At 48.4% G+C, this 288,358-nt stretch overlaps 1 protein-coding gene across 2 annotated transcripts; it reads left to right on the forward strand.

Moving 5' to 3' along the window:
* Positions 1–22,118: 22,118 nt before the first annotated feature.
* LOC119177206 (uncharacterized) lies at positions 22,119–228,300 on the forward strand. Of its 2 annotated transcripts, none has more exons than XR_012895009.1 (5): positions 22,119–22,245; positions 124,655–124,702; positions 146,663–146,767; positions 220,886–220,951; positions 227,864–227,878. XR_012895009.1 is itself a non-coding variant. In XM_075893761.1 (5 exons), exons 1-5 carry the CDS (start codon positions 38,463–38,465, stop codon positions 228,168–228,170), a joined length of 513 nt encoding a protein of 170 aa, XP_075749876.1. In that variant the 5' UTR covers positions 38,448–38,462; the 3' UTR covers positions 228,171–228,300. The 2 variants fall into 2 exon arrangements, 1 of the variants encoding a protein (XP_075749876.1); XM_075893761.1 differs by lacking the exon at positions 22,119–22,245 and adding an exon at positions 38,448–38,486 and having other exon boundaries at positions 146,663–146,730; positions 227,864–228,300.
* Positions 228,301–288,358: the final 60,058 nt, after the last annotated feature.

A 288,358-nucleotide genomic window follows, 5' to 3' on the forward strand; every position in this document is an offset into this window, starting at 1 on the left:
GTATCTTGGTTTTGAAAAGCAAAAACCTCAAATATTATTTTTTACAGCGTCTGAGATCACAACTCGAGTGACGCGCGGTAGTCCGCCGCCGCCACCGGTGTCTGTATAACCACGTCGCGCGAAATTAGAAAAGAAACCTATCACCAAAGACACAGTGGGGCTCGAAACCTGGGTCTGCAAGATGCGAGCCTAGTATTCTACCACTGAGCTACAGTGGTGCTTAAGACTTGTTGGCAAACTGGCCTTAGGCAAGCTTGATGTCGCGAAAGCAATCGCGTTAATACGACTTATAAAGCGTCTTAAAACACCGAAAGAACAACCACTCGTCGCACAATGCGAAACGAGTAAGGAATGGGTCCTCCAATGCTCCAACCCATTACAAAAGCTTGTTCTTGTTTCCCTATTAACTGTGGCACATACCCACTTCAGCCATAATTCCTAATCGTCGTCAGCCACTGCATCAACAATTGGCACCAAATACCTCACAATAGTTTAGCGGATACCATGCTTCTCAGAAGAATGACGAAAAATAGCATAACGAATGCCGGCCTACTAGTCTAAAATTTTTATTATTAATGCTGTAATGGGCACTAAGCAAGTGTGCTTGCAGCAGTTAACCAATGAGTTTTTGGAGAGGGCTATGAAAGGCCGCTCTTTCGCTGTGACTGCAGCGCCTTTCGCGCAGGCCTGTATACTTTTTCTATTAAAAAGAAACAATGAAGAAAGCGGATGGCTGGCTTAACACAATGTATTATGCCTATTCTGTTCGGTTATTTATTGGTTGCTGTGAATAAATGCATGTAACAATTAAGCAGTCTAAGAGTTTGTGCGAGTTGGTATAGCTACCAACCGAAGATGAAGCTGAAGAGGTAGAACACTCTACTGCATTTATTTATGCTGTCCAGAAAACAGCAAACAGCAATATAGTACAGTTCTAAGAATAACGGTGCTGAGATGAATAGAATAACTGTTAAGAAAAGAACAAATACAGGGAAACACTGAGGAAATTCAGAATGGGTGATAAGCTGGGCTGTTTGGTATATGAAGGCATCGTAATAGTTAACAGCGTGAAAACAATGAGATTCAAAAAGAGAACCACACAAGACAGACGCAGTGCTATGTATAGTTCTCTTCTTTTTTAGTGTTTTTATATATCAAGCTGGTAATTATTGTTCCAGAGGAGAGAGTCTTGTTCAGTATAAATTTCACTGACGCATCTGTACCCGTGCAAGTCACAACTCGTTACTCTATTACATAATTTGACGTGGTCGCTAATTGCGAACACTTTAACCCTGTACACAAAAGGTCTTTTTGGGAGACTTTTGCATTTTGTTGGGGATGCCTTGCTCCCGACTGACCAAGCAATTTTTGTATTTCGAAAAACACATTTGCCCCCCCCCCACCCCCATAAAAAAAGCAAACCAACAAACAAGGTTGATCCCTCCGACATGGAAATCAGTAAACACGAAAGTAAAACGTTTCCTTACAGAAGCAGGTAAACTACTTTTAGTACGTTGATATAAGAGAACTTGATATAAGAAATTCTGTTGGCATTTGACACGTGAAGCCCCGTTTTACGTAAATGCATCCATGATGACGCTTAGTGGCACACTGACACATCTACATGCCGACGGCTAACGTCTATGAATAATGATTGATTAATAATTAAGCACGCTTCTGTGGTCAAGGATGCCCGTGGTATGTTAGTGGTGAGAGCGGAACGAAAGAAAGTTGTGTGAAAGCCAGAAAACAGAGTGAGTGACTGTACACCAAGCCTGAGCTATGGTCGCCTACTCACGGCATGTTATTGAACGCCACTGGCCAATAAGAGGAAAACGAAACATGCGTTGTGTCTTCCCTCTTGGCCGACTACGATTTCTTGCAAGGCGAGCGTGAGCGGGGAACGCGGTGTTACATCCAGACGAACGGGTGCGTTGCTCCTTGGAGTTCGTCGCTGAACTCGTTGCAGAACTATTTTTGGCATGGATGTATACTATGAGCCACGCTGCGCTTTGTGTTATAGGTCGCCACCTGGCAGTGTGTTGAAGTGTTGATAAAATTGCATACCTCCTATTTGAAACTCACTGAATAGGAGGAACGCGTAGAAAGAACACGTTGAAGGAACCAATGGTGGATTCCACGGTCAAGGTGTATTATATTACACCTTCCCAAGAGTACTGTGAGAGGGCAGTGGTGGATATAAAAGGTGTTCGTGTGTATGTGTTTTAACTTGCAGTGTAAGTAGCAGTTGCACAGTGGAAAGCCTGCGCAGCAGCTGTTGTCGCCGACCGAGAGGTCGTGGGTTCGACTTTTGTAGACGAAACGTTTGTTTTCTGAAAGTGTTATTTTTAGGCGTCACTTATGTGAAAGAAGTACGTCGATCGAATCTTGGTGGACACCGCACAAAACACATTCGTGTTCAAAGACTTTCGCTAACGCTTTATCGTATTTTCTTTGAAGAGCTTCTAAACGAACCAACACACACACCCACACACAAAACAAGCACGTTGTTCTCTCCCGACGTTTCTGGTCTTTTCAGGGCACTTCGTGACACCATAAAGGCAATTAACGTGACGTCGTTAGGCTACATACCCTCGATTGATCCATATACGCAGAATACCAGTTGTGAATCGTCTCCTATACCATGCTTTGCCATGCAGTCGCCCACGTGTTCTTTCTTGCGCCGCGTTGGTATCGAGCACGTCTAACGGATTTCACTTCATCTTGCTCGTTTCCGACTGTGCAAGCGGAGATAAGAGTGGCTAGCCGACAAGCGCGAAATCCTGATAAGCTCAAAGCCTAGTTCGGCCATTGTGCACGCACTTTACAAAAAACAAATGGTGAAGAGGTGACATCGCCGCTGATAATAATATCTCGGGTGTAACGTCCCAAAAAAACCACAATATGATTATTAAAAACACCGTACTAGAGGGCTCTGAAAATTTCGACAATCGTGTGTTCTTATTTATACACTGGCACATGCAACACACTTGCCTTTAGCAGTTCGCTTCTACTGAAATGCGACCGCCGGGATCGGGCCCGCGGCCTTCGGGTCGGCAGCCGAGTACCGTAAGAGCAATTAGTACCGTTCTAATTTTTCTCCTAAGTACTCGACCAAATGTTTAATGTAACACCCAGGTGACAACGGTGACGCCAAGAACGACGTTCTCTAGTGAGCTGTAGAACGCAAGGCATTCGTTAAAACAACAGGACACATTTATTTCAAAGTAGCCAACGAAACTCAATCTCAACGAGGCTTGCAGGAACGCTCGTATGGGAGCGAGGCATACGTCGACAAAGCAAGCACCGTCTAGACTTGTTTCTCAAGTTTCCTGTACAATTTTAGCTCCCATGCCCCGTAATATGCACAGGCGACAACAGGCGAGGGAGGTGATCATAAACAACGGCATTGCGACAGCCGCCAAGTTGGCCAGTCCGCGTGAAAGGAGCACGAAACAAAACAAAGCCGGAGCGCCTATCCAGTGCCTTCCATTTTATTTTAGTTCAAGCGGTGCGCCTACTTTAAACGCGCAGTCATTTGTTAGAGAGACCCGGGGCATAAGTGCTGTTGGTATATTTCCGCGAAACAATACGCATGCCCCTTGTGATTTTGCGGGGAGAAGCAGCATTCTTCTAGGCAGAACAAAGTAACCGATGTATAAACTCATTTTTGGCAGGAATATGTCTTTGGCTTCTGCGCAGTGTATGCAATTGTGCGATGGTTTTCTGTCGTGGAAAACACTATCGGCTTCACACAACGATCTTCCTGTACGTGGTATTTATTGCTCTGCGCTTCACGGAACAAGAAAATATACGCACAATGCATGTGTTTCCTGAACATTGTTTACTGCAGCTTCGGCATAACCAGCAAGAAAGGTGATCTCAATTTTTGTCTCGTAACTTCGTTGCTACACGATTTCCACCCACTACTGGAAAGGTGTAAGCGATGTCAGAAAAAAGCTCTGTCACTGGCTCTGCAAAATGCTTGACAGGGTTACTGACTTGCTTTGGCCGCAAAATAACACACACACAAAGTAAAAAAACACTCAACGACAAGCACAAGCGGCATGGTGTCGCGAGATTCAGAATACTCCGCACTTACTATATATATATATATATGTTAACAACAAAAAACATCTGTTCATTCATTTATTTTAAAGCATGGCTGCTGTGATCGAGCTCTGTCGCGTGTGGTAGATGTAAAATTATAATTTATCATCAACTAGCATGCTCTCAGTCATCTGCCAAGCACCCGGGACAAACGGGTAACGAGAGGAGCTGAAGCGTATGGCGCCTGGTTGGGGTATCTCGCTTGCATGCTCCCTCAATATTCAGTGGACCAATGTGGACAGTAGTAGGATTTGCCCGATTCGTGCTGTCACATACGTGCTATAGGAGTTCTTAAAGCGGAGCTGTTGTGGTGAAGGTTTATCGCATGTCGCATGCAGATAGAAAATTATCATCGTCACTGACCGGCACGCTCTCAGTTACCATCCAAGTACTCGGTACAGATGGTTAGTAAGAGACGCAGAAACAAGCGGCCCATGCACCTATAGTATAGTATAGTATAGTATAGTATAGTATAGTATAGTATAGTATAGTATAGTATAGTATAGTATAGTATAGTATAGTATAGTATAGTATAGTAAGATGTGGGAAAAAGAGATATGAAAGCTTAAAAACGTGTACCCATGCCAAGCGCTCCAGCTCTGCTGCTAGCGAGGCGCGACTTCGTGAGAGATACGCTATTTTCACTCTTTTTTTCTATTTGGTGCGTGGTCATTGTGGCTGGGTTGTGCGGATGGCCAAATCTCTGAAATATTATTCCAGATTTCATTCTGTAATAATAATATTATTAGCACTCGTAGTAATACTCCGGATGGTCTATAGTGAAGCTGGTTCACTGTTTTACGCCGCTTTTGTAACGTTGCACCAGCGTACCGACGTGGCCAATAGATGAGAGCAGGTGCTCGCGAAATGTCAGTCACACGACAGCTGCGTCGTCAACTGCTGCCCTAAACGAGGCACTCGATCAAAGGTGGAAGCTGCATCGCTGTCCGAGGATAGCACGAAAGGCGATTTCTATTTTGCTCGTTTAGCAGCAGAGTCGAGCCTAGTAGCGTCTGAAATTGAAGAATGCATAATTTAGAAAAGTGGTTGGTCGGCTTTATTTTCCCTTTACCTGTTTTCTGGTTATTTTTATCTTCGGCATACTGGTCCTGAAGCGTAAGAATCTTATTTGCCGCTTTTTATTTTTTTCATATAAAAAGCATTACAGCTATAAAAGTGGAGCAGATCCCATGCCTTGCGGGAATGGGCTTCGTGCGAAGCAGTCGCCGAGTAAGTGTCTATGCTGCACTTTCTGGCTTTGATCTAAGTTTTAATCATAATTTTGCCACATTAAATCCCACATAAAATTATTACTATGCGTGATGCTTCACGATGTACATCGACGTGTTTGACTAAGTGCAGCAGCGTGCACACCGACAGCATACCAGTGACGTCGACAGGGTAGCCAGCCGGTCTGAGAACTGGCTAACCTCCCTATCCTTCCTCTTTCAATCCTCCTCCTCTGACATTTAACGGGCAACGCATGGTCTGACGTGACGGCAGTACTCATGCTAGACCACAGAGGTCAGCATTTTCGAAAGATGCCCTCTTCACGGCGCTACGATGTGAATATGATATGTAACTGTCACTAGCGTATTCTTGTGAGGGCAATCAATCCTTGAATACTACTTGCTGAATCACAGGAATACAAATGTAATGTTTGTTATATAGACTGTCATAAAAAGGGAGAACACACTGGAACCACAATAGACGTTAAGCCGAAATGTCACTACTATCGTAGAAGTAAATATGTCAGGTTTATTGCATTGTCATGAAATAGGTAACCAGCACAGCAACCACAATGAAAATTGCACCGAAAGTACGCCCAAACAGTGTCTTCTTCTGAAGCAGTTTCTAGACATGGTGCGACTCTGTGGTAGAATACGTAACAGCCACGCAGAATGCTTAGGTTCAATTTCTGCTGGGAACCTCATATTTATTATTTGCATCCGTCTGGTCCAGGCTGGCGTTGTCAGGCCTTCTTAGCGCTCTCCCATATAAATGGCCTATGTCTGCTGTCATCGCTCTTGGGTAGATATAGACTGTCAATCGCCTGTGGATCATATCGGCTTACCGCGGCTCTTGTTACGCGGGTACGTGACACACGTGTCTGCAAAAAGGGTTTGATGATGCACGTGACAGGATCTTTACCTTATTCGTGTCATCACTAGGCAGTCCTATTCATCGATCCCTCGTATACTTTCATACCGATTTTAATGATAGTATGTGGGCTTTTACGTCCCAAAACCAGAAAATGATTACGAGGGAAGCTGCAGTACAGTGATCCGGAAATTTAGACCATCTAGCATTTTTTTAAATGCGCTGGTATTCCACATTTTACTATTGATTCTCCAACATTTCTCCTCCATCGAGATGCGACCGCCACCGCCGGCATCAAACCCCCGACATTCGGGTCAGCAGTGGAGCACCCTTACCCCTCGCTGTTAGGCGCACCTATACAAATGTTGATCAACACCAACAGACAGACAGACAGACAGACAGACAGACAGACAGACAGACAGACAGACAGACAGACAGACAGACAGACAGACAGACAGACAGACAGACAGACAGACAGACAGACGGACGGACGGACGGACGGACAGACGGACGGACAGATAGATAGATAGATAGATAGATAGATAGATAGATAGATAGATAGATAGATAGATAGATAGATAGATAGATAGATAGATAGATAGATAGATAGATAGACAGATAGATAGATAGATAGATAGATGATAGATAGATAGATAGATAGATAGATAGATAGATAGATAGATAGATAGATAGATAGATAGATAGATAGATAGATAGATAGATAGATAGATAGATAGATAGATAGATAGATAGATAGATATGGTCTAAGTGCCTATTGTTTACAAAGAAATGTGTTGTACTTATTAAAAAAGTCTTATCACGCACGTCGGGCAGGACATTAAAAAATATTTTGCAGGCAGGAAAGGAGCCAGAGACAAACGAGATACGTGGTTTTCCTGTGTAACTGTAACGGCGAAGCCTTAGCGTCGCTATCACTCTGCAGCTGCACACTCGTTAGCATTAATTTCGAACTAGAATCAATCAGACTATAATACCATGGCATATTTACCACAACACTATTACACATGGTCCACTCAGACGTTAAAGTGGACTGCCTCCAAGATCGGCCCACGTTAGAACTACGGTCACAATATACCGCACACGTTGCTGGGCTGCACAAATTATCTGCAAATTACCTGCTTCAATATATGAAGTAAAATGAAATGTGAAACTACTGGGCGATTTAATCAGGGTTCACTTTCAAGGGCAGAGACAGTACAGAACACTGCAACGCAAGACAAAGAAGGCTGCAAGACAAAGCACACAACTAAGAGCTGAAAAGTTTATTGTAAAGCGGAACAAGCCACACAGTACCCCATACATTCACCTGACCCGGCCCGAAGCATGTCGCCCAAAGCCACGGAGTAAGATAGGCGGTTTCTGCGCTTGCCTTTGCTGCCCTCGTTCTTTTTTCTTCCTGTTTTATTTTTGTGCAGTTTCTGTCGTAACTCACTGCCAATTTGCCTTACGCTCAGTCCTTCTCAGCAACCACATGCGGGGATGGCAAAGAATGTCCAATGATGTGATTGCTTTCGTTTTGGACCTATTTGTTACGGTCGGCCCCAAACGTCTCACTCGCTAATTTAGCGACTTCACCCGTCGTCTTCTTTGCCTTGCGTTGCAGTCTTCGTCACTGATACAGAAATGCATTGCAATAGGATGGAAAGGTGGGCTAGTTGGTAATTCATGATGGTTCAGCGAACTGGGAACGCGGGGGTGAAACTTTCTCGTGAAGTGAGTGCCTGGCATCCGGGTGGTGCAGTGTGTCGTTTTGTAGTATATATTTTGTATTACACTACAGCCAGCAGTGTAATACAGCCAGTCTTTATGTGTAATGCAGCCAGTCTGTATGTAGAACACAAAAGCGAACTCCCAGTAGCACATTCTGCGAGCAGACTAGGGATGAGCGTGCTCAGCTTTTCCGATGCGTCGTGCACATCAAGACCACCATCTCCGACTATAAGTGAAGTAGTAGCCAGCAGTGAGAAAGTTTTGGGGCCAAAGCACGACCCCACCAAATGGTCGGCGTCCCTAGTCCGGGACAACGCATGATGAGGGCCCAACTTGCTCGCGCCCGTCTCACCAGAATCCATTGAGACTCTGGCGTGGAGCACTTGAGGAGAGCAGTATCCCATGCCTCTCGGGATGGAGTAGAAGAAGGGAGTAGTTGGGGATTTTCTGCACATGCCAGACCATGCGGACGATGTCACACGTCTCCACACAGTGTGGGCAGCGCCCATCTGTGTTCGGATCAATGTGATTTATGATCGCAGGACAGAGTCGAGATCCTGTCTGTATATAGGCATCAGAGCTTCTAGCTTGGCTTATAATAAGTGGATTTTGGCTTCTTTTTTTCCACAAGTCACTTGTACAACTTTCCGGTCGCGTTTTTGGGGGCTTATTTGCATTGTTCCAGCGATTACAGTTATTTCAGAGATTCTCACGTCGAACAATTCACGTTTGTTCTTCACAAACGGAGTGTTTGTGGATAACCTAGTAGTTGAATGCGTGCTCACCATTTCCCGTGAAGGGAGACGAACGTTCATCGCAGCAAGGCTCTGGAACCTTCCGACACACCATTACGCTTTCCTCTTCCCTGTCGACCCACGCCTATGAACAAGGTTTGCATACAGAAATCCTCCACATTTGAAACTCTGTTCCGAATGCTCTGTCTTCGACTGAACAGTTCGGAAACAACTTATGTATACCGTTTCGGTCGAGCAGAAAGTCTATGCTGAAATAACTGGGTCTACTGTGGAACATATATTGTTTGAGCGCCGAGTGTATGCCAATTAGCGTTTGCTCTATGAACATTGCATGCATTTGCTAACCCGAAGAACTTCATCAATTGATTGTAGGCCCTTTAATTTGCCTCACACAACAGTGGCATGCGATGAAACAACTGTTCAGGTATTTGGATAGTGGTGGTGGTGGTAGTGGTTAGAAGATGAGGAAAGGCACCTAATTTCTGCAACCCGGTCGGGAGCACGGCACAGTGCCTATTTGGATAGTATCGGTCAGCTTGACACGTTCCAGCGGCATGTTGAAAGCACGTAAAAAGTTGGTCTGTCAGCGCGCGTATCCCCCCCGCAAGAGACGGTCAACTCAGTCTGCATTTTTATTCATTTTTAATCACATTTTATTCATCAAAATATTTATTTCTCTCTTTTTCTCTTTTTCAGTCCCCAATCCCCTTCCCCACGCAGAGTCGCAAGCCAGTCATTTACGAATGCCGGCTAAATTCCCTGCTTTTCAATAAAGAGTTCTCTCCCCCCTCCATCCTAATAAGCCAATGTATGGGGCAAGTATTCCGCCTTCTCTCCTTAGATGAATAGGTGGGCAGCCACCGCCTCCCCCTCTCCCCTTCACCCCTGCCTTCCGGCTCCATGCGCGCGTTCAGGGTTGAGTGCTCAAACAACGTTGGAGAAAATTCAAGTACACGTTCAGCGAAGCGAAAGCTGAGGCGAATTACAAGTAACGTTAATAATGCTCTGGCAAACGTGCCTTCAGCCGAACGGAGAAACTACCCGGTGATAATATGAACTATGTGTTCTCCTTCATAGTTGCGCAAATTTTGCTCTACAATACGATTGGGTGATCTTCTAAACTCTTTTTCATGTTTGAGCAGAAGTGCCAACATAGGACCGTGTTTTATCCTGTAGTGACCGTCAAAAATCTCGTAGATTTCAGAACAAATCCACATTTTGTCTTTTTATTGTCATTATTCAAGCTAATTTCCTTTTAACATTGTTTAAGCATTGGGAGCTCTGTGGCGCAATTCTTCTGGATCAGGTTAACAGTAAGCATCCTCATGTTAACAACTATTTGACTTCTTCTCCCCTACGTGTTCCGTGCAGCCACATATTTATTTATTTAGAATACCCTCAGAGCCAATGGCATTACAGAGGGGGTGGGGCAAAAATACAGAAAATTGGAGGTGAAGTTCAAAAAAAAAAAAGGTCACAAGACAAAGGAACAAAAAATGCAGAAAAGAACTCACAACAATTCCCAAATACATTTCTAAAGGATTACAAGTAGTTACACAAATTATAGTGGCACAAAAAAACAAAACAAAATACAATATACGTTAACTATAAACAAGATTCAAAATATTCAAAATTTGGTGTATCAATGAAGATAGACGCTTAATATAACTATAAATGGCGGTGCCTAGTTTAAAAGAAAAAGAAAAATTGGAGAAATATATCACGTACAGCTACTTTAAATAGGTTAGTATCCTTGATGGTGACAACATCTGGAGGAAGGTGATTCCACTCATCACTTGTGTGTGGCACAAATGAGAGAAGGAAAGAGGAAGACCTACAAGATGGAATGCCTACTTTGTGTTGGTGATCAATGCGCGATGATATGTAATACGGTGCTGAAAGAACTTGGCGTCGTAAAAAAAAAGGTGGTGATATATCCCATGAAAGAGAGAGAGGCATGTGATTTTACGTCGTAAAGCTAGGGGTGTTAATTCTAGATTATCTTTCATTAAACTGATGCTAGAGGTCCTGTTATAGTTAGATTAAATGAATCGTGTGGAATTGTTCTGAACTTTTTCTACTAAATGAATTAATTTATGCGGACTGGGGTTCCATACAGAGGCTGCATATTCTAGTTTAGGCCAGATAAGTGTTTTGTAGAGAATTACTTTGAGGGTTTGTGGAGCACGTGAAAAATTTCGTTGGAGATAGCCGAGTGATTTGTTAGGTTTGCTTGTTAAGTGTGCAATGTGCGTGTTCCACGTAAGGTCAGATGAAATGTGGACACCAAGATATTTGTAGGATTAAACACTATCTAGAGGGGTGTTAGCAATATAACAGGCTGTTGAAGGGTTAGTACGCCTGGTAACATGCATTGCCTTGCATTTGGTTATGTTTAGTTTCATCTGCCAAGTGTTACGCCATGCACTGATAGCGTTAAGGTCAGATTTAAGAACGGTGGCATCATTGTTAAAAGTCATTTTTCTAAACATTACGCAGTCATCAGCGAAAAGATGAATTTTAGATGAAACACAGGAAGGTAAGTCATTAATTTAAATTATTCATAACAGCGGCCCCAGAACAGAATAAATGGGCTTCAAAATGGTGCCGTTTACTACAGAGACAAATTGGTCTGTCTAGTTTACTTTGTACACTCGCTGAAGGCGAAGATGTGATTGGGTTAACTGCAAGTCTGTATACTATATTTCTTGCAACTTCAATGGTGGTGGCCAATCTCCAATTTTACACCTTTGTAATCAGTGTTCCGTGATTTACAGTATAGATATACGTGGGCCCATATTCAGTGGTTGGTACGCCTTCCCTAAGTACTTCGACCAGCTTCCCGCTTGGCGAAATTTTTTCATCAATTTTCTCGCTCTTATGAAAATGGTACGACGCAAACACTGAAGACTTCAATCACTCTTCGATCAGTCTCTTTTCATACCGCAGTATTTATAATGATCAATCCGTATGAATCCGCTCACCCAATCCTCAGTCCCCTATCTGTTTCCAAGTCCCCCAGTTAAGTAGGGCTCGCTGGATTCTGTGCCGACTGGTTGTGCGCTCGCGATCTCCGACGTCAGCGTAGCTCTGGCCGACTGGGCTCGCCCTACGTCACCTCCTGACGCCGACGACCTTCGACGTCAGTGTAGCTCTGACCGACTGGACTTGCTCTACGCCATCTACTGACGCCGACAAGAGCTCTCGCAAGTGTGCCCCGTCCTCGTACTCCTGTGACTGTGTTTTTATCTTTCCTAGTTCTCCTATCCCCTCGATTTATCGTTGCTCTCTCTGGCTTACCACCTCACGCTTCTTTCGCTTTTCTACACCTTTATTCCTACCCTTTTAGTCCCTCCTCACCCCCATCCCTTGTGAGCTACTGTTGAGGTGTCCCTCCCTGAAGCAGACAGTTACGGGGCTCACTTTTCTCTGACTTTCTCTCTTAAGAACCACTTAGTAGTAGTCAAGTAGTGGTTTACCATCGAGACTTTGAACAGCGAAAGCACACAGTGAGCACAAACTAGACAGATGTGTAGTTTAACTACATGAAAATATATATTTGTTTCCCAGAGCAGCCATCACTCACGACATTCATGATGATATCCGCGTGCATGTTAAACACTTACTGTTCAGTATACAATAATCTCGCGTTACAGAACAGCATGCTATCGCCTTCACTCAGCTTACCAAAACACCGAGTCTGCTAAATTAAAACAGTAAATAGCCAATATTATCGTTTCTGTGTGTCAGAGAAATTTATTCTCACGAGCAATGAACATTATTTACAATCCAAAAGAACATAGCGACGGAACACAATATGCACAGACACACCGAAAATTGTTACAAAAATATGTTTACATATGTACATTACATGGTAAAAAAGGAGCACACAACTACAACGTAAAACGTAAAAGCCGTTGTAGATGAAAATGCATGATTACTCAGTAGTGCCTGTAATAAAGCCGTGTAATGTAACAATTCCAGGACCTCACAATAATTCCTAGATTAAACAAAATCACGTCAGATTCCTGTCAGAGATCTATTTCAAAGTCCAAAATGCGAAACTATGTCCTTCACAGTTCTATTATTCCGCTCATGTTTCTGTACACAATTAAAAGCTTGCCTGGAATTCACTAACTCTTATAAATACCCCGGTGTTCCTCTCTGTGGCTCCGCCGTGGTGGTGTAGTCAATAAATATAAAAAAGCCGTGGTGGTGTAGTGGCTAAGTACTGTGCTGATGACGCGCAGGTCGCATGATCGAATCCCACCTGCGGCGGCTGCATTTTTGATGAAGACGAAAATACTGTAAATCGTTTGGGTGCACGTTAAAGAACTCCAGGTGGTCGAAATTTCCGGAGCCCTGCACTACGGCATCTCTCATAATCTCATGGTGGTTTCGGGACGTTGACCCCACATCACTAATAAATGTGTCTCCCAGCCAACAAAGCCGGCGGCGGCTGCATTTTTGAGAAGACGAAAATACTGTAGGCTCGTGTGCTCAGATTTGGGTGCTCGTTAAAGAACCCCAGGTGGTCGAAGTTTCCGGAGCCCTCCACTACGGCGTCTCTCATAATTATACGGTGGTTTCGTGACGTTGAACCCCACATATTAATAATAAAATTTCAATGGTCACTACCCGAACACCATGTTCGGCTTTCGCCAAATGCTCGGCACACAAGACGTCCTTTTGCAGATAAAGATATTTTTCTGCACTTCACTCTTAAAAAAAAGTTAGTAAAAAGGTAGCAACTGCAAGCAAATAGGTAGTAACTGCAATGGTTACTACCTTTCTTAGACCGTTACTACCCGTTTGCTACCTGTTTACTACCTACGTTAGTAAACAGTTACTAGCTACAACCGTTACTAACTTTTTGCGACCTGTTTACTACCTACGTTAGTAAACATTTAGTAGCTGAAATGAAAGAGGTAGTAACTGCAGCCGTTACTAACTTTCTTGACCCATTACTACTTTTTTGCAACCAGGCTGTTGATAGTCCAAAATAGTGTGTGATTCCGATTCTGATAATTTATGAGAGGAATTGTCTCGACGGATCATCATTAAACCGTAAAATGACACAGAAGATATCCATAGACGAAGAAAATAAATTTTGTTTGACATTACGCAACCGAGATATGTAAGCGTCATTCCGGTATTGTCGAAACAGAGAAGTACAAGTTAACAAACCATAAGCAAGTGCTACACGTGTTGTAATAGATAATTACAACTAACTTAGTAGGTTACAGCAAAATAACAAGACCGGCGGATCAAAATAACCAAACGGTCACAATTAGCACGGTCACAATTAATTCACTGCGGCGTGTCTGCAAATGTTATCACTGCTTTGGCGCGTCAAACTCCAAAAACGATTATTATTTTTTAACCACTTTTATATTAGCCGTGTGAAACATTCAAATGCGCTGAGAATTAGTTTGTTACATTGTTTTGGCCACCGTACGTAATGCCTTTTTGTAACACTTTTATAATAAATAAATATGACATAATTTTTGTAAGTAAGGCTGATTAAAAGAGTTGTGCTACGTCCCCAAATACTCGTAACTAGGTAGTATAATGTAGTGCTATAGGTTTAAATTTGTTATAATTTATCATGAAACATATGTGCTCCCTTGTGCCAGACATGCACCTGCAAAGTAGAGGCTATATATGTATCCCACGCTTACTTCATGCAGTATGCGTAAAAATAGTAAACGTCAATAAAGAAAAAAAGTAAAAATAGTAAACGTATTAGGTCTCTGTATTCTTCGCTTTCATGGCACACTACGCTTCATTACCCGCAGTTGTGTTGTAATGAGACATTATTTGATTAACATTAGCAGTGAAAAATAATATGTCAAATTGAATAAACATGGTAGTATGGGTTACTGCTATTTTTCTTGAAAACTTTAAAAGTTACTATCCATGTGTGGTAACAGCTAGGGTAGTAACGGTTACTAAATGCTGGTAGTAACAGCAACGGTATTAACTGCTACCACCCTTACCGTTACCAACTGTGCTTACTACCAGGGTTGTAACATATGTGACAAACCGTTACTACCCCAAAGTTAGCAAGTACTACCACCTTTTTTCTAAGAGTGTTGAGCAAGCACAGTATGTCACCTGTTCTAGCTCTAGACATAAAAGGCGCATTCGACAATGTGAGCCATGAACCCATTCCACGTAGCCTTGAAGATGTCGGCTGTGGTGCCAAAACGTACGCCTGCATGCTGGCTTTTGTCACCAACCGCACTGCCACTGTAGGGATTGCCAATATCCGGAGCGAGCTTTTTCAGCTCCCTAACAAACGTACGCCACAAGGCTCAGTGATATCCCCACTACTTTTCAACTTGACCCTCTTTAAGCTCCCCCGTATCTTGGACGCTGTCCCTGGGATACATCACGCGTTATACGCCAATGATATCACTTTGAGGACAAGAGGTGCAATCCCGGGTGAACAGAAGGAGCGACTTCAAGAGGCGGTTAACAACACTTAACAATATCTCAAGACCTGCGGCCTCCAATGTGCTCCGAAAAAATCGGAACTGTTAGTACTTGCGGCATGCACCCGTGGTAGACCACCAAGCTACGACGCACCTGACCCACAAGTATTTCTACAAGGAGTCCAACTACCACAAGTTGACACACTTCGAGTCCTTGGACTACATATACATAAACATGGGTCTGGCTCCGCTGCCCTACCCCGGCTGCAGAACACTGTGACGCAGCTCACTCACCTAATCCGAAGGGTGGCTAACCACCACAGTGGCTTCAAAGAGCACAAAACCCTAAAATGGTACAAGTTGTCCTATACAGCCGCATAACGTACGGAACTTCCTACCTCAACCTGAAGGCAGCGGAGAAACAAAAACTTAGTCTGCTGATACGAAAGGCTACAAAGCTTGCCCTAGGACTGCCGCCAGCCGCCTCCACTGAATGATTGCTTCACACGGGAGTTCACAATACGTGGGAAGAATTCAGCGAAGCACACCTCATCAACCAGGTTGAGAGACTCAAGCTGTCATTCACAGGGCAAGCCGTCCTTCGACGCACAGGATACGAGACCACCCTAGAACCCAACGAAGAACGCAAAGGCAAACTACCGTCACAGCTCCGACAATGCCATGAAATTCAGCAGATCTCTCGAAACATGCATCCTCAACATCACCAAGCAAGGTGGCTCGCCAGGGTTAACATGATCCGGAAAAACCATGGCAATGACCCGCAGGCGCGATACGTGGACGCAACCAAATATCCGGGACGTAACGCCTTTGCGATTACCGTCAGAGATTACAGGGACTCGGTACTGGCATCGGCGACTATCCTCGCCAAACCTGCGGAAACCGCTGAAGAGGTGGCTATAACATTCGCCACCCAGACGAGTGAGGATCCCATCGCGGTCTTTACCGGCTCGCAAACAGCGGCATGGAACTACCTGAAAGGCAGGGTCTCCACGGTGGCGATTAGGCTACTCAAATACGAACAAAGGACTAACTACTCTATGGCAGGCTTTAATTCGCGAATATAAGGCCAATAGACGTCGGACTCCGGAGTTTTTCGGACATGCAGCGCCACCCGTCGACGCAGTTTTGAGTAGTACAAAGCCCGACTACCGTGCCCAGTATGCTGCGCAACCACGTGCAACTACAGCGTACGAAACAAAGATTCAGCTAAATATTAGGTGTGTCTGCGCATTGAACACTTGGAAAAAGAGCTACGAATTCCACTCCGCTAGTCGGACGCGACACTGAACCACCATAAAGGGCTTGTGGATTCACTTGCCAGAACGAAGGCGAGAACAAGAGCAGGCGTAACAGCTCCGCGCTCTACAACACCTACCCCATTCGACGCTACTGTTGCGCTGCGAATTGCCACGGACGTAAAAGACTTCAGTTCTGCTGATTTCTGCAGGTTTAACGAAGCAGAACGGCAAGAACGCTGGATACGGACCGTCGCAAACGTGTTGGGTAAGCGAATTTCTCGCGTTCTCCACAGCCGTGTGAGAAAGTGTGATAGTGAAAGTGATATGATAACCGTGGTAACTTTGATTATGAAGTTTAACAGAGTCTCTGACCGCGGTGCGCGCTGTGCAATAGTAAGCAGGTGACGCGCGCAATGAACATCGCACACGCCGCCACCACCGATAGTGGTCGCCACTACGCGGCATTACGCATGTATGGCTTAGAAGGCTCCTGCTTCAGTCAGGAAATGGGACCACGTACGTCACACAGATAAGCCACAAAGTTTGTCTTCGCGATTGTCGGAGCTATCTTGGAGGCCTCGGTTTTGCCTTTCGTTGTTCACTAAGAAAGTGGACTCGCACGTATCCCTATTAACAGGGTATGGAAACGGAAGACAACCGTCAACTTGACACTCTAGCAATAGTTGAGCGCACAGGAAGCAAGATATCGATAGTGAATGGAGCTGCAAAGACGAAAATTGTCACGACCATTCGTACTGGATAAAGTGACCTTCGTACCACTGATCGTGGATATATTTCCGGTGTCTGTACATGGTCACTTTAACATCATGTGCATGCCCAAGTTTAACGCATATAGGCGCTGAAGAACCCGTGTCGGAGTGCTTGCCTCGAACTCGATGTCATGCGATGCTCTCTTGCACTTGAATTGCAGCACACCAAAATAACTGAAACATCTATTGCATTGTAACCACAGTTCGCTTTGATACTTTTCTAAAGCGAGGTTGGATTGACGGAAGATGCTTGCCAGATCCTTGATTTTCAAGAAACCGCACCTCAAGACCGACGGAACAGGAGTGCCTATGCACGTTCGCTTGCGGACGGCTCTTTTTACACTACCCATTTATGGCCGTCACGGCGATGGGGGTGCTGGTGGCAGTGTTTTTCGCAGCGCCGCCTGGGCAGAGTCTAACATCCATGGGCGCAGCAACATTTTTGAAGGATCGCCAATGAACTATCTCATGTACGCTATTCCTGTACCAATCGAGACCGAAATTTTAGGGCGCTGAAGTTAAGACTGATTCTACAACCTCATAATGTATACGCCACTAACTACTCACGTTAGCATTATTTGCATCGTTACCTTATAGCCAACAGCAACTTCCTTTGGTTACCACTCCTATTTTCTTGTTGTTTAACCATTTTATTGCTTATGTACTATCGTGAGCAATGTGAGTTCGGACGCGTGGCTAATATCCTCAAACCCCACATCGCCTTGATCTCAGCGGCCGCTCTCGGAAACAAACTGGGAAGGGCGGTGCGCTTCCGTTAGCTGTTCACAATCCCGCCTTCATGTAATTGCTTCAAAACGCAGCTTCTAACCAGACAATTGCTGCTATACCGGCGATATGAGTTCACATCAACGCGGACAGCCATAACCAATCACTCAGCAGGCTACGCATTCATATGATACCGGCTTTTATGTAGACTGCCATGACACACAGATGCAGGTGGTGATCGCTGAGCATTTCGGTACGCATCCTTCACCTAATTTGTCCTTGGTGCATTTCCTTTTCATGTTACGATTGCTAGCGGCCGATGACACGCGATCAGGTGCCGTTTCACAGCAACGATCCTGCGGGAGTGCCAACAATCAGCGGAAGAGCGCCCTCCTTTCCAGTTCGGTTTCGGCAGCGCCATCCTCGTATCACGTTATCTCGGTTTTCGGGCTATTCGCCACGCGCCCGCATGTTCTAGCTCGTATCGATCTACGCGTGCAGTATGCGTTGAACTGCAAAACTAGAATGCAACCAGAATCCCGCTGCTGCCAACACATCAGTGTGAAGCAATGTTCTCCCCCCTACTTTAACCTCACTACTTCTGACAGCCCAACCCCCATATTCTAGAACGTTCCTTCACTCAACGCTTCACCTTCACGTGAGAAAGCCGATGGAAGCGCCATCTCTAAGAACGGCAAGTCACTGCATATCCGAGAAAACCTGCTGCAATGTTTGAGTAGCGCAGCGTAGTTTTCAGCCGAACAGTGGCGCACTGCTCAACTCCGTCAAGTGAAGGGTGAAAGTCGAGTCGAGGAGCGTTCGTGAACACGGGGGTAAATGTAAGTGCCACAAATGACAGTTACGCGCAGTATCAATCACCGTGAGCGATTAGAACAAACCGGAAAGAAAGCAGCTTGAGCGCATGTCTCTTCGAGGAGCGCAGCTCCGCCCGTGACAGTTTTCCGTCGTACGGGTCCGCGAACTGCATGAATAATGCCTTCGCAGCGGGCTTGTTTACAAAGCTGGTCGGATCCACTCGGGCCGCCTGAATGTTTGATCCACAGCGTCTAATGGAAAGCTAATGCAAAATCGAAGATAAGCAAACGAGAATTGATTTCTGCCCGTTGGGAGCTTTTCCGGCGCGAGCTGGGCACATGGCTAGTTAAAGGCCACTCGCAATGTAATCGTCAGCCAAATAGCACCGCGATATGTCAAGCTCACGTACAGTGCGTGATGTCACGTGGTGTCGCGAGTTGGCACCGAGTCGGGCGATTGGCCACTGAGATCGATTAGCGCAGAGGGACACGTGCGGACGCGATCGCGTTAAACAGCTCGTTTCGCAGATATTATATGATGCCGGCGTCGTTAGCTGCGAGCGAAAAAATCAGCGCTGTCCGGGAGCGTTTGTTCGATATGAATGCAAATAAATAGGGATTCGAACCCAGTCCTATTTCGTGGCAAGCAGGTATTCCACCACAGAGCTATGCTATGCTTAGAATTGATTTCGCAAAAGAAAAAAAAAAACCCTCTACGAAGGTCACGTAACGCGAGCAGGTTCACGTAGTAAGTGTGGCCAGATGCAAAAATAGCACCAGGAATCAAGACAACAAGTGAAAGTTTTGAATGCCCACCGAAACGCTCCTGTACTTCCAAAGCACATATACTAAAATTGGAACGAAATGCTCCGATATGAAGTAATAACATACTCACGACGGTCAGCGCAAGTAGAACACAAGATACATTGATTGATTTGCGGGTTTAACACGCCAAAACCACGATATGATTATGAGAGACGCCGTAGTGGAGGGCTCCGGAAATTTCGACCACCTGGGGTTCTTTAACGTGCACCCAAATCTGAGCACACAGACCTACAACATTTCCGCGTCCATCGAAAATGCAGCCACCGCAGCTGGGATTCGATCCCGCGACCTGCGGGCTAGCGGCCGAGTACCTTAGCCACTATATAGACCATCGCGGTGGGGCTGAGAACACAAGATACCAGAACGTAATAATAATATATGCGGTTTCGCATCCCGGCACCACGATATGATTATGAGCGACACCGCAGTGGAGTGCTCCGGGAATTTCGATTATCGAGTATAGTGTTCTTTAACGTGCACTGACATCGCATAAGTACACGGGCCTTTTCGCCTCCCTGGTTGTGCGACCGCCGACGCCGAGAACGAACCAGCAACCTGGGGGTGAGCAGGCGAGCACCGCAACTTCTACATCACCGAAAACAAGAAAGTACAAGACAGCGCTCGCGTCGTGTACTTTCTTGTCTTTTGCGCCCTATTTGCGCTGACCGTCGTGAGCATGCTAAACGAACAGAAGTGTTCACCCACATTCTTTGTTACGGATGGGCCGAGCTGCCTGTGTAACGTTCCGCTGCGTACACAATCGTGACATGACTGGATAACATTTCTTTCACTCGTGAACGCAAGAATTGCACGTGTTTCGGCTTGTTTAATTTGCTTGTGTGTTCAGGTCAGATGTACGATTGTCGGTCTAATCGCACTATACGAGGTAGTTTGATGCGGTGAAATGAAGTTCGAGATGAAAATACACGAAGTAAACTCCTTTACGGCACAAGAATAGCGTATTTTCTCGCACATAATGCGTCGTACTATATAAACCGTGCTTTAACTATGTAAAAATAATATAAAAATTAATATACCCTCCTCATATGTTCCACACCCGTTTTTCTTAAGCGCATCTTTCCGTTTTTGGGTAGGGGCTATGTGCAAAAAATACGGCATATGGCATGATTGTCTTCTATCAGCACGTGCGCTGCTCCCCTTTTACACAAAGAAGCGTTTTGTCTTGCCCGCGACCATATTTGCAGACATATTATTCAGCCATATAAGGTCTTCACGATTAATGCACTACACGCGTGAATAGAAGACTTTTAGATGCGGAAGCATCTTATACTCGCGCCTTGTAGTGCGCCGTCCGCACCGCTTCTCGAACACTCGACAGCTGACGCGCGCGCATGCGCCGTCGCCCACTCTTCCACCATCTGTGCATCCCTTCCTCCTCTACACACCGCGCGTGCTTCACTCCTCCACCATCTGTGCACCCTTCCTCCTCTACACACCGCGTTCGACATCTACAATTCTCCTGATTCTCCAGTGGACGCGCATGTGGCGTCGCGCTTCGAGAACATTCAACAGCTGACAGTGCATGCGCCGTCGAGCTGTATATATACTCAAGGTCGGCGCTCGCTCGCTCAGTTGCCGCTCGTCGGTTGGTTTGTACGGCGCGTCAACGTCCAAGGTCGCGGTGAAATGAATTCCAACGAATCCACAAACACAATGATCGACGTCCCTTCGACCAGCGCCGCCCTTTCGCATACGTGTGTACGTGTTCACTCATTTAACACCCCCTCCTACAACCACGTCAACCAATTTAGCCATCGACCCAAGTAAGTCGCAATTTAACACCCCATTTCACAACCACGTTAACCAATTTAGCCATCGACCCAAGTAAGTCGCACTTTAACACCCCGTTAACCAATTATATGCTCCGCACCCTCCTCAGTGTTCCCCCGAGGGAAGCTGCGGGCAATTTTTTTTTAACGACTGAAGTAAACAAAAAGTTGACGCAGTGAATCTTGCAAGCTTGAAAATCTCATTTCTCAGTTAGCAAAGAAAAAAAATGTTTGAGATCGAACTCAACATGACCACACGCTCGAACAAATATGCCTCTTTGTTGCCAGCTTTGTGGGAGCTCGTCGATTTCAAGTGCACGCTCTGCATTTTTTTTTTCGTCTTTTCAATACATACCAACCACCCGGATGTACAGCTGCGCGACATAACATTCGTAGCGGAGCGCGCGCGGCACCGCCGTCGCCCACGCGAACAAGCAAGCGGCGAAAAACAGCACGCATGGACGGCCTCCTTCCAAAAACGAAACAAGCTGCGCGTGCGCCCCGCAGCGTAATTTCTCGATAGAAAAGCTTCCAAAATCAGCCGCGAGGGCGCGACCTGTTCTTCCGCACGCTTCTGGACGCGGCGCAAGGATACGTATTTGTCTTGCGGCGTAGAGGTAAAAACTTTAGTTGAATCAACAATACTGTGTCTGCTTCGATCTCGGAAACAATTAACGGACCGTTTAGAGTGATTTTGTTTTGCTGTTACAGCTAATTAACGCCTTTAGCGGTGGCGCGCGGCTCGCACTATTTTCTCTCTCCAGTCCGGCGGTCGAGCGGCGGATGCCGACTGATGCACTCCGACGCTTAGCGTGCAGGTCGACGCTCACCATCACCTCCTGTCCTTTCTTGTTTGATACCCCTGCTCTCCCTGTTAGTTTCCCTGGTCCTGCCATTCCCACATAGCCCTTCTTGACCGTAACCAAGGTATGTCCCGAGTTTCCTTGACCACGTCTTGGTTCGTTGTTTCCCTTTCGGTTGACGCTTTCTTGATTTCTGTCTCACTCACGTATGCCGATCTCTCTTCTGTGCGCCGGCTACTTGGCTGCGTATTTTCCTTTCCGGTGACTGTTTCTCTGTGAAAAAAATACCCCTTCTTCTGCTTCGCCGATCGTGCCTGTGCGTGTGTACACACCCGCTGTCGTTTGGCCCGCTTCTTCTTCTCTGCGCATAATTGTGTTCGTCGCCTCACCTTGATTTTTCTCTGCGAGCACTATCACCTCCCGTGTCTCTCCTCCCCTCCCCACCCGTACCACCACCCTCCCCGAAAAGCCGACGAGCGAGCGGAAGCGCCGGTTCTCGTGTGGCTCCTTTTATACATTTTTTTTTTCGCTCCCATCTCTTGACCAATACCCCCTTCCCATCAGCGCTGCGCGCTAAGCAGTTTCGTATATCTGCCGAGCAATGTATTGTGCCCGAAAAGAGAGCCGCGGCCCAGCGTGACGTGGTGGATAAGCCTGGCCGCAACGTCGGATTAGGCCTCCCGCCGCCGACGACTTCCCTGAAGGCGCGCCGCCGACGAATCTGCCCCGCCGCCGCGCATGCGCGCTGTCGGCTCTCCGGGCGAGGGAGGATGAAGGGAGGAGGAGAGACTGTGGAGGAAGAGAAGGGCTGGCTGCACAAATGGCCGCTCCGGCCGGCGCGGCTTTTGTTTTGCGGGAGGTCCTTCTCTCACCTGGTCCCGTCTCCCGGGTGCACACACACAGAAACACCTAGAGACTGCATAGGGCACGACACCCGCCCTGGCTCGGCACCGAGCACTTGCACCGGCACGACGCGCCCTTAATTTTCAGTTTTTTCTTCTAACCCGTACTGGGCAGCCGCAATATGCGTGGCGTGTGTTGCACGCTAAGGGCGTTGTTTGTTGCCTGCGGTGCGAATGCTCCGTGTCCAAGCGAGCACGACATTCAGTCGCGTTATTGTTATATTACGTTGTTTCTGTTTCGGTTGTGTTTGATGCTGTGAACCTCGTTTTTTTTTTTATTCTCCCACAGTTTCGTTGTTAAACCGTAGAGCGCATGCGTTTTAATAGTGAGCTGCATGTGCATGAAGTGCATCTTTACATTGTGTTAAGTGTGATGCCCGTGATGCCTTTTTTGTTAACGTTGTGCTTTGAAAGAGAAGCGTAAGAGTTCGCTATCACTAATTGTTATAGAAAACACATGCGTAGCACGTGGACAGTACGCCATGTTCTGCTCGCGAGAATACAAAGTTTTACGAGAACCGTAATTGATTAACGAATTACGTAACGCCTAACGTACCTAACGGTTGATGCCACAGTGTTCTTGTTTGGATTGTTTCTCGCGGCTTGCAGTGTTTAAATTCTCAGTGTCGCGAATGCAGCATGGTAAAACATGTTTCGTGTAAGCTACGTAATGGTTTTCAATAAACTCTGGGTGTGCTTGTGTAACATTTTCTTCGGAGGTATGCGTTCCGTGTTGCACTGTCATTACTCGAACACAGCACGCACGGCAACACATGATGATGATAAGTCTTTTTTGAAGGCGCGGATAGCTTGTTCGTGACTGCGTTATCGTTCTAAGTAACTAAAACCCGTCTTACTTCTCTCCTGCTTCTGGCTGTAAGTTAAGATGACGTAACACGTTAACGACATTTCGTAGTAGTATTTGCGTTGTATTGTATTAGCGTGTCGTATTATCAAGCGCAAATATTCAGTGTCGTGGCCGTGAAGCCTGACCTTTCTAGTGTAAGCAATCATTATAGCTTTGTGAGTGTAATAGTTATTGTTAAATCAATAGTATAATGAACATCTACTTGCGTTACACTTCGTTTCACAAGTTTTGACAGGTCATTCTTGCCTGTATTCTTTTTGTTCAATGCGTGTCCTGTAATTTTCAGCTCAGGCGTGTCGTATATCTTAGGAAAGGATTAATGATCCCATATGGTAGCACTGCACTTACGCGGGTCAGCTCTTAACACTACGAGTGTTTCTGCGTAAGGCACCACTAGATGTGCAGTAAACGCATTGCGCAATACACAGCTTCCATGAATATGGAATTGGGCGTGCTGGCAAGGTTTGCTTTCCACCCCCGAAAGCTTTCGTTCAGAAACTGATGTTCTCGTTTCATTTGCGCTCCCCCATCGTTTTATAGTGAATAATACGGCAGGGCAGATAAACGGGGACACAATCAAAGCACTTAAAACAAATCTGGTACCGCTGCGCTGTTCGCGTGCCTTTGCCTATGTTTGCGTTTCTTTGAGCTACAGTGTTATTCGGAGATATCGTAGCAGCAAGGTCGCATTGCAGTGGTAGTTTACAGTGAATGGCCCTTTTTAACGGAGGGGACAGTCCCCTCCTTTCTGGGCTGCAACGGGCATACAAAAGCAGACTTCACCGCCTCGACAGCGCATTTTTCGGAAGTCACGCATGTTAACAACAGTTCAGAGAGGGCTATGGCAGCGCCCTGGTCAGGTTTTGCAGTTAATCCGCAATGAACGGGAGGGGAAGAGGTGAAGGGAAGTAAGCGCTGTAGCAAAGAGATAACTGAAAACGAAAGGTAGGGGCGAGTGTTGAATAGGAATGGTAGATTCCTTAGTAAATGTACAACCTTCAGCGCTGGTCTTGTGGTTTTGGTACTCGACTGCTAGCCGTATGGTCGGAGGATCGAATCCCGGCCGGGGCGACCGCAGTTTCATAAAGGTGTAAATATTCGAGGCCCGTGTATTGATTATGTGCATGCACGTTAAAGAAGCCCAAGCGGTCGACATTGTCGGAGGATTCGAGTACGGCGTCTCATATTCGTAGGGTAGGTTCGGGACGTGAAGCCTGAACTTATATCATTATTTTGGAAGATATATCTGTCTGCTTATGCAGCTTAGACTGTTTTGCAGGTAATTGGCGTGAAATTTGCACACGAACATTGGGAAAATCTCGGTGATGATCTGGCAGTTTCACTGATAATAGGGGGGACCGCTCTTGGAACGAGAAGGCCGTCACTATGTGAACGAGGATACTGTAAGTGAAAATAATCGTTGACGAAAGCCCTAGATTCATATTTTCTTGTAATCGGACAATGAGAAATGGACAATAAAAAATTTCCGTTGTGTTCGTCCAGGTTTAAGTTAGTAACGCGCCGAAGGCTTCCGATCAGGATGCCCGCTGCGTAGGTCCGATCGAGTGGATAGTGTCGTCTTGATTGCATAAGTACAGCTGGTAACGATTGAGTGATTACGTTGAAAACGTTTTATTAATAACAGGAATAAAGAATGGGGAAGGGGTATGCGTATCCTTGGTTTGAACCAACGAGAGATGTGCGAACACGCTAATGGTTAACTAATGGTGGATACGAGACGCTGCTCCGGATTTGTTGAACCAAACAGGCCCAGTTATCCAACCTGAGGTCTTATTCTGGGGATTCCGTCAGCTAAAGCCGCCGTCCTACTCCACGAGGGCTGAGCTGTCTCGAGGGCGATTTCTTCGACATTTCTTCATCTCGTAACGACGGAGCATTTCCTAAACTTTTGGTCGTTTTGCTTGCAGTCCACGCTGATTACTCATACACTGCCCTGCCATGGTGGTCTAGTGGCTAAGGTACTCTGCTGCTGACCCGTAGGTCGCGGGATCGAATCCCGGCTGCGGCGGCTGCATTTTCGATGTAGGCGAAAATCTTGTAGACCTTTGTGCTCAGATTTGTGTGCACGTTAAAGAACCCCAGGAGGTCGAAATTCCTGGAGGCCTCCACTACAACGTCTCTCGTAATATGGTGGTTTTGTGACGTTAAACCCTACATATCAATCAATCACTCATACACTGTCATATTTGCGATTAAACCTGACTTTAACGAAACTCTTTGTCCATATTCTTTGTGAAACCTAGCAAAACATGCATTTCACTCTCGATAGCTTGGTTTTCAAGAGGTAAACATCGGCCACTTCTTACTTTCTCTCTTTTGCTTGGACGGCTTACCGTATGTTTTCGCTAATGTTGTAAGAGATAGATGAAAGAACTGAACGTTGCACTTCCCAGCTGCTGACCTGGCGCCTCCCTGCTAGATAGGGCCAAATGCAGCCGGGAACGTCGCTGGGGACAGTTGATCATAAACGCGATAATCTTTGCTTCGGGGCCGTCATCTTGGGGCGGTGCTTACGACCGTCCCGCGGCCTGCCGAGGTGGGAAACGCTTCTGGGAAAACTGCTTTGGCTCTGCTGAGGTTCGCGACGCGCCGTTTCGAGATAACGGTGGCCACGGGTCACCGAGGTGAAAGTGCGGTAGTGATAAACGGCGGCCCAGAAAAAAGCTAAGGTGATGCGCCGTGCGTTGTGAAGTTCAAGCGCCTTACCCACTGATCTTGTTAAGGGCACAATAAACAGTCGTGCAATGTCACACCGTCCCTTGCGCTGTTTACCCAATACGACAGAAGCCCGAAAGTCGCCTTTTTTTGTGTACGTATATCATTCGATTGATTGACCCCGCTTGAGAACTCCACACGCCACGTGGCGTTGCGTCGCCTCCTCCGGGATCGGAGGCATATTGGAAACTTTCTGCACCCCTCGTGGTTTTGCAGTGCCTCACTTATCGGGCCGTCGTGAAGAAGAGGCGATGTCATGGGATGACGCTATTTTGTCTACGTGTGATGTAATGAGAGGAGGACGTCATGACATGGCTGGTGATTTACCTTTTCATACTAGTCGTGTCGATGTCGAAGGTCACTTCTCGTGTTTGGTCAAACAATTAACGCTTTCGCACGAACAGCTTGGCATTTTTACCACCCATCGGTGGTACCAGGAGCACAATTATTACTGCGAGACTACGCTTGGTTAGCTGGGAAAAGCTTTCGAAGCAGAGACTGGTGGCGACGTCGACTTGGAGTAACCACGCGAGTTCGCGTGACGTCATTCGCTTTGGCTGCGTTCGCTAGGCCCTGTGTAATTCTTTGTCGCTAAAAACTACATCGTGTCCCAAGGAAATCAATGACTTGAGAAGGGAAATTTTGGACAGCTTTATCGAAATAATGTGGCGTAGGTACGAGAATAAAAGGACAGGCGTTGGAATCATCGACGTCAGAGTCCAGATTTGCCAGATGCAGCCTATCTGATAATCAACCCTCAGAAAAAGCGGTGCTACGCAAACGAAGAAGGTTGCTAGAAACCGGAGTTTAATAAATTCCTTGTTCCTGAAAATTTATATATATTGCATTTTCAATAACAAGTCGCTCAAGTACGAAGAAAAGGTTAACGAAAAATGACTTCGAATACACACTGTGCAACTTACACAGCAGCAGTTCACGACGACTGGGGCTGGCAGACCTCGGAAACATATATAGGCGGTAGATAATAATTGTTGCGGTTTTAAGTGTCAAAGCCACAATATGTTCTAGCGCAGCTTTAGTGAAGGGTTCCAGAAATTTCAGACACCTGGGGTTCTTCAACGTGCACCTAAATATAAGCACATGGCCTCTAGTATCTCGCTTCTATCGAAATGCGGCCGGCATTCGATCCTGCGACCTCTGGGGCAGCAGGCGAGCAAAAGCATCGATGGATGAATGAAGACAATTTCGTACTTTTTGAAGACCAGCACCTTTCATAATTTGCTTATTTGATGACAATCAAGTTACGCACGTGACGAGCACTAAGATAACTACATTTGCAAGGCAAGTGCCAATAACGCTCATGTTCTGGTGTTGTGGTGGCGGCGTCAAATTAAAAAGAAAACAAATGAAATTAATTTTCTATTCCAAGAAACCCGGAACGATAGCGCAATTTACGACGATACAGATCTGGAATAACAGCTCGTCAGCCTAAACTGATTTCGCGCTTTGCTTTGGGAGGCCTTTAAGCGGTGCGAAATGACACAAAATACTGAGGAGGAAAGCGAATAAAGATGCTCTATTAATTTCATTTTAAATAAAACATGTATAGGTGAGATTGAGTCCGTGCGCCATTTCACAAATACATGCCTTCATTGAAGCGACACGTGGCGTATGCAAAGCAAAAACGCTGCTGTGCTGTTGGCGTATGATCATCAGCCTGACTACGCCCACTGCAAGGCAAAGGTTTCTGCCATGATCCGCCAATCAACCCGGTCTTGTGCTTTCCGTTGCCACGTTATATACGCGAACTTTTCAATCTCATAGACCCTCCGAACTTTCTGTCTCCCCTTCGTGCATTTGCCGTCTCTGGGAATCCAGTCAGTCATCCTTGATGACCAGCGGTTATCTTGCTTGCGTACTACGTGCCCGGCCAATGTTTATTTCAACTATGATATTCTTAACCCCGGTTTGTTCCCTGGCCCGCTCTGCTATCTTCTTGTCTCTTAAGGTTACACCTATTATTTTTCTTTCCATCGCTCGCTGCGTCGTCCTCAATTTAAGCTGAACCCTCTTTGTAAGCCTTCAGGTTTCTCCATCAACTCTTATCTCTAACTCTTCACACTCTGGGCTCCTGAATATCTCCTGTAAACACGCGGTGAATAGCATTGGAGAGATCGTGTCTCCCTGCCTTGCACCCTTCATTATTGGGATTCTTTCGCTTTCTTCATGGAGAACTATGGTGGCTGTGGATCCTCTGTAAAATTTTCGCAGTATGTTTATGTAGGGTTCTGCGATGCCCTGGTTCCGTAGTGCCTGCATGAGTACTGATGTCTCGACTGAGTCAAACGCCTTCTCGTAATCTATAAAAGCTATGTATAGGGGTTGGGTGTATTCAGCGCATTTCTCTATTACCTGATTGATAGTATAAAAATGGTCTATTGTAGAGTAGCCGGCACGAAATTCTGCTTGGTCCTTTGGCTGATTGAACTCTAACTTGGTCTTATGTATTAGCTATTACTTTTATAGATATTTTGTAGAGAACGGAGAGTAAGCTGATAAGCTTGTAATTTTTCAAGTCCTTGACGTCTCCTTTCTTATGGATTAAGATGATGTTGATGTTCTTCCAAAATTCTGCTACCCTTCCCGTCAAGAGACGCTTTGTATATGAGGTGGCTAATTTTTCTAACACAGTTTTTCCGCCATCTTTCGGGAGGTCCGTTGTTACTTTTTCCTCACCAGCGGCTTTGCCTCTTTGCAATATTTCTAGGGCTCGCCTTGCTTCCCCTGTCGTTACTAGTGTGATGTCGAATTCCTCTGGACTACTAATGTTTCTCACGGTATCATCCTGGTTGTTTTGGCTTCTGTACAGCTCTCTGTAGAATTCCTCCGCCACCTCGACTGTCCTATCCATATTGATTGATATTGCGTTCCTTGTTCCTTAATGCATACATCCTATTTTTGCCTATGTACAAGTTTCCTTTCGCTGCTTTGGGGCTTCTGCCGGTTTTTACAGTCTGTTCAATTCTCTCCATGCTGTACCTTCGGCTGTCAGCTATTTTACGCCTATTGATTAACTTCGAAAACTATAGCTCTACTTTGTCGGTTGCATTTGAGGCTTTTATCATAAGGTTGGTCGTCTTTTAGTGAGAGTTTTCGGCTCCTCATTTAGTTTGTGTCCTGTCTAGTGACTGTATCTTCGACTTCCATTGCACTTAGAAGTGTGGCAGCGTGGGCTAGTTGGTATGGCATGACGGTAGTTATTGCGCGAGAACAGAACGATGACAAAGAGACAAGAAGGACTTCGTGTCCTTGTATACCATGATGATACTACCACGACGATACTGTGGAAGGCTTAGAAACGTCTTTTATATTTTCGGATGCGGAGGGCTGTACAACCAACATGGTTAGTGTACTTTCGAGCTTCGGCGAAACACGAGGGCGGGAGGGGGGGGGGGGCAGAGGGCTTAAGAAAGGGTCGGGAGTATTGTACTACTGAACCTCCGAGTCAGTCCACAGAGAGTATGCGTCGCGATACGCAAGAGCTGATTCCTCAACTCCAAGCGCTTTCGAATGCGCTGCAGCAAACCCTGCGCACATATAACGCAGTGGCGCTTTCTGGGATTCTTTTTTTTTTTCGCACCGTACGTCTCTTCATCTTGATTATTCAAATACCCCCTGGCAACGCACACAAACATGTTGACTTTGTAGGCGCATCCCGCTGAACGCCATATCTAGCAAAGAGTTTCTGACGTGCCGTTTGTGTATACTTTCCCCAGCTGATCCGAAGCGACTGATCGAAAGCTAGAATCCAACGCTAAAGTTTGTGGGCTACCGGTTCCATGGCAGATGAAAATTTCCGTTCTATCATGGCGTCACGCATATAATTAAGGACTTTACCGTTCGCGCAAACTACTTCGAGTGCTTAGTTTTTTTATTATAGACGATAGTCACGGGATAAGCGAGCATTCACCGATTTCGCCGATTCGCCTGTTCCCGTCGAGTTGCACTTCGTTGACGACCGTGCCTCGTGTGTTCAGTACCAGGTCGCCTGTCCGTCCACGTGGGGAACTTCTCACTTCCGCTATTTTGGAACCGTGCGGCATATCTCGATCTTTTGACATTGCGACTGCGTTTCGGTATTTGTCGATGCGAGGAAAAAAGTGGAATGTGCGCGTCTGTATGCCTCCGTCGTGTACCGAGCCCCACCTGAGAAGGGCACTTAGGGAGGCGAGGCTGCGTGTACGTGTCTTGCCGAAGCGTCGTTGATGCACGCGGTAAGGCAGGACGCATCGGAGCGGGACCTTCATCTTTTTATCTCTATACGACATTTGCACGTCGCACCGTATAGGAGAACCGACGCCCCGAGAGCGGAAGTGTATATTCTCGTTATCCACGGGAAGGGGGGCAAGGCGTGTACACCTTTTCTCGGGTGACTTACGTAATGCCTTGCGACACGCTGCGTGCTTGCGTTACGTGGTCTGGAACCCATACAGCGCGTCGTTCTAGAGGTACTAGCCCACGCGGGGCATCGGCGAAGGAAATTGACTGTTTGCCAGAGCGTGGGTGGCTTTGACGCTGATTTGTGGCCCGGGCCGGCGAGGTTTGTTCAAGCGCGAGAAGTGGACAGGTGCCACGCGCCAAACAGTGATTTGTTCTCCTTTTGCAGTTGGAATTAAGGAATTTTTAGGCCATGAATTTGGGAACTCGTGGCGTACAGGAATGGTGATCAACTCGCTTTCTCGTTAATGGTCGAGATATAATATAGTCATACCTGGGCTATTACGTCCCGAAACCGTGATGTGAATAAGATAGTTCTGCAAGTTTGGACCATGGGGTGTTTTTTAACGGGCCCTGACATGGGGCACAGTGCACGGGCCTCTAGCATTATGCTTCAATCAATATGCGACTGCCGTGACTTACGGGTCAGCACTTCAGCATCGTAACCAGTGTTCCACCGAGCCGAACTGATTGACGTACCGATTACATCGGTGGTTCAGTTGATATCTTCAATGCAAATCCTCTGAACTGTCCTTGTTATGATATTAAATGCAAGGTCTAGGATCCGACCGTGTTTCCTTAGCGTAATCTGGTGTACTTGGCGAGCTGTTATGCATTCAAGGCCATAAAGGCGCGTGGATTTATACTGGAGAAAAAAAAAAACAAGCTATTTTTTAGTTAACGTACTCATTAAAGAAACCCGGGGTGGTTGAAACTACAGGACGCAGTGTTCGAATCGCGGGGGGGGGGGGGGAAGGGGGGACGGTGGTTTCCACGTGGATTCGATTCGGAGTGCTCCGCTACGGCGGACTTTATAATCGTATGGTCGTTTTGGCACGTGAAGTTAGAGAAATTAATATTGTACTTAAATTATTGATGGGTATTCCATTACGGCGTCCGTCATTATAAGGTGTGATTTTGGGCACATACTTGGCGTGGTTCGTACTCGAGCTCCTGTCCTGCGTGCATTTTGTTCTCGATCCTGTTTCTTTAGCGCGCCTTTGTTCCGCGCCCCTCGTAACGAGAGATCGAAGTCATGCAGGGAGGTTTGCATGAACGAATGCCTCTGCAACCTTGCAGTGTAGAGTTAGTGGAGGGTCTAGAAAGGTAAGAACCAAAAAAAAATACAGATGACATGCTACTGCACAAAAATATTGATGTTCACGAAAGTGCACCGGATGACACTTATATCACGTCATGTTGATTGATTTGTTATCTACTGTTCGGTTATGAAAGATTATAACCCCACCGCATCATAATTCTAATCTAACCGTGATCTATATCTGACCATTTTATAGGCACATTAATTTCGATACGCGGTCTTCACTCTAAAAGCTTCGTTGTTTCAACTGTTGCGGGCTGCATTGGAAAGAGTATCATTTGTGTGTGTAGACAAGAGCACTGCCTGCAGCGTCCCGTGAGTGCGCCTTCTCGTCCGCCGCGCTGGATCAGCGGTCAGTGTGCTCGGCTGCTTACACCAAAGGTCGCGGGTTCGATGCCGGCCGGGGGCGGTCGCATTTCGTTGATGATGAAATGCTATGAATATTCTGTGCCATGTCAGGACACGTTAAAGACCGCCACACGGTCGAAACTTGCGGAGCCCTCTACTATAGTGCAGCCCTCACTATTGAAGAGCTTTCGAATGTTGTACGCTGAGTTAACGGTAGTTGCGGTCGCCCGCCATTTCCGTCAGCGTAGACGACGCAAGCGGTTAGCGTATACGACGCATGCGCAGTGGCGCGGAACGCTAACTTCAAACCTTGCGTACGCTACTCGAAAACTTCCTTCCTATATCGTAGTTCTGGCACGTAAAAACCCCAAGTATTCATTTCCTACTATTAAGTGGGCTTTCTCGTCCGTTCGACGCTGCTTTCCCGGCGTGGCTAGCGTGTAGCGTTTTTATTTCCGTTCGACGCGGCGGCATCAATTCGTGGCCTTCTGCACGCACACGTGTGGGCAGAAGGGCGGCGGCGCCTGTTTTCCACCTTGCGCTGGCTCGCGGTTGATCGGCCCCAGCTGCGGCGGCAGCTGCGCACGTTTTCAGCAGGCCGTGCGTCTGTCTCCATCGGGCGCTTCTGCTTGGCTCCATGCCTGCCCGGCTTTATATATTTTTCTATTATTATCTCCACCCGCGAGCGTCGGTGCGGCTGTGTTTGTCCGTTCGGGCAGCTGAACTGCAGCTTTGCAGCCGGGCACGGGAGCGAGCGATATGTCCATTCGTGACTGGCTGCGCCCGCCAGTTGTTGGGAGAGAACCACGTGCGTTGGCGGTTCGAAGAGAATTGAACCGACTGTCGAACGATGAAATGAAATGCGGTCTCGTTGTGGTGCTGTAAAGGAAAATGCGGGCTTTTTAAAAAAGTTACATACATGAAATAAAAAAGCACGACATAATTGTATAGAAATAGGATATTTTTGTGTTACAGGAACAGATTGCCAACAATATCCCAGCGCTGCCAACGACACCGGCATTATCCCTCATTTAGTGTATACATTAGCCGTAATTCGGCTACAGTCGGCTAACGTGAGCTTTAGCCGGATATAACTTAATACGGAGAGGCCCCGCCCAGATGGCTGAAGCGCCTATCTGCCTCCGTTAATGAAAAATAAGCAGTCCCGCTTTTGCACTCTACAGTGAAAATGCTATCGCAGGCCGTCCGGCTCATCACGTCAGCTTGGAGTGAGTGTGCGCCGATTAGTGCACGCCTCTGTTCATCTCCCCTTAAAAAAGTAGGGCTACGGGCTTCGCAAATTCTTTCAGACGGTAGTGCTGAAGAATTCTGGTATAATGTGAATAAATACGGTAGTTCTACGTAGGTGGCCTTCTGAGGTGCTGTGCAGTAGACTTTACTGCTTTCGGCATCGGTCCATATTATATTTAATGCGATAGCGTTAGAGGGCTCGTGGCGCAGAAACTCCGCCGTCGGCGTCGGCGTCGGCACCGTTGGCTGTGAGCGAAAAATCGCCCGTGAGGGAAAAATTGAGAAAGAAGCAAATGAAATAGAAAATGAAATTTTCGGTGCTATTGAGCATCGTACCAGGGGCGTTCGCGTGGCAAGCAGGTTTCCTGCCACAAAGCCACGGTGTTACTTGCAGTTGCACAGGGAAAAAACACTACATAAATGCCATGCAGTGAAAGGAGTCTCCTTAACGCATTTTGTTCGACTGGCGTCACGATGAAAACGAGCCCATTCGACGATTTGTAGGCGCATTCGGGAGGCCATCAAACTACGTCGAAAAAGGCCGATATTGTGCAGCCATCGCCGCTATTTAACACTCAGGAACATTCAAACATCTCTAAAAATGGACGGCTATCTCCATCTTGCGGAAAGCATATCATTCCTTTCCAGAGGCGTTAAAAAAGCAAACAGCAAACGCTAGATACTATGCTGCCATCTGTGAGGCATTGTGAGACTCTTTGTGGCCATCCGAGCTGGCGAGCGCGCGACATGCATCTTGGAGGCCATGCGACTCTTGCTTTAGATGAAAACTCTATATGTACCAACGTTACGTTGATATGTACCACTTGCGCGCGCGCGCGTGCGTGTGTGTGCCATCCGTGAGACGTATGAAAAACGTGTCTCAACTACAACAGAGCGCCGTTCTAGGAGAGGGAAGTGGCCACACTGCACAGTCACTGCAGTTCTAAAATACGTCGCGCTTGTGCGCGTGTGTGTGTGTGCGTGTGTGTGTGTGCGCGTGCACGTGTGTGTGTGTTGTGTTTGTGTGCGCGTGTGTAACAAAACATATTAATGAGTATGCACTTAGCGGCTGAAGCGCGCATTAGGGGCCGAATTTCGCTATCGCTTTCAGCTCCTAAAGGTAAAGGTTGAGGGTCCCCCAATGTTTTTCAACAGTATGGCCTTACACCGTTACGGGATGCGGGTCACAGAGGCTAATGAAGACTCCAATTTCTTCAATGCGTGAAATCTACGACTCGGACGCAGCGCTCACATCCAATGGTTATACAGCTGGGGCGGCGGTGTCCGTCGAGCAGAAAACCACGTGTCTCGGAGTTACGCCTTCGTGAACTGCGAGCGCCGCATTTCAGTTACCTTCAGCGAACAATGGGTTTCGCTTTCGTGTATTAGGTAGAAGCGTAAGAGAACGTATGAGTCGCCTCCCGCCCCTTGATTTGTTAATGAGGAATATATGGAGTGCAGCAGTCGCTATGGGGCCCGGCTGTATACCTGAAGGTCGCGTGTTCGATTCCGGCTGCGGCGGTCGCATTTAGGTGACGGTGAAATAGTATAGAGGCCCGTGCACAGTGCCATGTCAGTGCACGCGGAAGAACACCAGCTGGTTAAGATTTCCGCAGCCCACCACTACGGCGTCTCATAATCATATCTTGGTTTCGGGATGTGACAACCTAGATAATGTTATTGGTATAGCATTCGGGGTTTTGCGTGCCAAAGCCGCGGTATCAGTACGATGTACGCTGTAGTGTAACGATCCGGAAACCTGAACCGTCTGGTGTTTGTGATTGTAAATACTTTTCCCCGAATTCACACGGCAATGAACTCCGCTCATTTGTGGCGATTGTATGCGCTGAGGATGCCAGCTGCACAAGTCAGCAAACGTCTTTCACTTTGTGAATAATTGTTGTGCAAAGTCGGAGTAAACCTTCGACAACCGCAGTTTCATCCGCAGGCTTTGGGAACATCTTTTTTTTTTTTTTTTTGATGTGTGTTATATGCGAGGAAAGGCATTACATCCAGCCTGAACTAACGGTCACAAGAAGCGATGAAGAGGAACTCGAAAAGCTACTGGTACCTATCTTGACCGTTTCCTGTGGTTGTTTGCTTTGGCTGGATAGATAATAGATGACCAGCGGAAAGATCTGTACGGGTTATTGTTTGGCGAAAACCGTGCCTAATTTCTCTGAGGCTACTGGAATGTCATTGACGGCATACGTTAAAGGAACGCCAAGGAGAGAAACGATTTTGTCTCGTATTAGAAAATTAGTCGCCTACAATTCCAAAATCACGGAGCGTGCCGCGAAAAGCACGCTTGGTAAAGCGAGGAAACGTGCAAAAGGAAACGAAAATACTTGTGGTGACGCTACTTTTGAAATTGTTACGCCAAATATCATTGCGTCATAAATTTTGACGGCGTCTACCAAGTCCTACGTACTTATCGGTGAAAACAAAGTACGCTGACCTCCAACGGAACCACAGGCTCAACACATCAAGTTTCACGAGATTTCTTAGCGATTTACGCAATGTCTCCGAAATGATAAATTTACATTTGGAAATCTGTGATGCCACGCGCAGGGATTTAAGCGAGAAATTTGAAAAAAAAAATGTCGAGTTCGATTTTCTCTTGTTTTAGTTAACTAATGACGGTGGAAGTAACGACACTCGCGTCGCTGCACTACTATTTATCAATATAAACCAATTCATTGTTCCTCCTTTGTGTCCCTTCAAGGAGATAATAGTTGTGAACTCCATCGCTCTTTCCCAGCGGAGCCAAAGTCTTCATGCCACCGTTTTGTGTTTGTCATTATTTAAAGCGCGTGGTTGCAGGAGTGAAAAATTTTGGACACCGTTATAGATGGCTTGAAGTGATATCGTTAAAGAGCGCCTTATTTTAGTACAAGCATACAAGATGCGAAGTTTGTGATGTCACGCTGAAGCTGCCAGTGTACAGTGGCGCCCAAATACGAAGTGCAACATTGATTGATTTGTGGGGTTTAACGTCCCAAAACCACTTCATGATTATGAGAGACGCCGTCGTGGAGGGCTCCGCAAATTTCGACCATCTGGGGTTCTTTAACGTGCGCCCAAATCTGAGCACACGGGCCTACAACATTTCCGTCTCCGACGGAAATGCAGCCGCCGCAGCCGGGATTCGAGCCCGCGACCTGCGGGTCAGCAGCCGAGTACCTTAGCCACTATAGACCACCGCGCTGAGGCATGAAGTGCAACATGTTGTGCACGCTTAGAGCGGCACTGCAAAATGGCGCCGACGTAGCAAAAACGATTGAAGTAAACACTCTTTTTGAAACCTTTACTGTGTAAACCGATTTGACGTTTGCCCGTTTCACCGTTCAGGCTTAAAACCCGTTCATCCACGCCCACAGTGTTGCAACGCGTATCGAGCGCGACTCTACACCGCATACATGTTCCTTCATTATTGACGCATAGGTGCCGGTATTGTCCTGGCGGCGTAGGAATCAGGTCAATCATAACTAGATAAGGTGTATTGACGCAATTGAGCCGCCATGTTGGAGTTCTGGTGTGCTGAGAATCTGCGTCCTGACGTCGCGTGCAATTTATCGACGAGTACTTGCTGACAACAGGCGGCGTTTGGACACTTCGATGTGCTGTGCGTAACTCTCGCATGTATGATTTAACCTGCGAAGGTGGCGCCACCACCAGAACGTGACAGCGGTTACAACGCTGGTGGAGGCCGCTTCGCGTCTCCGAATTGGTGTTACACATAGTTTCCTGAAATTAAATAGAGGGGACCCTGGCGCTGCGCTCGTTCGGCGATCATGGGAATGATGGGTAGTACACACATTTGCCTAGTCTTTGTACTTGCGGGCGGCGAATCGTACTTGCGGCTTCGCTTATTGCAGTGTTTCAGTTTTGTTTTGAAAGAAAGATTCAACCCCTTTGAACTTTATGACCAGATTTGGAAAGGTAAGTCTAAACGAATGACATGATGCGAGAGCAACTGCTAAACATTTGCTAATATTTGTTTCGTAAGAAAACAGCTCCAAGCCACACGAACACCCACGGAGCCAAAATCAGGCCAGAAGTACGAAAATTAGACAAATGTGTGTACTACCCATCATTCCCATGCTCGCTGAAGCGCCGTGCGTTGCAGCTCCCATATACACTAGCGCCAGAGTTAGTGTATATTAGGAAACTCAATGACGTTACGTTACCTACGCTGACAATCCGTCCATTCTGTTGTTTGTCAAACTCTGTGGTCACGCCCGCGGCAGCTCCGTGCGAGCATGCGGCTTCCGTATGAGTAGTTTTCGTCCGTCTCGTCCTTCCACCCGCCAAACCGCGCGCTTTTGGAAAGTTGTTCACTGGTTGTTTTGAGAGCGACGCGTGCCGCGTCCTTGTTTCACCTCGCCAGCACCGGCAGGAGTCCCACAAATCCGGCGTGCATGAGGCGCGCTCGTTTCTCTCTACGGCGCGTCTCGCATTGCGTCTTGTCTGCATCCGGTGCGTGCGTCCGTTCTCTGGCTTGCGTCTCTCGGCAGGTTTGTCGCATCGGTTCTCACGTTGTGTTGTGGGACTTGTTCCGCGATCGGCCACGAGACCGTGTCGTCCTCCGGTATAGCGTGCGTACGGTTGTCCCAACGAATCGTCGCTCTCACGAGAGTCGGCCCTCGTCGTCTCTGTTTCAAACGCAGCGCTGGATGTCACGGCGCCCAACTCTGCAGGTACGTGTTGCACGTTTCCTTTGTAGCCGAAGGATATCGCTCGGCGTTTGAAGGTGTTCGTAGCTTGTCTACTTGTTTGTCGTCGCCCTGTATGCGACCTGCTTGATTGTGTCTGCGATGTTCCTCATCTTCGACGAAGGTTATACCTATTGCTTGGATCGACAGACAAGGGGAAAAGAGAATTGAAGAAAGGGAAGGGCGGTTAACCAGGGCTGAACCCCGTAGGCTACCCTTACTGGGTACGGGAGAGGGGAAAGGGAAGTTATGGAGGAGGAGAGAAAGTCACTGTTTCAGCCGACGTAAAGCTCCGCGTATGACATCACGAATCGTCAATAAGTCCGTTATCCGTGAGAAAACGCTTTCGTCGCCGATGAGTTGATAGGTGGGTCCAGTATCTACTCGACGGTGAAAGCGCTTGCATTCAGGTGGTTTATAGCAGTGTGGATGCGAAGCCTTTCGTTTGAGTAAGTGGACCCGTTCAGGCCGGCATATAGACGCTGCGCATTGTGTTGCCACACGGTCCAGGAGAACCGACTGAAGGGTTCGTCACAGCTTTAGAGCGTGATCTAGAGGGAATGATGGCGCTATACGCGGCCATGTTTAACCGGTGCCGGCAGTGGACATACAGTACGGATTATATATACTGTGTACTGGATAGCACTTTGGACCGAACCGCGCTATAGTACCCTGGACAGTGTCACAGCAAGAGTTTGTAGACGCGGCCTTCGCGATTTTCTCCTGCAGCCGGAGGTGATCGCGGAGGCCACATTACAGATCACGCCAATGCTGGCATTGGTGGTAGGTGGCAGGTACTAATGGCAATGTAGCGATTCTGAAATTGTTCTTGCTTGATCTGGCCACCTATTTCTCCTGGTTTTTTGCAGTAAATGAAAACTTTGAGTGAGGTAAGCAGTTGTGGAAAGAACGTTTGCAGAGACATCTTCAAGGTAGAGATGGTAGCGTGCATTGGCAAACAAAACAGAAGACTTCTTGGCTGACACGAGACGGGGAGCGAAATTGCGACGCTCAGGCTAGTGAGTAGCGTACACAAACAAAAAATAGCGTGGCAGGGCGCCAGGTGCTAAGGGTGGTACCAATTTAAAATCACAATACAGGCATTTTCATGGAAAAGAATACTACGGAAAGGGAACGGCATTTGGTCGTGGCAATCGGCTGATATTAGGATGTTCGCCGGTATACGCTGAGCTCCGGCCATAACGGGAGATATCTGGGAAAGGCCTGCAGCGGGTGTAACTAATATAGCGACGACTCGTGCAGCTTATATATGAAAAGACTGCCGAGGACCATTGTGGTGAACTTCGAAGGAGCTGATGAATAGGTATTTTTGCCCACCGTGTGTTTCTGGTAGAACTTGTTTGGTTTCTCCGTGTTATGGTAGCTGTGGTCGATTTTACCGTCGTCGCCAGGTGCTCAAGACTGTGCCTGTTGGCTGATCGGGTGCAGTGCGAGCGTAAAGGAATAGCGCACTGCTGGCGTTCTATAGTAAGAAAAACGGAACTGTCCTATTACTACGGAATGACTTGTTATTGAGAACACGAGAACGGACCGAATAATTTGGCGTATCCCAGGGTCGATCAGGTAGTTTACCTTGTTTAATATTGAAAGGGTTACTGACCCTTCCATGGTTACTGACCCTTCCCTACGTCACGTAGGTCAAGTGAGCCTTCAAAGTGTTCACGTCGCGCACTTGTGCAGTGGTTCTGAAAACTCTTTCGCCGGTGGTGTCTTTACACGTTGCGCTATCTTGCAGGTTAAGAAGGGCGGCTTCGCGTGGGTGAACGTGGATATAGCGCAGAGAAATGCTACATTCGTGAGTTTTATTATTGCAATGGATTATACCTTTTAATCATTCCGCCATCAGCTGCAATTCATGAATCCGTACCTTGCGAGCCAGGTACGCCTTTGCCACTTCTACGCCTCATTTCAGCCTCTTAAATTTGGCATCTGCTGAAACATGTCTGGGTGTCTACGTGCCAAAACCATGATATGATTGATACATGCCGTAGTGGCGTTCTGGGGATATTTTGACCACTTGTTGTTTTTTAACGTGCCTGACATCGTAAACTTCGCGGGCCTCTGCCATTTTGCATCCATCGAAACGGCCGCCGCGGCTGGTATCGATCCCGCGACCTCCGGGTCAGCAGCCGAACTGCGTGACTGCGCTAGGCTAGACCACCGCGACGAAATCTCCGCAGGAAGAGCAAAAAAAAAAAGAAAAAAAAACTGGCAGATCCCGCGTGCAGTGAAAATTTATGATATGCGAAGCACGAATGAGGAAGGTTAATATGTCACTTTGAAATCACCACACCGTTACGAGGTGGAGGTAAATTATGCGGTACATGACTTCCGGATCATGATTGTCATTTTTGGATTTGTTGTTTGCCTTCGTCATCTGTTCACGTCACGTTATGCCATGTTTAGTATATGTGGGTCTAGCGAAACGGCCGCGAATGTGCTATGAGCGTGGAATGTTGCCATGTTCATACGTGACACGCGCCTCATGATTACAATGTTTGCCCCAGTCACATACATACGTCATCCTTTGACGTCTCTAATACCAAATGTGGCATATGTGAAGCTAGCGAAACGGCTTTGAGTGCATTATGAGCATGGCATGTTGTCATGTTACATGACACGCATCTCATGATTTTCATCTTAGGGTCTGTCGCTTGTGTTCGCCATGCAATCATGTCATACCATACCAGTTTTGCAACATGTCATGTGGACGAAATCACCGCAAGAGCATCAAGACCATGAAATGTAAATCATGACATGTCATCATTTTCATGTTATTACCAGTCAAATATGCTCGCAATACAGTTATGTTATGCCATACCAAGTTTTTTCGCGATACCATCATCCGAACGGCCAGGAGAGCTAAAAATCGTAGGTGGATAGATAGATAGATAGATAGATAGATAGATAGATAGATAGATAGATAGATAGATACGCTCAAAGTCGCCGAAGTTCGTTAAGAAATGCTTCGCGTTAAAAAAACAATCACTTATAAGTTAATCGGGCAAATCGAACGCGACTTGAAGGAACCGAATGAAAGGCGTAACGCCTTAGCTGTCCGACGGGTATCACGGCGTGGGACTGGCCCCTTTTGTGTGTTCTTTTTGTCTGAGGAAAGTCTACGCGCTAAGCTAACCATCGCCTCTCCGAGCTGCTCCCGAGTTACCCCAGCAATTTGCCGCGGTAGACTGCGCTGTGCCGGCGTCGAGGAAGGAAGAAAAGCGGCAGCCGACGCAAAGGGCCGGTTGCGGGAGGTTTTGCGGTCACAGTGGAAGGAAAACATTGGCGCGCCGACCTTGGCTTCTCTTTCTGCCGCTGGAGAGACGCCCGCGGCGGGAGGAGAGCGCGCCACTCATGTGAGGCGCTTCCAGGACGCTGCTGGATAACCTCTGCGCCGGTGAAGTGTTTTCAGCGAGACTTTCTAGAGGAAATTCTGGCGTCGTGACCGTGCTATGCCGATACGTCGGGAATGAGTATATGGTGCATGCGAATTCAATATAAACTGCGTAGCTGCAGGTATACGCAACTGCCATAGAGATGACTGCCTCGTGTCCTGCGTAGCGCTGGTGTAGCAGTTGTGGTTCTCGGCTGCTGGCCCGAAAATCGCGAGTTCGATCTCGGCAGCGGCGGTCGCATATCGTTGGAAGCGTAATTCTAGAGGCCCATGTTGTGTGCCTTGTCAGTGTGTGTTAACGAACGCTAGACAGCCGAATTTCCCAAGCCCTCAACTACGGGGCGACGTCTTATCAAATTGTGTTTTTTCGTCGTAATACTTTAGGTATTATTTAACGGTCACATGTCGCTGCCAATATGGCCGATGGTGGTAACGTCAGCTCCGACGTGAGTGTTTGAGTTGTAATTGCGCCGACATGACACGAACTGAAGACTGGTAGCGAGAGTACATGCACTATTTAGGCACAAGTTGACGCGTTTCAATCATTGAGAACTGTCCCTGCAATTGTCTACATAGCCCTCGAGTTCATGCTATTTTAACATCCTCGAGTTGGTCTAGCTAATACGGCATTCACAGTTTGCCAAATTGAAGTCACTGCTCGGTATGTGAATTCATTCCTGGAATCTCAATACGGAACATTTAGTGAAATATAAACCGGAATCACAGTAGCAGATTTTGGGATTGCTTTATTACCACAATTTCTGGGTCAAGATTAAAAAAAAAAAAGGAAGTTCCATATAAACTGTACTCGGGGACGAAAAAAGATCCAGAAAAAAAAATAATTTTGTAACGAAAAATGCGCTTAAAAGGCCATTACGGACGTTCAAAGAAAGTTTGAAAAGGAATTTTAAGGTATCATTTTTTGTTTGTTAAAGGGCAATATGAACCAAAACTATTACAACAGACAGTAATGACCAGGAAGGTACAGGGGATGTTATTTGTATGGTTCCTGCCAGCGGCAAGTCATGTTCTCACGTTTCTTTCTGCAGTTATGTGACTACCAATAACATCCTCTATGTTTCCCTCGGTATTATTGTCTCTTAGTTCTCAATAATATTGTGCACACTTGGAGGCATGAGTGAAGGAACCTGTGTCGATCGCTGTTTGATATACTGTCACCGGTACGTTGAGTGAGCAGCCAGCAAGCATTACGGCTGTTTGTGAGAAAATTCGACGCAGCTCTTGTAATCGCTGTGCGCTCTTGTTTTTTTGGAGCTTGCTCGGCAAGCTTCTTATGCCCGCGCCTTGTCCGACGGTGGTGTGTACACCTGTGTAGCCAGTGTACACAAGTGTAGCCGGTGTACACTTATCCGGTCGCCGCTCACGGTGTTCTCTCTGGTGAATCCAACAGTGCTCACTAGATGGCGCGCCGCCACCCAGGACGTCACCCAGGAAAAAAATGAGCATGGAATCAAAGTCTGGCAGCTCGTATTTAAATGACAAACAAATAATAAATATAGCCGCAAGGGTCGAGGAAGAAGTAGGCGAAATACCAGGCAAGGACTGGGAGTATAGGGAGCTGTTACATCTAATGACGAAGGAGATAGGGAAAGAGAAGAAAACCGTTTGCTGGAAAGGAAAAAGGAAGCCAAAAAGTTGGTGGAACAAGGAAATCCGGGAGGCGATCGAGAAGCGACGCGAAGCATCACGGGAGCATAGAAAGGCAAAAAAGGAGAAGCGGCCGCAGGACGAAGTCAAAAAAATATGGGAAATATATTTGGAGAAAAAATTCCTTGTACAGAAATTGGTAGAGGCAAAAATTAAAGGTGAAAGTGAACGCTGGATGACAGAGATACACGAAAAAAAGGAGGCCGCGCCTAGGATTTTTTGGAGCCACATAAAGGCGCTAGGTAGGAAGTCTGTCACAACGCAACAGCATATTCTAGATGAAGGAGGAAATCAATTGGAAGGGTACGAAGCGCTAGGTTACATCCAAAAGGTAACAGCCGATTCGTTTCAAAAGAGCGTCCAGGGGATCTCCCCGGTGAGTAAAAGTGTGGCGGAGAAAGCAACAGAGGAAGAGCTAGTACTAGATAATTTCAACTGGAAAAGGCCGAAGGAAAAATTCCCAAAGCGCACTGCCGCGGGTTTAGATGGGATTCCCGTTAGCCTCATTAACGAACTAGGACATAACACTAAAGAAGCATTGTTAGCAGTAGAAAAAAGCTTAAAGGACGGACAAATACCGGACAGTTGGCGACAAAGTAGAATGAACTTAATCTATAAAGGCAAGGGAGAAAAGGACAAGATTCGCTCGTATAGACCACTAACCATTACATCGGTACTATACAGGTTGGCGATGCAAGCAGTAAAAATGAAAATAGAAACATGGGCCGAACATAACGATATTTTGGGAGAACTTCAGAACGGATTTCGAGTCGACAGGCGGTTAGACGATAACCTGTTTGTTCTCACTCAGTGTATAGAAATATCTAAAATAGAGAATAGGCCCTTGTACGTGGCTTTTCTAGACATCACTGGGGCATACGACAACGTTAATCAGGAAATTTTGTGGGATATATTGAAAGGAATGGGCATGGGCGACGACTGTATACAGCTTTTGAGGGAGATATACCGAGAAAATACAGTTTGCATAGAGTGGGAAGGAATGCGTAGCAAAGAGAACGTTGAGGTTAGCAGGGGTCTGAGACAGGGATGTCCTTTGTCCCCACTGTTATTCATGCTGTACATGGTGAGTATGGAAAAAGCGCTAGAAGGTAGCAACATTGCTTTTAATCTGTCACACAAACAGGGCGGCATGATGATTGAGCAGAAGCTTCCAGGTTTATTTTATGCGGACGATATCGTCTTATTTGCGGACAGTCGAGATGATATACAGCAGCTGGCGAATATATGCGGAAGGGAAGGTGAAGCTCTTGGACTAGGATTCAGTGTAACGAAGTGTGGTTTGATGGTATTCAATGATCCCTGTGATCAGACCGTGTCCATACAAGGCCAAGAAATACCGAGGGTAAGTGAATACAAGTACCTTGGAGTATGGGTAAATGAGAGTGATAGATACATGGAGGTACAGGAAAAAGCCTCGGCAGCAAAAGGAAAGAGGAATGCGGCAATAATGAAGCACAGAGCGTTGTGGGGATACAATAGGTATGAGGTGCTTCGAGGTCTGTGGAAGGGTGTAATGGTTCCAGGGCTTACTTTTGGGAACTCAGTGGTGTGCATGAGGGCAGAGGTGCAATCGGGAATGGATGGAAATCAAAGGACTGTGGGACGCCTCGCGTTGGGTGCTCACGGGAAGACGACAAACGAGGCTGTAAAGGGCGATATGGGGTGGGCAGGTTTTGAGGCGAGGGAAGCGCAGAGCAAAATAAGGTTCGAAGAAAGGCTAAGAAATATGAAGGAGAGTAGATGGGCAGAGAAGGTGTTCCGTTATTTGTATAGGAAGAGCGTGGACACACAGTGGAGAAAAAGAACTAGAAGACTCACTAGTAAATATACGGCTGGTATTGTGAGCCATTTGTCAACAAAGAGCGTTAAGGGAAAAGTCAGGGAGGCGGAGAGGATTTACTGGATGGTAGCTATGGAGAAAAAAACGGCTTTGAGTAACTACCGAAAGGGCAAAAATGAAATAAGGAGGGAGGCATTTTACGATAATTCAAGGGGAAGCGCTTTACTGTTTGAAGCGAGATCGGGTTGCCTTAGAACGCGTAGTTTTAAAGCAAGATTCAGTAAAGAAGAAGAACAATGCACATGCTGCGGGAAAGATAAGGAAACGGCGGAGCATGTTCTGATTGAATGTGGAGATATCCACCCAGGTGTACGTTTGGGCACGAGCCTACAGGAAGCCTTGGGTTTTAGGGACAACAATGGAAAGCTGAACACACCCGCGATTGAAATAAGAGACGGTTAGAGTATTGGTGGCAGAAAACTAGAGAGAAAGGACCAAAATAAATATTGGAAAAATAAAATATGGACAGTGTGCCATAAATGGCAGAGAACATAAGCTGAAAATTTACCTTTTTTCCATTAAGATAGAATTTATCGAAGTAGAGGCATTAGGCCAACATAAAAAAAAGGGAAAAAAGGTTTTTTTTTTTTGTCGAGCCTGGTGGCATACTTGTCACCACCCCGTTATAAAGGGGACGCTCGTAGCATCCATCCTTCCATCCATCCGTCATTTAGTACTTCTGCCAGTGGCTGGCAGAAGTACATAAAAAAGATGGAAAGGCCGCTGCGAAACTTTGGAACCATCTAAACTCCCTAAGAAATGAGACGAGCCTAGAGCAGAGGTTTATAACTACAGCTCAAGGTGCTAGGCTTGAAGGGGACGAAGCTATTCAACATATAAAAACAAGGGTGACAGAAAATTTTCAACAAAGCTGTGCTTTGTGCACCACAATAGACAATGATGCATCAAGTGGCGCAATGGCTCCATTTTCACAACGAGAGTGGGAAAGGGTTGAGAAGAGGGTTCCTAGTAGTACATCAAGAGGTGCAGATGGCATTCCAATTATGTTGATAAAGACATTCGCTCCGAAGTCTAAGCAGGCTTTGAGAAAGGCAGTGAGTAAAATAATAATCGATGTTGAAGTCCCGGATGGATGGAAACTTAGCAGGATGAGCATGATCTATAAAGGAAAGGGGGACAAAGCTGACATATCTACCGTCCTATAACAGTGACATCGGTGTTCTACAGGCTGGCGATGCAGATTATAAAGGAAAGACTGCAGGCATGGATAGAAGATGAGGGGGTGCTGAGGGAACTGCAGAATGTGTTTCGGAAACACAGGAGGTTGGAAGACAATCTGTTCTCAATGACGCAGTACATCGAAATAGCAGAAAAAAAAACACAGGCCCCTGTGGCTAGCATTCTTGGATATCAAGGGAGCGTACGATAGCGTGGTTCAAGAGGAATTGTGGGGAATACTGGACACACTAGGCGTGGAACATGTAGTCACTAATCTTTTAAAGGGTATCTATAAAGGTAACAAGGTGGTTATAAAGTGGGAAAAACACGTATCCAAGGCTGCAGAGGTAAAGCGGGGGTTTAGGCAGGGGTGCCCCCTGTCACCCTTATTATTCATGATGTACCTACAAGGATTAGAGGCAAAATTAGAAGGAAGTGGGCTGGGCTTCAACCTCTCTTTAGTCAAACAAGGAAAACTTATTGATCAGGCACTACCAGCATTGATGTACGCAGATGATATAGTACTTATGGCCGACAACAAGGAAGATTTGCAGAGATTGATAGACATCTGCGGTAATGAGGGAGATAGGTTAGATTTTAGATTCAGTAAGAAAAACTCAGCAGTTATGATTTGTAATGATAATGAAGGTAGTGAGCTTATAATACAGAAAATCACGCTAGAGATAACAGATAAATACAAATATCTGGGCCTATGGATAAGCAATGGGACCGAGTACCTGAGGGAACACGAAATATACGTGACGACTAAAGGTAAAAGGAGTGCAACAGTGATGAAAAACAGGGCACTGTGGAATTACAATAGGTATGATGTTGTGAGAGGAATATGGAAAGGGGTCATGGTTCCTGGGCTGACGTTTGACAAAGCGGTCTTGTGCATGAGGTCAGAAGTTCAAGCAAGATTAGAAATTAAGCAACGTGGAATAGGTAGGCTTGCCTTAGGAGCTCACGGGAATACGCCAAATCAGGGAGTACAAGGTGATATGGGATGAATATCATTTGAGGGCACGGAAGCTAGCAGCAAGTTAAAATTTTAGAAGCGATTGAGAGAAACGGGGGAGGAGTGTTGGGAAAGGAAGGTATTGAGATACTTGTACATGAAGAATGTCAATACAAAATGGAGGAAGCGAACCAGGAAATTGACTGGTAAATACTTAAAAAACAGCAGGGGCCAAACCAAAAATAATTATCGGTTAAGAAGAAAGTAAAGGAAGCTGAGACCGATATGTGGAGAATAGGCATGATTAGGAAGTCCGCACTAGAGATATATCGAACTTTTAAGCAGGAAATTGCCAAGGAAAGGATCTATGATAATACTCAGAGTAGTTCTCTACTGTTTGAGGCCAGGACGGGTGTATTGCGAACCAAGACATATATCGGGCCAAATACGAAGGGGTAGACACGGTATGCAGTGCGTGTGGAGAGGAAGAAAAAACGGCCGAACACTTGATAACGTTCTGTAAAGGGCTTCGCCCTATAGTTCAGGATGATGGCGCAGAGTTTTTCAAAGCACTGGTTTTTTGGGACAGGGAGGGCAATATAGACTGTAAGCGGGTAAAATCAACCAGAAGGGGGTTATCTAATTGGTGGCTAAAGTCAAGACACGAGTGAAAATTAAACCCTTCACTGCAAAGTACGAATCCTCAACCTCACTTTTTAAAGGGGGAAAAAATAAATCTAGTTTTTGGTTCATTAAGTATTACGGCTTGGTGGCGCTAGCCACCGCCCGATCTAAAGGGTACAGCCATATCCATCCATCCATCCATCCATAGTCGGTTTTTGATGTGGCTCTCCTCCTCGCGACCACGTACACTTCGTTCTCGTCACTTCGTAGGCACGGAAGCAGGTGATAGGTTCCTACGATGTGTGTTGCGCTCGGGTACCGATGTCCTCGAAGCCCCTTCACCTGCTTGCTTTCTACCCCGTTGAATAATGCCCGATAGCTCCACGTCTGTCATTTATGAGAGTTGAACATATGTTCAACTCTCTTATGAGAGTGGAACATTTATGAGAGTTGAACAACATTGAAGAAGCCCCTCGTTATCTGAAGACCTCTCAACGGTGCTTATCCAGATTCTTGTCTAGCATAGCTTTTGCCTTGTTTATTTAGTCGACGGCTTTTGGCAAATAGTCTTAAAATCTTGTTGGTTCTTGTTTATCGAAAAGTCGGAGACTTCGACGGCTACCCGTTTGTACGCACCGTGTGTACTGAACGACAGACATGGTCGTTTCTTGGCGAACTTCGAGTGGGTCCTTCTTTGAACAGATAAGATACCTGAAGGTGTAATTGACGACCACCCGCTTGTTGCCCCCGCTTTTGCAGGTGACATGCTTAAAGGGACACTAAAGAGGAAAACGGTTCTTCGTTATTAGTAAGTTGCTCTTCCGCGATTCCGAGATTACCACGCTCGCCGTGAGAAGACCCGCATCAAACGCCGCGACGTCGTAAATTATACGGTGTTGTGATGCTCACAGAGTTGGGGGCTGAAATTAAAAAAGCATATTTTGACCTTAATTTTCGTCTGTAATAACGAACTCATGACGGTAAGATTAGCTACATTTACAGTTCGTCGGGAACATTTTATAAATCTAAGCCAATTCGTTGTTTCACTTTAGTGTTACTTTGAAGCTAGTTCCCGCGTACAAGTACCACTTCAAAATACCGAAAACATCATGCTTACTGGTAAGCGATGCTTGGTAAATTAGAAGATGCGCGAAAAGAAGAATTCGTTGGAGACGTCGTCTTGAGATTTCCGCACCAAACACCGTGACTTCATAGATTTTGAAGGCATTACTGGGTCCTACGTCGAGTCTCATCGATAAAAAGGAAGTACATTGTCGTATTAGGGTGCCATAGACACAGCATACAAATCTTCACAAAACTTAATCGAGTCTATGTTGCAAAAATAAGAAGGAAAAAGTCTTTTGAGATTTTTGGCGTCATGAGCGAAGATTTCGGCGTGAAATTTAAAAATAAACTTCATCCTTGATTTTTCTCCTCGAATTATTAACTTATGTATACGTGAAACATGTGGCATTAGTTTTCCGAGTACAGTTTGTCAATCTAAACCGAGTCATTGTTTGTCTTTGGTGTCCCTTTAAGCGTGTCGCCGATCCACGTCTTGGCGTGTCACCGGCCAGAGTTAATCCCCTTCGCGGCAGACTTGGAAGGGGGGGGGGGGGGGCACAGTAAAGGTCCTGCGCGTCAACTTCTCCGCAGTGCACGGTTGTTAGCGGTGTTTGGAAAACAGACACGTAATTCTGCTACCGAACGGTATAGCATGTGCGGTAAACTCCAGTGTTTTCATAACCATTTCGCTACCTTTGCTGGATTCCACTGAGCTCATTTGCATATAAAATGTATATACATCACATTGCCGGCGTTATTTTTCCTTTAGATCTATGGAGATCTTGCGCTTTCAGCGCAGCCACCGTCGGTACATTAGTCTCTCCCCTCTCCTACTGTACGCTGTGAATGATAGAGAGGTGGCGTTGCTTCAACCCGGTGTGCTGTGCAATGAATGAATATAAATTACACATGTTTGCTCTACAGGTGTATTTTAATAATGCGGGTATTCGGAATCGTACTTACGGACATGTAGTGTTTTCGGCCAACACGTCGCTTTCAATGTTTAACAGTGATTTTCACCAGTGCTTCTCGTTTCTAACATTAAGAAATAGACTGTTCTGCATTGTTCTGTCCGAATGGGAATCGTCCTTGTTAGCAAATAACTTGTTCTTTCTCTTAAATAAGCCGCTCACTTTAGTACACCAATGCGGCAGATACGCAGCCATATGTTCCAAGCGAACGGTGCGTGCTATGGCGAGTGACGAACGGAGTTCTGTCGTCGCTTCCTTCGCGCGCCCGTGCATTGGTAAATCTGCAAACGCTAGCAGAGCTCGAACCGTAAGCGCCATTCCTCGGCGTATAACAGCACGCCCACGTATTCACGTGGCTGGCAGCATTATGCGTGCGAGGAGCATCGGCGGCTCTGCCACAGTTCCGCTGACGTCCGTGCATTTTTTTCTTGCGAGAGTGCAACAGGCAACAAGCGGGCTGTTTCTGCTTTCTTTTAATATATGACAGGCGGCGTCCGTACTGCGCTCTTCGGTTTCGCTCGGCGCTGTTTCGGAGCAGCCTGCTTGGTTTGCATTTTTTTAAAATTTATTGTACACCTCCCGCGACGCACCTGTGCATCTTGCGGTTCTGTGCACAGGCGTGCCTCCGCAGCGCTATGCGAACACAGCTTGGATGCTCTGGCGCGTCTGGGATTCCGTGAATGTGCACGATGGCTGTCGTGGGGCTCGGATTTCCGGCCATGTGTTGTGTGTTCCCAGACCGAACCAACTAAATGTGAAAGTTATTTCTGCGCCGTTCTTAGCAGGCTTGCATCCTCCAAAGTTCGAGTCACTCTGACACCAGTGAGGCGATAGCCATAGATGCCTCATTGAAGGCGAAAGGGGACCGACGGCATCGACCAGAGGGACGCGAAAAATCTTCGCTGTCGCCATTACAATGTCACAGATCACCAGAGTTGGTGACTTCACCGTGACTTCATAGTGACGTCATCACAGGACGTTGTTGCTTGGTCCTGGGCGGGGGTACCCCGCCGCTTGGTCATCCCGGTAGCACTGCAAAACAACGCTAGGTGCAATAAATAAATAAATAAATAAATAAATAAATGAATCAAACAATTGGGAATCCTGAAACAACTTTTATCGCCCAAACACTCAGTAGTACTGAATGGTGGGCGTGTTCGAAATGCACGCACAATGAAAAGGTGTGCGAAACAAGGGACTGGAAAGAGTGAACGATGCAGGCGTGAGATAGGCATTCGTGCTACTTTATTTTGAACTTCGGAAATTGGTCAGTATGTCAGCCTAATTAATGGACACCTGGAAGTTGCTTGATAACTTTTTGAATCATATTATTATTATTTTGCTCCAAAGGAAGGAACATTGCATGAAAGCTCCTAAACTAGGCAGTTTCGCGGCCTAGTTTTCGTGGGTGGCTGCCCCAAGAAATGGCATTCTTTGACAGCCGTTGCATGAAGTGTGTACAATATGCTAAAGAGCGCAATATGCCACAAGAACTGTTTCTCAGAATCAGTAATGCAATTTATTGCATTTGTACGACGCACGTGCACGCGCACAGGTACACACGGAATGTCTGTTGTGGAGAAAATTAGTCTACGTTGTGATCGCACAAAAGTTGATTTAATAATTAAGATTAAAAATGTAAGATCAATATTTTTCTTTTTTTTTTACTGTCGGTGCACCTCAGCAATCGGTCAGCTGACGTTCCGATTGACGACTACTTGTTCATCTTTAGCGTTTAGGAGCAAAAATGAAGCCAGAATTGGTGGCTGCATCCCGCGGTGTAATTCAGTGGCTCTCCCTGCGCGCTGACGTGTTCAAGAGGTCATCAAAATCGGGAAGTGATCAAGCTTGCGTGCAAAAAAAAAAAGGGTAAAAAAATAGAACGACAAAAAAAAAATAAACGATGTCCATGATTTCTTGTTCTTAATGAGTTGTGCAAAAAAAAAAAAGGCATTTTTCTTTACTTCTTGCTCACTGCTGAAACATGGACGAGCTCTCCTTTTCTGCTGGTTGTCCCTCCAGGCGCCTTCAGCATTAACAACACTGCGTCGGAGAGAGCGCCACGTTATTGTGCGGTATCAGTGTTTGCGTAGACAGTTGACTTTCTCTCTCTCTCTCTCTCTTTTACCCCCTTTTTTGTCACTCTCTTTCTCTCTCACGTTTTGTACGTTATCGTTCTGCTTCCTTTTGCTGTCCGTGATTCTTTTTTCGATAACGCGCCCGAAACGCCGCGAACCGTTTCGTTTTTCTCGCGCGCCCTCTTCTTTCGTCGCCGCCCTGATTTGGCCTTATAGGCACGTTTCGGGCGCCGATGCATTATTCATTTTCGGCGATGCCCTGCCGTTCGTCGGAGGTGCGATGCGCGGGGTGCTGCGCGCCTTACTGGAGGGGCGACGACAACGTCGAGCGCACGTGGAATTGCCCCGGCGTTTTTTATTATTTTTTTTTCCTCAGCAACTCGGTGCACCGTGCCCGGCGGCGACCTTGTACTCGTGGATACGTGCGCGCCTGCAGGGCTGAGAGTGGGCTCTTCGTCGAGGCGCGAATTTGTCGCAGCGTTATAAAGATATATTAAGTATAGAAAGAGTTGTAAGTATAAAAGTGTTATATAAAATATACAAAGAGTACACTTCATACAGACGAGGCTGTCAGTGTGTGTGGAGATGAGGCACAGGGAACATTGCGTTGCAGTTCCGCAAGTCAAGTTTCTTTTATTTTTTTTGTCTGGAGAATGTTTTGCGAAGGATAAAAAAATCTTGTAAAAATGAGGAAAATATATGACAAAGCGAAGAGCAGGGACTAGTCAGGATGCCGAAGGCGCTTCTTACGCTCGACTTTGCGCAGTTTGTGTTGATTGGCAGATAAGGAACGGTAATCAGTTGATAAGGAAACAGGTGTCGACGAAGTCTTTCCCTCGGGTTTCTCTCACTGAGAACGCAGCCTGCAGTTAGGTGTTGTTGCACATTGCCGTTGCATCATTACTTTTTTCTGCCCCTGTCTATGTGAAACAAGACCAAGGACAAATAACACTTGTAGGTAAGGAAAGCGTAATTTATAGACAAGAAAACAGTTGTCCACAAGCTCCGTGCCGGGTACCGCAGTGTTGAATGAAGGAATTGGCTGCTTCGTGGGTTATTGGGAGACTCGCAGAGCACGTTTCGCGATGCGCCATTAAGTAACGTTCGGTGTCGATGGACTCCATACCGGCTGTCACGTCGAAAGCGAGGCGGGACCATTTTTTCAGTGCTCTTAAAATGTGATTGCAAGCGCTTCGTGTTGGGTCGAAACAGCGGGCTTACCACTTGATGCCTCGTTGACCCCGACAAGTGTATCATTAACATAAGTGTCCGTCTGTCTGTAGGTTAATCGTGCACTATGGGAATATTGATTTTCGTGATTTATACATTCGCCGTGTGAGCCAGTCTACCGTTTCTTCTTAATTTTTTTCCGTATATGGTCGACGATGTGTAAATGTTTTTTTTTTATTTTATTTACCACCCTGATGTCGAAATGTCGTTGATGCTCTTGCAGCGAGCTGCGGTACTTATATATATTACGCCAGCAGAGAACGATTAATTGTGTTGTCTCTCGCTAAACAAAAAAAGAATTGTGGTATAATCGTTCCCTTGCTGTCTGATAATATGATGTCGAGCCGCCTGAGGGGCACATTGCGCAGTGAACGAAACACGATATAGATTGTAATCTCCTTTCTGATTTCGCTGGTGCGGGAACATTCGGCGCAACTGAATCGTGGCGAATCCGTTCTATCGGCATTAATTGGCTCGCGCATCGAAGTCCGCTTTAGAGCCAAGCGGATTTCGATGTGTACATCCGGTCGCGGGTGGAAGGAGTGTAAATGTCCCACGCACTCCGGCGAAGCGTTCGTAGCAAAGGTTATCGGTTTCGCACCATGCCAAGTATGAGTACGTTTGCGGTCTGCCCTGACCGCGCTTTGTGTGTGCTTCCATGTGTGTGCGTGCGCGCGAGAGGAAGAGAGAGAGAGAGCTTTGCAAGTTGGCGTCGCTTACCTCTTGGCCTGCCATCGCGAATCAATCGCGACCCCGATATCGGAGCCAAGAGTTGCGGCGTTCTTTCGGGGGCAAAGTGATTCAGTGGAGCATAATGGTGTCGTAAACGGCCGTGCGCGTCTGTCTGTACAGTGGCGAGATTTCGATCTTTGGCACGAGTTCGATCTCAGCTGTGTGCGCGCGATGAGGAACGTTATACCTGGCTCCTGACTAGAATAGCGAGTATGTATGTATATGTGCGTATACGGGCGAATCGTTCGCAGTTCCTGGTGCCCAACTGTTCGCGATCCTCGGGAATGGCGCTGACGCACGTGTCGAGATAGCGTGGAAAGCGCGCGTACTTTCTCTTTTCGCGACGCATCGATAGCGGCGTTCTGCCCGAACATTTGCGAGTGATCAGTTTCGTACTCGTTAGTGCACCAGGAGGGAGCTTCATCAACATATGATCGTTTAGGAATGCGTTCATTATTAGTGGAAGTATTTCGATCAACAACGTGGTCGTCTGCAGGTCACTTTACTCTGGACGAAATGTATTAGGCCGGTCTTGCTTACGTGAACGTGAAACATTAAGAGGACCCTATATTCAGGGTCTTGGTTGATAAATGCCAAAGGTTTGAAGAGACCCCGGCGAACAGCGATTCTTCATAAGAACGGACCGCGTTTTGTTTGCTAGCAATTGAACATTTTCTCGCATTTGTTTGCGAGAAAATGTTCAATTCTTGCTGCTATCAGTGCTCAATTCACGCAGCTTGGAACGTGTGTGAGATCGAAAGTTTTGGAAATGCCTGAAAAAATCACAGCGTATCCACGAAGTGAATGATGATTGGTGGGATGAAGCGTTCGTCAGTCCGTCCGCGCTTTAGTCCGCCCATTCTTTCTTGCTTCCGTCCGTCCATGCGTCCGTCCGTGTGTCCGTCAATCCGTGTGACCATCGGTGCATCCGTCCTTCCGTGTGTCCGCACATGCGGCCGCCCGTACGTTCGTTCATCCGTCCGTCCGTGCGTCTGTTCGTGCGACCGTCCCTCTGTCTGTCCGTCCGTCCGTACGTCTGCCCTTCTGTCTATCTGTATGTCTGTCCGTCTATCTGTATGTCCGCCCGTCTATCTAGTACAGCCACCACACATCTTTTCGTAATGTATCCATCATATACAAGTGCCGCCATCCAGTGGACATTCTAAGGACCGCTCTTTCGGGTATGTGCCACCGTTGGCTACATACACCATCGGAGGAGGGACAGGCCCACACCCCAAAGAGCTTCGCCCCTAAATTATTCAATCTGTGGAAAAGAAGATGCACTTCCATCCAGCAGCATTGCCGAGCACTCGGCCCGCTCGTCTCGTGCTTCGCAGTTTCGGATCATTGTTGCCTCGCTGCCCCGCACTGCGTCTCCGCTGATAAGCGTATCGTCCTTGAACCGCTGATGAACCTCTTCGAAAATCAGTAATTCTTTTTTTTTTCTGGTGTCAATTCCTGCTAAATGGTCGTATAAGAAGAGAGTGTTCCACAAAAGAAATAATAATAGCAATAATAATAATTGATTATTATTTCTTTATTATGCCCAAGGAAACCGGGTACTGTTACAAGTTGCCTAATGATTTTTAAGCAAAATGAAGAAGCCTTGTTGTTGTGTCGCCTCAGTTCGCTCACTCTTCGCATGATCAAAACACGCGAGTTCGTTTTGTTTGGTCAGTGGTGTACAGTGAGTAATGTCTCCGCAAGCAGCGCTCTGTAACGGGTCCGTCGCGTTCGACGTGTCCGGTTAGTTGAACGGCTTCTTCGGTGCTGTGCCGCGTCGTGGTCGCACGAGACGCCCGGCGCAGATGACAGCGCGGTCGATGACGCTGTCGGCGTCGACATGCGGTGACTGCTCACCACTGCGGCAAATGCTCGCCCGTGACAAATGGCCGCTCGGAGGATGCCGGCCGCTTGCTGAGTGAGCGGCTAATTGGCTCGCCTCATTTTTCCTGCCTCGAAACAACCCCGCTGTAGTGAGCCGTGCTCTGGTCGCTGTGTATCAAGTTGTTAGTTGTACACGCGCACGTCTTCCTCTTCACTACGATGTGTCTCGTCGGCTTCCTACGCCGCTGCGTTCTTGCCTTCCGTCTGGCCGTTCGCTGTGACTGCGTGCACTAATCAGTGAGTGAGTAAGTGGTTTCAGTATATCTTAATAGGGCTGTGACTGCGTGCAGTGATCAGAGAATGAGTGAGTGAGTGAATGAGTGAGAGCGAGTGGTTTCAGTATATCTTAGGAGGCCTGCGAATTCGCTGTGCTATGGCGCTGCTTGGCTAGGCACTCACGATAACGACGTTAGAATTTTGATTAGGGTGAGAGTCAATTTTTGTAAGCGTATAAAAAAAATGAAGTTGTTCTGGTTAGGCCGCGGTCCTCCACTAAAACGTTCCTTGTAGTCATGCCGTGGTTTCTTTTCACTTAAAAACGCCGCATTAGTGTTGGAAGAGATAAAAAAGGTGTATCTTTGGAAAGTCACCTTCGTAATTAACATAAAGTTTATACAAAAAATAATTAAGTTCTCGCACGCAATCTAATTAAGTTCTCGCACGCTTTCAATAGCGCAGTGAAGTATACGGATCTCTTTCTTACTACTGTACTGTACGTGTGCTAGTAACTATAGCCTACGAGACTAGATCTCTTTGATCCTTGATCATTAGTAAAGTACAATTTCACTATCCCTAAAACACCACTGTTACCGCGACACGACACTTGGTAAGAAAGCGCGCGAAATTAAACTGCTGGTGGAGACACGCCACCTTGAGTTTCCGGCACCAAACACTTTGACATCATCAATTTTCTAAGGCGTCTACTGTGTGTAACGTAGCTTCCGATCGATAAAATTGAAGTACATTGTACTCTGTTGGTGTCATAAACTTTGCATACAAAGTCCCAGAAAATTTCATCGTGCCAATGTCGCGAAAGCACGAAAAATGCATTGTGAAATTTCTTACGTCATGGCGCGAAATTTAAAAATGAAACTTCAACCTTGATTTTCTCCGCTACTAATAAAATGATGACAGTAAAACTAGTGACGTAAGAGTTCTCAGAGTGCACTTTATCACTATAAAACAACTCGCTTTTTTTTCCCTCGTGTCCCTTTAACGATGAAAGGAAATGTTTTCGCATTTGTTGCTAGTTTACTTGGAACAGTTAGTTAGAAGAATTAGAAGACCTAATTAGTTTATATCTCTATCATTTCGTGTCGCTGCTTCGTTCGCCACCGTCACCGCAGCCAAATGCTCTAGGAAAGACGCGATGTCCTCGTGGCGAATCCAGCGTTTGGCGCCACGAAAAAGTTTTTTTTTTTTACGATACCCGATGCTCGTGTATGCCCAACCGCTGTCTGGCCCGTCCATCTTGATTTTTTTTTCTTCAGTATTAGCGGGCACGCCACAGCAGTTTCACTCGATCGTTTTTCGTTTGTCCCAATTCGTGTTTTGTTAGTTTTGTCCACCCTGTTTTTTTTTTTTAATTCCTGCCGAACTTGACTCTTGGTGTCGAAATGACCTGTTCGCCTTTTCTTGCTTTCTTTATCGTTCTTTTCTCCCCATTCGTTTTGTGGAAAAGATCAAGAACAGAGACCGAGAGATCTGGAGGAGAAAAAGCGAAATGCGTGGCAACGAGGTTTGACATTACGGCATAATTAGTGCGGTTAATTACCCGCCTACACGGGAGAAACATAAGTCCGGTGAAAGAGACCGAAAACAAAAAGGGAAGAAATGACGACAAAGAGAAAAGAGAAAGTGAAAGGTTTCCCTCTTGTTCTTCGTCTTTCTTTCGTTGGTCCGTAAATTAAGCGGTGCGGTACGCTGACCAAGTGTAAGGTTCATTAGGCGCGCACCGACAGCGCTGAAAAGGCAGAAGGAGAAGCGACCAGAGGTAAAAGTGAGAGGCAGGAGAACAACCAAAGGCGGGAAAAACACGCACGCACACAGGAACGACAGCAGTATAGAAACGAGACGCCCCTCCGCGCGCAGATATGTTTTATGTCGGGAAGCCGTGGTAGGCGCCGTCGACATAGTGAGGCGCTTGTAGCGACGTCGCAGCGCGTAGACTCCGCCCAGCTCAAAGCTCGCCGCAGCCCTCTATGACGTCGCTACGAGCGCTTCGGCATGTCGACGTGGCCTACCACTGTTTACAGACAAGAAAAAGGTTTATAGTGTCGCGGCTCGGGACCGGGGAGATGCACTGCGGTCGTTGTAGCGCGAGCGCGACTGCTGAATGTGCACTACGTGTGCGCTCTTGGCGGGGAGGCTAAAAGCGTCAACAGGGCATACGTGACCGGGGCTGATGCGGCGGCGGCGCGCATCGACGAGGGAAGATGTCAGCTAATGGGCCGAGCGGATGCAGCTCGCCAGATAAGGACTCACTCTTGTCCCGGGAGGCGATTCATGCTGGCTCGTTCGTATCGGGTGCACGTCTGTTCCTCGATTAAAGGGGAAAAAAATCATAAGTAAAGGTGGAACGGGTGGGTCCAGTAGCACGCGTGGCTGCTGATATTTGAGACGGGAAAAGAATACCGAGCAAGATTTGAAAGACGATAGTTATAGCGCGAGACGTTTTCGCGCTATTACTATCGTAATGTCATATCAACTAACCCGAACCCGCAACGCCTCTAAGATTAGAAAGGTTTCATTGTCTTGCGGCACACGCCAGACGCCACTATGGCGTGGATCGAATGGGGCTGCAAATAAAACGTCCATAGAATAAATACGCATCTCGTCGTGAAGGAAAACTCGGCAGCTAACCAAAGTGTACGAAAAGTGAACCTGCACAATACGCGTGATGTGTCAGTTTTCCATTTGATATTGAATGCGGCGTTGCTCACGCCGAACCTCTACTACCAACCTGCCCAGTTTCTGCCGTTGAAGATGCCTCGCAAAAACTCTGAAGTCTGCAAGAGTGAGTGTGCGAGCACGTCAGTCCTTGTGTTGTTCATAATCTCTACGAGTCCACATTACTCGAACTTTCTCTCTATAGTGTGACCGATGTAGGCGTTTGTGAAATACAATGGGACTGACTACACACGTTGCATATTGTTCGTATGCTTAAGACGTAATGTTGGCTTTATTGCTTTTCTGACGAAGTTTGCGGAGGATTACCTTCAGGACACGATATGACTGGGAGTTCGAGCTTAATCGCCCGTTTTCGTTCATTTGCATGTGTTTTACGAACGAAACGACGCTGCTTAAAGGCTAGCGAAGTCTAGCCCCGCCGCAGTGGTCTAGTGGCTAAGGTACTCGGCTGCTGACCCGCATGGCGCGGGTTCGAATCCCGGCTGCGGCGGCTGCATTTCCGATGGAGGCGGAAATGTTGTAGGCCCGTGTGCTCAGATTTGGGCGCACGTTAAAGAACCCCAGGTGGCCGAAATTTCCGGAGCCCTCCACTACGGCGTCTCTCATAATCATGAAGTGGTTTTGGGACGTTAAACCTCACATATCAATCAATCAAGGCTAGCGAAGTCTATTAGGGGTGAGCCTCAGCCAGGGAAACAGTTCCGAGCTCTCGGCTGGCTTCCTCGGCTGTCTACACGGCCCCGTAGCTGAGTTGAGCCGAGCAGAGCCGTCTTGCAGCTCGTGCTGCGATTGGACACGGTCTCGTATTCCGGAAGTTGTTTCATTAGTTATAGGAATTCAGTAAAAGATAATGGGAACGAGGATCGTTTCCAGGTGAGGGCGCGTCGTGCATCATGACCTGGCACGAACGTCGCAGCTCTCTCGATTGAGGCGGAGACGTTCAGATCGTGCACCCAAACGACGACAGGAGGCATTGTTCTCGGCTGGCTCTTTAATTGTGCAGCTTTTTTTGCTCGCGTAATCCCGCTCGAACACGCAGTTTTATCGTGCCACATCTCACCTCCACTGTGTATGACGATGGACGAAGTCCTGGGGTCGATGCGCTCACTCGACAGGGTTGCCAACGCTACCGCAGTGGACTGGGCGACCTCCGCTCACTTAGTGCCAGTATATATGATGCCACCCGCTTAGGTGGCGAAACGCCTATGCAACTCTGTTTTGTTTTTGTTGCGTTTAATCGGAGTAAATATTTTCGAATCACGAACTCACTTGGCTTTCAGAATATCTTCGCACTTGTGACTTCGCAATGTCGTTCTAGGTGCTGTGAAAGGTGTGCGTGTTCGCCAAAAAAGTGTTGAAAGCTGCGAGGAAGCGGTTTTTTTGCTCTCCTTCATAGGGCTAAGGCGGGGAGCAGAATGCCAAAAGCTTCAGCTAGTTCGGGTATCGTTTGGTAAAAAAAAAGTAATAATAATAAACGCGAGTCACTTCGTCACTTATTCTTGCGTAGAATGGCTGTTTACGTACGCCGACGAGGGTTGCGTATGGCGCCACGAGTGATTGTTGCTGACGTCATTCGTCTAACATCGGAAATGGCTTCCGGGACAGCTTCGCTGGTGCATGGCTTAACTCTTTCGCTCCGCCGGGGCCGCTACTTTGCGTGGCGCTTATTTTAGCGAGCGTTATTTGCGGTGCCGTAAAGTGCAGTTCCGAGACAGGGGCGTTCGTGGAGAAGAACCAGGCTTCCAAGACCTGAGCTGCAGTTTGCGCGAAGGATCGTGAACCGCTCCGGAGGGATGCGGCGTTGATTCTTCGTCCTCCGTCATTTGGTTGATGTTCTCTTTGTCTGTTCTAGAATGAAGAGCGGGATAAATTGTTGATAGATAACTGTACGCCGAGAAAAGAGTGACAAGAGACTTGCAGAAAAGAAGCGTTTTTCGTAACAGTACAGTCTTCCTTTCATCGGCGTAGTTATTCATCGATAACTTTTCCCGCCTCATACTATAAATCTCGCACCGACTACATCAATGGTTTTTTCTGCACTTTAAAAAAAAAAAGGAGTCCATTTTTTTTTAAGGTTCCGGCTTGCATTGTGTATGACTCTCTTTAAGGAGGCACGTTAACTCTCTCATGGGTCACGCGACTCTCCGAAGAGAGCGTAATGACCCCCCAAAGAGTGTTCTCGAGAGGGTTCGTGACGAATCGTAAATCGCAGCATCGCTGCGCCGGGAAGAGCAGGACTGGCGTTGCATTAGTCTTCGTAACTCTTCGATCACTCAAATCGCAAGTGGGTAGCTGGGTCAGGGAGAGGATAAGAGTAAATCAAGGGCTGGGAGGATGCCGGCGCAGGCTACGCTGCACTGGGGAATGGGGTGAGGAGGATAAAAGTTAGAGGGGAGAATGTGGGAGACGATGTTTTGCGCACGATTGAAGCGAACGTCATTGGTAGTTAATTAGCATAGAATAAAACGAGAGAACAAATATTTATCTGAGTGTGATGGCCGAATGCTGTGTGCTGACGCCTCAACTACGGTTGGCGGAAAGCGGAATTCGATGGAGTAGCGCGTGTTGCGTGCCCTTTGAAAGGGGCTTGCGACAGTTGGTCCTTGCGCGTGCCTGTCTGATGACTCAGCGATCGTCCTAACGAACCGCCGACTTCCCGCCAAACTTTTAGAGCCGAAGCCCTCACCTGCGGCAGGCGGCACTTGATGTAGTCTAAGGAGGTAAGGATGGAATTGCGAGATCAAGTTGAGACAGAAATTGAGAAAAAGAAAAGTTGATGACGGGGCAAGTCTAGGCTGTGCGTGCTGAGTGGTGCGTACTCAGCGGCGTGCACAGCCAACCTGTACAGCGTCGCCTGTGTTCAGATTTCGTTGAAGCGCGAAAACACCGTTGCGTCAGGAATGGGGTGAATATTCCTTTTTTCGTATTTTTCTCTCGCTTTTTTGCATCCGCCCTTTTTTTTTCATCCATTTCCTGTCTGCAGCGGCCCTGCTGACGCGTCACACTGCGGCGGGAAACTGTGCCGCGCGTGTCACGCATAGATTGACGCGTCCTTTCAGCGGCCGCGCCACGTTGGTTTCTTTGCGTTTCCCTCGCGCATTTCAAGTTGGACACGCGTGCTCCGTGATGGGCCTGACTAGTTTAATTGACCGTTTGTTTCGCTGTCGCTTGCGTTTTGAGGCCTCATTTTTTTTTCTTTCTGTTTTTTCAGACCTTGATCTGCAAGATTTGCGGCAGCACGATATATCCTTGAAGTGACTCGAGGAATGCATACGACAGCTTAGCGATGCTTAGCGTTGCCTGTCAGTCGGAAACTAGAATAGGCCAGAACCGGAGAGAGAGGCAGAAAGAACTTCATTTTATCTCAGGTTGAGAGTCCCTGCCCCGCCGCGGTGGTCTAGTGGCTAAGGTACTCGGCTGCTGACCCGCAGGTCGCGGGATCAAATTCCGGCTGTGGCGGCTGCATTTCCGATGGAGGCGGAAATGTTGTAGGCCCGTGTACTCAGATTTGGGTGCACGTTAAAAAACCCCAGGTGGCCGAAATTTTCGCAGGCCTCCCCTACGGCGTCTCTCATAATCATATGATGGCTCTGGGACGTTAAACCCCACAAATCAGTCAATGAATCATTCAGGTCGAGAGTCCGACGAAATCTCGTCTGGTCGGGACTAAAGATTGGTTAGGACACTGAAAAATATCGGGAACAGGGCTGCCGCCTGATCCCGGGGTGCCACCCCTTTGCTACTCCCCTGTCTTTTGCTATTGCATTGTATGTAATTTACTTTCGTCCGCGCGCTGCTGAAAACAGAGTAAACTGACGTTCGTGAAATTGCGACATGAGATTCGCGATCCCTATGTGTTGTATTTTGTGTATGTAGGGGTAAACTTAAATGCTTGCGGCGCCTGGTATCGTCACATATTGTGCACTCTTTACCACTTAGTTTTTACTACGTAATGGGTGAGGTTTTAAGGTGTAGTCTGATTTCTCCGCTCGGCAAACTGGAGGTTCACTTCATCCAAGTCTTTAATCAAGTTTATATCGTCCCTATAGAATTGAGTTGGAACGGCTCCGAGAGCGTTCTGCCCGAATTTTCCGCAAATGGGCACCATTTTCTAAAGCTCGCTGAAAGTCAATTCACTGACACATCTGCTCGCACTCTTCGTAGCTTTTGTTGTAAAATCTACGTCTCTCTCAAATGCCTTCGTAGTTTCCGCGACACCCGGGCTTAAAAGCGGGTTGCTCTGCTCGTTCTACTTTCGCAAATGCGAACTTCGACTGGAAGTGCCTGCATATGATATGTACGCTTTAACGAGTCTCTACACCATTGGTTCGGTATTCGCTACGGTGTCGCAGGCCGCGGCGACAGCAGGTTACGTAATGCCATAGTCTTCACTTCGAACGTGTGTTCCATGCTCGCTCGCGAGCCCCGGGTCTATACTGCGTGGCGCTCGTTAAATGGGGCGCCCGGGGTCGCGCAATATGGTGGCCAAGGGTTGCTTGTAAATTGCGCGCGGAATTCACGGTAGTGGGAGTGTGGGGAGGAGAAGACGTTGTTGTCCCCCTCCGCGCCACACTTACGTGTATAGGTGGCACGTCTACCGTGCTTACGCACTTTCGCTTTTCTACAGGCCGTGTGTGTCGCTCCAGTGGCTGTGCTCTCTCTCTATACGGTGGCGATATAAGCGACCCCCGTTCGTCGTTAAATGCATTACAACGTGGAGGCCGCCGTGTCCCCAATTAAATTAGGACCGCCGAGAGGCGGCGGCGAGCAGCAGGGCGGCAACAGAAGCAGCCGCTTGTGCCCCCTAGCGCCCTTCGTTGTCGTGTGCAGCGCTTCTCGCCGGTGCCGTCGCGCTTGTTTGTCGGCAGAACACGAGTCACTTAAGATGGTAAATAGGCCCCGGCTCGGGGGGGCCTCATCTCTCCCGTTGCAGCAGCAGCCTGCCTGCCCTGTTGTGCGGCAGCAGCGCGGAAGCAAAGTCGGAAGACAAAAGTCTAGCGGGGAAACTGGACGTTTGTGCCGCTCGTTCTGGTTATATATACGCACGAGGCTCCCAGTTGTTCTTGAACGAGGCTCTCTCTCTCTCTCTTTGTAATCTACGGTGTCTTACGTGCATACGCCCGCACATTTTGCGTTGGCCCCGGGGCCGTTTGGTTTTGTTTGCTCCTTGCTCCCTTCGGAGTGAGGCGCACGTGGACTCTCCCTTTCAAGGTTTGGAGATAATGAGAAAAGCGGCGGCGACTTGAGGATTGTTTATAAGGCGACAGCAGGCACCGCCTGCTTGCTTATCCTCTTGTCAGCTCATTTTTTTTTTTCATTTATATATTTGTCGTTTTTTTTCTAAGTGCTCGAGAAATCCACTTAGCGCTCGTGCGAAGGACCCTGTAGACCTAACTACAAGGAAGAGGATTCCTTATTTTAGCGTTTGTTTCCCTCGACCCTATAACCTTGTCTTTGACTCGGTTAAGACTGCGAGGGTGTGCAGCACTGCAGGCTCTAGTGCGGAAACGAGTTGACGTTGGGTGCTCTCCAGGGGCCGTTGTTCTTAAGTTACAGTTTATTTGTGTGCTTAGCTGCAATCGAACAATAGAAAGACTGGAATAGATGAGCTTGCAAAAAAAGTAGGAATGCTTAACACACGCATGCTTATTCATTCAATGCCTCAGGGACGAGGGCGTAGGGCTGTTGTGCGCAAGTTGACAAGCTAATTGAATGGTTTATCGCGGTCATACATTATTATGCGCATCCCGAAAGGGGACGTCAGTTAACGGAAGAGCGAATTTCGTCATAGCTGATTCTTTCCCCTTCCTTTTTTGTACGTCTCTGTTCAGTGCATGTTCTTTTACTTCTTTTTGCTTCAACCGTATTTGTGTTCTCTATCGATACAAACTTGCAAGCCCGCGGTGGTCTCCGTCTACACCTTCAAGCTTATATCTTATCTTCGTATTGTTGCGACGCTGAGTCCGAGGACGGCCGAGCTTCTTCTGCGATGCACTTTGGGCTGTTCTTGTGCTGAGACCACCGCCTGCTATACGAAACACGTCTCGAATCGCGGTAATATTGTCACAGGCAAATGTGGCAGAGGAGGAAGGCGAGAAAGTGCTCAGCGGAGCACGCTTGGACTGTGGTAGCATTGTACGTCTTCTTGTTAAACAGACGCTGCGTGCATAGTTTCGTCCTCGTAACAGCCTTGGTGGAAGTGCTGGGTACATCATGGAGCTGGGCCAAAATATCCGAGTGGAGATGCACAGGAACAATGAGCAAAAGCTCAGAACCGTCAGGGCGTGCGATGTAGCGGTGCAAGATGTTGTTAGGGGAATGACCAGGGTGTGGAGATTGGAGGACATCTATAATAGGCCGCAAAGATGAGTCACAGCGTTGTTCATCAGCTATGTTGGCGAAGTCTGTAATTGATAGAACAAGCGGTTTGTGTTCATCATTCGTCGTTTCATGGGGATCAACAGGGTGCCGAGACAAGCAGTCAGCATCCGTGTAAAATTGTTCAGATTTGTAGAATGTACTCTTGCAAGCCCAGCGACCAAGGCGTCTTGTGGGGTCTTTTAGCGATGAGAGCTAGCAAAGAGCCTGATGGTCTGTAATAACGGAGAGGTGTCTGCCATACAAGTACGGTCAGAATTCCGCGATAGCCCAGACGAGAGCTAAGCACTCGTGTTCTTTGAAGGAGTAATTTTGTTCCGAAGGCGTCGAAAGGCGGCTTGCGTTTGCGATGACTCGATGTTGTTGTGCAAACACTGCGCCTATGCCGCGGCCACTGCCATCGTTACGAACCTCCGTTTTAGCACAAGGGTCCGAAGTGGGCCACAACTGGTGTATCGGTGAGGGGTTCAGTAACGAGCTACGAGAAGGTAATCGCTTGCTGCTGGCCCCAGGCGAATGCGACATCTCTTTTGACCAGGCCGGTCTGAGGACAAGCTATTTCGGCGAAGCTCTGGACAAAACGACGGAAAAAGAAGCACAGTCCGAGAAAGCTGCGCACGTCCTTGGCCGAGCGGGGTGTGGAAAAATCTCGAACTGCTTGTACTTTTCCAGGGTCTGGTTGTACGCCAGCGGCGTTTAGAAGATGGCCCATTACGCAGATTTGACGTTGTCCGAAGTGACATTTCGGCGAGTTAAGTTGGAGGTTATGGCGTCGGAAAACATCGAGCATGGTGGCCAAGCGACCAAGACGGGCTTCAAGAGTAGCAGAAAAAACAATCGCATCGGCCAGGTATTCAAGACAGATGGGCCACTTTAGTCCTCGGAGAGAGTCCACCATGCGCTCGCGCTCGAAAGTTGCCGGGGCATCGCATAAGCCAAAAGGCATTACTTTAAACTAATAAAGGCCATCAGGAGTCACGAAAGCAGTTTTCTCTTTGTCTTGGTCATCTAAAGCGATCTCCCAGTATCCTGAGCGCCTGCAGGTCTATCGAAGACAAATATCTGGCGCCGTGCCAGCAATCGAGGGCGTCATCAATACGAGGGAAAGAGTACACATCCTTCTTCGAAATATGGCTGAGATGGCGGTAGGAAACGCAGAATATCTGGCTATTGTCTTTCTTTTTCTCAAGTACAACGGGAGAGGACCAGGGACTAGAAGAGGGTTCGATTATTCCATTACGAAGCATTTTATGCACCCCCTGAGCTATAGCAGCACACTCCGGAGCTGACACATGTAGGGCCGTCCATGAATGGGTCGGGCATCACCTGTATCGATGCGATGGCTTACCACGGATGTCTGGCCCGAATTACGGTCGTCAAAGTCGAAGATGTCGTGGTAGGCAACGAGGACGCGGCGTAGAGCTGATACTTGGTCTGAAGAGAGCTAGTCGGACATCATCGGCGTGAAGTGGTCGCCGCAGGAACGTGACGATGATGTTGCTGATGAAAAATCTGCTCACAAATCTGTGGTCAAAGCGGGGCCAGCCAGTCTTGTCAGATACGCAAGTGTGATCCCTCGAGGAAGAACTTGCACTGAGAAGCAGAAATTGAGAATTGAAAACGGGGAATGGTGTGCGATTGTCTGCTACCGTCACCACCGTGTTGAGGAGCAGGACGTTGCACGTCATGGCGACGTCAGCAATAGGCTCAACAACATAGGGTAGCAAACGCGACAAAAATTTTAAAATAATGAACATTCATTTTTATTTCACTCCTTAATATTAAACATGAATCCAGAAACTTTCCCTTAAGTAAAAGGTATATGCTACATGAATATTGCCATGTTTCAAAACATTTTTAATTAAATAAAAAATGCTCCAGATGTCTTAATTTTCCCTAATTTGCGGGCAAAACCAGGTGCTGCGTGGAATGAAATGAGGCAGTGAGAATAAAAAGCTTCATTCCTTCAGTATTTGCTGTAGCAAGACTTGAAATTAACTCTGTGGGTTTTTATGAACACTCTTAAGGAGCCCAATCCCTGGACTCCACGCACTGAATCCAGACAGAACGCGTTGTTGTGTTGCTCCGAAATTACGTGCAGATCAAGTACCTTTCTTTGTGCTAATCACGTTGTATTTTGTTGAACGCTTGCACCTCATTGGAATATTCAACAATTAGATGCTAGAGTTGTTTGGATGTATCTTCTTCACACCTCTTTTTGCCGTTTTGATGCACAACTGCTGAGGCGTTTCATGGCTTTCAACTTCCTTCGCCGGACTTTGTGAGGCAATGCATTTAAAACTGTGCGAGATTGGGATTTCTAGTGCTTGTTTTTTCGGTTAGGGTATTGGAGAAACGTCGTTAAAACTCAATCCCAAGACGTGTTTGGGAACGACTTGACGTGGACATTCCACCATTTCTTTAGCGTCGGTTGGGAGCATCCTTGGGAACACGGAAATACCTCGGTGCAGCGTGAATTGAGGGAGTCATGTACTGAACGACAGTCAGTGCTTTGTCACGCCGATTTCCTAACAGGAAGCTCTATATGATATTCTCTTGTATGTCCGAACTCTTCTAAACAAAAAAATACATAAAGAGTGTAAGTACATGGTTAAATTCATAAGAAACTCTAACGCAATTAGGTGCCTTTTTGTCGCGTTTTTGCCCCTTTTACATGCTAGAATTAAAAAAAAATCACTTTGTCTCCGCGCACCGAACGAACCAAACTTAATGTTATGTGGCTGTAGTATGAAGTGGCAAAATAAACGTATACGTGGATGTACTGTCGCAGCTTTATGCATGGATCCGAAAATTTGGCCGAGCAGAATCTCGCCTCTTTTTTGACGGGTCACGAACACACTGACACCAGCCACGTGATTTTTTTTTTCCGCTCGAATGCTGTGAACAATCATCAACCTTTGCACATGAAAAGGCAGACAAGGACTTACACTTATCGCTGAAAAAGAAAAAAAAAGAGAGAGAAAAGTACTTTTTTGTATTAGCTACAGAGGCTAGTTAAGTCGAAATGTATTTTGCCCCGTGTCTCACTTTACCTTTCTGTATTCCCTAATCGTCATCGGGTACCGGAGGGAACGGCGGGAGCTGAACTTGAACTGCTGTTTGCGGCGGAATTCGAAAAGACTCGAGGGAACGTAGGCAGAGTGTGTCGGCAGAGGTGGTATCCGAGAACGACGGGAGTTCCAGTTTTAAGAAGTCCCGAGTAGCGGTCGATAGGGGCAGCGTGCGTGGTCAGAAAGTCGATGCCAAGGGCGATTTTCGGGCAGAAAGTCGATCGCGCGGCGGGCAATTTTCGAGTACAGCAAGCAGCACTGAGGAGTGATGACCGGAAATGGTGATGCGCGCCGCACACATTCCGATCACAGCAGGAGTACTCCCGTCGGCGATACGGGCGGTAGTGGACAGTGTAATTGTTTGTGTTTAACGTTTCATAAGTACGAATTACAGTGCTGTTTCAGAGAGAATGGATCAAGAAAGGATCATTTTCATTGTTGTACGCCACGTTATGAAACCAACAGTCTGTGAAGCAGGGCACATTATACGTAGTGTTTTTCACCCTTTCAGACGCCACATATGAAGAACTGTATATATATATATATATATATATATATATATATATATATATATATATATATATATATATATATATATATATATATATATATATATATATATATATATAAATGTGTGAAATCGCTACTACGATACTTCAAGGCACTCAATTACTGAATGTTGTTGCAACTCGTCCTAATTAAATTGCAATTGAATATCTCTTTACCCTGAAGTCATAGATGCTTACTTTTGGCATAAACAGAATAAAATCTCAGGCTAGAAATATAGTGCGAATTCATTTTCAGTGATGTCCATGTTGAGCAAAGAAAAATTTGTTTCGCATTGTTCGCAGGAGGCGGCACGTCGCACCAGTTGTCGAACGTGGTAGTGCCTTCAGAAATTTGACCATATGTACCAGTAGATTGCAAAATGAGGTTAAATGAAGACAAATTTATTAGCAAGGAGTTTCGATCAATCAAAAGTACGAAATATTTTGCTCGTTCCTAGCGTCTACTCGATGCAAATAGCCAAAATGAGTGATGTACGCAATTGTGCACATAGCGCCTCAAAGGGTCAAGCTAAATGCAGTAATTTTGATAGAAACGGGGATAAGCTAAAGTAAGCGAAAACACAATCGGCCGCTGGTGCAGACTGAGCCTGCCACTTTTGGGTAATGCATTACTCGAAGGGGTAGGTCTGCACACTCACCCTTCAGTCGTTTCCCCTCAAACTCACTCAGACTTGCATGGAGCTCGGTGTTTTGAGTATGAGCGAGTCCGGGTCATTTGTAATATGGTCAGCTTAGTTACAAGCGAGTCTGGTTGAAAAAAAAAATGTAGTCACTCTGAGTACGAGTGAGTCTGGCTCAAGAAAATTTCGTATAGTCGGGAGTCGAGTGAGCCATTGGGGCAAAATGTATTTGAGTGAGTGTGAGTGAGCTCCGCATTATTTTCCGACCGATGGCCGAAGGACGTACGTTCGGTCTCTGCGGGCATCAAGACGTCATTACAATGCCGAAATGAGTTGTACATACAAAGTCAAAATAGAATCGCGTATTCTCGCATGAATATACATCTCACATTTCCTTTATGTTTAATCACGTGAATAGTTTGTAATTCGTTTCGTGCACCACACCGTTAGATTCGACGACCGCTTGCTGGAGTGGCGCTGTTGAGAAGCTGAGCTAAAAAAAAAGCACGTACTTATAAAGTCTACTTCGACTCTTCTCGTAGTACCGTGTGCTCAGATGTAGGTGCCCGTTAAAGAACCCCAAGGGGTCGAAATTTCCAGAGCCTTCCACTACAGCGTCTCTCATAATCATGTATCGTGGGTTTAGGACGTTAAACCCCACATACCAATCAATGACTGTTCTCGTATGACATTTCCGATGGAGGGGGAAATGTTGTACGCCCGTGTGCTCAGATTTGGGTGCACGTTAAAAGAACACCAGGTGGTCTAAATTTCCGGAGCCCTGCACTACGGCGTCTCTCATAATCATATGGTGGTTTTGGGACGTTAAACCGCACATATAAATCAATCAATCAGTCAATAAGTCAATCAATCAATCAATCAATCAATCAATCAATCAATCAATCAATCAATCAATGAATCTTCTCGTATGAGGAAGACGGCGCCGTAATGTGCTGCATTTCTGTCAATAATATATCTGCAGGATTTCAACGCTATGCAGTGGACAGACAGCGCGTGCGACGGCTGCACACTTCCCGCTTTGTTTCCTCTTTCCGATCTCTTTACCGTTATTTTTTTTTTCTCCTTTTAACTCTTCCTTATCGAACTGTTGTGAGCTGTTCTCTGTGGCTCAGTGGAGCGTGTGAACACACGCATACGCAAAGCGTCCGTGCCGCGCAACGGCCCTAATTTATGCGTTCGCCATTCGTGTGCGGCCAAATTACACGCAAAAGTGAATTCGGACGACACAGACGGTGACTGCGGGCGAGCGCGAAAAGAAGGGGGGACGAGGCTTAGCAGTCGTGCCCTGACAGTGCGCGCATGGCCATGTTGTGCGTGGCGCGCTTTGCGGTTAGTTAGGCCAACTTTGGCTCTAGCCACGGGCGGATTCGGCTAATTATACCGGGGCGCCCCCGTGTGTGGCGGCAGCAGCAGCTTGTCCATGCAAATGACGCGCGGCGTTGTCCCAAGTTTTTGACGGGCCAGCGGCGCGATGGTGGGCGTTCGTTTGTTTGCGAGTTGTGTACGGAAAACGAGAACCTGCCGCTGCTGCTCGTGACCTCCCCTGGTGCACGCATCGCGACATAAACCGAACGTAGTTCACGCCAGCGAGGCTTTGGGTGGGCGCGGGGATGAGGCTCCCGCGTTTTGCCGCATTTTTTTCCCCCTCGCAAAGCGTGTTATTAGTTCGTGACACTTTCTGTCGTCGTCGTTGTTATTGCGAAGCTCCTCTTTTTGGTACAGAAGTCGCTTTGCTGTCGAGCCGCGATGCGCGCTGAAAGCGTAAAGCTGGTTTGGAAGAAGGAGTGAATGTATGCGTTGTTTGTACTGCCTGCTAGGGCTACTCTAATTCGATGTTTATTTGTATTTCTTTTTGCGCCCCTCTTCCCTTTGCGTTAAAGAGAAGGGAGATGGGTGTGTTGGTGCAGGCATGACTTAGCATGCAGTGCCCGGCTGGGTCTTTTACGTAATTCTCTCGCATAACGAACAAAAAAAGAGAAAAATTGTTGCCTCGTTGATTTACGCCCCAGTAAGTTCTCATTAGCGTAGGGACGACGACCGTATAAGCGCTGCGGGCTACCTATTTAGGATGCACGGCTCTCTGCGGAGAAATTATTAGCGGGTGTACACACTTTATTGCGGCGCCTGAAAGAGACTCCGAATGCAAGAAGGGGATCGCGATCTCCGTAGTCGTCGCCTAAATGCAATAGGCGCGCCGCAATGCTAGATGCCTGACGCGTACAAGTCAAACAGAGAGAGGCCTCGACCTCGCTAGTTTGAAATGATAGCGCCGCGCGTGTGGGTGGATGGGTGCCTGCTTGTCCGCGCTTTCCATAGAGTTCTACGCTGGCGCTACGCTAACAGCTGCACGCTGCTTAGACTCGGCCCATACTTGCGGCGTGAGCGTGTAGCTTCTCTCTCTACCTTTACATTGGGGCAACCATATTTTCCGCGCAGATGTGCGGATTCGCTTCTTTTTTTCTATGCGTCGAAGCGGATGAGCGATGCGTCGACGTCGTCCTTTCTTCTTCTGTGAACGCCGTTCTTTCTTTTTACGTCCAGAGGCTGCTTATGTAATGTCGGTGCGTTTCCATCGCTTCGTTGCTCAGGTGACTCAAATTGGTTGCCGTCAGCCACTTGTTTTTTGTTCGAGTGTTGGTCAGGTGATATCCCGCACAGGCCAGGGGTGGCGGCGGTACGAGTGTCCGCTGATAGGTCTCGGAGCCGTCGTCGACATCGTCTCCTTGGTGGCCGTAAAAGCGGATCAGACAGTGCCGGCTGGGCAGCGTTTCGTCACCGCTCCACCGTCGCCTTTCGTGGCTCGTATATAGACGATGGACTTGGTCTCTGAGGATGGCCGGGGTGCAACGGACTCCCCGCCGCGCTGCCTCGGCCGTCGAGTGAAGCGTCTCGCGTCGGCAAGTGCGAGGCCATTATGGGGGCCCTCCCAGATCGGAGCGCGGGTCAGGCGAGGAGCCTCTTGCGTAACTCGAGCATCGAGGATTTTCGAGAACTTTTTTCGGGGCCGTCGTGAATTGAATAGCCTCCCCGCCGCGCGTCGTTTCTCGCTCGCTTTGCGTTCTTCCGTCGTTTTCCCGCCACAGGTTGCGCGCGTATACATCTCGCCGTGGTTGCTCCTTAGCATACGCGGGCGGCGGCGTCTTCTTCTCTTTCTTTTTTACTCGCCCAACTTCTCAGCTTTGGCGCGCGCGTGTGTATGCGTATGCGCGTTCTTGCGTCGAGGAGGGATTTCGCGTGAGCCGCCGCCTTGCGCGCCTCGTCCATCACCGCTCTCGGAAAAAAAGCCAGTTTGAGTCGTGGTTCGCGACGCCGTCGCTCCGGTGCGCGGCTGGGATTCTGGCCTTTCCCTTCTATACTTCTCTGTTTGTGTTTACCCGTGGCTGCCGCTCCTAGTGATATGTAGATCCTCCAGCTTTTTCAGACTGACGCGTTTGCATTACCATCTCCGCGTATATGCCAGCCCCGTTTCAGGCACCTCCCCCCCCCCCCCCCACACACACCTATCCTTTTCCCCGTCCATGCCATCTCTCGTGTCTCCCGCGGGGGTGGCGTAGGGGGTGGGCGAGGCGTAGTGTCCAACGGACCAGTAGACCGCGGCTTCTGGACGCATGGTCGCCCGTTGCGCACGCACTGCTTGCTCTCTGGATACGCGTTGTTCCGAAGTGCAAGGGGTCGTCTGCTGAATTTCTTAGAACACCACCGCTCCGTCTCTGTCCATACTTTACGCTCTGGCACTTCTCTGGTTTTCTTGGCCGTTTTTTTTTTTTGCGCGATGGTTGTGGTCTTCGCTTTTATTTCTTTTCTTCCTGTAAGGCAGTGCGGCGGTCGGTTCGCCTCTTCCGCTTCCTTCGTCTACGTGTTTCGGATTCGTCGGCGGTGCCTTGCACTTCGGCGCACGAGATGCGCACGTTGGTTGGTGCCCGGTCGTTTTAGCAGCTGAAAAACACTGCATGTTTCTCTCCCTACCGGTGTGGCATGGCACAGTTTTCGCCCGATCTCCTCTTGGGTCGCACTGGTTAATACACGAACATGTACCAATCGTCGAACCTGGTATACCATACACGTTCTGGGGCATGACAAGTGAGCGATCATAGGTGGTCGTTGAGCTGATAGAGTGACACATAGAGACGAGGGTTCACCCGAAATTGTCGTATTTAAAGCATTGTGTATTAGTTGCTATTATATTCACGTTCCAAGTAAAGGTGCGACGACTGTTAGCGACGCGTTTTTTTTTCCCTTTTATGTATTTGTCATATCTGCGTGAACGATGACGTGCATGTAATGTGCGCGTGCATCAGCTGGGGCAGAATGCGTAAAAAAGTTGCATCGAAAACCATCGATCGTCGTTGTCAGCGCGAACGAGTTGTCTAAACCGTTCGGAGTGCTAGAAATCTTAATGAAAGTGCTGTACCTAAATCATGTATTCATTACATCGGACAAATTTTGGCAGTGGTCCTTTTTTATTCACGCCGCGGTCCTTGGTTCATCGCGTGATACCGCGGACTGAAAAAAAAAGAAGTTTTTCATTCGTTGACTATGCATCGTGCCGTGCCTGCATCAGATGCGTGCGCTTTAGAGGCGGTAATTGGTCATTCATGAATTCACTTGTACTGTCGCATAGTCCATGTATGGCAACACTGAAGTTATACTAAGTGCAATACATCTCTTCAGAACAACGCATGCATCTAAAGGGGTTATGGCGTAGTGTCTACTCGCCAACGCTCGCTCCCCCTATCTCGTCTAGGCATTACTCGTCCACTGCGCGTGCGCACCCTCCTCTTGTTTTCCTACGCTTCTCCTTCTATCCCCTCGCAACGCCGACGCAGGCAGCGTCTGCTAGCGAGTTTCTTGATTGAAACAGTCATGCAGAAATTTCTGGTTTTCAGCGAAAATTAGAAGTAGAGGGTCTATTGTGTCTGCTCGAACATGAAAAGTGGGCCTTCAAAGTAGGTTTAAGCGTGAAACACGCCGTAGTAGTCACCGACTGCAAATCGCCCCTCCGTGGTGGTCTAGTAAGGTACTCAGCTGCTGACCCGCAGGTCGCGGGATCAAATCCCAGCTGCGGCGGCTGCATTTCCGATCAAGGTGAAAATGTTGTAGGCCCGTGTGCTCAGGTTTGGGTGCACGTTAAAGAACCCCAGGTGGTCCGAATTCCCGGAGCCCAGCGCTACGGCGTCTCTCATAATCATATGGTGGTTTTGGGACGTTAAACCCCACATATAGATCAATCAATCAATCAATCAATTAATCAATCAATCAACCGACTGCAAATCCCGCCCGCCGCCGGTGAGCACAATTTTTCCAGGGCGCCTGTGACGTCACGTGCAGCAAGCAGCTGTGCTATAGTGCTAAAGCTCTGCTGTTGTCTTCTACTACAGTTTCAGCCTCTATAAATATTTCAGTTTTAGGGCCAAGCAGAACAAAGTTAAAACACCTCGATTTTACGCGCAGCTGACGACGGTACAGTACTGCTCTCCGCAATGCAGACGCTCGCATAGCCTGCTGTGTGTTACGTCACGGCTCGTGAATCATTCCCGACGCTCTTGCCTCCTGCGTGTTTGTAAAAAAAAATCAATAATAAACTAACTGCTCGACCCAATGTGCCCAATCTTTGCCAGTTTATTTGCGAAAGTTCGAAGATTAACCCACACAACACATATTGTCCTCGAAAATTGGTTGTCATAGGGGCCCCTTTAAGGGGCCAAAAAGTTTCGGTGCGTTGGCGCCTTCGCCGTTCTTTTCAGTAGTGCGGTCATGGTTTATGTTTCAAAAAAGCCCGTTTATCACGCAACTACTGAAGCATAAGCGAAGTTTCCAGCGGTTAGCACACTCCACGTAGCAGAACCGTTATATACTTCCTGCAGGCCTTCACTTCTTAACATTGCGAAAAATATGGCCAGACCGTTAGCACCATTTTTTTCGTCGTCTTTTTTCGTTTGCCTCGACTTGGAACGTCAGTTTTCATTGAAGTTTTTGCGCTTCGATACCAGTCTTATCAAAATGTGCCGCCATTTATCTCCCCGTTAATTCGATAATCTGCTTCGACCTACCTTTCGTGTCTGCTTTTCTTCTAAGTGTTGATTTGTCAGAGTATTCTTAGCAGACTTTTTACCGCTTCGTCAAACGTTAGCTTTCTTGACGCCCTCCGTACAGTGTAGGTCTAAGGCGTGATAAGCCACGCCTAACGCGATATTCTGTACCTACCTACTGGGTCCGCCGTCTTTGTTAATACTGTTACGCGAAAAAAAATTGTTTTTTCAGAGTCACTTTGTTAACGTATAGAAGTCTTTTATAGCGTGGCCGTAGAGGGTGAAGTACAGATTTTTTCGCTGCGGAGGATTATAATGGTTTCGTGCGTTCGCCGAAGAAAAAAAAAAAAGAAAAGAAAATCATCATATGGTGGCTTCGAAAATGTACGACGCGAATGAATGGCCGACACAGCGAAGAAAGGGCCAAGTGGACAATAAAACCTATACACGGTCGGCGAGACAGCCCCGATAATGATTGGTGGACTCTCTCTCTCTCTCTCTCTCTCTCTCTCTCCCGCGCTGACGCGAACGCACATACACGGAAGCGCGCGGACATCACTTCGTGCCTATCGTTCGCTCGTGGTCACGTGCTCCTGGACCTTTATTGTAATTACATTTTATTGCGAGCCTATGTTCTGCTCGCCCTGTTTTTTATATCGGCTGTTTTTAAAAGCGCGCTCGTCCCGCCCGCTGTTCTCGCCCGGCTTGTTATAATGAAATAATGGGCCGCTTAAACAACTTCCGAGGTCGTTATCTCCTCTTCGAGTCGTGCACGAAGCGGTGCCCCCTCACTTTCCTCGTGTCTTCACCGAAAGTCTCTTCCCCCTCTCTCATTATCTGCCTTTCGCCCATACGAGGGTGGTTGAGTTTTTCCTTTAATCGTCCCATTATGCGCATCCAAAGCTCCCCCCTCTCTCTTCTTTTCTACTTCCTGGCTCCTTCGTGAATTACGTCGCCGCCGCGCTTGTGTCATCGAGTTTCGGTTAAGTTTCGTTGCCTTCGCTCGCCATCACTTTATTCCGCATTATCGTCCGTCCTCCTCGAGGCCTCCTTAACGGGTATGTGGGTGCATGGTCGGAGCTAGACGCGCGTTAGGCGCTGTACCGTGTCTTCAACCTCCCCCTCCTCGCCAGTCTTCGATAAATTGGCGCTTTCCATTGGAATGGCAGTCTTCGCTATAGTATACACCTGGCGATCGCTTGCATCCACCTAATGACTTATGTGAAGTGTACGTAACTTATTCTACCCTTCTTTGTTCTCAACGTTGTGGTTATTCTTATTGTTTGCCCATGTACCTTTTTGTCTTCGGTTGATGGAACTGCGGCGCCAGCCGCTTTGTGCTGACTGGCTGTCCCGGTGGCTCGTATAGCTGATTGCTATAATAGAACGACCATGATTAATGTGTCGGGCTGCTTGCGTAGTAGCGCAGTACCCGTCGCTGTTGCGCGGAGCGCGCACGTCGGAAGTGCTTTTCTTGGCGGGTATATATGTTAAAGTTTGGAGCAACTAATTCTGAAGCAGCGCAAAAGGCGAACGACAGAGAAGAATACTTGACAACAAGAGCGTTGACTGACACCTGAGTGCTTTGTTTGAAGGAAGCAGAACAAAAAAAAAAAACAACGAACAGAACACTGTGCGCGCAACCTAAGCACGCTTGCATCAATATTAAGTGTCATCCTAGTAAGTAAACTGCAATTCCTGCAGCACAATGTGAATAGACTTACTTGGATCAAACCTAATTATTCCGGATACCAAACGATGCCAACTTCCATTCTTTTTTTGGTGGGTACGGTTTTTCACAAGTGGGACTTGTGCGTGCAGCCTTGTAAAGCATAATTTAACCTTGAAACTTCATTCACGCGTTGTTTATTTCGAATCGTTACGGACAGGCGTGTTTGGTACTGAGAAAATAAAATTGTTTTCCTTGGAGCGGCCGATCCCTCTTGGAGCTCCTGCAGAACTTATCACTCTGCCTTAACTAACCAATGAGATATCAGAGTGTTTAGAAACGAGAATATATTGTAACACTCCTCTCTTCATTTGAAATTTTCTCACGTCTTCGTTAATCCCGTGCTTCTAGCTCAACTCAAATGTAATACTTAAGTTTCGAGCGGCGGGCACAGCGCACCAACTTCGAATGTATCGAAAGCGCCGAAACTGTTGCATACGCCCAGACATCCGCAGGGTAAACGGGACCCGTTTGATATATCTCCCCCATGCACACGATGGTGTGCATGGGGGAGATTCGTGTCAGCGAATCGTAGTGTACCGCGCCGTTGCTGCCGCCGCCGATACCTGCATCGCCGCAGTGACCCAGGGACGTAGAATGCGTGGGCAGCCGCCGGGCGATCCAATTAGGTATTCTTGTCCGGCTCCCTCGATCCACTCATATAACGATGCGCACACTCCCCATCGCGCACTTGTTTAGCCACGCCAGTGCTTCTTGTTCCTCGCCTTCTTCATAGCATGCTGGTTTCTTCCTTAGGGGGATTTACGCGACGACATGCGGCGCAGCTGCAATCGACAAGCCAAGCGTCTTTCGCGCGTTGTGTGTAGCTGCGCACGGCGAACAATCAGATTCCGCCGTCGCGCTGCGGTAGAGAAACCCTTCTCCGTCTCGTCGGGTTGGCCAAGAACGCCGGGTCTTTTGACGGCCCACTGCGCGGGTTTCTTGCGCGGGTCTGCATTACGGCTGCCGTTCACGCGAACCGAGCGGTTTTATTGTGCGCACGCACGAACGCGCGTGTCTGCGGCCGTGTTATTGTTGCTACGCCTCGTTATTGTTTTGTTTTTCTCTGGATGTTTCGTCCGACTCTAACAAAAGCGAGAGAGCAAGAACCAGAGACGGAGAAATCGCAAGTGAGAGTATATATAGAACATATAACTGGAAGCAAACTCAGTAAACACAGCAATAAGCTTCTTACTTGCTGCTTTTTTTTATTTTTTAAAGAAGCACTGTCAGCTTTGAAGGCTTCAGGTAGCGCTCGATGTTTTATTCGGTCAGCCGCGTTAACCCATATAAAAGTTAGCATGGTACGTACTACGTGACCTGTGGTCTACAGGATATATTTTACATCTACGAAAATGGCCGTGGGTGGTGGCATTGGCAAACACTCCCAGGCTTAGATTTACTACTCACGTGCACAAGTATACGAGAAATCGTATGGGGAAACAGCCATTACGGTAACTCAGCGTGGTAGCATGCACGCACGCTAAAAGAGAGAGAGAGAGAGAAAAAAAGAAAACTTTGCTACGGCTCCTACCTGCCTGCAGTTTTTTTTTATTACTCATTTCGTTCTATGTTTATGAGCTACCCACTCGAAATAACTGAAGTTAAGTATTTTCGTCGTTGCACTCAGTTGTTTTCTTTTCCGTTTACTTCGTGTGATTTTGACCAAGTGCACAAGTATTACATTACCCACATATAGTAATAATACTTTCTGGAGTATTGCGCTAAAGAAACCACGATATTTTTAGGGACGCGCTGTTGGTGGGCTCCCAAAATTTCGACCATCCCATGTTCCTTAACGTGTACTTTCATGGCACGGGGTCTCTATAGTATTTCGCCTCCGTCGAAATGCCACCGCTGCGGCAGGGATCGAATCCTCGACCTTCGGGATCAACAGCCGGGTAGCCACAGAGCTATAGCATGGCCGTCACCCACACATGACTCGTGTTGTTGCCCCTTCCGCCGATTGACTTCTTTGGTCACGATTTCGCGCAAGAGTGTTGCAGTGCTCACCGATCACTTTCACGAGCACGGCTTCGTGACGATGCCTCTCGCGTCGACGTGGCAGTCGCCTGGGCGCTTTCAAAACGCTCCTGCGCGGGATTGCTTCTTTCGTCTTAAATATGCAGCAATGCTAGTTCAATGTGTGCTTAGAGAGTCATTGCATAAACAGAATACTTGAAGTGCACAATCACGTTCCACGTTTCGCTCTGGGTGCGACGAATGTGGTTCAAAGGGCAGTTCGCGTGCCAGAGTTTTTGTTCATCGGCGATACTCGCTTAATAAGTTCGTCTGGTTTAAATTAGGCGCGGACCCTACGTCATCCGCAACTGAAGAGTTTGCGTGCGATGCCATATATCCTCGCGCCAAGGAAAAAACGACAAAAGAACAAAAGGATGCGGCAAAGCGCGTTTGCGGGGGCCATCGCATCGCGCGAGGAGTTTACAGCGGGGGAGGCAGCGTGTATCGCCCGCGTATGCGCAATCATGAGAAGAAAAGCAAAAAAAAAAACGCAACACAGTGGGCTCGAATGGCGTTGGTTGCGAGTGGTGGAAGGGAAGGGGGGTGGCGCGGAAATTAATTAACGGAAGCGTCATTAATCTGGCGGCCTAATGAGCCTGCGGACCTTCGCCTTCTTCTGGGGCGCTTATTCCATTTCTTTTCCTTTTCGTTCTTCTTCTTCGTCGCACGGCCATTTGCTCGCGTGCTTCTGTGCACGGGCTGCGCTTCCTCATCTTCGTATGTAGTGTGGAAGCAGAGCGATGAACATCTCGCGCTGCACTGTCTTCTTCTACTTCGGTAGAGCGACCGTTGCGGACTATACACCGAACAGTACAAAACGGGCGCTATAGATACGAAGACGTGCGCGAGCTCGTGCACTGTGCCGAGTTTACGCAGCCGCGAAGAGAACGCGTGGGATGTACGCGTGGCCGGTATAAAGCGAACCGTCGGCTTTGTTTCGTCGAGCTTCGCTAAATACCCCCCCCCCCCCTACTCATTCCCCCGGTTGGTTTACCTCTTTTTTTTTAGTTCTTCAGCTGCTTTACAACGCACCTGAAGTGGAACGCGCGGGAATGGATTTCGGGATACGGCGGCCCGTGTACTGTATACGAAAGCGGCAAGGCCGCAGAGACGAGGGTTTTAAGGAATTAACCCCGGACGCGCATCGAGAGCCGATTGGAGCGGCTGGATTAGCCGTATATAGGAGATCGGATGCGAAGACAAATGGCTTTCCAACGTTGTTGGCTGTCGGCCGAGATTAGCAAAACGTCCTGCGAGGTTGGCTCGCTTTTTCCCTTATTCTTCGTTATTCGTTGAGTATATATATCCCCAGAAGGGTTTGTTAGGCTCTGTACGCGTTGTATAGTGTTCAGCGTTTCTCTTCGTTTTTGGCACGACGCTGTGGGCGTGCTCTCAGTGTATGCGAGCGCTCGTTAAACTTCGGAAATATGGCCGCGGAAGTATATATGTGCGCGCGCGTGGTGATCTACGGAGCGGGCTTGCCCCCCCCCCCCCCCCTTTTTTTTTTTTCTTTTTCAGGAGTGTTTTAAGGAGCGTTAAAAGAGCCGTTCTCTGCGATGAAACCAATTCCCTACAGACGAGAAAGTTTGAATACGGGCTGAAGTTTGGGATCAGAGTTCACAGATAGTTCGGATCGGAACCGCATAGGCGCGGTTCGCGATTTGTTTCTTGATAAAGGATGGGTTTTGTTATGGGTTTCATCCAGCCTGGACGGCAAGGGCGGGGAAATCGGAGTCATTTGAGAAGTCGCGGAAAGGCGATGTGGCATTACACCGCAGCGCTTCTCATTTCTCGTGATAGTGCCCCCCCCCCCCCCTAACGGCAATTCGCAGCAGGACAGGCAAAAATGAGGCTTCTAAACCGCACACTGGTTTGGGAAAAAATGTTGTGTGGTGTCGATGTGCCTTCATTATATAGAAGGAGGAGTGGCAAATACGCAACGAGCTATAGACCGTAACCAGTGAGTGTGCCGAAAAACTGTTTCGTATTTTCGAATCGTAACGACGTAATCTGCTAAAATGCCTTATTGAAAGTGTCTACGCAACGCTTACGTACACACGCAGGCTCGAAACAATTCTTGTATGCTTAGAAGCGCATGTTATCACACTCATCAGTAACGGCATGCGCTTCTGAGCACGAAGTCGCACGTTCGACCACCGCATCGTAAGGGTGGCGGCTGAAGGCTACAACGCTTACGTATACGGTGCATTAGAGCGTACGATGCTTGAACAATGGCTGTCGTTTTTAAAATTAATAATTACTCATAACTACAAGTGTATTAGATGCCACAATCATGATATAGTTAGGGGGCACGCCGTAATGGGTTACACCGGTGTGATTTTGTGCAATTGGTGTTCTTCATAACGAAATGTAGCCGTGCGAATGTTCTTCGCACTTTGCCCCCCTCAAAAATGCAGCCGCCGTACCCGGACCCGGGACTCGAACCCGCAGCCCCGCCGTGGTGGTCTAGTGGCTAAGGTACTCGGCTGCTGACCCGAGCTCGCGGGTTCGATTCCCGGCTGCGGCGGCTGCATTTCCGATGGATGCGGAAATGTTGTAGGCCCGTGTGCTCAGATTTGGGTGCACGTTAAAGAACCCCAGGTGGTCGAAATTTCCGTAGCCCTCCACTACGGCGTCTCTCATAATCATATGGTAGATTTGGGACGTTAAACCCCACAAATCAATCAATCGGACTCGAGCCCGCACCCTCGAGGTTGGCAACTCGATGCGCTACACGTCAAGAAAGCTGTCACGGCGGATATATATATATATATATATATATATATATATATATATATATATATATATATACATGTGACGTATCAAGTCATGGTTAGTAGAAGCCGAGAAGGAAGAAGTGGAGAATAGAATAAACATGGCGTGTGAGCCAGGCCACGTCACCCATTCATCGTAGCGTCACACAAGTCGGCGGGATGAAGACCTGGCCACCACTCGTCAGCCACACATCATTCACGAAGCCACCGGCAGTACGCCTCAACTGAATATCGACCACAGAAGAGGTGATCTCAAGCGCAAGCAGCGACCAGCACCATGACAGAATCATCGACCGACCTTCCCATCCCCAAGTACACCGGAGCAGCGGACGATGGACCTGTACAGGACTGGTTCGACCTGTTTGAGTTCCACGCTACCGCTGCATCTTGGTCGGAACGGGAGATGGTTACGAACTTCAGCGATTACGTCACCGGTGAGGCATTTAAATTTTACCTCACGCACATATTCAACAACGACGAGTCTTGGCAAAAGATAAAAGAAGAAATGATCATCTGGTTTCAAGACTATAATGAAGATTCGATTAGCCCACGCACTCTCAGTGCATTCAAACTCAGTCATCGCAGTCATAAGCAGCCTTCACGCACTCGAGTACAGAGCATGAATTTAGAATTCCCGTCAGGTGAAGTTAGCCACATGCTCACGGAAAAACCACGTGGTCGTGTTCCCAACCTTCCACCTGATTCCTCATCCGCGGATATATCACCAATGCTCAACTCACCGCTGCATAAAAGAATTGAATCCGCTATCAATGACCGAGATGCATTTAATACTTCATGCCACATGCGTACTTTGCAAACTGACTTGGCATTCGGCTCAGCAGTACCACAAAGACAGAAGCATTCACAATCAGCATCTTGTGAAGGAAAGTCTTCTGCAGAAGCGTCTAGTGTTAATCAATTACAAAATCGAAGTGACGTGAATCCAGTATGCAACCTCACTGCCAACAATGAAAACAAAAGCACAGGTGCGACTTCTGATGACACAAGTAATCTTCAGGCAACCACCAACACTGAACGATTTATGAATACAGAAGATTCAAGTGCACGAAACCCCGCACATTGTTTTGTGCCGGAAACATCTGCATTGGTTCACGTCGTAGAAGCCTGCGAAGGACTTGCTAAGAATCCTGGTGCAACACGATCAATGTCACACCACAAGCAAGTTGACGAAACGAAGAAATTACAACGTCAACGCATACTTCAACATTGTCAACGGCGAAACAAAACTTCATCGAGTGCACTCTTAAGGCTTGAAGAACATTGCAAAAAGGCCCATCGTGGTGGATACATTCTCCATCAAAGATCAAGAATGTGCCTTCCATCAAACCATCTGCGACATCGCCACAGAAAAAATTCCAAAAGCCACAAAAGCACCCCTTGTACTCGGCAGAAACACAGGCAGCGCCCAATCAACCTCGATCAACGCGCACGCAAGCTGCCTGCACGACCTGTGCCACGATGAAGAATTCGATGCCTACGATATCTGAACTGTCCATTGTGCAAGGTGTTCGAACCTCGTTTGTTTTTCACAAGAATGTCGGCTGCGATTTCCGCTATCTCCACGTCCAAAGCATTCTTGTGTTATCCGGGACGCAACCATCAGCCTCGCCCACCAGAACTCCTGCGTTAGCCGGACTGCTGCACTCTTTCCTGAAGTTTTGCGAGTTTACGGAACACCACGGGTTCATGAAACCAATTGTGCTTTGACATTTGTGACTTCTCAACCTCTCCTTGTGTACTTTTCCTTGTTCCATGCCTTCTTTCGGGGGGAGGGGGAATCGTGTGACGTATCAAGTCATGGTTAGTAGAAGCCGAGAAGGAAGAAGTGGAGAATAGAATAAACATGGCGTATGAGCCAGGCCACGTCACCCATTCATCATAGCGTCACACACACATATATATATATATATATATATATATATATATATATATATATATATATATATATATATATATATATATATATATATATATATTAGAGAGAGAGAGAGAGCGATATAACAGACATTAATGCCAAGGAATGCATAGGGAAGTTATTCGACCCAATTGTAATGTAAAATGTGAAGAAGGTAAAGTGGGTGGAAAGATAGATTGCCGTGAGCAGGAGCCGAACTTGCGCATGTTCGGTTCCTATACATTCCTTGGCATTAATGTCTGTTATATCTCAATAATATTGTGTCAAAAACACGGAAAAACGAGCCCTTAGGTATACACTTCTTTCCCTTATTTCCATTTAACGAGGGTCTCGTACTGGCAGACTTGGTGCCGTTAGGTTGTATACGAGGGACTATTGGTCAGCTGCCAGCTCGTAATAAGTTGACGTTCTACGTGACGCCACACAGGCTCATAAAAGAGTGTTCTACACTCGCCGCCCTGGCTGCAGATGGCGCTGACTGACACTCCCTCGTTTAAATTCACAAATAAACCCAATAAAGTGGCTGGGGGGTTAGCCGCCGTGATAGCTCAGCGGTAGAGCATCGATCGCGTTATTTGAAGGTCGTAGGTTCGATTCCTGTTCACGGCAAGTTATTTTTTCAACCTCTTTTCTTTCTTCCTATTTACATTACGTCGGTTCTAATAACTTCCCCATACATTCCTTGGCATTATTGTCTGTTAGATCTCATATATATATATATAATGTATGTGTGTGTGTGTGTGTGTGTGTGAACCTTTTTAACGAGGCCTTTTTCTCTGTTTTTACGAATGAGAGTTCAGTTCCCGATTTTTCTTCACCTGCGCGCAGCACCGAGTCTATGCCCCCGATTGCATTTTCTACGGACGGCATCATTTCGATTATAGAAAAGATTAAGCTTTCTTCTTCTGCAGGTGTGGATGACATTAATTCAAAACTTCTCATAAATGTTAAACATGTGTGTGCCGCATACCTTACATTGTTATTTTCGCAGTCATTATCATCAAGCATTCTGCCAGCAGACTGGAAAGTAGGCAAGGTCGTTCCAGTCTACAAATCAGGTAACAGAGATTCTCCACTAAATTACCGTCCCATATCCTTAACAAGTATCCCCTGCAAAATCATGGAACATGTCATCTACTCCCATATCATCAACTTCTTGGACTCAATGCACTTTTTTCATCCTTCTCAACACGGGTTCCGAAGGGGTTATTCTTGTGAAACGCAGCTGGCCATTTTCATTCACGACTTACATTCTAACCTTGACTGCAACATTCAGACCGATGCTCTTTTCCTGGATTTCGCCAAAGCATTTGACACTGTCCCTCACAAACGCCTAATTCTTAAATTATCTCTGTTAAATCTAGATCCTAATGTACTTGCATGGATAACATCTTTCCTGACTAATCGTTCCCAATTTGTGTTTGTTAATAATCACTCATCTAACCGACTACCTGTAACCTCAGGTGTCCCGCAAGGGTCTGTCTTAGGGCCTCTACTCTTTTTAATTTACATTAACGACCTACCATTGCATGTATCATGTAACTTTCGTATGTTTGCCGATGACTGCGTAATCTACCGATCAGTAACCAACATTCATGACCAAACACTAATTCAGCATGATCTTAACAACATACAAACATGGTGTGATCGTTGGTTAATGAACTTAAATCCTAATAAATGTAAGCTCGTTTCTTTTTCTCGCCACCGTAACCCTTTTGAGTTTACCTATTCCATCACTAATGTTCCCATACAATCAGTTCAATCATTCAAATACCTCGGCATCACCTTGGCTCATGACCTGTCTTGGCGTCATCACACTACTAACATCATCTCGTCTGCTAATAAATCACTCGGGTTTCTCAGACGACACTTACGCCATACTCCGCCTCACGTCAAGACGCTTGCATACAAATCATTTATCAGGTCCAAACTCGAGTATGCATCTTCCATCTGGAGCCCTCATCAATCATACATCATAAGTGAACTCGAATCACTTCAAAATCGGGCTACCAGGTTCATTCATTCTGCATATTCATACGATATCAGCATCTCATCTCTAAAGGCGGAATCAGGTCTAGAAACCCTTGCTTCACGCCGACGGTGTGCCACCCTCTCTCTTTTTCATATGTTTTATTTCAGTTCACTGAATCATCCACCGTACATCACGCCCCCTCCGCACATATCCCATCGCACTGGTCATCCGTTACAAGTCGCATTACCACGTACCCGGACCACTGTATTCCAAGCCTCCTTTTTCGTAAGAGCAGCAAAAGACTGGAATGGCCTTCCTCACGCCACCTGTGCCATCACTAACCCATCTATGTTTGCAGAAGCCATTAAAAACACCGTTGTATAGTTCTCTTTTTTTTTTTTTTGTTATGCACCACCCCTTATGTAATACCCCTACAGGGGGTCTTTAAGGAAATAAAAGTGAAGTGAAGTGAAGTGAAGTGTGTGTGTGTGTGTGTGTGTGTGTAATTTTTATTATTATTACCGTTACGCTGTGTCCCTTCTTTCCGCGCGAGTGTGAGTTTCGTGTCACTCAAACGAAAATCGGTCTTTCGCGAACAGTTAGCGACCGAATCCCGTGATTCGATCCGCTGCCGCGCAAAAACGAAAGAGTTGCGGTGCGTTCCCCGTATTATATAGGTTGAGCAATGGGCCTGTCGGCTTCGCAGTCTGCACGCGAGGAAGTTGGCGTCCCAGACAACCTTGATCGTGGATCGACACGCGGGCTTTGCCGACAGCACGCGGGCTTTGCCGACAGCACGCGCTGTTGGTGCGCGCCGAGTTCCCCGACCGCCGGTGCTAAAAACAATCCGTCGCGCATGACTAGGCGGCGCCGCATTACACGTGCGTGCCGGATTTAGGCACGCAAAGTTTGTACCGGCTGTCTTTTCTCTCTCTCTCTCTCTCTGGGCTCGGGTCGTTCGGTGCCGTCGCCTACGAATGAAATTCGTTGGAATTTCAACGTGATCGCGTTGAAGAGCTCGTGTCGCAGAAAACCCTACGCTGGCGTCGTCCCCGTTGGTTGTGAGCGAAAAATCGTCTGTGTGTCTGTGACCGAAAAATCAAGTTACCGAGACAGCCGCGGGAGGCCGCTACTTGTCCACGCGCGCGCGCGCGATCACACTGAAGAAGCCGCGCATTCGAAAAAAAAAAGTGCTCAAGGTCACGAGGCGTGAGTAACATAGTTTTCGCTCCTGCCAACCCTCCCTGCTTAGCTTCCAGCGCTTTCGTCGGGACGAGAGAAGAGATAACGGAATTGCAGCATTCAACGAAGCTTTGTCACTTCACTCGCACTGGACGGATTCTTAAAATTTTCGCGGCGTCGAATTTGTTAGACAATAACCTATTCTAGTGAATTTATTCCATGGTTACTTGAAAAAGTGTTTTAGGCCCATTTAATGCATCTTGTGTTGCAGGTGTCACGACGAAAAAGAGCCTATTCGGCGATAATAGCGCGCGCTGGTCCAATCTACTGTGTGCTGTTTGTGCGCGTGCGTGTGTATGTAACAAAACATATGAATAAGTATGCACTTAGTGGTTGAAGGGTGTACTAGGGGCTGGATTTCGCTATCGCGTTCGAGTCTTAAAGGCGAAGCTTAAGGGTCTGCCTTTTTTTTTTCCCGGTGGTAGGGGGGGAAAAGTAGAGAAATGGCGTAGCATAACAAAGTTGATGCCTGTAAATAGTACCGTGCTTGCACGATTGTAAGTCGACTCGAACGAAGATAGAGAGAGCCCCCTAAAATTGCACGAAGAAAAAAAAATCTATGCATCATCACGAAGTGAACGATGACGAGCTTAGTCCTATGGTACAAAATATCTACGTTGAAGTCGCTGACTAGTATGAAGGGTTTGTGCTTGTAGGTATCTAATAGTGTTCCGTCACAACTACTATTGTTGTTTGTCTATAGTAAACCTTATTTTTACATGCATATGCACAAATGAGTCTCCTATAGCGTTGTTTATAGCAATGGTTTTCTAACCACTACGACAGCGGACAAAGAGCGTCGACGGCAAGGCGTAGTCTCCTAGTTCGTAATGTGCGCGTAGAATTCGCACATTATCTTGAATGGAATCCGAATGTGCTTCTAGGCGTTTTATATTGTCCCGTTCTGTTTGATCTTCTTTTAACCTTTAATTAACAGCGCAGGTGTGTTTTTCACAGCTGTGCAGCAGGTGTTGTGATACGGTGGGGACGTCGGGACAAGGGACGGCAACAAGGGACAGCAACAAGGATATGCCCTAAGGAGTTTCGCCGCCTTAAAATGGGCGTGACCGCGTTTCATAAAACAAAATTACTTACAATCATTAAACTCGAATCGGGTCAGGAAAGGTTACTTCACGGCAGTGATTAACAGCTACGAAAAAAAGCCAGCTCCACGGCAGCAGGTGGAAATCTTTATATATATATATATATATATATATATATATATATATTGTAGCATTGATATTTGGCACAGGCCGGAACGCCAGCTGAAGAAGAGAAGGAAGAGTGTTGTTGCTGCTCGCGCTCGCTCCGCTTGACAGCTGGTCGGTTCTACCGCTACGTTTTCCACAAAGTAAACGTCTCTTCTGCTCACCACTAAAGGTGTACTATCAAGTGGTGGAGAGTGCTGGGTACCTTTTTCCATCCTGGAACTCCGCAACCGAACTCTACCTTCGCCATCAACAATGTCCATCGACGCTGCACAGCAGACGGCTCCTACATCTCCACCTGTCCACTGTCCCGGCGTCCCGAGAGAGCGAGATCCAGACATCTTCAACGGCACCGATGAGCAGGACGTCGAGGACTGGCTCTCTTCGTTCGAACGAGTAAGCGTCAACAACAGGTGGGACGAAAACGACAAACTGGGCCGCGTCCACTTTTACCTCAGAGGAGTAGCAGAGCTCTGGCTCAACAACCACGAAGCCGAGCTTACCGACTGGGCCACTTTCAAGACCACCTTCGCGGACGTGTTTGGCCGACCGACAGTGCGCAAGCTCCGTGCAGAACAGCGCTTGCGGGATCGCGCCCAACTGTCGGGAGAGGGTTTCACGTCCTACATTGAGGACGTCGTAGGCCTCTGCCGTCGCTTTGATCCTGACATGTCGGAAACCGCCAAGGTAAAACACATTATGAAGGGCATCGAGGACGATGCCTTCCACATGCTGGTGGCTAAAGACCCGCAAACAGTTTCGGAAGTCATCCAACACTGCCAAAGTTTCGATGAGTTGCGAAAACAGCGCATTTCAACGCGACGGCCTACTTTCGACATGACCAGCACGCCAGCATTGACCGTTGGTGCAATATCTCCAGAACAGACTGTATTGACCCCGCAAATCCAGCAATTTATCCGAGAGGAAGTGGCACGCCAGTTGTCCCTTGCCCCCTTGCTTCCCAGCAATACGCATGGGCTGACCTCGTCACTGCGCCAAACCATCGAAGAGCAAGTCTGCGAGGCACTTCCCCCCACGTACCAGCCACCACCTGTGTCCGCTCCCCTGACTTACGCTGACGTCGCGCGAAGGCAGGTACATGCGCCGTCAAACGTCGTCGACCCTGCCCACCAAGCGAACGCCTTCTACGCAACACACGTACCGGCAGGCTCGCATGTTCCCATTTACCGCCGTCCTTCAACGCTTCCCAACAACCCTTGGCGTACATCGGATAACAGACCTATCTGTTATTACTGTCGTCAGCCTGGCCATGTTGAGCGGTTCTGTCGCCGGCGCGTCCCTCACTCAGGCATTATTGATGGCACCTACGGCTACGCCCCCACAGAACCACCACAGACGCTGCCGTTCCATGCAGCTTCGGACACTTCTCCGCCGAGCCGCCGCGCCTTCAACCCACGCCGATCGCCTTCCCCGCGCCGACGTTCGCCTTCACCAATGCTTCGGCGTGCACCACCTGCCCAAACGGAAAACTGACCATCGCAGTTCCGGAGGCAAGAACTGCGCCACCGTCGAACTCCACAAGGCCTCGTTCTCTACCGAATAATGAAATAACTGTCTTGATTGAAGGTATCCCCGTTCAAGCATTAATAGATACCGGAGCTGCCGTGTCTGTATTGAGTGAAGCATTGTGTCGCAAGTTAAGAAAAGTTACGATTCCGCTTTCTGGTCTCTCCCTTCGTACGGCAACAGCGCATCACGTGAACCCTTCTATGACGTGCACGGCTCGGTTAATCATCCAGGGCGTTCTGTACGTGGTTGAATTTATCGTGTTTCCGCACTGCTCACACGACGTCATATTAGGCTGGGACTTCCTTTCCACACATCATGCCGTTGTTGATTGTGCCCGGGCCGAACTAGAATTGTCATCGCTCTCCGACGACGATTATAATAAGCCTTCTATTTCTCGTGTTGTCGTCGCCGCGGAGACTGATATTCCACCTATGTCTTCTGTTATTGTGCCGATCTCGTGCGACCATGCCGCTTTTTCGGACGTCATGTTCACGCCGTCAGAAGACTTCACTTCTCGAAAAAACGTTCTTCTGCCTTTTGCTCTTCTGACGGTCGAAGCCACTTGCGCAAACATTTATGCCACGAATCTCCTTTCTGTACCAGTCACCCTATTCCGTGGCGAATGCATCGGCCGCCTTGAGGACATCGATTGTGTTTGCACCAGTCAACTGCCCTATCAAGCAAAAAGCCTTGAGATCGCCAGTGTTACTTCCGCTCTCACATCCGCCACCTCTTCCCTCGACGTCTTCCTTCCATCGATTGATCCTGACCTTCCTGTTGACCAACGAACTCAACTCTTGACACTTCTCGACCACTTCCGCTCATCGTTCGACTTCAAACAAACCAGTCTGGGCCGAACATCTGCAATTGTCCATCGTATTGACACTGGCACCCACGCACCATTGCGTCAGCGTCCATACCGGGTCTCCCACGCCGAACGCCAAGTTATAGACGATCAAGTGTCTGATATGCTCAATCGTGGCGTTATACAGCCGTCTAACAGTCCGTGGGCCTCCCCGGTGGTACTGGTCAAAAAGAAGGACGGGGGCATCCGATTCTGTGTGGATTACAGGCGCCTTAACAAGATCACGCGCAAAGATGTTTATCCGCTCCCCAGAATTGACGACGCTCTCGACTGTTTGCAAGGTGCAGAATTCTTTTCTTCGCTGGATCTTCGATCGGGATACTGGCAGGTACCCATGGATGAAGCTGACCGCGCCAAGACTGCGTTTGTAACTCCGGACGGCTTGTACGAGTTTAACGTGATGCCGTTCGGCCTTTGTAACGCCCCAGCCACCTTCGAGCGTCTGATGGACAACATACTTCGAGGCCTTAAATGGCAGACGTGTCTTTGCTATTTGGACGACGTCGTCGTTTTTTCAAAAGACTTCGATACCCATCTTCTGCGCCTCGCAAGTGTCCTGCATTGCCTTACACATGCTGGGCTCCAACTAAATTTGAAAAAGTGCCATTTTGCCGCCCGGAAGCTCACCATCTTAGGGCATGTTGTCAGCAAGGACGGCGTTCTACCTGATCCTGGAAAACTCCGTGCTGTCGCCCAGTTTCCGAAGCCATCGACACTTAAGGAACTCCGGAGCTTTATCGGCTTATGTTCATACTTTCGCCGATTTGTCCGTAATTTTGCATCTGTCATGGCCCCTTTAACACGGCTACTTTCTGACACCGAGGGCATTTCGGCGTGGTCTTCCAATTGCGATAAGGCATTCGCGAAACTACGTCAATTGCTGACATCTCCACCGATTCTCCGTCACTTTGATCCTGATGCCCCTACAGAAATACACACCGACGCAAGTGGAGTCGGACTTGGCGCTATTCTTGCTCAACGCAAGTCTGGATACGACGAGTACGTCGTTTCTTATGCCAGTCGCACTCTTACTAGGGCTGAACAGAATTATTCAGTCACAGAAAAAGAATGTCTAGCCATCGTCTGGGCAATCACAAAATTTCGACCCTACGTCTATGGCCGTCCATTTGACGTCGTGACTGATCACCACGCCCTCTGCTGGTTATCGTCACTAAAAGACCCATCTGGCCGTCTCGCTCGTTGGGCGTTACGCCTCCAAGACTATGATATCCGTGTCGTCTACAGGTCAGGCCGCAAACATTCAGATGCCGACGCTCTCTCCCGCTCTCCACTTCCCCATGAACACGGAAGTACTTCTGTATCCAGCCTCGATGCTGTGGCACTTTCGTACGCGGACATGCCCTATGAACAGCGCCAAGACGCTTGGATAGCCTCTATGATAGAGTTACTGTCTCAGCCGTCCCAAGTTACGCCCAATCGTTCACTGCAGCGCACAGCTCGACACTTTACCATCCGCGATGGACTCCTGTACCGTCGCAACTACCTTTCTGACGGCCGCAAGTGGTTGCTTGTGATTCCTCGCCACCTACGTGCCGACATTTGCGACTCTTTTCACGCGGATCCTCAATGCGGCCACGCCGGTGTGATAAAAACGTATGCACGTCTCCGGCTGCGGTACTATTGGCGCGGAATGTACCGCTTTGTCCGACAGTACGTGCGTTCGTGCTCCAAATGTCAACGCCGAAAAAGCCCACCACACATAGCCAATGGACAACTGCAGCCGTTGCCTTGCCCCTCCCGCCCTTTCGACCGCATCGGAATTGACTTGTACGGTCCCCTTCCCTATACGCCTAACGGGAACCGCTGGGTGATTGTCGCCATTGATCACTTGACACGCTATGCTGAAACTGCTGCGCTACCAGAGGCCACATCACGTGAAGTTGGCTTATTTATCCTTCACAATCTCATTCTACGCCATGGCGCGCCTCGTGAGCTACTCAGTGACCGCGGCCGTACGTTCCTCTCCGAAGCGGTACAAGCCCTTCTTCGCGAATGCAACGTTGTGCATCGGACAACCAGCGCATACCATCCGCAAACGAATGGAATGACCGAACGGTTTAACCGCTCACTGGGCGACATGCTATCCATGTACGTGTCCGCTGATCACACCAACTGGGACCGCATACTGCCCTTTGTAACTTACGCTTACAACAGCGCCACTCAGTCTACGACAGGATTCTCTCCGTTCTTCCTCCTTTACGGGCGCGAACCTTCCTCATTCATGGACACCATTCTCTTGTACCATCCAGACGCTTCGGAATCCACAACTCTATCTGAAGTCGCCACCTATGCAGAAGAATGCAGGCAACTCGCGCGTTCCTTAACCGCCCAAGATCAAGCGTACCAGAAGAACCGTCACGACGAAAACCTGTCTTCGCAGTCATACTCGCCTGGCGCCTTGGTATGGCTTCGGGTTCCCTCATCTGTTCCTGGTCTTTCCACCAAGCTACTGCCGAAGTACGAAGGCCCCTACCGAGTCCTACGTCAGGCCTCACCGGTTAACTATATTGTTGAGCCGGTTCAACCATCAACAGACCGACGGCATCGAGGCCGCGAGACTGTTCACGTAGATCGATTGAAGCCGCACTACGACCCACCCGTCGTACCCGTTCCATAGGTCGCCAGGATGGCTCCTTTTCTGAGGGGGGAGTGATTTGTAGCATTGATATTTGGCACAGGCCGGAACGCCAGCTGAAGAAGAGAAGGAAGAGTGTTGTTGCTGCTCGCGCTCGCTCCGCTTGACAGCTGGTCGGTTCTACCGCTACGTTTTCCACAAAGTAAACGTCTCTTCTGCTCACCACTAAAGGTGTACTATCAATATATATATATATATATATATATATATAGTGGGAGTAATAATTCAATGGGCCAGTTAGTCTTCGTGAAGGTATGGGATATGGCACAACGGGACCGTAGGTGGATGTAGACGGACAGTTGGCTTCGTTCCCAGTGTTGACAGTGGTTCTTCCTGTTTTTTTACTTTCTTTCTTTTCTTTCTTTTTTCGTCTTTTTTCTCTCTTTTTTTTTCTCCCCTTCTTCCAGTTCCCTCTCACTCTCGCAAACGTCTTTCAAGGCGAGAGGGACGCGGCAGCAAGGAAGTTCATGTCAGTATAACTCATCCCCTGATGAAGGGAGGTCCCCTCCCGAAACTGTTGGGAAATAAATATATTTATCCTTGTTGACAACGCTCCCGTTGTGCCATATCCCATATATATATATATATATATATATATATATATATATATATATATATATATATATATATATATATATATATATATATATATATATATATAAGGGAAAGAAGTGTATACCTAAGGGCTCGTTTTTCCGTGTTTTTAACACAATAATAATGAGATATAACAGACAGTAATGCCAAGGAATGTACAGGGGAAGTTATTAACATTAATGGAATGTAAATACGAAGAAAGAAAAGTGGATGAAAAAATTACCAACTGTATATATATAGCACACCGTGAAGCTTTGATAATGGTGCGGATTTTACGCGAGGAAATATCGTATATGTCATGGGCACAGACGGAACGTAATGTTGTTTCGGTTTCAGTTGTAAATCGACTGCCCGATTTCGCATTTCAAACTTGGATGGAATGGTTTGGCCTACAAACGTCCGGGCAAATATTAGCGCAATCCTGCCGAAGGAACATGACCTGTTCAACTTGTCCGATAGACAACTGCGTGGGATGCAGAACCTACTACAGACCGACACATCTAATTAGCGAGACATGTTCGTGGGCCGTGCGAGTATTTAGGGTACTTCGGGAACCACGTGTCTCTGGCACCATTCTTTTTCTATAATACGTTGGTGTTTTTCAAGATAGGGGAGGGGTATGTACTGCGCATGTGTCGGCCAAACCCGATTCCCTCCCCATCTTGTGTATGATGAAGTGGTTCTGATTGAGGCAATCAGTAGTATTTCTAGTTGCGGGGCTCAGTGCCATGGAATGTACTTCTGATCACGAATTGTAGTGTTGCCCCCCCCCTCCCCCCTAACCCGAACCTCCTTTTCCCTTTCTAACTTTAACAGCTGTTCTCAGGATGTGTGGAGGGCCGATACTGCGGGGCAAGATCTCGAAGGAAAGGAAGTAGCTTCGCGGAGGGTTCGCTTGCCGAGGTTCTCTGGGCTTGTGACGTGATGCTCTGATTTCTACTTTTATTTCTTCCTCCGTGCATCCTCAGCTTCCTTTTAGGGCCTCGTCAGAGAGGGCACGAGGCTCGATTTCCAGCCGCCGCCACCAGGCGACGCCGTCGCTCGCTGTATACGCCACCCTTTTCTTATTTCTTCTTCTCGCGGTTGGCGTAATCGGATTACGAGAGGAGGTTGCGTGACCTTGGGCCAGCTGCCGTGACGTGGTTCGGCGTGACCTCGCAGCAGCCGGCAGCCAGTTTCCTTGGCCGTCGTCGTGCGTGCCTCTTCCCTCACGTCTTCATTCTCGAAGCGAGGACCCCCCCTTACCTTCTTTCATGTTTTCCTCATTCTCTTGTTCTGTTGCATCCACGGTCACTTGGAATTGCCGTCCTCCGGCCCGTTTCCCGCTTGTTTGTGTCTCTTCGTTCTCGCCCATGAGGAGGGAAGGGCAACGCTTCTATCTGTTTTATTGCCTCCCTCCGTGGAGGGCTCCGTCGTGGTAGAAAGCGAGAGTGAACGACTGGCTGGCGCGCACGCGCGGCGAAAGTATAAACGCAACGGACACGGGGCAGAGGGAGGCACATAACACGCGGATATCCGCATCTGATATGCGGCGTGGTTCGGCGCCGAGCCCCCCTGCTCTCGTGTGTACACGGCTTCCTGCGGTGGTGCGGAGGACGCGTCCTTTTCCTTTACGTCTACTTTTACGCTTATTACTTCTTTTTCTGTTTTATTTCTTTTTGGAGGGGGGGGGGGGTGTTTGAGTGGACGAACCCCGTTCTTTTGCGACGCCGTGAGAGTGACTCGCTGGTCAGCTGCGTGCGCCGCGTTTTTTGGCGGTGATCGAGAGTGCCACCATGCACGCTGGTTGATGGAGCCAGTGGAAGAAGGAAGCCGCACGCGCGAACAAGGCGATCCCCGATCGATTCTCCGTCTCTTCTTCTCTCTCTTTTTTTTCTTCTTTACTTTCGGTGGTGCCGTCCACCACTGTCCATTAACCGAGCTGCTCGAAGGCGCGCTCGATTTTATTTTATTCGTCTTTTATATCTCTCGCCCTCGGTGTGTCTCTTCGCGTGGTGTCATTTTGTGCCGCGGTATCCTTTGTCGGTCGTTCCTTGAGCGTTGGAGAATGGGACGTAAGTTGGACGTACAGTTGAATACAGACGTTATTGGTCGCTTACAGAGCCACTTGTCCGGAAGGCGTTGCACCAAGCCTTGTTGGCTTGAAAGTGTAAGCGTGGTCCGGATTCGCCTCCCACACATTTTCCTTTCTTTCTTTCTTTCTTTCTTTCTTTCTTTCTTTCTTTCTTTCTTTTTCTTTCTTTCTTTTTCTTTCTTTCTTTCTTTCTTTCTTTTTTCTTTCTTTCTTTCTTTCTTTGATTCGTCACACATTCTCGACGCATTGATTCAACTGTCAACTTTTCGGCGAGCGCATGGCTGTCCTTAGCGTTGGTAAAGGAGCCTATTCGCGCACTCTTGAAGCTCTACTTTAATCGGCGCAAGCGTCTTCTTCTTTGTCCCTCATTTTGTCCGCACGTCCCTTTTTTCTTCTATAGTTCTCAGCCTATAGTTTCCCAACTTCAAAACGAAGTGTTTTCCGTCTCGTAGGAAAGCCGCGTTGCGCGGCACGGCTTAGCGCACTTTGCGCATGCGCGCTTGCGCGGTCGTGTTAACACGTATTGCGTCGAGGCCCTAGGGCGAGCCTCGCGACGGCGATGTCGCTAGGGAACGTGACACAACGACTCGTGTGCGCCTGCTTAACGGTGTGCTCGTCGTCGTTCAAACAAAGCGATGTGTTTGTGTGTACGGCTGCGCTTTCTACCCGCCTGTTTCTTTTCTTTTCTCGTTATTCTTTTAATTGTTGTCCTTAAGTTATTTGGGAAATCTGCTTTAGATAGGCTTAGATAGAGGGAGAGAAGAAAACATATCAGAAAGTTACGGAGGTTAACTAGACCTAGTCCAGTTGGCTACCCTACGCGGGGACAGGGGAATAAGGGAGAAAGAGACAGAGAGGAATGAGGGAGATACACATTGCGCATAACACGCACACCGCACACACAGTTCAGGTTTCACATGCGGTCGCACAGTGACGTTGCCCTCAAGAATTGTAGGAGGGCTCGCGTGGCTTTCTGGGCTGAAATACGTGAAGGCCGCGCTCCCAAGATCTTCTCCAGAGTAAACGCTGGAAGGGCCAATGCGGCTGTGTATCTACGACGCGGGGTTGTTCCTGGTCGGTGAAAAGTACAACGCGTACATGCCTTTCGCATTTGCACTTTCAGTTCGGCTTGCTCGCTCCCCTTTACGGTTCGTTTGAGCGTCCGGCCCTCGTTAATCTCCCTATCTACGCCCTCTCCCCCACCAACTCCCTCTGTGTCCTACACACTCGCACTCACTCGCGTGCACCCACGAGCAAGAAAAGAAAAAGAAATACGGGAAAGCGGGCCAATAATTAACGTGCATCCTCGCGCCCTACTCAATTGATCACGCCCCCTTTTCCCGAATGACTTGTCCACTCAACAACATTCCCCCTACGTATATTATACCATTTATTCCGTCACGAGTAGACAACGCTTGGCCGGCTGAAGCACAGTCCCCGACCGAAACCTGCAGTCTAGGGTCTAGTTACGGCAAAGTCGGGGATAAAAGTCAGAGCAATCTTTTGAAGTAATCCTATTGCGACATTTTGCTGCAGCTTGGGCTGTCTCATCAAAATTGCATTTATTTTCGAAGCGTCGCTGTGTAGCATGGGGGCAGAAAAAACAAATGCAACGGTCAGCGCGCTTAAACGAAGTGGCATTTATGTCGTCGGAAAAGCACTGGTTACAGTCGCGCGAGCTGTAACAGTACTGTGGCGTGGCTGCTTCACGAGCTGAACAGGTGAGGAACAAAGGGGGAAGCCCACAATGGGCGGGAAGCGTGCTACACGGCATCTGCGGCAAGTCTTGGCGTGGGTATCGACTCGGCTGGACACAGCGATCAAGCGAGTCGACCGGTTGCGAGGCGCGTGGCAGGATGCGATATGCTTAATGATCCACGAATGCGGAATGGTCTGCACGTGGTCAATAGAGAGTTTTAGTACTGCGTACGCTGCGTACGTGGCGGCGTTGCGTACGTAAGGACGTCTCGTTCTGCGTAGTGCGCATGCGCAGACCGCAACGCGCACGTATCGCATTACGTACGCATCCGCTACGTACGCGCGCATGAGATGCGTGCGTGCGTACGTATGAGGTGATCGCGCCGCTCTCGAACAAGTTCGCGACAGCGCGAGACTTCGTTTTGCAAAATGGCGGCATCGAAGGCAAGCACCGACCGGCTCTGCGGCTTCAAATATGGCCATAATATGGCTATAACACTTGGATTGGCTCACGTTGGCTGTCAACAACACGTGCTTCTATTTTGATATACGAGATGGCGCAACACGCTTCACGCTCGTTACGTACGCGGCTACTACGGCGTAATAAAAGCCGATTAGTGGCAAACGACGCCACGTAACGCAGGGCGCTTGCGTGATGCGTACGTAGTACCGTTCCGCAGTACTAAAACTCTCTAATTGCGTGACGTATACGCGATGAGCGCGCGAGCGCGCTGCGGCGCAAGTAATGACTGCGTGGTTACGTTTCGCGCTGTGTGACACGGCAGTCTAGGTTTTAGGTTCCATAACCACAATGAATGAATGAGCTTTCTTCGAAGTCCGGCAGTTTCCTCCGGGCGAGGTGGGGGAAGAGAGGACTAACCCCTTTCCCTTCCCATCCTCCGTCGATTACGATGCCTCAGACGTATGTCTCAGACGTAGGTGCCTCAGACGTATTTTGTTTTTCGATGCGCCTCCCCTTAGTAGACGTTGTTCTGTTACTCAGCCATTTTTTTTTCTGATGACTCTGCGAACGTAGACATCCACATGGGCTTACTATTGAAGATTTTTTTCTTAGTGTCTATTCTTACGATGTAATCATACTTCTTGTTCCGACCGTACGAAACTATTGATGTCGAGAATAGTATTGGCTCCCGTTTCGATGTGAAGCAGCTATGCTGTCGATCAGGGACGTAGACGTGCTATTCCTGAAGCGACATTGCGTACCCTTGTCTCGAGATGGAGGTCGCTGCATTGATAAACGGGCAGTAATTTTTGTTAATTCTCGTCTCCCGGCATGACAAACGGCCATTCATCGATGACACCTTATTGGCATCCAACGTCAACTTGCGTGTTATGAAAATCGGGTGGTCTAGGTGGCTCGTGGTTAATGGAATTTCCTCGCGCCGCAATTTTGATTGGTGGCTCTCAACGTGTTTACACGGTGTGTCTTTGTGTACGCCCGCGCACTTTCTCTCTCTCTCGTTCGTCGTTGTCGCCCATCATTTTCAGGTTCTGGGGATGAGTATACCACGAAGTGGAGCAGCGTCGTTCGGGAAAATGTGCTCTCTTATAAGACTATTACAAAGAGTATCACGGTCGTAAAATTGACAACAGCTGTGGTTAGACGTCGACATTTGACTGAAAGCCTCGCCGCGGTGCTCTAGTGGCTAAGGTACTCGGCTGCTGACCCGCAGGTCGCGGAATTGTATCCCGGCTGCGGCGGCTGCATTTCTGATGGAGGCGGAAATGTTGTAGGCCCGTGTGCTCACAGATTTGGTTGCACGTTAAGGAACCTCAGGTGGTCGAAATTTTCGGAGCCCTCCACTACGGCGTCTCTCATAGTCATATGGTGGTTTTGGGACGCTTAACAGCACATATCGATCAACATTTCACTGAAAAAAAGAAAAAAAATGAATGGATGGGAGTTCGCTCATGCAAGGTTGTGCTTGCAGGAAGTGTCTGGCGGATGCTATCATTCTGCAGTGTGCCTCATAGAAAATGATTGGTGGTGGTGGCACTGGTAATGGTACGGTTACGGTGATTACTTACTCAAAAAGAAACGGTCTAAAACTGTACCATTGCATTTGAGCTTGTACGCAAGTAATGTCGCTTTCATAAACGACGGACAGTCGACATTGCCCCGCCGCGGTGGTCTAGTGGTTAAGGTACTCGGCTGCTGACCCGCAGGGCGTGGGTTCGAATCCCGGCTGCGGCGGCTGCATTTCCGATGGAGGCGGAAATGTTGTAGGCCCGTGTGCTCAGATTTGGGTGCACCTTAAAGAACCCCAGGTGGTCTAAATTTCCGGAGCCCTCCACTACGGCGTCTCTCATAATCATATAGTGGTTTTGGGACGTTAAACCCCACATATCAATTAATCGACAGTCGACATTATCAAATGCTATTCAGTACCAGTCATCATTGACGAGATACCAGCCAACGTCTAAAAAGCGCATGTTGTATGCGAGTGAATAGGAGTGTCGACGTCAGTCATTGTGGAATGCATGAAACACTTTCGCAGGATGTGGTAACAAATACCCAGGAAGATATTATAAGTCTTGGTTTGTCCACAAACTCAGCCTCCGTGACGTACCGTGTTACGGTAAACTTGAGTGGCCTAGAACAACCTATACATATACAGTATACCTCTAAAGGGGCCGTAGCGTTAGCGCCGCCTGACAGCGCATAGCTCAATCACACACGAAGCCTGCTGTGTGCCACTTCGCTGGTAGTGTAAAGTTTTCGCCAGTAGAAAAATTGTGAAAATGTGGCCATTACGACGTTTTAAACTTTAAAAAAGTGTAGATGTCGTCCAGCGAAACCTCGCTAGATGTTTCTACAATCGCCTTGTATGCTGCAAGTGCCAATACGTCTGCTGTTGTCTCAATTGTTTGTTTTTTTGTTGTTTTTTGTTGCTTTTCTTGCTTTTCGTGGTGCAGGCGCCACTTATGCAGGCGCGCGCACAATGCAGTAAACGACGACGAATTTTAGGGATTCGATTTTTTAACTCTATTTCGGTGGGCTAGTCTCTTGTGGGACATTCTTTTCGCGAAAGCTGGTTCATTAGCCGAAAAGTTGGCATTAGACGTTTATAGTTCGAACACAAGCACGCTTTATAAGCTCTTCAGCTGTTTAACATATACATGGAGCGAGGGGGTGGCATGGAAGTCAGTTTTCGCCTCGGCACCTTTATTAATCCTTTCTAAGGTGTCGCCACTGAGAGAATGAATTAGAGAAAAGCAGGGAGGTCAAGCGGTATTGTAGCATCTGCTTTTCTACCCTGGACTAAGGGGAGGACGAAGAAAGATAAGAAGGAAAGCGAAGAGAAAAGTAGGCTTGCGGAAAAAAAAAATAGCGGGGATGCCTATTCAGTAGGCCACTGCAATACAAAATGTTCAAAAAGGCTTCGACTGATTTGCAGTGTGAATACAGATCGTGTCGGCTTTTGAGCACTGACTGTTCTGACGAGGATTTGTCGTCAATGCGCCCGGGCTAACGCAGCAGCTGTAGCGGCTGTCCGTGCGCACTGTAGCGAGGTCACTGGCACAGAATGTGCTCTATAGTTCAATCACTTCGGTGATGATCGCCAGCAGCGCTGGACCTGAAATTCTCCGAAATGATATATGTGCTCTCTCATTGAAAAAAAAAAAGAATAACACAAAACACTCCGTCGTCCCGAACTGCTGTGTTGCTGTTCGACCTGTTGAGGTATTTTTCCGTATCTATGACGACTCCGCAGGTCCGGTTGGGAAACAAACGAGGCGTGTGTTTTAACATGGCTTGTTCCAACACAGGCGGCTGTTATTTCGCGCCGCTGATTGGATTTTGACGTGCACGGGACGCGACGCTTTCGTGGCCACGCCCCCTTTCGTGACTTTCATTATCGATCACGAAACTGACGCTCTGACGCGCGCGTCCGTGTAGCGGCCGTATCCTGAAAAGGAAATTTCTGCGTGATTATATATATATATATATATATATATATATATATATATATATATATATATATATATATATATATATATATATATATATATGGCATTGAGTCCGCAGGGCGCTTTTTTTTTGCCTTTGTGGTTGACCAATCATCACGTCTGTACGTTTTGGATTTGGGTATTCATGAAGCATTTCTGAGTGAAGAGCATTTCTGGCTGCATATTAAGCTTCCATATACCCATAACGAGTCGCCTATAGTGTTTTTGTTTCGCTTTTTTCATTTTTCTAAAAGCAGTCTCGTGTTTATCTCTGAGTTTTTTGGGCGTAACCTTGTAGGGTAGAAAAAACAAAAAATAAACTCGTAGACAATACCATCCTTGCGTGGTACACGAGTTAGAAGCTCATTGTATGCGCATATCGATTGTGTGTTGTCGACACGGGATTGGAATGGCTGCGCTCATTTGCGTATGCTCGGTGTCTATCTCTCAGATTTGGGTGCACGTTAAAGAACCCCAGGTGGTCGAAATTTCCGGAGCCCTCCACTATACGGCGTCTCTCATAAAAACCCCACATATCAATGAAATCAATCAATCAATCAATCAATCGATCGATCGGTGTCTATCTCCTTCTTATGTGTCCGTTTACGCACGTAAGATTACTAGTCTTTTTTTTCCTTGAATTTGAGATTTGTGCTTTTCTACTTTTTTCTTTGACCTATATGGACCTTTTCTAATGCGGTGCTTCGTGCGTTTCACCACTGTAAGATTGAAATTTTTGAATGTTGACCCGTCGTCATAGGCGTGTGTAGGGTTTCCCTCCAGAGGGGTGAGGGTCATCGAAATGGCCCTTTCCCAATGTGTGCGGCACACTGTGCCCCATTATCTGATGTATACTGCTTGTGTGTCGTATACTTGCTTTAACGTAGCAAAAATACTGACTGTAAATGCGCAACTGAAGGTCATGTACGTATCTTGCAGGGCGAGTGGGGTGTCTCTTCCTTTATTTGTGTGTGTGTGTGACGTTATTCATCGAAGGCATTCATCTATAGGCCCTGATCAAGCTTATGTATTGCTGATGGTTGTAGTGGGGGAATTGTTCTAGTGCGAAGAATTGCAATTTTGTGTAGCCAAAGGGGTGTTACCGCTATACGTACCATTCCAAAAGCGGGATTTTTTTTTTGATTACTTACCGTCTGCGGAGGCCCAGTAAACCGCCCGATACGTTAATGCGCGGTTCGATTGCTGATCAGGAGCGTAGCAGTTGTACACCTGTCCTGAACGGTGTTCGCGATTACACAAACACGCGCTCACATTACTGTGGCATGCGTGCAGGACCCCCGGGTGGTCAGCGCGGCTTAATTAGCGGCTGGCGAGCCTAATTTTCGGCCGTTCCGCATGAGCTGCTGGCATTCGCTCGTCCTACACAGTAAATTTTTTTACACCCTTAAGGGTGTAAACTGGCTTGTCGCCAGAGGAACACCCTATGGGTGTTTTCAGATACACCCTACTTAGAAGGGTGTTGAACACCCTAACATTTTGCTGAACACCCTTCGTGTAGGGTGTTCAGCTAACACCCTTTAAGAGGGTGTTGAAAGGGTGTGCAACCTTCCAGTAACGCGTTATTCAAAGGTCGCAGGTTCGGTTCCTGTCCATGGCAAGTTATCTTTTCACCCACATTTCTTCAGATTTACATTACAATTCGGTCTAATAACTTCCCCTATACTTTCCTTGGCAATATTGTCTGTTTGATCTCATTATATATATATATATATATATATATATATATATATATATATATATATATATATATAATGAGATCTAACAGACAGTAATGCCAAGGAATGTACAGGGGAAGTTATTAGAACCTATAGAATGTAAATAAGAAAAAAGAATAAAGAAAAGTGGATGAAAAATGTGTGTGTGTGTGTGTATAAGCAAGCTTACTGAAATGCAACGATATTCCTCAAAGCCCTCTTTGTAAAGCCGACTATAGAAATTTAGACTGCCTTCTATAGTTATACAATTAAATACAAATATTTAGTGTTAAATAGCATAAACATCTGGGGTATATCAATTGGTGGCTCAGTGAGTCGATACAGCAAAGGTGCTTGGTATGCATACGTTTGTGTAGACACACGAACACATTATATTAAAAAAACATTATTACCCGTAACAGTGCACACTTCCCATGCAGGATGCAGACATATACATATTTCAGCAACTTAATTTGCAGTTACACTTGGTATCGCGAAACCATGCGAGTTCAGCCTCACCTAGTTCATTTCAAACTTTCTGATTATACAAAAATAACAGAGCTGCTTTGGCAGACATCGTTTCCACTTATTGATAAATATCTTTTCCCACTTCCTAAAAGTAGACATATATTGGCGTAAGATAAATGTCAAGTACATGTACCACAACACAGGTTTTCTCTCAACTGAAAGCAAACACAGTTATGATATTTCATACATACTACAGTTAGAGCATTTTACCGCCAATATTCGAACAGGTAAGGTGAGTGGCTGAAGAAAAATGATTAACAGATCAGCCCGCACCCCATGAAGCTTCACCACATATTAAAATTGCAAGTTTTATTTTTCAGCATCTTTCTAGGCAATAGAGACAGCATCCATTTCTCAAAAACACACTCTTCATAACAAAATCAAAATGAGAGCCGACAGGTGGAAATGCCTCAGATAGGCTGACCAAAGTTTCGATAGGAGAACCTATCTTCGTCAAAGGTGCCTAGCCTTCTCATCCTTGGCATATTAGTTTCAAGGGGGTTAGTAAAGACGTCATCTCCTGGTGGTGGCATGTGTCCCTGTTCGCAATCGTAGCCTGAAAAAAAAACAATAAAGCAGAGGAGTGCAGTCCTTGCTTCATTTCAAGTTGGGTGGTAGTGATTCAGAATGTTCTCAGAGGGTGGAGAAAAAAAAAGAAAAAAAAAGGAAACACCCAAAGTAGGAGCAGTGTGCTGCCAATGGGTGGCCGCTACAGACACGAAAAAAGCAAAGAGCTTGAAAGTTCGAAGCCAGCAGACAGTCCCCGCGTTTGGCCATCACGAAGGGTTACTGACGATAGATATTGGCCTATGCTGTTCTCGAACATCTATGAATGGGACTCATAAAAAAGAGGTTACAAAAAGGCGCAAGAGAGAAGCAGGTGGCTACTTTTAAATGCCAAGATTTCAAAGGTAAGCGACACCAGATGTGTTTGGAAGACCACGTGTTTATTGGGGAAGGTCATTGGTTAAAATATGCTTTCACTATCCCCATAGGTGTCCCGCTCAACAGAATTGCCTCAAGAATTTGGCGGCATGTTGGCAGAGAAATAGGCAAGTTCGGAATGCAAAGGGAATAAGCAACTACAAGAGAAACACAAAAGAAAAGAAAAAATGAAAAAAAAAGGCGGATTGTTGGTAGGCGACACGCTAGCGTTAACAAACGAGGAAAGGAAAAAGAGACGCAGAGAAATTTGTGGCTTGGCAATGACTTAATGGTGCACAGTAGGAGTGTTTTTTGAAGCGACAAAAGAGGAAAGAAAGCTGTGGTTGAAAGGTTTTGGAAAATAAAAACTTCGTAGTTGTGTGTATATAGACACATGTATATCTATAATTAATGTTTTAAAAATTTAGAGTGAATATTATTATTACAATATGTAGGTTAGGAGTGATTCCATGTAATACCAGTTGTGTCTATTTTAAGGTTGAACGTTTTTAGTCCCTAAATATGGCCGCAATTATGCAATGGCTTTCAGCGATTCCAAATTACCACGTGCAACATTGATTCCTGATGGGTGTAGGGACATAAGTTTGTGTATAAATTATGATTTCATGTATTTATTCTCTGGTGGTGACCGGCAATTATTTTGTAGAACATAAAGCTTTGCTTTTTAGAAAGTGTGGTCCTGTTGGTAGAAGTGACCGGCTACTACTTTCGGTTAATTGTGCTTTGTGTCTGCACGGTGGCCGTTCAGTCTTACGTGAATTGGCGGCCCACTTTCGCCCATATATTGTTTTCTACAACTGGCACACTCAGAAAAGTATATTAGGTTGTATAAAAGTGCAGGTGAAGCTCTATGTGACCTTGTGAATGTAGTCAGATGCTGTGCTTTTTATGTTGGTAGCTGGCTGTATATATTTGCAGGGTGAGCACTAGGGCCGGCCACAGGGATCAGACGTCCTAGTCTAAGTTTGCATGAACAAGCATGTCTTTAAGTTAGCGTTGCAAATGCCACGTGCCACGCATTCCTATTCCCGCAAAACTTAAAGCAAACACTAGGACGTCTGGTCCCTGTGGCCGGCCCAGATGCTCCACCAGTAAAAATATATAGCTGGCTAACAACTTAAAAAGCACAGAATTTGACTACATTCACAAGGTCCCATCGATCTTCATCTGCACTTCGAACAACCTAATATACTGTCTTAAGTGCGCCACCTGCAGACAATATATAGGCAAAACTGGGCAGCCAATTCACGTAAGACTGAACAGCCACTGTGCAGACACAAAACACAATTTACCAAAAGCAGTAGCCAGTCACTTCAACCAACAGGGCCACAATTTCGACCAAGCAAAGCTTTATGTTCTACAAATTTCTGTTCACCATGAGAGAGGAAATACATGGAATGATAATTGATACACAAATGTAAGCCCCTACACCGATCACGAATCAATGTAGCACGTCGGCATTCGGAATCGCTGAAAGCCATAGCATAATTACGACAGCATTTAGAAATTAGAAAGGTTCAACCTTCAAATAGACATAACCGGTATTACATGGAATTGCTCCTAGATTACAAGTTGTACTATTGATGTTCTCTCAAAAATTTTTTAAATTATAAATATAGATATACATGTGTCTATATACACACAGCTACGAAGTTTTTATTTGCCAGAACTTTTCAACTACAGCTTTCTTTCTTCTTTTGTCGCTTCAAAAAAAACTAGTACCGTGCACCATTAAGTCATTGCCAAGCCACAAATTTCTCTGCGGCTTTTTTCCTTTCCTTGTCTGTTAACGCTAGCGTGTCATCTACCTCCAACCCGCCTTTTTAAATTTTTTCCTTTCTTTCTGCGTTTCTCTCGTTAATGCTTATTTCCTTTGCATTCTGAATTTCTCTCTTTCTCTGCCAACATGCCGCCAAATTCTTGAGGCAATTCTAATGAGCGGGCCACCTACGGAGATAGTGAAAGCATACTTTAACCAATGACTTTCCCTATTAAACACAATCTCTTCCGAACACATCTGGTGTCGCTTACCTTTGAAATCTTAGCATTTAAAGGTAGCCGCCTGCTTCTCTGTCGCGCCTTTTCGTAACCGCTTTCTTACGAGTCCCATTCATAGATGTTCGAGAACAGCATAGGCCTTTATCGTTGGCAACCCTTTGTGATGGCCTAACGCGGGGACCCCGTCTGCTAGCTTCGAACTTTCAAGCTCTTTGCTTTTTTCGCGTCTGTAGCGGCAGCACACCGCTCCTACTTTGCGTGTTTCCTCTTTTTTGCTTCCATTTTTTTCTCTACCCTCCGAGAACATTGTCAATTGCTACCAGTCAACTTGAAATTAAGTGAGGGCTGCACTTGTTTGCTTTCTAGTTTTTTTTTCTTTTCCGGGGGCAATTGCCAACAAAGACACGCACCACCACCAGGAGATGACGTCCCTACTAACCCCCTTAAAGCTAACATGCCAAGGATGAGAAGAAAAGGCACTTTTGACGAACATAAGTCCTCCTATCGAAACATCAGCCAGCCTATCTGAGGAACTTCCACTGTTCACCCAGACTATCCCACTCTTCACAACAGTTTTTTCTGATCCTAAGGCAGTTTTCAAGGCATTCGAAACACTATGGGCTGTTTATATAAGCTCTGCACACACAATTTAGCCATCTGATGTACAATGTGCAAAGTATATTAGAGTGACTTGTTGGGCTTTACACTCTTACAGAGTATAAAAGAAGGAAAATTCATAAGTTCATATCTAACTCAGAATACATGCAACAATCATTACTTCTTGCAAAAGATAAGGAATGTAATAAGCACCAGCACACAATTCGCAGAGCTGCTCAGAAATGCATCTTGATAAAATAGTTAAATATTGCAGTAAATTATGAATGCAAAAACACAACACCAGTGCACTAGTAGAGATGCCTGGTTGGCACCAAACTGCTGTACTTAAGATGCAACATGGAAGCAAGACCACAGCCCGCAACTAATATACGCTTCAAGTAACCCTTGACTGCTAAACTGAAGGCCACAAAATCAAACCATGGCTGTGGTGGCTGCAATTTCGATTAAGGAGGAAATGCATGACACCTGTCTGCTTAGACATGGATGCATTTAAAGAACCCCAGGTGGTCAAAATATCTGAAACCCTCTACTCCAGTGTCCCTGATAATTATATCGTGGTTTTAACACGTTAACCTCGGTAAATATTATTCTCATCACACTTGACATGAAATAAAGCAAGCAGATATTACTATGTAGTTGAAAAAATTCACCATTCAACCCCCCGATCCAAGGACTCACGTTACAATATTCTAGTATGCCTTCTATCAGTTATCATTAACAATGTTAAACATGAGTATGTATCACTGTAATATATCCGACATGGTTTGGTATTGGCAAAGTTAGGGACGATGAAGTATGACGGTGGGAAAACACTTGATTGTACTTATGAATTGAACTTCCCAAAGGCAATGAAATAACTACAGTGACAAAAATATATTAAAATAGAATATTCAGTGAAGGTTACACTGAAGATAAAATCATTAATGTGCTACTTTTTATCACAACACAAAAAGTGTTTTTAAATGGCCGATTGCACATAAGGCATCAATTAACATCACATGCAAGTCTGGCGAGCAACACACTCACTAGATCTTGGAAAAAACAAAATATCCAATAAAGAGCTCAGTAAGCAGCACTGACACATTCTTAAATGCACTGCCTAGTTACATTGAATTTTAGCCTTAAGAACAGAAAAACACCTTGGCAGATTGTGTCCAGGGGGACACAAAGTAATAAAATAATGCTGTCATCTGGCCTATCAACCAAAAATATTGAAATTTTAGTAACGCAAATAAGCAGGTATGTTTGCATTAAAAAGTTGGAGGCAGTCGTGTTTCTACACAGTCCCACTTGGAAAACTTTTTTGATTATTTTTATGCTCCTAGATATCCCGTTTGAAAGTTTAATTTTGCTTTTCATGATTACGCATGCAAGGCAGTGAGGTTCAGCAAAATATCACACCATAGCGGAACGAGCAGTCGGTTCTTGCTATCGCCAGCGAATAGCAAGAGTAACCATTTTAATGTTTGCCCATGCCTTCCACCGACGGTCAGATTAAATGCATGAAATCAGAGTCTGTGCTAGTGCTCACTGTCCTGCACACATAATAATGCAAGCCGTAACTAAATTTCTAGCAGGATATCTGAGCACAGGCATGCTAGAATTCTTACAAGTGATAATATGTAGAAATGTGACTGGCTCAAATATTTAACACATACATGATCTCCTGCTGTGGTCACTATTAAGTTGATTAATAAAACTTAATGGCACCGCTGACAGCGATAATTATTGTCTCACATTACATCCTCCTGGATACATAGCTATCAGCAGAGGTGGCTTTACATACATAACTTACAGTGCTGACTTCTCTTTTAAAGAAAAACAAAAGGGTTAACATTGAACACCCTGAACCTTTGTGCTCCTTGAATACAGCTACCAGGTGGCTTTCTGCAGCTCGCTTTTCAGAAGAAACAGAAGCCATGCGCCACTGATGTGCACCAGCAGTCAAATTTTCCACGAGCCAGCCTTAATGATGGGCTAGTCCAGAAGTCTCCCACACTCTCTTCCTACGACGAGCATGTATAGACTGCGAGAGAAACAAAAAACAATTTACTGATGTGTCTGTCAGCGAAGCAGAATTTGAAACTCAATTTAGAATGATCTGGAACGTTGTGTTTTAAAAGAGTAGGATGTACGAAAACTAGACATGCTACAACAAAAACATCCTCAATGTTTCTGGCGAACATAGCTGCAACCTTACGAAAGAATATGCATTTTTCACATGACAGATGTGTCTCAAAACATACTTGAATAGCGCTCTGGCATAGTGCGTATAGATGCCAATTCATTAATAGGGCAGCGCGTTCATGACCGTATGCGCTTTGATCAAGTATCCATTGGAGGTAACACAAAGTTATATTACGAATTTTAGTTTGAACACAACTAATGTAACTTTCTTTCGGCTGCCTACATTAGGACGATTATGCCGATAACATATAAAATCGGTTTCACTAAATTACTATTGTCAACTGCTAAATTATGGCTGTTAATTCAATGATTCCAGGTGGCTAAAAAGGCAGTGCCCCTCACTCATCCCTAACATACCCCTCATTACAGGCTGTCTAATAAATAATGGGAAAGAATGTGGAAATGCTAATACAACGCACCCATCTTGAGCTAAATACCATCCCAATAAAGCATGCAAGCTTCTGCAACGATCTCTAGTAACAAGAATACTGGAAGGCATGGGTCACGATTTAGCAATACACAATAAACGTTTGACGAGACTGATTTCTGAAGTTGTGTAATTGCGTCAATGCCAACAGCTTGGAAACATGCAGTCTATATTCACGATTGTCAGATGAACATACTGTCCAATTTTCCATTTTCACAGCAACACGTGCATGCCTTATGTATGCATACTATGATGTATAACATTATTGCAAGTTTTGAGCGTTAAATGATATATTCGTTTCTCCAAACACCACAGATCCCTTCTATAAGTGTAGCGCATGCCTATAGAATTTACTGAAGCTTGTCATCTGATGTGAAGACAAAACAACATGCTGACCCTAATTGAAAGCATGACGTTTTGGCCCTCACACAAAAGCCCTATTCACAAGTGACAAAGACTGTGCTTTTATTCGTGGCCAGTGTGTGGTTTTTCAATGTTTTCATGTGTGTTTCTTACCAGATCGGCATAAGCTTGTAATCTGTTATTAAATGCCATTGGAGGTGATGGTCTAAACTGTTCTTACTGTTCGTACAAGTAAAATTGCTTAGCAAAGTTTGAACACAAAGTTTGGGCGAGGCACATACAATATTTAATAAACCGCCACAAAATAATGAAATCTAAGCATAGCGAAAACAAGCGGAATAAAATAAAATGTGCTCTACCGCATGAACTACTGATCGAATTAGGGCTCGCACAGTTAAGCTACAGTTATTCGGCCCCAATAAGCCATGAAAATTTTGTTCGGAAATGCAGTTCAAGTTTAACGAACGGCTCAAAATTAATGGGTTCCGAATGCATCAGACAACCTATGTTGCGGGTGTATTACGTAAGCTCAGATTTGACTAAACGGGCTGCATAAACACCTAAGCGTACATACGTGCAAGCCTTGCGAGCCGTATCTAAGACGAGGCAGCATGCTGCACGTGAACTTGAGTAACACGGTAGTTCAAAGATGCGTGCCGGCGTGGATGCATACACCGGCATACGTTCGGCTACCCGCAGCAATTTCTGACAGCAGTTTAAAAAAAAAGGCGTACAACATATGAAACTTTCCAAACTGCTTTGGACGTACAACATATGGAACGTACAACATATGAACCCGTTGACTCTTGTAGCACACAATATGAACATTGACTGATTTGTGGGGTTTAACGTCAAAAAACCACAATATGAACAGGCATGCAAAAAAAAAACAAAAATCCTCAAGTCAAGAGATCCAAACATACGCGCCCTAGGCATAATCAACGCTTACAGCTAACAAATGCCGTCTTCGCCCAACAATTATTTAACCAAAATATTGGTCCATCGCGAGCAGGGCTCCCTGCCAACACCACTGCCGACAGAGGCGAGCGCCGTCACAACTCGCACAAACCTGCCGCCAAATTCCCACTGCGCACGCACGCGCCATGTGCTTCACACACCGAAGCATGCTTGAATCGAAAGAAAAAGCTCGCCCACGCTTGACTTCCCCCCAAAACGCCTTCATCTTGATGAAACGACACACACAAACAGGTTCGCTACGTTAAAAAACTTCACTTATCGCCCACATGTAACGAAAAAACGTAGCGTGGCGTCGTTATCACGCTCTCGGTGTTGACAAAGCACCGACAGCAGGAATGTGGTACGTACCTGGGGAGTGTTCCAAAATGCGACGCCACACGTCCTCGCTTGAGTAGAGTTCATCTTCGTAATAGGCAGCACCGGTAGAACACAAAACACGAACGCAGCGCGCAAGCACACCCCAAAAAAACGAGAAAAAACGATGCAGAACCGACAAGCTGCAGGCCCGACCAGCACGCCCAAACATGTATTACAGCTCCGGTTACAGCTCCGCAGACGTACAATGGCGCAATAAAATGCTTTAGTAATGCGTTTAAGTATGAAAAGTGAACGGAAATATGTATGACATAAAAACGAAGGAGGCAAAATAATTTTACCTTTACAAAAAAACAAAGTTGACGTAAGACTTTAGCGCGCGCGCGCGAAGTTTGAAACGCTTGCAGGTACAATGCATTTTTAACAAATGAACAACAGCGGTAATAATCACCTAAAACACTCATGTTCTTGAATTCGAAATGTACTATTGTTGACGCACACATTTACACACAAAATTTTATTGCAATGATTGATGGTGCCTATGCATAGGCGTGCCCACCACGGGGGAAGGGGGGCGGGGGCGGCCCTTGGTCACTTAGGGGGCAATGTAAATCCCTATAGGTACATAGAGAAATAGAGAGGTAGCACTGTAACTCGACGTAAGTTTTTTTACTCGACGGGGGTTGCAGTGCCCCCTGCTGATCACCTCATACACCCCCCCCCCCCCCCCGATGGGATGTCAAACAGAGTAGATAGCAAATACAAATTTTACGAAGTGGGTCGCAGTGTCCCACAACACACATATATATATATATATATATATATATATATATATATATATATATATATATATATATATATATATATATATATATATATATATATATATATATATATATATGATATAGATAGATAGATAGATAGATCTATCTATCTATCTATCTATGTGTGTGTGTGTGTGTGTGTGTGTGTGTGAGTGCGGGGGCGAGAGGCGTGTCTCTCCCCCCTCTCGTACCCTTCTCCCCTTCGCTTCGCAAAGGCGCTGCGTGCACTGACCGCGCCATTCTCTGACCTTTATTTCTTCACCTAAAGAACCACTTCCCGTGCTCCCGCATTGTTGCAGAAGGTAGTGCATTGTTTTCTTTTTCGACGAAGCACGTCTCGTCTTCGATAATCTTGTGAAAACAACTTGCACTCGAACGGCTTTTGACCGAGCAAGGGTTTTTTGTAATAAATTCAAGCTTTTTTTCTCAATTGCTTCTACACATGAATATGTGCTGTCCGTAGATCGTGACAGTAGCCCATTAATTTATTCACATATAATGTGGACAATATAAAGCGGCAAAGCATGTCGAATCATACAGTGCGAGGAGAAGTTAGTCTCTTTTACATTTTCTCAATTATTCTTAGTGTTCTGTAAAATTTGTCAATGCCTCAATCAATTCCTTGATTTTTTTCATCCCTACGACATTGTTATCTTAGGAAAGGCATGCATTCCTTGCTCTATGCGTGGTATTTTATTTGCAAGCATGGATGCAGCTCGATTCTTGCACGTGCACTCCAGCGCCGGTGGTCTGGTGCTTATGGTGCTGAACTGTTGACCCGCAAGTCGCAGGATCGAATCCCGGCAGTTCACGGCGGCCACATTTTTAATGGACGAGAAAGAGTGCGAGACCTGTGTAGTTAGACTTAGGTGCACCTTAAGTAACCCCAGGTGGTTCAAAATTTCGGAGCCATTCGGTACAGCGTCTCTAGTGATTATATGACAACTTTGGGACGTTACACAGAACAATTTTTATTGCAACAATTATATAGGTGTACACCCTTCTGTTCTTCAACACCCTCACGAACGGCATAATAACACCCTTTTGCCAGCTACACCCTTCACTGAGGGTGTACCAGCAAAGAAAAGGGTGTTACATTTAATCAAAAAGGGTGTAAATCTTCAAAACACCCTTTTTACACCCATAAGGGTGTGAAAAATTTTACTGTGTAGGGGTGTCGCTTCTCGTTAGTTGGCCAAACGGAGGCCGCGGGCGCGCACATGGAGGCTCCCCTAGTTGGCCAGAAACGGCCGCTTTTGTTTCCCGATACATTTCAGCGACCACCGAAAGGCTTTTACACTGCGATTATCGAGCGTGGACGTGGCTGTCTGGGCTCTGTACGCGCCGAGTGGGAACCCCGATTTCTTTCCGTCCGGCGTGGTACCACTTCCTGCGGAAGACGAGAAGTGTGCACTGCTGCGGGTGTGTGCGCGGCTCTATAGGGTCGCATGCACGACCTACATCGAGGGCGGGCGTGTGCTTCCCCGTAAATGCTTTGGGGCCTCGTCCGTACTCTATAGCCCCGGCGTGGCGCCGCTGGCCATCGACTGGACGTCGGGTGTCGTGCGCGGCGGAGGAGCTGGATAGGGTAGTTGTGCGGCGCGGCCGTCGGGTCGGCCTCGCGTTAGGGACGCGCGCTGTTGTTCCGTTTGGATCAATGGCCCAAGTGGGGACAGCGGCGCGTTTGGCGGCCGGCCCGCTATAGACACCCCGCTTCTTCCTGCTAGCCTTGGGCTCGCGACTCGAGTGTACTACGACGCAGCGCGGCTGCCGCTCGATGCGCCAAGCGTCGATGCTCTCTCCGCGCGCACCACCGCCGCTTTTAAGTGCGCGGAGCTCGGCTGCTAGCGTTTTGCTTTGTTATTATTTGGCTCTCTTCGGGTGTCTTTGCGTTCCTGAATGTCCCAGTGGTGAATCGATATGAAGGGGGGGGGGGGGGTGTTCATGCTCTGTGACACGGACGCGTTCCTCCTTCGTGGCGGCTGGGTGCTCGATGGCCGCGTTTCTCGAAGCAAGCGGGGAAACGTTCAATGTGCGCAGAGGGTTGGCCTTCCAGGCTGCTGGGCACCTGTAACCTACAGTATGTCGGTCCGGTTAATTGTTCTACCACGCGCGCTTTGTTAGGCCGTGCGCGTGAAGGTGACGAAGCGTCCTGTTTTTTTTTTTTCACTTTATACCCGCGATTTACCGACAGACGCTGGTTCGTTCGCGTGGCTGGGCGACACGGATCACGATCCGACGGTTTCCATGACGTTCGATAATTGTTTGTTTCGTCACGCTCTCGGGGACAGCCGGCAGATCTAACGTGTGCTATATAGCTGTTAACGTTTGGCTATTTGCTCGAGTTCGCTCTTCCCTTCGGTTTTGTTACAACTATCTCTGTTGTAATCGAGCGAATCTCCTCAATGAAACCCTGCACTGCAACCACCCCCTGGCCGCATCTATGGCATGGTGAAACGGTAATTTATCGTCAACCATTTTCGCGTGGCTGAGTAATGGCCAGAGCAGTGTGCAACGCGCGGTGTTGGTGGTTATACATGTTCAGTTCAGGTGTTGTCTGGAGTTAAACCAGCTGTTTATACAAAGCTCGAATCGATGTATGCTCGCGCCATGCGCACACTGCTGATATATATGCAAATTGGCCTGTTTTCTGTAGTGTGGCTTGAGCACGGTCTTTTAGGGGGAAAATATTTGTACAACTATGTGAGATGGAGGCATACATTTACGTAAGCGAGAAATTCTCATTAATACCTAAAATTACATGCCGATCTCAAAAATAGAGATTGTAATCAGCACTGGCGTTGTCGAGGGTGTACTGGCGCCTTTTCTCAGAATAACGCGTCCAGGAAAAGATGATAACCGATGAGCTTAGGTGTACGCTGTGCTCTAGACGCGTTGCACAAGCCTTTCGTCGATACCCAGTATGACTTGTTACTCTGTGGAGTGGCTTCGAAACCTATCACAAACTCTTGCAACTTGCGTGCTCTCGTTGTATGCGAACTACACGCGTCGCAATATGTATCCGTGTGTCTTGAAGGGCAGTTCTGAAAACAATCGTTCGTCGCCCGTGGCTGATCTTTCAACATTTGGTCTTACGGGGACGAGCAGAGGTCTCGTAGTCGTGCATGTATGTAGGTTGTGTTCCCGTGGAATGCAACGAGACATGATGCTTATTATTTAGCACTCTCGCGCAGCGGTGCTTTGTGACGTTCCTGGACCGCGACTTTTCCCGCAGTCCTTCGCCTTGTGACGGTGCGGGCAGTTTTTTATCGGCATCCGTGTCCGCGCGCGTCCCCTATTCCGCGTGCGCGCCGTTTTTTTTTTTTTTTGTCCCCTCGACGCCAATTTCCACCGACGGCAACATGACGATAACCGGTAGGATAGATTTTTTCGGTTCGCGTCTCGCTCTCAATAAAGGGGGCGAGGGCGAAGGACGCACGTGAACCCCATTACACGACTGCAGCCACCCCTCCCCCTACCATCGTTTTCCTTTTTTTAGCCAGATACCCGTTGGTTTGTGCGAAGTATTGTGTCGTGCCCACACAAGCGGCGAAGACAGATCCTGTCCACTCCGGTCAGGTGACCGACGGCGTCGATGGAGCAAACGCCGAAACAAAAATGCCTGTGGAGAAGAAGGAGAAGAATGGATGCGGAAAGCGAGTGGCTTCTTTCCAAGGTCGCGTTTTTGATGTTAGCGCTGGCCTTGTCGCAGCGTAATAGACGGTGCGAGCGCCAGGCACAAACAGTTATTCCTCCTCGCTGTCGAGCCAACGACGCCGCCGTAGCTTCGGCGAGCGTAGACGTGCTGCGGCGAAGTTGTTTTTGCGTTTGCTCCGGAGGAAGCTATCTATCTCCCCCGTCTCGTAATTTCCCTTTCTCTCCGCGCAGCAAGTGGAACCGCTGGTTGTGCGAGTCTGCCGCTCGCATACGTTGCGGCTGACCACCACTATGTACGTCCACAAAGACAGTATATAACCGTGTTCCGAGAATTCCCATGGGCTGCTCAAGGGGATGAGGGGATTCGGTTGTTGCGTGAGCTTTAGTTCCCCGGGAAATTTCGCGGCGTGTAAATCTCTCACACCTGTGATAACAAGGCATGCGCGGGGTCTCGTAATGCAAGTGGTTGTTCATGTGGCGCCGTTGTAGTAGCTTAACTTCCGCATCTCGCGCAGATTGATTGCGGTTAGTTAATTGCAGGGTGGTGCTGATAAAGGATGCGCTCCCTCGCTCCTCTATATGCAGTGTACCCGCTCAGCGATCGTACCTTGAGTCGCATTGTCCTTCATCAAAGTGGGAACGAAGAGACGACGTAGGAATCGACGAGCCGAGGTGTTCGTTTCGGGAATAACCGAGCGCAGCGTATCAATTCTTCCGGGCTCTGAAGTATTTTATATATGTTCACGGGTCGTGATAGGACTCGGATCTTCCGAAACCGGCCAGTTCAATGCAGCTATAAAACGGTAGTCGTGATTCAGGGGGCGCGGCTGTTAACGCCCTCAGCGACAGTCGACACATGATGGCTCGGGTTCCACAATGCGCTTCTCCCCCTTGCACGTTTCTCGTCCGTTCTAACTCGTGTCGTGCTGCGCGGAACTTCCGTTCATGTTCCAGTTAGCTAAGCGAGTGGGCGTGTGAAAAAATGCAGGGAATCTTCGCTTTCGGAAACCTTTCGCTGTGAAATTACCGCGTCCACGACATTTTAAATGCACACGTTTCTTCTTCAGAGCTGTAAGAAAATTTTTAATATCGCCGGTAATACGTACGTAGCGCGAATCAGTAATGACATTCAAAGAGATTGAGGACGAATACGCGCTTCTTATGTAACAAACTTTCTGAAATAACAACAGCGGCAGCAGCACCAGCCCCATTAACAGCAGCAGCAGCAGCAACGATAAACAAGTATGGTTATGACAACGGAACAGGAGGACATTCTAATAAGCTGTCTCTCGCTCTCGTTCGACTTTCGTTCACGAATCGCAGTTGGAGGTGAGCTACAGAGCTTTTGTGGCTTCGCTGAATGGTATTCATATTATTTGCCCACCTGTCTCGAATAATAACGCTTTGTTCGGGAAAGCTGCAGGGACCGGACTGGTCTTCAGCATTTTCTTTTTTTTTTCATTCATTCTGCAGATCCCTACACCGACGATACCTTCCTCGAAACTTGCGTCCGATTCCCTGTGTATATGACACAAATCTGAGATACGTGAAATGCATTATTAACGCGATAGCGTTAAAGAGCTCGTTTCGCAGAAGTTTCGGCGCCGGGGTCGTTAGTTAGCAGCGAAAAAACCCAATCTTGCGCGCGTAATTGAAAAATCGAGAAAGATGAAAAAAAAAATGATACGAAGAATAAAAAATTATGAATCCTAGTGGGGATCGGACCCGGGTCATTTGCGCGTCAAGCGGAGGCTTTATCGCGCAGCCACGCGTCTGCTTTTTTTTCTTTAGTATGCTGAAATAATGCAAGCAAAGATTGTTAGATATATGTATACAATTAAACGTTTCAAAAGTATGCTCGCACGCACACATGCGGAAGACACAATTTCACGCAGTCCAACGAACCTTCTAAAGCCCGGTAAACAAACACACATGTCCAGAGGTCCATGCCACTCCGAAGCAGGGTCTAAAGTCTCTACAACTCTACTACGCACATTGGCTGCTGCTTCTCGGAAAACAGAGTTTGTCGAGCGAGGTGGTTCAGCATGTCTGTCAATCATGTGGCTCCTGCATAATGAATAAAAACCCAATAACATAATTAAATCATATGGCACATTATTGTTAATTATATTTTTGAACAGTAAGAACACCATGAGCTGTAACAGGAAATTATTTTTTGATGGTTCTCTTAAGAATGTCCCAGAAATGACACGCATCACGGCAATGAATAAAACAATGCTCGATTGTTTCAGGCGCGTTGCACAGTCTGCAATTTAGAGACTAGGACGCGTATATACCATTTTCATGAAGGCAGGTCTTTATTGGCAATGTTGAGGTGTGTAGCTTAAAGGAAAACGTTTTGGCTGCTGTCGATATACACATTTTTTTTGCACACGGTCTGCTTGTAGTTGCTGTGAAAATAACTTCCTTTACGTGGAAATAAAGTGGGAGTAACTTTCATGCTTTACGGACACACGCGTCCTGTGTATACATGCTTCACAATCCAACACGAAATATTGCAGTTATGTTTCAGTAGTATTGCGTGGTACGATCGTACATTACCATCGGGCGTCAGAACAGGCGATTATCCTTAAGGTGACGTAGTGGGCGCATGGCAAGTTCGAAAAGATTTCATGTACTAAGTGTTTGAAGTACGCACTACAAACAGGAAATCGCTATCGCGTTCAACTCTTAAAGGCGAAGCTTAAACAATCTTTTAAATATTTCAAGTAGCAACGCCAGTTTGCATTTTGTTCAAGCCTACGCTCCGATTCTCTTCACTCTCTCGGCCCTTTTTGAAGTAAATTTCGGGATGGCAGTCCGAAAAATCGCTGAAATGAATTGAAGACTCCTGGAGCGAGCTCTTGTGCATGTAAGAGGGTGCAGCTATATGTGCCCTGTGGCTGCATAGTTCAAACTTTTCGATCCTACGCAGTGCTTTGGCGTCTCAGACTTAATCTCCTCGCGAACCTAACTATACCGCAGCGTATCAATATTCGGCCGACGTTCGTAGAGAGAGAGATCGTGGAGCCGTTTTCCCCGCGAGGTCCAGAAACTCTGCCGCTTCGTTTAGCAGCATCCTTCCTCAACACGCTCCAGTGTTTACCTGCGGTGTGCGACCTTCTCCGTACCTGCGCATCGAGGTCGGCCGGTACAGCGGCTTTTCTTTTTTTTTTTCTTGTAGAACCAGGCGTTGTCTCTCTATATAGCGAGCCCTCAATCGAAGAGGAAACGTCTCAAAATGTTTATTGATTTTCGCTTGCCCTTCACGCTGATAGCCAGCCCGTTTTCTTGAGGCTGCGTGAGGGACCTTTGCGCACCTCTGTATTTGTATAGATGTCGCTTCCTGTTTCATTGTTTTATGCTTTCTCTTGTCTTGTTTTCCGCCGTGGTAGTCCTTCATTCGGTAGCTAAAACAGTTAAACGCCGGGTTTCTCAATTAAAAGCGTTATTTTAGGGATTAGACGCCGGGCTTGATATTTTTCTTTTTGACATGAAATCGGCCTTTGTCGCGCGGACAAGAGAAAGGGAGGTTTCGTTCTATTTTTTTCTTGCACTTGGCGTAATAGTCTCAATGGCACTCAATACAAATGTAGTGGACATGATCCAAGATGTTAGGTGCTTGCTGGTTGGTTCGTAGACTTGCCCACCTGGGGATGAAATGTTGCGGTGCCGGCGAGCGCTTTGCGACACTCCAACGACGCTCGGAGCCCAGACGACACACTGCGCATGCGCGACCTTTGTTGCCCGCTGGCTATGTGTAATACGTGTCGAATTCGGACCGGCCACCCCGATGACTTCGTCGGACGATTACGCTAAGTTGGTCTGTCTGTTGGTCTGTTTTTAGCCAGCTGTGACGGTCTACAACGGATGGCCGAATTATTTTTGTGCTTTTACTACCATATAACGTTAATAACGGAGTAAGACTAATGCATTATACCTCAGTGATATACTGAAAATAAATGATTTAATAAATAAGAAGGAGGACATTTTCGGAAAATTATAATCTTCTTTTTTTTTGTGGAAAAGAAAATTTTATTTCTGATGAACTACCGATTTACTGCGCCTTTGTAAGGCGGGTGGATGGTGTGTGCATTAGACTGATTCACTGCGGCTTCTATTTTTCCTGTTCTATTCTTTGCACGAGAAACAAACAAAAAAAAAAGAAACCTATGTGAAATGGCACTGTCATTCAATCACTCGTTGCTTGCCAATAGCAATATCGCTGAGAATATATATTCCGAACCCAAACAGGTTTTCATATAGACTCGGAAAGAATAATTTACCTTTCCTTTTCTACTTCGAGCCTTGTTGAGTTTGGTTCCACGGCGTCACAGGGTGGCCACCGAAGCTTTGATTTCGAGCCGACCGCGGGGTGCCTTCGTATATAGAAGTTTCAGTAAAAGAGTGGTGCCTGACGCGGCGGCTCCACTCGAAGCTGCCGAGCGCTGTGTATAGTTACGTGAACGCAAACTCTTCCCCATAGTATACGCGCTTGCTGCGTCACTCCTTCATTGCTTTCCGCGCACCCAAAGAATTTCTGGAGAGGCTCGCCGCCACTCGTAACTTTTGTGCAAAGGGGAGCCGATCATTTGTAGCCACTCCTCGTTGGGGGTAGTGTGTGCTTGTGTGTGTGTGTGTGTACATCTGCTTCCGCCGGATTTTGCGCAAGCACTTCCACCCGCGCCACTTCATCGCTGATCTGCATCTGTAGCGTCAAAGCGATGTGCGCCGGTGTACTCCTCGTAATAAGGTATCGCCGCTGTCATTCCCCCTTTTTTGACTGAACCACGCTGCTCGCTGGCAGATTAAACTCCGAAACTCGTGACGTGAATGGCATGCGCGGAACTCGGAGGTACTTGGCCACAAAGTGAACAGTGTCGCTTCAAACGCGCTGGTCGCGGCGTGCTTCACTCTTGGCCCGAATGCTTGTGCTTACTATGCACTGCATATGGGGAGTTTTGCGTAGCCGTTGAGGAGATGTCAGCCAAAGGCCTATCCAATTATAAGTGAGCGAGGTCTCGAGTCGCCTTGTTAGTTCGCAGCCGTCGCTTTGATTCTCTGTTGCCCTTCGTATCCCTGCCGCTGGAGATTGCTGACTTCGGAGGCGTGCGGCGATAGGGTTGACGTAGCGGTGAAGATTGTACCTCTTTGGCTGTGCCGTCGTTTCGTATATTACGTGGGGGAGCTTTATTTCGTCGAGCGTCCACGCCGGGGGAGCTCTTGAAGAGACCTTTTTGCCAGAGCGCAAAATTAGCGAGAGGCTTTACGCATGACTCGAGCTTTGGCGCACGTTTACACTCCCCCGTACACCGCACGCCTTCGTGCGACTTTGGCCCCCGCAAGGCTCGAGTGTCTGGTGGTGAAGCCGATGGGCGCGGGAACGGGACGTGAGTTGTTGGTTCGGGTCGTCCTTTCGTTCCCTTCACCCCCCCCCCCCTCCCCCACCGGTGTGGCCCCCTAGTGCAAGGACCACTCCGGAGCAGCCACCTCTGCCAAACCGTGTTTTCTTGTTTTTCTTTTTCCCGGCTCGGCGTGAAGAGTCGTCATGTGTGTGTGCTCGGAAACAGCGGTGGATGCGGTCCCTGTTTTCGGGAATCCTTTCATCGGATGTGGCTAATTGGATGCTGGTATACGAGTGGCTCGGCCTTTGATGGAAAAAGTGATCTTTGGTTATTGTTTTTTCTTCTTTGAGTTAGGCTAGGGCGGCGGCCGCCCAGCGCGAGGCGTTCTGGGCAAACGGAGTGGTGCGCTGTGCGTGCCGTCGCCTCTCTTTGCTCTTCCACGAGTGCCTCTCGCAGAAGCGGAAATAAGTCCGCTTTTATGACCCTGGGGCTTGCCTGGTGCGCGGGCGCAATCCTTTAAAGCCTCGGCTCTTCGCAGTCCCCACGGGCTCGCGCTCATTTCTCTGAAAGGGGCGCACACTTCAAGCATGAAGTGCATCGCGGCATTTCGCGAGCCAATCCGCGCCCGCTCGCACGGTGGATGCTGCAGTGCATGCAGCTCGTGCTGTAATACGGTCTGTACGCGCCGACCGGCTCTCTGTATGCTACAGCAACCGCCGCCGGCAGGCGGCGAACTTTGGCAAGTGGTGCGCGTTTGTTGATATCGATGTCGTTAGCACAAGAGGGGCGCTTGGCGAGCCATGGCAGTTGTTGACCCGGGGCGATGCTGCTCGGCGGCGCGAAATCCCACTCTCGGCGACTGATTTTGTTCGGCCGGGAAACTCAAATGATTGCGAGAATCAGAGACGACGGTCTGATCAACTCGGAAATAAATTACTGCGTTCATATGTTCCGCTGTTCGACTCTAATCTCGCATAGTGTTTCGCCGTAAGGGTGGGAAGAGGGGTAAAAAAAAAGGAAAAATATGTGCGCAGCCGTGACACATTTCTTCAACCAACCCCCCTCACGTACACAGGTGAAATAATCAGTCTTGCACCAGCCACCTCTAGCGGGTTTTGCACCATCTTCAGGTCTTAGCTCCAATAGTTAACTTGGGACGGAATGATCGGGTGATCGACCTTATAACGTTCCCTCTGACTTGGAATAGATGTCGCGATTGGAATCTATGATCGTTAGCGCACACTTGCACCCTTTTTTCTTTGTCTTGTAACTTCCCGTCCGCGCATGTGCTGGTACGTTGCGCCACGGCGACTGACCATGACGCAACCGACATCGGGGCATCGCCATCGCTGACACCAAGAACAAGCGCGTATCACTTTCACCGAAGTATGTACAAAGTACGCACGTCTTGCGCGCATTGTGTGTGTAGCTCGACGTATTCGTGCGTGGCGCAAGCGCACCTCCCTCCCCCCGCCTCCCGGTCCGCTGACTTAACGGTGGCCCGATCGTTATTGAAGGCGAGCCGGAGTTCGCTTCTTCCTCGCTCAGCGACAGTAGAGTCTGCGGTGGTATAGCGCAAACAGGCGCTTTTTTTTCTTCTTCTTTGAGGAGCTGGATGGAACGGGTGTCTGCTGCCGGACCGAACCGAGTGCGCGGTCCGCAGAAGCGTGCCTGGATTTTGAACGGGCGCGACGTGATGGGCGTCGCGATGGCCGGATGAGTGTCGATCGTTCCCGCTTCCCCGTCCTTCTGGTCCCTAGTTGACGCCGAGACGTTTTGCTGGACGAGAACGCGTATGATCTCGTTTGACTGCGCAACACGCCCTGCAATGCGACCAGTTCTCCTGGAGGAAAAGGGAGGAGGTTGTAGCGGAGATTTGCGTGCCGCACGCTACGTCGGCTCTTTTTCTTTCTCACCTCGAAATTTGTGAGAAGGCGATGTCCCCCGGATTACGTCGGTCTCTGCTTTGCGGTAGGTGCGAAAAGGAAAGGTATGAAAACAGGGTGTTGGTTAATGGACGAGAGGGCGATCGGCGATGGGGTCTGAATCGAGCTCGCCTTTCGGTAGCGGGAACGCATTACACTGCGACCGTTATATCTAATTCGGCGAGCCATTTCGCGGGTACACGAAGTTAATGTTTTTGTGTTTTTTTTTGTCCCCGCTTTGCCAAACCCTTTCGCTGTGAGGCACAGAGGGCTCGCGCCTCGTTTGGGACTTCTTGGTTTTTACTAATATTAGTTCGGCCATCTTCATAGTGACCTGGTTGCGTGCGTTTACTCTCGTGAACGCCGACTGATGTGTTTCACTCTTACTTCTTTATTTATAATGTTATTGTTCTTTATTACTTTGAGGAGCATGAAACAACGTGGTCCTCCTCCTCCCGCTTTCTAGTCTCCTTTGCGTTGTGGTAATGTGACCTGCAAAAATGTCGGACCGAACTAGTGACAGCCTGGATGCAACAGTGTTCTGATTGCATACAAAAGAACATACGTTAGTCAGGCTACCTGCATAAACGGACTAAGCTTTCTTACTTAGCTGAGGCACTTTAAATTGCGGCTCTCTCGAAATACGCCATGAATTTCGAGCGTCACCTGTATAGCATACTCTCGCTTGTTGACTTTCATGAATGGTCCTTACGAGGAAAGCTTGTCGGTGTTCCCTTGTGAACGTAGGCGTGACCTAAATCTTCATTCTTTTTTTTTTCTGTAATTGCAGCTTTTGCTGGGAGCAACATTATCAGGCGAGCACCTGCCTGAACAACCGGTGAGAAAAACTTTTTTTCATTAAGCATGTCTGCTGCGTTTTGTAGGCTTCTAGAAATGGTGACTCTGTTATATGTACTTCCTTGTAATGGTCTGCTGAGTGTTACTACAGGATGCCAAATGTAGCGGTATGGGTACTAATAATTTTTATGGAATGTACTTAAGGAGTGACTGGTGCTTGTTTGGTACGGGATATACGGCTTTTCTCTAACATAATAATCGTCGTAGTAAAATAGCTGGACAGTGACACAGGCCAGTATTCAGAAACTAACCTCATCCTTACCTTGAGTTTGCCTTATCGGTTTTACACCTTTATGGCGCCTGGTGTACAAAGTTGGCTAGTATTCAAGAACCTATTGTGATGTTATCTTTTAGCTTATTACCATTTTTGTGCTTTTACACCGCATGCAGAAAGTACACAAACTTGAGGAAAACGGGAGGTAAGGCCAAGGTTGGTTTGTGAATACGGGCCTTATACCCAGAACACACCACTCGCCAGAATGGTTCTCAAAGCGTAAAGGTTCGTACAGCCGAAATGTCTATACGTAACAGCAGTGGTCATTCACTGGACAGTTGCTGATTGTTTCCTAACCGCCGCACACTCATTACAGCTAGTAGTGGTGACACTCGTACTAAAATATAGTGGATTAGCTGATGGCGATGGCGATACGGCTATACCCTTTGTATCGGGTCGCCTGCTCTCCGTGCGCTGCGTAGCCTGAACAACAACAACAACGACAACAAACAATAAAAAACCTAATATCTCGCCGAATGAATATGTGTTGCCAGGCGCTACTGCAAATAGAACAGCGCAAATGTATTTCCAGGCTCTCGTTTCTGTGTTAGTGACAACCAAATAAACATGACAGACAATTGTTTCGCGAAAAATGTATACAAACATTCATTGTTTCCTTTAACTCTATTGTATTAATTATAACGTAAACTATAGGTCAATGAAAATGGACGAACAGTCATTTACCGACGGATGGCGGGATTTTTTTCGTCCCCTTTATTTGATGTAAAATTTACGCCATAATTGCTACGCTACATATAAAGGTAACAATTAATGTCCCCACATGCATTGCTTAGCTTATGAGGACATCCATTCAATTGTGTGTGACCCTGCTTGGCCATTTCACGATGATGATGTGCGAATTTTGCAGCATATATGGCGTGTACCAAGGGTCCTGCAGTGTGTCATTTACTGCGGGTCAATGGTCGTGTCATGTGTCATATTTGTAGGCGTCGTGACTATAGGTGTGAGCGAGACAGAGAGAGGAGAGCAAGATAGAAACAGTGAGATAGAAGCTGGAAAGTTCAGAGCCTCACTTTCCATATACGAAATCTCGCACGAGTGGGCCGCGCATGTTATAAATAGAACTTCACTCGTTGAAGTCAAGGTCTCGGTATATGCCGTCTGTTTGAGGCCCGGGTACTTAGATTTAGGTACATGCACGCTGAAGAACCCCAGGTGTCCGAAATTACCGGAGCCCTCCACTACGGTGACTCTCATAATCATATCAAGGTTTTGGGAACTGTTGCGAAACGGGCGTTAGGGCATCCCGCCGCTGGAACCATTGTTGAAACTTTGGCTGGCGTGGTCCGTACCAGGGGCCATCCGCGTCTGAGAGGAGGACGAATGGAGGAGCTGGATCAGGTAATAAGAACGTTTATTTACAGTATTTACTTGTTCATAGTATAGCGTGATACAACATGAAAGAAAGAGGCCTCCTTCAGCGTCTCGGTGGTTGCGTTTTATGCCCTGGTCTTCCGAACATTCCCTGCATGGAAAAACAATTGAGTCCAGGACAGTTCAATGAGATTGTCGTTTTAGTATCCGCCCTTGAAAAAAAGGACGTGGAACACTGCCTCCTTCCCAACCCAGGGAAGAGACACGCTTGATTCGTCGCACGGTCAGAGCGAAATACACAGTTTCGAGGAGTTTCTCGGAGGATTTCAAGCTGAACGGTTGTGGCGCCCGCGACCTCGGACGCCAGCGTAGCTCTCGCTGAATGGTTTGCCCTCCGCGACCTCCTGGCGCCGTGCAGCTCTCGCCGTGTGGTGCCCCGTCCTCGGACTACATCAACCGGCTCCCAACATCCCTATTGGCTTATTTTTTCTATCGCTTGCCTTCCTACTTATTTATCTATATCTTTCCACTATTATTTTATCCCTTCTTCCCCCATCCCCTACAAGGCACTGCGCTGTGTCGCCCATGAGGCAGCCAGAAATTAGGTGCATTTTCCCTCTTCTCTAGACTCACCTAAAAAAAGTACACACAATACACGACATAGTGCGATGACGGAGAGTCCCTGCTGCAGACAAGACTCATTGAGGATGCATCGCTGCCGGGCGGGCCACGGTGTGCGGAAAATGAAGACTCGAAGGCCCCACGGAGTGTGAAGCAGCTCAGACTGCCAGTAGGCAGTCCGTCTAGGCGATCCGTCGGTCGGGCTAAAGGGCTGACGCCGCTTCGGAATGTTGCTCTCGGATGCTGAGAAGGGCTTGGCCAACGTCAGCTTCGCCACAAAAAGAGTCGGCGACGTGGTTCTGCTCGATTTTCTGCATCCGTCGCCGTGCGAAAGACAAAGACCCCGTGGAATTAGGGCGAAGCAGAACAGAACTTAAACCCGAGAAAGAATTGAAAAAAAAAAGTATATGCAACCGATATCCGATTACAGTAAGTGCTCGGGTGGCGGCATTATAGTGCCCTTCACCTTTCTTTCTCGCTCTACTCAGTTTTATGCAACTTCGAGATCTGAGAGCGTGATCCGTTCTTCCGCGCTATAAGCGTGACGCGAGCTTTGCCGCCGCGCGGACAGTGTATACGATCCAACTGAACCTATGCAAATGAGGTGGGTATAAGACGACGAAAGCGCCTCCTTCCTTTTATATGGGGGTCGCGGCCGCGAGCTGCAAGAGAGAGAGAAAAAAAAAAGGGAAAACGGTGGCGCGACGATATAATCTACGACGGAGAGGCTTTTGGCAACGTCGCGTGTAAACACAGCGGCTTGTCCGCTTTTAACGCCCGCGTAAAGCCTGTATCTTATGCACCGCAGCGGGCCCGAGAGAGCGTGTGTGACCGCCTGACCCCGCCACCTTCCGGCGGTGCGTGTTCTTGTTACTTAATGCGGTCTCTCTCTCTCTCTCTCTCTCTCTCTCTCTCTCTCTCTCGTTTGCGTTATACATACTATAGCTGCGCGTGCGCGCTGGCTTTGGCGCCTCCGTACGCTCTTGAGTGCGTTTGCTCACGTGCGTTTGTTCGGGCGGCTTCGTGTTTTGTACACCTCATTTTTACGCAGCTTGTTGTTGTTTGTTTTCCCTTATTCATTCAGTGTGTCCCCCTTTTCACCGCACCTGTGCGTTTCATTACCGGCATCTCCGCGACGGTCGGCCTCGGCGTGTGTACCGCAGCGTGCTTGCGAGGACGCGGCATGCGCGATCACGCGCGCGCCATGCTTCAAGCGATGCCTTGGCGGAGCTGAGTGGCGGGTAGCGGACGGGATGTGTTTCCTTTTTTTTTCTTTGTCGGATGCGAGGAGAAACTTTGCAAGGAGAGGCTGACCTGTCGTGCGAGCAGCAGGCTCGTTCCGTATGAGTGCTTAAAGGGATGCCGCCGTACCGTGTACAGCAGCCGTCATTTTTGTGCTTGTTGCGCGCGTACATACCGTCTCGTTCTTGCTGTTTTACTCGTTTCCTTCCTGCGCCATCTTTCTTTCTCTCCCTTTTCTCCCTATAGCCGTTTCGTGCCTCCAATGTGGGTTCCTTCCCTTTCTGTGTTCCTTATAGTGTAACTCTTCAACATTCAGCGTTTTGTTTGTGCCCTCGCTCTCCGTCGTCTCGTCGGTCCCACTTTGTCGTGACGCAACAGCGAGCCAGCACGCTTGAGATGAGCGCCACGCGCAAATTAACGACTAACCTGGCGCTCCGATTAAGAGCACGTCTTTTTGATGTTGTGTGTTTGTACGTGTGTGTTTCCTAGGTTTCCTACTAGTTTCGGTAATTTGGTTCGCTCTTCTCTTTCTCACTCTCTCGTGCTTTCGGTTTCTTCCTAGATTATGTTTGATTTAGCTTCGTGCACGCCCTCTCTCGTGCGATTCCCCGTTGAGAGCCGCATAACCGCAGACAACGCGGAATGCCTGACGCAACGGGGATTTTCACGTTTATTCTTTTTTTCTTTTCTTTTCTCAGCCTTCTTCTATCATACTTCTCTCTTTCATGGAGGACGTGAGCCGGAGGTCCCTTGAAAAGAAAATAACCGGAGAGGGCGAGGACTACGTGCTTGAGAGGGGAAGGGGGGGGGGGCAAGGAGGAAAAATGAAAAGAGCAAGGAAGGGGAAAGAAGGGCAAATAAATGAAAGCGTTCAGTCAATGACGGTAGCCAAGGCACGCCGCTTCGCTGGCTGTCGTTCGTAGTCTTTTACGTGGTTCGGTAAACATATGTGTCGGATTGTTTACGGACGTTTAGAAGTTGAGGTCTTCTCAGCCTCCTTCCTTGCCACATTCCACTACATCTGATGGTGCCTTGGGCGAGCCCTGACGCGTTGGTATTTGCGAAATTGTTCGGAGGCATGGTCAGCGTAGTGCTTGTTGTATAGCTAAGCGTTATCGTCTCAGTCTACACTTTCGCCGCTTGTACTGTAGATTATGTTGCAGCCATCCGAGTGTTCGTTATCTGAGCCCACACGCGATTATTATTGCCTTAGCACTTTATCAGTTTCGTGATGGAAATATTTACGGTACAGACTGGTGATTTCTTGTGCAGTAAAATGGCTTGGTTGATCGATATGTGGGTTTTAACGTCTCAAAACCACCACATGATTATGAGAGACGCCGTAGTGGAGGGCTCCGGAAATTTCGACGACCTGGGGTTCTTTTAACGTGCACCCAAATCAGAGCACACGGGCCAGCAACCTTTCCGCCTCCATCGGAAATGCAGCCGCCGCAGCCGGGATTCGATCCGGTGACCTGGGGGTCAGCAGCCGAGTACCTTAGACTACCGTGGCGGGGCAGCAGCAAAAACGCGAAAATGAGTCTTTAACGTTTGTGCTGTGAAGTGTAGTGAAATTTGCGATGAGCGTTGCGTCACTAAATAGAAAACCGCGATGCCCGGCTCTGATTGCATCTAATTAACGCATTGTTAGCAAGTGTGGGGCTGCTTAATTTCACGCCGTAGACGAGATGCAGGCGCCAGATGAATATGATGACGATGATGATGATAATGAGTGGTGGCTGTACTTTCTAGATCTGGCGGGCGCATTGCTGTATCGTAGTCGAAGGGGAAAAAAAGGGAGTTAAAAATATATATATATATATAACATTGAGGTAGGCAGAACGGGGTGGAATTTGCAGTATAAGTAATGTCCACCACGTTCTTCAAAGCTTGTAGCGCCGCCTTGCTCATTTAAACGGAACCACCGACGCAATTTGTTGTATAATTGTTTTCCGGAGCACACTGTCGCTGTTGCGAACAGGCTGGTAGGAGCAGCAGTATCGTATCTTGTGATTTCTGTGCGGGGAGAACGCTCATTAAACAAATAGGGAACTTGTTCCCTGCATCCCGTTTCGAAAATACGCCGCGAGATGTCGCCACCCGTGCGTCTGCGGCAGATGTAATAACCTGTTGCGTTGTTTGGAACGGCGCAATATACGCCAAGGAGAATTGAAAACTGAAGTTAACTCTTTGTGAACGACAGTAATGAGAAGCAAAGCGCGCTGGCGTGGCCAATATAAGCAAGATACGCTTGAAAGATTAATGACCCATAAGTGAAGAAAGAAGGCCTTAGTGAAAATAGTACATTGCCGTCAAAAAGTGTAATCTCTATAATAAGGCGTTTATTATAGAGAGTGAAGAGTTAAATGTAAGATACTCTATATAATGCAATTAAAGCTTCACAAGAACGCATGTGGGGCTTTCGATTGCAGAGCTCATTCCATAGATACGATGGCTACTATGATCGCAATAACCAATGTCTTTATTGTTCTAGTATGTTCAAAATAGTTGTATGTACACATAACAAAAAAATCTTGAGAATTTTGTCTAAGGCGCAGCTCCGACAGGTGTTGTCGAAATAGCGCTCACTGGTCCATATCGCGCACTTTGAAGCGAAAGTAAAGCACTCTGTCTCGCTTGATTCTCACGGTTCCACGTATAGTACAAAGGTGTTGCTGCATGCGTCAGGCATTCGAGGATCCGTGCATACCTTGTGGTATAGCTTTCGGTTAACCCTACGTTAGCATGTGCGTAGGCTACCACGGCCGCGCTAGACAGCACCTGCGCGCGCAGGAGCGGTCTAGCCCGGCCGTGGTAGCCTAGGTGACTTTCGATGACGCGCCGATAGATGGCTCTGCCGAGAAGCCAACGATTTACTGGAGTCTGCATTCCTCGCATTCATCCTATAATGTACTAGCTTTTGATCTTTTCTTCTTTCCAGTCCCTGCCACGTAGTTTCGTCTGCTTCCGTCTCGCCAATCAGGCCTATATCAATCCCCCACCCCCTCCTATCTTTTTGCGATGTACGCACTAGAGTTGATGAGTCCCGGACACGAACTGCGCGGCAGGAGCCGACCACGCCGTCGAAAGCAACACAACAACAAAACAGGGTGAGGGATGTACGACGAGAGAAAAACGTCCTCGTGTATAAAAGAGGCCGCTCGGCCGTCTGGCTCTTTTATCCTCCGTACCCTTCTCCCGCCCCCTCCCACGGCCATTCATTGTACATTCTCTATTTAATCTTTCCCTCCTTGTTGCTTTATCTGTATCGTTTGGGGGTTTCAATATTATTTTTTAGGACTCGTGCATCTCTCTCGTCGACCCACTGACGAAACCTTTTTTTTTTCCCTCTCTTGTTTCCTCCGAGTGCGAATCTGCGTCCGCCTCTCGTTTATAATTTACGAGGTACGGAGCGGCGATCGCTCACTTCGAGCCGAGCGATCGAACCCGTTTATGGAGAAATTCCGTTCTTCCACTTTCTTCCTTTTTCTCTGCTTCGTATTTTGTTCTCTTTTTTTTCTTTTTATCTGAGCTTCTCGAATTCTGTCCGCTCTCATCGTCTCCCAATCTTCCTTCGCTCACGCCGCGAAAACGATGTCTTGTTTTCTGCCGGGAAGCAAATTTGCCTATGCGTTCCGGCCCCTGTTCATTGTCTTTTCGTGTGGTTCCTTTTTTTTCACCGCGTCGCCAACTTAGGCTGGTACCTCGGCCCCGTCCCTCTCCGTCCTCTCAGTCCTCTTCCTATTCACCTTCTCATTCTCCCCCCTTTCTTGTTCTTTTTGCCCTATTCCATTTTAGAGCACATTTCCCGGCGTAATCTGCGAGGCAGATCCTTCCCGACCAGCCTCTTGAGGAATTCATTCCGCCGTCCCCGAAGTTCTGTGATACCCCGTTTTTCTTTCTCTCTCACCCTTTTTCCTCATCGCCATGCATTGTTTGCTTGGCTATCTTCTTCCTAATTTCCGCGTTAAAGTTAGTACAGTTCCTGCTTAGTCTCATTTTTTTTGTCTTTTTTTCGAACCGAATTCTTTTACGTTTCTTTTACTGACGCCCCGGAGACAAAAGCCGGATTATCGGAGCTAGAGTGTGTGCGTCACCCCGTTTCCTTTCTCCTTCTTCGACAGTCTTACTCCTCCTCTCCTAGTCCCCGCTGGCGGCACTATTTCGCCGAGCTAATTAAATGGAAGCCTCGTCCGTTCTGCATTATTTCGTCGCCGCCGCGCTGTCGGTGAGGCAATGCCGGTGCTGGGTGTAAGTACACTGCATACATTGGCCGTTCTGCTGAGCAGTCGTTGCGGTAACAGTGGCGGCGTGCCGGGCTCCCGCGCCTAGTGTGCCTCGACATTCCGTGCGTGCTTTGCTGGGGGGGAATGTATCGTTCGTAGCGACACTCCTTCGCCTCGCTGCCTGGACTTGGCGAGACTCCGGATAGCACGCACGTCTGACTCTACGGATACACTATCCTCCTCGACTCATTTTTTCTTTCATTTGTCTTACTTGCGGGATGTCGAAATACAGTCGGCGCGGATTAAATGTTCGCGGGGGCTTTGCAATAATGGGGTCGCGACATCTACCTATATGTCTGTCTCTCTGTATGTGTCAAAAAGTGAAAAATTACTTAGAGGCACTAGTTTCTATATTTAGACTCTACCGAATGAATCACACACACAATTTAGCCCAGCGAAAGCGCAAGACATACCAGTCGTACTCTTCTGCTCCAGTATGGCAGTTATGAGGAAAATTGGAGCGAATGAGGGTGGACAAGTCGTTGGTATCTGAACCCACAACCTTAATATATATATATATATATATATATATATATATATATATATATATATATATATATATGTTGCGCTTTAAAATAAAGAACTGCTACATCCGATCTTAAAGAAAATCGCTCTCTGAAGGTAACATTGACAAATAAGGTGTATATACCTTTTTTCCTATCAGAAAGAGTCCTCATACTCTTATAAGTGTTTTTCCAGGCTACCATCAAGTGCCCCCTCCCCCTCTGGGAATAAATTACTGGCTATGGGCCTGACATACATCGCACATTCCTATATAAACGAGAAAAAAGTAGAGGAAAGGAGGGATTGGAACACACCAAACTAGAGTGTAGTTCGGTTAGTTATGGCCTTGCTTTAAGCTTCCGCGAGACTGCAAAAAAACAAAACAAAAAAAGAATAGAATAAAGCCTAGGAGTAAAACACGCAGACAGACAGAAACGCCATACTTCTGTGTCGACACCCATAGGGTCAGTCGTCTTTCCTCTAATCGAACGCCTTTAACAAGCGACCTACGACGACGACACAGCGCCGACTGTAATGGTCTTTTCAATCTCCGCCGCTTCTTTAGCTTACCTAATATTTGTATTTTTTTCTCACGCTCTCTCTTAAAGGGTGCTTCGCTATTGCTCATCTCTCTCTTTCTCACCACTCTCTTTACTCGTCGTTTTCGCCCTGGGAGAACCCAGAGTGTCTTGTCCATCTCTGTATAAGTGGCGCCGCTTCTCGCTAACGTTTCTCTCCGCGGATTCCTGCGTTTTCCCAAAGATTTCGTTCTTTTCATTTCTTTTTTTTACTTTGTTTTTGCCGTTCTTTTTTTGCTCCCTCTCTTTCTAGCCGCGGCCGGCGCCGTCCCCGTACCCGCTGCGTGTGTGGTTGAGGATGAGGGGGGGTTTCAGGAGGAGGTCATTTCTTTTACGTTTCACACTTTGCCCGAATAACGTGGCTTCCGACATCTGGCCGAACACGATAAGCGCGCCCCGGCCGGGAACCCCCACGTCCCCTCCAATCCCGAATCGAAAACCGCGGCTGCACATCCACAGCGCCGCCATCCACTCGGTACTCCGTTCCCATTTTGTTGTCGTAAGAAGGAGCTGCCCGCTAAGAGAAGGTGCTAAAATGGGGATAGAAGGCAGAAAAAAAAAGGAAAATATATCTGGAGACGGTCAAGGAAGAGCAGGTCGCTAAGGTTCGCCGGCCTGAATCGGGTAGATTTTTTTTTTTTCTGGAAAGGACAAGCCTCGGCGTTCATTGCCAGGCTGGCTTTGAGGATGTGAAAGGGTAGCGGGAGACGATGCACTGTAATCCTAGTACCGTTCATTGTCGTGTGGTGTCGCTAGAGCACATGATGACGCATTGAGAATGATTGCTCGTAGTGGCTGATTCGCGGGATAATATTCGATGATTCGCTGCACTCATGTTCGTATGATCGTAGGTATGCCTTCTACGTAAGTGCTAGTCTTAAGCCTCGTGACAGCCACATTTCTTCTGCGTGCGTTGTAACGTGTTTGTCATCGGCGACTGACTGGTAGGCGTCGGTATCTTCTTGCCTCTTTGGGTGCGTATACGCGCCGTATGTTTAAAAACTTGCGCAAGAGATCTCAGGCAGTCGCTGCGACACCTCGTGATCACGTGCCTAATTACAGCGAGCCCAAATTTTGGTATATACCTCCCGAGTAAGTAGGCAATCTACACAAGCGTATGCGGTTGAGTACACTATATATATCTATAGAAGATATATTTTTGGAGTGAAAAGATTCGTACAACACAGCTGTGTCAATTTATTGATCTGTTGATTGAAAGCTTCATTGGACTATATACAATATGCTCTCGTTTGTTGATTTGCGTAATATGCTGTAAAAATAGGAAAAAAAAAGTGTGTGTTTCTTAAACTGGTGAGCTTGTTGTGAGCGTTATTGCTGGGCAGGGCATGACCGTCGTGTGCGAGGAATAGCGCCAGATTCTGAGCCTGACGATGATGAGTGAATTTTCGAGTATCCATAAGTATAATTTCCTGCATGTCGTTATTTGGGTGATGGGGGGAGGGGGGAAGACATGAACAGCGTAGGTTTGACTCTATTTATGAAAGCAGCCCGATTTGATTTGTGGATTGGACATGAATCGTAAATTTTAGAGCACATAGAACGCATTTAGCGAGGATTACGGCGCCTCATAAGGTCAACCCGCGCTGTGGTGTTCGGATGTGGGCCTTTTTTTTTTTTTTTGCCTGCTGTGGTATGCGCTGTGTACACCTTCGCTGCGACAAAAAGAAAGTTTGGGCATCGATGACCGCGTTCGTGCTCGCCCCTTTCGCGTATAAATGGGAAATTGATTTTGTTTTATTATTGAGCGAGAACGGTATATGTACGGTGCAAAAACCATTTCGTGCCCGCCGTCGCTTCGAAGCCGAAAGCAACGACGGTGCACCGGACGCGGGCAGCGAGATCCGATCGTGTACGCTTTTTCTTTTTCTTCTTTTTGGGAAAAGATTCGCGGAGAACCCATCTCGGCTTTCACGCGGAGAGAAGGATCGCTGCATTTTAATGAAGCTCCCTGTATTGGGGCGTCAGAAAGAGAATGGAATAGCCGCGGCGTTACTCGGATCTGCTCGGAGGGCGGGCGATCCTCGGATAGGTTCTGCGCGGTCTCTTCAGAATGAAAAAAAAAAAAAAATGGAGGGCTGTGGGGAGAACAGCGTATCAGGGGGGGAGGGGAGACTAATCTTGACCCGGGCTGTGTATAAGCCGTGGAGGGAAAGAGATAGGAGGCGAATGCGCTTCGCGTGCCGAAGGCCCTTCCTTATGAAGGCCGTATAAAATGTTTCACGTATTCTGGAGCCCCCTCGTTTCTTAGCTCATGCATAATTATCGTCTTCGATGCGAGCGTTCACCGACCCTGCACTGCCTCCTTCTCACTCAACGTCTTCTTTGTGCTTATTTTTTTAATCTTCTCGTGATAGTTAACGGACTTGTTTCTTCTTTTTTTGATCGGGTATTGTTAGAGGGCTTGTTTGCGCAACTTAATTAATGCCTATACGTGCGCGAATTGGTTCGCGTGTTCTGTCCTATGGTCAACTTTATTATTTTTAAACTCCATAAAGCTTGCACTTCTTTGGAGATGTTAGAGCTTTATTCGGTCCGTGATATGGCCGAAGCATGTTACGAAGGAGCGCGCGTAAGGTTATATCGCGTCGAAGAGAGACCCGCGGTTTGATTGGGACCAGGCGGGAGCGGTGTATGGGTCACTCGCTCGTGCGTGCATCGCGTTTCTTCTTCGAGATTCGTCCTGTTTGCGTTTCGTTTAACGACGCTTTCTTCCGGTGAGAGTGCTTCGCCCGGCTTGTTCTGTACAAGCCCGTCAGGTTTGCGTTTTCAAAGAGAAAGGTTTCAACGGAGTCGAGAGGGCTGGGAGCAGTCAGGGACAGATTGGACGCGCGGAGAACTAATCGATTGACATTTTTTTCTCTGGGCGTCCTTTTTTCGCGTCTTGTCAGTTGGGTTGTCTCCCTACCACCCCCCCTCTCTCTATCTTCTAACCTTTGTTTTATATATTGTTTTTCGCGAAGAGATGGCGGAACAGTCGCTCCCGCTAGAAAATTATGCGTGGTACTATGGCCGCGGTATGAAACGTTGCAGCAGTAATGAAGAACAGAGCTGCTGCAGAACTGTATGGCTCAGTTCAGCGGTGGGCCGCTGATGCCAATAAATAATAATTACGCTGCTGAGAGCGCATTCCAGCGCTGCTCGGCGTGCTGTATAGATGGCGTGGCCGACTCCGGGCGTACGGTTGGTTCGCCCGTTGCCAGATCGCGTGGATTTTCGGCGGACACTATTTCTTGCCTCTCTTTACCGTTATGACTTTTCTTTTTGTCTTCGTTTGGGTTACTTGCGCGACCGTTTCCGCGGGAAGTGTCCGTTTTGCGCCCGTCACCGTCCCAGCCCGAACAATGATTGCCGTCCTGGGCGTGGTTTCTTTTTGTTTTGTTGTTCGACGTGTCCCTTAGTGTCGTCTCTTTCTCGTTTGTTTTATTACCGACTCATCGCGTACGGTAATTTTTCTCTATTTTTTGCGTTCCCCGTCGTTATTCGAAGGGGCTGACTTTTTGTGGGCGCGTTGGTACTTTTTTTGCTGGGCGTTCCCGATCGCATCGAAAGCAAATGTGTGTGTACGTGTGTGTATGAAAGGGCGTGATGAGAGGAGGAGGCTTACAGCTTGATCCTTGCCTCCTCTCCACTCGCCCATGAAGAAAATAGGAGAATGAAAAGTTAAGGCAGCTTTTCACCAGTGAAGTCAAGCCTGGTGCGATTGCTGAGCAGGGTGACCAAGCTTCTTCGTTTCTGTTTACATTTCTCTTTCTTTCTTGATCTTTTGCTTTCTTTCTTTCTCTATAGTATCTGTTTCCTTTTGTCACCTTTTCTCTCTGGTCATTTCTATTTTTGCTTTCTCGTGCTATCTTTCTTTTTGTTTCTTCTCTTTGTCTGTACATGTCTACTTCCCGTCGTCGTTTTCTTCTATCTCGTTCTGTCTGTATAGCTCTGTCTTAATTTTTTATACCCTGTCTTTTTTCTCTGTATCGTTTTTGTTTCCTTCTCTCTCTATTTATCTCCGTCTTTATACGCCAGCTTTACTCCCTCGTCACCCTCACATCATTTTTCCACTCATTGATATATGCTATACGACACAAGGTTGTTATGCTATGCGCTTCTCGCTTGCCTGGTTCTAGCCGTTGTTAGGTTTGGCCTGGAGATTCGTCTCTAAATCCCTTCGGCGGCCAGTCTGCCAGACGGTGTCGAAGATCTGAGCAATTATCCAGACCATGCGGCAAGCAAAGGCGAGTTCCCGTCTTTAAAATGCGGACCCTTTTGTCGTCTCTTGGAGCAGAAGCGGTGACTGATGCCCTCGACGACTCATCGGGCGACGGGGAAGCTGTTGTGACCGGAGCCGGAGCTGACAGGAGAGCGGCGCTCCTTGTAATCCCCAATCACCAAGCCGACCGGCCGACTGCCTATGCTCGTCAGGCATTGTACGTGCTAGCCGGAGGACGAGACGTCGTGTCGCCAAGACGCCGTTAACCATTCGAGAGAGGCCAACAAAGATAGCATCTTCCTTGAAGAGACCGCGGCGGCCACCGCAAATCGCCCCGCTAATTAAGTGAACGAAATCGGCGGACCCTTTGATGTATGCTGTCCGGATCGTGGGACCTCTCGACTAGCGGCACACACACGACGAGGAAGAGCCCTGCTGGTGCCACCTTGCAGTGCAGTGTTCACGACCCAATATTGGACGTTCACGTGGACCGTGCATGCTTGTCCCCCTCACCTATTGTGCGTGTGTGATTGGTGTTTCACTCGGAGAGGAGGAGCCTGACAGGGCTTAAAACGACGCCGCAGAGTGCTGGACGTCGCTCTGAACTATGTAACGTTCAACCACCACGCTCGCGGTTTGGGAAACCACTATCCCTTCTTTTCTGTAAATATGTGTTAATAATGTCATAAACCTTGTTTTGTTCTCGTATCCTCCAGCGACCTACCTTCCGACTATAACAACTTGGTGGCAGCGGTGGGATGCCATCATCTGCAACTTCCTTCTCGTATCCATCGGCGACCCTCCTTCAACATCTTACACCGTGTGGTTACGATGCTCCTCCTCATATTGTGGATACGTGGGGTTGAGTCCCGTCTCGTCAAGAAAATCTTTTTCGACAGCAATTTTTTTCATTTTTTTATTTATCTGTTTGTCCCTGTACTCGTTGTCACACACGGAATCATGCCGTCCCGCGCCGGACAAATTGGCGCACATGTCTTGGCAGTGAAGCTGAAGAGGAAAAAGAGAACGCAGATAGCGCGTCTCAACTATGCCGGCGTGGGAGCGGCTCTGTACAGCGACAGACACTGAAGTTTACCAATCGCACTGTCTCGGTTCACGAATCGTACAGTTTGTCAACCGAATGGTTGGATAAATTGTTTCGTCAGAATGCGTAGTACATTAAGGAGAGTCCAAACAGCGCACTTGAGTGTTCATAGCATGCCCCCTCCCCCTTTTTTTTTTCTTATACGCACGGAAATCGCACTCGTTATTGACAATCAGCCGATAAAAATGGAGCGGGCGTACCAGCGTAATGAGCGTATTTGCACGAATTCCTCTTCTTTTCCAAAATGCATTATACAGGGGCGTCTAGTCTGCCAAAATCGCTTGTATATATAACTACGCGCTCGATCGCTCGCTTGCTGTGGCCGCGAGTGGTGTGTAAAGAACGGAACAGCGCGTGCATCGCTTCGAAAGCGTGCGCGTCCAAGTGTTCTCGCCCCGCACCGTCCGAGGGGAGCCGGCGTGCAGCGCGAGCATTCGTCATCATTTTCTTGGCACCCGGCTGTCAGCCGCAGGGTCCCGATTGCGAGGGAAGTGTACGGCTGTGTCCGCAATGCAGCGTCCCCTTCTATGCGGAAGCTTTCTTCGAGACGTGTCCCGTTTGGAGTGCTTAATTTGTAACCGCCCTTGCCTGGTCGTGAGTAATGCTCGCTTCCCCTCCCTTTTTTAGCGCGCGCTGCTTCCGTGTTTGTAAACAGTGGTGGGTGCCGTCGACGTACTGGGGTGTAGCGACGTCACAGCGCGCAGGCTCCGCCCGGGGCAAAGCTCGCCACCGTCCTCTCTGATCACGTGACAAGTGGCGCAGCAGCTGTGGAGCTGCCTCCGAGCACAGCGCGTGCGCTGGCGGTGGCCCGGCCTAGCAAATGGACTAGTAAATTCTCTTGGGCGAGCGCCGCTTCCCTACGGTGGCAAACTCTGCTGGGCAAGTGGCGATGCGTGACTGGTGGACACGCGCGCTACTTTAGAGATTGTTATTTATGACCCCCCCCCCCCCAAACCGGCTGGGGCCCGGAGACTCGTAAATTGTCGTCGAAGAAAATAAATGGCGTGTACCATGGTTGTCCTAGAGATGTATAGCTCTCTCGGTGTTCGCCATGTGTGCTTGCTTTTCGGCCATGGAAAGTGCGCGCGCGTGTGTGATGGCGTGAGTGAATATTGTTTATGGAAAGGATTAGGAAATAACACAACTCGCTGTGGTGAGCTCAATGGTGACAGAGGGCCGGCCACGTGGGTAATGCATAATATAACGGCCGTCGCACCTCGCGCTCTACCTTGTTTTGTTTTTTCCCTTCATTTTCGTAAGGCGCATGTGTACTGGGCAGTAACAGCAACAACAACAACAACAAAAACTTGTCCCCTTTCTTGTTTTGTAGTTCGAATGACCGAATTTGTGACTGATGGTTTAAGAAAGTGTTCCCATGTGCAAATCTGAACAGTCGTTACCAGAAGAAAGGCGAAAATACTGTAGGCCCTTGTGCTCAGGTTTGGGCGCACATTAAAGAACCCCAGGTGGTCGGAATTTCCGGAAGCACTCCACTACGGCGTCTCTCATAATCGCATGGTGGTTTTGGATTGTTAAACCCCACGTATCATTCAATCAATCGTTACCAGAAAAAACAAAAACACTATCGGATGCCCGTAGGAACAGAGACAGACGAGGGAGTGCGCAAATATGAAAAAAGAAGAATAAGAAGGGAAAAGCACGACTACAAATGTGAACAGAAAGAGAAGTGCTTGTGTGTCTATGACGATGACGTTCTTGCAATATTTAGACGTCACTTAGCTCAAGCTCCGGAGGAGTTTCAAGCCTAGGAGACACTCAAAATCGAGGGCATCAGATCATTATACGATCAGAACGTAGTGGAAAAGATGAGGTGTTGAGGGGATCCGCCGTCGTTCATCAGTCGTTGTGGTGCTCAGCTGCTGCTGATAGGAAGGTCGCGGGTGCGATGCTGGCCGTGGTGGTCTCATTTCGACGGAGGCCAAATGCGTTGCTTCCACAACTGTGCCGTGTCAGTGCATGTTAAAGAACATGAAATGGTTGAAATTTCCGGAACCATCCACTACGGCGTCCTTCATAATCATATGGGGGTCATGGGTTGTTTAACCCCAGATATTGTTACTATGAGGGGTTCAGGTATGGCCGCTCTCCTGTGTACTTCTCATTTCAAGGAGCATTGCCACCTTTTGCGAAGCTCCTTTTTTCTCATTGCTATGCTTTTGTGGTGTGGGTGGTCCTGCCCGTTGTGCGCGGTGAAATACTAAAGCTCTACCATACTTCACCCTTTGGTTACACCGCCTTTCTTTTTTAGTGCAACCGAGTGTGTTAGTATTACTCTTCGTTTATTACCGACTCTTGGAAGATTATTGGGCAGTTCCCGGCCCGTCAGAAGTCCGATACAGGTGCAGCAGCCCGTGGTACTCGGGCAGCGTGGCGTACGGTGCTCGCTAATGCGGAGCCACCGAAGCGTGTCGCCGTTCTTCGATCGCTGTTCCTATGCATGCGCGGATGACCATCGCTAAGCAGTTGTGTTGATGCGCCTGTTTACTTGTTCCCGTTCTCTTTCTTTTATGGTATTTGCGTTATGTGTGTTTTTTCATACCTCGCCAGACGCACACTGCGCTTGGGGTCCGCGAGTACGTGTGCCCCGCACCGTCGCGCAACGCTAAGCAAGGCTGGAATAAGAGCGAGAGTGTGGCGAGCATGGCGGATCAAAGCAGGACCGCGATCCCGGCCTCTGCGGTCGAACGGGGCAGCCACACGTGCGGCTTTAGTTTCTCCGCGCGAGGTCGGATGTAGGTAACTGCTCGGTTTCTTTCGTTTTGTGGCTACAACGAGCATTGCTGGATGCTGAACATTCTTTTTTTAGCTAAGTCGGTGGCATCCTCGCAGTTTGCGAGACTCACTTCACACCGTTGGGAAAGTTTACGTTCGCCGTTCTTTTGCCTGAGAAGAAAGTTCGCGCAGATCAGTAACCCAATGCAGGCAGAAACAGTGGACAACTTGAAATACGTTCTGTTTATGCTTTGTTATTGGCTAATCTTTTGTTTGACTTTCTTGATCTTGTTACGTTAATTTTTCTTATGAGAAATTCGAAAACGGGGGGAATGGGGTGGTAAAGCTGACCTTTCGACAAGCAGATTTGTCTTCTTTAACGTTGGAATGCTCTCTTGCCATAATTTTTTTTTGAAATATTTTGCTTAGTTTTCTCTCTTTATCTGGTATTGGCTGAGTATGTCAATTAAAAGGTGTTTTGTCAACACACACACACACACACACACACACACACACACACACACACACACACACACACACACACACACACACACACACACACACACACACACACACACACACAACACACACACACACAAACACACACACACGCGCACACACACAACGCACGCACGTATGTTTGCCATCCTTTATTGAACAAGCGTCGTAGTTTCTACTCCTTCGATTGCGTGTGCACGACACTCGCAGCTGAGTTGCGAAATCGTCGCATCCCATGTTCGTTTAGCAGCGCGGATCTTCGGAAAAATCGGAACCAATCACGTGCAGCTTCACGTATGCATGCGAATGGCGACACGAACCGTGCTGGTGTTGCGATGATGACCGCCGGCACACAAAAAATTCGCGCGTGGGTGGCGCGAGGGAGGTGCCGGCGTCACGGTTTCGCGCTGCAGCCTTTCTCGGGAACCCTTCCTTTCTTTCTTCCCCTCATAACACTAATGCGTAAATAAATAACGACCGAAGAGAAACGCAGTGATGCCGCCGTGCTTGAAACGCGCGTGGGGCGAGATTGGACTGAGGTGCGGGATGAGGTGAGGAAGGTGGGAGAGGGAGGGCGACTTCGAGGTGTACGTCACGATTGGGACCAGCAGGACCCAAGGAGCGTGAAGCTTGCGCGGCGGGGCGGCTTCTCCTGTCGGCTCAGGTCGTGGCCGAGCGGGCTTCCCTGCGGGGCGTGAGCGCTCCGCACGAGCTGGGCTGCTACTTTTCGTGCGTGCAGCGCACGCACGCCGCCCACGCCATTTTGATTTGGTAGAGGGGAGGGGGGGGAAGGGAATTGCGCTGCACACCTCGGCTGGCGTACCACCTCTTCCTCCCGGAAACGCGTTTTCTTTGTTTTTTTTTTGTGTATGCGTGCGTCCCGTCGCTCCTCTGTGCCTTCTTTAGTTTTTGTAGTGAAGCTTCTTTCCGTTTTGTTTCGTTTTGGAAACCGCGTCCCCGTCCCCGCCCTAGAGCGCGGCGAGAGAAGTAAAGAACAAAGCAAAACAAAAGCTGTGCCGATCAAAAAGACGACAAGCGGGATAAGCGTGCCAGCGTAGAAATAATTAACGCGATGCGATGGGCATGGTGGCACGACGCTCGTGCAATTTTTTTGCACGGGCCAGCGGTTCCGCCGCAGTGGTACGGCCCCTGTTTCTGCCTCGCGGTCCGTGGCGATTTCTGCGCCGCATGGTGTTTTTCTCAGTTTAGCCTTGCTGCCTCTTTCTTTTTTTAATGCTTGATCCGACCTCAGTGTTTCCATCACGCAACCTTGGGATACGCGTGGGCCGCTGCTGTTTAGCAAAAAAAAAAAAAAAAAAAAAAGGTGACTGGCTCGTAGCGAGTAGCTGCTGGGTTAATAATTTTACCCCTTTCCTGCGGCAGGCTGCGTTATGACGTCAGCGTCCATTTATAACCGCCCGTTATATCGAGGAAAAAGTATTGTTGTGCTACAAAAGGAAACTACGTGACTGAAATTCGTCAATACCAACGAATGTCTTTTTTTTTGCGATTAATTGCGCACTGCGGTCGTTTTCTGATGCAATGTCTTTCACGCTGAGTTAATGAAAATCGCTTTCTCGCTTGGTGTTCATTTGTTACGGTGAAGCGTCAAGTAGCTGTCAGGTTGAGCGCAAACTCAGAGCGAGTTTCCTCGAAATTTGTTGGCGTTCCATCGTTTGTCTATTGTAGTGGACTTGGTTTTCAGGCACTATAGGTCCTTTTCCAGTGCTTACATTTCTGTTTAGCGGTGCACCCGTGGTGGTGTTCTTTAGGACAACCTACATCTCGCTGCCTTTACGGGCAACATTGCTCTTAATCAAGCGCTTAATTAAGTTTTCAATTAGGTTGTCATTCTGCGATGTCCTTTGCGGTACAATGGCCACGGCGCTCGACTGCTGAGCCGAAGGTCGCGGGTTCGACCCGGCCGTGGCGATCGCATTTCGATGGAGCTAAAATGCTAAAGGCCCGTGCACATGTGCTGTGGCAGTGCTCGTTAAAAAGCACCGCGTAGTCGATATCTCCGGATTCCTCCACTACGGCGTACCTCGTAAAAATGTCCGTGTCTTTGGAACTGAAAACCCTAGATTTTATTACAGTCGAACCCCTTTATAAGAGACACTGATATCAGAGACAGATGGGTATAAGCTCCCACAGTAAAATGCGAGGTGAGAAAATTCATGCGAGGCTTATAGAAGACATCTCCCACAAAAGACTATACTGCTGCCCGGAGCATGCCTCTTACAAAGGGATCTAACTGTACGTACATATGTTGGTATGTTGCGCATATACAGCAGATGCCGTAAGTAAATATGCATGTATCTGTATTTCACCTTGCCTTGATGCATGGCCTGTACAATTCTCGGGGCTTCATTTGTTTGTTTGCAAAGATCCCATCCATCGCCTATTCACTGACCGGAAGGCAAGCTGTGTTTGGCTTTTTGCTCTTCTTCGGAGGAGCCAAAATTCGAATGTTCTCGGCGTGTGCCGCGAAAAGTGCTCCTCGTGGGGTTCGGCTGGCTGCAGTATATAGCGAGGGACCTGAGTCTTTCTTATATATATATATATTTACCTTCTCTGTTCTTTCTGGACAGTTGATGAGTTTGGTCGGCCAATCAGCGTCTCCGGAGGCACCTGCAGACCGCGCTCGGGACTCTGACCAGAAGCGGCACGTCTCGGTTTTACGAGCCCGGAGCGCGAGTGTTTTTTCGGGAATTGGCAGCCGGACGCGCGCCGAGGAGGCTTCTGGGTAAACAGTGCGGCGGCTTTCTCGTCTTTGCCTCCGAGTGAGACCGAGGAAGGAGGGGCGGAGGGTTACGCGAGCTTTTCGCGGTTCCCTTCGCTTCAGCGCCGTCGTTAACCTTTATCATCTCTTCCTTCGTACCTGACGTACGCCGGTCGCACAGAAGCGAGAAAAGCGTCACGTGGGAGACCCGAGCCCGATAAGGTTCATTCTGGTCTCTGATGCGATATCGCGAAGTCCCGCGGAACGTGACGCATTTAATCTTCGTCTGAAGCTCGCTTCATTGCGCGAATACCGGAGGGAAGGAATGGGCGAGGCCTTCGATGTGCTCGTCTCTTTGTACGGTTTGGCACCTGCGATAAGCTGGTTTTCACCAAGCGGGGTGGTTGAAGCGCGCGTGTACTTACTCGCTGATAACGTTTCGGAGCATTATTTATCTTCACTTCTCTTCATATGAGAGGTACTCTCGTCAGCCTTAATGCAAGCAAGCTCCAACGCATGGCGGGAAACAGGTCGTCGAAAACGAAGGTACGAAAATGAAAAAAAAAAAAGAAACACGAAGGAATTCACGTTCTCCTTATCTGCATTGCGTCAGCGAGCTGTATCGTGCTTCGATGCAGTCGCATTTCCTTTCGGCCGTCTTTGAGCGCCGGAAGTTTCGCGGAAATCAACGCAGTGAGTCAGGAAATGACGGGGAGCTCCCGTGGACGCGGTTGAGCAACCTTCTGCATAAACAAGGAATGCCGAGGCCCGCGTGTACCGCTTCGCAATACCCGCCCTCGTAATCAACGCAAAGCTGCTCTTACACGCCAATGAGAGCAAGGCACCGAGGGATACGAAAAACACACTCGAGTAACTGTTTTTTTTTCGACGGTGTGTGCTTTATGCAGATCAATGACGTCGTTCTGAGCACGCGCACGAACAAGCGGTACGCAATGATAGCCACTCCTTTACATCACCGTGTACGCGAGCGTTATTTCTTCGCGTGGTGATAATAAATTACTCGTTAGAGCAGGCCTAGGTAATCACTTGTTGTTGCCACTTGAGCGATCCCTGAGAAACCCCCGCACAAGATATCGCGTTCGTCATTGTGGCTTCCGTGGGTGGCTTTCCACCCGCCGCTGTGGTCTGATAGTTACGCGACTGGTCACACGGAAAATAGCGGGATCGGATTCCAGCTGCCGCATTTCGGTCGAAGCGAAGTGCAGGAGGGGCGTGTACTCTTATTTGTGTACGTTAAAGAATTCCAGCTGGCAGAATCTTCGTAAACTGACGGCGTCTCCCGTAACCATAGCGGGGTGTTTGGGACGCAAAAGTTAAACTTATTATTTTATATTTTATTGTTATTATTATTATTATTGTTATTATTATTATTATTAAATACATTTTAAGAAATGCGGTGCAAGTTATATAGCCATTTGCACTGCGATTCACACGCTCATTTACTCAAGTGAAAAAAAAAATGAGAAAGAGACCGAGGCACAGAAAAACAATGCAACTGCCGACATGTCGTAAGTGCATCTGTCGGGTCTGTGTCTACGTAATTTAAGCTTTGTAATTTATGTACTCAGACTGCTGGTATGCATTTTTTCCCTCCCTTATCCCTCTTTTCAACAATAGCGCACCCACCGACGCCAGAGTTGGCTTGTTTGCGAGACGGTTGGCCGCTTTGGGTGGCAGCTAGCGAGTCGTGTGTGTCCCGTGCCACTGAAGCGTGCATACGCATTCACTCTGTTTGTTTGACTGGGTGCCTTCTTTTTTTTTCTTCCCCTCTCTCATGTGTCACCTGTGCCGGGCTGCAGGCAAAGCTAACCAGGTCAACCGCGGCAACCGAGGAAGCAGCAGGCGCAGCGGCCCTTCAGCGACTGCGGTAAGCTTCGCACTGCAGCAGCCACTCTGTACAATTAGTAAGTTTTACGGATGCACGCTCCCGTGCGCGCGCTCAACCTGTGACGTGGCCGGTGAAATGCCTTGCTGCCTCTTGCTCACCGACGAAATATTCAGCGTGTTGTCGAAGGAAAAGCGTAATCGCGTCAAGAGGCGATAAGACGAGCATTTTTTTTTAAGAGGATAGTCTTTCTTGGGATACTTCAATGCAAAAATATTGGTCTCACTGTCAACCGAAACGGCTCAAGCGCGACCACATGCACAGCGCCCACCAATATCGCTGAGATTTTTGCGTTCATATTTGTGCGATCGTCGATTAAAAAGGAAATCTTGCGCGTATTTGACGCACTATATCAACACGTCACTATTCTGCGGTGTGTTAGAAAAGGCGTACATAAACGATTCTGAGAACTGTAGCGTTTATTACGCTGCGCTGACAATCCAACGCTATGCACAAAAAGGCGAGTTTCCTACGTCTTGCAAAGACGATACGGTGCTGCCATTTACCTTGACATCTACAAAATATGGCTTCCAAGACTGTGCGCGCTCGCTATAACGGAGGCCGCCGTTTGGTTTTCTGAGATTACCGCTGGATGGCGCTTTTGTCTCACGCAGCGCTTCTAGAGTCCCGTTCACTGATTTTCTCACGCGAAACATCAAATAAGTGTTTTATTAAATCTCTCCAGACGGAAAAATATCGTCTGTCGACGATATATTCAGTCGCAAATTGCAGATACGGGGCCAAGTTTTTGTTTACCTTTTGTTCTTGCCTCCCTAGCGTTTAAGGGAGCCACGGTGCTTACGAAGTCGACACGAAAGGAGCCACAATTTCGCCTTATATTCTTCTTTGATGGCATACTTATATAGCAGGTCGTTTCGCAACGCTCTTGTACTTACCTGTACAAAAGTCGTGTAAAAATCCACACATATTGAAATGGCCAACGGCGAAAACGAGGACAGAAGGAAAAAAAAAACACACATCTCATCACCACCTCGCAACTTACTGTATTGAGGCGAAAACCTTAGATGCCTGATCAACCGCAAAACTTTGTCGCTATCGTTGTTATGCTCAGCACCTACGCCAAGGACGAGGTGGTGTCCTCGAAACGTGTCGCAGATGGGCTGCCGGCTGACTAAGAGTCATATAGTGTCTTTCCGAGCCATGAAACGAGGTACCATGCAGTTCGACGTCGCAAGGTGTTCGACGAGACGACCGCAATAGTTTCCGGTCGTTATCTCTTCCCGAAGGTCATTTCGCTCGCTGCCGTGGCCGCTCTTGCCGAAAGGAGTGAAGTTGTAGCTAAAAGAGTCAAAGTGGCGACTAGTTGGTCGACACTTGTGGCGCGCTACTCAAACACAAAGAAATAACTACTGTGACAGTTCGCGATCGTGTAGTGTATACCTGTGCGTTATGTTAGCGCGTCCTTCTTTGTGTTCGAGCAACGCGCTACAAGTTTCGAGCTGCTTGTTCTTCGTGGGGTATTTTAATTTGTTGATTGATTTGTGGGGTTTAAGGTCCCAAAACCACCATGGTTATGAGCGATGCCGTAGTGGAAGGCTCCGGAAATTTCGACCACGTGGGGTTCTTAAACGTGCACTCAAATCTGAATACACGGGCCAACAACATTTCCGACTCCATCGAAAATGCAGCCGCCACAGCCGGGATTCGATCCCGCGACCTGCGGGTCAGCAGCCGAGTACCTTAGCCTCTAGACCACTGTTGTGGGGCTATTTTAATTTGTTGCTATCGCGTTCATTACCACGCCCCTGTGGTGAAACTGTTGCCTTTTTTAAACTTCGGAGGATATAGACACGACAACAGAACTTTTCCAGGATTACCAAAGTATACATTCCCAGTTGAGAGGAGGGTCAGGTGGTCGCCACTGTAGTTCAATCGATAGAGCTTCGGTCACTTGATTGGAAGGGTTGTAGGCTCGTAAACTTCGGCCAGCTGATTTTTCAGGGATTTTGATTCTCCCGATTGAAGCCATAATTACTCTACTACAGCCAAAACATACAGGTGATGTCCCCTGTACATGCTTGGTTGATTCGATTAAGGTTGCGTTTAATAAAAGAAACGGGCCCTCGATCAATCACCCTTCTTTCGTTGAGTACGAAAACAGTGGGCACACATGAACACAGATGCAAAGAAACATTTGATATCGAGGTTCAACGAAAGCTTGAGCTGCCGCAATAGAATATATCGGAAGTTTTGTGCTTAAATTTGCATGTGGGCACTGCCTCGCGCCAAGTATTGTCGCTGATCGGCGCGCGTCAGGTCGATGGCTATGAAGCTCGCCGTTACAGAAAATGTCGGGGCTCGTGCGCCTCCCTGCGGGGTCCCTTCGTACTATGGCGAGCGCGTCCGTGGTTTCCGTGGGCGCCCGCGTTTCGAGAGCTGCCTCGCTCGATTGAGGATGAGCGATCAGGAAGGAGGTAGACCTTGCCGACGGGCGTAGCTGCCGCCTCCGTGGCGCTTTGTGCGTGAGACAAGGAAAAATCAAACGTATAGGAGGAGAGGCGATATTCTCCCGAGTGCAAGGAGCTCTTCGCGTGTCTGCATAATAAAGCAGGCGCGCCGGTGCGATGAATATGTACGCTCTCGTAGGGTGCACTCGCCAGGCTTTGCCGCGGCGAAAGAAGTGCCGAAAGAAAGTCTTGGTACCACCTTACCTTCCAGGCCTTCCTCTTTTGCCCCTCTTTGCATAAACGCTGTCACGGCTCTGGGTAACGCGCGCTGACTGGCAGGCCGGAGTCTTCGGTCGGCCATGAGAATGACATGTTAGTTAATCAGAAAATGCTACAGCGATTAACTAAAAACTGTAGATGTGCAGATTCATAGGCGCAGGCTAAAAGTTCGTTTACATCTTGCAGGGTGTGATCTTGTCTTTGATAAAATATCGTCGTCTTTCTTGTTGGCATTTATTCAACTCAAGGTTTTTATTCGTGTGTTGACAGTCTGTGCTCAGCCGCCACAGAGAAAAACGTTTGTGTAGAAAAAAAATAGAGGTCGGCCTGGGCGTTAGTATGCTATAGCCTGCTAGACTCTACTGGGGAAGGGGTAAGAGCAGGCGAAAGAGTAATGAATGTCGATGGTAAGTCATGACCGTGCCCCTCTATAGGATTGCTATGTAGGTTGTTGTTGAAGTTCGTTGTTTTACAGCGGAAGCTGTGTGTTGGTAGGCGAAACGAAAATCCGTTCGCCACGAGAAACGGAAACTGTCGTCATTGGATGCGCCGTCAGTTGCGTCTTTCTCCATAGTCGCACCGAAACGCGCGCGCCATTCGCAGCACTGTTCATCCCTTGGCAGCCATGCCGCTGAGCCCGTGCGCCGCGCTTTCAAAAAACAACTTCCGCTTAGCACAGATAACGTCCACATGGGACAGGCACAGATCGTACGAACGCCTGAACAGCAGACAGCCTTCTAACAACGGCGGCAGCTGATCCGCGAAAGAATTCATGTTTGTATCGTCGGGCCTGCGCAGCAATCCGGGCACAAGAACAGGTCACGGTGACGGAAGCGCAAGCAGCAACTGCACACCGAGAATCAGGCAGCCTTCCGAGCTGAATCAAAGCGACAACGGCAAGCCGATGAAGTGGCGTTGCAGGCAGAGCAGCTTCAATGTGGCAATGGCGGGAAGGTGTTCGCCGGAGCTAGCGATATATATATATATATATATATATATATATATATATATATATATATATTCACGATTGTTGGGGTTTTGCTTTCCATATTCACGACATGATTATGACAGACGCCGTAGGTGAAGCCTCTCAAAATTTCGTCCGTATTCACATAAATCTGTTTAAGTATTCGAGTTTCAAGCATATCGACTCTATAGAAAGGTGGGATCGCCGCAGGAATCAATGCCCTTGTTATGTTAGCCGCGGCGCGCAAATCCACCCGTTTTAGTACATCACGAAATTTTAAAGGGACACTAAGGAGCAAAAGGGACGTTTCTAGTATCATTACTAAAGTAGTTTTTCATGATACGAAAAACACCATACTTGCCTCGAGAAGTGGCTTAGTAGGCGAGAAAACCCGCAAAGAGAAAATGTGTGTGGTGGCGCCACTTGAAGTTTCCTCATTATACGTCGCGATTTTGACGGCGCTCTATAGGTACTATAGAGTGCCGTCACTGATCGGTGAAAGTAAAGTACATTGTCTTCCTAAAGGGCCATATGCCTAACCCAGCACGTTTAAGAAATATTTTGTGTAGCCGGTGGCGCCAAAATACGAAAAGTAGTTCGAAATGCGTGACGTCACATGCGGAGATTACGGCGGGAAATTTCAAAAGGAATATTTGTGCTTGATTTTCTCCTCTATCAATAACTTTATGGTGGTGAAATTGACGACATTAGCGTTGTCAGAGTTCACTTTGTCTATCTAAGCGGCTTATGTTTCTGTATAGTTTTTCTTTACGGGTTAACGAGCAGTTGGATGGCGATTCGGCTCGCAACTGCGATTCCGAATGATGCCACGAAACATAATTGCCTGCTCATTATCCCAACACCCCAGTGTAAGCGTCGTAGAAACCGCCCTTTTCAAAGCATTCTTAGTTTCTCTGTAATGAGCCATGTGACCTTCGCGTCTTGGAAGACCGCAGAATGCGCTAACGCCATTTTCAGTTGTTCCTCTTCGCTATAGCGCGCGGCGCACTCAGCGTTCCCGTGGTGTCCAATCAGGTGCCTCGTTCGCCATTTTTTCGCACCTGAGCTCTTCGCTCCCCTCTTATTACTCTGCTTCCCTATGTGCGATATCGAAGGGCATTTCTCTAAAATAAGTTGATCAGCCAAAGAATGCCCCAACGTTGAAAATCAGTCGACAAAAATCGAGTGATTGTCGCTGTGATACGATGTCAAGGACCGAATTTCAAACAATAATTGCCAAATTTCAAGCATTTTAAGCACTTGCAGTCTTCGCGAGTCCAGAAGATGTGCGTGTATTTGTGTCTGCACTGACTCACTGACGTAGCGCAGGTGACAGCAAACCGCTCTTATATAGGACTACGCTTTCTGTTTAGAAGTGCCCTCTTTTTGCTTTTACTGGTCTGTGAGTTAGGTGCTTCTCAACTGTCATAGATGTTGATGCTCAAGTATCGATTAGGTGCAGAGCTTCGATTGTTCGATATTCTAATTGAGCCAGTTTTTGTCGTATATCTCTATGGTCGAAACGTTCTTTCAGTTCTTCGCCAGGGACGAGAACATTCATTGCGTTTATAGATCGTGGCGAGCTTAAGGTGAAAACGAGAGTACTTGTCGTGTCGCTCGTTTCATAGAACGTTTAATGCGCCAGTGTTGTTCGTCAAAGCTGTGTAACTGCACGGTATGAGAGGTGCTTCGCGCCGTGTAACGCTGTACTTGCTGCATTGAGCACTCGACGCTCTCGAATCGCGAAAGTGCTTCGACACGTGCGTCCCGCCTTTTCGGTCGCGCGCTGCGACCCGGGTTCTATGCGAGGGGCGCCCATTTTCGGGAGTCGTTGTATCCCAACGCGCTTCTCTCGCAACAGCGCCAAGACTGCAGGCGGCGCTCTGTATAGCTCGATGTGCACATAGACTTGAGCCTCTTTTGTCTCAATCAAGGGGTGCGATTCGTAACGGCGACCCCGTTGATTCGAGAAGGCGCGACCATCGGTCTCGGCGGACCCTCGGGGCGGTTGGGAAATGCGGAGGAGGCCCCGGCGACATAAACGGCCGCTGCTGCTGGAGTTGCTCGCCATCCGCTTCGTGCTCGACGCGGCTGCAAATGTCCTTCGAACGACGCCGATTGCTCGGCACGGCCGATGCGCTGTGGCGCGCCTTCGTCGAGCGCCAGGATTGCGCTCCGGGGACCAGCCAGGGCCGAGGGAGTGCCTAACCCTGAATGGGAGGCTGCGACGCGGCGTGATGCCCCGTGGAGCGCGATTTCCATTCTATCCCTGACTCGCGAAGACTCTACAGCACCAAAGCCACTGTCGACATACGCGTTGAGATGGTGAAACGACCCCGTTGTTTGCTTTCTATGACGATCATACGATTGGTGCGCTTTAAATATTTTCAGACTGTGCCAGGTTGTTTGTGAACGCGCTACTGAAGCCTTATAATTTCGAGCAGGTTCTCGAAGTATGTATACACCAGTTGAACGGTGCTTGGAGTGTAAACTAAGCATCGTTGAAGGCGCGTTTCTGATGATGCTATGGGGGAGCATTTTTTATGCTCAACATCGAGGCCCTTGGAGCTTCTCTGATTCTGCATGATTTTGTGATCGGGTGTGCGCAGCAGTCGTTTAACATGCACTTGAAATGACGAAAAAATTAGCTAATAATTGCGATTGTACATCCGTTAGCAGCTCATCGAAACGAAGGAAGAGCCTTTAGTTTTGTGGTTTTCTTGGTTTCTGTTTCAAATCAGCAGAATTTGGCACCGTGCGGTCGGTCGCGCTTTTTTCATCTCACGCTACCTCTATATATTTGCACCGGTGTTTTTTTAGTTATTTATTATTTTAGATGTCAGGTTGGACGCGCACACTGTATTTTTTTACTGCTACCGAATAAAGTTCATCTATACATCCCTCCATACGTTCACGCATGCGTTCTAGTGATGGCAGTGCTCTTCGCGAAATCAACGGCGCGAAGTGCGGCTCTGCGAACGGTGTTGGAAATGCGCTCTCATGTGGTCCCATTGCATACTGTAGCTTCTTGTCTACGAAGGCCTATTTTGCACCGACAAAATAGGCGCAATCGATCTATGCGTGTATGCAAAACATTTTACGACACCTTCTGGGGTCATTTTGAGCCCCTGCTGTACAGGGACAAATGCGGTATGCAGAGCGGCTCGGATCGTCGTTCCCGTGGGGAAGAGCATACTTTCTTCATCTTCTTTTCGGCCTCCCATGGAGCGTCGTCGTCGCTGTCGGCGGCGGCTCTCGTCGCGTCCAATGTCAGTGGCGTGGCGCCCTCCCGATGAAGTGTATGGCAGAGTGAGAGTAAGAGATGCTTTGGAAGGGAGGGCAGCTTCCTGACTTGTAGGGTTTACTGAGCGGGGGTGCGAGTGGGAGAAAGAGCGTGAGAGAGAGGAGGATGAGATGCGGTTGATGGAAGGACTAGGCCGCGCTCATTTTCTCGCTGCGAAACAACCCGCCGCCACCGCTGCTGCTGCTGCTGCTGTCGACGGCGGCGTCTCGTCGGATCCATCCGAATGCGGCAGCGGCATGTCCTTTGCCGATGGAAGGAGGGCGAGAACGGTGGTGCCACCATTTTCCCAGACGGACAAGCGCGAAAGGAAGGGCTTCTCGGATGAAATGGTCGGGGTCCTAGAGCGTTCGAACGTCTCTCCTCCTTTGCCGCTTCCCAGCGCTTCTGTGGCTTTGCCGTTAATAGCCTGCCACGACAGCTGGTTCGAGGACGACTGCAGAATTATGTTCGGTAAGAGTGGTGGAGAGGGATAAGGAGGTGCCGCAGAGATGTGATGATTGCATTCCCCCCCCCCCCCCCCATACCCAACGTCAACCGATGCAGCCGAGTACGCTGCTTGGACGTTCGGTGTATACGTCATTACTGACGAGCCTCTTCGCATCGTAAGCACTGTTATGTGCGTCACGTCTTGGACAAGTACTGGGTACAAGGGGACCGTGGGGAGCTGGCCTTGTAGCTGAATGTTGACAATGTGGCAGAAAATATTTAAATATAAAATATAATGTAATCACGAAGTAACAGGTAGGGCAGAGAAAACGAGTCACATTTTTGCCGTGGTTATGTTTAGCGCACACTTGGGGCCTCCTTCATTGGAAATTTAATTGTTTATAAGGTGAAAAGTTGCTCAAGCAATACATTTGACCGTCGGCGGCGTGTGGCGTTGCGGCGCCGGGGACGACTGATGCGAAGAATCATCACGATATGACGTTATCATAAACGTTACAGATCGCCGAAAATTGTAGCGTTGCACCATGAAATTGCGCGGACGTCGCTTGATGTAATGTCGCATAATTACGTTCCACATAGCATCGTAGGTTGGTCAAAGGGGCACTATCACGGAGGCAATAAATGCAAAATCTGGTGACGTGCCTCCGATCTTGGAGGTGGTGCCAAACCACGTTGAGTGCAGAAATCTTTCCAAGGGTGGCGGGGCAGGATCTTTGCAATCTGCTGAGAAGAAAAAAAAGAAAATGGCGTTTTTTTTCTTTGCACTTCACATATTTTTTTCAATTCTGTTCTTCGATGAGAGAATTAAGCATTCACGGTAACTCTGCTTTAAGTACAGTTTAACTGCTGATGTGTCACGGTTTATCTGATAGTAATATTTTTACGTAGAAATACCATGGCATGATAAATGCAACTAACGCTCAACGCATGATCGATAAACTACAGTCACTATAGTGCCGTAGTTGTACACCTATCAACAGCGCGCAAGTGCATGACCTAGAGCGTTTTTTTAACAACCGAGTGGCTATAAAACCGCTACATTCACACACCATTTAATAGTGCTCATGTTGGGGAGGATACCAAAAGCATTTGGCGATCTGTTTGAGACAAAAAGCGGCACCCACTATGAAATTATTTATGTTAATGGAGGGTACGATGACAATAAACAGCTCTCTGAAAAGTTGCGCTCGTCGATCTTACTACAATGCATTAGCAGCCGAGCAAGACCAAATGCTTTCGTACGTCGTTTCAGACGTACGTAGGAACAGTTACACTCGCACTGACATGACTGGACAAACCTCACTTTGAGAACGTGCAGGACGTGCGCGCGCATAGAAACACGACGTGGCTAGCGGACGACGCACGGAGCAATCCACACTTCACCACTTCGGCTAGTTGCCGCCAGGCGGCGACTCTGCTCGATCTCGTGACCAATAGTGGGCAGCCTCTGAGGAGGATAATGAAGTAGTTCTCCGGGGCGTGCTCTGGTGTTCGTGCTTTTGGCTTTTAGTACCAAAAATATACGCCCAGTTTGGTGCCTGCGTCCCTGTGTCCTTGTGACATTTTCTGGTGGAGGTGCTGGGTACGGTAGATGATATGGTCCCCAGAGACCATGCGCCCACAGAACTACTTCGTTATCCTCCTCACAGGCTGGCCACTATTGTTGCCTGCCTACCCTGCGTCAATATAGCTGCAAAAATACTCACCTGCGAACCAGCATGTATGTGTCCCGCTGCAAGAGTCAACCTGCTAAGGCGCTCGGCTGCTGACATCAAGGTCGTGGGTTCGCATTTGGATCGTTGGATGTAAACTGTCAGTCGCCCGTGTACTGTGCGATGTCAACGAACGTGAGAAAAAAAAACCCAACTAGATGACCAGAATTTCTGAAGCCCTCTTCCCCCATGGCGTACCTCATAATCATACCGCAGTTTTTTCACAATAAAAACTCAAACATCAATAGGTTCTTATCGTTTTGGGGCTCCAAGGAAGTAGCGTCGTTTCCGCTGCGCATTCGCGAGACCCAAAGAACCTTCGAGTTTTGTGTTGGATCCGCTATGTCTCGAAATTAGCGGGAGCCCCAAAGCCTGCCCCAAAAGCTTTGCGTCAGACATGACGACACGCAACGAGGAGATGGCTCCTGACCAAGGTTCGAGTGACCTATGAATGGACAGTGTCCGAAGCGCCGCAGGCCACATTAAAAAAAAAAAAAACTTTTAGCTCTTGCTTAACAGAAGGCGAGCACTCCCAGAGGGCTTTGTGGGCCCTGTTATAAAACTCCCTATTGTTATTAAAGCAGCATGTGCCGTATGCGGCGGTGGCTTCACGAGAGCCTTGCGTTGCAGGATGAATAAAAGGGTCTATACCGTACGGTGTTATACCTATACTGTACTTCCACAGTTCTTTTCGTCGGCATGTACCAGGTTCAAATAGACACGTCTGCAGGACAAGAAAAAACACCTGCCGTGCTGTTGCTCTTCGAGTTATGGTTTCTACGCCTGGTGTTCGCGGTAACGCGGCTTAGACGGACGAACGTTCTGCGCGAATAACCCGTGGTCGACGCCAAGCTTATTTCTGCTTCCTATATATGGCACGTTCTGACACTACTAGCGGCCCTTATAACACTTCGGCAGTCCCCGTATCACAGTCATGAACGCGTGTGATATGCTGGAAGATGGCGCATTATTTTCGAAGAACGAGACTTCCACCCACCCACCCCCCTCACATAATTTTTGGGGGGAGGGGGAGGGGAGGTACGGCAGTGCTGCCGAAACCGCGAGTGGGCTCGAGGAAAAGCTAAGCCTAAGGACAGCTCACGGCCTGCGTCGCCCCGTTTACGACAGCTATTACCTTTCCGGAGGATGGCGGTGGGAGCTGTGGAAGTTGGATATCGCCGTGGCTTCCATCCCAGCTTACAGCGCTGCATTACGACGTCACTCGTAAACGAGCCGCCGGGCCACCTGGCGTTCTCTTTTGTTTATTGCCCCGACGTTCGGCTGGCTGGCTGGCCGACCTCGAGCAACGCCGGGGCTTGCCGTCTTCTTCCGAGCGCCTCGGGGCTATTCGACGCTACCCCCTCGCACTGGCAGTGCGCTGCCCCGGCGGGAACCGCGGCCCCGTGCGCACCGCTGTCGGGCTAACTTTCGCTAGAGTGCACGTACAGACACACCGCGATATCTGTATACATCGCTGGCACTTGTGTTCGTTTTCGTCCTGTTTTGTTCTTTCCTTCGACGAGGCGTTGTGCGTGAGGTGCCAGCTTCAGGGACGGCCTCCCGGGTCGACACCTCGCGGCAGCGAGTGCGATTGGAGCCACTCGCCGGTGAAAGTCTTTTACAACCGGCGGCGTTCTTTCTCGTTTAATCACCTGGCGAACTTCTGGCACCGGCGTGTCGGAGAGCAGGTGTCACACGGGCTCGATCGGCAACGCGCGCGCAGGGCGATGGGTGAAGAGGCCGTTCATTCTTATCACTTTTTTTTTTGTCTCTTTATGATATTGTCTTCCTCGTTACCGCGGGAACGCTTGCTCGTGTCAACGGGTCGGAAGGCGCTGACGACGCGTGAGGAGTGCGAAGGCGCCGTCACGCTCTGGCGCTTGCTCGAGCGCGCCCCGGTCTGAGCCCCCCGCTGACGCGCCGTACGACGCCGCGTTGTTCCGGAAGCAACTGGTCTCGCGCATTCTGTTAGGCTGGCCCGTTTTGACGTTCCCTTCTTTCGCTTGTTTTGGGGTGCCGTTCCGTCGTTCTTCGTAATAGGCGTCACCGTATCCAGCTGGCGCGCCACATGCGGAAGGAAGGCGGTACGGGGCTCGCGCTCGAGTTCACACTTGCTCGCGTGGAGAATGCGCGCGTGGTTTGTTGAAAGAGGTGCGAGTTTCTTGAACGGATCTCGACTTTACTGATAGCTAGAGTCTGGTCTTCCGCGCTACGGGCGTGACGTCTTGACGGGCTTCTTCGTACAGCCTGCTTGCTCCGGTGGCAACATTTCTTTTCTCTTTTCTACGTCCTTTGACGCGTGCAGGAAGGTGCACGCGTCGCCTGACAGGAAGCCCGAGAGTGTGCCGCACAACCTGGTGGTTTTATACTCTGTAGTGCCGAATTTGACGTTGGCATCAGTTAGGACTTGAGTACCTGTCAGTTTAGCTGAGACCGCACGACTGAAACTAAATTAGATGTGTAGTTGAGCGCTACTGGTGTTTTTTTTTTATGTGAGCGTGGCATGAAAGGAACGAGACTCGTAAACCTGGAAGAGCGTATTGTTGCATGTTGACCCGTCCTCGCCACAGGTGTTCTTTCTGTCTGCTTAGGACGAGGTCTTGGATTCGACTCCAGATTCCCGCTGCTGCTGCTGTGCTTGCTTAACGCGATATGGAGGACAATGAGGGGGCATGTAAATAGAGCCCGTAGGGGGGGGGGGGGGATTATTCCGAAGACCATCGTTATGCCGTGTGTTATAGGGCAGACGTTCGTTTTGGACGTCTGAATCAATCAATCAATTAATCACTCAATCGTAAGTCAGCACTTTTGGAGTGAGGTATAATAAGTGTGACACAGCAGCGCAACGGATGGAAATTGCACGCGTTGAAAGTAAGAGATGGCAGACACGCCTAAGTGTGATGTACAAGGTCCGTTCGATTGACCCTGCACTTCCAGAACTCGTGCACGGTAGTGCCTTCTGCGTGACGTATTCGTGCAGGTGACGTTTCAGCAAGTGCAGCAGCAACGAGACGCGGAAACAAATACGAGAGTGCAGATGTCGTGTCGGCTGTCTCGCGGGTTGTGGAGGCTGCACGTGATTCGTAAAAGATGGTGCCGTTTTCGTTGCTTGGCATGTGTCTACCGCAAAATGTCCATGGTCGTACTTCTGGGAAAGCAGACACTAATGCGATCGGCTGTGTCGTCTGCTGCATCCATCTTCTACTGCAGGGACTCGGCACTACCTCACGAGCAGGTGCAAAGAATTCGTGAACTACTAGCCTTGCACGACAGCTGCACTTTTTCGAAACGAATACTGCAATGCCGCTGCCGCCATCCCAAACTCCTGAAACGGTGTACCGAAGTGCAGCGCCTTCGGCAGCCGGTTCACGAAGTGCAGGCGAAACGAATGGGCCTACACTGACGCGGAGTGGTGAATGAAGGGACGTGTTACGTTGGCATTTGGTGTGGTTGTTGGTGTTGGGACAATAGGCCTGGCTGTTAAACGGGAATGACATAGCGAGGCCTCGCATAGTATTGAAGGAGATTCGAGTATATGCGAAATGGAGAGCTTCGAGTATCGTCTGAGCATTTATCTCCGTTAAACGGTGAGATGTTCGCGGCCTCCTTTCAAAACGCATGTTACGATGGACTGTATGCAGCCAGCTGGGGCCCTCGCAACCGAGCGTGTGAGCGACGCGCCCGTTCGCGCTCCCACACGCGGCCGCCACAGACGGATATCTTTGTGGTCGTTCTCGAATTTTCCATGCTTGGTGCCTGGGCCTTCTATGGCCTGCCTGTTTGTGCATCGCGTGGTGGGTGCGTGTCTTCTGATGTGGATCTTACCCTTTATCACTATATACGTTGACGGGCCGTAGTTCGCGCTTTTCCCGAAGTAACATTTAGCGCATCAAAACGACGCGAAGAAGGGCGCCGTCGAAACGCAGGTCTAGCTATTACTAATAGAATTGCGTGCCTGATGCTTCCGTGTCTGCTGATTGAACAATACCATTACAAATCGAACTTTGGTGCGAATAAACCAACACAGAGCATGGGTGTTGAAACAACGACAGAAAAATGAAAAAATTTAAAGTTAGGGTTACTTGTGCGTCCACCAAAGACGACTGGACGGTGAACGCCATCCTGTCTTTCTTCTTAGCAGATGTGCTGATCCTGCCCCACCACCCATGGGAAGCTTTACCTTTGGCCAAGCGTTGATGACATGTGTTGACGTCGTGATTACACCACAAAATGCTTATGGTGTAGCGATGCTGTCGTCATCATATGATGATTGTTGTCTCACTGCAGTGTAGACTCGCCACGCCGGCCGATTTTCGCGTTTGATGAGGCATCTCTAGAGCGTTCTCCTTACTACTAATAATTTGTCTGGCTCCGCGTGCCACTTCCACAATATGATTATGAGAGACGCCGTAGTGGAGGGCTCGGGAAATGTATTTGGGGTTCTTTTACGTGCACCGATGTCGCACGGCATACACGTGCTTCTATATAGCATTTCGCCACCTGCGAAATGTGACCGCCGTGGCCAAAATAGAACCTGCGACTTTGGTTCAGCAGCCCTGCACCGTGACCACACTACTGTGCCACCGCGGCGAACGCAATTGATGCTGTGGTTGGATAGATGTAAAGATGTGACTGCTTGCACACGTGCCCATTGGCATGTAGATGCGTGCGTGTGTCTTCGCTTCGGAGAGAGAAAGCTCGTTTTGTATTACGATATCATGCTGAAACGTTAGGAATCAGTGGAACGATGTTATGGTACTTAATGTCGTCAGCGTTCATTCTATTCGCGTTAGCCTTGCTTGGCTCGTAATTTGCGATGTACACTACTATACTTCGTTCTGCGATGAAAAGAAAGAAAAAGGAAACATATTCTTGGCTTTATTGTTATAATATTTTTTTGAAACTGTCTGAAGAAAGTTGTGATGTGTGGCCTAGGTAACGCTAGTCTTGCGCACTCTAGTCACATATGAGCGCCAACGCGCCTTTTTGGCTCGTCTGGCTGGTATGACGTATGTTAAATATTTGCGTAGAAGAAAGCGTTTTGAGATGAAGGCAGATCCAGATATCGCAACCGACTAAACACTTCCAGCATTCTAGACCGGTCATATAAAATAAACATTCCCACCATATCCACGAAGTGAATGATGGTGAGGGGAGCTTGCTCGGGGATAATCGGGTGAACCGTGACCGTTCTGTATAATTCCTACTCTCATATAAAGACGTGACGCGTCGTTATGGTCATGTACACATTACGCACACAATGTTTTTATTTTTTTTTTCACATTTCATGCACTATATACACATTTGATGGGCCGGAAACATTCGTTGCAGCACGACAATGTCGTGCACGTGGGATATCTCGTTGCGGATGGTAGCGGTTGTGGTCAGCTGTGGCCTAACGTGTGGTCGTGGAAATGGAGCTTGAAACGCGCGTCGGTGCCACTATACCTTCAGGTAGCGGCCGTTCCCGCGCTGCTTTGGCTTCGCGGACTTTAATCTCGGAGTACGCACGACGCTGACGTCTCTCTTTGGTCTCGTGAGTTCTCACGACAGGCTTTTCATGGCGAGCCCGCGGTATTGCTGCCACTAAATGCACTCTTGAAATCAGTGTAAGAGCGGCGCCTCTTGCGGGAGCAACGAGAACTAGAGGCTACGTCGATGGACAAGTCCCGAGTATAAGGAGCAAGCTTCTAAAGCAATAACCTACCGCTACGAAAGTATACCTCGGTTGGTTTCTTCGCCGTGGCCAACCTGCGCACATGATAGAGCTCATGAGCTTAGCATCGCTAATTTATCATCACATAGTCTATGGCAGATTTCTGATGCCAAGAAGTGGCTAACGACAGCGCATGCCTGATGTGTACCAGTCGTGTGGAACACAAGCGCAATACCGGATGAGCGGTTCTGGTAACGGCTATGTACCCTGTTAGCTGAAGTGAGGTCAGAATTACTGGGACGTAAGCCTTAGATACCCCATCAAACGCAGAGATTGATTGGCGTCCCGCGTCGGTGGCGTAAACACGAGCGATGGTATGAAATAACCGTCACGAGATGATCGTCATAATGACACCTCGTACTGCCTAAAGTGACGTCACTACGACGTCTTCATGACGTAGCGTCATCACATGACATCGTTGCTTGGTCAGAGGTCGGCTGATCACGGAGGCAATGGAATACCTGCTGATGTGCCTGTGATCATGAAGGCAGTGGAAAACCACATTGGGTGCGGGAAGCTTTTGTAGGGTGACGAAGCAGGATCAATGCAATCTATGGAGACGTAAAAGATGTTTTCGTCATAGGTTTAGTAAGAAAACTAGGTAGTCAGGAAATCTACGTAGGCGTTGTCAAGAAATGGTTTCCTTTTGCCTCATCTCGGTTGGACGTAACGCTATCTTGACGCATACCAGAATAAAGGGTTGTGTTAGTAGACAGATTTAGTTGCGCGTCCGAAGCTGCGTCCGTACGGCTGCTGTAGACGCGCAACTAAATATGCTATTAGTTGAGTGCGCAAGAAACCCTATAGCTGTCAGTTTTCTTGTTTTGTTTTTGTGTTGTTTTTCGCGGGACCACCGAAATGTCTGGCTGTGTTGTTGATTATTGTCGCTGTTGTTATCCTGACATATCGCCATATTTTAACTAGTTTTCAATAATTAGTGTCCCGCGAGGCTTGCGCACTATCCAGCTGAGAACTTCAGTTTTTCGGCTGCAGTCAGACATTCGTTCGCTGTCGTGTACCTATGTGTGTAGCTTGCAGCGTGTGGGATCTTTGCGAATTTGAAATAAAGAATGCGGAAGTTGTCAGGGCGAGTTTTACCCGGCCACTTCACTTGCGTGTGTATATGAGACACAGCAGAGGAGCACAAAGCCTTGCTTTCGATGTAGAGTAGCAAACCTGGTGGTGGCCGTCTGGTTGGTCCTCCACGTATTCTCTCACCCATTCTCACTCTCTCGTGTTCTCACTCTAAGTGACTGAATAACTCTAGACCTTCTCGAAAACGGCGCCCTGGGCAACGCCGTAGTCCTTTCTGGGCAGTGCACATTGGCGTGACCCCATAAAAATGCACTACATGCAAAGGCTGCGACTTCTGCCTTAGTACTTCCGCGCGCAGCCCATTATGGTGGCGTTTTTCTTCTTTTTTCCCCCTCCTGCGAAAAGGTGTATACGCGGTGATCGCCGTGCTGGTCAAACTTCCGACTACTTCCGCTCTCATGCGTGGAACGCTGTTCGCATTCGCCACAGAGATCGGCCGTTTCGACGTTGGGCCGGCGCTTCCGCTACCTTCTGGCGTGTCCACTCCCGAAAGCATCGCGTGTTTTGGTGTGCGGCGTCAGCGCAGTTGCGTGTGTTGGCGCGCTCTTCCGTCGGTTGCGTGCTACACCTGGCGCTCGTATTGTGACCTTGACATTTCAGTCAAGGCGTCACATCTGCGGATTTGGAAACTTCGTCGGTGCCCGTCTAGTATTGTTTTTTTTTTTCTGTATTGAGCTTGTTGTGTTTTTTTTCTATTCCGAACCCTTTCGTGCTCTTGCGTTTGTGTTGCGTTCGAATAAATGATTCTTCTTTGGTGCCTCAAAGTCCTACTAGGGCTGTCTGAAAGGGAAAGCATAGTGAATAGTTTCGGATCAATTTGCGCTTTCACCTTAATGCAACAGCCAAAGTGTCCGCCTTTCTCTGCTGTGTGCGCGTGCGTGCTATATGCACTCAATTTCGTGGTCATGTGGTTGCCTGCGTACAGCACTTCTTCTTGGTATTCTTATATTTTACTGCCGCGTAAACCGAAAAGCATACTACAGTTCCCCCCCCCCCCCCCCCCATCGCTTTCAACGCTGAGTCAAACTATACGAAAAAGGGCCCTTGACTACAGCTTGACGCACGTCAGTGAAATTCTTGCCCATAGTGTTTCATGTTTTAGCTTCAGCTTCCCCTCCTTTCCTTAGTCTTTCTTTAGTTGCTGTTTTTTCGGCGGTATCGCGCTCGCAGATCCATAACTTAGCCGTAGTTTATTTTTGCTTAACCCGAATCGCCTTACCACGGACGTCATTAAGACGCGCCGTCTTTCAAGTGCGCTTCGCTCTGCCTGTAGTGTTAGCAAAGAACGGTAAGACGAAGAAGAAAGAAAATTACACCTGAAGAAAAGAGCGACACGTTTCGGGGACAATAGGCTGCCGTGCGGAACGGAAACTCGGGCCACGTTTGTCGTTCCGGTGGCAGGAAGGAAATACAGCGTGGGTAAAGCTGAAAAGAACGAAGAAGAAGGAGATCGAAGAGGGGTGCTACACCATCTCTTCCCTCCCTCCCCTCCTTCAAGAAAAAAAAAAGAGAAAGGAGTAATCTATATCGAGAGGTGGGCTCTCATCGAGCATTGATGGCGAAAGTTCAACAATAGGCAGACATCGTTACTCCATTTGAACAGACTTTTCGCAGGACGCCCATTATATTTCCAGGATAAAGAGATAGAGAGAGGGGGGGGGGGCGGTCAAGAAAGGGAACCGTTGTATAGGACACGCGCCTCTTCAGGTTTAGCTTCGGTTTTCACTCTACGTGTATCGCTTTCTTCTTTGAAGTTTCATTAGTTGCCCTGAGCGACCGGTGCTCACGTATTAGGTGTGGCAGCGAGAGAGCAACTCCGTGCTGTAACAGGCTGAACGGGCATGCTATAGCCTTTCTGGTGACACCAAAGGTGTGCAGCTCTATCGAAGCTCTCGCTAATGAATACCCTCTTCGCGCCTACTATCGTGCTTTCTTGCTTTAAAGTTTTACGCGCGAAAAAAAAAAGTTAACCGTTGATTTTGTCGTATTTGCTACAGTTTTACATGTATACGCCGTACGGTTGCTTTCCCCGAGTGGCTGTCACTAGACAGTGATAGATTAAAATGGTATGCGGTACCCTGTCAGCGTATTCTGTGCAGAAAGATTAGTTGAATACACAAATATTATTCGCAAACAGTGTAATGTGCACGACGAAAAATGGCGAGCCGATCTGTCAGTGCATGGGATCGCTTAGTGATGTCCGCTTACCGTCTGCCTCAGCTTGCAGAAGTCTGTCTGTACGTCGCAGCTTATGTTTGTAGCAGACGGAAGAATTGAATCTCCCTACAAAGTGATCAAGCGATTAAATATTATTTACTGAAGGTCGCTGGTTCGATCTAGGCCGTGGTGGTGGAATTTCGATGTATCTGTAACGCCGCAGACCCGTGTGCAATATGCTATGTTAGCGCTGGTCAGAGAAAGCCAGATGGTCGACATTCCCGGAGCTCTCCGCTGCGGCCTGTTGCATAAATATAGTGTGATTTTGATGCGCTATATCCCGTTATTATCGATTTCTGCTACAAAGGCTGTTTTAGACTTTATCAAAACCACTGGACAAGGTACTAGACTGTAGGGTACTATGCTAAGTGGCTACTGTACATACGTACCACCTCTTCTTGTCCCCATCATCATCCTCCATACCTCTTTCCTTCCCCCTTCCCTTATCTCCTGTGTAGAGTAGCGGGCTAGAGTAAACTAGCTCAAGCTGACCTCTCTGCCTTCTAATAAATTCTCACTCATACACATTCTTTAAAGCTGCAGTGGCTAAACGGAGACGTACACGAAGTGGATGGATTTATGGAGCCGGCAAAGCTTGACTTCGAGTATACGGCTTTGTGAACACAGCGCCAAACGCATCCTGTGTTGCGGTTCTGAAGATGCTGTTTAGGGTCCACGGGAGAGGCGGAAAGCGGTGTCGTGGGTTCCAAAGTTCCAAAGTGGCTCAAAAGAGGTGTCTTTATCGCTTCTTTATTCCTGCTTTACAGTAATGTGATTCGCTTTTCCTTCGACGATTTTCAGGTGCGCGAATGATTCGTGTATTACGAACGAAACGCAGACACTGGTGGGTATATATATATATATATATATATATATATATATATATATATGTAATGTAGCGTCGCCCAAGGCTAGTATTTTAGACCGCTTGCGCTTATGCTCCACCCGCCTTTCGTTCTTTTCGATCGAGGTGCCAATTACACGGTGCGAAACAGTCCCAGGAGTCCTTCAGCTCCCCCTCCCCTCCAAAAAAAAAGGGGGGGGGGACGGGGAAGCAGAAGCTTGGTTCAGTAGAGAAGGAACCTCGATCGCTTCCACAAACGAACCGGAACTGCGGAGAAAATTGAAAACTTGCCCTCCCGAAGTTTAGCTTCCGCCAGAAATGTATAAATACACGTCGAAAGTTATTAGAGTACACAGCGTTGAGAATGTGAATTCAGTAGAACATGTAGCGCTTGTTATTTCTAGGAGTAAGTTGAGAATGAGAGAAAGGACAGACACGTAGGTAGGTTGGGGGTCGTTCTTGGCTTAGTCTTTTTTTTTTTTTTCGTGCTGCAAATAGCGTCGCGTGGTTTGCTGGCTCTTCTGTTTTATTGTTTAATGGTACTACAGCGTTGTTCCTATCATTGCTGCTGCAAAGTGGTCTAATAGAAAACGGACGGTGGATATAAGCTGTGCCCTCTAGCCCCAGGTTTTCTTGGCTGCTTATTTCCCCCCGTTGCTATGGTTTTTATAGCAGTACTTTGCAGAAGGCAGTGCAGCTATAGCAAGTCGCAGATTGCGTACACCTGTTGGTGTCTTCCAGAACGAAAGCCGAAGATATTTTCTTCTTCTACACATTGCTACATGTTGCCGTATCTTGCCTCCTAAATCTAACCCTACGAATCGTAAGCATGAACTTGTGATTTTCGCTTCAGTCATCGTGTCTTCCATTCACACTTGTTTCGCGTGAGCATATTTTTAAAACTTGGTCAGAGATAAATCGATGTTGCTATGTCCATCTGTTTTCCTAATGATACTACCCCCCCCCCCTCCCCTGCCCCTCATTTTTATTTTTTGCGTTGAAACCGACGAACACCTATTTGCAGAGGTCTCAGGAACACTCGGCGAGTTGGAAACAGCCACACGCGAGCATAGGCATTGTTCAGTGCTGATATAACTTTTCAACATACCTGAGCGCTTTCTCCGTGAGTCCCATCATTAGGTTCCATTTGAATCGTTCTCGTGCGATGCGTCCACGCACGCACCTGCAACGTACTCGCATCAAATTGCGCGGCGAGGTTGCGGGAAAGTAGTGGGACGTTGCGCCTTTTTTAGTCGTCGGTTCCCGTCGGTATTCACTCGGACCCCACGTGGTTACGGTCTGCGTGGAGCGAGCGGAATGCGCTGCTCCGCGCAAATAAATGTGAATGAGATAACGAGCCTTTTTTTTTTCTTCTTCTTCTTTTCGCTTTGTGGACGTGGTGATGTCATTCACTAAATACGACTTTCGTCGATCTGCGGGCTGCGCCGGTCCCTTGTTCGTGTTTTTAGCTCGTTCCGCTCTGGAAGACGTTGTGCAAGTACACATTGCGTGTGCATCGGCGTCGCTTTCTGTGCACGAGGTGAACGGGGCCATTTGTCGCGTTTCGTGAATCGTGGACGTCCCGCTGAGAGAGCGGATTTCGCGACGAAGGCGCTTGCGTCGTATTAGCATAGCTACGCACGCGCGCGTTTTTTCGGCTTGCGTCTGTGTGTGTATCTGTCTGGCTGTGCGAGAGAGACAGAGAGAAAAATATATGCGCGATTGTCGCGTTTTTTTTTTTTTTTGCTTCTCATATATTCGTAGTCGTCCTTTTACCTGTCCGTTCGCAAAGCGAGAAACGCGAGAAAAACGAACTTTCATACTTTGACGGTATAGAACTGGCGGGACGAGCGGAAGCGCCGTGGAAACGAGAATATCTAAACAATGGGAATGTTGTAGTAAGGAAGAAAATGCGTACAGAAACGTATACGGATGACGTCGAGGAAAAAAAAATACGAAAGAAGAGCGGGCGCAGCGCGGACGTCGATGCAGCGTAATCAAACAAAAGGAGAGACTGGAAGGCGCGATCGTTTTCTTCCTCCTCTTCTTCATCTTCTTCCTATACTTCTCAACGGGAAGGCGCGAAAACGAAAGAAACTGGGCGAGTGATATTTACGAGTTGTGAGCGGAATCGAAGTACTTTTCGGGATACCGGCTATCAATCTTCGGGACGTCTGCTGTCGCTCCATGCTCGGCCGTACACTCTTCTCTCTCTCTCTTCACTCTTTCTTTTTCGTCCTTATTCATCTTCTTTCTCACAGTGTTTCTTCGAGGAAGTTTGTTTGTTCTGTGCGTTTGTTTTCGATAACGTGAAGTATAAATATTGAACAGCTCAAATCTGCTTTTGTATTTTTGTACAAAATACAAAAAGTTGTATCTTTCTTTTAGCTCCGCCGTTTCGTGCCGAAGACTAAAAAGAAGAATAAATAAGAAAGTAAACATGAATGAAATGGAGCGCACGTCCTTGCATAAAAGGATGGTGGCGGCGTCTGCTGAGGAGCGTAACAGGCATACTCCAAATACGCATTTGGCCCGTATTTTTCCTTTTATTTTTTTTTCTGCCGCACACCGTGTACGTATTCGCAATGGCCTTTTCGTTCGCTTTCATTTTTTAAGATGTGTTTTTAATAGGAAAAATCTGTGTCCGTCGGAAGTGTTAGCGAAATTCGCTTACATTTCCCCCCCCTCGCGTGCGCGCCACGTTCGTGCGACTCCACCGCGGAGGAATGTGGGCGTCCGTGCGCACCGGTATAGAACACCGTCGCGTGTTCAAAGAAGAAAGTGGCGTACATTTGCGGCTTCTTGTTTTTCCGTTTGCCGTCCTCTTTTATTCCGGCCGATGATTATTCAAAAGCGAGTTACAGTTTATATGGTGCGGCCGTTCTTTTCCTCATGGACTGCTCGCCCTTTCTCTCTCTCTTTTGAAGGACAATTTTTCACGCGTTAGTCCATCACATCGCTTTTGCGTGGCTTGCTTGCTTGTCTGCTTGCCGGCGCGCTTGCGGGTTTTGCCTCCGCTTGCGTGTTAGACACACACAAAGTCTTTCTTTCCCATGTTTCAGCGGCGAGTGTTTAAAAAGCACGCTTTTCTGTCTTTTCCGGCCACTAAATATTCATTCATCCTAAAGAGTAATTGCGGTGCGCCTTCCCTCCGCGGCTGTGACCTACGCGCTGCGCTTTATGACCTGTTCAGAAGTTATTACTCTTGTTTTTTTTTGTTCTTTGGCATAGCGAGTGCCCGTGAATCGCTCTCGGTATGCACTGATGGGAATCTGTGACCGTAATGATGTTATTGCGCGGACATTTGGGAGTTTTGGGGCGGCAGCTGCGTGTGGTACTGGTATGCTACCAATGTTGAAGTTTTTTTTTCGTTTAATTTCAGTATGAATACTTGATTTTACGGTGGGGATCCGGCGAAACCGACTCTGTGCTTTTTTGACAAATGTCTCGCGGCTCGTTCTCGGTCGCAGCCAGGGTTTTTTTGTTTTTTTAGGACATTGCGAGCGCATTTGCTGCCTCGCCGTGGCGGTCTAGTGGCTAAGGTACTCGGCTGCTGACCCGCAGGTTGCGGGATCGAATCCCGGCTGCGGCGGCTGCACTTTCTATGGAGGCGGAAATGTTGTAGGCCCGATGCTCAGATTTGGGGACACGTTACAAAACCCAGGTGGTCAAAATTTCCGGAGCCCTCCACTACGGCGTCTCTCATATTCATATGGTGGTTTTGGGACATTAAACCCCAGAAATCAATCAAATAAATCAATCGGCGCATTTGCTTACGTGACGTGTCGTGGCGTCGCCGGTGGGCGGGCTCCTCCGCATTGTTTACGTGTCTGAGGGTGAAAGGTAGGTGTTGTTGCGAAGCGCGCCTCCGACGACGTTACGAAGGGCGCCACGAATCTCACCGCTGCAACCACTGTTTCGAAAGACGGCGACGCCAACACGGTCCCGAAGGCGCCACTGCTTCGAACTTCGCCGGGAAGGTCACCAGCCGTTTGGTAGCGTAGGTTTCTCAGCTCGCGACTGCTTCTGCACAGAGCTGATTGACGAGCGGACGAGACGACGGTGAGTTAAACAAGGTTTATGTACAGCATATATACAGAGGCGGTACAAATTAGGCACTGGGGCCGACAGCTTAGAGACCCGAAGAGCCGAGCTCTCCTCTCTGACACATAGGTCTGCTCTAACACACGTCTCAACTCTCAAATAGGTCTGCTCCTAACACATAGCTCAACTCTGACACACAGCTCAACTGCGACACACATGTCTGCTCTCAAACAGGTCTGCTAACACATACCTCAACTCCCTGACACACAGCTCAACTGCGACACACATGTCTGCTGCTCGCGACGCGCCACAGGGCTTCTTTTATATGCACGGGGTGGATTCTTTGAGTAACTAAATGTCCAACCAGAAGCGCCGCTGGTCGTGAGGTCAGACTCCTCCAATGGGGTCGCCGCTGGGCTGCGTCATTCTTTCTCATCGAATCTGGAGAGGCTGCGCTGGAGGTGGCTGCACCCAAGGACGAGTGACGTCGCCAGGCATTGCGTCAGACCCGCCAGACAGGAAGGCGCCGGTTGCTTGCTCGATGGGCTCGCTGGCTGAGGTGACTCACTGCACGTGCGCGACAGAAAGGCGCCATCGCGTGATGACGCCGTTGAGTTGTTCATGTCAGGCGGGCTCGCGGGCTGGCCTTGACACAGATTGCCCTTTTCAGAGGCATGGACGTTCGCTGTGAACTCGCAGGCATAACACTGTCGTCATTATTCGAAATAAACGCTGACATGCATGCTCTGGGTTGTAGTTCTCGCGGCCTATTAACCTTCCCACCCGATCGCTTTCTTCGACGATGTTCATGTATTTGCGGGCATAAGTGTCGATGTATTTATTGGTGTAGGGTTATCTAAGATGCGTCGTAGTACGCGACTCCACGTTCGTTCTGGTGGGCTCTCGGAAATTTGCCCCGAAGTCTAGTGTGCCATCCTTTTGGCGATATGTCCTTTATTCCAATGCAGACTTGTCCTTATGAAATACTGCCTCTATTGTGTATGAGTCTGTTCCACGTGTTACGAGTCGTATGTTGTGTGTGAATTGAGCCTTGTTTTTGCAGCGTCACTAATGTGGAACATTAAGCAATTTAGTACAACCTCATGGTCGCTATATCAACGTGGTCGGCCCACCGTTGCTTTCCCTTCATTCGTTTTTTTAATGTGTTGCCATGTATTCAATAGTCGTAGCAGATAGTTGTAGTGTAGATTGCTTCGCGAGCGCTGGCGCGCACCACCAGATCATGAAAAAAAAGAAAAAAAAAACGCCGGTAAGCACGAGACAAGAAGAATTCGATAAGATTCTGTAAGACCACTCCACTCTTGGTCAATCTCCCACAGCGGGTATGAGCTACCAAAGAACGCGAAGAACAAAAAAAAAAAAAAAACGGGGGCATCGGACCAGTAGGAGCGTCATCGTGGCCTCAGCAACGTAAATGAAAGCCTCTTTAACCACCTCGATGGAGTCGAGCTCTTCTACGGCTGCTCTACGCCGTATTGCACACTGTCCTTGCAGCGAAGGTAGCTTGCAGCTGGAGACTATATATTCAAGCCTTAACGCGTCCAAAGTAAGAAGTCCTAAAGTAAGCGTAGTGGCCAGCTTCGCCCCGCCGTGGTGGTACAGTGGCTATAAGGTACTCGCCTGCTGACCCGCAGGCCGCGGGATGCAATCTCCGCTGCATCGGTTGTGTTTTCGGTGGAGGCGAAAATGCTGTAGGCCAGTGTGCTCAGATTTGGGTGCACTTTAAAGAACCTCAGGTGGTCGAAACGGCGTCTCTCAATATCATTTTGGTGGTTTTGGGACGTTCAACCTCGATGTACGAATCGTCAATCAATGAGCAGTGTCCAGGGCTACTATCTTCGCGAGCACCAGCGCTTCATATCAGCTTATCGCTTCTGGTGTCGCTAATACTCATGTTCCTTTTGGCATCGTTGCGCACGTGCAAACAAACCGGTTATCTAAACATCTGTAACTCTTCAACATTTTTCTGTGCGTGCAACATTTGTACATGGCGTCGCTTCATGACGTGCTGCTATATAAAAATTACAACACGGTCACTTTCCCTCGGCATGCTTCGCATAACGGATGTACTGATTTTTTTTTGTTTGCCTGTCTACATTTGCTCTGCCAAAACTCGCTGTAGCATTGCCGAGCCCAATAGTGAGAGAACGACGTTTAGCGCTCTTTATATACGGGACTCGGGTGAAAAATAGTACATAATTAAAGTTTTGGCATGCGGCCAAAGAAGTACTACACTGCCCTCTGAGCAGGTAAACTGTGCATAATATGGTGCCAGATCGTCGTAATCGTTAGGCTACGTTAGCCCTTTTCCTATTTGCCAGGGGGGGGGGGGGGGGTGTTTTTGCAGAACATTTTTTCCACTGAGCTCACTGCAGTAGAGACTCGTACGGGCTGAGTGCAACAGCTCGTTTACGTTGTACTGGCTTGCACAAGGCTACATCGCGCATGTATTTAAGCTTACCCGAAAGGATCGTGGTGCGGTCGCTGTTGAAAGTCTATTGAAAAGGGCCCTGCAACACTTCTCGAGAGTGGTCCCAAAACGCAGCCGATCGGTAGTAGGGCTCCCGACAACAAACGAGCGAAATAATATAACGCAGCACGTGGCCTGGAATTCACAATAAATTATCGGAGTCAGCTAAAGATAGCTTTCTCTTCTCTCGATATGTCAGGGAATAAGCCCGAAAATCACTCGTAGTAAGCCCATCTATCAGTCATTGGCTGATTTGAACATGGCGCGCTCGGTTGTTAGAGAAGTCGCCGTGAGAGGCCGTGACTTGTCCACGCATGCGCGCGCGATCGTACTGGAAAAAAAAACGCATATTCAAAGAAAAAAAGACAAAAAGTGCTCAAGGTCACGAGGCGCGAGTGACGTTTTTTGTTTGCCTTTCTCCTCCCTCCCTGCTTAGCTTACAGGGCGTTCGTCGGGACGAGAGAAGAGAGAATGCGATTGCAGCGTGCGACAAATATTTGTAACTTAACGCTCGTACTGGACAGATTCTTAAAGTGTTTGCGGCGTTGAATTTGCGAGGTAATGCGCTTTTCCAGTGAATTAATTCCATGGTTGCTCAAAAAAGTGTTTCAGGACCCCTTTAACGTTGCGAATGGAACGTTTTCCTTGTATCGCTGTGTGCCTGCCGTTTCCTTAATATTCTGTCATTGCTGCGCGTGTTGTCATAGAAGCAGTGCTTCAACTTGTGCGGAGCCGAGCTTCGTCTCTCTGAAAGATGTGTCGCAATTCTTTTATTGCCTTTCTATCTTACGGACGCACCTGCGCGTATACACCGGCGGGCACAAAGGCGCCGGGGGCACCTTCTCGGATGCCTCACCGTTTGGCGACGCGAGGGCATCTGCGGTTTCATTCCCAACCGCCGTCACCCTAGCCTGCGGCGTCTTCTCACTGTTTCGTACATATAGTACGTACAAATGCGGTGCTCAAGCGGCTGGGATGGCGGCTGCGTAGACAGCGCGCCGTATGCGTGTTGTTTTAGCTGGTGGACCCGAGTAGCACTGCACGGATAGCTGGGGAAAACGAGCTTTTTTGCCCCACTGAATATTGGATGACATCCTTGCCGCAGCGTTGCGCCCGGTTTTTCGTACTCCCTGCAAAGCCTGGCGCCTTCTCCTTCTTTGCAGAAGAAGACACTATAGTGCCTCGCTTAGTAGCTCTGTGGCACCACCGCGTCTGTAGAAGCCGAGCCGCTGCCGAACAACGGGATTACGTTTGTTTTTTATATCGCCGCCGTGCTCGGACTCATCCGAGTGTGTCCTTTAGGGCAAGCGGGTTGGAAGAGGACTCTGAGAGCGATCTGCAGAGTACGAAGGGAAGGGGGGGCTGTTCTCTCAGCACAGGGTTTACGGGTCAGACGTATCTGGTGTGCGGAGAATGCACGAGGCTACTTGCGAAAGGAGCGCAAACAAGAGAGAGGCGTCTGGCCGTACCTAGTTAGCAACCCTGCGCCGCCCCCTCCCCTTTGCACTGCCTACCTATCCGCTTAGTTACTTACAGGTGAGCTTACGGCGAGGGCGCAGGTAGTAAACGGGCGCCAGGGTGAACGGCGGGGGAGAGGACTGGCCCTGAATTATTGAGCACTGCCTCGGCCGCAAATGGCCGCTCGTCCGTCGGCATTACGTGGCCGGGAACCGAGTGTGTACCGTTCCCCGGTTCACTCTTTTGTGGTGTTTTTTTTCCTCTGTTCGTTTTTTTACTTTTTGCATTGCGCTTTCTCTTGGTATTTTTACTCGATCACACCGCACCTTCTCACCCGCCCCTACTGCGCTGCAAACGAATGAGCTCGTTGGATTTCTGTTCTGTTTCGCCGCAGCAGCCGTTTCCCCTTTTCACCTTGTTATTGCTCGCCTGTAGCTTTGCGGTCGTCTTCTCTCCTATCCTTTTTTCTGTACTCTTGTATTAAAAAAAAAAAAAGCCTGCAGTAGCGAGTTTCTTTTCGCGCGGTGGCAGCTTCCCGTCTCTTTGCTGCTGGTGCGGCCTGGGCGAAACTTGGCACTTGCGCGCGCATTGAAGTATCCGCTGCGCAGGTGGAGCCGAGTTACGGTCGGAAATAGGCGGATTAGCGGCACTGCCTTCGTCAGCGGTAGCTCCTTCGAAGAGAGAGGAGTTGATGGTCGTCTGAAGCACTTTTCTTGCTTCCTTTCTTTTCTGGCCACTCGCGACAATAAAGGAAGTAGAAATGGGCACACGGGTGGCGCGTGGCATTTTCCTTTCTTCTCCTTTCATGGCGGTTCGAAGTTAGGCGTCGCTCGCTCTGCCTGTTCTATCTTGCACCTGAACTGCCGAGAAAAGCTGCGGGCCTATGTCCGCGTGCCACTCGCGCTGAGTGCAGCCTTTATTCGCCGAGAGTACCGTGCCTTGTTCTGCGGCGACGATGCGTGCACCCCGAAAGGCGCCCCGAAGAAGACGAGGGAGTTCTGACGCCTCTCGGCCATCTCGTGTGTTGTGACGGCGACAAGGCGGCACACGGCCGGCCGGTGGAGTGGGTGTCGCTCGAACGAGCCTTGCTGTCGCGGTGACGCAGGTGGCTGTCGAGCGTGACTGCATTTTCTCGTGGAAGCTTTTCCCAGTTCTTTAGCCAGCTGCAACAATGCGAAACTTTCTCGGCGGAAGCTAATGTGGAACTTCGGATTAGATCAGATTATTTCGGAGGAGGCCAAACCTCGTGTATTGTGCCCGTGTACTTTGCCATGTCAGAGCACCTTAAAGAGCACCAAAAGGTCAAAATTTCTGGAGTCCTCCACTACGGCGTCTATGGTAATCATATCGTGCCTGTGGGGTGCTTAACCCCTATTATTATTATTATTATTATTATTATTATTATCATTATTATTATTATCATTATTATTATTAGTAGTAGTAGTATTAGCAAAGACTTATAAAACTTGTCTTATCTATCTTCAAAGGCTGACAGTGCAGAAAAAGAACGTTGGGGAGGAACTAACCAAACAGAAAAAGCGCTGTTAGCCTATAACATATTACTACTTTTACCTGAAAAATCGCTTATCACTCTTATAATATCGTGTTCCTTATATAAGTGACTGCGGAGCTGTCTCGCGTACGCTACATGATATTTACATCTAGTCAGTTTCACGCCGAGCTAAAGAGGTGTTAAAGCAGGTGGGGCCAGTCAAACCAGCTGTGTCCGTGTGACGAAGGGAGCGCCTGAAACGAAATACACAAAAGGCTGCCATAACCACGCATACCAGAGCGGACGTCTCCGGAACGACTGGTAGTCGATTCTCTTTCTTGCTTCGCACTGGGCCTCACTTCTGTCATCTTTGGAAACTCTCATTTCTCCCTCGTTGCCCTCGCTTCTTCGTTCTGCGTTTTTTTTTTAATTTCATCTTCGAGTACTGCAGCCTCTTTGTTTTTGGTTGTTTTTCCGAAAAAAAAAAGTGCTCTCGTTTGTCGCCGCTGCCACTTCGCTTTGTCCTGGTTCACCGCATCGCCTGGCGCTTCCCTCCTGTCGCCGCCATTGGCGGTTGCCCATGGTACGGCGAAGAGTGTGTCCCGTTCCCTCTCTAAGCCGTATATGAAAGGCGGCAGTTGATCCTCTTCGGCGGATTATACGAACCGCGCCTCTAAGAAGATCTCAGCTGGTCCCCCCTTCCTCCACAACGCGTGCCCGAGAGGTTGGTGCGCGATGAGGGGCAGCAGAACCACTGGCGCGGAATGAAGTGTCTCCTGGTCGTCGTCTTCTTGCTACAGCAGCAGCGTCGTGATGAGGGCTGCGCGCCAGAGGGAACTAGCACGAGCGCCGCGCGAATCTCCAGAGACGCCTCGTAATGAGACTGGCCTCCGTCGTCTCGGTCATGCTGCTTTTCTCGCGGTCGAGTGGATGGCTGTCCGCGCTCGCTGCCATCGCCTTGTCGCCCACTTCCGTGCGAGATCGTTTTTTTTTCTTTTTGCTTCTTTCTTTCGCGGTTTCGACCTCGAGTGTCGGGCTTTTCTTCCCTGCTAGCCGCACGTGTTAGAAGGTCACGTTCAGTGCATGCTTGAGAGTAGTGCCGCGCAGTATCGGAAGATACACGCATCTCAGGTGCTGTCTTAGATACTCCTCGGGTATCTGTAACGCGATAGCTCTTGCGAGACGGTGTGTCAGTGTTTGTATGTCCAATACATAATCTATCGTGTATCTTACGATACGAGATACTGTGATCGCAACACCACCGAGCGCGACAATTAACCTTGGCGGAACTCCACTTCTTATGCAGATACTGCTGCTAGCAAGCAAGCGACTTGAATGGATCCCAAGGCAGTGATTACTATTTATATATCCGATTTAGTCCTCCATCGAGGGCAAGGGATGTGGTGTGTGCGTCTCTACTGCGTGAGCAGAGGCACGTGGAGCCTCGCGATCGCGCCGTATTGTAATAGATAAAACTATTTTTAGAGTTTTTTTCGCTCCTGTATCTCGAATACATCTTTCCAGTGAATCTCGCATTCTATCGCCATAATGTTTTGAAAGGTCTCAAAGCCGCACGAGAGGACGTGGTTGAATGAACGGTGCAAGGCAGGCGCTGACTAATGACGTATCTTGAAGTAACCCGATAATGCTTTCTGAGCATGGTCCGAAAACGCTGCCGAGCGGCAGTCGAGGCTCCGGAAAACACGCGAGTCAAACATTATAGTGCATCACGCTGCCTGGAATTTATGCTAACTCCTTAGTCAGCTAAAGGTATATTTTTTTCCCATTTTCTCCTCAAATTATGCTTCATACTCGAAAACGAGTGCGTCACAAGCCCAAGTATCACGCCATTGGCTGATTTGGGTATGGCGCGCTGGGAAGGAACTGGTGCCGCCGCGGGAGGCCGCTACCTGTCCACGCGCCGGCTCGCGCGATCGCACCGAGAAGCTGCGCGATGGAAGAAAAAAAAAAGATATAGAAAAAGTGCTCAAGGTTAAGAGGCGCGCGTACTTTCTACCCACGTGCTAATCCTCGCTGCTTAGCGTCCAGCGCTTTCGTCAAGACGAGATTGCAGCGTGAGGGGAAAAAGCATAGTCGTGTATGGCACTATAGGCGGGCAGAATTGTGTCCAGTATAACTGTGTATAGCAATGGGGTGGAAAAGGGACGTGAGAGATAGCACGAGTGATATGAGGAAGGTGGAAAGGACGAATGGGGAGGGTAAAACTTGTAGAATAGCCATGTATTGCGTTAGGCAGGCAAAATAATCTAAAGCATATCCAGCAAGGGGGTGGAGGGGGAAGCGTGGGTTTAGTGGTAAGGGCTTAGCGTTACAGACAAAATGTCGTGTGATATCCTTTAAGGATGCATGGCGCAGACATGTGCAACCACGGAGTAAGGATGTTTATCGAAGGGCGCACACACAGTGTTTCTGAGCGCTGCAATAAAATCAACAAAAGTTCGTTTTTTTTTGTAATAATCGAAAGAAAACCGACAACACAGAAAAAGGCAGGAGCACTCTATTATGTTAATTCCACTTCGTTGTTATAGAAATTTTGCAAGAACAGTCATTGTTGCATGAAAAGAAGTGTTGTTTCTATTCTGTTGCTGCATAGTTTCACGTCGCGACAAACAGCGTGTAATTTAGAACGTCGGCAAAACGAACGGGAAAACGCCGTCTTTAATCCAGAAGTGTATTGGAGAAAAATAACGTTTATATATAAAAATTGCGCGTGACTGCTTTTCTGTGCTGTTCTTGGCAACATGACTGATCACCAGCTCGATCAAATGTGCTTTCTGCTGGTCATTTTTTTTCTCTTGTCACAAAAAAAAAGGGGGGGGTAGACAAGGATGTTATGAATTGATTCGAACTCTCTGTGGCCCATAGAGTTTCCCTAAAATAATTAGAGGTAGAGCGGACTCTGCCGCTGCGTTTGTTCAGCCACCATGGGAATGATGGGTAGCACATAACTTTACCGAGTCTTCGTGCTTAATTGCGGGCTTTGGACGCATTTGTGGCGTTGTTTCTTGTTGTGTTTTGCTTTTCTTTCCTATAAACGAATAGACCGTCGTGAACCTCGTGACCCGATTTGAATTGGTGAGGCTAGAACGTTAAGTTGATGAAACGCAGGTGCTGAACATTTGCTGATTGTTGTTTCGCGATAAAGCGGCTCCAAACCACGCGAAGGTAAACGGAGCTGAAAAACAAATATTAAACGAATTTGCGAACTACATATACCCACCCTTGCCATGCTGGCTCAAGCACTGTGTATTGCAGCTCCTATAGACACTTCAGTGTTCCCTCTAGTGTGTATACAGGAAACTCTATGCTTCGCCCAACTTGCCGTTTTAGCGCGAAATATCAGTTGTTAGCGCCTGATTGCGGCTCGACTCAAAAGTATTTAAATAAATGGAGTAATGTAGTTGAGATTTTTCTCCGCTGCGGCGCACCACTCCTTTACTACCAGGTCCAAGTTTCTGTCCTGCTTGCTGTCGCGGTGGTGTACGTAGTGGTTACGATGATGATCGGCTGCTGACCCGAAGGTAGCGGGTTCGATCCCGGCCACGGCGGTTCCGTTTCGATGGGAGGCGTAATTCTAGGGTGCGTGTACTGTGCGATATCAGTGCACCCTAAAGAACACCGGATGGCCAAAGTTTCCGGAACCCTTCACTATGCGGCGTGCCTCATAATCATGTTGTGGCGTTGGCTCGTATATACACTGAAAAAAAAAAAAAAAGATCGAGTGAAAATGGGGTGTGTTGGTCCCAAAACAATAATCATCATTCGGCTTGCTTGCACTTGCTTTCTTGAAAACTCGGTGCTGGCCACTTTCCCATCAAGAAACCTATATGTTACCCTGATAACGCGCGTCGACGTTCGTGATCTGAAAGTAGCGGGTGCGCGGTGATAGAGTAAGGAAAGGAACGCAATGTGGATGACGATTACTGTGGGACAAAAAAAAAAGTGTACATGTTTTAGTGTAAAATTATTATTATTATTATTATTATTATTATTATTATTATTATTATTATTATTATTATTATTATTATTATTATTATTATTATTATTATTATTATCGTGGAATATGTGTGGTGAGCGACTGGTCGCGGCTCCACTCTGCGTATTTAAAGAAATGACGCTACGCTATAGTGGTTTCAAATGTATACCTCCACGGCTCCAGTTTTTTACCATTCTTGATGTTTAGAGCATCGAGCGACCAAGGTTACATCCTGGTCGCGTATAGTCGTCCATCGACTGCCCATTCATCGCCGCTGCCTCGGCTCTTTCTGTGAATCCGAAACTGAAAGCTTCCCTCGATCTCAATGTGCATTCTCGCGTCTTGCGGCCTAAGCGCGTCGCGAAAACAAAGACGTCACAAGCGAGGACCTCAAGGACATGTGACCGAGCGCGCTCCTTGTTCGTGACGTGCGCGCGTGAGTATAATCCACTCGTGCCGTCGGGAGCATTTTCTTTCAGCGCGTGCCGTATTTGTCGACGTTGCCACGGCAACACTTTTCCAGACTGCTGTGTTTCGTCAGCTTCTCTCTGCGCGGAGCCATTGGGAGCCTTATTACGCGCGTGCTGTGGCCTGTCATAAAAGAAGTCTTTTGGAGTGTTCAGTGATCTTTTTTTTTTCTTTCACCGTGTTTTGCTGCCTTGGGCTACACGGCTTTGAGCCTTTGCACAGAGCGTGGTTGCGTTGCTTACTTGGTGCCGCATCGCGAACCGTTTTTGACCATCACCATAGGGTATTAAAGAAAAAAAAATTGTGTTGACGTACGTTCAAACATCTGAATATCTCCTAGCCAAGGAATGTATTCCATATAATTTGTGTGAAACCATACAAACATGATACTAAACTAGGCTATATTATAGAAGATTCGCCCAGGGCTCTTTTTAATGCATACGCAATATTTGTTTGCCTTTTACTAAAGAAGATACTAATTTGGCATGAAAGCGACGCACGAGAAAGTGGTTGTATTAACCTAAATGCGTACCGACGTGAAATTGTGTGCATAGGTAACCTGTGGGATCTATTCCCGTGAAGATGCTTTTTGTCATCGGCAAGATATCAACAGCGGATATAGCTTGGAATGTATGTAAGCGTGAATTCTCAAGTTTTCGTGTGCGATCGAGCACCTCGCGGTGTTGACGCCCTCAAAAATGACCGCGCGGTGAACTTCTGCGCCCCTCACGTCACATCGCTGCAGTCAACACAAGTTATGATCGCGTCATAGCCGTCATTTTCTTTTCTGGCGTTGGCTCCAACAGACTACTTCTCGGCGGTTGCTCGCGAAACCGTGGTTGAGGCGAACGGGTTGAAAGTTTTATGTTTACAACACCACTGCCCCGTTTCTTTTTCTAAAGGACTTCTCGATGCGGAGCGTATGTGCAAAAGCGCGTCACAGTTCTCTGTGCTGACGTGGTCGAACGTTGCACACGCTGTAGGTGACGATATTTGCATGCACCAGGTGGCTTGTTGCTTTTGAAGGTTTCTCAAACTGAAACTGAGAGGGGTTGGTGATGAGGGGCCTGTAATTAATTGTCTGTCGCGCGCTTCAGCAAACAGTGTGCCATGTTATGACTAACGTGTTCCCAGCAACACATTGCAGCGAAAAATTGTAAAGATGAAATGTCTGTGTGAGTATACTCCTTTAAAGCAGATATAGACACCTAAAGCGGCGCGCTACAGAGGGCCGTCGAAAGATAAGAAAATAATTGCTCATGTTTGAAGAGATGCGTTACGATTTGCTGAGCTGTCGATCGTTCGCGATTGTTCGCCACTTTTCTTCATTTTTTTTTCTTTTTTTTTTGATCGAGCGAAAGTGGCTGGCTGCTGTCATTTTCTGGCGGTGCTTTCGTACTTTTTGCATATACGTAAAAAGACGCTTTTACTGCGAAGGCTGTTATGAGGTCACAACAAGGATGCGGGAGTTGTTCGCCGCCGCCGGTGTTCGTAACCGCTAACGCACGAAATAAAAAAAAATGAAATAAGAAAAATATAACCAGCTTGAAATGGGAAGTGAACCTGGGCCCCTTCTGTGGCAACCCAGTTTTCCACCACAGAGTCATGCTGGTATTAGAGACCCAAAGAGGACTTTGTACAAGCGCTACGTCCGGAAGGAACTGCGTTAGAATGGAATGCGTAATATGGCGTGGTGGAAAAGTTAAAAAAAAAAAAACTAGCAATAGTCGCACAGTGCGAATTGTGTAACTAGGCGTCACACTATTTGTATTGCTTAACGAGTGGCTCAGTGAAAACGTCCAATCCATCACAAAGAGCTCTTCATTGTAACCAGCCACTGTATCAATCCATCCTATCGTAACACAAGTGTATTTACTCCAGGAGAGTCTACGACGGGCCTATAGAAAAGCCACTGTACCATCTTTCGCTTTGACTGTGTTGAGCTTTCTGCGCAGTCCTGATGTGCGTTTTTTTTTTTTTTTTGCAGCCCTAAATAAACTCTGCTGGGAATTTTCCTGCTGAGGGCGCGGTGTTTACACGTTCAAGTACATTGGGACGACAGTGGTGACGTTGTTAGCTGAACAACTTTTTTTTTTTAAAGAAGTATTTTCTCGTTTAATGCTTCTGCTTTCGTCACAGGTTCGACGTTTTCTTACAGTTGCCAACAGTGTGGTGATTCCGTTCGTTCGTTAGCGGCTGCTGGCGTAAACTGTATACGTATGTCGTCGTATTTCTAATGCGCGGGAAACCATGCTGTAGAGCTCCCTGTGGATAATAGATATCGGAGGGAAAGGGCGCCAAGTTGTTTTCCTTCGTTTGTTTTCATTCTTCCATGTATCTCGTACTTTTACGGTATTAGAAATGTATATTTTACGCCACGTCGTGACGCTCCGCGATTCTTAGTCTGGCTTTTCCTTGTAAATTTTCTCGGCATTTGTGCCATTGCTGACTGTACCAAAAAGCGCGACATCTCTGGGAAGCAATGCGCGTGCTATATTTGAAAAAATTGAACCTACAAAATTACTTCATAATTTAAGTGTCGAATTCGTTGCTTTAGTTCGGCCGGGGTTCTCACTGACGTCGGCCACAATTGATGTTGCAATATGATTATGAGCAGTGACCAATTACGGTGAGGTCACGTGGTTGTCAAACCTTCGTGTACTCGAAAGTACGTCGGGATTGGTTATTGTGCTCGTGGTTCGTTTCCATCGCGTGCGGTCGGTTTTATCAATAGAGCTTACCATTAAAGTCAGTAATGGTTAACTATATATTTGCCATCATCCGCCGTGGTATGCCCTAGCAGGCAAAGTGCCGCTCATCGTTTATGCTCAACAGCTTCATATCGTGTAACGTAATATTTGAAGCACTCACTTCTGATACAATTAACGCACCATCGATTCTCGAAACACCTAATGAACTGGTTTATTTATCCTCTACACTGTTTCTTTTACTCGTGAACCGTGGTGGCGAGTGCGGCTCCCTGTTCGAGAGAGAGAGAGAGAGACTTGCAAGGTTCTCCCGGGCCTCTCAAAGGCGCAGCTTTTGGGCACACATTTCGTAACTATTCCCGCACAACGTAACCCAAAACTGGGGCTCAGAATCTGTCGGCGAGCCCGTGCTCACATACCATACAACAGAGCCCCTTAACTCCTTCGTGCCTTTAGCGTCTTTTGTTGTTTAGCAATAGAGCCAAACGCCACGAAACGGCTGAGCTGACGCGCATACGCGATAAGGATGAGAGACAACCCTTCGCCAGTGGAAAGGAGGGTCGCTGCCACTTTGACAGTGAAAGAGCGCGCGTACGAAGAAGAATACAAGAATTTTTTTGGTTTTTGTTTTTGTACGTAGAAAGAACTATATCTCTGGGTGCATCATCCCAGCGGCGATCTCTGGAATGAAGATCCGGGTGGTGGATGATGAGCAGCCCGCAAGACTTCTCGCTTTTTCTGTGCAAACCGCGAAATGCGGGAGAGTGAGTGGTTCTGTCTGTACAGCGGCGGTTCTCATATCATTACTATTATTATTTTTTTTTGTTCGATACACTCTTGGGTCAGGAAGTATGTGACACGACGGTGAGAGCGAAGTCGCGTCGTCTCCAGCCTCCCTCCTTGCTCGCTGCGAATTTCTGGGTCTATAGATATATATAAATATATTCTGGCCCGAAGTCGTTGTCTTTTTGCGCGGGAGAGATTGGCGTCGCAGAGCTTGCGCATCTCTGAAGCCCGAATCTCTGGACTCTATTCTATCTCGCGTCGCCCCGTTGTCCGCCATCTATCATTGCTCTTTCTTTTCAATCACGCCCGTCGTTCCATTGTTCGCCGGTCATCGCGCGCGGTGGGGCTTCGAAACTTCGCCCGTTGAGGTTTCGAAACGCGCGTTGTTAACTTCTCGCCGCTACACACACTGCCGAAGCTACACCGTCGTTTTCGTTTACTTCGGCCGCGATGCTGTGCTGTTCGGTTCGCTGTGTATCAGATTTTGGCGTTTATTCCTCGAGTTGTGACGCCCTGCCTTCCTGGTGCGATGAAGAAAGATACAAAAAGGGGGATGAGATGAAACGAAAGAAAGGCGAGCTTGGAAGTGAAAAAAAAAAGAAAAAAATGAGGCATAGTCAAGAATTACACTAAAAGCCGGCGAGTGAGCGTCGAATGTAAAAATAAATCGGGGGTGGGGGAGGGGGGTGACAAGCCTTGCTTATTTACTGGCGCTTGGCTCGACCACCGAGAGATGGCGCGCAGGACCGGCCTTTTGTGTCGGCTCGCGTGACATTTGAAGGAGCTCAGGCGCATTCTTTTCGCGCCGTGGCATGCCGGAAATTACCAGCGTCGTGGCTGTTTTTATCTCCTCTCCTTACTACGATATTATCTAGTTTATCTTTTTGTCCGTCGCTCGACCAACGTTACCTTTTGCGTCCAATATCCGTCTCAGTTTTTGTGTAGTGTTTGTAGGCGTGTGCTCGATGTCCCAGCGCACTGTGCCGCCGGCGCACACAAACCCGTCGCGCACCCCGGTGACTCTGCCGTGGCTGGGTACACACGCTGCATTGCGGGATGTGCTGTGCAGCTTCCGGCCTGTGTCTTTTCGATATTCTTTTGATTTTCTTTCGTTATCCTTTAGGTTTCCTTTGAAACGCTATCTTTGACTGGTTGTTGCTGTGGTTAAGCAGAAAAAAAAAAGCTAGAATCGACCGAAAAGATCTACGAAACGAGACATATATTACGAAACTAGATATATATATAAGGTGGATTAGATTCTCTGTCTTTTTTGTAAGGTCCTGTGCCTGAAGAGTCTAAGCAGCAGTGTGATTATGAGGCATGCGATTATTATAATTTTAATGGCTGGGGTTTTCTAACGTGCACCTTTACTTATTTACAGATGCAGCAGGCCCTTCTCGGGCCCGTGCAGGAGTGAATAGAAACAATATAAACAGACAAATATAAACAGAGAATGAATAAAAATTCACAGTATATCTTGGCGCAGCTGAAAAAATAATACATAGCAAATTAACTAGTCGAAAGACATAGCACTCAGCGGTATATACACACATACGCATTTATGCATTTTTATACACACACACACACACACACACACACACACACACACACACACACACACACACACACACACACACACACACACACACATGCACACACACACACACACACACACACAATCTTCAGGCTACATCCATCAAGAAGAAGTATTATCTGCAGTATATTCTGTAAATGAAGCCAATGACCCAGAGTTCACAACTTCCTCGGACTAGTTATTCCAATAAATAAGTACCCACTCACCTTGATGTGAGTGTACACATTAAACAAGTAAAAGAGAAAGTACTCCTAAAAAAGAGTTACGTAACTCTTTTTAGGAGCTAAGCTCCTTATGCCCGCACACCGCCGTCGCAGCTCTCGGCGCCGGGCAAACGCGCCGAGCAAATCAACAGGTGCGCGCTACCGGCGCAGTGGGAGTGCAACACCACCTATACTATTGACTAGTCTAGGTGGTGTTGGGGAGTGCCGGTGTGGTGGCATGTGGCCAACACCACCTAGACTATTGACGTGAATAGTCTAGGTGGTGTTGATGTGGCTCGCGCCGCACTCTCACCCGTTCAGTCGTTTCCACCATCAAGTGCGTCTGGTGCTTGTAGCGCAGACGCTTGGCATTGAAGCCACCGGAATGCGAATTCGCTATTAGGGGGTCCTACATACTTACTGCGTGCGCTTTTTAGCCCTGTCTGAATAACGTGCGTGCTCGACATTTCACACCGTTTGCATTTTTTCCCCCCAGATGGCTTTATAGTGTAGGAGTTGCGTGTTCAGAAGTGAAGTTGCTGACGGTTGCGTTGGCCGAATCGGCTCTTTTTCCGTATATTGTCCGCGGAGGCTGAGCGTGCGGCCGAGCACGCTATCGCACCGGGCACTTTTCAGAACGCAAAACATAAATAACAATAATAACGCACAGCTGACGCATTATGAATGCCCACCGTGCAGAAGACTGCCCCCGCGGGCGAATTTCCCGTCGGAAGCGTTTTATTGATGATTGACCATTTTTTTTAACGGCGCGCTGTGTAGGAAATTGCGGCCCGAACCGGTGAAGCATCGGTGCGCGCTCGCATCCTTCCTCGACCACTGTAGCGACGGGCGGAGTCCGTTGACTCAGGTGTGCAGTGCTCGGCGCTCCTTCCTTTTTGCGTGTGCGTGCAATCTCCGGTTGGTGCACTGCGGCGCGCATCCACTGAAGGTGGCTAGGGGATTCAGGGTGCGCCAGCAGTGGCGGGTGGCGGCTAAACAGCGCTCCGCGATAGCGACGTTCTCTGTACTATATCTTCAGTTCCCGTAGGTGCTGCTCGCGCGGGCTTTGCCAACTACATTGACAGGCTCACGCTGAGGGGAAAAAAAAAGAGAAAACGTGACATAGCCCCTGGCAAGCAGTCGTCCACGTACCAAACAGGCGCAGCCGCCGGAAAACAAACCGGCGAAAATCTTTTCGCCGCCTTTTGGCAGAGCCGCGGGATGTTGCCCATATTTCGCCAGCCGCGTGGCTATAGTGGTCTGTTTCGCCGGAAGCACACGCAACCGCCGTAGCCGTTTTTTGTTTGTTGGCGTGAACGCACGTTATACGAGCTTTGCGAAAAACTCGTTTCTTTTGTCGTCGTGACGTTTCGAAGGGAGGAGGATGGCGAGAGGGAAAGCCAGGGTGCCAAACTATGGCAGGACGCTCGTAAAACGACGTTTTGTTTTGTTTTGTTTTCCTTCCTCTCGTGTTTACCTCTCGTGCGAACTGACAGAGAACGCGTGTTCGTGCCCTACCATTTTTTTGTTTCTATCTTGTATCCTTTTTTTTATCTATTATTTTTTTATTTCTACGAACTTTCCATTCGAGATCGTTCGTTCACTTTCCCGTTCGCGCGCATGCACGTGTGCCTGCGAGGTGGGAAACGGCTTTGGTGCTGCCGGACGCACGCGGCGAGGGCCGCTGGTGCGCGTGCCTTGATTTCCGCGCCACGCGTGAAGAAATATTGCTCTTTCCCTCCCCCAATTCTCTCCTCACTTTCTCTTTCCCTGCCTTTCCATGTGCCTACTTGCTGCTTCCTCGGCGCGCCGCACGCGCGCACGTGTGCCCGTGCTGTATGTAGTACGCCTCGCGCACGCGAAGTCTTACTAGTAGCACGGCGCCTTCCTTGTTCTCTCGCGCTGACTCGCTTTTTTTTTTTCTCGTCGTAAGCGCGGGGTGTTGCCGACTTGCCGCGGTGGGCTCATATTTTCTCGCTTCGGGGTGGTGCGTCCTTGCTGGCCTCGTTTTCTTTCTTTTGCCTTTTTTTTTGTTTAGCCCCGGTGCAGTGGTTTCTTCTTTCTTTCTTTTTTGTCTTTTGTCTCTTTTTCAAACTCGTGGCCTTGCACCACACATGCGCGAAACTAGAGAGAAACCTGCGTCTCCCGATATGCTGCTAGTTGATGAAAAACGAAAGGTGACGCAGGAGTTATGAAAAGAGCTGTGTGCTCTTAAAGCGTAAGGCGTGCATTGGAAGAACAAGAAGGAGACACAGCTGAGAACAATGCCCGATGCGGACGGAAACGACCGGAGGGTTCGTGTGGCGAGAGAAATGTTGGTAAAAAGTAGTGTAGGCACTGTACTGTTCCTTATATGATGCCCCCTCGGCCGCGTTTTCGAGCAAAAATGCAGAAGCTTCAAAGAGAGGGAAAAAAAAGAGAGGAAAGAAAGATTGACTGCGTCTCGCTTACTATTTTTTTCTCATATCGGAGCTGTTTGCGCGGAACCAATACGTCGGTATACGCATGGCGTCGCAGGATATTAGAGCCGCTATCAAAACACCTTCGTTTTCTGTTGTGCCGACTGCGGTAGGCTGGGACGCTGCTGCGATATGAAGGTGTGAATGAGGCCTTTTCTGTCGAGTGTTTTCTCCCTCTTCTTGATCGCGACCACTTTTCGCACTTTTTGGTATCGTCTTTACACGGCGCCACTGCTGTCTAGTTTAGTTCGGTAAAAATACCGCTTTAATAAAGCCCAAATCTTTATGCATATACCTGACTATTTGTACGTGGCACTGGTTCACGGTTTCTGTGACTTTGCTTTCGTAGCTCTAACGCACTTGGGAAGTTCTTCTTCGGCAAGGTAGCTTCTCCTTTACGCCCGGCTGACCGCGGTGAAGCCAGCTGCAGCGAATGCGTTCTGGGAGGACGGATAGCTGGCGTGGTATGGCGCGAGTTCGCTTATCATCGTGTTATTTTGTTATTATCCTTTTCTTTTGTGTTTAATGCCAGAGCCTTTCTCATTGTCTGAGATCTCGCTTGTGAGAATTTTTCTTTCAGTGAGGATGGTGGATGACGTAGGCGGGAAGGTCGAAGTCGCAGTCGTAAGTTTTTTGAGGCCGTTTGAAAGAAGCGTGCTGGGCGATCGAGAAATAGTAGTTCGCCAGCTGCTGGAGCGTGTTTCGAGTTGTTCATGCGTTGAACTTGAAGGCTTCTGGACTTAAGTAATTTTCAAATGATACTTGCAATTTTCACTCTTCATAGTCATGCATGACCTGGAGCTTATTTTGCAAGGATAGTGTACCTCCCATTTAATAAACGAACGTATCGACCACGTTTCCCTCCTAAACTCTACTACTAATCACTGTTTTTGTTGGCGGTACCAGTATTGTAGTTATAGCGTTCTTTTATGAAGTCGAGACATGGGATATTTTTTATGAGTTAGTATCACTTTTCATTTAGGCAGGGCCAGCCAGAGCAGTCCGATGTTTTCCATGCGGTCATTCGTATTTATGCGAGTATGTTACGAACTTACTGGATAACATAGTTTAAAGCAACATCGTCACCTCCTATAATTTCTTTTTTTATCTTTCAATGATTCGATTAAAGGTAAGAAAATTCTTGAGGCCTGTGTGGCTAGATTTAGGTGCGCTTTAAGGAACACCGGCGTGCTGCGCTCATATCGTTGCTTCGGAACGTAAAACTCTAATTATCCCTGAAACTTATAATGAGCGTAGTCTATTGTGACGCGTCTTATAGTTCTTCAAATGTGCTAGGTTTTCTTCCGTGATTTCTAGAGGACTGAACTTGCTCCTAATGTTTTGTTATGCTCAGACATAACGTGTGGATTTGGCAATGACGACCTCGTTGAATTGTTCATGCGGGCATTTCGTCCTCTTCCGCGCACGATTTCCGCCGCTCGTGTTTTTTTTTTCTCCTCTCCGTTCGAGAGGAGATAATTTCGAGGCTTAACTTCGAAGGACGAAACGGGTTGCGCCTGTGTGCGCGGTTAATGCGTCGGGCCGGTGTCGCGGCGTGCTCTCCCAGCGAGGGCAGGACGCGACGAGCGATGATGGTTTGGAAGTCACGTCCATACGTGCCGCCTCGCGAATGCAGCCGTCATTACGAGCGCTCCTTAATTGGTATTCCGGACCCCGAGGGGAGCGCCGCGGTGGACGCCGCCCCGTCAGGCCCCGCTCTAGGAATTGTAAATATTTGGAGGCGATTCCCCTTCGCTCGTTTCCCGTTGTGCCGGGCAAGAGGAGGAGGAGGGTGCAGAAGGCCATGCGGGCGCTGTGCATAGGCGGCCCTTTTTTACCTCCTCACCGTTGCCGCCGCTATACCACACTTGCCGTTCTCTGCCGTAGGACGGTTTCGCAATAGACTCGCCGTCCTTCTCTCTGCGTAACCCTTTGCTTTGCACGTACACTGGCGCTGTTGACCTTATCGTCCACCCACCGGGCGCTCAGCGCGCCGCTCGTTGTATGTGCTCCCTCTTTTGTTTATTCGAGTTGATGATAATTTGCCGGAAGACGCAATCTGCTGCCCCCCCCCCCCTCCGAGGCCCTGTTTGTGTCCGTTATTTGTTTCAGGGGTATATAAACGCTGCTTGTAACGGTGTTCTTAGTATCTTTAATGGGATTTTTATGGTAATTGTGGATACATCGTTCTTGAAGTATTGGTTGTTCTTATTATTAATATTATTATTATTATTATTATTATTATTATTATTATTATTAGTTGCGCTAAGAATTGAATAGCACATCCAGTCAACGATAGGATGCGGTCACTTGAAGTAACCAAGTTGCCTCGAAAAAAGTTGAGATTGCCATATCGGAAACGGCCGATCGCTGGTGAGCTCACAATCCAAAAGAGCATGGATTATTGGAAAACTGCGCATAGATACGCGCGTGAATGGTGCACCTTAATTTGAGGGCCACTTTTGCCGAATTTCGCCAGTCATAACATGCTTCGGTCCGATAGCTCCCTGTACCGAGCCTGTGCATCGTGGACCGAGTGTGTGCATCTACTAGACAACTCTGGATTCACTTTAAAAGCGCGGTGGGTCTTCCGCAGGGATAAATATTTCAACCACTCGGCAAGCCGGAGGGCCGAGATGTGCGGGCCCGTTATCTCCATACGTGGACGAAAAGTGTGGAAGAGAGGCCCGAACGTCGAGTCCGGGCGTGTCGCCAGTCAGAGACACCTGTACATTATGCGCGGGTCGTTTATACGCAAATGATCTCGCCGGCTTATAGGGCCGTCGGAAAGCTGGTGCCGGGACTTCGAGTTTTGAACCGTCTGACAGGTGCGGCTGATGCGGCGCCGTGTGGTGCTCTCACCCGCGCGAACGAAACGAGGTGTCTTCCTCCGGCATCGAAATAATGCTGTAACATTGTTTTATAGGCTGTTTTGGAGCAAGAAAGGCCGCAAGTAGTCGGTTTAGAGAAGTACTGTAGAGATTTGTACATTCGGTATTGTTAGAATATATGTGGATGCGCTTTGTAAATTGCAAATGAAGCATATTGCCCCATGCAGTGTTACTGGGAGGGGATATATGGGCCTCAAATTCGAGCTTGGAATGCAAAAAAAAAAAAAAAAAACCGCCAGGCCTGCGCGGAAGGCGCAGCACAGTCACAGCGAAAGCTCGATGAGTGGCCTTTCAGAGCCTTTTGAAAACACTCGTTGGTTAACTACTGCAAGAACACTTGCTTTATCCCCACTTAGGTCATTATTAATAAATGTACTTGCGTAGTAGGCCGGCATTCGCTATGCTTCTTTTCGTCATTCTTCTGAGAAGCGTGCTATCCGCTAAACACTTGCAAGAAATTTTGTGCCAATTCATCATGCAGTGGCTGACGACGATGTGAAATTATGGCTGGAGTGGGTATGCGTCACAGTTATTAGGGGAACAAGAACAAGCTTTTGTCATGGGTTGGAGCATCGGACGGCCCGCTCGTTACGCTATTCACATTGTGTGACGACTGGTTGTCTTTTCGCTGTTGTAAAACGCTTTATAAGTCGTAATAACGCGATTGCTTTCCCGACATCAAGCCTGCCGGCAAGTTTACCACAAAGTCCCTTTGTAATCTTGGAGACGAAGCTCGGAAGGCACTCTTACGCCTATACAACGACTCCTGGCAGACTGGTACTGTTCCCCAGGCATGGAAGTCAAGTCGCCTCATTCCACTTCTAAAGGCTGGTAAATCTCCTTTGGATATTGCCTCATACCGTCCTATCGCACTTGCCAGTTGTGTGGGAAAAACGATGGAACAAATGATTCTAACACGAATGGAGTGGTATTTAGAGCACTACGAAATCTATCCAGTATCCATGACCGGATTCAGGCGCGGCCATTCGTCAATTGACAACGTTGTTGATCTGGTGACATATGTTCAACACCAGAAAGCCTGTAAGAGACTGTGCGCCGCCCTGTTTCTAGACGTTAAGGGGGCTTACGACAATGTCACCCATGAAGCCATCCTTAGTGCTTTGGAAACAGTAGGTCTTGGTGGCAAGATATATATGTGGGTGTACAGCTACTTACAGCTGAGATCATTTTACGTGATGACAGCGAATGGCCCAACACCTGATTATTACAGCAGCCGAGGAGTTCCTCAGGGAGGAGTGCTAAGCCCTACCCTTTTCAACCTAACTCTCATTGGTCTAGTCGAGCAGCTACCTAGCACTGTAGAACTTTCTGTCTATGCTGATGACATCTGCATTTGGACATCAGGTGTGACAAGGCCTCAGCTTCGCGCCCGCCTTCAGAAGGCTGCTACAACGGCGTCATGCTACCTTCGTAAACAAGGCCTCGAGGTGTCCTGCGGAAAGTGTGCAGTGGTAGCGTTCACGCGGAAACCAATGTCTGCTTACAGTATATCGATTAATGAAGAATACATATCGTTCAGCAGAAGCCACAGGTTCTTGGGAGTCATAATAGATAGAAACCTGTCGTTGACTCCACACGTGAACTATGTGAAGAAGCGGCTGATCGCAACATGCCACATGCTCAAATTCCTTGCAGGAAAAAATTGGGGAGTGCCCATATCATCCATGCTACAACTGTACAGGGTGCTGTTTATCGGATTCTTACGGTACAGCTTACCTGCAATGTCTAACACCGGCAAGACCAACCTGCGCGCAATTCAGAGCATTCAAGCCCAAGCACTTAAGATATGCTTTGGAATACCCCGCAGTGCTTCAACGGCTGAAACCATTGCCATCGCTCAAGATCACTCGATAAATACGCATATTATTACCGAGACAATGCGCATGCACCTCAGGCATTATGCCAGGACCCCTTCTCACCACCTGGCGAGTCTAGCTGCTGAAAGGCCCCGCACGACATACGGCACTATTGTCTGCAAGCATCGTTCATCGTTTGCTGAGACATACGCACCTGCATCAAAGCCACTGCTTCCTCCTTGGAGCTTGAGCCGGCCGCGAGTTCACTTAATGATTCCAGGAATGAGGAGAAAATCGGACTTACCGACACATGCCCTGAAACAACTGAGTCTATCCCTACTGGAAGAAAACTACAGTAACCACGTGCACATTTACACGGATGGCTCTACTACGCCGTCTAGTTCAGGTGGAGCAGTGGTTATACCATCACAAGGGATAACTCGGTGTTTTAAGACTTCACATGTGACGAGTTCGACGACGGCAGAACTCGAGGCTCTGCGCAATGCACTGGAACACATCAATTCAGAAGAAAGACCAGGTAAATGGGCTGTGTTTTCTGACTCAAAACCAGCGTTACAGTGCCTGATATCAGTTCTCCGACGCGGATGCCACGACCAGTTGACCTACCAAACCGTGAAACTACACCACCTGTTAATACAAAAAGGCCATGACATCGTCTTTCAGTGGTTACCTGGGCATAGTGGTATAGGCGGCAATGATTCTGCAGATCATGCTGCTCGCACGTCACATAAAGAAGGGAACAGTGTTCCGATACCGCTTTCAAGAGCGGATGCGGCGAGGCAGATTCGTCAACTGGCCCGCAGTCTCACACTGACCGAGTGGAACACACCAAGCATACGACGTACACGACTGCACGAGCTCGACCCATCACTACAACTCCGGCCTCCACCCGGCCTACATCGACGTGCAACTTCGCTTCTCTATCGCCTTTGGCTGGGAGTTGCTTTCACGAAAGCTTATACCACGTTAATCAGAATTACTGACAGTGCGGCATGCGATGTTTGCGGCACCGACGAAAATATCGAACACCTGCTGTGTCATTGTCCTCGATGTGCCTCAGAGAGACAAGTACTTGCCAACGCAATGCGGCGACTGGATGATCGGCCTCTTTCTGTGCAGGTGCTATTACAGCAACGTACACATGCCTCGACAGCCCACAAGGCAGTGAAAGCCCTGCTGCGTTTCCTGAGAAAGACAGGCTTGTGTGAACGCCTCTGACATGCGGTAGATTTCTACACGCTGCAGTGAAATTACTGTCAGTCTCTCCCCCACCCCCTTTTTTCCCTCTCTTCCCTCTTTCTCGTCTTTCTTGTCCCCTTCCTTTATCCCCCAGTGTAGGGTAGCCAACCGGATGTCTTTCTGGTTAACCTCCCTGCCTTCTCCCCCTTTTTTTTTTTTTGCTTCCTTCCTTCCCAGGCAGCGGCATGGCTCAGTGGTAGAATACTGGGCTAGCACACAGCGAATTATGGTTGGAGCCCCACTGTATCATTGGTGCTAGGTTTTTTAAGGATGAAGCTCCTTAAGGCGTGGGTCTGTCTATCCCTTGTATGTATGTAAGTAGTAGTAGGTAGCCACCGGTGGCACATATCCGCTTTAGAGCGGGTATGTGCCACCGGCGAGATGGTGGTACTTGGAGTGTTTACTAGACGGACGCATGGATGGACGGACAGACAGATGAACGCATGGATGGTCGCGAGGACGGACGGAAGCAAGAACGAACGGATGGACGGAAGCACGGACGGGCTGATGGACGCGCGTGATGTGGTTACGGACAACGGAGGCGGCGGACAACTGCGTGTGACCGGAGTTGTGATGTTATGACAGCTTTCGCTGTGAAATCTCTGCTTAGCAAGACTGGGTCCGAAAGACTGTTTACTTGGTTATGACCCTCGTGGCTGAAGCACCCTTAACCGAACGATATGAATGGCTATAGGGTAACGTTCCGTACTTGTGTACTTGTTAATGTCTTTAGTTCCTGTATGTAAGGCGGCTGATGACACCTTCAGCAAAGTTCCCGTGGCAGTCGTCAGTGGTAGATTTCAGGATACGTGGGTCACCGCTTATATACTTGCCGAGAGAGCACACGAGAGCCCGGCAATAATAGTTGTGGCACCTCTGTAGTGAACACGTATCTACTTTAATGCTATGATGCTTTGTCTTAGTTATGAAATTTTCGGGCTGGCAGTTTTAGTCACGTTTGAGACGGTTTCTATTCGATGTCAGGAGAGGCTGCGTTAGGCTTAATCAGAATGACAGTGGTACTTCAGCTGAACGAGTTAAAAAAAATATATATATTTTCTCGTTTAACGCTTCCCTTTTCGTCAAAGGTTCGAATTTTTCTTACGGTTGCCAACAGTGTGGTGATTCCGTTCGCCTGTTAGCGGCTGCTGGCGTAAACTGTATTACCTACCAGTATACGTCGTTGGATTGCTAATGCGTGTGAAACCATATTCTTTTATAGTACGAATTTCTTAATTCACCGCGAATGCCTCTTCGCCACGTTCTCTTATGACGTTGCATCTCAGTTGAAGATGTATGGTGAAATTTCTAGTGGAAAAATTTCCCCGAGGACTCTTTTGCTCTCTGCCCTCTATTTCGTCTTTCCTTATGACTGTATGTGAGGTGTGTGTATGTGTGTTTTTTCGTTTGTTTCTGTGTGAGAAAACAAGTGAGTGATGGAGATATTTTTCGCGTGTATTATGCACGAAAGCGAGTGCTCGACTGCTTCCGCCGCCTGCTGACAGCCGCAGGTGACTCTGTATACGGTTGCGAGAGCCGTTGTCTGGATACTGACGGTCGCGCCGGGGTCTCCAATTGAAATATGCGCGCCAGCGTCGCTTTCAAGTGGCACTATCTCTCAGTGTGCGCTCCCGACGCGAACTAGGCAAGGCTCGGCTGTATTGAAAGCAGCCACACGTGTTGCGGACACGCTGCGAGCCAGGTATCCTAGCAACGCCCATTTCTGTAGTGTTTGTATTGTGTAATATCGATGTCATAGGAGAAAGATGGAGAACAAAAAAAAAAAAAGACCGTGCTCTACAGCGAGGGTGTTGATGAACATCGAGCGTAATTTTCTTCCCCTCCCCGCTTTTTTTTCCCTGAAACAAAAGCTCGTCGCATTGTTTGTTGAAAACCGAGACAGAAACCTGGCTTTGGCTGAAGTCATCTATGTGTGGAAAGTAGCCGCGAAACATGGAAAGTGTTCTTCAATTTCTGTCACGACCGTAGTTTTGTTCTCGTAAGTATACGTGTGTGTGTGTGTGTTTTCTTGGAAGCTGAACTGGCCACAGCCGCATTTTAGTACGTTGGGTGCCGTTGACTACAGTCCTCGCGGGTCGACTTGCGTGACGCCGCTTCGTTGAGCTCAGTCCCCGTGGAAAGAGCTGAACTAGTCTCTAAACGCGGAGACCATCGTGTGGTGCAGTCCAGCATCAATAATTAGGTCACCCAGCCAGACCGGCTTCTGTCGATGCTTATATCTGATTTCGCATGCTTGTCCGCCCGGCGAAAAAGTTTTTACGGTGCTGCTGACCCGAAGTTCGCGTCTTTGATCCCGGCAGCGGTGGTCGCATTTCGATAGGAAACCAAACGCGAAGATGCCTGCGTACTGTGCGATGTCAGTGCACGCTAAATAACACCTGGTAGTCCAAACTTCTGGAGTCCTCCACTACGGCGCTTCTGGTAACCATATCCCGGTTTTGATGCGCGAAACCCCAGGTACTTTTTAGCATACTTTGTGTAACATGTTGATGTTTTCTCTGTGCCGAAGTTTCATAGCGAGTTACAGATCGTTGGTCGGCAAAAAAATGCTGAAATTTTCGAGTCATTCGTTGTAATCACAATACTTGGACTTCGAGGTAGACGGCGCGCCCAGTCGCAAATTATCCGAGAGTCTCGTCTTCGCTGGACTACGTTTATTTCCTCTCAAGAGAGCGTACTTAATTAGCCATAAGGGTTTTGGCCTAAATTTCCACGCCTCCATTGTTTTCTGCCGGCTGAATTTGCCCTTTATGAAAGTTACGTGTGGTGGCGGTTTCATGAAGTGGGCAGCGCTTCGGTATCGATCCAATCCTGTTCGCTTCGTAAGCAGAGAACTAGCGAAAGGAGATGATAGAGCGTTGTTTTCTTTTAATTTCCGGCGTATCGCTCGAGCGCACTACATCGCTAATCATATTTTAACGCCGTCAGAATTCTCGTTTAGGTCATTTTTTCTTGCCACTTTTTTTTCCTGTCTCCTCTTCTGTAACTCTTATTCTAGTCCAAATTTCTCGCCAAGGGGCGAAGGAGTTCTTGCAATTATGGCACGGGTGTGTAGCTCCCTCTCTTTCTTTTTTCTTTCCGTTTTTGTTTCGCTGGAGAAAGTTTTAATGAGGGGACAAACGCTACAGCATGTATTTGATATAAATAAGCAATTATAAAGAAAAAAGAAAAAGAAAAAAATTGAGTGAGTGTGTCGGTGAAGAGGACGTCTTGACAGTCGAAGTGTGGAACGAGCCAAAAGACGACGCGCTGTTCTGCCCTGTCTTTCTTACTCGACGTAGTGTGAAGAAAAAGTAAGTGTGTGCCTGTGTGTGTGTGTGTGTGTGTGTGTGTGTGTGTGTGTGTGTGTGTGTGTGTGTGTGTGTGTGTGTGTGTGTGTGTGTGTGTTTCCGTGAGAAAGAGAGAGATAAGGAAACGGACGATTACTCTAGGGCGACACGTCGTGCCACTCCAGTACGCTTCGCTTACAAGTGCAAACGAGCCGAAGGCGTGTAATTAAAAAAAATCTAAGGACATGACGTATAGATAAGTCAACACGTTGTAAATTAATTGTAATCTTTTCTTTTTCTGAGAGAGTTCGCAGCAACAAGAAAAAAGATACGTATGTTCGTTTGTACGCTTCTTGGAACTCCAGCTTGTAGTGTCTCATAAGTTTTTGTTAAAAAAAGGGCGGAGGGATGGAGAGGGGCGGTTTTTTTTACCCTCTTGTCCGGCTCGGATGCCGCCGTTTTGAACAAGCTTTCTCTTCGCTCGAGGAATGCGTGATGTGGCGGAGATGTGGATGGGACGCCGAAACAGGGGATGAGTGTTCGCGGGGTGTCTTGTTTGAGAATTGGTAAGGAAAGACGCGAGTTTAGAGGAGCAAAAATGAGACATTCGGTTAGCGGGACCAAGAATGAATGGAAGTACACTCTAAGCCAAAAATGGCCAAAATGGGAGCAACGGCTGTTTTTACTCCTTCAGACCGACTGTTACTCTCCGAAAAGACCAAGCGGAACAAGATGGCCGACTTGTTCGAGAATGGGGGAGCAACTGTATTCATCTTAAGTTTGTAAGGGAGCAACGGAAGGAGGAACCGCTGTAAATGCTCTCGTCACGCAACGGTTACTCCCCGGCAGGACACCGCACACAAATATGCATGCCGCCCACATTGATATTCATGGGCCAGATTATTGTTTCTTCTGTGTGCCAAACTTCACCAAACCAAAACAGTGATTTATTTTAGCATCCGTACGTAGATAATAAGATAGCAGCGCTGGCTGAACACAGAAGGCCTGAGAATACAGTACGGCAAATACCTAACACACGCAGCAGCAGAATGGAGAGTTGGCACGTCAAAGCGGACCGAACGCCGAAACACGTGCAAAACAACGATAAAAAAAGCCTAGACACGCCGTTCGTCCGCGAAGTAAGGGCGTCAAAGTCGATCAAGCACCGAAACACGTGCATAAGGAGCCCCCTTCCCCCCCCTCCCCCCGCCCAGATATATCGAAGAAAAAAAAAAAGCGGACCCAGACGCGCTTCTCATCAGCCATACACTTAGTAGCACGCTTCACCGTGTAGTTTGAGGGCAGAATGACAAATCTGCGCCATCTGCGCCCGCACGACAAGTGTGGCGCTAGTGTAGCAAACGATGTAAGTTACAAAGTAATTTTTATTCAGTGTTTATGTTGACTACCACTAAATAAAAATTACACTCAACTTTTTATATTTATTTATGAGTTTTAGTGTACCTCAGTTTTTTTTATAATTGGATTAGGAGAACACACTGAAATTATTGCGCTGACGCCTGTGCTGCCACTGCTCGACGTTTTTTTTTTTCGGCGCAACTAGGTTCGCGTTCGCACTACTTACTCATTTTCATATGGTCTGTGGTTGGCGAGCACATGGACGTGCGAGCTTGTAAGCTATGTTTTGATCGTGTGTGTGTGTCGCAGATTTGCGTTTCTACTTATTCGTGATGAAGGTTAGTGTATATTTATCTTTATGGAGCGCGAAGTAGTTGTGGATTTTGCTGCTGGGTGGAACAAACACATCGTAAACACGTCTTCAGCTATCTGCAAGCCTGTTCGCTCGTCGGACAAAGGACTGTGCATGCATCAGCGTGCAGGTGAGTGGCATTTCCAGCAACATTTAATGCTCTTACAATACATTGTTGAGTGGTTGCGCTATTGAAAGAGAAATGATTTGCTCTTATTCACCGTATCCATTGCTAGCCGTAGCGGACTAAATTACCTCTATTACCGCCTGCATACCCTCTTGCTTCCCCTGTCACCACTGCAGTGCCAGTGTACTTTTGCAGTTAAAAGTTCATTTCCGCAACACTACCTCGCTTGAAAAAACATTGGGGCGGGGTTGTAGCTGCATTCATACTGGCACTTTTATACCATTGGCTTTATGTAATGTTAACGGCTGAGTGTTGGGGCCTTGGGCCGCATTTTTTAGAGATGTAAAGTGTATGTAAATCAGTAAGTGAACAAATCATTGTCGCATCACTTCACTGGCATAGCCAGGCGGTTGCACAGAATTTTTTTAGGCCGGGCGTAGGGAGCCCAAATTGACGACCATATTCGCTTGCCCGGCCTATTCAGATAAGCGGACCCCCCCCCCCCTCCCCGCACGCCTAAAAAAAAAAAAATCTGCCCACATCACTGCGTCACTTGCTTCACCTCTGCGCTGAACGTACTATTTTCTAAGCGCACCATCAAGCGAGCAGTTTACATATTGACAGAACAATTGGAGGAGGAATGACCCAAATCTTTCAGATTTCTTTAGTGATGCAAAACCTTAGCAAAACTGAATATTGTAAAAGACAATCATAAATGCTGTATGTTCTCGTTAGTGCTGTCATTATTCTGCATCATGAAATCTTTGTGCGCTGTGAAAACTTGGCATGCCGTTGAAGTCACATATCGACGTTAATACCAATCGACGAAAATTTCGACAACCTCAATAACGCCGTTTGGGATTTGCCGCATGCACATAATTAGGCTGATTCCCACTTGGCTGTTCTTAACCTGACTTCACTGCTACCAAATGAAACAATATTTGATGCATGTCTTTTACTTTTTTTTTTTTCAGGGATATGACACAAATTTGGTTATACTGCAGATAAAGATGCTCCCAACAATGCTAAAGTACAGAAAGCAAGTGAATTTTTGGTAAGTGCAGACTTTTGTACTACGTATATGAAAGCATTGCTTTTTAGGGGCAAACTGTGCATGTGTTGGCCAGAGAATAGTTCATTATGCCACATGGTTACACTGGCACTGACAATTCGACATGGCTCCGCTGGCCCGTGTGTGTGCTCACACTGTTACCGTTAAGATAAAATGTTTATGTTTTTATTGCAGGGATTGCTGTTTGTACTAAAAAGCCAACTGCCAAGATTTGTTTACGCTGGTACTCCTAAAAGTATGCTTTCCCTATTTACATGGATTTTGGCTTGCACAAAGCATAACACTTGGGCCTAGATTCACAAAGCTGTCCATGCGCAGGCCTTCATAACAGCGTTTCTTGACTTGCCTTTACCCTGTTTTCTGCAGATGTTTCGTGGGTTTAAAAGTGCCACAGCATGTTGACCTCCCCCACTCTAAAATATTCGCGTTCAAAGTTCCGCAAGAGTGGGCTTAACTTTCTTGTGCACCTTTTTGCTAGTCCAAGATACTGAAGTGTTATGCTCTTACTAGAGGTGGCAGTGTTTCTAACGTTTGTATTTCCATCACATTGACCAAGTATGCGATCCTGGCTTGACTGGTAGCACATCCTCAACAAATGTCTTTGTGGCACATGTAGAAGGCAGTACAAAATAAATAGGCAGACATTCACACCGGGAGCTAACTTCTAATAATGTTTTTTTTTTTTTTGGAAACCATGGTGTGCTTATTCCAATTGGTCTAACAAGCAGTAACCTGTTTGGCTGTGAACCAAAAAGACGTTGAAGTAATAAAAGCTTCACATCTTGTTGCTCTCAAATATATATGTATTGGCAAGCTATCTGTGACACTGTCAAACAAAGAATCAGAATATCTGTGCATGCCTTAAGATATATTGCTTCGTTTACATATCTCGTGGCTGTGACTCGTCAACCGAGTGAACAAATGCACCCTAGTTTTCTAAATTTAAAGCAATTTTTGAAGGTAGCACGGTCTACATTTATTTGTCTATAGTTTTGTCCAGCCGTTTGCGTCAGGTACAAAGAAATATACTGAAGATTATCATGTAGCCTCTGCAAATGGTTGCTTTCAAGCAGGCTTTGCATGCTTGGCTTGTGCCTACAGGTATTGCACAATTCAAGACGCAGCAGCGTATGATAGAACAGCAGAATTGAGAGCAACTATGTGCACGAGCTAAATAAGTATTTTAACATGAGCGGACAGTACGTGTTATTTGCCACACACATGAGCTCATTTAGAATGCCCATTGGTGAATGGGCTCATAGAAATGTCACTCAGCTGTGTATAGGAAACAAGTTAACTGAACCTAAGGGTATCTTTAACTGCTACAAATATGCCTTGTTGAGGTGCTGCACATTTTCTTCCAGAATATTGCTGTCTGAGACATCATGTGAAGAGCGTCTACCACATCAGCATTTATATGGCTTGCCAAAAAACGTTTGGCCGAACCTTCCTTTTTTTCACATTTCGTTTTGCAGTAGACATCCTAGAATGTAAGCGCTGCTGCAGTGTGTGTGACTGATTGTTATGAATTGATTCTGGCATGTTTAACCTCACACTTCTATTTTTTTTCTTGCAGCAATGAGATGCTTCACATATGCCTGCGGTGACGTTTTGCTGCGCTAGCCTGATGGAAACACCAGCTGCGAAACTTGAGTTCTTCAGAATTGGAGAAGTTGCCCTTCTCTCACCAATGATGACACAGACTGCCCTATGCTAGAAATTCAAGATTGTTTTTCCACGGATGACGCAGAAAACCTTTGATGTATTATGGTGTTTGTTTAGTGCTGGCTGCGGTGTGGCGAAGTCTACTTTTACGTGTGGTCACACGTCGCCTCATAAAAAGAACAATAAAGCATTTATTTTCCTTTCAATATTGTCCACTTTTTGTGTTAGAAGCACCCAAGCAGTGCTCTTCCAAGGAGCTCTCGCCATGTGTTAAGCGTGTGACAAGTATACTCGAGATAAATACTCATTTCCCCAAGGAGTAACTGGAAGCATGTGCAGTTGGTTTTCAAAGAGTAACTGCGAACACGTGGGAGGAACGGTAAAAAGTAACTGTTGCTCTTAGAAGAGCAACTGGTGGGAGTAATGGTTGGTCGGCAGGGAGCAACTGGTGGGAGTAACTGTTGGTCTGCAGGGAGGAACTGGAGGGAGTAACTGTTCATCCCCCGAAGGAGGAACTGAAAGGAGAGCAACGGTTCCTCCCTCTGCAGTTACTCCTTTTAGGAGAGTAATGGGAGTGGCAATGCAATTGCTCCCTGAAAGGAGCAACCCCTATACCCCTGTTGCTCCGTTTTGGCTTAGAGTGTAATGTGGTGGAGGCTCAGTTTTGAGAGGAGGCGGGGACGTGGATCGTCCTCCTCGGGGTGATGAGGGTTGCGTGCCACCCGGTGGACGCGTATTGTCTGGCGCGTGTGAATATGAATGAGCGGCTGCTGCTTCTGTGTGTGGGCTGGAGGGACGTTGAAGAATCGCGGCCGGCGGTGCGGAATCACAAAGGGAAACCCTTAGTACTCAGGAGACTGCCGCCTCTGTGCGAGAGCAGGCGAGAGAAATTGATGCGCAAGAATCACACCGTATGCCGAGTCGAGTGGCTGCTTAGACACCGAAGGAAAACGGCTGGCGTCGCGCGGTGAACGCTGTGCGCTTGTACGGCGGCTGCAGCAAGGTTGAAGAAAAGAAGGAAACAAATAAAACTTATTTTCGATTCGTCAGTTGGTTTTCCGCGACTTTGATTATTGGTTTACCTTTAGGTACGCCACCCTCCGCCTCTATGTCACCGCATCCTTGCCCCTCATTCCGTCTTTTAATATAACGGCGGTGTTGTTGCGTAGATGTACTCGTCATGTTCGTCGAGTGTTGCCGCCGCTTTCTCCCGATTCGCGCACTTGCAGGCTGATTGCCTTTTGGGCCGCCGTCCCAGTTTGAGTGCTTTCATTTTTTAGCGCGTTTCGTTCCAGTGTACCTTGGGTGACATCGATGCCGTTTTCCCCCTTTGTTGTGCTTGCTTAATGTCCCATGGGGGCGGGGATGCAACTTTTCATGTGTGGCTGCGCGTGTCGGTGGCGCTAGAAGACACAGTGTCGCTGTCTTCACGAACAGCAAACTCTACCGCAGCGTGCCTCCTCTTGAACGCCGTACTAAGGTTATACGGGATTGAAAGACGGGAAGCACCAATCATCTCCGCGGTTGCTTGGCAACCACGTGGCAGCACTGCCTCCTCTGTAGTAGCCTCCAGTAAGGAACGGTGTTGTCGACCCTTGTTCTATACATGTACTTCTGCAGTTCTGTCGAAGTACGAGCGAGTACACACAGTTACTCATAGGTGACCTCCCTGCTCCCACCCTCAAGAAAAGTACATAGAAATGGAAAGAAAAAGTATCACAGATGCACTAACTTTCGGCGTTTCCTGATACGAGACGAATTACGTAGCAAGTGCTCGCTCCACTGTTAGCTGATACCTCCGGGTTAGCTGATAATCTCGGGCTTCGCTCGCGCGCGTCGCGTTGGCATCGCCCTCGCTCCTCACCTGTTCTCAACACCTCGTCGAGATTTCTCCGCGCGAAGGGCCCGTTCTTCAAGGGGCTGTGTTCGTGGGTCAGGAAGCGGCGGTGTGCGCAAGTAGATTGTTGTCGCTACGCCCGAAGAAAGCGAAGCGCGCGGCGGCGGCCTCCGTTCACGCCCGTGTGAGCCGCCCTAATCCGGCCGACGGAGCTAGCTATCCACGCTGTTACGGCCGCTGCGCTGAAAGGATGGCTCGGCCGCCGCTTTCGTTCGGGGCTCGAGGCGCGTGTAATTCGTGACCAGGGGACCGTTATAAGTGGCCGGGGCGCTCTTTCTGGATAGGTTGTGCGCGGCGCTGTCTCCTGGGCTCGTTCTCGTGTATGCCTCGTTGTTTGCTGTTGCGCATGTGCGAGGCCTGAGAAGAGTGAGGCGTCGCTGACGTGGCCTCTCGTTCCTCGCCTCGAGCCGGGCGCCGCGCGTGAGTGCGCGGCAGGCCGCTTGATGGAGTCCTCGCATCTCCCAGAGGCGCGAGGGAAACGCGATATCTGTCATGTAGAGTGGGTGGTGGGTCGCCCGTTTTCCCAACACGAACCAACACCACCACCCCTTTCTCCTTTTTTTTTTCTTTTGATCCCGTGCCCCCCTCCCCCGTTAGCGGCTGCACTACGTCGCCTTGTCGAAACGAGGCCCGGTTATTACGTCTCGAAGGATCGCTTCTGCTCCTCCGAGCGGCGAGCTGTGTCTGCCGGCCTCTGTTTGGTCCCGAGCTTCTATCCGATATCACGTGGCGGTACGTTCTCGCCGCCGTCTCAACCTCAACACTGAGGCTCTTCTCCCACGGGCTCGTGCTCACCCGCTCCCCCTCCACCATTTGATCTTTCTGTGGACGTCCAATAATTTCCTCCTTGACCCTCTCTCTCTTTCTCTTTTACTGCCCTCCTTCATGACCCGTTGTTTTCTCCGTATCTGCGTCGTGTTTAGCGGCTCGTGTCTTCGTCGTTTCTACGCGCCGCCTGTAATTACGTTATTGCGGGCGCTGTTTCGCTCTGGAGGAACAAGGAACATGGAGCACGAAGCTCTCACTCTGGTCCTCTGTGGGCACGTTTTTGTTGATGGTTTTGTTTCGGTTTCTTGCGTTTTGCGAGCACTTACTTCACTACCATGTACGCTTCGGCACCTTGTTCCAAAGAAACAGCGATACCTGCCGACTTCGTGCGTTTAGCTATAATCGCTATGCGCTTAAACGGCGTATCTTAAATGGCGTATATTGCTTCAGCAATACTTCGTGCTTTGTACGTAATATACCACGCTAAATGGTTAACAGCGTGCTTAAAAAAGTGTGGAGGTTGTCTTGAGTTATCGACGCGGTTGTGACCAGCGTCCCAATATTTTCAGAACAGACTCTCAGACACACATATTCATTTATGAAATCGCACGTTTTCAAAATCGCTGTAATGATGATTATAAATGGCGCTAGAAAACGGGCAGTACCTGTAGGAATAACCCCTTCAGCGGCTGTGGCTACGTCTCTGTCTACTCAAATTGTTTACGCTAGTTTTGTATACTTCAGGTGAAAAGAAAGAAATATACATAGCTCATTGAATGAACTGAACTTTCTCTATAGTCACTAGGTCTTGAAACTTCAGTATACTGCATATGACTGTAGCCGGTCACTTTGGTGAAAGTACTGCGATGTTCGACGGATAGCTCGGCGTGGCAAGCTCCTACACCAAAGTCAGAAGTACTACGTTTATTTGTCCCTAAATGATTACAACCAGAAAACTACTTGCACGCAAGTTTTGAGCATTTATTTCACTTTTTTATGAGAAAATGGAACTTGACTGATGACACAATAATTATCTAATTGCAGCTCGCACAAAGCAACACATTGCTTAGTTTTTCATCCTCAAATGTAATACTGAGTGCCTTGAAACTGTTCTATGTGAATTTGACACGTCCGTAGACAGCAGATCATAATTCGCGCCTCAAGGGGATAATTGTGCGAACTCGTGCGTGGGCCGCAACCCTACTCACAAGGCGTTGCGAATAGCATAAAGCCTTTTTTTTCCCTCAATAGTCTGCAGACATTTTTAGCAAATATTACATTTTAGCAAAGTTTTCCGCTCAGAGAGTTACCGTACTTTCGGAACTTTTCCCCGGGGATTAAAGAAATGCTGGAAACTTGTAATAAGTCTTAAATTAGGCATGCTTAGTCGAACGTAAAGCTGGCTTTGCCACTGCGTGAAACTTTCCGAGGGAAAGCCCGCTGCAGCGAAACAAGAAAAGACGTTCGTTTTGGGAGTTCAAGCAATCGGAATATCCAGTAGCTTTCTATCCGTTCGCATCTTGAATTAAAATTGTCGTGTTCCACAAAGAGCTGCAATACCTTATAAATATATTTTATTAATTCACAATATCTTATGATAAATATTTTAGAATGACGTATGATGTTCAGCGAAAGACCAATGCGCCCCAAACGGGGTGGATTGCGCACTAAATTTCTTCGTCTAAGTTTCCGCTCGTTTTCCTGGTGTTATCTTTGTTTTTTGTTTTTTGTTTCATGCTTGAGCAGGCTTACTAGGATAGGAACTGCGTTTTGTCCTAATTGCAAAAGAGAAAATGGCTGGTAAATGTACAGAAAGTGGCGGGTACTTAATTCAGTTGGATGTCAGTAACTTGCAATTTGCACGCATCTATTAACCGTTGATTCATTTCATGCCTGTTGCAGTCATAACAAAAGCTACTGCGCTTCTATGTCTCGAGTATGAACAAAGTAAATAAATAAATTAGGAAGTTTACAGGTATAACTTGGCAGCGAAAGCACAAGACCGGGTCGATTGGCTGAACATGGGAGATGCTTTCAGATGCGAAGCATCTCTTTGACCCACGTGTGTAACGCCGTACGTACATCCGTACCAACGCGCTGCAACGTGTTTTTCTCGCCGAAGGTGTTGGAGTAGTGCTAAGTAGGTCATGTCGTAGCTGCGCGTTGACATGACGCTCCGCTCGAAAGTTTCCCTGGCAGGTGCGCGCTGACGCCACTCCCTCCCTGGCGCGCAGCACGCTTGCCGCAACATCCGCCGCTGCCAGCTCTTCCGCCCGCTCTCAACGCACTTCTCTCTCATTGCACCCTCTCCACAGCCCGCAACGCTTGCCGCAACCTCCGCCGCTGCCAGCTCCTCCGCCCGCTCACAACGCACTTCTCTCTCACTGCACCCTCTCCACAGCCCGCAACGCTCCACCGCACATTGAGGGTAAACACTCTTTCGACTCCTTTATCTGCGATGAAACTTACATGAAAACCCATCCCGCCTCTCGTGTCTTTGTGTTTCCAACAAACGTTAACTCAAATAAACAGTACGCCGAGTTTCGCCTCAAACCGTTCTTCCAGCATCCGCGTAGATGCCTATTTCAAGCGGGTCAACGGGTTGAAACAGGCGTCGACGCGGTTGCTGGAAGAACGGTATGCTTCGCATCCTATAAAGGTTTCCTTCGGGGAAATAGTCCATATTTTTTGCCCTTTAGTGGGCGTAGATAGGCTGATGATGTTGATGAAATGAATAAATGAATTAACGGAAGTAAAATAAGTAAATACGTAGATAATTTAATAATAGATAGATAAAAATGGTTGCTTGATAGATTGATCGAGTGATCGATTGATTGAATAGATACTTAAAAAAAAGTTTATGCTTTGGGCAGTGCAAAAGCTATCAGCAAATTTTCGAAGCGGACTGCGTTTCTGTTATGATGACTATACAACTTAGGGGTAGAAAGGTCAGAGTCGGAAATCATTTCAGGAATCTCAAATATTGCCAACATGATGGCTGACGTTAGCTCTGAAAATGCTCTTCACATAATCGCCGCCTATGTGTTCTCTCTTCCTCTCTCTGCTGCAGAAGGGTATGATATTATCTGTCGTGCTTTCTGTTATATTCTGAGTGACACCATATAGTGTCGTCTTTGCGTCTGCTGTGCTTTGCTTTGCGGTAAGTAGCAGCGAGAGTCTGCATGACGGCTGGAAAGAATGATATCGTGAGCATGATGAGCAGCTATGTTACTACAAGGAATCGTCCATTAATATGTACAACGTTCAACGAATGCGACGGTTAAAGCGCGTTTCACCCGAAAACATTTCAGACATCTTGCGTTAAGGAAAATACCGTGTTTGAGGTGCGCTCTTTTTTTTTTTTTTTGCTGGCTTTTCAGGTAGTACGTTACTGCCAGAGGAGGTGCAATGGCGTCCTTTCGGCAGCTGCAAATAAACTTTACTGCAAACGAGGCGCGCGAACTGAGGTTTAAGAGTAAAACAAGAAAATGTATATGAGTCGCCATTCACACGCGTTTTTACGACCTTGTAAGCGCTGTCCTTTATAAGCTCATCGTTTGAATCGAAAACGATGGTCGCGCAGCCTGGGAAATTCACCGGAAACGTTTCTTTCATCTCTTCCGGGACATAAAGTCAACGTTTAGTGTTGGTTCCAGGTGCCAGGGCCCTGATGATGCTCAGTCTTGTTAGTCTTGAGCTTTTTGAACGGATGAGCTTTTTGAATAAAATACTCTTTTTAGTACGAATAACTTGACTGCAGAGCTGACAATCCACTTATCGACACTCCGAGAAAATTCTAGGAAAGGAAAATTATCCTTTGCTGTTTTTCGCGTGCTCTCGTGGCAGATATGTGCAAATATCATTTTTTTTCAAGATTATTGTCATCTATGGCTTTTCTTACATAGTGTAATGATGCCTAAAGGAGAATGAACGCATATCTTGATAGATAGTTCCATATGTCGCAAGTCTGGTCGACACTCTTCAAAAGGAGTAGGAGTTTGATTGAGGGCTCATCTAATTCATATGTTGGCTTTCGACGCGGTGCGCAGGTTGGCATTTCCGGAAGTTGGTGCTGTTAAAGGCGTGTGCTCTGCGTTTCGCGCACTAAAGTGCCCGAATTCTCCAAACGACTTCGGCCGCTCGTTTCACGAGTGCAGGCGCGCGCCTTGTGGCAGCACTGCGGGTCTACTTTACTCACTATGTATACGTCATTGACAACCAGCTTTCAGCCCTAGTGTGGCGTGCGTGCCGCCATTCCACTTTCCCGCCGCGCAATTTCTTCGCGGGGCGTCATATCAGGTTATTATCGCAGTGTTGCGGGACGTCCCCGATGCGGTGCTCGCGAATTGTTCGGTTCCGCGCTTGCGTCACGTTCGATTCCGCGCCGGGCTGCACCCGAGTGGACGCATCTCCGCGCGCACTTGTGTAGTACGTTTCGCGCGCTTTTTTCCGCGCAGCACGACTGTTGCGAAACCGCGGGCGCGCGAGAGTTATGTGTGTGTCCGCGCGCGACCTCGTCTTGCGCGTGACCGTCCATGCAGTTTCGGGATAGCGCGCGTGCTGCGGAGATGCGGGGAAACGCCATTCGTTGCCGCCTTCGGAAAACGCAGACAGCGCCGGCCTCGCAAAACGCATTCGCATCTCGCGTGGCTGTTCTCTGTACGGTTGCTGGTTTATATCGCAGTCTGTTCGCGGCGTTAGAGCGGGGCCCCTCGAAAGGCCCATTTGTTTGGCCCGCTTTTGTGCGTGGGCCGGCGTGCGTTAATTGAGCCTCGTATTGAGCTCGGTTACGTGCGTCGCCGCTTCGGCACTCTTCTGGCCGCGAACCATTCGTCGTTTTTCGCTAGTTGGTTCCCCAAGCTGCCGTATAACAAGTGGTACATACGTGTTTCGCAGGCCCGTTTTGTTCGCAGTGGTCGCCCTGCAAAAGGCAGTCCGTGTGACACGTTCCAGCTATGAATTGCGCCCGAGACGCGCATTTATGAAGTGGCCGCTTATGTGCGAAGCCCGGGCGTATTTCCATGCCCTCCACGGGTGCAGCTCCGGCCTTGTAGAAAGAAATGCCCCGCGTGGAGAGGTATTATGCATTTCCGTATTTATGGGAAGGCGCGCTGCTGGAATTCACGCTGTGCGGTCATTAATTATCCGGCCCGTTAAAGCGACATCGCGCCGCTCTCGTCTGTTTGTACGCGGGCGCAGGCGGTGAGTTTGTGCGTTTACGATCTGGCTTGAGTTTGCGTGCTGCATTCCAGCAGATGGCCTGACTGCACCCCGCTTAGTAAAAAACCTATTTTTTTTTTCAGCTAACTTCGTGTCATCGCTGTACCACTCCGGTTGTGGTGGTTTCGAAAGAACGTGTCATACACGTAAGCGAGACGGATTTACCGGATTCTGCATATATGGACATAGGCTAGATTCCGGTGGTTGCTCAGGTGATTGAGGAACAGTATAGGTCGAAAGAGCGAAGAGGAATCCGCAGTTGCCGTTCCTTATAACCAGACTCACTCCTGCCGTAGAAAATGCCTAAAACTGACCCTCCGATCAACCGTCAAAAAGTGCGCCGCTGTCAGCATCCTGTCTCCAAGTCAGCGGGCCGAGGTTCTGCTTTTAAGAGCATGGGAAAGGCTTGTGGTTTCCAAAAGTGGCTTAGAAAACGGTGGCGTCATCACGCCTTTAATGCGTGCACACACACACACACACACACACACACACACACACACACACACACACACACACACACACACACACACACACACACACTATATATATATATATATATATATATATATATATATATATATATATATATATATATATATATATATATATATATATATATATATATATTCTCGGGTGTATTCATTCTTCGATTATTTTGCGAAGATTATAATTATTATTCTATACTGGTGATAACCGCTTCGCAATGCGAATCAGCACAATCGTCTGAGAATAGATTAAAGAAAATTGTCGCTTCCGAGCCGCGTTACGCAGATGGATCAGGGTCGCGTGAGTTTGTCAAACGTCAGCGCGGTTTCCCTTTCTCCATAATAGGGAGCGTGCTTGCAGCTTTCACTTGTCGTCAGGCGGGAGTCGAAAAAGGCAGCGATGAAACGGTCGGCTTCGACAAGCTCCTCGTCTTGGCATTTCCGCCCAGGACGCAACACCGTGCATCGTTTCCGGCCGAGGGATGAGAGAGGAGTGGCGCGCGCGTTTGTCATAAGGTCCCTAGACGTGTTTCATCTAGGGACCTTAGTTTATCAATCCTATGCACCACGCGTGAGCCAGCGGCTCACGCTAGGCGAGCGAGCGCTCCCTTGTTTGCGAGTGGCGCTTGTCGCGTCTTTCTTTCGCGTCAAGTCTATCGCCTTGGCGATGATGCCAACGGTACGCGGTTGTCTGCCACTTGAGCGTGTAGTCGGCCGTTGCCTGTGCTGCTTGTCCGCGTCGCTGTGTTTCTCTTTACTGGGCTGTCGACCTCACCCCAACAAGTGGGCCGCCGTCACGAAATTTTGTCCCGCTTGGGCCAAGGCAATGACGTAGCCGGGGGATGGTACAGCGGCCCGTGCCTCCTTCCCCCGTTTTTTTTTTTTTGTTGTAGTTTGCCCTAGCCTAGAGAGCTCGAAATGACGCTCTGCCGCATCTGCCTGCGCGAGCCCCACTTCTGGTCAAAATGGTGCCCCCGTACCTTCCCCCACCCCGAAATAAAAGCTGCCTGTGCCCCTGGGCCAGGGTCGTTATGAGGACGGGAAAGGGGGGGGGGGGGGGAGTAAGTGAGCCCGCGCTGTTATTCGAAAAAGGGACTTGCTTATATTTCTTAAATGTGTCATTTCTAAAAAACATTTGACTCAGCATTCGATAAACGTACGAATCTCGATCTCCAGATGACTAAAATCGGCATGTTCCTTCCAAAATATATTGACGAGATGCCTGAGGCCGGGTAGTGTCTGTGTAGCTTACCCGAAGAGAGCTTAATTACTCGACATAGACGAGAAAAAAATGCAAGTACTATGTGGCAAAGGTTAACGTTCATGAACGTGTATATAAAGAAACAAAAATTACGTCGGACGTCGACAGTCATGCGCGGGTATGGTACGTGTTTGAGACCCCGTTAGCTATGCGGCTGACTTCTAGATTGGCGTGTGCTTTTAAATACGTTTAACTGGATGTTCATTAGTGAAGGGCTTGCTTCAATTATGCGGGTAAGGTGCGGAACTAAAAACATTTGGCGGGGAAGTGTGTTCAAGCACTTTTCATGTCTAATCGTGTGTGTGATTCGATGTGTGCGTTTGTATACATATACACACGCAAGATTTCAGAATGTTGGGGATACTTGAAAAGCATGGGGCTACTCAACCCGGTGCTGTGCTTCCTGAGGGCGCGTTATCCGCGCAAACGTCTGTCTCTCGATTGTCCACCTAACTTTCTGCCTCCTCATCGCGTTTTTTGTGGTCTGTTCTTTATTTTTGAATCCATTCTGACACTCTTAGTGATCAGCGGTGATATTGCCTTTGCGCATCAAGTATGTCTCGCTCATGCTTTTTTTTTTTTTTTTGGCTAAGGTCTTCTTAACTTTGTGTTCTCTGTCCAACTCTGCGTTATTCTAACCCCTTTAAGTATGAAATTATTGAAATGCACTGAGTATGCTAACCAGTACGTCGGCTTTCGTCACAAAATTCGCCGAGTAAAAATAAAAGAATTGCCATTCCTTGACCCTGTTTATGCGACCTTGCCTTTCTCGTTTCCATCGGAAATGAAAGGGTACGGACAGCCGGCACTTCATCCCCATCGATGTGCCGTTCTATTTCTTCGCGGGCTTCGCTGTAATCGTGGCTAAAAGCCGTCTTCTTTCGCGACCGAACCGCGGGTATACATTTGTCTCCGCTGGTGTGTGGGCCGGGGCGCGAACTGCGTCGGGTCCGTCTACGACGGGCGAGTCGATTTTTTCTCGACGTGACCTTGTTGGGGGAAGAAGGCAGCGAAATCGATGTTCGCGGAGGGGAAGAAAAAGCATTGGTGGTGCCATGGTTGAACCCGCCGAACATATATATATATAATTGTCAGATACATTAAAGAACTAAGGAATGAGCTCTCGCCCGCGTTCGAAGTTCCCGCGCTCGCATCCACAATTGACCTTGTGACTGCTTTCGAACACAGTTTATTGAGTGTTCGGTGCGCGGCGCCGTCTTTATATGTACTCGGTACAGGTACTCAAACAACGATTACTAATAGAACCGTAACCCGTAGCACAACTACGAGGATGAGTTATCTTACACAGTGGTGTATTGGGTTGATGGGGCTGTTATTAGTTGACATAGAGAGAGAGAGAGAGAGGGGGGGGGGGCGGGGACAGGGTGGGTAGGTGTAAGTTAACCAGACGAAAGTCGGGTTTACTACCCTGCGGTGGAGAACGGGTGTAAAAAGGTGTATGCAAACGGGTAAACATGGGCCCTGCGCACACTCGAATGTTTGCAGCCCACCAATCATTCAAGCGGTTGCATCAAGCGCTCAAGCTCGTATGACCATGGCAGATGTACATTAATAATATATAGGGATAAAACACAATAATATGTACGTGCTAAAAGCACGGTTTGATCATGAGGTACGTCGTACAGGGCTCCGAAAATTACGACGATTTATTCTTTAATGGGCACTGCCATCTAATGACAGGTATGTATGGTAGCAGCTAATAGCGGTAAAGTGCCACTTAGTTTTTTCTCTTATTTTTTTGTGCGATTATTGATCTAACCAAACAGTGACTTTGAAGACGCTGCCTTATACGGCTCTGGTATGAAGAAGTGAACGTTGTCATTATCTCACGTTTTTTTTGATAAAATTAGTTTGTACTTTATGTGCTTCTAAAATAATTTAGGCCAGTATTCAAAGAGAAGTTTTGTAGTACTTAGCTGCCCTTAACGTGAAACATAGAAAAGTGTAGAAAGAGAGAGAGAGAGAGAGAGGAAAGGCTAAAGAAAGACATGAAGGTTAACCAAGTTGCACCCGTTCACTGCCTAACACTGGGCAAGCGGGGAAAGATGAGCAAAAGAATGAAGAAAAGATATGTGTGAGGTTTTCTTAGGCATATGCCGTGGTCACGAGTTCTCTGTCGGTGTTTTCGCGAACTTGGTGAACTGAAGCAAACGCCATATGACATGTTATTCTTGTAGAGTGGCCAATTAGGAATCGCTATGATGGTTTAAATCGCGAGCACTTCGTTTTCTCGAAGCTACCTAGAAATGGGCAGCCGCAGGATGCGTTGCCATTCACGGGTTTCAGCATATTTGATTGGTAGGTTAAGAAATCGTGGAGGGAACGCGATTTTTGTTTTTCGCGCATGCTTACGCGCGCATTTAGGGCTCACGAATGGTTTCCTCGATCAACTTGTGTATTTTCAAACGTCCCGCGACTTATTGGACCCCAGCGTGTTCGACGCTGGCGGCGTCGGACCGTGGCCCCATCTGTTAGTCGTAGGAGCGGGCTAGGGATGTTGAGCGCCGAGAGATGGCAGCACGCTTAGCGTGTCGCGTTCATTTGCGCCGCCGGAGAGGTAAGGAACTGCGATGGAGCCGCGCGACAGATTCCGCTAATTTACCCACGGCCGCGGGAGGGCGCCATTGCTGTCGCCGGCGGCCGAGGCCTACCGCAGCGGAGCTCTACTTTTTCTGCGGGCACCGGCATTCCGCGTAATTTACGGCGACGCGCTCCCTATGGCAGGGCGCCATAAAACGCAGGTGTCACATTGGCGTACGATGGCTCTGCGATGGTCGGGAGAAAAAAAAAAGAAAGTTTACTATGAACGTTGACTCAGCGGTTCAGTTTCTTTCTTGATGCTTTTCTTTACATACAATGTATATCTTTTGAGCCAAGCTCGTTCACTTTTACTTACCTTCTCTAGCAACACCGGTAATCCACTTGATCCCGCCCATTTTTTTTTTTTTTGGCGTTGCCATTCGTCGGCTGAGGTTTAACTACCGAAATTTCGCTGCTGTTTTATGTACTTTTTTTAGCATGGACGCCAGCTTTACTAGCGTTATTGGAGTGTTCGCACGAAGTTTTTCTCTTTTGTACCGTTTTTTATATTTGTGTTTTGCATGAAAGGTAAAAGATTAAACCGTTTCACAACTAACAGTTAATCAGGTAGCTTAACGGAACACTTATTTACTCTGGCGACCCGAGCTTTGCCGTAGGTTTAGATCAGGGCTAGGCATAATTTTCTGATGGACGCAACGTGCAGCGATGTGGCATTTTGCACGTAGCTAAAGTATCCGAGTGACGTCGCAGTAACTGAATTTAAATGTTTGTCAGTAAATAAAGGCAAGACGGTTAGAACACATCTAATATGAAATGATTGCTGCTGGATGTGTATTCGGCGTTCGCCCTTTTTTCAGACAACGTTCTTGGAATATAATTTTCACGCCAGCGTTCACTGCTTAAGTCATCATCCGGTTAACCCTCCTGCCTTATCGGGTAACGTTTCTTTCTCTTCAAATGTGGATCCGGTCTTCGGCAGCTTGCACGGCCAATGACTTTCCGTAGAGCGTTTCGCTGAGTCGCGCTCGGTATGCTTAGCGAACATGCCTGCTTACGTCCTCAACCCTCGCCCGTCCACCCACCCTCTTTCTCGCTTTACAGTTATCCATCCTCCAATAAATGCGCATTCACACCGCCGTACAGTGGTAGCTTAATCGGACCGGTGTGGGGGGAGGGAGCGCACCCACCTGTTAATCTCTCCCGAACTCGTGCCAGGCGTGCGAGCGGAATGCTGCTCCCAAATGCTGCGGCAAAGCGTGCTTTCGGCGTTTCTCTTCGCGCGGTGTTTTGTGTGTATAAAAAAGTAGCGACCCGCTTTTTACAGCACCGCTGGTGCGCGCTCGTCGTTTCTCCTCGTTCGGTCTCGATGCCGCGCAGCGAGTGAGTCTACATTTTTTTTTATTTCTCCGGACATATTGCCAAGCTTTACGACTCCCGGTAGGTCGTCGTCTTCGCCGTCCTGGAGCGTTCACAGAGTGAGCGCGCGGTGAGGGGTTAAAAGGGTGAGAAAGGATGGCGAAGGGGAGGCGTGTTTTGACGCCTTTACGGCGTCCTACTTGACACAGGAGAAGGTAGGGTGTGTTTCGCTATAGCTAGGAAAACGAGTGGGCGAGGCGTGGAGGCTTTTTTTTTTCTTTTCGTTGTGAAAGCACGCTTGCTCGTTCCTCACACGTGTTTTGAGAACGCTATAAATCAGCGCCACGCTTTGCTTCTCTCTCCTTTTGGTCGAGTCTGAGTCCGCCCCTTCGAGACTCGCTTCCTTCTCGCTGCCAGTTACCGCGAGAGCGTTGCGTCGACGGCTCGAGGGGGAGCTTGTTGGGCCGAGTACGTAATGCCGCGTTCGGGTGCATGCGGCTTAGGTCAAGTTTACAAAACTCTGTTCAATGCGTGACGGGCATAACGGGGGAAAAGGAGGTTCTGTTTTGGCTCTGTTTTCTTGAATTCCGCGTGAAAGGATCGAGCCGGAAGTGGAGCTTAACTAATTATCGCTCTAATTCTGACTGTACCGATTCGGTTTAAGCATTGATGTATGAGAATTGTTTTACTCTACGCCGCATGATCTTTTGATGGCGCGGGTTGAAGACGGCGTTGTAAAGGACAACGATGAAATTGTTTTCAGGAGTCATTGTGGTATTACAGTGGAGGGCTTTCTATAGCTACTCAGCTTTTGCTTGAACCACACTTCCGTTGAATTCAAGGATAACCTGTATTATAAAAAAATCTGGCGTTTGTATCGGATCTGAAGTGTCACCCTAACTGATTGGAATTTTTTTAGTAGAATGAACCGTGATTTGGTGGTGGATTTGCAGGTTGTTGCCACTACGGTATTTCGTTTTGTTGAGGAGTATTTAGTACTGGGCAGCAGTGTGCAAATATATACGTTTGTACAGTAACTTTTGAGAGCTTTTTGTGTGAAGGAAGGAGGGCTAAAATTTACCGGTGAGGTCCCGGTTCAAAACACCTTTCAGTTTCTGGATCTCACGCTATATGTTTCAGCCTGCCATACAAGTCTTTAAGTACGCTCCTCGATCTAATAAACCCTCTTCGGAGTTTCCACTCCTTTCATTCCATGGGCACAAAAAACGGAGGAGCCCTATCTTGTCTGAAATCCGCATGTCACCAAGTCGTGTCATCATTTGGCACAGGAGAGCTTCAGGCAGCAGGTTATTAGGCTAAAACGCGCCGGCTTCCTTAGTCTGTTCTGCAGGAAATCGCAAACGACTTATTAAACGTAATAAATAAAGACAGCGAACATCACCAGCAGGAACGTGAACGGAGCAGAGTAGCGGTAATACCGTACGTACTTGCGCTGTCACACCGAGTTAAAAAGACCGCCCATAGGTAGAAGCTAAGTGTTGATTTTACAGTCAAGAATAAACTGGCTAAGCTGTGCCCCACGATTGGGAAAAAGCTGGATGCTGCAGGACTGGTAAGCGCACAAACGTGCAAAGTCAAGCATAATGTTAGTTTTGTTCCATGTGCATGCAACCATGTTTTACTGTATTTCTCTCACATGTGGATGAGCGCATGCGGGGCAGACTTGGCGCTGCCTATACGTGCGCCGAAGGGAGCACCACCATTTTGTTTAGGTACCATGATCGTACCGCACGAGAGATTGCAGAGGCATTTTACATCCACACCAGGCAATCATCTTGTATCAGCCAGCTATTGGTATTTCAAAAAAGAAAAAAAAAGGTGGAGCTGCTCAAGAGAATCATGAGCACGTCGGATATGGTACGATGGCCCCGGGCTTTGAAACTACGACGCTGCGCAAGGGCAGTGGATGATAGCGTCGATATATATGTTTTATTTTCGTGAATGGAGCCTTCAGTTGATATTAATGCTGGTGTTCTTCCCTCTTTTTTGTCCTTGTGTAAGTGGGCGCTAAGAAAAAGGTGTGTAATAGTCACTCCGACACAACCGCGTTGCAGCCCGCGTTGCCACACTCGCAGATTCGTTTGACTGCACGAGTGTGTTCTCGTGTGACGGCATGCGACGTTCGCTCGGCACAGTGTACGACGTTCCCTCGTCGCTTTTGGGCGTTCGGCAGCACAGCACGTTCCGCTCCTCCCGACCCGCTGTGCGTTCAGACGTACCCGACGACTGCTTTTCAGCCCACCAAGCCGACTCGACACGGTATTGTCGGGTTTCTACGGTTGTAGGCGGTTTTGTTATGGTGTTCAGCTTCACCATTTCGGGGCGCTGTGAGCCAACGGAGCAGCTCGTAGCTGTCATCTTGAGGCAGTCCGTGCTTTCCAGATGGCGGATTCGATGACACAGAGGCGTCCGAAAATTGCATCCCATCCTTCCGTGGCTCGCGGCAGGCAATCAGGCGCCATGTGTGGCCGCAGCCGCTCTCTTGTAATAATTTGCGATTTTTCCATCGAGTTCTGGCCACTGAACAAGATAATCTTTGTACAGTACTTAGGTTAGGACTAGATGAACGCAGTAGCGCCCGCAGGAGTGCGTTTTTTTGTCTCCTTGCGATGCTACATATTAACAAGTCCTCCATCGTTTCTGTTCCGCACTCTGTGTTTTATCGACAAGCGGTTCTGCTATGCAATCGAACGTTCATGTCTTCAGTTTCAGTTTATTTCAGACATAGTTACCTGACAAGAAATATGTCCACGAGGCAAGGCAAAAAGAGACTCGTATGTCTCCTGACGAGGCCTTCACCCCGTACTTACACGTCTGACAGACAGGAGCAAAATCAGGGAAAATAAGTACAATGCTCATTGCACAACTTATATAAACAAAATAAAACGAACAGTAAAAAACACATTCAAACAAAAATTATACAAATTTTACATTGTTCATGTTTAACAGTTTTATAAAGTTACATAAATATACACTTTTTCGGATTTCGGTGCTGTATAGTCGTGGACGAGACGTCCGAGTCGTGACGCGTGCTGGTCCCAATGTCACCCAATCGATTTGCTGGTAAAGTAACGGTGCGTGCGTGGTCGGTATATCGGCGTACAGCGAGGGTCTCCGGAAAGCAACTGAATAGCCCAAAACTATGTCGCCAAATGGGCCAAATGGCGTGGATGGAAAGGAGGTCTCACGACATCTAAATTTGATATGTTGCGTGGTTGGTGCGTGATCTAAGCAGTTGTAAAAAGAATAAAGCAAAAACAAAAGGCTGATTACTAGTGTGTCTTAAAATCTGTCATGCTTCGCAATAATCTTGTAGTAAAATGAAATAACTTGCATCGAAGGACTCGCATTCGCGAGTGCTGTCGCCATGAAAGCGCTAAGTGCACCCGCATTAAGCGAAACGCTGAACAAGATATATATAAAGTGTGTGTGTGTGTGTCTCCTTAATGAAGTGACATTCACCATCGTACTGACGTCCAATAGACACTGCCGATTTTGTCGTATGCGTCACCACTTTTTCGTAGCTTCTCGCGTGTCGTGTACTTTATTCACGCCGCATCGACGGCTCCTTGTGCGTGACAAAAATAGATCTCGAAGGCTATGCATTGGTGGCCATGCGCACGCTGGAAACGAATATTGAAGCAAGTCATTATCATGATGTTTCAGACGCCAGCTATTTCTTAACTCTCATCGAGTTTGTCTTTATTACGTGTCAACGTGTGTATATGCATCCCCTGTTTAGCTCGAGAAGTATATACGTTAGTTTGGGGTGAGGGCGTTGTTGCTCGTTTTATTGCTTGGTCTCGTTTTTTTCGCATGGTTTTCGTCCCTGTTGGGTACATGCAGATAGAACGGAGTCAACGCTCTTATTGTTTATATTCATTCCCAATGCAGGGCAACCTCATGTCCTCGGTTGACAAGGCGACGAGCTGCCAGATCCCGTATAGCACTCAACCCCCTCGCCCACCTCCGTCCCTCATCCTTCACACGCACACACAGACGCGCAGTTTCACAATGGACTTACGGGGAGTGGCGAGTCTTAATTAGTCCGCAGTGGCGCATAATCTGCGCGAGTTTGGAAATCCTCGCGTCTCGCGCCTTGGCCGTCACTCAGCGGCGGCGCGGCTGCTGGTGTAGAGATTGCCGTGCTTAGATGCGGGCGCTCTATAAGCTGCCCGGCGGCTCGCTTGCTCCGGCCTCTATAGGCGGTCGCTTAATTTTTTTTTTCTTCTTCTTAAAGATATCTACGTTTTCTGATTGCGATGCCTCAGCCTTTTGAGCCTATCCCTTCGGTACTCGATATCGTACGTTCCCAAGCGTGGAGAATGCGCCGGGCCCGTTTGTCCAATACGCTTGCTCCTTCTATTCTTACTCCTTTCTTTCACGCTGCGCTTACCTGCGGGGAGCTGTGCACGTGGTGACCAAGAATCGAGCGGCGGCTCGCGGGATTCTTCGGTGGTGTGTGATTGTGCTCGGCGTTGCGAAAGTGGTCGCGAGAGATTGGCTTTGGCAGGTAAAAGGCCGGCCGTCATTGTTCGTCGAGGGTGAATTTTAACTCTGACCGGAGAACGCTTCTCTCTTCTCTGTGCGTATGCGTTCTCTACCGCGGGCTTCGTACTTCGCGCGCTTATCTTGGAAGTTCGGGAGCCAGGTTTAAATCCGTCTTACGAAACGTCGCGAGGAACCCGAAACCGGCTTTTGTGTTCTTCTTGGCGCCGGCGTAGCCAATCAGAACTCCCTTCTCGCGCTGTCCATATTCTGGCAGACAGGCTGTACGAGTCCTGAAAACTGTTGTAGCACTAATGAATCAGTCTCGAACAGCCCGGCGAGTGTTTGCGCCCGCCGGGCTGTTCGGTGCTGTCTTATGTTCGCGCGCGAATCTTGTTCCGTTTGCCCAGAACTTTCGCTCTGGCCTTTCCCGGGGTCCATTCTTCTCAATGCGAGTCCTGTCCTTCTGAATTCAAGTTTTTGAAGTTGATTTTAAATCACAAATCGCGCGCTTTCGTCTATTGTGTTCCGGCGGACGTATCCGGAGTTTGTTCGAATTATGTAACGTTAGAAGTGGACGAAAGGCGGCAAAATCCTGTATCCTGTGATTGTGCGCACGCTGCGATTAAAATAAAGAAAATAAGTGTTTGAGTTAACTGACGTTGTGGTAACGAGAGTTTGCTAAGGCTAACAATTGTTTGGAACCTAATAGTCCAGTTTCGCCGCGTCAGCCTTTTACTGCGTTTTCTGTTAACTTCTTCTTTTTTCGTTCTCTATCAAAATCTACAACATCATTTTTTTTGCTGCTGCTGCTGCTGCTTCAACATGATGATTTTAGTTTCTTTGTTTCTGTTGCGATGTATGTTTTTTTTTAGAAATTTAAGCGACAGGGAGCAACATCGCTTGCTTCGGTGTTCAGAAGCGCGTTTCCCAGCGTTTCAAGTGCGGTCGCCTCGCATTCCGTTGTTCTTATGCAGCAAGTAAGGCTGTTTTTTTTTTAGAGGAAAACAGCTGTAGCGACAATGAACTCTGAGAGATCTTGACAGAGCAAGTTTTGTGTACACTTTTTGTTTGCCTTTTCACGAGCTCAGCGTGGACTCTCAGTTGCAGTCTGTGTTTGTGCTTTTTTCATGACTGCTCCCTGCGTTCGTTTTGGTCAGCGTGGAATAGTCCATGAATGTTGTACGTGCTGTGTGCCCTCGTGGCTGCACTGTACGAGAAAAACAAAAAAGACTAACTCTTTTCGGTGAGTCCGGACTTGCCATATATGACTCTCTTTAGGGAGTAATCTTGACTATTTTAACACGACTCTACTAAGACAGTATAATGACCACCAAAAAGACCTGTCTGTTTAAAAAGAATGACATACGTGGCTGGTCAGAACTCTAAAAAAAAGAAAAGAGCCAACTGACTTTTTCTTCTTCATCTTAAGGGGATAGTGTCGACTTCCTCAATACATTCGAACACTTGCTAGACTACATAACACTTGTAAGAGCTGTGATAGGAGCTTTGCACGACAATGGTCATACTGACCAAACACTTCTGTTCTCGCTACAGGCGTTACCTGGCGCCAGACCACCCACCTGGTACAACGCACGGCGGCTGGGACATCCCCCACCAAAGGTCAGTCAGTGCTCCACGAGTGTTGAAGATTGGGCGAGTTGGTTCGTCGTACTTGAACTGGTATAGCGCATTATGCGGAAGAAGAAACGGCTGAGCAGACCGACACAAGAGGACAGAGCGCTACTGATAGCGCTCTGTCCTCTTGTGTCGGTCTGCTCAGCCATTTCTTCTTCCGCATAATGCGCTATACCAGTTCAAGTACAGTCAGTTCTCGCTCTTCGCATTATTCTCTCTGCTTGCACGCGTCTCTCGGTAATGTAGCCGCACTGAGGGTTACGGGGAAGGCGCTCGCGTGCTTGATCACTTCGTCGCGCCGTCGAACGACCGCTCTTCGTCCTCGTGGCTCGTACCAGTGGCGGAACGCAACACGCTGGTGTGCAGTCGTTGGGCCTATTGTGAAAAACCACAAAGCGCGCGTTCACCCGCCGCTGTGGTCTGCTGGTTAAGGTATGCTAGACTGGTGAGCTGAAGGTCGCGGGATTGAATCCTGGCCGCATTTTCGATGGAGGCGAAAATGCTTGAGACCCGTGCACGTTAAGGAATCGCAGATGGTAGATATATTTTGCAGCTCTTCAGTACGGCGTCTGTCGTAATCATATCGTGGTTTTGGGACGTTAAATCCCAACAAATACAGGCATTATATTGGGTGTTTTCAAATACATTGTTAATTCAAGGGTAGCTTCTTATTCAAGGAAGAGAATTAATTTAAAACAATCTTCTTTTAGTAAAATAGTTGCCTGCACCATTTCATGAGATTGTGGTCTTCGCGCTGCTGTTTCGCAACCCGAATAGTGCAGCAACACTTGAAGCCCCTAAACCACTTTGAGCTTAAGAACGAGAGTATCCGGTATCTCTCCGTATGCCTGCACATTGCACAAAGCAGCGCATGCGCAGTATAAGCGTGATTTCGCAGGTGTCGCGGAGTAACGCATGACGTATCGTGCGAAGCCAATACCTGCGTTTTTTTTTTTTTTTTTGACTGCGGCACGCGCACGCAATACGCGCGGTTCCTTCCAGTGCCCGCGTCGTCGAAGGCAATCAATTCCGGAATGTCGTAAATTTGCTCGTTTTCCAAACTGCCGGTCGGTCCCCGCTCGATTCAATCCTCCGGGTGAGAACGGCATTCGAAAATGGTCTGCTCGCGGTCGCTTTGCTGTTTATAGACTCGCTATACGGAGCGCCGCTGAAATCCGGGCGTGTTTTTTTTATTTTAAGACTTGTTCGATTTTGTGCATGCGATGTCATACTGCTCGTTTTTTTTTTATTCCTTATCTTTGTCGTTTTACTTTTCGAGCGAAAAGTAGGGAGTTTTTCTTTTTGCCTTCCTATATATAGCGTGCGTATTGTGATTTTCAGTTTTGTCGTGGGGTCTGCTGCTCTGCTTTTGTTGAGTACGCTGCTGCGGCATTAAAAATGAATTTTCTTATTAACAGAACCACCCGCACTCCCTTCCCACTCGCGCGCCTGTCTTTCTCTTCTTATTTTTTTGTGTGTGTTGATACGTGTTAGTCCTTAAACGCGGTCGAGTGCACGTTCTGTCTCACCTCTTCAGGACAGTGCATGTCTCTTTGACGTCAGAGATGCTTGCCTGGAGGGAGAGGAATGATTTTTCGTTAAAAGAAAAGTTTAGTTGGCTGGAACTTGGCTTTTTCGGCGTCAAGATGTCGAGGTCTTGCTTCTTCGGCGCCTCGCGGGCGGCCAAAATGTTGCTCCTTGAATCAATCCAATATATATATATATATATATATATATATATATATATATATATATATATATATATATATATATATATATATATATATATATATATATATATATATATATATATATATATATATATAAGGGAAAGAAGTGTATGCCTAAGGGCTCGTTTTTCCGTGTTTTGACACAATATTAATGAGATCTAACAGACAGTAATGCCAATGAATGTACAGGGAAAGTTATTAGAACCAATGGAATGTAAATAAGAAGAAACAAAGTGGGTGAAAAAATAACCAGTCGTGAGCAGGAATCGAACCTACGACCTTCGAATAACGCGTTCGATGCTCTCTCTTTTATATATATATATATATATATATATATATATATATATATATATATATATATATATATATATATATATATATATATATATAGTTGGGAGCGGTGCAGAAGTAACTACGTTCAGTTCAATTCCTTATGCGTGTTTGATTCCCTACGCTTTAATTAGTTGCTTTGAAGTGGTGGTTAGATTCGCCACGTTTCATTGCTTGGATAACGCTTAAGTGGTGCCTGAAACATGGCGGCCATGACATATTTCGCGAAGCATAAAAGAGGCGTGAGCGATGATAATGCCTGGAGCTTGACGTGCCAATATAATGTGATTATGAGGCTCGCCATATGCAAGGCTCCGAAAAATTTGGACCATCTGGCGTTCTTTAGCGTGCACCAACATCGCATAGTTCACGAACCTCGACGCCTCCCTCGCAATGCGACCGCCGCCGTCAGGGTCGAACACGTGACCTTAGGTTCAGCAGTCGAGCGTCGTGGATAAACCGGTGGGCAGGCGGGAGTGGTAGAAGGGGTCAGAAAGGGGAGAATTACTATTAAGTTTTAAGGAAATGCTGGGATCGATTGTCATGGTAGCTACGCAGCCTTCGTATTATTATTAATGCAATAGCGTTGAAAAGCTCATTCCGCAGAAATTCTGCCATCGTTGGTGTCTGCGTCGTTGGCTGTGAGCGAAAAACAATCATCTTATGCGTCACCGGAAAATGTAGAATGATGCAAATAAAAGAATTGATGAAAAAATCTCTGGTCAGAGTGGGGATCGCACCCGGGTCTTTTGCGTGGCAAGCGGATGTTCTACCACACGGCCACAAGTTTTTTTTTTTTCTCTTTATTTCCGGTTAAACTTCACGCAGTGGATGACGGCCGTAGTAATTGTCCTGTCATGTACGTTGTGTGTTGTAATGTATTTACGCGACCATGCGTCTGCATGGAATACACTGAAAAGAACTTAATCTGCTTGCGAATGCAACGAAAGTAGTCCTTATGATTTACAAACACGCGCCTCCTGTATACGTACTTCACAGTGCAACATGAAATATTGCAATGCGCGGTACAAGCGCCCATTGCCAGCGGGCGCCAGTACATGTGATTATCATAACGGCTTTGTGCTTTAAATCCGGTCCCCCACTACAACAGGCATACACGCTACGGCGCCTATTCCCTCGAAACCACGTAGTGTAAGTGCTTGAAGTACGCACTAGTAACAGGGGTCGCTATCGCATTCAACATGTAAAGGCGAAGCTTTAGGGTCCCCTAGTTTTTTTTTTTTTAATTTGGGCGTAACACGTACACAGGGTTTGCCCAAGAGATAAAGCAAAAGGAGGACGTAAACCTCCCGACTATATATAATGACAGTAATAAACATGACGTAATGATGTAATCACAGGAAGAACATAAGCAAACATTTAAGAAAATCAAGAATACCTTACTAATAAAGTAACTAAGTTATACTAGGAACAATAATATTTTGTAACGTGATGATGCAGTCGCTGAACATCGTTATTATTATTGTACTCACTATTGCAACAAAGTTTTCGCAACACATCCGTCTCCAAAGCAAGAAACATGTTCATTACTAAACATTTAAATTCTCGTATTCACAATTTCTGATTATTTCAACGATGGTACAATGCACATTGAATAAACACACTGTTTCATACTCGATAGTTTGTATGCCATGGTTTGTCCGGAGTTTCTTTGTTAGTGTTAATTTGCGGCGTAAGCTGTATTCTGTAAGCTATACCCAGACACTCCCACCTGGTTCTCGGTGCAGTGTGTAATACTCGTCTTGGAATGGTGGCCGTCTTCTTTACGTTCTGTTCCATGTTTTCTTTTATTAATATTTCGTTTTTGCCTATCTCTTCTCACTCTTGCATATCCCGGCTGCGGCGGCTGCATTTCCGATAGAGGCGGAAATGTAGGCCCGTGTGCTCAGATCTGGGTGCACGTTAAAGAACCCCAGGTGGTCTAAATTTCCGGAGCCCTCCCCTACGGCGTCTGTCAGAGTCATATGGTGGTTTTGGGACGTTAAACCCCACATATAAATCAATCTCAGTCTGGCATTATGGGTAGCGTGTTCGGGCCCCATCGGCTATGTCGTTCTGGGGAAAGCTTGGCTTTCGTGTCATGGCGCATAATTTCTTTCTCCGTGCTTCAAAGGCACCGCAATCTTTCGTTGTTATATTGCAAGCATCTATTCTCTTTTGAAGAAATAAAAAGGCGTTTTTTTTTCACCTTACCGCCATTTTCCTGTTCCTTCATTGTAAAAAGTAAATCTGTGTTGCTGAAAAAAAAAAGAACTGGTTTACTTGAGCGTATATTAAGAGGGATCTCGGTGGTTGACTTGGCGTCGCGTAGCGTACGAGCAGATGTGTTACGAAAATTAACCGTATATAGACTTCGCGGAAATATTTTCATGTCTTCACTTGCTTCACACTCGGAACTGAATTGGGTCAGTTTGGCGCCACTCTGCGTCTGTAGTTATTTCATACTTCTTTTGCCATCATCTCGCACGCCGCTCTCCGAAATATCTGGCCACGACGGCTGCGCTCTCTGCTTTCATCGAAGTTTTTTATTGTTTTCTGTTCATTTAGCATATGAACATTAATTCGCGCCTACTTTTGTAACGGTCTACTGGTGATGCCGTTCATTTCAGTGTGTTCGCAGCACTTTGCATGGTGGGATGTCTTGTCCTTGTTGGGTCAATAGGGTACATAGTCCAGCAAAACTTGGAAACACACTGAGATCAGAGGAAAGAGGTAGGAGGGAGCAGAAATGTCGTGTGCTAACTCACCCATCAACATGTCTTACTCAACCTTGTTAAGTCGTTTCGCTTCGCCTTCTAAAATTCACTTTTCTCTTTAATTTAGGCATGGTAAAGTGCTACTCAGGCGTCATGATCAGCGATGACATTGCTGTTTTGTGTCTGACATGGCACGTGTATTGTCTTGAAATGCTGCGAGCCAAATGTAGTGCGTTAGCGGGCATAGAGTGTCACTTTCAAGTTCGTTTCGTTTTATGATTTGTTTTTAGAAAAGAACAAAAAAAAACTTGGCGCTTCGTGGTTTATATTGCGGGAGTGCGCACACACGTGAGCTTCATTTCTAAACCAGCTAGGCTGTTACAGGAAGAATAAGAAAAAAAAAAGAAGAGGAGAAAAAAAAACACTTATTGGATTTCTTTTCTGTCCGTGGCTGTTAGTGTGCGCGCAGAGATTGTATGGTTGCAGATGCGTGTTAAATTGTAAGAAAAAAATAATTAAATCCTGACTAACATTAATAAATCGGCTATGTATGTATCCTCAGTATTTTACTCTTATTTCATTGGTCAGTGCCACTCATTTTCGACCCGGAATTTATCTTAGCTCATTCCCGCGTTCTATTATCACTTCTGAAAAAAAAAAGTAATAATAGAAGCACGTTAAAAGTTGTTCGTTGTAAATGTGATTTGTTGAAAAACTGAACTTTTGTTGTTTATTTTTCCCGTCTCTATTATCATTCGTGTGCGCGCGCTGGGAAAAAAGAACTATGGACTGTACGTGGGAAAACGAAGATGAGTGTTGCGTGCGTACCTTATTTCCAAATGTGGACAGGCGAAGCGGCCCCAGACGATTGTTGTTGTATATTGTGCGCACAATAAACGCGCACTCCTCTGAATTCAGGAGCACTTGCGCGCGCGGGGGAATGCCGATTAATGGAGCAAACAAATCCTTCATGCTTTACGCAGAATCTCTAATCGCACTCGTGGAGTAAACGAACGCGAAATGCGGCAGTTTGTTCAAGCTTTTCTCGTCTCACGTATCATGTATGGACTGCCGTATCATCCGGTCAACCGTACGCAGATAATCAAACTCGACCGGCTGCTTAACGAGGCCAAACGCATGGTTACCGGACTACCAAGGTACACACGCCTGGATGCGCTCAAGAGCTGCAGCAAGCTCAATAATCTGACCGAGCTCATCGACATGCACATCCACACACAGGAAACGAGGCTTCGCGCAACAAATGCCGGGCGATACACGCTTATGCTTCTCGGGTATGACATCAACACACTGCCCATGCTGCCTAACAAAACGCCGCCTTGGGAAATCACGGTACTCACCGACGGCAAGCCACTTCCGTTGAATATGGACCCTAATCAGCGAGCACGGCGCCTTAACTACGCCAAGAGACATGCTAGGGCCACGAGTTCACTCCCCATGACTGAACGCGTCGTATACACTGACGCTGCACTTCCTGCAGACGGTACCAGTAACACTTGTTATGCCACTGCGTGGTACGACCAGACAAACAGAAATCAGAGCCGACGTTATCATGCTTCAGCAGATGCGATGTATAGCACTCGAGCAGAGCTAGTGGGCATCTTAGATTATTTGGAGTGGGCCCTCGAAATGTCACCTCAAACTGACCCTGTTCACCATCGTGTGTACACTGATTCCCAGGCTGCCCATCGGGCATGCGCTAATGTTCTTTACACAGATCCTGTACTCCAGAAGATCCGACACCAGACGCGCCTGCTCCGCGAATGTGGTCATGACGTTACCATCCACTGGGTCCCCGGGCATTGCGGTATCCCCGGAAACGAGAAGGCTCACAGATTAGCGCGCGCTCATCTCCTCACCGCGCTAGCCAGAGCTTCCGATACTCCTTCCACTTTTCTGGCTACCCCACCCGAGCTAGCAGATCCGATAGCAGATAAGCACATTACCAAACAACGTCGCGCCGCCTACCTCACAGCAGTGGGTAATCCACTCTCGATACCATTGCTTCCTTCGAAGGTATTCACACGGAGAGAGTCTGTCCTGCTTCGGAGAATTCAGGCAGGAACACTCCTTACCCCTTTCTTGCTGAACCGTTTCCACAGGGGTGACACGCCACCACCCGTGACAGGTCTCTGCTCCACGTGCAACTGCCGGGCTGATCTCAACCACTTGTGCTGGGAGTGCCCTGTGTACAACCCGCCTAGGCTCCGTGCCCTGGCCACCATAAAACGGGGACCCTGGCCTTCTTCTCTCCGGACATGGGCCTGCCCGGAGCCTTCGCCCCCTGATCGCGCCATCGAGTTCTGGCGAGCACTCATCATGTTCCTCCAGGACCCGGCCGCGCCACCGGTTGGCGACCGGCTCCGCGACAGCCACAAGATTCAAGCCATTCAAGCGGCCCCCACTTAGCTGCCTCCATGACGTCCGGTAATAAAACGGAGGCAGCTCTACCCCCCCCCCCCCTGCTATAGTGCCCTGACTGTCCACCGCAGCGCCTTCGGCGCGAACAAAGTGGAATAAACATGGTTTCATTCATTCATTCCGATTAATGGCTTTTCATTTCCGTTGCAAAAGCGCGCGTGCCTGCCGCCTGCCGAACGAAGTGCGCTCGTGCGGTGGAAGCGGAGACTTCTGCTGCCGCCGCGGCGCGGCATAGCCCTGCGTCGTAAATCACGCGCCGCTGTCGAGAGAGGGCGGCGAATAGGATGCGATTGCGCATTTTCGCATTGGTTACCGCAGCGAACGAGTCACCTGCTTTGCCGCGGCCGATTGTCGAGCACCCACAGCTTCCGAGCTTTTCAAAGTTCCTGGCTTCCATAAATAAAGCCTGTTGTGTCGACTCTCTGTGTGCGAAAGAAAGAAAGAAAGAAAGAAAGAAAGAAAGAAAGAAGGAAGGAAGGAAAGGAAGAAAGAAAGAAAGAAAGTTGATGATGATGCATGGAACCAATGGCGCAGAGAGGAGTTTAAAGGCCGATCAGGAATCCAGGCGAGGTGAGCGCTGGCTCGGAGCTTCGTCATCTTACTGCGACGTTCGCGAAAGCGATGCAGGCTGAAGTGAGAAGGACATGGCGGCCGCCTCCCCCCCCTTTCCCTAGAGGAGGAGGAGGAAGCACAGGCACCTCCGATAGACGGCCGCCGTCGCCGCCTCGGGGATTGCGGTTCTCATGATTTATATATAAAGCTATGTAGATACCTGCCAAGCTGTCGGGATGTGGGACCCCGCCTTCCTTTTCGCGCGCGCTGCCCGAGGCGTCAAGGCGGCTTGCTGGTCGTTTTCTGATCGCCAGCGAGCCAGCGCTCTTTATGTCCGAGAAGGGGCTGCAGCTTCTCTCCCGGTGTCGTCGTTGCTGTTGCCTAGTTGATGCCGGCCCATCCTCCGCGCGATGATGGGAGACGGGGAGGATGTTCTCGCATTCCCGAGTTCTTCCATTCCGGTTGCTATTTCTTATTTCTCTCCCGCGGCGGACACCGGTGGGCTGCTCTTGCCAGGCCGGCTTGCACCTGTGAGACGAGCGAGCTGGAAAGAAAGTGCACGAGAGAGCCTCGGAAGATACGCTCGAAAGGACCGGATTTACTGCCGCTGATGTATTCAACTTCCCCTTCTCCCACTCTGTTGGAAAGGGTGGAGATAACGTAAGATTGAAAAAAAAGGGAAGGATCGGGGAAAGGAAACGGATGGAGGCCAGAATGGGAGCCAACGAGGTGTTCTTTTGCGATCCGGCGAGCCAGCAAAAAATAGAAAGAAAAGGGAATGGCTCGGCCAGCAAAGCTGACCGGCGCGCACAAAGCAATCGTGTGATGAGAAACAGCGAGCGCTGTTTCTTTCCTCTATCTGGCCGGGGCACCTCACGCACGCACGCACTTGCGTCTGTTTGCCTAGTTAGTCGACGTCGTCGTCGACACCATCGCGAGGAGAGGCCTCGTTCTTTTATCCACCCCTTGTTTTTTTATTTCTCGCGCCTGGCGGCTGCCCACCGCCGCTGTGGGACGGCGTGTGGCCCTCGCCGTAATCTGGCGATCGACTTTGGCGGTTGTTGCTCGGTGAACACCACCACCCGTTCGCGAGTGCGCGCGCGCGCGTGTGTTTGTATTGTGTGTGCCACACAGTGCACGTGGTATGAGGCTCTCTCTTGGGCGATAAAGAAGAAGGATTCGAGTTGAGAGAAAGCGGGGGGGGGGGGGGGTAGCGCTCGAGCTTGGGCGAGCAGAGGATGCCCCGCTGCTATCTCGCGGCGACGACGCCGAAAAAAAATAAAGAAGTGGAAGGGTCGCCGGTTCGTATCGCCTCCTCCTACGTGCAGGGGAAGTGGTCGGCGAGGGTATTTTCGTCGTCCGACATCTGAGTGCGCGTGTGTATTTCCTTTTTTTTGCTTTTTTGCTTCTTTCAACTCGTGAGCGTATATTTACACAAACAAGGAAAGGACGCATCTTCAGATGAACGTATCCCAGGGTCTTCCGCTTTCTTCACATGCTCCCGCGCGTTCTTCTCGACGTCAGTCGGCTTCTTCCTCTCCTGTGTGTCCTGCTTTCATCGTTTTGTTCCAGGTGTCGCAGTCATCCTGGAAAAAAAAAAACCTGCTGTTTGCCTCAGTGCGCGTCCTCGAGAAAGGACCCAGGGTCCTACCTGGCTTGCCAAGCTCCGGGTTTATAACAGTGGCGTGCCATCGCAGTACAGTCGCATAAGCACGGACTCTAGCCGAGCGTTCCTTCCGCGAGAGCGGGACAGGTCAGGCGTGGTCGGCCGGTCGGATTGGGTGTACAGAGGCGGCACCGAGCAGCGCCGAAGAGGAGTTCCGTTGGACGCAGAGCATTCGAGGCCAGCCACGATGGCTCGCTGTCCTCCCGTGGTGCTGCGGCTGGCTGGCAGCCTGGCCTTCAAGCACTGCAGGCGCCGCGGATGACTTGCTGCCGGCCAGCGCGGGACTCACCGGCTATGATTAAGACCCGGCATGCCTTGTGGCTGCTACGTTTGTGCGTGTGTCTGTGTGCGTGCGCGGTACGCGCTCTCGGAGCTCGGACTCCGGTGTGTTTGCGCAAACCGAGTGGCGCGTCAGCGCTCGAAATGAAGGCGGGCACAGAGAGACAACAAGATGGCGGGACGAAAAAAGCGAAGTGAACGAGAGAGACGAAGAAAAAGGCGCGTGCCTCGGCCGCCGCCGTATCAAAAGGTGATCTCGGTTCTCGAGATTGCTGTTGACGCAAGAAGGGGGCGACAAAAAATAGTAATAACGAAACGGGAGGGGGAAAAGCTCTTGCTCTGTGTGTGTGTGTGTATGCCCAGGTTCGCTGTTTCCTGTTGTGGTATATCGGCTGTTTCCCCTCGGTTGTGCCCGTGTGCGCGAGCCGGGAGCATTTCTCCCTCCCTCGCAGACCCGGCCGCCGTCTCGTTTATTCTCTCCTCTCTGAGACGTTCCTCCGCGCTCTCCATAGCCACTCGCGGTTCGCGCGTCGCCTGTTTGCGTTTCTGTTCCTTCTGTTTCGCGGATGCCCGATCCGAGCGCAAAATTGTGTGCGTGCCTGTGTGTACGTGTCGTGCGTGTGTGTGTGTTTTGTGTACGCTCGGTGTAGAAAAGAAACGGCTTCCGTTGCTTTTAGCCACCGGAATCGTTTTCGTTTCTCTCTTCTTCGCGCCCAAACGGATTCGTATTCTCTCCGCTTTTGCTTTTTCTTTTTGCCGGGTTTCGTGTGAAGCTCTGCTGCGGCACAGCTTGTGATCGCGGGCGCGCGAGGTAGGTGGCTGAAGTGAGCTCACCAGCAGCGCTAGCAGCTCAGTTCAGCGTTTCCCTTAAGTTTATACTTCGCTCGCACTTCGCTTGTATTTGCACACGGAGGGGAAACTATACGGAGGAAACTGTCGCAATTTCTTTCGGCCAAGCTGCGCTGTTTCCCGCGGGCCCCGGAAATGGCGTTACAATTTCGCTTCGTTTTCTAACTGAAAACTTTCTGTCCACGGTATACTCCGGTATCTCCTCTATTCGACCAGTCTCCTCCGCTCGATATGATAAAAAACTTGCCTGCTGATTGCTGAACATGCGGCGTCGATCAGTGCTAATCGCACTCGGCGTAGTCCGAGAAACTCCGTTTTTGACACGGTAGCCCGTGGGCTTGATTTCCGAGGTGTTGATGTTGCCGATGTCTATAGATGCTTTCTTGCAAGTGTGGTGCTTTTTAAAGATGATAGTCTTTCTTGGGCACCTCCGACGCAAGAAGTTTAGTCTGTCTGTGTGTCCGTTCGTCTGTCTACTCTAAACGGCATCGGGTACTTGAAATGGTCGACCCAATCCGCAGCGCCCACTAATGTTGCTCAAGGTTGAGCGCTCATGCTTGTGCAATTGTCAATCAAAAGTCAATTATTGCGCATGTCTGAGGCACCATAACAGCGCGTATATATACCGCATGTGCGTCTTTTACTAGAAAAGGCATACATAAGTAACTTTAAGGACCGTAGCGCTTATCACGCTGCGCTGACCATGCAATGTTTGCACGGAACGGGGAGTGTTTCCTACGCTTTGCTAAGACGAGATGGTGGTGGCACCTACCCGTCGCCGTGCGTTGTCCACCTTATCACCTCAAAGACGGGCGCGCACACCCGTCTCAGAGCCACGCGCTTTGTTTTGTAAGAAAACTGCCAGACGGCGCTCATGTCTCACGTGTGACGTGACTTGATGCGCTCGTTCGCCTCCGCTGCACGCTGGGGGCACTCTAACGCAGCGCCTCCAGAATACTATTCACCGATTTCCTTGCGCAGAACATCAAATAAATGTCTTGTTCGCTCTCTCCATACGCAAGACTATCGTCTTTCGACGACATTTGCAGAAAGATGCAGATACGGGGCCAATTTTTTTGCCTGTTTTCATGAGCTGCCGAACAAACTCCTCCGTATTGTTACGCAGAAGACGTGCGATGCGCGGAACATGAAAAAAATACATGCTTGCTACAGATTGATTTCGTCCTCCGTTCTTCACCTCTCTCTCATCCACTTTCTCTCTCTTTGGCCTTGTGGCCCCCTGTCACCCATGCAGAGCCGCGATATGATTATCAGAGGGCATGATATGATTATGAGAGAATGCGTTGTGGAGGACGCCGGAAATTTCGACCATGCGGTGTTCTTTAACGTGCATTGAGATCGGGCACTACCCGCGCCCCTAGCATTTGATCTCCATCGAAATGTGACTGCCGTGGGTGGTATCGAACCCGCAACCTTCAAATGAGCAGCCGAGCAGCGTGTATCGTTGCTTCCAGGAAGCCTGCTTCAATGAGGCGCACTACCGAGAGTGGTAGTCTCAGTCTCTCTGGCCGATCGCTTTGCCTTTCTCCTATCGAAGGGTTCACTTCCTGATCGCTAGTCGATAACCACAACAATCAGTGCGTACAATTGGCCACATACCTGCCTTCTTTCATTCCTCTTTGCGCGACGGGCCTTATAATTCTTTTTCTTATACCCACTAACCTATTCGCAACTGCCCTTAGCACTGGTACATATACATCTGCATTTTTTTTTAAGCACGTAAGTCGTGTACGCTTCAGATGGCGTCCTTCTCCCCGTTCTTCTCGCGCACAGCGTTTCCTTTGCTCTTGCCAGCCGCCTTCTTCGCAGTTTGCAGTGGTGTGCCGAAGCGTGATCCCGCACACCGCGGCGGCGGCGGCGCGCCCAGGTGCCCCGTTAATTAGTTTAGTCTGGAACCGCTAAAACTTTTTTTTTTCCCCGGAGGGTGGCTCTCGCACGTCATGAACAATAAGGCTTCTCGTCGCGCTGCGCCGTCGCTCGAAACTATAATCCACGGGGGCTTGCCGCGCGAGCGGGCAAGAGGTGAGAGTGGCGAACGATCAGCAGCAGAAAGAAGAAGAAAACTGCGTTTTTCTATTGCTTTCTTTCTGGATCCTTCCATCATTCGATCGAGCAGGCTCAAGAACGTAGGCGCGACTATAACGGGTACAAGAAAGGTGCATGCAAAAACGAAAAGAAAGCGGCAGTTTTAGAAGCGAGCGTCCTGGTTTTATTATTCCTCCTTTAAAGGCAGAGCGCCCGTGTTGTTTTCGGGTGCGAGCTACGCTCCGTTGGCTTGGAAGCCAGCGTTCCTAGTCCTGAGGTCGCCTCGGCGGACGCGGGCATGTGGCCGCTTGCGTGTGCCCTCTCCCGTCCTCCCCCTCTATCTGTGTCCACCCTCACCGGTCCCCTTTGGAATCTCTTCGTCCAGCACGTGAGCTAGGAAGTGTTGCTCCCTCTCTCTTTTACTTTCTTATCTCCCGAAATCTTCCAGAGAAGTGGCCGGATTAAGGGCGAAGGATTCGCGTTTCCTTTTAATCCTCCCGGAATTATCGCGCTCGCATCGTCGCCTCGGTGACCGCCCTCTAGCGGTGATGCCCGAGAGGGCAAGTTCGAAGTCGCTAAGGAAAGCGAAAAAAATAATTATAAACGAACTAAAAGCCCTTCATGGTGAAAAAAAAAAAGAGAAATAGTTGAGATCAATCCCAGCTCGCGCGCAACTCCCTTGTGCCACTCATGCTGAGATTCTTATTCGTCGTATACGGTAAAGAAAAATACGAGAGGGACGATGGAGTGACAGACGCAGTATAAATGTCTGTTTGCTGCGCTGACTGCGCTCGTTCAGTTTGTGCGCGCTCATTGCCGGCTTGTGTAACATGATGAGTCATTGATGTATATGCGTAACCTAGTTGTTGAATCAACGTATGAACCTAATAAACCGACACGACCTTGTTTGTAGTACTAACTGTAAAATGCGGTAGTTGTGACATAACGAGAAAGAAAATTAAAGTGGATGAATAGTCAACTTCCCGGAAGTAAAAGCGAGAGAACTTACAACCTTCGGGCAATGCGTCCAGTGCTCTACCTACGGTGCTAAAGTGGTACTCGTGCCTCCTTTGGTTTCATCTCGTTGCCAGCTGGTTTACTCGGGTTCAGTCTGAAAAAAAATAATATACGAGCCCTTCATTAGTCTGCTCTTGCGTCATGTTTATGTACATTATAGGCGCAATCGAACCATTACATCTTGACTACTTCCACATCTTTTTCCTACTGAATGTCACAGGTTGCCTCTCGGTTCCAGTGGCTCCAGTCGGTGTGCTTTATTCAACGTACAGATGCTGTTTGAGTTGTGCAGCTCTCGTCGCAGTGGTTGATTTGTCTACTCGTGAGACCTAAAAGGTCGAAGGAATTCGTCGGAGACAGCTGCTACTTAGAGTCTGTCATTATAAGTATAACGGTAAATCCATCTTGCCACTTGCAGAGGAGGTCATCACGTGCGTTGACGTTCGTTCGCGAAGTTACTGAAGCCGCGGTTGCAACCTGACCTCGCTTGGTAGATGCATTGCGTCTTTGGGGTTCCGTGATTTGACTGTCCGTGCGTGGCAAGTGCATTCTGCCAAAGGCGCCGTGCCATAATGGCCTCCGGAGAGAAAAAAAAAACACGGCGAAAAAAAAATTAAACGCACAGGACTCTATTGTTAGATTGCTATTGCGAGGAAGCATTGTTGCTTTTACAACTATGTTTAGTCAACTTCAGTCATGATGAGCCAAGGATAGCCGCCTCTAGCCAGTATTTACTCAATGCTGTAGCCATTGCGAGTAAATACGCATTTGAATTCGGTGAGAAATACCCATCGCATCAGTTCAGAATATCCGTGGAAAAGGCCGAGAAAGGCGCTGCCATTGAATATAGTTACGTGGCAGTGTTTTTCCAAGGAGTTTCATCGAATGAACGTTTTTTTTCTCTCTCTCTTTTTTTTCAGACATGAAAGCGAAATAATGAGTTACCCAATCGCTACCGCCCAGTTCGGGTCGGTGAGCGCAGACAGCCGCGCGATGACGTGTGAAACAAAGGAGTATGGAAGCGGCTACAGGGGCGGCGATACAGTGGACTTCTTTCCTTTATTGGTGAAAATCACTCTTATCCGCTTAAAACGGAAATTGCCGCCTGCTTTCGAACGACCTGTCGCGCCATGCGTCTCACTTATGCGATTGTGACTTATCGCGAATATCGCTCCCGCCGCCTGTGGAAGTGAAGGATCGGGCGTTTTTAAGCCTGCCGTGGCTGTGGGGATGGCCGATTGGTGCGCAGCGCGGTGTGGTTGATCGCGTTTTCTTAAACCGAGCGCGCTGAATTAACGTCGGCTGCAGCCAAAAGGAAAGTGCGTGTAGAAAGAGGGAAAGCGGTCTTCGAGAGCACCAGTGATCATTGGACGCTGCCGGGTGGTGGGCGTAAAGAACGTGGCCGTTTAATTTAACGGTGCCGTGGAGCGCGTCGGGAGTCTTCCAGTTTTGTTCTCTTCTTCTTCTTCGTATGACCCGAGACGGACTCTTCGTGACTCCGTGGGTGCTTATCGATTTCGCTGAGGTCATTATTCATATTAAGGGGGGGGGGGGGTTGAAGCGCCAGCAAAGGGAAAAAAGGGATACGAGGGAGGTCGTCGCGAGTTGCTGCCGCTGCGCGGCGTGCGTGTCCGCCATTGCACGATGGTGTTGTTTTACACGCGCTGTCATTGAGTTCATATTCGCGTCGGCCGCACCGGAGTCGCCGGCTATGCAGAGATTCAGGCACTTCTCCCGCTTGAGAACGAGGGTCTTTGATTGGTTACCTTGCATTTTGAGCGCACGTGCTGATTCTTTGTTCGTTGCGTATTGTGTTTTCTATTCGATCTTTGTTTATCTGCGCTCGCATCGGAATGAAGCAAGTGTTCTTGGCCTAAGCCAGGATTCGGTTTTTCAGAGCGATTCAACAAAATCTTGATAGTTGAAATCCTTTCTCTATTCTTTTTCCACCCCTTCCCCTTTCCTAACGCTGAATAGCAGGCCAGAAAATGCACCCAGGCTGACCTCGTGGCTTTTATGTCGCAATAAACGTTTCTCTCTGTCTTTGTTCTTGGTTGTTCAACGTCGAAAACTTGGAGACATTTTTCAGGGAGCTCTGAACGTGTGTAGAATTGTGAGACAAACTTCTTTTTTTTTCACCGAAGTGTGTTTGCACTGTGTGTTTTCCTTCTTCTGTGTTAGTTTCTGCGGGCTTAACTTCCTTTTCCCAAGCACATGGTAGCAAACCGGAGATCTACTTCGGTAAACCTTCCGGTACTTTGTTTATCGTTCTCTTCCTGTCGTTAGAAAGAGAAGCGAGCTTCTCCTTGTAAACGGTCTTACTGCAGTGAAGCCGTCTTTCAAAAGTGGTTCTCATGTGTTTAGCGTTAGCATGGAGGAGTGATAGGATACGTAAAGAGGATGTGATAAAAAGCTTCGGTGCCAGCTCGGTTGCATTAAAGAGAGAGGGACAGGAAGTGGGTGGGGGGTATATTGCGCTTTACCTCTCACTTGTACGAAAAAATGACCGCCCATGTACCATTCTGCAGCCCTTCCTTTTCTCTATTTTGATAATTTGATGTCCCGAGAAAGCCCGGCGTGAGGTACGCGTGCATCTTGGCGGAAGAAACTTCTGTCGGAGGTTGCACGTGCTTAGCAGGGCGTAGGTCGCATTCGCGCAGGTGGGCCTCAGCTCGCGTAGTGCCCAACTGCCTGCAGCGCACACCTCCGTTTGATGCGAGTAGGCTTTTGCCCCCCTGCTGCCATAGCTTATATGCGCCTGCCCCACCGAGCTGCGACGTTGAAAGATAGCACGCATTCTGAATCTAGTTCAATCAGCCGCTAACAGCCAATTACCTGGTACGTCGGTTGACCGTCCCAGGTGGCTATCGCAGTGCGTGTACTTCGAGCTGCTGTAGCTCCCCTCGCGCGTTCCACTTGGATAGTGTAAAGTGCCTCAGCGACAGGTTTTAGCCGGGTGAGCCGAGGGCCCCGCGAATGCCAGCTACTTATGTGCAGTATGCGAGAAGATTCGTGCGTGTAATACAAATACCGTTATGCAGAAAATGTTTTCGACTGAGGCTCTGGTACGTGAAATCTGCTCGAGATAGGGACTTTTCGGTACGCCTGTCATTTTCGAATTGCTTGAACCAACGATAACTTTTAAGGCGGGTGCGAGATTAAAAAAAAAGGTACATTGCGTTCTTTAAGCTAGGGAACAATTTCGTGTCGCTGTTATAGTTCAATGCCCGAATCACTGCGGCGATATTGCACGCAATTATTGGCATACGTGGAATGATTCCTTGCGGCAGCACATGCCTGCTGTACGTGCGCAGTTTATTTATTTTTTTATTTATTTATTGTATCCTCAAAGGTTCCGTATGGAACTTTACATGAGGGGTGGGCGATGAAAGGCGGTATCAAAAGTAATGGTTAAGATGCAGTTGAGTCTGCTGCTTGTATGGCATTCCTGAAGCGCGCAGAATCCCGGATGATAGCCGCCTCTTCCGGAAGGTCATTCCAGTCTCGGGCGGTGCGCAAAAAGAATGACTGTTGAAATGATGTGGTGTGAGCACGTGGCGGAATTACAGCGTTTGGATGACTTCTGCGATGGCCTCGATGGACTGGTTGGATGAGCTGGTTGTCACGTGTGGCTGAATGAAAGAATTTGTGAAAAAGGCACAAACGTGCAATATGACGACGAAAAGCGAGGGTAGGAAGCTTTAACTGGTTTTTTAGGTTGGAGATGCTGGAGTAACGGGAGTAATCTGAAGCAATGAATCTGGCTGCTCGGTTCTGGACAGATTCCAGAATTTTAATATGATTTGTTTGGTGGGGGTCAAAGACGGCAGATGCATATTCAAGTTTAGGTCTGACAATGGTGATATAAGCGAGTAGTTTAACGGAAGGTGGTGCCATGAAAATGTTGCGGCGTACGTAACCAAGGGCACGGTTAGCGGAGTAAGCTATGTGATCTATGTGGTCACCCCATGATAGGTCGCTCGTAAGATGGACACCTAGATATTTGATTGAGTTAGTAGCAGCTATAGGACAGTTGTTGATGGTGTAAGTAGCCGGCGCGTAGTTTCTGCGACGATGGAAAGAAATGAGCAATGTTTTATTCGTATTCAGAGACATCAGCCAAGTGTTACACCACTGTTGAATGCGTAAGAGGTCATGCTGTAGGGAAGAAACATCGGTAGAGTTATGTATTGGACGGTAAAGGACACAATCGTCGGCAAAAAGACGAATATTAGATTGAACAGAAAGTGGAATGTCGTTAATATATATCAAGAATAGGAGAGGCCCGAGGACGGTACCTTGGGGCACGCCAGACAGAACTGGGGAGAGGTTGGAAGAAAGGTTATTAACATGCACAAATTGTTTGCGGTTTGTTAAGAATGCTTTGATCCAGTTGAAAACATACTGGTGAAGGCTTAGACGCGAGACTTTTAGTAGGAGACGAGAGTGAGGCACCTTGTCAAATGCTTTTTCGAAATCAAGAAACAGTGTATCAACTGGGATGTTACGATCTATGTGGAGATGGATGTCATGCAGGAATAATGTTAGTTGGGTCTCACAGGAGTGACCTTTACGAAAGCCATGCTGGTTTGGGTGAAAAAAACTTGCAGATGATAAAAAGCTGGCAACATGAGAGAAGATGACATGCTCCATGATCTTAGAACAAACACTAGTGAGCGAGATGGGGCGGTAGTTACCTGCAGATAAACGATCGCCCTTCTTGAAGACCGGAATGACCTTCCCAATTCTCCAGTCCAATGGGACTTCACCTGTATCGAGCGACTGTTGGAAAATGATTGATAGTATGGAACCAGAGATATGCTTAGTATTTTTAAGAATTTTGGCATTGATGCCATCTATACCACATGATGAAGAATTTTTTAATTGATTGATTACATTAACGATTCCCTCTGAGCTGAACTCAATCTTCGGCATTTGCGGAAAAGCGAAATGCGGATATTCAGGAAGTTCTCCGCTAGCTTCGTTGGTAAAAACGGAACAAAATGTAGAGTTCAAGACAGATGGAACGTCACAATCGGCAATAGGGGATCCAGAATTGTCACAAAGAGAAAGTGTAGTTTTATCATCCGGTTTCATTATTTTCCAAAAGCGGCGTGGGTTGTCCCGAAGCATGTTGGGTAGTGTGGTTGAAAAAAAGTTTCTCTTTGCCAATGCCAATAATGCCATGTATTCTTTGGCTGTACTTTTATACTTGTCCCAGGCTAGTTGAGAGTTCGATTGCCTGGCAGAACGAAACTGTCGTTTCTTCTTATTTTTCATACGTTTTATACTGACATTAAACCAGGGAGAACGAGATCTTTCACATATAGTGATTGTTGGAATGTAAAGTTTGATCAAGTCCTGCATCTTGGATTTAAATAAAGCCCAATTAGATTCAGTGGATTGTTGATCGTAAGTTGAGGAAAATTCACTATAAAAGGCTGCTAAGTCGTTGTTCATAGCGACATAGTCGGCTTTGTCGTAAAGAGTCAGTAATTTCTTCGATTTGACGCTTTTTTTTATCATGTTACCGGGAAACGTAGTGTGGATCGCGGTGTGGTCACTGAGACCGCTAATATAAGAAAGAGAAGAAAAGTTATCAGGATGTGACGTAAGCAGAAGGTCAAGAACGTTGCTTGAATGATCGGTTGTGCGCGTAGGAGAAGTGACAAGCTGTGATAGACCAAACGTTAAGCACGTGTGTAAGAATTCATTGGAGACATTATCTGTGTTTTGGCAGGTGGATAGCTTGGACCAGTCAATGAAAGGAAAATTGAAATCGCCAAAAAGCAAGATGGGAGTACTAGGATTAGTAAGCGTTATCTCATGTAATACGTCATGAAAATCAGATGCAAACGAACTTTCAGAATTGGGTGAACGGTAACAGACGCCAATGAGCATATGCGGCGTGGTTGCGTGGCTGCGGACCCACAACATTTCTAAAGGCGTTTGCACGCTTACAAGGGAACATTGCAATTGACGATTAGTGGCTATTAGTACACCGCCACCGCGAGAGCTGTCCCTATCCTTGCGGAAGATATCGAACTCAGGCAGGTTGGGAAAGAGCTCAGGACTTGAGACCAGAGAATTGAGCCAAGTTTCGGTGATTATTACGACGTTACTAGAAGAGGATGAAATGAGGCTGCTTATGGCGTCACGTTTCGGTATGAGGCTACGAATATTACTGTAAAGAATTGATACATCATGTTTAGAAGGCTTATCTGGGTTGCCGACTTTCTTTGCTAGTTGCTAACGTTTGTACTCGACAACAGTCTGAGTAGGATGATCAAATACGTATGTTTTGTTACCACAGATAAGTTTATCGTAGCGCAGTTTGATGGGCATGTTTTGAGCCTTGCCGAATTCAACCAAGCGTCTACGGGCCAAGCGCGTATGCGGAGGAAAATCTTCACTTATACCGTAGACAGTGCCTTTCAGCTTGCCGCCCCTAGAAAGAATGTGGTCTTTGTCCTTGAAATGGGCAAACTTGACAATTATTGGTCGATTCTTTCTGTCTTTAAAAGCGCCAAGCCTGTGAGCCCTTTCAATGTTGCGTGCTTGAATTGTTATATCAAGATTTTTTTCGCAATGCTGGATGATTAATTCCTCTGAATCGCGCCACGTCTCCGTTTGTTTGTCTGCGAGGCCATAGAACACTAGGTTGCATCGGCGAGATCTACATTCCATATCTTCAACGCGAGCAGTCAGCTGAGATACCTGAACACCGCAGTTGTTCGTGACTGTTTCTATATTTTCAAGCTTGAGATTGATGCTTTGAATTGACTTAAGGTCGGATTCAATCTTGTAGAGTCTGTTATTGATGTCATTAAACTTTTTTTCGTTTTCGGACAGCGTCTCCTTAATGGAAGTTAATTGTTCGATCATAGCTGACTGCCCATTTTGTAACACTTTGAGCATTTCAAGTAAGTCGCCCGACGCTTTAGTAGCGGGGCCGGGATTAGTTTCGACATCACCTGCTAACAAAAGTACTCTCATCAGCATGCATGTACAGTCATATATTATCACAAGCGTTCGCCGTGGGCCCGGCAGCACAAACAATGCACGAGAGCTAGTACGCTTAGCATAGAGGCAATACTGATTCGTTACCTGCGTTACGAAGAAACGAAGCCAGTTAGGGCGATGCATCCTTAACGTGCCGCCGGGCCCACTAGTCGCGGCGATGGTTTCACCAGGCTTTATAGACTTTTCCAAGGGGGAGGGTAATATGCTGGTTGCAGATAGCACGTAGTAAGTCCGATCCATGCGCGGGCCGTACCACCAAAGATGAGCCTGCCGCGCAGATGATTCTGCGCAGACTGTTTGTGCAGGCATGCAGCCATCACGGCCATCCTCGTGGAAACTGTAGTCACTGTTGAGCGTATCTGCAGGTCCGGGGTGCGGAACGCCGGCATCCTGTAGAACACCGACGGGCTGCCTCTCGATCCGAACCGGGAAAGGCTGCCAGGAAAGCACGACGAGCTGCGTTACGAAGAAACGAAGCCAGTTAGGGCGATGCATCCTTAACGTGCCGCCGGGCCCACTAGTCGCGGCGATGGTTTCACCAGGCTTTATAGACTTTTCCAAGGGGGAGGGTAATATGCTGGTTGCAGATAGCACGTAGTAAGTCCGATCCATGCGCGGGCCGTACCACCAAAGATGAGCCTGCCGCGCAGATGATTCTGCGCAGACTGTTTGTGCAGGCATGCAGCCATCACGGCCATCCTCGTGGAAACTGTAGTCACTGTTGAGCGTATCTGCAGGTCCGGGGTGCGGAACGCCGGCATCCTGTAGAACACCGACGGGCTGCCTCTCGATCCGAACCGGGAAAGGCTGCCAGGAAAGCACGACGAGCTGCGTTACGAAGAAACGAAGCCAGTTAGGGCGATGCATCCTTAACGTGCCGCCGGGCCCACTAGTCGCGGCGATGGTTTCACCAGGCTTTATAGACTTTTCCAAGGGGGAGGGTAATATGCTGGTTGCAGATAGCACGTAGTAAGTCCGATCCATGCGCGGGCCGTACCACCAAAGATGAGCCTGCCGCGCAGATGATTCTGCGCAGACTGTTTGTGCAGGCATGCAGCCATCACGGCCATCCTCGTGGAAACTGTAGTCACTGTTGAGCGTATCTGCAGGTCCGGGGTGCGGAACGCCGGCATCCTGTAGAACACCGACGGGCTGCCTCTCGATCCGAACCGGGAAAGGCTGCCAGGAAAGCACGACGAGCTGCGTTACGAAGAAACGAAGCCAGTTAGGGCGATGCATCCTTAACGTGCCGCCGGGCCCACTCCCACTAAATAAATAATAATAGTTAAGCATAGAGTGGAGGAGGGGAGTGGGTGGGCGCGACTCTTCCATTTCGCCAGCCTCCCATACGCACAAGCATCGAACGCGAGCGCGTCCGAAGCCCGCGGCTTGCCCATCTGAGCAGAGCTGATGTGCAGACGTCTCCAGGGGAATCGCTCGATTCGGCGGCCAGGAATTCTAATCAGTTTTTGGCCGGTGAGCGAAGAGAGAGAGGGGGGGGGACAAGGGGTGGCCTCGGGGCGCCACCACCGCCGCATATCGGCCGAAATAAGCGTGCGGGCGGGAGGACCTGTTTTTGAAAGAGACGGGCCGTCGCTTGTGTGATGTGTGGCAGCGGACGTGCACAGGTCGCAATATTTTCCAGCCGCCGTTTGGCCGCTCGTTGTTCGGCGCCGTCGTTGCTGCCGAAGTCGTGGATTGGCCGGCCGGGAGAATAGATGCCGGGAGTGGGCAAGACTTTTTTTCATTTTTTTTAATTCAATATCTTTCTCTTTTTTGTGCCGAAATGTCCGACGAGGCCTCAAAGGCGTGAACGCGTCAGTTGCAAGACAGCCGGACGTTTTCTGCTGTGATCTCCGGGATATCGGCCAGCTTATTTATACGCGTGCGGTGTACGATCACGCGGCCGTGTGCGCCCTTCTTTTCTCCTCTCCAGCGTTTTCGACAGCGCTGCGTCGTCTTTCGCGTCTGTCGGTCAGAACTGCCATCGGTCACCCGGTGTGAGGTCACTTACGAAAACATTGACATTTTCACTTTGTGCCCCCGTATTGCGCTTGTGTGTGGTGTGTGCGTGTGTGTGTGTGTGTGTGTGTGTGTGTGTGTGTGTGTGTGTGTGTGTGTGTGTGTGTGTGTGTGTGTGTGTGTGTGTGTGTGGTGTGTGTGTTCTGATTTCGTTTTCAGATCTCGCAAAATAAACTTTCGCTTGCCAAATGTCCCGTCCTCGACCATTTCGTATACCGAGTTTGACATCTTTGTCCGACAGCTCAGGAGACGGCAAAACAAGCTGATATGGATCACGTCAGTAAACGCTCGGGTGACTTTACTGAAAGTTCGACATTTCCATCGGTCACTGGGTTAAAACACTAAAAAGCAAGTTGATTTATACTAGTAAATTACTCTCGCACGCTGCCAAGACTACCGTGCTTGCCTCGAGAACACGCTTAAGAAGCGAAAGTAAAATTAGAAATAAATCGTGCAAGAAAATGCGAGGGCTGATTCCACCTTAAATTACCCGTGCCAAATGGTCGTCGTCTAATGGGTTTCATGAGTTGTTCATACTCAGTAAGAATGAAGTACATCGTCATCTGATGGGGCTGCTGACTTGACATATTAAGTTTGAAGAAACTTCGCCGAGCTAGTGTCGCCGAAAATCGGAGAAATACACTTCGGGGTTCGTGGTGTCACGTGTGGTGGTTTCGCCGTTAAATTGGAAACCTTGATTTTCTCCTCTGTCAGTGAACCTCAATGACGACATCAACGTAGTGTTCCTAGCATACAATTTAATAAACTGAAGAGGTTCACTGTTTCTTTTTGGTGTCCCTCTAATATATTGTGCATGAGATGGCGGTCTTGCTCCGTGCTGGGCATTTGTTTGCACATTCACACGTCACCTTGCGGCGGCCTTGGCGGAGAACATCCTAGTCCGGTGGCAATTGTGATCGAAACTGCAATCTGCGTGTATGTCCTAATAATATTGCAATAGGGTTATAATGGCGCCACTTAGAGCAAGGAAATTATACCGAAGTTGGCATTCAAATTTGTACTGCCGGCTGTCCATATTGTTTAAACATGAGCGTGTAATTGTTGACTAGATTGCAATGAATGGTGCATCCAGTAATGGCAAAATCCGTACTTGCTATGTACAAGTGGCGTATTTCTAGTCTTGGGCGAGCATGTTACATCAGTATGGTTAAGAGACTTGACAGTGAAAGAGAGTTCAAGATTTGTATGATCGAAGTACCGATTGAGGCATCGCTAGTTCTGTGTACACTCGTAGTTGTCGGTGTATGTGTATGTGTGTGCGTGTGCGTGCGTGTGTGTGCGTGCGTGTGTGTGTGTGTGTGTGTGTGTTGGGGGGGGGGGGGGCTTTGCCTAAATCCGGGGCACGCGAATATCAGTTTTCGCCGGCTAGAGGCGAGCATCGCCGCCCTCTTAGCCAACTAAAATGGCGTGTTGTTTCGCTCTCTCTGTATTGCATGTTCTATTGTTTTTTATGAAAGCCAGTAGTCCATTATAGGCTTAAAGTTAGCGAAAACATTATTGTAGTGTACTTCTAGATCTACTAATAGTGTTTAGCTTGTCAACGATTGATTTGTACTGCAGCTAATGTTAGGTTTCAGTAGTGTATGTAGTACCCATCTCGTTAGAGTAAGCATTGCGGTCATCGGCCATGCGAATCAGCGATACGGAGCTACCTACTGTTCCGGCGCCGTCGTTTTTTAGGTGGATGCTGCTTCGCGTTAATACCAGTCGCCAAGCTTCGGGTGGACCTTAAATATAAAACTCCCAAGCATTTCCCCGAGGGTGAACATGGTTAAGTGCGAATGCACGGGGTGATGCTATGAGGGGTATTTATTAATTCGCACTATTATATTTATTAATCACACTATGGTGCCTTTATGGTGTAATGATTCCTGGGAATCGCAATTTGATCACACGGGGGTGTTTACGTTAATTCACTGGCGAATGCCAACGGATTTTAACTTTACTCCCCCTCATAGCATCACCTCGTACACTCGCATATGCTCGTACACAATAGCATCCGCATCTCGTTGTCGTTCCGCTTCTTGGGCCGCGTTCGCGGCTCGATGCTGACGCCTCATCTCGGCCTCGCGAGCGCGCAGTTCACCATCCGCTGCACGCTTCGCCCGCTTGTCCTCGGCCTCGCGAGCGCGAAGTTCGGCATCCTCTGCACGCTTCGCCCGCTTGTCCTCGGCCTCGCGAGCGCGCAGTTCGGCATCCGCTGCACGCTTCGCCCGCTTGTCCTCGGCCTCGCGAGCGCGCAGTTCGGCATCCTCTGCACGCTTCGCCCGCTTACGTTCGGTCTCACGAGCCCTTCGCAGCGCCGCCTTGTCTTCCAACGTCGGCGAAACCACCGCGGTACCGTCACCTCCAACGACGGGTGCAGTGCTGGCATTCGGTTGTGCTGCATTCGTTGTTGATGGTAGCGTTGCCTCCGGGACATCCATCGCACGACCTGCTCTCGACGGGAGACTGAGAGAGAAGGCGGGCGCGTGAGAGAGAGGGGTGCGCGCGCAGCTGCAGCGAGCGAGGAGAGCGGAGGAGCGAGCGAAGGGGGAGGGGGACGCGCGCAGCGACGTGAAAGATATAAGGCGCGTTACTGACACCGATATCAGCGTCGCGTCCGTGGCTTATTCGGTAGAGCGTCGCGCTGCGGCCCGCCAAGTCCTCTTTCTTTTAAAGATAGAGTGAAGACTGCGGACGCCGCCGACGGCGGTGGGTGGTTTGGGGTCGCTTATAAAGTGTATTCACACTTAAAAGCGAGCTCTGGCCTTGGTCGCTCGGAGGTTGTGGGTCGGCTGCCGGCATTTATACGGTCGCGCGGGGCACGTGCGTCCTGCTCGCTTGGCACGGGTCGCGTCTCTCAAGCGCCTGTGCGCAGTCCGTGTACGATGAAAATCCTATCGACGTGGCAGAGCAGACGAGCGACCTGTGTGCGTGCGGCGGAAGGTTGCCTGGCTGTCCGCTGACCCGTATGGTACCGCTCTCCGCGGCCGCAGCGGCGCTAGCTGGGCGAGGTGATTACCGGCCCCACCACTCGTTCCTCCCGCTTCTCCGCCGCCCTACCGGGTTTTCGCTTGCGCTGAAAGAACGATGTCGCGGGCACGTTTGAGAAGGGGCGAGAGTTGCGTTGTGGCGTGTGTGGAGCGGCGAGTGAGAGCTGCAGGCTACAGCAGTAGTCGCCGCTGATCGAAGGTGTTTAGAGGGGGAAGTGTAACGTGGCACGCTGTTTCCGCAGCTTTCTGGTTTCGTGCGCGCGGTTAGCGAAAATAATAAGGCAAGTTTCTGGAGAAGCTTCGCCCCCCCCCCCCCCTATTTTTTTGTTTTCTTCCTCCTTTAGTTTGTTTTTGTTTTGTGGAAGAAGGATGTGCGACGGTGGGTTTCGATTTCCGTTAGGTGCGTGTTCGCGCCCGTTCGCAAAGTGCGCGCGCGTTCGCGCGTCTCTCTCTCTCTCGGCGCGTGGTTCGTCGCTGGCTCGCTGGACAATAGAAACGGGCGTTGCGGAGGGCGCTCCCGCCGCTGCTATGAGAACGCTGTATAGTTGTTTAGAAGGCGGCGGGTGGGAGAGGCTTGAGCAATTCTAGTTGGCTGTGGTGTTGCGCGAACACAGGAAAGGGGAGGGAGAGTGATTGAAGGTGGAGTGCTGATGATAGCACTCTTGTGTGGAAGCGGGTTATAGGCCGAACCAAATCGGGGAAACAATGCGGGTGCTCTCGTCGCTACTGCCCGGTGGGAGTGTAAAACCGAGCGCCTCTTGGGGCTTACGCAACGGTACGCACCGAAGCTTCCTTGGTGCATTATAGAGGTGCGTGTGTGTTGATGAAAGAAGGGCGCGCTCGAAGCGTAACACCTCCGAGGGCCCCTTCATTTCGCGCGCGAGTATAGGTGACTGTTTTAATTAGGTCGGTGTCTCTTCTCTCTCTCTCTCATTTGCTCGCTCGTGAAAGAAGGTGACCCGCATTTCCGAGGAGACAGCTGTTTATAAAAAAAATAGCCTGACAAAAGGCGTTTCATCCTCTCTTTAACAAAGAGCGCTCCTCATTTGGTCTAATCGAAGTGTGCAGTCGCCCGCAACTTTGGTTCCCCCGCCAAGTCTGCTCTCTCGTCGCTGAACAGAAAACAGGGTGAGGATGGAGGTGTATTAGCGCGTACTCTAGGCGCTCCATGTGGTTCTTCGTACGTTGGTGCGCTAACCCGGTGCACTTGGTGCGCGTTCGTCGTGCGTGCTGTGAGGTTGCCAACTCCACGAAAAAAAAAATCACAACAAAGCGGAGACGATCTAATAAAGTCGCGCTTTTGTTTTCTTGTAATTCGGCGCGGCTGGGGTGACTTATGCGCTGATATTAAGTGCGCCGTAATCCAAAGACGACGTGAGTATCGGGCGCCAGCTGCGACGTTCGCCGTCTCGTCGTCCACGGCGTCAAAAAAAAAAAAATAAATAAGACTGGCTCGTTAATTTCGTCGGCTCGCCTAACGAACGATTTAATTTTCGAAAAAAAAAAACAAACGAAAAAAAAGTGAAGTGGAAGCAACTTATCACTTTCTCCGCGCCCCCTTCCACTCGTCGACGAAGCTAATGAAGCGTCGCGACACTGTGCCAGGAGCAGCAACCCGCCTCCGAAAAGTGCCCACTCGATTGGTTTTGGACGGATTTGCGAATGCGTACTAGAGTGGTCGTCCGCAAGGCGCGCGCTTTGCCGGGCTGGCCGAAAATGGCCCGCAAGATTGGAAATGCCATTGTATAGCGCCAGCGCGACGCTCTCAACATAATCCGCTTGGACCGTACGCGCTCACGATTGCGCCGGAGTGGAGGGGGAGAGACGCATTTTTGAGGGCCGTATTGAAGAAGCCAGCCGTTGGCTCCTGTACGCGATAGAGGATGCGCGGATGAGGGATTGTGATCCGGAACTGTTCTATATTGGGAGGGGGTATCTGAAGAAAGGGAAAGGGCTTGGCGTCGGGCACCACTTGCGGTAGCGAGCAGAAGTCGGTGCCTGGCCTGGACGGTCGGCCAGTGGACAACCAAAAGGTGAGAGGGAAGCGTGAAGGCGTCCTGGAGAGGCTTGCGAGAGTGCGCTTCTGTTTGGAGAACCTTCGAAATTGATTCCATTCACCCCCCCCCCCCCCCGGCTTTCTCTCTTTCACTCGTTTCGAAAGCGGCTCCAAAATAAGGGAGTCGGAATGAAAGCCATCGCGGCTTGGATCGGATATTGTTGGCCGGTGAAGCTGCCAGAGGAAGCGGGTCGGTATAAGCTGTGTGCTGGAAAGCGTTGTTTGGAGGAGAAGATTGCTCCGTAAGTTGCCGCAGTCCGGCGTCGTATATAGGACGCGGCAGGTGCGCTCGTTTAGGCGCTGGCCCGTTCCAGGTGTGGAGCTGGTGATATGCAGAGCTTACACCCCCCCCCCCCCCCCCCATTTTTTTTTTCGCGAATGGTATACAGTGGCCTCGACGGTAGGAACGAGATTGCGTTTAGGAAACGCGCTTGTGCGTGCGCTCGTAGATTGAGTCTGGCGCTTCGCGCGTGCCGAATAAATCCGAGTGGTTTGCGCGGTGTTTTAGGGAATGCGTATACGCTTCTTGCGCAAGTTCGGCCTTTTGGGCCGCATTGATTGCTTTTCTCGCTTCGTTTGTGGGTTTACCTTTAGCGTACAGTTGCGATGGTCCGTCCTCAGTAATTGTATGAATACGATGGCGACGCTACTTATTGAGTGAGTGCGTCTGTGCTCTTGCTACGTAAAGACATTCTCGTTTGAAATGTTTTACCGAACTTTCGGAGGGAAGGTGTGAAATGAAAAGGGAATATCTTCGAAGTTATCGCTTGGTTGTCAGGTTCTCTCGCCTTTGAAACAATATAGCGTATATATCGAAACGTGTGAATACGTATGTGTTAGATTTTGAACATCCGGCTTTTGGACAGGCTTATCTCTTGCTCTATTCTTTTTTTTCGGGGGGGGGGGGACTCTTATCTTGTTTGTATGACGCCTGATGTCACTCGTTTGTTGCGTAGGAGGCCAAACCTTTGAAGCCACCTTCGAAGAAACTTCCGCAATCTTTCGAGACTTGCGATTTCGCTTTGGGGATTTCCCCGCGTAATGTTGTTTGAGTTTTATGCAGTTATGAAGAATAATATTATACTCTTGTCAGCCTCAAGAGCGTGACCTATACTCTGTTACGCACTTACGCTTTGCATCTAGCTGCAATCGTTCGTTTTTGTTGTAATTTGCGCTCTTATCGTAAGCATGTTTCACAGTATACGCAAATGAGCTTATGTACGCTTAATCAAAACGATCTAAAAATTTTCCCACTCTTCCAATTTCCCCCCCCCCCCTCCTTTTTTGTCTCGCTAAATGCGTGTTGACCTCTCTCTTGTTCCAACGTTTTATTTAACGTTTTTTTGTGGGTTGTCTTGTCTATTAGAATGTTGATAGATGAGTGAGATTTGCGGCTTGTTGTTTCTATAGGAACCGCAAGCGAGTCTGAAGTGGGCACCGGTAGTGTGCTGTGACGTAGCTGTGAAACATGCCGTGTCGGGTTGGTGTCGGTCGTGAAGGCGAAAGAAAGGGCAAGAAGGCGCGTGGGTGACGGCCGTGTTGGTCGCCGAAAGGACGCGTCTGAGCACGCGCCCGAGACCTGTCGTGCTTACGCGTCGCGCAGCGGCATAAACAGCCGGCACCCAACGCGTTTGCTGGGTGAGGAGGGCGAGGAGTGTGTGGCGAAAGCGGGGGATATCTAGGTGTGTGAGAGAAGGAGAGAGGCTCGACAACTGCAGCAGAGTCGAGATGTGTGTTAATTGCGGCTGGCCGCAGTTTTTCTTTGCTAAGCCGCAGATGCTGCCTAGAGATAGCGGCAGACGCAGCAGTCCGTACACTAGACCGGCGTTGACTAGACGTATGCTATAGCGCGCTGGCTGCTTGCCGTGAACGTAAGCGTTACGACAACGAGGCTAGTTACGTGAGCAAGCGTTACGTCAACAACGTTTTTACACTAGGCGTTGTCTGGTGCGTGCACGTGGCATGAGACGTATGTCTTGCCAAATGGTGTACTCTCGGGCTTCATGTGAATGAAGAGCAGGGGCGAACGTTTTTACGTTAGTTCAATGTTTTGACGTGTAGTGAATTGCCCGCTTTGGAGGACGTGCGTTGGCAGTGGTGGTGGTCTGGGCTGGGCTTCTTCAAGGATGGTCGTAAACGCGCCACTTGTATTAGTTCGACGCGAATGGATCGTAGCAAATATTTTGTCGGAACCCACTTACGTCAAAACTCCGCCTTAGAGACTCGGAGTTGTCAAATATAAGCGAGACATCGCGCATATTGAACGGAGAAACGGCAAGTTCGCAGTTATTCAAGTGGAAGAATTACGAAAGGACGTCTCTAGAAAAGGAAATACGTAAGAGCTTCGGAAAACGATACTAAGCGGGCGTGAAACAACGATGACACAAATGCATCGTTTTTCACTGGCCCAGCGATGTGCGTTTGTGACAAGTCCGTATTGTACGCATTGCACGCTTACTGATGTACGGCAGTTCTCAGCGAACGGGTCGGTGTCAAGGTTGGGGGTGCATGTTGAGGTGTTTCTCTCGTACACGACGTAACGTTGCTCGCGCGGGAACGCCAGTGGGTCGCCGAGGGCGCGTTAACCTCTGCGCATAGGGAAATTCGTGCCGAGAACGACGATTTGGCGAGAGATCGCCGTGAGTGGTGTCGCGTCATGCGTGCCGCGCGTGCGTGACTTGCTTTCCTCTCTTCTTTTTCTCGTTACGTGTTCCCGGTGTGATATCTTCGCGTCGCTGGAGAGGATGTCTAGCGGGGGAAGGGGAAGCGACCTCGGCACGACGCCGGTGCTGTACGCCGCTAATGGCTCGCGCCGAAGCGAAGGAGACTCTTAAGAGTGGCAGGAAGGCGTTGTTAACTATCGATCGTGTAGGACACGGCAAGCGTGGGGCCGTATAATAGGTGTGCGCGAGGGGCGGACGCGCGTGTGTGGGCCTTGCCCATAGCCCCGAAAGCAGGGAGACGAGTCCTTTCTCTCGGCGCTCGGAGAAACTCGTTAAGGAGCGGCAGCAGGTGCGTCCCCGGACGCCATGGCTGGCGGGTGGCGACGGTAAACACGCGATGTCCGGTGCCGCCGCAGGCGTGCTTCGAGGAAATATTTTAAGAGCCTCGGTGTCACCCCAAGAAGGCACACAAGGGCACCGCTCTGGCCTTCTCGTGTCCTCTTCGAGAAAGCGCCGGTGTCGTCCGTGTGTCGTTCTTTTTTTTTCCCCCACTATAGGTCAAGGTAGTTTGGGTTTGGAATGGTTCGGCAACAAGTACACACCGCAAACTTTGCGTAGAAAGTACTTTGCCAGCGCTGCTAGAAACTGTCGGTGAAGGGCAAGGTCTGATAGCTGGCCTGTTAGTATTGCGTAATGTTAAAAATTCAGCGCGAGAAATGCAGGGAAGTAAACGGCGAGCGAAAGCGCTCGACCGCACCTTTTCTTCTTTTTTTTTTGCTTGCTAAGCACTTTATGTGCCGTAGCTTCGCCATGATGCCAGGACTTTGAAAATGACATAGTGAAAGAATAAATAAATAGTGCGTTGACAATTCCTTAGGTTCAATGAAATTTGCTGCATAAGGACAGCCTCGCTTCTTCGGCCTCTTCTGACGCGGTCCTTGTCATCGCGCATCTGGGTTCTACGGTTTGGAGCTGGAGAAGATCTCTACTCCTTGTTAGAGAGGCTCGCATTACTAGGACAGTTGAGTACTTCAGCCAAATAACGGTCAGCTATTTGCTTTTGTTGTCTAACTCTGCTCACTGTTGACGATAAAGCGAAGAAAGTCGAAAAGTGGGTCAGAACGTGGAAGTATTGTGTGTCGGGCTAATACTCTCGCAGTCGTTCTTTGAGGATGACGTTCTCTACATTTTGACTCATAACTGGCGGGCTGTAACACTCCGTTTGTAATTGTAGCATTTACTGCTTTTTTGCTGTTAGTGGAACAGGTTTTATCTTCTTCGCAGTGTTTGTGTAGGTATTGCGCAATTTGAAGACACAGTATTCTTTCTTGATCGTTCACTTACAGTTCGTAAATGAAATGTGTTTTTTTTTGTGCAAACTAAATAAAGCATTTGTCGTCATATGAGAGTCTTTTGTTTTTCTTGTTTTCGTTTTTAATATCTCATATCTAGACAAAGTGCATCCAACTCGTGTTTAACCTACCCGTTTGCGAAGACTTGGTGATCGCCAAGAAGAGCGCAGAAATGATAATCGATGCCATTAGCGCGCACGACAGCAAAAAAGACATCACGGTCTTCCGAACTGCTACATCAAACATGTTGCTCCTTCATATCGAAAAAAAAAAGAGAGAGACACAAGGAGAAAGAAAGAAAGAGCGAATCAAGCGAAAAGGCTCGGGAGACTGTCGGAGGCCGTGCTCCGATGGATCTTCCTACGCGCGTGCGTGTCGACAAGTCAGGTGCCAAAGTTTGAGCCGAATAAAAAGAAATGCCGCAAACACAACGTCGGTCTGCACAAACAGTGACAGCAAGAGTTTCGCGATCGATTTCTCGCGCGCCGGTCGTGTGCGAGCGAGCGCCGCCGCGTTTGGAAATCAAGCGACAATCAGCCTGCAATCATCCTTCCATCCACACCGGCAGCACGGAGAGCGCGCGGCGAACGGACGCGCATGCGAGCGAGCGACGGGAAGGGGAGCGCGCGAGGGCGGGGCGAAGATGCGGAAGATGCTGGGGAGGATGGGGAGCAGCGATGCGCCCGCCCGAGGGCGCGCGCGCCGAGCCAGCGCGGCGCGCCGCCTGCCGCTGCCAGTGTTGCCGCCGCCGTCGCGCCGTGGGGTTCCCCTGCGCCCGTGTCTCCTGGAGCCTTCGTGTGACGTCTCTCTTCTCGCCCACTCTTCGCTTTGATGAGTGCGCGACGCTCCGCTCCTCCGTGCGTGCAGCCTCGCCGACGCTAGGTGAGTGGGCCGCCGGCCACGTCGCTTTGCCGAGGGAAAAAAGAGAGAAACGCGCCTCGCTTCTGCTGGCCGGGCCGAACATGTGCGCCGTTGTGGCATGCCTCCTCGCTCGAGCCGCCGGCATTGCTTGCGTCCCGATGGCGGGAGAGGAGCGACGCAGACGGCGTGGCGCAGTGAGCGGCCACCGCGTGCTGCTCGCCGCGTTTCTCTCGTCGCGCTCGCGCCAACGGCTAAGTTCTTTGGCGGTTTGGCAACCCGCGGCTGAAATGTCACTGCGCCGAGTACGCGAGGAAGAGGGCATAAAAAAAATAGCGCGCGTCTACTTCTCCGTACCGTTCTGTCGCGGCCCGCCGAGTGGTTAGGCCGTTGACATATGTCCTGCGTGTTCGCGTTTCAAACAGGCTTTTAAATCGTAGCTCGAAACGTTAGCGCGCAGATTCAGGCCAGATTGGTGTGGAGACGGGTATCTTTGAGTCCGTCGCCAATTTGTTGAGTGAATGTAGGTTTCACACAGACGGATCTAATGCTTCGGTGTGTTGCGGCGAAGTTGATTCTCTACTGCAGCGCTTCATGTAGAATGCGAATGATTGCCTTTGCTATTCAGTCAGTCGTCGTCGTCTATGTGCACTTTCCGAACCTCTGAGCGTCGAAGCTGCATTCAAACGGATTCAGTCTGGTGACGCGTGCTAGCTTTGTAAGTGTGTTAAAACGTGCCGTTCGGCGTACTTACCTATTGTCTAGGTTATCAGTTTAACAAATCAGTGCCAAGTTTACACCGAGTGGTCTTAAACCTGCTGCTGGGGGCTTTTCTTGTTTTCTGGCACACTGCCAGTGCTCTCAATTCTGTTGGCATCCATAATGCTCTTGATTTTTCCCACGCATTGTGACATCTTGAATACACAGGGCCCTTGAGCCTGATGTAAAATCGTGCGTTTGAAAGTAAAATTCGCATTTTTGACTTTATATGCTAACACTATAGACAGTGTCAATTTTTGCATTACGTGGCTCTCTTAGATGTTGAATGGAAACGAGCTGACAAGGTGCTGCAAAACTAAAAGAAACGATTCCTCAAAGATTCACTTCCTTGGCTAAGAAAACTCTAGGGATTCGTAGCAGGAAAAGCACAGTGTCACACGCATAAGCTGAGTGTCTACTGGCTGATGTGTAGGTGGTATATTTAGCTGAAAAGAGATGACGAAACATACTACGGGTTATGCTGCGTAATACACGTTTTCTGCGTCGCTTTCCAGCGCCATAGCATGGTAAAAGTTACTAGAAAATAACTGGAGAAGTATCGTAAAGCACCTGAACTTATTTTGACCTGATGTACGGGAGATATATATAGTACGTAAACAGGTGAAAGCTGCACCTACGAGTTCGCCTGACGATCCCGAAGCTACCTAGTATAAATCCAGGTTTTACGCTGTCAGATACAGCTGCTCACGAACACTGGACCGTATAGTGCTTTAGACTATGCTCGGTTTACCGTCGCTCCACTAAGTGGCCTCCGCCAAGCGCATGTCTTAAAGGCTTGCCATTACGCAGTACGCGCTACTATAGCATAACCAGCTTTCCTTAGCTGTACTTGATGCGTGTAGGATGGGTCACTCATGCGTCTGTTATTTCTTTTGCTCTGATTCCGTTGATCACGCTTGATGAACGTTCGCTATAGAGCGCAGGTGATAGCGGAATGCCGGAAGAAAGAAATCAGCAGCCTGAGAGCATGGTTAACGTATAGCTCTGAACTTGTTTACAATGTTGTATCGTGATCTGTTAGATCATAGCCTAAACGAACGAAGCTTTGAATGTATACCGTCTGGTGCGGTGTAAGGTTTCCTTCGACTTGTATTGTTGAGATGGAGGAGCTGTAAATGTTTTTTTTTTTAATTGTCATGTCTCTTGGAAACACGGACAGACAAATCGGGTTTGACTAAATGTCGTCGGTTCTATGGCACGCTTGCCGAGTTCTTTTTGGAAGAAAGGGCTCGCAGTTTTAAAATACAACGCCCGCAAAGATAGCGTTTGTGTCGTGCGCCCGCAATTTCCGTCCTTAATGGGGGCCCGTATCGGAAGATAACGAATGGCGCATGCGTAGGTGGCGAAAAGCGCTAACTCAAAGCTTTGCGTACGCTATTATAAAGATTCCTATTGTTTGCTGGGAATTTGCGTCCCGAAAACACGATAAGATATGAAGGGGACCGTTGTGGAGGGCTACGGAAATTTTGACCATCCGGTATTCTTTAACATGCACATAACCTCTCTCTACACGGGTGTCTAGAATTTCGCCTCCGTCGAAATACGGCTGCCGTAACTAGGATTCTAGAATACTTAAAAACGCGCGAATTGTTTACCAGTTGGTGTACACGGCAACACGTGTGCGTTTCAAGCATTCTGAATGTAGTTGTCGCTTCCACTCACGCGGAATGTTATTCAGAGCGTCAATTGTGGGCTCATTATGCAGAACTGATTATCCAGCCAGACGTCCTTAAGTACCATATTTATGTCGGCTTTTGTATTTTAAATATTCGAAGGGATAGGTGCTTGTAGCAAGAGGTGTCATGGAATTCTATATGAATTTCGCCAATTTGAAATCATTTCATGTCCTTTCGGCAGAGCTCTTTTGTGGGAGCTGCATAATAGTAATAACAATAGCATACGTGTCAACACCACGATGTGATTGGGAGTAGTTTCGACCATTCGATGTTTAGCGCGCACTGGTGTCGGACAAAACGCAGGCCTCATAACATTTCGCCTCCATTGAAATGGGACTGCCGCAGCCGACATCGAACCCGTGACCTTCGAAAGAGCAGCCGAGCACCTTACGGTTGTCTCTCGTTTCTATTTCCTTTCTATTTGACTCTCTCCGAAACGGCTGAGTGAATAGCCGTCGAATATATATCTGGGGGTACACTATATCGAACAGACGAAATTAAGAACGTAAAACGATCTATATTGCGTCGTTTCACTTCACGCAGGACTGACCTTATGCGGGCTATATGGTTGTGGAGGTTGATATAGGCACTGGTTTGGCTTGCTGACTTCTGGTATGGCAGGTTGTAACGCGCGCAGTAGTTTATCCAGTACGACATTCGTGGCCCCGATTCAGTTAAAGCTAATACGGAATGATTAGTAACTGCTTCTTATGCTGTGCTGATCTGCTAAGTTTTTCCTTCACCGCGGCCGCCATGTAGCTTGAGGCAGGGGTCTATGTTACTAGGAACTGATTGGGAACTGAAACACGTTTCCATCTTTTCCTTAAACATGGTTATCTATGAGACGACTAAATGCGACGTCATGATCCCTGACTCCTGCCTGTTTTGTACACGTGAGCACATCTTGTGAGGGCATAGATGTGAAAACTCGTTTTCATAATCGTTCTCAATCTTTCTTCTCGTTTAGGGCATCTTGGGGCATAGAGAAAGCGTCCCCATTTTGTCGTCTCGTCCCCCCCCCCCCCCACTAACGAAAACAGCGTGAAACCGCAAACAAGACAAAGGGAACACGCAGCGCAAAACGCCCGCATGGCATGCTTGCTTAATCTCAGCCCCCTTGGCGCTGTTTCCTTTGTGCGTGTTTGACCACCAACATGCCCGGCCACACATTGACTCCGCATTTCCCTCTTTTATAGGGGTGGTAGTGGAGGAGGCGCTGGTATAGTTAACCTCTCTCTCGCATTGCAAATATAGCACGCATTGCCGACCGAGCGACCGGGTTCTCGATTTTTCCCTCGCTTTCTCTCCCGCGGTCCAGTTCGTTTCGTCACGTTGTTCGCGAGGCTTTTATACGCTCTTCTGGCGGCTTCTGCCTGCCTTGCTCTCAGAGGAGAGTCGCGAAGAGAGAGAGAGGGTGTGGAGGAGGGGTAGGTTGCTGTAAGGCGGTGCTCGTCGCTTCGAGAGCGTCGCAGTCCGTCGTTGATCTCCGTTGGGGATCGGGCGGGCGGAAGAGACACACACACACACAGTGAAGCAGATGATGCCAAGAAGGGACGTAGAGAAAGAAAGAGCGCGTTCCTCCCAGAGGGTATAAGCGCGGAGGCAGAAATGGAAGCGGGAGAAGAAGCAGCTGGTGCGATGCTGTGCATCGCGAAGAAGAAGAAGAGGACGCGACGGGGTTCCCGGGCTTTGTTCCGCGCGGCAGATCGGAAGGCCTCGATGCTCCCTTTCTTGCGCGCGCTGCTTCAGTTCGGCGCTGTCTCGGCTCATTAGCCGCCAAGACATCCGCGTGAGCCGCAGGAATCCAGCCGAAAGCTTTGCCGTCCCGTGCGTCTTCTTCCTCCGGTGACCGGCCGGCCGCTCTGTCAGTGTCCACCGCTGGGTCTCCTCGGGGTTGCTGCTCTCTCTCTTTTTCTCAGCCGCGTAGTTTATTCGCGTTCGCCGCGGTACTCGCAGGTGTGCTTGCCTTTTGTTCGAGGGAAGCGTCGCATAACGGGCGCGGATATTTTTCACGAACGAACGGTGCAGGAGCTCGGAGACGAGCCTGGAGACCTTGCCGGGGACGCCGAGTCGGAGTGAAATGCGACGTTCGGCAAGTCGGCAGGGTGGGCAAACTGGAGACGAATCGGCGGGAACTGAATTCTGACGTTTTGTCAACGATGCGTGCGCCGTTTGTCATAACCCGCTGCGTCGTTTGTGAAGCGGCCTGCCTTACAAACTTTGTCATCATTTGGCCTGTCAAACGTTGCTAAGTGCCTTCTTAGCTGGAAATACATCTAAAAAAAGACGCGTCTCCGGATGCTAGGGGAGTTCTTCCTCTTCTTTTTGTGTGTGTCAGTGCGCTCACTCTTCTTCTTCAATTACAAGTGGTAAGCTGGCCTTTGTTAGCGCAAGTATTGATTCGGATGCACGTTGAAGCAACTTGCGAGGCTTTCCTGTAATGTGCAGTCGCACGTAGTTTGACCTCGTAAAAGACGTGTATACCGGGGAAACGTAATAAATAATTTCCTCAAACATCCTGGCCACCTCAGCTTTCCTTTCAGTGACAAGCCATAAATAGGCCATGCATTGACCTCACTTTAGGGGCTGACTCTCTGAGAGTTTTGTTAAGCCATCTTGACACGGATGCAGTGCTGGTAATTACCTCAATTCCTGGGTACTAGATTTTGAGTATGCACGTAACCTAGCATCACGCGTCTATGTGGTTCTGAAGGCGCATGCCGTATATTGCGGCTCGTCGCCTCTGTGATTTGTTAGTGCGCCGCCTAACATTCGAAACTGTAGAAAAAGGTCCTTCTTCTACAGCTGGGGCGCATGCAGTGTTATCGAATCTTCTCTTTCGCCAAACGAAAAGCAACAAGCGTCATTTCAATCCGCCGCCGATGATCTCTGTAGCCGTATGCGCCCGTTGAACAAAAACAGTTGCGCCGTTTTTTTTTTTCAAGGCTTCTTGAACCCTGGGTCGAGGGCGGTGCGCAAGTCGCAACGACTGGCGCGTGGTTTGAGCCCGCGGCCGTCCATTCCGAAGAGGCAAGAGCATGGGTCACACGCAATCCTGGCGCAATCGGCTGCGCCGCGTGCCTATTCGTGGCAGGTGATTCCTTTCATTGGCGCCGCGCGGCCGCCCAAGGGTTCCCGGCCCGTGGCGCATTGTGGCGTCCTCTTCCGGAGTGCGCGGGCCCGCTGGGTGTCCTTGCCGGGGATGCCTGAGCAGGCGGCTACAAAAAGCAAGCGATCCATCAACGCCACGGAACCAAGCTCTCTGCGCCCACCCCGAGCAGCACAAAGGAAAGGGTCGCGCCCGGTTCACGCACGCGTGCATGTTCTCTCTCCGCCACCAGAGATGCGAATCCCCAAGAAGAGCTCCTCCGTATCTCTTCCCCCGTTCCCTTATGTAGGACGGTATATGCAGCCACCCAGCCGGCCTGCCAGCGGCACTTGGCTATTACCGTCTGCGCGTTTGTGTGTTTACGCGAGTGCCTTGCGGCGCAACAGCCAACGCGTGCCGCTTTCCTTGCCAGCTCTCTCATGCGGGCGTCGTTTTCATTGTGTCCAGGGGAAGCGTTGTTTCACGCGTGCTCTTCGTTTTTAAACGCGTGCCTGGAACACGGAACTCCGACGAGTCTGACGTGACGCGTTTGAGAGATTGAAATTTACTCGAAAAAAAAAAAGCGCATTGTGAGCTCCCAGTGCAAAGGTTCTGCTTACCGGGGAATTTATGTGAGTGAAGCAATTCATTACAGGACGCAGCGTGCGGGCGTATCACGGAACAAAAAAAAAAAACAGTCTATCGCACAACGGCCGAGTGAAATGAAATTTAGAATTCTGTGAAGAGCATATAGAACTCGAGACAGCTCGCGTGTTCACAAACAGTGGTGCAACTTTAAGAGTATTAGCAGACTCCTTCAATGCTTTCTGGTCACGAAACTCCGCCCAAAGGTTGATATAGGGAGAAAATCTCCCGCCAGCGGCGCCACCAGTCGTAAGGGGGCCACAAGCCGCCGCCAGTGCTGGGATTAAATGCGCACTATTGCCGACGTTTCCACGTTATTATGTGCGTGCTGTTCTTTCTGTTACCTTTTATTAAACGTCACTGAACGCAGCAATGCCACTAGATCAGTATAAACGTGATTCAGTGTCGACGACGAATGAAAGCTGTTTGCTTAAGAACGCACGCGTAGTTTGCCTGAGAGCGGTGGACCAACCTTATAAATAGCAGCGCGTTTAAAGTGTTTTAACATCGCCCAATAACCCATTGTGTCAAGAATTAACTAATAGCCCAATTATATGCGCACTTACGATGCCTCGAAGCAGTACGTCGTTGCTCGCCAGTGTTTAAAGACGATGCTCATTGCTCCCGATGCGAGCAGCTACTGCTGGATCTGCTCGACAACGTGCTCGCGCCTGGCCAAAGGGCGATTCTGTTTATGCGGTAGTAAAGCTTTCTATTCTGGCAGTGCCGCAAATACGGGGAGGAAGGTGAACGGAATAAAACACGACTAGGTAAGACAGGGGCAATCGTATTGATTTATGTACGGCTCGTCTCTCGTGCGCTGCTATCCAAGTAATCGAATGAAAGGAATGGTCGAGCTAGAGGTTACATTCTAGACCTTTCAATTGAGTCTGCGCCCAAATGCGCAGTTGTTCTTGGCACACGTTTGTGAGTGCCGATCGCTTTCTTGACGCAGGTACTTTCGATGTCTTGGTTATAGCAGCTCAGCGCTTTCGCGACCGCTCGCTTCGGTATTAAGGGTGCCTCTTGAAATAGCACGAGTTTCACGTGCCTAACATCTGAGTGATCCCTTTTTTACACGCAATTTAGTCGAGACACCCGTCTCTTGACGTTTCCTTATGTTTACTGCTTAGAGCAGCATTAATTACCGGCCGACAACCCACGATTTCTTCGGGAAGGGAAGTACAGCAGCCTAATCTGGAAGTTCCTTTCGATGCCAGTGCTAGCTGCTCGGCGACCTTTGCCACACTACCTAGGTACCATACCATACTTTTTTATGCTTGGGGGAGGGGGGGGGGGGGAGGGTTACGATTTAAAGCAAGCCATAAATCGGAAATTTGGTACTAATGATACGCTGCTTAGTATTTACGTGTGTACCTATGAATGGAAGCTTCCAATCAGGTGCAAGTTTGAAAGCATGTTTTGTTTACACAAAATACACAGAGAACAACACCTTGGAGAAGAGAAGCACTAGAAACTATTATGACTGTATTCAGTAATGTTACACTCTCAGTGCCTTGTAAGGGGAGGGGGGTGGGAACCAGTCAAGTTTTCTTTTTTCTGTCCTACGTCACCTGGATCCTGGGGCATCAAGGGATGGTGGGAAACGAAGCAACGCACGCTGCAGCCCGAGAACATACACAACCATTATGCTTAACACTACGGCTTCCGCCCCCCACTTGCTTGGCATGAACCACGCACGGTTGCCCGCGACGCTTTGTTTTTTTTTTTTCGCGCGTGAAGAAATGTAATCTACATTTCTCCCGAAGTTCGGTGCTACTGGGGAAACAAAAGAGCAATGCCTTTTCCTTGTTCCTTCTGTATCCGGTGCTGCAGCCTATCACACAGCACGTCTTAGGCATTGCTCCTTCGGATTTTCATGCCGTCGACCTTGAACGCGGAGAACTGGCCCTTGAAGTTCTCGTGACGCTGATGCAGAAACTTTGTTCGAAGGAATACCGCGAGCTGCCTTTACACAACGCCTTCGAGCTGCCGCCGCTGCCAATGCGTTCCACCGGGCAATGGCCGGGCGCAACGGAGCGGTGGCCCCCCTATCCCAGCTTGCGCCGCGTAGCGGTCGCTCTTGGCAGCATACGAAGCTCTCCCATAGAGTGACGGAGAAGTTTCGTGGCCAGAACGGTATTAAAGGACTCTGGTAATGCTAATGACTATAGGAGATTCTATAGCCACTTTCTCGAATTAGCGTGCAAGGAACGTGAGCTGTTCGGTCTGACCTGGCGCCCATTTTGTGGGCATCAGTGCCAAGAAGGTCGTTTTGTTTGTAACCGCTCTGGAGTCAACATTGTGTAACACCGCCTCCTCTCCACACTCCTTACCCAAGGTAACTATGGTGTATTTTTTGCGTTGTGTGAAGCTTGGCCGGAAGGATTCAGGGTGGTTCAGTGATGTTTGCGTGAGGCTTACGCCATCGGAAGTCCCAGTTGCAGCTAATGAATTACTAGTTGCTTGGAAAAGCAGAGAGGGAGAGAGAGAAGTTAGAACAGAGCAAAGACCAGTTGGCTACTGGCCAAGGTCGGAAGTTTTGGAGAGGGGCTAAATGAATAAGAGATAACTGTAATTGAAAAAATTGTCGGGGACGCACCCATATGATTATGAGGTACGAGGTTGCAGAGAGGTTTGGATATTTAGACCTAAATATGTGTACCTAAATCTAAATGTGAGGGTCTTAGCATTTCCGCCTCCGTCGTAAACGACCGCCATGGTCGGGATTCGATACCACCACCTTCGGGCTAGCCGTCAAGGAATAAGCGAAATTGGACTGCTCACCCTTCTGACAAGGTAGCATCCTTGTGTTTTTTTTAGGTCAGTGACGTTAGAGCGAAAGCCATTCAAAGTTTGGTAGCGTTCAGAAAGGGTATAAAGGCGCCTTTGTAGACGTAGCTGCGATGTTCTGGAGCGGTCCGAAAATGTGGTTCTCAATGAAGACTTCCTTTTTCTTTTTCGTTTTTTTTTTTTGTTTCGTGGAACGAAGGCTGTGTGGAGGTCAGGTATTTCGTTCGCCCTGTACGGGAAGCAGCACGGCAGGTGTTCCGATATTCTTTCTACTCGACGTCGTTTTGGTGGTATTCTATCGACATATATTTGCAGCTGCTTGCCGTTATGTTACATATGTTACATATTGCTTGTTCCGACGTGAAGACGCAGTACTTTGCCGTACACGTCATGATGACGAAAACAAAAACGTCATCGCTTTGACAAGTCGTTGTGTGATGTGCGTTTAAATAGGAAGATGTGAAAATATCGTTATCCTTTGAGTTTAATGTACTCCCGACGAATCCTGAAAAAAAGTTTTGTGGAAAATGAACTGCAAAAAGCTAGTTGGACTTATTAGGTATGCGTTAGAGCATACCGTGGGGCTGATTTCTATGCCAATTATATGTAAAGCGACAAGGGCGGTACAAATGCGCAAAAAGAAGAAGCATCGAAACGGCTGCCGATGCGACTCACTGCTCGGAGACGGCCGGTTATGTGACAGATGTGATATAACAGAACGGGGCCTTTGCATAGACACGCGTTACAGTATGCGAAACTGTGTCTGTATAGCAATAATTGATGCAAATATATTTGGCGCACTCGGGCACTCAACTGCGGTATACGGACTTGCCTGGCCTGATCCGTATTGTAATGAGTTGACGTCGGGCAAGTCTGAAAACTGCACAGCTAGACCATGCCATTGTCCGCCTCAGATATACGCAAAAGGGTGATGTTGAACGAGTGGGGAGGGGCGCTTGTAAAGAACGAAGTGGGTCTATTTGAATACGCATATACCTTAAGTGATCGAGTTAAACGTGACCTCTATCTACCGCTTTGAGACACGGGCGTAGTGAGAAGCTCAACTGGTGGTAGCGGCGAGACGTTCTTTGCTTAGAAGTTCCATTGTTGCCAGCATCTGCACTGAGGCTTATACGCTAAGCATAACAGAATCCACAGCGGCCGTGATGCATACCCGCTGCATCGCAGACCGGCGTTGAGGGGGTTTATTTCAAGGCGAATCCTTAGATGGCTCGTCGAACGCGATATTTGACCGTTGGCATCGACACGGGTGATGCAGAAATCACCGTTACTTGATGACGCCGCTGTATGATGGCATCGGACGTCGCATGTTGCTAGAATTTGTGACGCCACCTTGACGTCACTGTAAACTTGAACTCGCCTAATGATGTCATTGCATGACATTGTTGATTTTATTCGAAAGTGGGCGGATTCCGGAGGCCCTGCAGTGAAACCATGTGAGGGGCCTCACACATCACCTCTGGTCTCGGAGGCCATGGAACCACGTTGAGTGCTGAAAGCTTCCACAGGTTGGGGGGGATATCAACATAGTTGCCCGAGGAGAAAAAGAAGAGACTGTCGCCATATAGTTGCCTTAGGCAAGTGCATAAGAAACCGCGTGACTTTTGTGGATCTTGCAAGTGGGCCTTATATTTGTGGCCCAGGCCGTCTCCGAAGTACACTTCTAGTACACTCTATAGCTGAAGCGCGAAAGTGCCCTGGTCGCGGTTAGGCGTGACGGCGAGGAAGGAAGAGAACGCGTGGAAAGGACGTTTACGGCGGCTCTGACCTTTGCTTCCTTCAGGCGTGCTAATTTTGCCCAGTCCTCGTGCGACGACGCATTTCCTCGAGCGATGGCCGTTGGACACGGTTCATTGCGACACGCCATGTGTTTCTGGACATCCTTTGCCGCGTAGTCCGCATCTCTTTCTACGAAGACGGAATAAGCAGGCGGTACAATCTGTTCGCGTGATTTCAACGAGAAATTTGCTAACGCAGAAAATGCGTTAAAGTATGACAACTGGGCCGAGACTTGATGCGTAACTTGAGGGAACTACTGTCGTAAGGAATTCAGGAAAGTAAGTCTGAAGTAAATAACGTTTCGCCGTCGCAAAACCAACGTCACCAATGGAATGTTGCTGCCCCTGTAATGTTGCATGTTAGATGGTCATTTTTGCATCTACAACAGCGTGGCCCATAGCCCTGCCGTCGCACCTTGTCTAATGCAACCATAGATGTTAGTCCAATAATGTAGTGCATGATCACTGTACAATCACATCCAATCATACCCTGTGCGGGTATTATAACAAGTTCTGGCATCCGGTATATGCGTTGAACGGGTTCAGGATCGTAGATGTTTATGTTGATGGGAGTGTAGCGCCTGTGCAATATTAGACAGTTATAGTTTAGCGGACTTAGTGAACCCGTACCGTGTACCGTACGGATGCTATATTGGGGATTTAGCGTTACCGTGTTTTTGTGGTTTGCGCACGTAAAACATGGCGGTAGTTTTTCGCACCCGCTTCGAACTGAATTTAGCGTTGGTCGGGACGGATCCACTTGTGTCAGAGACTGTGCAAAATGACTTCGCCTGTCTTCAGGTTTGTCTTCGGGTAGCTTCGATGACCGAGTATAACGGGTAGTCAACTTGACCCTAGTTTCTTTAGATAACTTCCCCACTTCCCATCTTGAACGTCCGTAGGCCTAACTAGGAGATCTGTATAGACAGATATGCAACATAAAAATTTTCGTGGTGCATGGTTTATATTTATATACTTTTATTGTTACTAAACAAAAAAAAAGTATTAACATTGCTGCGCGCGGGAATATAGGCTAGCATTTTTTTAGCTTTTTTTCTTTTACTTCATCAGCCTCCGCTAGGTGGTGCCATCGTCCCAGCTTGGGCACGTAAAGGCTATCTCGTTAATCTAAAACTCGCTTTCCGCAACGAACGTTTGCGGAACGATAACGTTATTCCCTTAAGCCCCGCTATCACACTAACGCTAAACTATACCGGTCTGTTAATACGCAAGAAACTGCGCGTATGGCGTTGGCGATGGAAACGTTTTTTGCTATTTTGCTCGCAATTTCCTTGTCGATTACATACACTACTTGTTTTCTAAAACTGGACAAGGAGTGCAGGAAGTTTCACATATGAACAATTTGTCCAGCCATAATAGTTTAGAAGCGTTTTTCATTCGCGTGAGTGTTGTAATCGGCGAGGAACGATAAAAATACCTCATGTTAGCAGTTATGGCCCTACCGATGCATTAATGGTTTTCAGTCGGAGTACCGCTTATCTCAGTTGTAATAAAGTTAAAGCTCGCTAGATCGAACGCGAAGTACGCTGTCAAATCGTTCGAATGAACCTCGGTTCGAGTTAGCTGGAAGGCGCTACATCAAGCTGAAGTTGCGCCACACAGCGTGGGAAGAATCCAAAGAAGCCACCTGTGGAGTAGTTATCGCGAATTAGGTGGTATTCTGGACGGAAATTTCGTGAGTTTTATTCATGGAGCTCTAACAGCAAACGGGATTGATCAATCAGTGACGCGTCAGAAACAAGCACTGACCTGCATTGTTGTGAGCAGTATGTCTTAACGTGGAAATATGTGACGCTACAGTGTAATGATGACAAAAGAAGGGCTCAGGCACGGGCGCATAGGACAACGACGGAGATAAAGAACAGCCAGCCCAACGAACGGCTGCTGTGTCCGAGTCTCATTCGTTACACTGGGTATGCACGCAACGAAAACAAGAACTAATAAATCATTTTCACTTGCTTGCGTTTTTTTTTAATCGCGACTCCATCCGTATTGCTTGTAGGATGCTCAAGAGTTTCAGTGCAGCATCCGAATTCGCATCTGATGGAAAGTGCTGCCGCTATTCTTTTCTTTTGTTTTTGTTTTTAATCTCTAGTACATATGGTCTTGTTTCTTGCAATACATTGTTATCACTCCGGGCTGACCTTTGTGAGGATCGACGCAAACCATTTAGAATTGGCAGTTCTGGAAACCGACGAGTTATCGGGAGTCTTCCTCCGTATGAATAAACAGGTCCGTGCCTGCACCTGGACGTCAGTTGGAGTGAACTTTAACCTCGAATTAATCGAGTTGGAATTAACAAAATTTTACTGTATTAGGTTTCAGTTTTCGTAATCCCGTTAAATCGTGAAATGTCGTACCATCGTTTTTCCTGACGTATACGTTTATGGTGAGTCATTATACGGCAAGTGGCTGTGTTTACGCAGATGTTAATGAAGATGTTGCTTGCAGTTATCACATGTTTGCGTTGACATTTCCGACCTGTATGCTTTGCCTTTCTTATTGAGTTTTTAACACCAACGTTATCAGTGCTGTGTTTATTTATTAAAACGACGTCTATATAGTTTGCGAGCGTACAGCCGTGTACGTGAACACACTTAGCGTTAACACGTGAACGCGCGCCACACGGTGATATCAACGACGTATACGTATATGCCAACACAAATATCTGCATAAGCATTGTGCTTTAGCAGTGAGGCTATTCTGCCATTCATAGTGTGCACCACGTACTGTGAACTCACCACTGTCGAAGGTGCTTATGCCGCTGGCGCAGAGCGCACAATACGTAAAAGAACCTTGGAGAATGATTGAGCTTCGCCTTCAAGAGTATGTTGCCACGCTACTGACACACCTAAGGACAGTTCGGCGAATGAGTGTAAAAAGAAACGACGAGGCGTTTCAGTAAACCAAATCTGTGCCGATACAAGGGCTAGTGTGGTTTTGTCCTGACAAACATGGCAATATCGAACGCGATAGCGTAATCGGGCCCCGTACACATTGTATTTGACCGTGCCCGAAGGAAAGCAACGTTCGTGCGCCTAACATGGACAGTTCCAAGCTATGCTATAGAATGTTCACTGGATCTGTAGTTGCTCAATGCTCGCTACGCCATAATTCTTTTTTTTTTTTTGCAAATCGGCGAAGAACTTACTACTTTTCCTTAAGACGCCACGGGCAGCGCCAGCGCACACTTTGTGATGCACTACAAAGCGTCCAGCTGTAAACCGTCCGCTCGTTGCGCAGATTTCATGTCTTGACGACTGGTACGATTGTATGATTAACGCCACGCTAGTTGATGCGTTATAAGGGGACTCCAGGCACTGCATGTAATTCTTATGGTTTTCTTTGCTTTTCTCTTTTTTTTCTCTGCGAAGTACTTTCAAGCTATGGTGTGAGGCTCTGTGGCATCATGCCCCTGCTTGTCACACAAAGGGCCCAAGTCCTATTCTCGCTCGGGCCGAAGATTTTTTATTACACTGCAACAATCTCGAATTTGCGCTTACGGACAGCGCTGATTTTTCGCTCACAACGATCGACACTCGAATATCTGCGAAACAAGTTCTTCGACGCTACCACGGTAATAACCCCGCCCTCAACCAACCGGGTGTTGTAGTGGCTTTGTGTCGGTGTAGAGCGGCGTTGTTGATCGCACCCTGCGGCATGGGCTCCTCTGGTGACGCTCTGCGCGCTCACGACTTCACCTGCGTCGCATCTCGTCGTCAACGAAACGATTCGTGCTTGTCGTCCTCCAAGATATTAGTCCAAACGTGCATGCATATGTGCGCCAACAAAGCGTAGAACGAGGAAGCGAGTGTACGATGCACGGCGTAAACACAGCGTCGCGGCATCGCCGGCGGCGTAGGGAGTGCCGGCGCTCTCTCCTCGCAGGAGGGAGAGCTCTCTTCTCTGCCGGGCTGTTCGCTAGAAAGGAACCGCGCGATTAGTGCTCGAAACCGCGCGATTTCCTTTCTTTGTTCTGTAATTTTGCGCTTTTTCGTTCGTTTTCCGTGGCCGGCGCCGCGTTCCTCGAGCGTGTAATTTTTCCGACGGCGGCGGTGGTTTTCTCGCTCTCTTCGCAGCGCGTGTACCCAGCCAGCCTACGCTGTAATAGCTGCTGCCCGAGTCATCGTAAAGGGGTGAGGAGGAAAGAGAGGCGAAGGAAGGAAAGCGTTTTCGGTGGTGAACGGTAATGACTGCATGGCTCTCAGAGAGTGCGGTGCGAGTGGCGCCGAACCACCTGTTGTCTTCTCCACTGGCTGCGGCGGCATCCAGCCCGCTCTGTAGAAGTTGCTTTCCTGCTTTGCGCTTTTTGCAACGATTAATGTGAGCTCTCTCTCTCTCTCTCGCCTCTATCGGCGCGCGCGAGTCTTCCCGTTAATTTGCGTTTCACGTGGCTACCATGCACTGATAGGAGAGTTTTTGCGGGGTGCCTTGTATGTGTTTATTATTTGCCTAGCTTCCTGTATGAGACGTCTGACGCATCGCTTTGCTTCGACACTTTCTCGCGCGTTGCACGGTTTGAGCGATTGAACACTGATATAGAGGTGGTACATCGACGTAATTTTCCGAGTGTGGGGGAGAAGTGTACCATTAGATTCGACAGGTCTGCGTAAATTTGGTGGCGTAGGCAGTCACTGACCGTAGCGAAGCCTTGATGAAAGCCGAAGCTTCAGTGGCGTGCATCTCATCGCCAGAAAGTGGGGAACTTTACATAATGACCACGCGTAGTTTGTTCTTCGCACGGCCTTCGGTCTCTGCTTCCTTATACGCGATATTTTTCATTTTCTGTACACGCGTGTCGTTTGCGCAGCCCTGTTTTGCAGACAATGTATGTAGCGTGTTTTGTTTTTTCTTGCATGTGCGTATCCCCCAACATATAACTTGACGTATGCGGAAGCGCGTCGTGTTTGAATTTATGGTTTCGTTATCACGACGTGTGACACCATTTTTTTTCGGAGTCGCCATAGACAGGTTTTGCTGTGACCCTGGAGATTTTCATACTTACCGCAAAGCGCATTAAGCGCACATACCACACTCTGTATCGATATTATTCGTGGCCTTTTCTATAACCATGCACGTACACTGATCCAATGTCTGTGTGACTCTGGAGTTGCTTGTTTTTTCCAGCTGAATATATGACGATCGGGGCACTTTTCCTTTTGCGTGAGGCATCGCGCCGGAATGGCTTTTTACTCAACGAATTTTCCCGTATTACGAGTATCTGGTGTTTTACGTGCCGAAAGCACTGCATAATTGAGTCGCGCCGTAGGAGAGGGTTCTGTAAATTTCGCTCAGTACACAAGCCTCTGCCATTTCGCTTCCTCCGAAATGGCAACGCCGTGGCCGAGAATCGAACGTGTGACCTCTGGGTTAGCAGACGAGCACCTAACATACCATACAACCGCGACATTCACGAATATTTCCCGATCGATGCATATGTTAAGCCGGAGAAGCCGAAGACGTACGGCTCAATTAATTCTGGGGCCGTGTTCGCAAAAATGTTCCGCGTTAAAAATTTTCGTGAGAGAATGTTTTAGCCAATCACCATCGCAGTTCGGTAGTTGAAAAGGGAGTTCACTCAGGCTTACTCACAAAGTATATTCTGTGCTCAGGGCTCATTCGAGCTTAGACTTACAAGTATTTGTATCAAGTGGGCTCAGACTCACAAGAACCTTCCTCAACCGTACTGACTCGGGCTCCGACTCACGGCTCGATCTGAGGCTGAGTAAGTCGACTCACGAGTGAACTTGACGATTCCAGGATCGCAATGCGTGACCCTATATTGAAGTCGGCAGACCAGTGGGAAGACGTACTTACGAAAGATAACCCTTGTGAATTCCGCTCCAGGTTCGTACTCTCTCTCGTTGGCGGGAAACGTACGGATAAAAAAGGAACGTACGCATTGGTCAGTCGTTTGGTTGTTTGTATGCACTTTCGCGCAAGCCACAAACGTTGCGTACCTGCTGGCCGTTTTGTGTCTTCTGTTCCTCTTTCCCAATCACATAGATGGCCAGCGCATGTCGGCGACTTCTATATATTTTCCTCCGCGAATAATAATATCTGTAGTTTTACGTCCCAAAACCACGATATGATAATGAGATTGATTGATATGTGGGGTTTAACGTCCCAAAACCACTATATGATTATGAGAGACGCCGTAGTGGAGGGCTCCGGAAATTTCGACCACCTGGGGTTCTTTAACGTGCACCCAAAGCTGAGCACACGGGCCTACAACATTTCCGCCTCCATCGGAAATGCAGCCGCCGCAGCCGGGATTCGATCCCGCGCCCTGCGGGTCAGCAGCCGAGTACCTTAGCCACTAAACCACCGCGGCATGGCAATATGATAATGAGAGCCAGTCGTTGTGGAGGCGGAAGTTTGTACCGTCTGGCGTTTTTTAACTTGCACGGACATCGCACAGTTCACGAGCCTCCAACATTTCGCCTCCATTGAAGTGCGACTGCCGCGTGGCAGCTTGGGCTAGTTGGTATGGTATGACGATAGTTATAGCGCGAGAGCAAAACGACGACACAGAGACAAGAAGGACACGCGTCCGGTTTCGAACCCCTGACATTTGACGCAGCAACCGTTCCACCCAGGCGAACTATTTTCCTCCCGATCTTCGGGCTCCCACATCGGCCCATTTCACTAACAACCCTTCTCTCTATCTCTCTCTTTCTCGCGCTGTTTCATATAGCTTTTCACGGTTCTACGCGCTAGGCCATAGCGTAGCTGTAATCGTATGAAACAAGTTGACGCGCTGTTATTTCCACTTGAACGAGGGACGCGTTTTTTGTTTGTTTATTTTTATTTTTTGTCTCTCAGCCAACGACACACGCGAACAAAACCGCGAGTTTTTTTTTTTCTTTTCACCACTTCACTGCTTCAATGCAGGCTGAAGTGTTATTCCATCTTACTCCCACTTTTCTCTTTCTTGGGGGGTGGGGGTGGGGGGGGCAGGGGGGACAGTGCGCTTTGCAATGCGTAGGCCGCCGGCCTTTTTTTTTTTTTTTGCTCGAAGGAAGCCAGCAGTCCTTCTGTCCTGTTTGCCTCCTTTATTCCTGATGACTGCCTTCTTGCGTCCCTTGTGTGCAGCGCCTCGTTCCCGCTACATTCGTACACGTGTATATATATATACGCCCCCCCCCCCCTTTTTTTTTTTTGAACGTTGCGTCGACGACATTTCGTCGAATAAAGCAGCTGCTCGCGCATCTCCTCGAAGACCCGCCTTTTTTGTTCCTTTCTCGTTGCACGTGTCTGGTGGCGCCTTTTTATACGTCCCCGGTATTCCTACGCTTAGCCTTTCGCCATCCTTGCATCGCGGCGTCTCTGAGGGATGTCGCTATTTGTACAATGTACTTTCTTCCTTTCCTTTGTTTTTCCATGACTCTTCTTCTTCTTCATCTAGTTGCTGTCTGGATTTCTCAAGTAAGTTGCCTCTCGAACCTTGCAGCGCTAGTATGGTCTCTAGGATTGCCGTCCGTCCTTTTTCTTTGTTGTTGGTTGTTTCACTTACGGGGCTTATTTTTGTCTCGGGCGGTAAGGAATGTTCAGTTGGAAGGAAAGGAAAGGCTAAGTGGCATCCGGACGGAGGCGCGTATGGAGTCGGGAGGACGGCGTTGACGCGGCTTTGTTGCCGTCGTTTGTTCTCTCTCGCATTTCGGTTCCGTTTTCTTTTCTCCCCCCCCCCCCCCCCCCCCCCGTGCGCCCGAGAGATATTTGGCCGCATTCTTTCTTCCACCGCTCCTTCCACCGCTCCTGGAGCGCAAGCACTTGCGTGAAGCGGCTTGCGCTCCAGCTTTGCGCCTCCGGCGCGGTTATGATCACTTTTTTTTTTCTATCCCGCGGAAAGAAAAGCTCTCTCGCGTTTCAGTTTGTGTACACGGATGTGAAGCCCTCTCGATTGCTTTTTTCTGTTTTTTTTTTGCCTTCAACTAATCCGTCTCTCCCAAAAGAGTGTGTTTTGTCGGTGTCTATTTCGACGTTAGCTGTTTCAGTCGGGTCGAAAACAAGCTCCCGTCTTCTTGCTCTTCTTCAAAAGAGAATGACGGTCTAGCGCAAGTCGCCGCCGTATTTCCTGTCGGCGTTTCGTGAATGAAGGCCGTTCAGGCAACTCATTTTGGAGCGGCAACTCGGCAGTCGTGCAAAAGTCGTTCGTGCCGTCTTCTTCCTCCCGCCCGTCAAGTGCACTCGAAGCCTCGTTTCCTCTTCTTCGCTTACTGAAGTGTCGACGTATGACATGAAGCTATTAGGCGACGCGACTGACTTGCAGACTTGCGCTTATCGTTCGAAACGACAGCCTCTCTCTGTTCGGTGTATAAACTGCAACTGCCTTGCACGCTGCTAAGTCGACGCTTGAAAGCCTTTCTGTAAAGATCTTGTCACCTGTGACCACGCTCGTTAGATCTTATGCTTCTTCCGTTAATCACTGAACTCCTCTGCACGATGTGAGAAAAATTGGTACACACGACAACACACTCGTCGATATGTCAGCGGCGTTTCTGAAGATTGAGGGAGGGGGACGAAAATGTGTAGCTGTTTGCTTATTAGGCTTATGGGGGCTATTACGCGAAAACGCCGGGAGAATGCGTGATGGAAATCCCTGCGCTCTATTAGATGACCGGCCATCTCGCCCCAAAAGTCGCGTGTTTGATTCCAGCCGCGGCATTTGGATTTCGACGAAGGTGAAATGCTGGAAGGCCGTGTGCTCTTCGATGTCAGAGGACGTTAATGAACACCAGATTGTCGAAATTTCTGCAAGTCTTTACTATAACAATTATCATAATCATTTTCTTTGGTAGGGGAGGTGGGGGGGGGGGGGGGGGGTAAGACAGCAACTTTTTTTGTTATCTTCATTTGTGTTTACACGCCTTGCTGTTCATATTGAGAAAGCGATGCAATTTGGAAATGCTGCGAAGTACGAGCATGTGACGTATACGTATGGCGCGACGTTGGTACTTCTCCGATCGTTTAGCGATCAGGAAAATGAGACGCGAAATGGGCATATTGCCTCTCTCCTTTTCTTAACCACGCCCATCTGTTGTAGCGTTGTCGTCATAGACGATTGCTTTTTTTTTGTTTTGTCTTTCGGATTTTCCTTACCTACTTTGCGCGAGGTGCGCCTCGTTCGCCGCGGCTGCTACTTATTCGAACCCGCTGGTTTGTCGGGAACGCGACCCATAATTTGCGGTAATCAGGGCCGCTACGCCGCGGTCGTAAGAAGACGGTATACGCGCAGAAGAACCCTACACAGCAGACGGGACATTTCCACTGGCGGGGTGGCTTCTGGTGGGCAGTGATTGTTCCGCTCCGCGGGTCATATGCAGCTTCCTATACCGGCTACGAAACTCGGTGTATATAGCTATACATACGTGCGTAAATTTGTGGACATATATGAGAACGCGATGTTTATGAGCAAGTCTGCTTTCTTGAAAGCTCTTAAAATTCTTCTCCGAGTTATTCCACCTCTCTTTTTCTAAGCTGATATCTCCAATTTCACGATTTCTAAACACTCGGTTTAACGAGGCGAAGAAAAAAAGAAAGAATAATAATAAAGATGCAAGGAGCTTCGTCTTTGACGCGGATCGCGCTACAGTGGCGCGGGTTATTGCAGGCGCGCCACTTCGTTGCCCTAATGCTCGCGACGCTGTGCGAACTCCCGCATATTGCGACATTGTACGCGAGCTCCGCCCCCCTGAATGCGCCGTGCTCGTTTTCCCTGTGACCGGGTGCGTGCCGACGCGTGAAGCAACAAAAGTCGTCCCGCTCTTTCGGGTGCTCCCGGGGATCGACGCGTAGAAGTGGCGCCGTGCGACGGCCTCGTCGAACTCAAGAAGCGTGCCTTCGCGTGGTGTATACGGCGCGCGAATACAAAAGCGCGGATCGGTTCGCGCTTCTAACGCTGCCAGTGCAGCGCTGCATGCGCGTTCTTGGTTTGCGCCCTTTTCTTGTTTGCGGCTCATCCTAGAAGACGATGGGGAAAAGAAAGAATAAAAGGAAGGAAACACAATTGTTTCCGCCGCGGAGTCTCCTCGTAACGCGCTTGTCTAAAGAATCCCGCGCGCGCACGTGCTGCACTCGGGCCGGTTGTTTGTTCTTTCGCCAGGCTGACTTCGTCCGGGCTTTTCTTATACGATCGAGGAGAAACGAAATTGTCCCGAGCAATCTCATTTCGAACGGGCTGCACGCATATTGGCCCCGTCGTCTCCCGGCCGCTCTTCTCGACGGCTCCCTCCGCCTCCTTGCAGGGGCTGGGGTGAAGTGAGGTAGGTGATGCAGGCTGAAGTGGGAGGTACCTATGTGTGCGTGCGTCTCACGGCGAGGTCGAGGCGAAGACAAAGACATTAGTGGTGAGGGTATTACCGTTGAGGGGGAGGCTGAGGTGCCAGGAAGGTGTCTTTAGAGACTCTTCTTCACCTTCGATCGCCTTTTGAAAGTCGTGACTGATATATGTTCCTGATGTCGCGGGCTAGCAGGAGACGAGAACATTTTTTCAATCTTTTCATTCGTGCCGGGTTGTTCTTCGAGCTTATTTGTTTCATTTTTCTTTCAATCGGTTTCACTCTTCATTCGCAGGCTCTGATCTCGATTCTCGAAGGGTTTTAACGCGATAGCGTTAGAGGGCTCGTGTTGCAGAAATTTCGCCGTCGTCACCGTTGGTTGTGAGTGAAAAATCGTCCGTGAGCGAAAAATCGAGAAAGAAGCTAATAAAGTAAGCAATAAAACTTTCGGACCCATTGAGGATCGAACCCGGACCGTTCGCGTGGCAAGCAGGTGTCCTGCCACAAAACCACGACGTTACTTGCAGCTGCTCATTACACCACTTCCCCGTAACATGCACCCCGACCACCACGATAAACGTCGCAGAGCTCGCGCTAAAACTCTACACCTATGTTACGGCGCCGAACCAGACGCCGTATGGGTAGACGCAGCCTGCGTGGGTGATGAAGCGGTCGCTGCCGTGGTGGATCACAATCTCTCTCCCATAGGTACACACACACTCCCTCCAGACACGTCCCCCGAAGCTGCAGAGGAAGCTGCCATTGCCTTAGCAATCGTAAACACTGAAGCACGGTACACTGTAAACAAAAATTAGCCGAGATGGGAGTTTCTCCAGCACATGAGCCCACAAAACTCCCCTGCCCCAATTATTTACTCCCTGGTAGGGAGTGAACTCGGCACATGTCATCGTAAAACGCCCCCTCCTTAATCACAGAGTTTATGAACGACATGACCTTGTTAAACTCCCCAGGGAGTTTCAGGTCACGTGGTTACAAACTCCCGATAGGAGCTTTAAAAACCCTCTTTGGGCGTGACGTGTGTGTGTGTGTGTGTGTGTGTGTGTGTGTGTGTGTGTGTGTGTGTGTGTGTGTGTGTGTGTGTATGTGTCTGTACGGGCATATGTTTGCACGTCGGTGTGAAACACATGTGATTTGTGTGGCTAACCGTGAAAGCATCTGTCAACAGGCAACGAAATTATAAGTGCAGCGAAGAATAGCAACAACCGGTTGGTATTTACTGGGAACATTGCAATATATTTCGCACTTTAAACCACGCTGCACATCGGTCCGATTCCTCAACGAAACGTCCTGAATGCCACGCTTCAAAGGGCCGAGTAACAAAAAACTTCGAAGAATAAATAATGGTAGCAAAAGTAAGCTGTTACGATCGTCAGCGGCTGCTCCTGGAGTTTCACCATCAGAAACTTCGAAGTGGTCTGAAGTAGGCTTCGCTTGACTACGGCAGGCTGGCCGGCAACCGGTCTCAACCGGTCCGAGAGTTGCGCCGGCGACGCGCTCGCCCCGTCTCTGCCAATAGTGGCTTCTCGGAGTGTCACCGGTATTTCACCGGCTATAACATCTAAGTGGTAAGAAGGCCTCGCTATGCCGTCGGTATCAAGCCGGCATCGTATCGAACTCGCACTGTGCGCTGGCCACCGCGGCAAGCCCTACGAGCTAGCACCGTCCACCGGCGATGCAAAGAATGTGTTTCACAAAAAATGAAGGCTGCTGGGATGTATAACAGTCTTCTGCGCCTTGCGACCGCAGCTGTCAATGACTAACTACAAGGCGAGCGCCGAACGAGGCGGAGTACGATCGTCAGCGATTGCACCGTAAAACTTCGAAGCGGTTCGAAGTAGGCTTCGCTCGACTACGGCAGGCTGGCCGGCAACCGGTCTGAGAGTTGCGCCGGCGACGCGCTCGCCCCGTCTCCGCCGATAGTGGCTTCTCGGAGTGTCACCGGTATTTCACCGGCTGCAACATCTAAGCAGTAGGAAGGCCTCGCTATGGCGTCGGTATCAAGCCGGCATCGTATCGAGCTCGCACTGCGCACCGGCCGCCGTCGCGAGCTCTGCGAGCTATACATGCAATGCATGCGAGCAACGGGAACAGCGACTGCGAACCGTCTCATTCGTTTAAGTCTATCGCTCCGTAGCTTAAACTGCGTGGATAGCGGACACCTATTTCTGTGCATGGGAAAAACGAGACGTAAACTGCACATCAGCAAGCATTTTGTGATTGCCAGCTGTCATTCATCGAATCGCCGTGCCGTACTCGTGAGTGAGGCCTAGTCGTCGAACGCGGTAGCGGCGGTCTACCTCGGTTCATCGCTGGAGCTGCTGAATGTGCCTCGTTAATGTGTTCATTCAAGGCCGCGCGCACTTTGTGTATGATTCAGTGCATTTCACGGGTCCACAAACAGCACTGCTGATGCGAATTCAGCCTGTACGACAGAGCGTCAACTGATAAAACTTTTTCGTTATAGTAAAAAAATATTAAATATTAGGCAGGATTAGGATAAAAGGCATGTGTGTTCAAGTGCTTACATCAGACCACCGCAAGTTCATACTTACGCCGTGCGTATTTATTGCTTAATTATTAGAAAAAAAAGGCTTTCACCTGGGCTACAGGAGGTCAGAATGTGGTGCCTATATATACTCGGTGACTATATGGTAGGTGTGTACTGCGTGTGGCAAGCTGTGGTGAGTGCGAGTGTTGTGATATTACGTGAACGTTGTGATAATGTTTGTGAACTGTAATCATTGTTGTGCGTATTAAATGTAATGTAATTAAAGTTACGCGTGCGCATGGTACTGCTGCTGACGTAATTTTTTTTTCTCGGTCGATGCAAAAAATTTACTCCCATACTGACCTGAAAAAGTTCCCCTATGGATGTAAATAAAAACCCCCCTGACACCATGCGAAAACCCCCTTCTGATGGGGAGTAAATTTTTTACTCCCAGAGACGGGTTTTTTAAAACTCCCATCTGGGTGTGCGCTAGAGGACAAGGTCATTTACTCCCATTTCGGCTTATTTCTGTTTACAGTGTACGTCTTATCAGATTCCAAAACCGCAATCTTAAATTTTGCACGAGGCCGAGTTCACGTCCCTGCTTTTTGCATACTGGATTCGCCCGCTGCAACCCCGCCCCGTCAAGTGGAGTTGATTTGGGTGCCCGCGCACTGCGGGAATCCTGGAAACGAGGCCGCCAACCTCTTAGCCCGAGGTTCTTTAAACCGGGCTCCCGCGGCCTCCGATCTGGGATTCACGAAGGACCGCGCGCACACTTTCAACGAGCTGACTCAGGCCTATAGGGCAGCACGTCAGCTATATCCCCCACCGCACAAGTCCCTGAGCAACCGACAGGCAACCCTCTGGCGCCAGCTACAAACTCACACTCTTCCCTCTCCTCTCATTCTATCGCACTATCACCCCCTTTTCCTCACCTCAGCCTGTACCCTTTGCCCTGAACCCCATGCTTCTGCTATACACATCCTTTCTCACTGCCCGGCGGATCCTCCCCCGCGGGCCCTAGAGCACCTAAAGACTTGGGAGGATTGGGAGACCCTACTGCGCTCAGAGGATCCGGTTGAGCAGACCATGGCGGCCGACCGGGCTGCCAGCGTCATGGACCACCACCAAATGAACGCTTGAGCGCAAAGGGGTCGTGCGGGGGCCCGGGAGCCTGCGTGCTCCAAACTCCTCTGTTGAATAAAGTTTTTCTCCTCCTCCTCCTCCAGGAAAAAAAAGCACTACATAAATGCTATGTAGTAGAAGGAGTCTCCTTAACGCATTTTGTTCAACAGGTGTCACGACGAAAACGGGCCCATTCGGCGATTTTTAGGCGCAATTGGGAGGCCGTCAAACTACGTCGAAAAAGGCCGAGATAGGGCTGCCATCGCCGCAAAAAACACACAGAAACTTTCAACAACTTCGAAAATGGACAACTATGTCCATCTATCGGAAAACATATCAATGCCTTTCCAGAGGCGTTGATCAAGCAAACAGCAAACGCTAGATAATGTGCTGCCATCTGTGAGGCATTGTCAGGCCTTTATGGCCTTCCCGAGATGGCGAGCGCCTGGCGTGTATTTTGGAGGCCATGCGACTCTTGCTTTAGATCAAAAACCTGTATGTATACATACCATTCGCGCGCGCGCTGGTACAATCTACTGTGTGCGTGTGTGTGTGTGTGTGTGTGTGTGTGTGTGTGTGTGTGTGTGTGTGTGTGTGTGTTTAACAAGACATATAATAAGAATGCACTTAGCGGTTGAAGGGCGCACTAGGGGCCGGATTTCGCTATCGTGTTCAACTCTTAAAGGCGAAGCCTGAGGGTCCTCCAATTTTTTTAATGGTTTATATCGATTTTGATGTCGACTTAGGTATCGCACGTCGTAAGCGGAAGCGTGCTGGGAGGGTGCGGTGTGTGACCGCGGTGCACAACGTCATCAGCCGACACATTTCCAGACATTGCCACCCTCGTACATATGTCGCACGCGTGTTTCATTGCTGCGACATTTTATACTATAGCGTCATTTTTTTTAGTTTTATCTCTTTAATCGTCGTTTTGTCATTCCATTTCCCACGTTTCGATAATTCAGTGCGAAAGTGATGGCAATCGCCCTGGACGCGGCTTTCTGCGAACGGCGCAGGTCATGATGGGCGTTTGTATATGCCACAAAGCAGTGTGCGCGACGAAACTCTTATCTTTTTTTTTTCATCTCTGTGCTCTACAAATGTAGCTCGCGGTGCTTCTGATAGCGAGCTCTTGTCGATACGGAAGTGGCTCACGAGGCCCGGCCGTCTTCCGACTGGATCTGCTGCCCATTTGGTCCTTCTGGCTAAAATTTTTCTCGCCGGTTCTCTGTAGCGAGCCTCTTCATGTGTCACGACCCATTTCTGTATCACTTCTGCGCAGAGTGCAGAATGAATGTGCGTCTCGTACAAGAGCGAACGTGTGGCACGGCTGTTAGATGCCTTGGCGCTTCCTCGGCTCCCTGCTCTGTTCGTCTCTTCTCGTTTTTGGCTCGTCTTGCGCTGCTTCCCCGCGAAGAAATGTGGGGACCCCCGGAGCCCATTTTCGACACGAAACGACATCCAAAATGAAGCCTTGCGTGAAAATCTAGTTAGTGAGCGCTGTCTTCGGAGCAGCGCGCGCGTGCCTTGAATGTCGTGGTAAGAAATCGATTGTGACTGCATTTCCGCGCGCGCTGGCTGTCAGAAGGACTTTTGTGGGACGTGTATTTCAAATGGGTTTCCTATAGTTATGAGCGGCGATTCTAATAGCGCCTAACGTGCTGCTGCTCGTAGCGTCTTATCAATCCGCGTGCTGCATAGTCGCGGTCGGTCACTGCGGTTTTGAACTCGCGCGCTGTGGAGTGTTTTCTCTGACAAGTGGATGGAAATTGGTTGCGGCGTTCTTCGGTACACATATGTGTTTCCTAGTGCGATTATTTTTCGCCAGTGTGTCTGTTCATTCTCTTCCGCTTTTTTTTTTCTTTATCGAAGAAGTGCATTGTAGCTGTGGCAGTTATTTCCCCATAATTACGACGCCACAAAGCCTTGAAGCTGCAATAAACATAAGGAATGAACTACCCCAGGCGACTCGAGAGTTACGACATATTTCTTGCTTTTGTAGAAGCATGCCTATAATTACTATAGCCATTATTTAGTGGTACTTGACACTGCCTCCTGTCCATCACAGCCGATCAAGCAAGCTGAATGGCTTCTTTAGTTTGATTGCTTGTTTGACAAGTTTTTACACATGCATCAAGGTTACGCTGCTTTTATTCCAAAAGTGGTGATTGATACACCTGAAATAGTGCTATCGAATTAAGCACCACAATTTCACGTAGGACTCTGTCTTCGCCATGCATAACCAAAGAGACGTACACAAAGAAGGCGCGAGAAAAGAAAAAAAAAAGCGATTCAAATTACTCTGCTCCTCTGTCGACCCTGGAAGAGAGCGCCCCGTGCGTTTGTATTACAGTTAGCCGCGAAAGTGTAGCCGACGAGGAAAAAGAGCGACTCACGCGCGCTCGCCGTGCTGTACAGATCTGATTGCGGATGCAGGCTGCGTACGTGCGTCTCTGCAGCTTCTTTTTCGCGAGTCCTCCCTCCGGGAGATGCAGGAGGCACACGGCAGAACCGGAGTCTGCGCCTTGTGTGTGCCCGGTTCGATTTGCGAGCGCCCGGTTTTCGCTCACAAGAACACAGTTGCGGCAAGATCGGAGGGTACGAGAGAAGAGGCTGGGTGGCCGTCCCTTTGTTCCTTCGCACGGATCCTCGGACACATCGGGCATTCTTTAACCCTAGCGCGAGATGACAGGCCCCCGGTAAAGAGCGAGGTGGAAAGATACGGCGCGGAATAGAATAGTGTGCAAACACTGCAACAGACGCGAAGCGAAACAGCCAAGCACGCACCGTGTACTCGAACTGTCTGTCGGAGAGAGAGAAAGTGTTTGAGATAGCCGACACCGCCCGCGTTTGGAGGCAAAGGTGCGGGGGAGTGGCCCCGGGACGGCTGAAGTGTGGCGGGCGCGCCGGCTGCGGCAGCAGCAGCGAATGCGACGGCTCTTGCGTGCCTCGTGCCCTGGACCGCACGCCGTGACTCTGCAAGTGGGCTCCAGATTGACAAACGGATCACGCCTGGTGCGCGCGTCATGCCTCCCATTCCTTCACACTCTTCGCACTCGACGCGCCCACCGCCCATGTCCTCCCTCTTGCTCCGTGCCCGCTAACCCTATTGTTCTTTATCGGCCACGGACGGCCCCTCTTCCTCGGCTGTGCGTACTTCGCACACGGCAGCCGGGGCGTTCTCAGAACAATCCTCTCCGCGACATCCTCAGTGCGAAGGAAGATGGTTGCACTGGGCGGTCAGGGAAAAAGGGGTTTGGTAACCAGCCGGGCGGGGGTTCTGCGTATGTACGTTAGCTGCGAGGCCCAAGTTATTTCTTCTTTCTTGTGATTGGCGCCCGCCCTGTGGTGCTGGATCCGAGAGGGAGAGAGGGGGAGTCCCGCTAACGAGAGGCATCCCCATACCGGAGGCGTTCTCGCAGGTCAGCCGTTTGCGGCACTCCTCGGGATGAACCTGGGGCGCGCGCGGCTCTTTTGCCAGGGCGCGCACGTTCGGACTGACGGTCGAAAGGGAGACCCCGGTCTTTTGTTAGCAGCCCTTTCCCATGAAGCGGCCCTTTCTTCTCCTCAACCGGATTGGTGTGTATAGATGTATGCGTCGTCCCAGCACCTCCCCCCTCCTCCTCTCTGAAAAGGCTTTACGCTCCCGGACGCCGTTACCATGTATCGTCTTCCGCCGCTGTCGTTTCCTTCCGATTGCACCCCGATGGCGGGCGGGCCGTCTTGCTGCCTGTCACGTCCGGCCCGAATGACTCCTAATGACATTAACGGCCGCGTAATGGGTGAATGGTGGCGCGCTGCACTCGAATTTAGAGGCATTCGCCCGCTGTTGCTGTCCCTGGCCCTTCTCCTGAACTTTCTTCTAACTGTTCTTTCCTTCATTGCGCCAGTTTTCTTGGCGGTGATGCGGTCGGGATACTCTTAATAATTCACCGCATCAAGTTCATCTCCTTTTTTTGCTTCGTGCTCTGGCACTTGTTGGGCCGGTCGTCTTGCCGCGTTTGCAGCTTTCACTTTCTCACTCTCCACGCCAAACACCGTGGCCCCCGCGTGCCGCGATATGCCGCGACCCGTGGCTTGATGAGCGGTCGCTTCCTCCCTTTTCGCCGTAAAGCGGCTGGCAAACAAAGCTAACTGCTCTTTTACGCCCGCCGTTAACATTAACCCTACGCGCCGTCGCTGCTCTGTAGGCTATAACGTTTTGTTCTGGCAAACGTGCACAGCGCAGGCTCGGAAGCTGTCTGCGTCATGTTCTGTGCGGGTCGTTAGAGAATCGCTATACTTTCTATTATGGAGATTTTAACCGAATGTTCGGTTATCCCGGAACGCCGCATTAGATGATGTTCCTTTGGTACGCACGCACTGAAATTACGTCCACTATCGGGGAACAAAAAGACGGTGTTTTCGTTGTACGTGGGTTGCAACCTGTGACAGGTTCAGTAAATAAAGCCAGTCGAGCTAGCTGTGAAACGTTATTCTCTCACGAGAAAAGGAAGTGAGCGTTTGATTTGCAAAAAAAAAAATTGTACTTTCACAAACACACAAAAAAAACACAAAAAGGAAAATACTAAGATCAGAAAAATGTTAACTAATTAGCACTGTCAGCTTCGTTAGCGAGCGGAAACCTCTAAGAGTCTAAACAGTCCTTTTCGTTAATGTCCTCGTGTTTGAGTCCGGACGCGAAAGAAGACGGATACGGCTCACCAGCGGTTCACGCCCTTCAATGGTCCATTGGGGAAGCTGCCGTGGTGAGAGTGCATAAGCTCGGGCCCGTAGCCCGACGGCTTGCTCCCGCTCTCGGTAGACGTCATCTGCTGCGCTGTCTTCCGCTCGAACATCAGACCAAGGTCTTGCCAAGGATTCGCCAATAGCCGCTGCGGTTGAATGGTCACCAGGACCCCGTGGAAACAGTCGCCCGCTAGGTGGATGCCCTGACGCCCAGGAGGTACTCGCACCCGACGAGGTCGCACGCCGCACCCTAGCCTTCTTTTTCCAAGCACGAGCCCGAATCTCCTCTTCCTCGTTCTTCGATGCCCTGGCTCTGGATTTTTCTCCCATTTCCTTGAATTTTCTTCTTTTTCCAATCGCCAGTGTTCGCCGCACTGGCGCAATACGCCATCTTGCACACATTGTCAGTAGTTCATCTTACGCGCCAAATTTGAAAGTCACTTGACTCGCGCACTTCACTCACAACAAGAGTCCCCCCTTTGAAAAGTTTCTTTTGCGAAGAAAAATAAACTGCAGTTCAGTGCGCGAGAAGTCACCACGCGTCGTCCATTCACAAGATGTCCTTAACAAACAAACAACTTGAAGTAGTCGCTTGTCTCGAGAAAACGTAAAAATTCACAACCGGCTCATATAATCTGCGCCGACATTTTCAGAGCCTCTAATGTGCTCGACTCGGAATGAATATTCTTGTAACGCGAGGCTCCACCGTAATACCCTACTGTTCAGGTGTTTTGCCCTTAAGAGATACTGCAGTGGTTGGTGATCGGTCTGTACGACAAATGACGTTCCGTACAGAAAAACATGATACTTTTCTATCGCCCAGACCAACGCTAAGCATTCCCTCTCGATTGCTGAGTATCTCTTTTCGCGAGGCTGAAGTTGACGACTGGCATATGACACAGGGTGGAGGATGCCATCATGCTCTTGCATAAGGATAGCGCCTATACAAGAATCAGAGGCGTCAGACCGAAGCACGAATTCTCTTTTCAGATCGGGTGCTTTGACGATTGGCCCAGAAGACAAAGCCTTTTTGAGTGATTCAAACGCTTCTTCTCTATCCGTGGTCCACGTAATCTTGTTTTTCTCCATCTTCCTCGTCATCTCAGTGAGCGGCTGTGCTTTCTCGGCGTACCGAGGTATCAGGTCACGGTAATAGCCAGCCAGTCCAAGGAATGACCGGAGTTGCTTCTTTGTTTCAGGCTTAGAAGCACAGGTGATCTTCTGTATCGTGCTTTCGACTGGCCGTATGTTGCCGTCTCCCAATCGATGTCCCAAAAAGGTGACTGTGCTCATAGCCACTTCACATTTCTGTGGCTTGATCCTTAGTCCGGCTTGTCGTATCCTGGCAAAAAATTGCTTCAAAGTTGTTAGATGTTCTTCCCACGTAGTGGTAGCCACCAGTACGTCGTCTATGTAATGAACGACGTTGGGTATTCCAAGCAATAACTTTCTCATCAGACGAGTGAAGACCGCGGATGCGGTCTTGATGCCAAAAGGCATATACAGGAAATGATAATGCCCTGATTGGCTTGAAAAGGCGGTCTTTTGCTGCGAGTCTTTTGCGAGAGGAACCTGCCAATATCCTTTAGTTAAATCAAACTTCGAGAACCATTTCTTTGTTCCCACTTCGGCAAACAAGTGATCAGTTCTGGGTATAGGTTCTGCATCAGATACCAGAACATTGTTTATACGGCGAAAGTCTATACAGGCCCTGTAGCCATTGTCTGGCTTTTTGACTAGTACCAAAGGAGAATTATATGGTGACTCTGAGGGTTCTATAATGCCAAGTTGCAACATGTCTTGCACTTCCTTTTCAACGACTTCCTTCATAGAGAATGGCAATGGGTATTGTGGGGTGTTAACTGGTTCTGAACTGGTCGTTTGTAACCGACACTCCACAAGGTTTGTTTTACCTGGGATCTCCGAGAATACATCTTCGTAGGTACTTAAGATGGCCCGTATCTCCACCCGCTGTCGCTCCCCGATTTCATCTCCAAGCTTTATGGAGTCAATACCGCAGCTACCCTGTACTTTGAAAGTTGGTAGTGGTTTCTCAGACTCCTCTTCCTCCAGAACGACAAAAGATGATGTCTGAGGAAGCTGTTCTTCACGGCGTTCTTCATACTTTTTCAGCATGTTTATGTGGAAAAGTTTTTTTCTGTGTCCAAGGTCCAGCCAGTAGTCATAGTCGTTTTTCTTTTCTACGACTGGAAACGGCCCTTTCCAATGCATCAATAACTTGTTGTTGCTTGTGGGAAGCAAGATCAATGCACGGTCACCTGCTTTCAGGTCCCGTTGCTTGCTGTGGCGGTCGTAATACCTTTTCTGCGACACCTGTGCTCGGCTCAGGTTTTGTCGTACCAGCTCCAGTGTCTTCTCAATTCGCTCTCTTAAATCCAGGACATATCCGTACGTCGTCTTAAGTTCTTCGTTCTCCTGATCATGAGTCCATAGCTCTTTCAGGATGCTCAGAGGTCCTCGAATATGTCGGCCATAAATAAGTTCAAATGGTGAGAATCCGGAGCTTGCTTGTGGGGCTTCACGATAAGCAAACAAAAGAGGTGCTAGCAAGCGATCCCAACATTTAGGCTGTTCTTGAACCATTTTGCGGAGCATTTGCTTGAGTGTTCCATTAAACCTCTCTACCATCCCGTTGCACATAGGATGGTATGGAGTGCAGCTAAGATGCTTGACTGCCAGTAGTTCATTCACCTCCTTCATTAGATCTGAGGTAAAGCACGATGCCTGATCAGCCAAGACTTCTCGTGGCATACTGTTTTCCAGTTTCGCCGTCTTCAGGCTTGCTTTTCCGGAATTTCTCACGGTAGCCATCAGCCGTGAAGCGAAAACGCTGGAGCAGTGCCAATTTGACTTCGTCGTATGACAGGGAATCGTTCGGTGACAACCGTCCAAATACCTTCAGAGCCTCTCCGCCAAGGCACAAACTAAGAGCCGTGGCCCACTTTTCCCGTGGCCAATCTTGACCTGTCGCCACTCTCTCAAACCTTTTCAGGTAGGCGTCAAGGTCGTCTCTGTCCTCGTTAAAAACGGGTATAAAGTTATGCGGGTTCACTACCATAGGCGCGTTCCTTTGGTTGCCCGTGTCAGCCACCGTAGGCTGACCGACACCGGCCTCAGCTACTCTCAGGCGCAGTTGCAGCGTCCTCTCTTCTACTTCCAAGTGTCGCTGGCTTGCTTCTCGGGTTTGGTTCTCCGTTTTTGCTACTTCAAGACGTAGCTGTAAATTGCGGCCTTCCAGCTCCAACTGTTCTTTCTTCGCGTCTCTCTCCGCGGCTCGTTCATCGCGCTCACGCGCTTCTCGTGCGTCAAACCAAGCCTGCAATTCTGCTCCCTCCAACCCCATGCGTTCTGCCAGCGCCATCAACTCTCGCGAGCCCATTTTACTTTTTTAGTTAGCCTTACTCAAATCTACTTTTTAGTGGCAAACACTCACGTCCTGTCGTAGCGGACGCCAATTTGTGACAGGTTCAGTAAATAAAGCCAGTCGAGCTAGCTGTGAAACGTTATTCTCTCACGAGAAAAGGAAGTGAGCGTTTGATTTGCAAAAAAAAAATTGTACTTTCACAAACACACAAAAAAAACACAAAAAGGAAAATACTAAGATCAGAAAAATGTTAACTAATTAGCACTGTCAGCTTCGTTAGCGAGCGGAAACCTCTAAGAGTCTAAACAGTCCTTTTCGTTAATGTCCTCGTGTTTGAGTCCGGACGCGAAAGAAGACGGATACGGCTCACCAGCGGTTCACGCCCTTCAATGGTCCATTGGGGAAGCTGCCGTGGTGAGAGTGCATAAGCTCGGGCCCGTAGCCCGACGGCTTGCTCCCGCTCTCGGTAGACGTCATCTGCTGCGCTGTCTTCCGCTCGAACATCAGACCAAGGTCTTGCCAAGGATTCGCCAATAGCCGCTGCGGTTGAATGGTCACCAGGACCCCGTGGAAACAGTCGCCCGCTAGGTGGATGCCCTGACGCCCAGGAGGTACTCGCACCCGACGAGGTCGCACGCCGCACCCTAGCCTTCTTTTTCCAAGCACGAGCCCGAATCTCCTCTTCCTCGTTCTTCGATGCCCTGGCTCTGGATTTTTCTCCCATTTCCTTGAATTTTCTTCTTTTTCCAATCGCCAGTGTTCGCCGCACTGGCGCAATACGCCATCTTGCACACATTGTCAGTAGTTCATCTTACGCGCCAAATTTGAAAGTCACTTGACTCGCGCACTTCACTCACAACACAACCTTATAGGCCCTGGTGAGCTATTACGGACCCGAGATTCTGCGCAGTGAACCACGTCAGAATGCATACTGTGTAGAAAGTTAGTCAAACTAGGAACGTTGACCAACGCAAGACGATAGAACAATTAAGGTTAATGGCGACATGTATATTGTGGTCCATTAGTAACATTGTGTCGTGTGTTAATGAGCTTATTGTACTCCAAACTGTTGGCTTGGTGTTGCCAAGAATGAAGACTTTTTGAAAAACAGGGCAAGGCGCCATACGTTTTAATAGCACTTTACCGTCGTGTAGATATACCAACACGCCCAACTGGTAGTCATTGTAGCCAACATAGCCATATAAATGGGCCCAACTGGTAGCCTTGTAGCCAACAACCCATACGAGCCACCCGACTTGTAGCCATTGTTACTGAGTAAATACTAGGTTTCTTGGCGCGTATATAAGCTTCAGCGTAAGTCGAGAGGCGGCACGAATAGAACGTCGAAGAGCGGCGGCCGTCAAGCAGCAGCTGAATCGGGGCAAGCGTGAGCTCGTGTCCTCGGCTGCTGTATTGACGTTGAGGCTTGCTTGCTTGCTCGTGTGTTTCGTCGTCGTCCTCTCTTCGCTATGTACATTACGAACAAGCCATATACCAACACACCCAACTGGTAGTTATTTACGCAAGTTGGAACAAACCATACAAATACGGCAATGTTGTAGTTACACTAAGCAACACGCCATACCAAGAGGCTTCACTGGTAGCGATTGTAACCAACTATAGCCATACCAACACATCGAACTGGTAGCTACTCGCTGTATCCAAAGACATACTTGTCGTCTCGCGTTCAAACGGTTTCGCTGTCGCAATATTCGATCACGACAGCGCGCAATCTATATAGTCCGCTCAAACGCATCCGCAACGGGTCTTTACTCTCGCGACTACTATATACCGTAATCTCGCATTCGAGGCAATACTAACTCGTCCCGCGAATTCAGCTGATTGAGCTGGCTCGGGAAAGCGCTTGCAACCCGAAAGTCTAATCGCCTGCGTGCTTACGGTGACACCCGAATTTTCGTCTGTATACGTTCACACACACACACCCTGGCTCTGCAGGAGAGGAAG

Source organism: Rhipicephalus microplus, chromosome 4 (genome assembly GCF_043290135.1).
Source record: "Rhipicephalus microplus isolate Deutch F79 chromosome 4, USDA_Rmic, whole genome shotgun sequence".
Lineage (NCBI taxonomy): Eukaryota > Metazoa > Arthropoda > Arachnida > Ixodida > Ixodidae > Rhipicephalus > Rhipicephalus microplus.

Excerpts from the sequence above, each read along its gene's own strand:
- LOC119177206 (XM_075893761.1), top strand. The coding sequence starts at position 38,463 with ATGTCACGGCGCCCAACTCTGCAG. Across the intron at positions 38,487-124,654 it reads CACGGCGCCCAACTCTGCAG|CTTTTGCTGGGAGCAACATT; the intron begins GTACGTGTTGCA and ends CTGTAATTGCAG. Across the intron at positions 146,731-220,885 it reads GCGGCCCTTCAGCGACTGCG|GCGTTACCTGGCGCCAGACC; the intron begins GTAAGCTTCGCA and ends TTCTCGCTACAG.